The 270,532-nt window shown below is 45.8% G+C and overlaps 7 protein-coding genes across 7 annotated transcripts; 3 read left to right on the forward strand and 4 right to left on the reverse strand.

The window, feature by feature from the left end:
- Nucleotides 1-2,850: 2,850 nt before the first annotated feature.
- LOC131284090 (uncharacterized) lies at nucleotides 2,851-14,014 on the forward strand. Its single transcript, XM_058312946.1, has 3 exons — nucleotides 2,851-3,202; nucleotides 9,856-9,984; nucleotides 13,896-14,014. Exons 1-3 carry the CDS (start codon nucleotides 2,851-2,853, stop codon nucleotides 14,012-14,014), a joined length of 600 nt encoding a protein of 199 aa, XP_058168929.1.
- A 3,944-nt stretch (nucleotides 14,015-17,958) lies between these two features.
- Nucleotides 17,959-172,289, reverse strand: LOC131287427 (uncharacterized). The gene is made up of 12 exons (XM_058316476.1): nucleotides 172,112-172,289; nucleotides 114,988-115,198; nucleotides 110,882-111,003; nucleotides 79,550-79,959; nucleotides 73,300-74,023; nucleotides 62,654-62,794; nucleotides 48,300-48,424; nucleotides 30,153-30,281; nucleotides 22,531-22,699; nucleotides 22,295-22,442; nucleotides 21,652-22,219; nucleotides 17,959-20,172 (listed from the first exon to the last, which is right to left on the reverse strand). The coding sequence occupies exons 1-12, from the start codon at nucleotides 172,287-172,289 to the stop codon at nucleotides 17,959-17,961; spliced, it is 5,139 nt and encodes a 1,712-aa protein (XP_058172459.1).
- Nucleotides 172,290-180,854: 8,565 nt separating this feature from the next.
- On the reverse strand, nucleotides 180,855-181,894 carry LOC131284091 (mitochondrial dicarboxylate carrier-like). Its single transcript, XM_058312947.1, has 2 exons — nucleotides 181,476-181,894; nucleotides 180,855-181,404 (listed from the first exon to the last, which is right to left on the reverse strand). The coding sequence occupies exons 1-2, from the start codon at nucleotides 181,892-181,894 to the stop codon at nucleotides 180,957-180,959; spliced, it is 867 nt and encodes a 288-aa protein (XP_058168930.1). The 3' UTR covers nucleotides 180,855-180,956.
- Nucleotides 181,895-182,818: 924 nt separating this feature from the next.
- On the reverse strand, nucleotides 182,819-184,504 carry LOC131287050 (mitochondrial dicarboxylate carrier-like). Its single transcript, XM_058316066.1, has 3 exons — nucleotides 184,405-184,504; nucleotides 183,609-184,026; nucleotides 182,819-183,549 (listed from the first exon to the last, which is right to left on the reverse strand). Exons 2-3 carry the CDS (start codon nucleotides 184,019-184,021, stop codon nucleotides 183,090-183,092), a joined length of 873 nt encoding a protein of 290 aa, XP_058172049.1. The 5' UTR covers nucleotides 184,022-184,026; nucleotides 184,405-184,504; the 3' UTR covers nucleotides 182,819-183,089.
- A 5,635-nt stretch (nucleotides 184,505-190,139) lies between these two features.
- Nucleotides 190,140-190,904, forward strand: LOC131284092 (uncharacterized). The gene has a single exon (XM_058312948.1). It carries the CDS (start codon nucleotides 190,140-190,142, stop codon nucleotides 190,902-190,904), a length of 765 nt encoding a protein of 254 aa, XP_058168931.1.
- Nucleotides 190,905-250,083: 59,179 nt separating this feature from the next.
- LOC131284094 (thyrotropin-releasing hormone receptor-like) lies at nucleotides 250,084-259,286 on the forward strand. The gene is made up of 6 exons (XM_058312949.1): nucleotides 250,084-250,351; nucleotides 254,259-254,424; nucleotides 254,565-254,697; nucleotides 256,055-256,262; nucleotides 256,348-256,562; nucleotides 258,489-259,286. Exons 1-6 carry the CDS (start codon nucleotides 250,285-250,287, stop codon nucleotides 259,284-259,286), a joined length of 1,587 nt encoding a protein of 528 aa, XP_058168932.1. The 5' UTR covers nucleotides 250,084-250,284.
- A 247-nt stretch (nucleotides 259,287-259,533) lies between these two features.
- Nucleotides 259,534-264,043, reverse strand: LOC131288870 (aminopeptidase A-like). Its single transcript, XM_058318050.1, has 4 exons — nucleotides 262,926-264,043; nucleotides 260,520-262,062; nucleotides 260,368-260,447; nucleotides 259,534-260,286 (listed from the first exon to the last, which is right to left on the reverse strand). Exons 1-4 carry the CDS (start codon nucleotides 263,840-263,842, stop codon nucleotides 259,626-259,628), a joined length of 3,201 nt encoding a protein of 1,066 aa, XP_058174033.1. The 5' UTR covers nucleotides 263,843-264,043; the 3' UTR covers nucleotides 259,534-259,625.
- Nucleotides 264,044-270,532: the final 6,489 nt, after the last annotated feature.

The raw sequence follows: 270,532 nt of genomic DNA on the forward strand, positions 1-270,532 counted from the left end.
TTTGACAGCTGTAATATTTATGTTGGATTCAAGGTTGATGGATAGGAGGTTGCACCATATCGAAAACGTTGACAGCATACACAGTTCACCATTTTGATGAGCGAATTCCAAAACTTGTCTATATATTCTGCGAAACGGGTGTGGTCAAGAATTTCGAATCAAATTGGTTTACAAAATGCTCAATGGCCGAAAATATTGGCACATGTTTTCTAATGCATTTACGTTCTTAAGGGACCGTCGCCTGTCAGGAGCTGAACTCCATATAAAAAAAAACCTTGCGCGATGTCGCGCGAATCGCGCTAGTTTTTTTTTTGTATGGAGTTCAGCGCCTGTCAGGCGACCCCGAGTAACCCGGGGTCCACACTACCGCGCGACGTCGCCTGACAGGAGCTGAACTCCATATAAAAAAAACCTTACGCGATGTCGCGCGAATCGCGCTAGATTTTTTATGCATGGAGTTCAGCGCCTGTCAGGCGACGTCGCGTTACGCGACGGTGCAGTCTAGAAAGCGTGTTACGCTAGCTTAAGCTAACGCGTAAGCTCCTGTCAGGCGACGTCGCGCTGTAGTGTGGACCCCGAGTATGGAGTTCAGCGCCTGTCAGGCAACGTCGCGTTACGCGACGATGCAGTCTAGAAAGCGTGTAAAAATTTGATGAGATTGGGATTTGAATCATATTTGATTAGTTTGGGATTCGTATCAGATTTGATTTGTTTCCGTGTATGATGTTTTTTGTGATTGATTTCAGTTTACTCGACTTGGGCGTTGGTTTGAATGGATTGGACAGAGATAAAGGTTTTAGCACGATTTAATTTAGGTTCCAAAAACATTCATGAACCTATTTTTAACAAAGAAATACAGTAGAATGGATACGAATAGGGGGTGACAATTATTCAGACCAGCACCTGATTTACATTTTCAGCAGATTTTGAATAAAACTATCACTCTACATTGATAATCTTCTTATACAATGTTACGTACAAAAATAACTGTACCCGCTTTTCAATGCCTGCGAAGAACATCGTTTCCTCACGTTAGTAGATTTGTATGATCAACAGAACTGCTAACAACGGTGAAGCTCACATCAAAAATGTGTGGCATGTTTTTAATGCTTAAAAAGCGAATTATCAGTCGTGATTTGATGGGGATTCAGATTAGGATAAACGATTTCCAGACCGGTTCTGAATGGTTTATATCGTATCGCGACTGTTTGAAGGATTGGGATTCAGATTTGGAGATTCGGTTTACCCATCACTAGAACAAAGCTGCAGGGCGCCAAACTGGCATCAACGAGTTTCAAAAACCTTGGTCACAGCTTAAAATAATGACTGAAATAGCTAATTTGTTAATAACTTTTAAGTGCCTCGATCAATTTCAGCAAGAGACCCCTCAAATGAAAGGTCTTTTTAAGGCAAAAAACATTTTCGATGGAAGTATTTTTGCATCTTATCTTGTAGACTATAAATAAAAATGTGTGAGAAAGATCTTGGTTCAATAAGGAGCAGGTAACATCATTCAGGCCTTTGACGGTAGATTCCAAGGTATATATTACTTGTACGTATCTTGTACTTGTTAAATTTTCCTAATTTCAAACCGGTTGCAAAAGTTTAGTCATTTTATTGAAACTTTCATTGTAAAGCGTTTGTTTTGAATGTTTTGGGACTATCAATGTATCGCAGAAAGAAAATAATAGAATAAAATAAAAAAAAGTTTAAGTTGGTCCAACGGGATTGAACGTTCGTGCTGGTGTTTGTTTTTACAGGTTTTTACAAATTAAATGATCATCATTCGTGACAATGTATGCAATTATTTAACAACTATAACAGGTTAGCGTTTAAAAATGATTTACAAATGCAGTTTTGAGTAAATATTGCTTAAGCATGAAACAAATAGAACGCTAGAACAGTGTATGCGTTTGATTGAGTGAAACTAGTTTGAGTGAAACTAAACCGGCGCGGATCAGATGTTTGTCAGTCGGTATTGTGCAGCTGAAGGGGGAGGACGCTATCTTTGCGCTTGCAGTATTCTATGCGGAACGTGTTTTGTCGTAAACTTGTTGTGTAATAATAAAAGTGATATAGCGAATCGTGTTTTTTTTTATCATTTCCATAAAATTGTATGTACCTGTAAAACTGGCAATTGTTATCAACCTTAGAGTTAAAATCATTCAAAATTGCTATGCTTGGAAAATGAAACCATTAGTTTATAATTTTGCACAAGTTGTATTTATTGATAATCGGTTTTCAGATAATAGAACAAAATCGAACGAATGGTTTCGTAAATCTTATTTCTGCTCATTATAAATGAATGAATGAACAACTTGCTTTCTAACGTGTAAACTTTCTTTATCAACACCACAGTATCCCGACACTGCGCGCACGTGCGTCCCTTCGGAACATAACGGCCCCCTTTTTATTTCGTAAAAGTGCGGAAGGTTTCCTTGGCGGAAAATGGTAGTAAAATCTTGAAGCAGTGGCACAAAAACAAAAACCGGTCGTATGCGTGTTCATATTAGTGCGTGTATTTGTGATTGCTTGTGTGTGTGGCAGTCAGTTAACTAGCGGTACGTGAGGAAAAAACCTGATCCTTCCATTGTCCTGCAGTTGTACCTTCAGCGACGCACGTAACGAGAACGAAATCATACGCCGGCAAATGAGCTACGAGGTGTTGTTTTGTGCTCTGTGACATCATCGCTTTAAATGAGTAAAAAAAGTTAAGATTATGAGCCGCATGTGTCCCGTAGCATTTGATCAAAGTTATGTGTTTGTGGTGTTCGACTGTTGTGGACTCGGCGAAAGAGAAGCCTAGATGAACGATAAAAGCGGCGAGCGGAGAAACAATTCGTCATCACCATGGTGCTTGCGCGCCTCCTAGCGGTCCTGTTTGGCGCCGCCATTTGGGAGTCGTCCTTGACGACGGCCGCCCTAGCAACGAACGACGTGCACCTTCCGGGCGAGTCCGACTTCCACCAGCAACGTGAAGGCGCCAAGTCGGCCTACCCGACGCCCTCCTCCATCGTCACGTACCACATCGAGCACGAGCAAACCGAGTTAGCCGCCCGTCGCTACTTGGCCACGCTGAACGACTCCGAAATCCACCGACTTCCGGCCTGGTGCAAGCCGTGCAACGCGTCCGTGCTGCATTACTGCCGCACGTCCGACTTCCTCAACGATCATTGTTGCTGCGAGTATTCCCACACCAAAGGTAGGTAGGGCCCGACCTTCGCACCACACCTCGCAGGACATTTCGCCCAAGGACGGAGCGCCTGTTTTACGCTCCTTCCTGGTGACTCATCGGAAGGAGCCTCCGAACGCTGGGATGGGTGGGGTAGAATGGGCGGGGTGCGTTCGGCTGGCGCCACATTGCGTTTCTTCAAGTGGTCCTGCACAATCTGACCCACAATTCGTTGCCGGGAAAACCAATTACGAACTTATTGGATTTAATTGTTTAGCTAAGCGCGGCCAGATGCTTTTCTTTCGCGTTGGTTGTTCGATTGAAAAGAGGTCACGCCATGGTTTGTGTGATGTCATCGTTTAGCACGCGACAAGTAAGGCAAAAGGACTCATCATGCTGTGGGAGTTTCGAGGACATGGTAACTATTTCAATCACGTACGGGTGTCACGCCTTTTCCAGAATTAACAAAAAATAATCTTTGATTTATGTTGCGAAGGGATGCATATGTTTGGGGATAATTGATAAAAATTGCTTACTGGAATGTTGAATATTTTCTATGCAATCATCTTTTTATGACAGAATTATTTTTTAATCGTACTTGACGACAAGAAAATATATTATTTTAGATCTTATTTTACTTTCTTTTCCATGTGGTAAAATCACATCAATATTTTTAAAAAAGTTATGCATTCTTCTTAGGACTTTTAGTAGTAGAATCCATGCTTTGCTTACTGTTATGCAAATCTCCACTCTCTTTTTATTGTTATCATAAGTTCAGTGCAACATGACTGTGATTCGACCGTTTTAAAATAATTTTGAAATTTTTTCTCATTCTTTTTGAATTAGCTTTAATTTAGCTTGTATTTTTTGTGACTGATAAGAAAACTCATACAAAACCTTCGTGTAAGTTGATTAAATTCATTAGCGGGTTTTGTTTCGGAAAGTTTGAATTTTCGTTGTTAACAGGGTACAGGTTATTCGATATGATATTTTATCTGAATATTTTAGTTATCAGTTGCTATAATTTTTTAAGGTTTTTTATCTCAAAGAACTGCGAAGGGAACAACAAAAGATTATTAGACTCGTTATTGGGATACCAAACGGATAGATAATTTTTATTACTGTGCTAATTAAATGAAGACTCAAATTCCTTCTATTTCCATGTAATTATATGGAATTGAAAACTTGTGTTTTCAGATCAGAAAACGAAATTGATCTGTTTGCTAGCAAAAATTTTTTTGTACATTGCCTAAATCATTGAAAGCCGTTCGTTTCCTCCGCTTCAATGGAAACGGGTCGAATTGCGGCCGGGGCGAGTTGTTTAATCCTCGCAACCTTGGCCTAATAGATGCATTTAACCGAGCACGTTGAGTTTAGGCCGGGGGATTTTGTTACAGCGACGCACCGTGCACCGACGTCGTTAATGATCGGTCGCTTCCGTCGAGCGAAACTGGAAAGTGGGTAATTTCTAGCAAAACTCCACCGGCCAACACCGGGGTGCTTTCGATGCAGTTCTCGCGTTGCGTTCGCGTCTGCAGATGATGCATTTACGATCGCACACTTCGGTTTGATTCGACGATAAAAGTTCTACCCCAAGGCCGTTCGCAATAAACAGCGACAAATGGGCGTGCAAATGTGCCAGAATACCCCCGAAAAGGCCTTGAGGCAGGTACGTACGCTTTCCACACCCTGGACAGCGGTGGCCATTTTCCATGCATTCGTTTTCCCGCGAAACACGCGGATGAAAATGATGCAGCAATTGCGCTCGGTGGTTCGCATTGGGCCGGGAAAGCGGTGGGTGGGAAACAAAAGCGACGTAATACGACAAATTGTTGTTACAACCGACCGGCTCGTTTACAAGCGACCACTGTCAGCGATAACGATAACGACATTAACGCACCAAATTACATTTAACTGCAGAGTTGATTAGTTGTCTCGGTGAAAATGTCTCGTCATGGGGGGAGTTTCAACAAACCGATGCGTTCCCCTCGTTCCTACATCCCGCCCGGCATTACAACGACCGAGTTGGCAGCATTGGGTGGCGCTGGAAGCAATGGGCGGCAGGGAGAGATTTGCAATTGCATTCTAGCTGCTTTTTTACGAACAATCACAACATAAACTGGCTGTGACTCAACGGAACGTGCACAACTCGTACGAACGGTCGGTTTCTTTTTTTCCTCCCTAGGAAAGATTGCATCTTCAAAACTCTGGTGGTGTTCTTCACCCGCTTTCCGGGTCGTTCCCAATCGATCTGGTTCCGCATGGATTCCGACGTTACCCGCACAAGCGGCAGATTGAAGCCGAAGACGACGATGGTCCATCCGTCAAACGGCACCGAGGAGGCACCGTGATCGTGAAGACAATTCTTCGAGCCTGCCTTCCTGCTCGCCCGTAGAGGAGGTCCCGTCTGACCTCTGCAAACAATCGATTTGCATGACAATATCCAACATTGCGCTCTTTTCCGTCGCTTCGAAGACGGACCCGGTGGTTCCATCTCGAGTGGAACAATAGCATAACGTTGCCCATGGTCGGCACATGGGACCGGTTGCAGCTAGACAACATCGTGCGCGGCTGAGAAATGCCGGCCAAAAGCATGAGCATATCCGGAGTTTGTGTGCTCTATTCATCATGGGTCGCTTAAGTGGGAAGCATGGGGCGAGATTGACATAAATAATCGGTTCGTAAATTAAATTTCATTTGACTTTTTACAGTTCACGTAGTTCTTTTAAAGCCTAATGGGTTTTCTGTGCGCAACGACAATACAGTGCATAGTGCAGCGATAATTTCTCCCATAATTTGAATTGTAGTTTGTTTGATTTTTGATGATTAATGTAGATATTTTCCCTGTACGTGTGAAATCTAAATTCATAAAATTTATATAGCAAAATAATAAATCGTTTTGTGTATTTCAAAATTTGCAACACTTTTACAGTGATTATTTAACCAACAAACACGTTACATAAATGTGCATATTAGTTGGTTACTCAAGCGGACTTCTGTAGAAAAGATGTAAACGATGTCAGTGATAGGGCATACGTGTTATTTCTATCGACGATGGACGGCATCAAGAGAAAAAAAGAAGAAAAAACCCTCTCGTCTATCTATGCCGGCTATCTGTACGTGACCGTGTTCTGGTGCGGATTGACAATTGCGAGAAAATAACGATTCCCGAGAAGCGCGAAGCTTATCAAAAAGTCAACATTTGGTATGAAGCCAATGATTAGCATTCGAACCGTTAATTTCTCGTGCATGACGCACTTTTTTGTGTAATGTAAAGCTATCAAAATCACGGTCTAGCTTTTCCGGTTAAATTGAGGGAGGTGGACAAATTTTTGATAAATAAAGTAATGCTCGATAGAAAATAACCATCAGAAAATAATCCAGAACGCGTGCAAAATACTTGTGAACATTGGGACAGGTTCCACAATATTTGTTTATAATTTTAACTATCAATCAAAACTCAAATAAAAGGTTAACTATATGTCAGGAAGAATGTAAATGTAGAAAAAAAAATCATTTTTTTTTACATAAAATTGGAACTTAAATACAATGTATTCAAACCAAGCTGTTCAAGATCAAGATGAAATGCTTCCTCACTTTGCCGTGTGTCCTTCGAAGTACAACAAGCCAGTTGAAAAAAAAAAACACATACCCACAGCATATAATTTATGCGCCATGCGAACCAAACGGTGGCACGTGTGTTCGTGTCGTTGTGAGCACATGCCAACATAACAGGAGGGGTAAAAAAGTGACCTACAACAAAATTTCAAAGCAAAGAAAAAAGGTTATTGACCGTAAAGGTGCCCGTTGTCCTAGGGGGTCGGTATCCCGATGCGATGGTATCCTAATGAAAGGGAACTAAATGTAGGTCTTGAGTAAAGGGAGAAGCAGACCGAGAGAAGATAGAACAACAGATGGTTAAATGGGGCCGAAACACAAATAAGACTTCGCGTGGGCTGCGGTGCCTGACTTTCCCGATGCGTAATGGGTCAGCAGGATGTACAGAAGGCTACATGTTAATTAATTCTTTCCAATGGGTTTTTTTCATTACGAATGGAAGTGAGTCAAGTTTCTCAAAAAACACGTTTTGTACGGAAGGAGGTTCTTTCGTGCGGTGTGTTTAAGTTCTTCAAACACCTTTCCACACGGATGGTCATTTGATTAGCCGTTCAATGCAATCCCTGATCTGCTGCAGTTGCTCGTTGATGCATTGGCTAGAATGCACACCCCAGCACCACTTCAGGCAAATGGCCGTCAATTTACGGACAACGTACAAACTGGTGGACCCTTTTGTTGGTTGGTTTAATCTAACACGGCGCAGATTGATTATGACAGTTTAAAAACGTGCCCGTGCATGCAATGTCACGGAACAATGGTCGGCGTCGAAGGTGGAACTGCAGCGGGGAGGGGGGGGGGGGGGGGGGAAGAGGACAGGCCATCTCTTCCGAAGTCGGCAAGTCCCGATCGAGTCGTTAACAGTTGATCAAGCTGTCATGACGCTGGCTCGAGAGATACTCGGGTATGTCGGTATGTGGTATGTAGCATCTTCCGCCTTGCGGTTGGACCTACCTTGACTTACAACAATCGACCATCTTGGTGACACACACACACACCAACGCACACATGCACTCACAAGGGCAAAGTAAACTGTCGTCGAAATCCGTCCTCAGCGCACACGATCGCAATTTATGGTCGCGTGTGGTTGCCCTTCGATGCGCGTTTGCATTTTGCAGTCGTTCAATTTCACGATCAGTTGATCACGTCAACGCCACGATCGGGTGGACCGATTTCTGGCGCTACGGAATTATTACCGGGGAGCTCTGTTCCTCCCTTCTTCGACGGGGTGACCTGGCACTGGTAGTCCGTTGTTTACTGCGCCTCACGGGTTGGGTATTCCAAGCACGCACCGTGTTGTATCGATTCGGAAGGCGAGCGTCTAAATAGAAGGTGAAGTCCTAAGGAGCGAACCAGCCGGTCGAAACTCGAGCGTAAGTCCGGTAGGTTCCCGAAAAGACCCCTGCCCAAGGGGGGACGCTTGTAAACGGATACCTTTTTTCGTTTCTCCTGTGCTCAATCCGTGATGCCCTTCAAAACGCCGGCCCGGGAATGTAATCTGATATCGTTCATTCGCGCGTGCTCGTTCGTTTGCTACAATTTACGTTAGACGATAATCCGATAGGTTTTAGTGGGGCGCTTCCGTACGCATTCCGCACGCGTCAATGATGACAATCATATAAATAATAATAAAGTAATAGGCATACTTTCTCAACGCTTAAACCAGCTAGTGGTTCAAGCGGAATTTGCCAATGTTTTGGCAGTCCGGCGCATTTCACCCTCATTACGGATTCAAATCGTCACCTCCAACAACAGGGTGTGTCGCGTTTTTGATGGCGCTCCGATGCGTCTCCATAACCGGAATGTGGGCGGTTTTGTTTTTCTGGAAGTAAGGTTAGTTTCGCGAAACAAACATATGGCGCCATCGCAGTTGTTCCTTCGAAACGGGATAGAAGAAGCTTAATGATATTGTTTCCTTCCATATTTTCGGTTGTTGTAACGGCAGCGGACGGGTTTTAACATTCCAGTAGTATGTTAAAAGTAGTTTCTTTAGGAATGTTTGAAGAAAAAGATAAGCACAACGTGAACACGATTAAAACTCTACCGTTACGAAACCGATTAAATATCGTGGAGTTCAAGGTTCACTAACAGTAAATCAGAAGGTTGCATTTGAGGAAATCCTTTTGAATAGAAAGATTGGATTATAAAATATCATGCCGTTTTGAAGGATTGGAAAGTTGTCTGAGGTACAGAAAAAATGTCTAATTCGTTAAATTGTTCCACCATTTTTAAAATGTGTTCCGTAATAAAACTCCGAGGTTTCTTCTGAATTGTCCAAAGGTTTCTTCCAATTTTGATTCTATGGAAACTTAAATGCATGTTTCAGTCTATGACGTGTCAATTTTAAATATACTGCCTTATTTTTCAATAACGCACCAAACAATCATTAATCGAAGCAAAGGCACCCATGGCTCATTAATTTCATATGGCATGTAAATGGTCTAATGTTTGATTTTATCGGTGTTTAAAAATAATGCTCCGAGTGCTTTGGGGCCGAGAATATCTGAACCATCACCTCGATAAACTGGTCGATAAACTGGCAATTAGCGCTAAGTATTCTCAATTGAATCATAAGTGCGTTCTGCTCTTATATCTCGATTTCCTTCACCCGATCGCACTGGATAAGAGCTGTTGGTTCCGTATCCTTCTAACTTACCTTCCCAAGCACTCTAGTGCTAAATTTTACGTATACAAATCAAAGTTAATCCCCGAACCACAGTCTCCGATAATCGGATGACGCTCCGTGGCACAAAACCGCAAACAAATGCCTTTCCTGATCGCTTTTCGCACTTCTCCGCAAAAAGAAAAATTCGACACCGTGTGTGAATTGCATAGTTCCACAAACTCACGGCACAAGGTAGTGTTCCGCGACGGAATGATTAAAAAACTACCACGATTTAAATACTACATTTAGATGTAGTCCTTCCACCGCGTTGCGCATTCTTTTCCGCTCCGCTTTCCACGGGATGAACAACACAGAAGACGACCATGACTCACTCACGGAAAAACATAGCAACCTAATATTATCTTTCCCGCGTTCTTTTTTTTTCTCCCCTGTTTGTTTCCAGAGCAACTGCCATGGATGCCACACACCTGCCTGCGTCAGTTGGACGAACGCTGCACGGCGAACGCCGGATCCTGCAGCAAGTACCGTGCGATCAAAGAGTGCTGCTGCGATCGCCTCACGAAGCTCGAATGTAAGTATCCGCGATCTTAAGTACCATTTCCCGGTGTCTTTCTCGGGCTGGTTTTTTTTAGTTGTTATGGTGGGCAAGCTACAAATGGTTAGCGAGGGGTGGGATAAAAAAAAACGGACGCATGTTTGTTTAACCTCGGTTCGCGGATCGATAACAACGAGCAGGAACATACATACACACACAGACAGAACCGTTTGGATATGAACTCCGGCTCGATTAACTAGCGATCGGTTGCGTTACGGGGAAGAAGGTTTTAACCACCGGGTTAACATAAACCAGAGGCGGATTTTCGGGCGGAATTTTCCACGAAAGCAATTGCAATACTCGATGGTCGACCCCCTGCTGGGTCGTTTTATTACGAACACCCCCGTGGGGAGGATACGGTGGCTCATAATCATCCCCGTACAATCGGTGGGATGTAATCTCGTTAAACTCGTTCCAGATTCTGATGGCCACCCACCAACCTCATTCTACAGGATGCAACTGTGGTTTGAGACATGTGAAGATCTTCTCCACCAAAGATTAGATCATCGAGCGAGGGGTGCAAATGGGTTCGACTTCTGGAGAAGTAGATGATGATGATGATTATCGTAATTAAAGTACCAATAAAACTTATCGATCCGTCTGCCAGCTCACCGCGGAACGTTCGAGGTTTCGCTGTTGCGGCCTCTGGTTGGAAAGTGTAAATATTTACGCGCATTAAAAACGCATACGCTTCCTCCCCATGAAACGAGAGGGGATGTCGGTGGGGGTGGAGCAAAAATCGACCAGTCTAACAAAAGCGCCGAATTAGAACCGCGTTCCAGCATCCGATTGTAATTCGCCTATTTAACGCCGGAACCCCACTGTGTGGAGTCATCTTGCGGAAAAAACCCTGACAGCTGGTTGACGGGGGGAATTGGATGGTTGGCACTGAACGTGCCTGCCGTGCGTTTATGTGTGTCCCAAAAATAACATTGACCCCACGATCCGTCATCGAGCCGAAGACGAGTTTATTACACACCGAGCGCCGTTTGAAGCAACAAGTTGACAAGGACGGCCGATCGAGATCGCGTTTGAGGAAAAGCCCACGATTTCGGGAGGGATTTAACTCCCTCCCGCCGCCGAAGGGAAAACAAGAAAAACCCCACGAGCCGGTGGGAAAAGCAGCCAGGAAGGAAACGGAATCGATTTACGACACCACAAACGGCGAAAACATGTATATATCGGAACATGTTTGTGAATGGTTATGGTGGCGCGCGAACAAACACACACACACACCCTGGGGTGCAAGACGGTTGTTATGTTTCGGTCATCCACTTTTATGATTTATTGCGTGTGACGTGACCGAATCCTATTGTTGAACGCTGAAAAATGTCGATTTTTCGTCTTTTCGTTCGAGGGCAATGTTAGAAGTTTGCTGTTGAAATAAAATAAATTTTCTTTTCGTTTTCAATAAAGTGTATTTAAAATAACAAAACTAGAACAAGCAAATTGTGTCTGCACGCCCCGACACGGTTGACGAGTGAAGTGGTATTAATCGAACGACTAACTTCAACAACACTTCCATCGATCACCTTTTCTACCGTTTTTCCCGTTGGCATGTTTATACAAGATGTAGAGCAGTGCGGAAAACACAGTAACCTGTCTTTCGGGCGGTGTTGCCACACAAATCGGGCGGTGGGAAAATATGCTAACCTCTGCAGGGGTCTCATCTTTCGTCGCCCGGTCGAAAGTAGTGTGGCGCTGAACACTCTCGACCCCGGGAACACACGGCGTCGTTTGCGGAATGCATTTCCAACAAGACGTTAATCATTATTTTCCATCGAACGGAGCCAAGAGCGACGGGAGTTTGAGATGCTGGGTTGCGGGTTGTGGTGTGACCTCCAGAAGTTGTGGGAGTAGAATCACGGAGTAGATTTGTTAACTGCTGACAGACTCCCGGATCCCTCGGCCGAAGGTTTGCTGCTTAAGTGGCGGCCCGGTTATTTTGTTTCTGCTCGTGGCTTTTTTCTTATTTAACACCTCGGTGTTTATTGGAGGACTCGCGCGGTAGACTCTTGACGCGGTTGACTATTGATGCCCGACGAATCCATTCGCTCTTTCTCTCTTGAGCGGGCTGCGTAAACAAATAGCACGACGACACACGGGGTTGGAAATAGATCATGTGACGCCTTGCAGGAAAAGGGCAGGTTTGGAAGGAAAGACACTTCGGAAGGCACTAGGTGTCTGGATGCTGGGACCCAATCGGAGTGAATCCATGTCCAATTATAGGACCTGAATCATTACCGAGAGTTGGGGAGTAAGTACGCACGATGCATTTCTCAAGTTCACCTTTTTGATCGAATGTAAATCATCGTCAGTTTGTTTGATCGCAAAGTCGGTCTGTCGGGTAAACATGCAATATTTTATTTCATCGTTTATTTGGAACGAGTTATTTATCATGCTTCTCATTTCTGCTACAACTAACAAACGAGCAGATGATTGATAAGCAAGGATAAGTCAGTCATGCTGAGACATGACAAATATGCGATTTTCATCGAACGGAAATAGCCTGATGCAATTTTTATCATGTGTAGTCTAAATAGAATTCTAACTCTAACTGCGACCCTTCAATATTGAATGAGCATATGCAACTGATAAGCTTACATATCCGTTTTTGCACGATTATATACATTGCATTTACTTTGCATGGCGTTCAACCACAGTTCTCTTCACTCAAGAATTAAGAAATGTTATTTGAAATAGTAATAAAGCATTTAAAATTTCTATTGGGTGGAGCTAATCGATTTTGTTGCAAGAATTTTAGGTACATTAAAACCGCTTCGTTCGCTACCTTTTGCTAAAAATGTATCTTTAAACAAGCATCAGTAACTTTACGGTACAATGTTTCGGATTTAGTAGAAAAAAAAACATGTTTGCAAGAGAATAAAATGGCATATGGTTTTAAGTTATTGATTTGATAATGAAATACCGATTTGATTTCATTCCCTACTATTTAGGGTCTTCAAGGAAATTAAAATTAAAAATGAATACGATTAAACTTTATAGGTTACAGTTCATCAATTATTAAAACCGTCAATTATCTGCAGGAGATTTCAATGTTTTTGACATGTTCATCCACGACGGATGGACGGTGATGAATTTTTGATATCGTACTTACGTTCGTCTGAATGCGTACGATGATATCATGCGATTAGCATGATCGTAAAAGCAAAACCTTACCAACCCTTGCTCCGTATCAGATGCCACTAAAAGTTTACAACCCTGCAATGTGTTGTTTCCCGTGGCCATTGCGCATACGAGCTGTCCCGGTTAGATGTCGTTATCTTGGCGGCTTGGCTTCGAGTAGAACATAAGATGTAGGCAAAGATTTTTTCCCGCAAAGCGAACCGATTCCATGCAAACCGCAACCTTCGTCGTTTACATAAGCCATTGCATATCGGTTTCAGTGTCACCATGGCACATAAACACATACGTACAAAGGCACACATACACACACCTGTACCGGTGCCCATTAGTGTAAACTGTCAACTGTTGACCGCAAAGGGTACGGAAAGTAGTATCCAACGGTTCGGTAGTAAGTTTTTTTTTCACAAATCACCTCTATCCATTAGCGTCCACTTTTGTGTTTCGGTTCCCCCACCGGGACAGGGCTTGCACCCATTTTTCATCCCGACAAATGGTCCCCATCATGTGCTAAGGGTTTAGGGTGACTTATCTTTTCCTTACACTCCATGCTCCATCTATGAATATTTTTAATTTAAAACGAGACTCCCTTATGTCAAGGAAAAAGAAGAGATTTTCTTTTCTAAAGTAGGAGGTAATTAAATATTTTTTCAAATTGGGTAGCGTCACGTTTCGCGCTAAGCATGATTTGATTGACATAAACTCGTAAACATTAATTATCGTATTTTCCCTTACTCTTGCAGATAAAACCAAATTTTCGACGGCGGCCAGTTCGGTACCATTCCATTCTTGGTTGCTTCTACTGATCGTTGGCGTTCTACACACAGCCGTTACCCACCGGCTCTACCCTAGCGAAAGTTAGCCAACCGACGATGGTGCTGTCTGCATGTACGTTTCAGTGTGTGTGTACTTAAGTGGCCTTAATCCCCCATCGGCCTTAAGCTTGCGTCCTCGACCTCTGCAACCCACCAAATCATGTGACGAAATGGGAGGATTCGGCGTGTCAGGACGAGCATCGGCGTTGCGTTACGTTCATCATTCCCCGTCGCGACCGTTGGGCAGCAACGGAGACACGCGAGCTATGTTTAATGGTAGTGATGGTAGAGGATGTTTTCTGTAAGGAGTAGAAAGTTTAGTGTATATTTTTTGTTGTTTAGTTCCTACTCGACGGAGGTCGTGAAATTGGCAAAAAAGGATGTAGAAAAAAGCTGCCGTCAGTTCACATCATACAAATAAAACCCAAAGCATAACATTCTTATTCGAACTGAAAATATCACGCGGAGTAGAAGTTGCTGGTTGAAATTAGTTTGATCTTGTATGCATATGTTATTATTATTTTATCGTTTAGAAGACCACGTTTACATATGTAACGCTCATTGTCGATAAGTATTTCCAACTAAGTCATAATTTTACGTTTTGAAAAACAAACATGCCCATGTTGTTACGTTATCGGAAAACCTAAGTTATGTTCCAATTAGTTAGATCGCTGAAAAATCAACCCAAAAATGATGTACTATGATGACGTTGAGAAATAAATGTGTATTCAAGCAGAAGATTGCTCTTAATTGTACCCGTACGGAAGAAAACAAACCTCATCGCATCGTTATCCGTTTTGTAGTACATACATATCCCTTTTCAAGGTTTTTATTTTTAACGGTTCATTTGTAGGATATTTGAAATTCGAAACACACATCACTCCAGTTCCGTTTCATTTGTGAACCCAGTGTAGTTCCGACCTTTTTCGAACATTTCAAATATTCGAAATAACCGTTACGGCCAAGGTGCTTACATATGATTTACATTACACTTGGATATGATTGAAATTTATTTTACCATCCATCCTCGCCACTGGGTCCTCATTTACTGTGTTTTTATCATTTTTAAACAAATGTTTAAGTCATCCATAATTTTATTTCTGAAAAATCACTTAATACAGCGAAATTCGAATGAAAACCCAACGATTTTATTTGTTTTTTGTTTTTATTTATTCATCCCATTCTTTCGTCCTTTTAGTTACTGCCCCAATTTTTCGTACGACTTGTGATGACCAACTTCGCTAGCTCATTACATTTATTCCCTCCACCCTATTCCCTGTCCATCCTGCCCACACACGTGACCCAAATCCCGCGGTGACACTCTATCATTTCCTTTCCTTATGCTTTGCCTGATTGCTTTATCGAATGCGTGTGAAATTTAGTGTAGGTCATGTTGTTGCCTGGTTTCATTTACCGGTGCTGTCCTTCTGCCATGTTTACACAAACTCCTCTCGGTCTCCGAAGGGCCACTGTTTATTCTCCCCACGATTGCAGATTGGTTAATTTTGTTAATTAGCTTTTTCGATTGACTTTCATTTCCGCGTTCCTGTGTTGCCCATCGAATTGCACAGTTACTTTTTGCAGTGCTTTCGGAATCGGACAGATTGAAAATATACGATGCAGGACAGTTGGGTACAAACGGAAGTATACAAATGAAGTGTGTAATTGGGTTTCGGTTTTTCTTCATATGGTACGGAGGGTTTCCAAAGTTAGTGTTATTGTTTTATTATAAAAAAATTACAAATACACCCAAGCTGAAGCATTTAGGTCCATGGAAAACAGTTATAAAAAGGAAGGTTCGTGTTGGAGTGTATGGCAGCTTTCTGAGCCACGTTTGCTAACATTTCTAAAGCACCAAGCAAACGCCTCAGTTTGCTTCACCTGTTGCTTTGCTTCGGAGTAATATGATTGTATAAAATTTGCTTTCACATATTTGCTACCGGACGTTTGGACTTTTAGGCGAAGGGCTCCATTTACGAAATCCATTGAAATGCTGTGGCGAGAAATGTTTCGGTGAAATATGCGTGCCTTTGTTGTAGCCTATCATTGAAAAGCATCGATTTGCTATTTTCTTACAGCTTTTTCCTTTCTCGACCATCGGCGGAACTCGTTGGGCGGTATAAGAGAAAATTTAAAATCAGTTTCCTGTTAGCCCTCTTTCGGAACACTGGTGGCTGATATTCGTTTCGAATCAAGCTTCAATGTTAACTTATACCACAACAAGCGGCGAGGGAAATGATTTCGGTTTCGGCTGGGGGTTGTTCTCAATTTCTGAAAAATATATGTATAACTGTACACGTACACCCTAAATAGTTCTCTCTGATATCATACAAACACCCATCCCGGTCCGTTCTACCTTCCAATGATGATCCCCCGTGCCAATGGTTTTTCTTGGTAGCTTTGTTTGTTCGTGATTTGTTTTTATTCTTCCTTTATTTCCATAACTGGTTCCATTTCTGCTTTTTTTTCGTTTCTCTTTTCCTCGCGATTTCGCGGGTGTTAGTAGTAGTTCCTGATCCTTACACACTAGGAGTGTCTATAAGATTAGAATCACATTTAACTTATATGTTTAGTTTTATTAGTTTTGTTCACGTTCACGCCACATCCGGCGGCTCGCGCCTCGTACGTTAGTTGCATATGATCGTTCGTTTCGTTTCGTTTTGCATCCCCTTACGGCTACTCTCTGTTGCGCATGTTGCAATTATTTTTTTTCTTCTTGTTGTTTTCACACTTAAAGCGATCGTCTAAAATATAACTTAAAGTTTCTTTTCCGCCCGTCCGATATTTATTATTTCGTCATTTCTTTTACATTTCCTAAAGTTTGTTTTTCCCTTTCCGTATGTATTTACACATCACTCACGGCGTCCACTCTATTCACACACGCTCTGACGCACTCAAGTAAACACTCTTTTTCTCTCTCACACACGCACACGCACGCACGGTCACGTTCACAATAGTGTGTCTACTGTGCAATACATCTGAACAAAAACAACATGCCTTTTTTCTGTTTGTCCGTTTTCACCCACAATTGCAATATGGCGTAGTGTTAACCGGAACTGGGTGTATTTTTGTGGGAGGGCGCTATCTAACCGCTCCGATTAGTTTGCTCTTTCGAAAGATTGATTTGGCCTACGAAAAGTGTCTCCCTTTCTCCCTCTAGCTCGGCATCCAACGGAAAGGTAAAAGTCGTTTTGTTTAAAAAAAAACCTAAAACCCTATCCGGTGTCCTAAAGTAGAAAGATGCTTCAGTACAAGTGCCCTCCCGAAAAACGACATTCACTATATAGCGGGCTCTCTAGTGATATGATACAGATACAGGCCGGATTCCCGTGCATTGTTTGCTGGGAGGGGGTTAAAGATTCATCGTTGCTGCGGTGCATGAGGGTGGCTGTGGAGGGTTGTGCTGCTGGTGGTGGTAGTGCAAAAAGGCTTCCCTGGTGCGCACGGGACTGGACAGGATACTCCTTTCCTCAAGCACATCGTTACGGTGTGTGAAATGGGTTATCGTTTATGATTGGTTTCTAATTGGCACTTGTTAAAAGAATGTTAAAAGAACTTGAAATGGACTGAAAGGAAATGGATGATTCGAATGTGACGCGTTTTCCGGCTGAAACGCGAAGCGAACCACCAGGCGTCTCCATTGCGGCATGTGGTTTTGTTCATCCAACGCATGCTTTGCGGAACGAAAAGTTTTCCCTTCGTGAAATATTTCACTTTCGCCGCGTACTCCGATTGGATGGAAGAAAAGCAAAACAGCTTGCTGAAGAGCGCACGGTTTGAGGATAAATAAATCATCTTAACTAGATTTCTAGCCGAACGAACGGTCGGTTCCGTTCGAGGTTAACGGTTTAAAAACTGAAAACTGGCAGTACAGCAACAGGGGGTTTATGTTCTGGCTCGCCTTGCGCTACGTATATCACACACGTGTGCCTCGTCCTCTCTCCCCCTAGTGACCCGACGAAGCACTGAAGAAGGAAAGCGGAGCGCGTTGCTATCTATCACTGACGAGGTTCTCGACGTCCGAAACCATCACCTCGAGATCGGACGGAAGCGGATCGTCGACCGTCCGGTTGGCGCCGCCGGCCGTCGCCACCCTCGGCCACTCGAACGGACGCTGCTGCTGCTGCAGCATGTCGTCGGCACAGGAGGACGTGTGCGGTCTCGGCTGGTGGAAGGCCGGTCCGGCCCAGCACGTGGCGCCCGGTGAGCTAGGCTTCACGTTCAGTGACGTTTGGCGGGCGAGCGGTACGGGTCCGCCTTTGCCGCCGCCCGTGCCGATGCTGCTGCGGCGCTGGTGTTGGTGGTGGCTGTGATGATGCTGTCCGCTACCGTTGCTCGAGGAGTTCGAGTGGCTTCCGAGGGTGCCGGAGTTCGTACCGGTAGTCGGTGGATGTCGTCCGGTGGCCGAAGGACCGTTCGAGGCCGAGCGGGACAGTTTGTGGCCGGGTGGGGTTTGCGTGACGCTGTTCCGACGGCTCGAGGAGCCACCGTCCGGTACGAGGAACTGACTCGACGAGCCGTGCCGTTTGAGTGAGTTCAGGTTTGAGGCCGAACCGGAGTGGAGGCGGGTAAGGTTGCTGGCGCTCGATCGCTTCTTGTCGGCGAAGCTGTTCCGCTTGGTGCCGCTGCCGGTCACTCCGTGTGACGCCCGGAGGCCACTCAGGTTGGTCGTGCTGGAGCGGATCAGACATTCCGTGCTATCGCCCGCGAACGAGCGGAACGCGTTCGAGGCGTTGTGGTGGTTGTGCACACTGGACCGTCTCGTCCGATCGCGCCCATTCACTGTTCCGGTGGGGGCGTGCAGGTTGGACGTGCTACCCCGACTCGCCCCTCCCGCGCTCTTCGCGAGCGAGTGGTTCTGGAGGTGCGTCCCGCTCGCACTCCGGTTGATGCGGAACGTGGCCGTGTTGATCGATGGCACCGGATGGTCGCCCGCCGGTTCGTCGCTGTGCCCGAACGTGACGTTCTCGTACGTGTGCGACTCGCCGTCACTGCCGCCGGTCGCGCGCGGATTGAGCGTTTCGTAGTTCGGCTCCGAGCTGCCGATGATGGGCATCTTCTCCTCCGGCGTGACCGGTTGGCGCACGAGGATGGCCGAGCGTTTGCGCGGTTGACCATCGACCACGTCCGGTCCGACCCGCTTCCGCTCGGAGAGGGCCGTCGGACGGCTCTTGCGCTTCCCCCCGACCGGACCAGCCACCACGTGCGTCTTGACACCCGTCACCACCGACGAGGGATCGTTCTTGGAGAGCTTGAGGCTGAACTTGAACGGCGGCTTGTAGACCACCTGCAGCCGCACCTTCTCGTTCAGGTTGCCCACCGATTTCGTCTTCATGCGCGTCTTCTTCGGTGACCGTGCACTGGCCTGCTGTGCCGCTCCCACTCCCGCCCCGACCGCCTGCTGCGTTAGATGATCCGGCGTCGATTGGCTCTTGCTGATGATGTTCGCTACGGAGGCGGGCGTGTGTTCGTACTGGGCCGTCGCCGCCGCCCCCGCCCCCGCCGAGGACTGCCCGGTGGAGACGATCGGGGACTCCAGCAACCAGCGGTGCACCTTCCCAAACGTGTTGCTATGCGTGTGTGCGTCCGTCGCGTTTCGGCTCGAGTAGTCGATCACCTCTTTATGCTTCGATTTGGGCTTCTTGTGTTTCTTCTGCGACTCCTTCACCGGCGACTCGTCCGGCGACGGTCCGCCGCCTCCCGCCTGGGTTCCGCTCGGGCGCTTCTTCTTGCGCCTGAGCAGCCGCTTCGGGCTGTCGCCGGTGGCGGCCGTCGTCGTCGTCGTGGTGCGGCCCACGTGCCGCTTCACCTGCTTGATGACCATGCTGGCGGGGTTAACGCCACCGGTCGCCATCGACGAGCTGTGCTGGCGCTGCTGCTGCTCCTTCGAAGTGGACGGCAGCACGGCGGTCGTAGTGGTGGTCGTGCCGTTCACCGTCGCCAGCAGCTGCTTTGCCTGCTGCTGCTGGCCGTGGCTGACGCCGGTCGCCTTCGACGCCGCCGGGCCGCCCTTCGTGGACGGCTTCGCCGAGCGTTCGCCGCGGACCTTCTTCTTGAGCGGCACCTTCGTGCGGACGGCCGTGTGCACTATCACGCCGTTGTTGTCGTCCGGCAGCCGGACCGTCTCCGTCGTCGCGCTGTGGATGATGGTGACCGTTTTCAGCTTTAGATTGGTGCGCTTGCCCAGCAGCTTCGCGCTCAGCACCTGCGGAAGGGTGAACAGAATGCATTAGTAATCGATCTTTCGCCAGAATGCGGTTCTAAACAGCAATCATCGAGCGAAGTACTTGTAATTTTAGCGATAAAGAAACAGGGACGCGGACTCTCTACCACCCTAGCCCTACTTTGGGAATGAAAGTTCATCAAAAGGCATGATGTTAGCTTATCATCGCTCACAGTATTGCTCCACATCCAGCGGAATGTCCTTCCAGTGGCGTACGTTTCGTCGAATTCTCTGTTGCCCGTATCGAATTGGTGCGAGATATTGTAATTTTGATTTCTATTTTTGTCTTATTTACCAAGTCCCGGAACAGTGGAACCCCGATTTGTACTTAATCAGGAATGGAGTATATTGAATAAGATTTTTTGTAAGCTTTTCTTCAAGCTAAAGTTTAGTATAACATAAGCTAGAAACAAGTGTTTATTTAAAGTACACATTTGTTGAGCCCCACTAACAGTAACTAACTGACGCGGAGAAAGCAACCCCTCTCTATCAAGGTATTTTAAAAATTGGAAGATGATATAGTCCAAACAAATTTGATCCATACAAAATTTTCAATTAAAACGTTAGATTAAGAAATAAAATTGTAACGTTCATCATTATTGGTACGGGAAAATGTAAGGTTAAACATCTAGATGTACAGGGTGTGCGGGCTACATTTGACACCTGGCCTTTGGGTTTATATCTCAGGGTTGAGTTGACGTATCGAAATATATATATATATAAAGGATTAAGCAGCCCGTAGACGTCACATATTAATCTGTGCAGATCTTTGACGTCTACAGATTTCCTTTGTTCTCTCGTACCCATCGTCTGTCAAACATCCCTCGAGATATCCCGAATATCTCGAGAGATGTTGGAAAGAGCTAAGGAATAGCTGCAGACGTCAAACATCTGTACAGATTAATATGTAACGTCTACGGCTTGCTTTACGTAAAAAATATTACCAGATCCGTACTATTTTAAGAACCTGTTGTGAGTTTTGAAAGCCCAAGGAGGCCCCAATGGCAACAAATGACCTCTCGATACATTTTTAGCATCGTTAAAGACTGTGGGAAACATCTCCCGTTTGAGTAAAAAAGAAATATCAATAATACAATCGTAGATTTTGTTTTTAAATCTTCTCTGAACATCACTGGATTGTGCAAACCTTATCACGTATACGGTAGTTTAATTATTTTGTTAAGAAATTACGGTTATTATTTTTAAAATTTCATATGGAAAAGGATTTATTTTGATTTTAAAAGAGTTTTTAAGAACTTTATATGACAATGTTATGTGCCTCATTTGAATTCCATCGGATAAAACCAACCATTTTACTAAAACCCATTATCAAAGTTTTAACAAACTAAAAAGGTTATTCTTCAAAGTCAGATTAGTTCTGAAAGGTAGGCTTAGATTCCCCGACGTCGACGAGGTTCCACTGCTCCGTGAGACGATGTCCCTCAATCCCACCCTACTCACCAGCAGCACAAAGATGACGGTCACGATGAGCGCCACCGTGTACCAGTTGGCGTAGATCCAGCGCTTGAAGCTGGCGATGCTTTCCTCCGACAGCAGCAGCTTCCGGAGCGTCGCCAGCGGCCCGGACGGATCGACCTCGCGGCACTTCTGCGCCACGTCGCAGTAGCCGTTGTACTCGTTGCACGGCGTGCCCGGCTTGGCGTACATGTCCGGCACGTCGTACGGCGGATCGTTCCAGTCGAACGAGCTGAGGCAGGGCTTGTCCTCGCCCGGCTGCTTGCAGCACAGCTCGCACGCCTTGATGGCGGGATCGGCCGGCCCGACCGTGCACTGGCACGACTCGAGCCCGTACGCCAGGCAGATCGAGCCGGTACACTCGCCCATATAGCACACGTACTCCTTGTTGCAGATCGTCTTGTTCGGCTTGTTGATCGAGGGCGGGCAGACGGGCTGCTGGCCGTCGCAGTAGGCCGGATCGCGGCACCCATTGTCGTCCCGGCACTTGTCGCCCAGCTTGAGCGTGCACTCGAGCGTACAGCACGGTCCCTGCGAGGGGCTACACTGGGCTCTGGTGTGGGGGAGAAAGAAGGGAAAACCATTAGAAAAACGCTTCTTTGGCGGCGATTATCGCTCCGTGGCTTACTTCGGCGTCAGCGTGCACGGTTTCTGGTCGAAGCGCGGATGGCGTGACATCGGGTAGCAGCACGAGTCCTTGCAGTCCTCCTCCCAGCCGCAGTCGCACTCCTCGCCCGTCTCCACCACCCCGTTGCCGCAGATGGCCTCTTGCGGTTCTGCAACAAAAGAGCGTCGAATGGTTACAATTAAATTCTGGCGGGAGGGAAAACCCCACAACGACGCCGTGATTGACGGAATACTGACCGGTGAAGCAACCCTTGGCGCTGCGTGCCTTCGCGTTCAGCACCGGCTCGATGGCTTTCAGCGAGCACGGGCTGAAGCGGTTGTTGTTCCGCTTGTCGCCGGAGGTCGCCCGGGCAAACATGATGAAGTTGCCGTCCTCGCCACCCGGCGTGCACTGCTCCGGGTCGTGCTGTGAACGAAAAAAGAGGGGGTGTAAGTGTAAACGTAAGTAAAAAAAAACCCCAACCCACCCGCCCACCGTGGGAGGAAGTGAAATATGGCTACTTTCGCACTAATGGCTGTAATTTTGCCGGCAGAGAAAGGAATTAATCAACCACAATTATGTGCACCATGCGTTTCGTTCGCGCTAAGACGTGACGGCACGGTGAAGGAAGTTGTGCACTGTTGCTGCAGTGCCTGCTTCACTCGAAGGAAGGGTTTCGCGTGTCGAAGGCACGGCCACTTGAATGCACTTTTAATTGTGATGGTTTACCACCACAACCAGTGCCGTTAAATTGATTATGGTGGTTTTGTTTTTGTTTTCATTAGACGATTATCGAGATTTGAACCGCAAGGGAAGTAAAACGGGAGCTCAAATTGAGTTATGTCGCGGAAGATCAAATGTTTGGTAGAAAGATTGAGTCTCGAACTAGGTCAGTATAGATTAATTGACTTAAAGGTATTTTGATCTCAAGTATTAGCATAACCGTATTTAAACCTATGAATGAGGTGTTCTTGACAGCGAGTTTTTAAGCAGTAGATAAATGAATGTTTTTGTTTGTTGGTTTCTGTAACCTTACATTTTCTAAAGTTCTTAAGTACAACTTTATGATGCCTTTTAAAACAACAAATAATTACAGTAACTTTCGGTAGAGTTTGAGGTTTGTAGAATACTAACGAAAACAACCGTCTCAGTTTGCTTTAAGATGAATAAAGAGCTTCTATTTGAAATCAACAGAGGGAATAACGATATGAAATAAAAAATTAGATCTATTGCATTCCTTGTTTTCAAATTCAACTTATTGCCTTTTAAATGTTGGAGGTTTCATTTTGTAATAACTAATATAGTACAGAGAGTAATGGATCCATTTTAATTAAAGATTCAGATTCATTCACCCACTGCACCATCATTCACTCGCCTGAAGTGAAGGTGTTGTTGAAATTGCTACCCAAAAAATATAATATAATTTTAAATGTTGGAGGTTTCATTTTGTAATAACTAATATAGTACAGAGAGTAATGGATCCATTTTAATTAAAGACTCAGATTCATCCACCCACTGCACCGTCATTCACTCGCCTGAAGTGAAGATGTTGTTGAAATTGCTACCCAAAAAATATAATTTACAAGCTCAACCTCATTTGGCACAACATTTTCGGAAGGTTGCGCTAGAGCAATCCACGGTTTGAAGGATTTTCTCGTGAAGATACATTGATGAAACACGCTAAAAACAACTTGCTACATACAGCTGCATGTTTCCATCATACCCTCGGACGACTCACTGCTGCTTTCCAAAACCTAATATACCGCGTCCTGGGATTTAGAGCCACATACTGCTCAGGGGAATGCCACAGTGGAAGTGATAAGCTCTCTCTCACTCTGTACTAACGCCACCAGAAAAGCCCCGGGAAAATCGAGTTGTGCAAGCTGCCAACAGCGTGTCTTCTAAATGGGATACACTTGTTTCGGCCACTCCTCCCACCTCCCGACGGAACGAACTGCAATTTGTTCACTTAGCAAACGGCCACGTCTCTGGAACCCGCCGGCATGCCTTCCGGGACGTTTCTTTTGCAATTACTCTCCCAGCATTCCAGCGACGCCGAAATCCACCTCGTTTCGTAGTTCTTGGCAAATGAAATGAAGCAACTAAAGTATTGTTAACGTCCGCACTTCTCCACCCTCCCCTCCGCGACCCACCCTTGTGCTAAAGTCCTTATTTATCTTTTCGCAGTAAACTTTTCAGCTTCCACTAATGACCGACTGCTGCGAAAAGGATCGTCGCTCCCGTGCCACGTCCGACGTCCAGCGCGCGCGAGGCGATTAATTGAGACCAATAAATTCTCCGTTCAGTATTTATTTTACCTCCCACTTCCGCCACCTCCCAAGAGGATGCGAGTGAGAGCTGCACCGGAAAAGGAATCACGTTCACTCGCCGCAACGCAGTCGATGGAATGAAGATGCAATAAGAAGTTCTTCGAGGCAGGAACCACGGTGGGATTACGAACGGACATCTAAAAAATCATTTCAAGGAAACGATACACAGGGTCTCCTTCTCACTCTCCGCACCTTTTATTTATTATAATGTTTTAAAGTTATCTTTTTTACGACCATCTCTGCTGTGTTGGCCAGCTTCCCAGATTATCATTTCCTCCTCTGCCGGAAAGCGGAGGATCCAAATCTCGGGTATTATTAATCTATTAATTATTCCCGGTTTAACTTGGACCCGGAAGGACGATGTTTTTGCCTGTACACGGCTGACAGTCTCGATGGACATAAAGTGCAATCAAATGGAATGGTACCGTACTGGATAGCTGCATTAAAATGGAATTTCTTTAATGTTTACTTTAGCCGGTCTTGCCCTTGGCCGGCACGAAACTGTCTTTGTGGGAGAGTTGGTATATTTATTTTTTCATCGATGTTTGTTTTTGGTAAACAGAGATTCAACAAGCATAGCAGAGATTATTACACCTTCAGGAAAACGCTTTGTTGGGCAGCATTGAAATTTCCATTATTTCTTAACTGAGGAAAATTTGATGCCATGACGAAATGAGCACGATGTTATGGTGATGCTAACGATACGTATGGAGAAGCATAAAACATTTGACAAAAAAGATTTCTTGTTTTAATTCAAACATTCACCCCACTTGTTCACACCCTAAGTGCATAAACACTAAATATTTACATTCAGATAAATGTTTATAATTCGCTGGATTTTTTTCTGGTTCAATATTTTAAGAAAAGTACATATGATCTAGAACATCCCATTGCATAAAAGCTTTGATAATATGTTTTAACAGTATAGGATATATGAAATATGTTTAAAACATACAATCGAAGGCAAGGCAACAAACAAAAACCAATTTGGAACTAGTGGTACAAAAACTTTAGTTGACAAAATTTGTTAAATGTGGTCTATTATTTTAACCACCAATATCTCTTGCATAATGTAACAAAATGTAAAAAACTGTTAATAAACATTCAAATAAATTGAATTTATTATTGAGGTATAAGATGATAATAAAAAACAGATTGTATGAGAAACATGTAATACAATGTACAAATTTGATCCTCGGATCATAGCGGGAAGGATGAAACAAATGGTAACACAACCACAAGAGTGTGGGAACCATCGCTCGCGTGAAGTTGACACCCGTTGCACACAAAAGGCTCTCATTAAACGCCAATGTAGGTGCCGTCCTTGTTGCAAACGGGGTCACCATCGGGGATTCAGGTCAACGCCAGTTGCGTTTTACGTTCAACGCCGTTCGCACATCTTCTGCCCCGGCGGGATGCGCCTAGAGCTGGCACTTCCTCTGTTTTCACGCTCGAAAGAAAGCGAAAAATCCATTCCGACAAGTGGAAGATGAAACACCCACTTCACCTCAACTCCACATATGTTGCTTCGCTTGCAAAAAAAAAAACGTATGTCACTCCGTGTAGGTCATGACAGAACAAGTCCTCTCGTTTGTTCCAAGTGTCAGGTACGATTTTTCGTCATTTTTACCATTGCTTGCAGGCGGGCCCCGGGCACGCACGCGAGGTCGTTTAAGGGAGTCGACATTTTCCGTTTGCTTCTGCTCTTGCAACATGTCCCTTTGCGCGCTAACAACCAGACCGCTGGCAGCAAAGTCCTTCGCAAAGGGCTGTCAAAGGACGGTTGGTTTCATACAGGGAGTGCATGCATTCGAAACGTGGCAAAACAATTCAATGCGCGCGACGGTTAACGGTGGATCCTCACAAAGCGAAACCGTAGGGACAAGAGAACCATAAAAAAAAAACAACTTGAGAAAACCCCAACCGAACCATTTCCTCGAGCCAGCCAACGAGGAAATGTGCATTTCATTTTCACTCCCGCAGGGTTGGTCGCCTTTTTTTTCCTCGCACTTCCATTTTCTAAATTTCATTTTCGACCAAACCGTTTTGACGCGAGATGCGATGAAAACTGTCGTGGTGCACTCATGTCTAAGCGAGTAAAAGTGTTCTCGACAATCACAAACGCATCAGCGTGTCGGTTGCAACGAATCTTTCCTGACTGGGACTGATGGAAAAAGGGCCGCTTCAAGGCACACAAACCAACAGGAAGAACACACTGGCGTTTCAGTTGTGTTCCTAGTCGAAATTTGAATACATCATCGGCCAGTTTTGCATTTGCAAACCGCGCTTCTCCGGGCGGCGTTTTGGAGGGGACGAACCGTTTATGAATATTAAAAATTCCACTCTATCGTTTTAGTTGATTCCGGAAGCACCGCAATCCTTTCGAGTGGGACTCGCTTAGTTTTTCTTTGAAATTCCACCCACTCGAAAGCAAGCCAGCAAGCATTGCGGTGTGTTCGGTTCTGAGTGGAAACGAAATGGAAATGAGGTACGCTTGCGGATGAATACAACGGACACACCGGCGTCCGTCGTTTTATGGAGAAACATTCTTTTGATTGTCGAGTGGAGGTTTGTTTTTCACGCACGAACGGACAACCCCTTACTTAGGTGAACGACTTTCGGGCCGAACGAAGGTAAAGCAAGTCCCGATTGCACTAAAGCTGAAGAATAATTAAGTTATTCGGAATTTTCAAACTCAATTCAAAACACAGCGTTTTCCCGATTCCCGACTGATTTTGCGGGGCAGGCAGACGGGGCCGAGACAGGTTGGGACAGCTCATCCTTTTGCGCTGGTTAAAAGCGTAACCGAATAAAAAGGATTCGGGAAGGGACTTTCTTTTGAAAGTGTGTCCGGGGTGAATTTTGTTTTGCAGCCACTGCCGGTGGTGGTGGTGTATAGAAAAGAAACCCCAAACCCAGGCCCGGAAACGGGGTGTTTTGTGTCGGAAAGTTTTCTTCTCAAGCACATCTTGATTACACTTGGATTAGGCCCATTATTTCCGTGTCAATAAATTTTCCTCCCTGCTCATCATCGAACAACCGACAGCGGCTCACGGTAAGGCGACCGAGGAAGGCTCGGGATTGCCGGGTTCGAGGGGTAGATAATCGAATGGATAGAAACGCGCCGAAAGGAGGGAAAAAAAGATAGCCTTTTCGAATTTCGCTTTGCGAAAAGGCTGCACAAATGGCACCAACGGCTTCTTGCCTGGAACGCAATCAACGCAATGGGTTTGTGGAAGCACGGTGCGGAAAGAGTGCGCCGAGTCGTTGGATGAAAGGAAAAACTTTTCCAACTCCAAATGCCTACGACCTACGGGGGCCCGTAGTTTAGTGCATTTCGAGTGGAGCCGGGGGTGGAGAGGGAAGAAATTGGACGTCCGTCGTCGTGTTTGCGATGCGAACCGAATCTAGCTCGGTTGAGAAATCAATTTTGGGAAAAACTACCGAACATTTCGATACCGAAAGGGTGTGAAGGATAAGCTACTCCTGGTTGTTGTATTTTCCCGTTATTTTGTTTGCTCACTACACATCTGGTGCCGAAGGATTTATTTCATCAACTGTTGATTGTTGGGGAAAAGGTGGAGAAAGATGAACGAAAATACCGGCTTCCCAACGCTGAAATAAGATTCCGGGAAGATTTACTATTACTAGATTATTACTAAAAGGTTCGTTCGAGATTGTGCTTTCCATTGTTTAGAGAAAATTGGAATCAATTATGGTTATTTGATTTTACGTACTGTTAATAGAATTCCTGAAGGCTTAAATAAACAAAAAGACTAGAAAAGAGAGACTAAATAAAAGCTTAAGAAATAAAAATCAAAAGAAAACTGGTAAAATAGAAATAAAAGAAGAGACCAAATATGAAAAGAAAATATGAGAACGTAACAAAGATCAAAAGCGTTTGGCAAAAAAACCAGAAACGGTATGTCCTTTCACAGAATAGCGTTTCAAAAGATTGTCCTAAGAAGATATCCCTCCAAAGATGACCGACGAGAAAGGCGATACAACATCAGACTCTTCGATCAGATATTTCTGCTCCCCGTCCTTCCCTTCCACGTTGCGTTCTAATTTTTCCAAACATAAAAGTGTGTAACATAAGAAAACAGAGACGATGAAAGGATGAAGCAGCAAAGCAGTGGACCCTTTAAATCGTGCTGCGACGAAGCTTTGCCGACGCTTCGCACAAGCCTTGATGGCGTAGGATCAACGCCGAGGAAAAATTGGAACGACCACCCTACAGCTGTTCCAAGGTGAGGTGGCGGGGATGCCGTTTCTCCCTGCCCATCCAATTCGATCCAGTTGAACGAGTTGCCAACGGTTTGCCGAAAAACGGTAGTCTTACGACAAACAATTGGCCGGCTCGGCAGCTGTTCGGTGGTGATTCCCGGCTGGTCGGTTCCGTTTGGCCGCGCGGAGAGTTTGCCCCGAGCCGGAGTCAGGGGGAAGAAGCCAACCAATTGCGTTCGGTTCGGGATTCGACTTTTATTTCTATTTTATCGATTTCACCCACTCGTGCACGGGAGGTGAGGAAGAAAATTGAAAAACTAAAATAAATATATATTTCGAGCGGAAAAACACAGGCTGAAGAGATAAAGACGAACGAAACGACAGATTGAGATCAAAGCCCGACAGGCCCGTCGATGGGACGGGAAAACGATTGGTGAAAAGCCGAGGACACCAGCGCAACCAGCACAGGTTGGGACCGGAAAATCTTGCCCGGCGATGCACGTCGCATTGCTTCGAGGAAAATGCAATCAAATCGCAACGCCTTTTGCTAAAGTTTTTCTACCTGCCACAACTGGTGGAACATAAAAACCTGAACAATAAAAAGGCCAAGAAAAGGTGGCGTCGTTGAGCGAAATTAATTTTCCCATACAGTTCGCGAGGCACTCGAGGGAGCTTTAATTGAATCGGATAGAATTAAACTGTTCAGTTCAATTAACAATATGAACGACGGGTGCGCTCGGTTTCCCGAGCAGAAACAATTTTATTCCAGAAAGTAGTTAATGCTGTTTTAATGAATTGTTTCTTTAATTTATCCGATTGAAAATCTCATCCTTAAGCGCCTTTTCTCGGGCGCGTAATCTTTCAACGAAACCAACTCGTCCAGCTCGTTACCATTCTCGCGTTGGTCGATCGGTTGAGTTGGCTCAAAGATCACAAAGAGCAGCGGAGCAAAGGGAAGGAAAGAAAAGAAGATGGTTTCTCTACCTTCAGAAAGCTATTTCTCAGACAGGCTTGTATAAGAACAACGCCCGATTGGTGGCGACATTTTGTAAAACGGTCCTTCGGGCGGTTCGCGTTTGTCGCAATTTAATCCTCCAAGCAACGAGCGGACTTTGCAGTAAGGATTGCCCTCCCACAACCCACAAAATGGACGTCAAAGCTCCCGACAGTCAGTTCGAGTCGAGCCAAGTCTGGCTTCTTATCCTTTTCTTTTGATGTTTTAATGATCGTTGCGAGAATGACGGAGGCACCGGTTGACGGTGAAGCCGATTTTTCCCGCTGCCGGATCGGTGAAAGAAAGTCGAACCGTGGGTCTTACTTACCGGCGAGCCGAAGTTGTGTCCGATTTCGTGCGCCAGCGTTACGTGGGACACGGCCGGTGGCACGTGTTTTCCATAGTTGAGCAGCGTGACGATGCCGGTGTTGAGCGACTTGAGCGAACCCCGGTAGTGCTGGAATGAGAGGGAGAAGAAAACGGGGTGATCAGCACGGTGGAAAAACGAACGCTTACGGAGTAGACGCAAAAAAAAAAAAAAACTCGGGAAGGATTTTTGTTGTCGTTAATGGCGCGTTTACGTGACAACTTTTCCCCGGACAATTCCAAAAGTGCCATTTGCCGATGCAATCCCAAGGAATGCGAACTGGAAAGCTATGCAGTATTCATTCATTCCTGGGGACGTTTACCCTTAACGGAAAATTGTTGTTTTTAAACAAATAACTTGGTAATACTTTCAATAATTAAAGTTTGCTCGCTTTTGTCATTGTGCTTCTCTGGGATACCAATTTCATTTGAGATACAAAATCAAGACACACTGGCAACATTTTCCATCATACAAATCGTTTTGAAATTAAAATGAGATTATATTATAACGAAAATATAAAACACATTCATCCAGACGAACGTTTTTCATTCCAATTCTCAGAAACTAGAGGAAAGGAAAAGATTAAAAATAAATTGGTTCTTGTCTGAAGATTTCGAAAACAGATTACAGACTAAACTGATAATCTGCATTACTTAAAACATGTTGAGTCGTAAACATCATCTGGCAGCTGCTGTTTTTGTGTTTGCTATTTTTCCGCGAAGTTTTCGATTGAGCGAAACAAGCTACCAATTTCCCATTAGTAAATGGACAGCTTGTAAACGCCCGTCGCGGCTGGTGCGGACTTTCGTAAACTCATTACGGCGAAGCTTAAGCGGAATTGCGGATCAAGGACTGCAACTCGGAGGTTTTACAATTTCCAATCACGGTCAGTGTCGATCGGTTGAGTGGAAAATTAACAAACCGAAAAGTAAATACCGTCAACACCAGGAGGTAATTTGGCGAAGCGAGGAAACTGTGACTTTAAATGGAACGCGTGTATCGACGAAACGTCAAATGTGGTATGTTTTTTTATGTACGAGTTTGCTTCATCCCACTTTCAGAACGAACGGGAAATTAGAGCAATAAATGTCGTCGCCAGGGGAAATGCCGGCCAATCGATCCGTCCACACGTTGGCACAAATCTTCCCAACGATGGTTTCGATGTAGTCAAATTACACACTCATCATCATCCATCATTCTACTTTCGGCAAGAGGCCGCAGCACGCTTTCCGACCACTTCCGGAAGCTTGCTGCAGAAAAGTGGACCAGTGCTCGGATGCTGGTGGTAGGGGTGGTGGGTGATGAAGATGATAAATTTCACCCAACCATCGCATACTTAATTTGTAACCCAATCGATGAAAATCGTCCAGCACTTCCGGCGTTTGTGTTATCCCCCAAAAGCGACGAGCACGCGCGGCCTCGATTGAGCCAAGAGCCTCGCTTCGAAAGACGTCCCCGTTCTTCCTCTCCCTCACACCGGACTGGCTGGACTAACGAGAGCTAACGAGACAGCTTCATTTAGCCGTAATTGAATAGAAAAACTATCAGTCATCGTCTTTCCGGACGCACACAGAACAACACACACTTGACCACACTCGGCCCAAAAGGACGAGCAAACGTCGCCTGAGTAAGCGGAAAAGTGCCGCTACTGTTGAATGTGGGCCAAGGAGAGGCGAAAAGGCAGTCCGATACAATAAAATGTCGGAACGTTCTCCTTCCGCCGGACGGTACTTGTTTTCAACCGGATAGCGAAAGATTGATTGCAGTTCGATACGATGTGACCACACCGTAATCGTTGCGGTGAAATCTTCATTCCTTTGCCGCATCAATTAGAGTCCTTTAATTTAGGGAATCGATTCCGAACTTTGGAATTAGCATGTCAAACTAATTGATCAATTAATGAGATTGATTCATTTCGTACTGAAACATTTTTGGAATTATCTTGCACGTATGAGATGGATCGAAATATTGTTTTCAGATTCAACTCCTATTATTTCCAATAGTATTAATTCCAATAGTTAGCAAGATTAGGAAAAGTCCTTTGTGGTTTGGTAAATTTGTTTTCGTACGTCCAGTAAATAAGATGATCAGCTCTTGATGTAAATAAGATGATCAAACCTTCGTTTCCACATCCTCTCGACCAATGATGATAATCCGCTTTCTCGGCTAGAAAAACACCTTTCATTTACCGGATTGTGATTTGAAAATAAATAAGCGATTCGAAAGTAGCAAAGAAACGAACAGATAAGCCAACATACACTTGCACGACAACAAGCCGTGCGAAAGGAGCAGGCTAAAGTGGGCGAAGATAGGGAAAAGGTTTCATTTGGTTCAAAATTAAAAATCCCTCGCCTGGAATGGCGAGCCGGAAACCAGACCCCGAGCAGAGCGCAGGCTGGAACGGCCTTAACTGTATGACCGGTCCGGCTGCATCTAATTAAACCTTGGTCCCTGGCCCCCTTCCATCCCCCCATCGGATGAGTGCACGGGGAAGTTCGGAAAGGCGATAGCGGATGAAAACAAACGCCGAATAAGCGGCGGAGGACGAACGGCAGTTGGGGTAGCTTTCCCTCATTAGCCACCCGCACGGCAACACGATGCTCCTCTCCACGGGTTGGAGATAAGTCAACCGATGCGAAAGAATAAGGCGAAGAGGCAACATCTTCCGTTATCGCCCGCACCATCCGTGAAAGCAAATCCCTTTCCGGGGGATCGGGCGAACCTGAGAGCGAGGACGATACGACAAGCTGATGGCGATCTTTTTCGTGCAGATTTGCGTTGTTTCGTCGGCTGCCGAGCCGAGGATTCATTGATAGGAACCGTGCCGAGGGGTTATCCTTTAATTACTGGCCAGTTCGTCAGCTAAGAATTGAAGGGGCTATTTAATATGTGAACAAAGGTCAACACAAAAGGAGAGCATTGGGAATAAAATTGCCAGCGGGACACCATTTGCGATGTTGTTGTGTTGGAGCGAGAATTTGTACAACAGAGCGAAAACAAAACAAATTCCATTAAATAAAGATCTTGATTGTTTGAATAAGAAAAAATAGTTTCTGAAGCTTAGTTAGGGATAAAAGTTTCAACATAAGGGGACAACAATAAAAAAGTCCCTTTGTTCAATTTGATCTTACAGAGATATTTATTTGATTTGAGCAAAAATACAACAATATCAAAATAGAAGAAAAATAAATATTAACACAGATTATAATATGTAACCAACCTTGCATAAACTTAAAAGAAAGTAAACCTTACATAATTCTTTAAGCTGTTAGTTGAAAAATTATCGCAAGCATATTATGGCACGTTTGGATATGCTCAGACGTTTTTTAATAAGCGAAACCAACAAACGAACAAAATTGCCCTTAAAACGAACCGGCACGATCACGTTCAATCGCCCGTGCACCGATCACATGCCTTTGCCCTACAATTTATCGTAAGGAAAACTTTCTCAACCCAACCCCGCGAGCAGCGCCAGGATCGCGGGCGGTACAGTTTTCATAAATAAACGAAGCGAGAAACGGACCACACCCGTGCGCCATTTGTGGCGCCATTCCTCTTAATTTGTTTGATTTCTGCACCTTCGCTTATTTTTAATTAAACACCAACCGCACCGCATCCAGTTGCTTTTGAACGTGAGCACGTCGCATTCCAAGAAAACCCACCCTATGGCGCGATACAGATTCGGTTGTTTTCCTTTCGAATCGAAAAGGAAACCATTGCCGAACGGAGCTTCTTTCTCCGTTCACAACTCGATTGCGGCCATTTTGGTCTTCGGTGGTTTGAATTACTCGTTGTATTGTATCCTACGGTGGCCTCCCTCCGGGTAAGGTACAAGGTTCCACCCGGGAGGCTTTTTTTTCTTATGAAGTTTCTTATTTAACCTTCGGCTATTTTTTTTTAAATAAATAAACTTCACCAGCGTTTCCATTCTCATAACGTTGACCACCCACGGATACGATGGCAACCTGGAGTCAACACAAACAACTGCGATGCTCTCTCTACCATTAGCTTCGTGAAGCTGGACGCGTGTAATTCAATTATCCATTAAATGAAGCTTCAAGGTGGCAACGTAGCACGAATAATTTGTAATCGAATTTTCCGTCAGGTTTCGCCGAATTTATAAATAACGGTGCAAAAACAAATAGCTTGTCTAACAGGAATCGATTGGTAGCAAGTCATCCCTAGGGCATCGAAGCAGAAATTCATTGGAATGTGTATGCGAACAACTGGGAACTGTCATGAATTTCCACTCCCTGTTATTTGCTCGCTGTTATAATTTGTAACAAAATCACTCCAAAACATGAGCTCATCATTGGAAAATGATTGAATTGTTGCTAGGAGCATGAATTGCTTCTGTGAACCCAAAATAGATATTGTTGGTACTTTGCGAGAGTCACAAATATATTAATACAAAAATGGATGACTTCCCAGGTACTGAGTGAATTTACTGAGTAAATTCTGACGAATGTTTACTCTGGCGGAAACATTTTGACATTTTTGAAAATTAATGTTTCGGTGTAGATGACTTTATTATTCTGCAAACTTCAAACATTCCGTCCAGAAAAACTTAGCCCTGGTCAATGCGAAAATTTTATGTTTGATTTCGTGTGGAAAATTAAGCCCCATTTATTATTTTCCATAAAATTTTAAACATATGAAAAATCACTCCGATGGACGTTTGAGTCACAATTTGAGAGATTAAAATCGAAGAAAAAAGCAATACTAAAATAAGTGGGGCATTGTTTTATTTTAAATTTAACAAATTTCGTACATTTCAGTGATGGACATAACGAAGCTAAGGAAAAACGACGCGGTTGAGCGGCGGGGTAAAAAGTGATGTAAAAATAAATTGATGCCGAAAAAAATGGAAGGCAAAATTTTAAATTACTCAAACACCGCCAGGCATGAAACTCCGGGCCGAGGATGCGAGGAAAAATCGAAATTACTTTATTTATAATGCATGCACAGCAACTCGGGCGCGCGTTCCAGGACACCGCTGCAGCAATGTGGAGGCAGCAACACATTTTGCGAATTATGCTTCACTTCACCGCCCTGCCAGCCAGCCTTTGCAGGTCCCCTCCCCTGTCGCCACCTTCGCCCGGGATATGCCGGGAATGCACTGCCGAGGGGACCGAAGGATGATATTATTCATAATTCATGAAGTACACCAAAATCATCCGCACGCACCCGGCCCGGGCTCTGTGGCAGCTTCCGGTTGGTTTGCCTCGTACTGTGGCAGTCCGACAAAGCTGTGTGCTCATAAAACTCTCCGAGCCAGTAATTAACGTCATGCTTATAAAGTTCGATCGAGTATGCTTTGCAGGCTTTCGGCGGGGTGTTTTTATTTGGCAGGACAACTTTAATAATCATACTTTGACGTTGCTATGAATTAATGCATGATTTAATTTAGCAATTTTTACTGCTGAGTGCACTCCAAAAACCATAAGTTGGCAATGTTTCGTATGATATGTTAAATGTAAGTACCATATTTAATTGAAATAAATTATTATATTGCAGCGGTTGTTTTACACGGTAGAAAATCACATCGTCGACATTACAACCTTTTATGTAATTGCATTTTATCGTAAATCCGATCAACATTTGAGGTATTCATGATTTTTCCGTCGAGATCTGTCAGTTTCTCGACGCTGTCCCATACAAAAGGTGAACAACACTTCCCATACAAAAGGTAAAGACGATCCCGAGCAGAAACTATGAACACTAACACAAACAGCGAAGAAAGGATTCATCATCTTGTGCCGGCAGGGGCTTAAATGATCGATTTTTTAAAGTAATACTCTTTTGAGAGATTCAGCAAGAAATCTTTTGTCAGAAAAAAAATTCCTTAAAAGAACTGCAAAAGTCGATTTTAAACATCTGTAGCCAGAAATTACTACAACAAAACCAACGAAGGAAAAGCAAAAAGCATCGTACATTTGTGACAAAACTGCCGTTAAAAAAGGAATAAATTCTTGTTTTCAAAAAGTAGAAAGTAAAACAGACTTAATTTCTTTTAATGATTCAAAAACTCCTATCTCAGTGGAATTTCAATCGTCATAAGCACCATCCAAATGAAGCAGCAACAAATAAGTTTGAAGACTCAAGTACTTCAAAATTTGCTGACAAACCGTCTGCTAGAGTTTGCGTTAAGATTTTTCCGCTTATCTGTTTCACTCCAAACCCTACACTCGTCTCGCCAATCCGTCTCTGGGGGGCATTCGAGATTCAGTTTACTTTTGCCCACCGCTAAGTACGCCTGCCTCCAGTTGTCTTACCCTCCGAAGCCTGCCTCCAGATGCCTATCGACCGAACCGAAGCCAACCCCTTCGCGGAGGAGCGTGGAAAATGGTGACAGGAAGCGCTGTGTGCCCTCCTGGTGCTTCATGAAACACGACAGAACACGGCCGGTGAGATAATAATACGGAAAGCTCTTCTTTCCCTCCCCCTTCCCTTCCACCGCTTGAGCAAACAGGACGAACAATTACACAGCAACGCCAGGTCCGGGTGCGGGTGCGAAGAAATGGAACCGACAGCTCTTTGTCAAACATTTGTTCCACACTTCATAGTTAATTGTTTTTGTTTGCATCGCCGTCACCCGCGCATACCCCCCGAGCACCCCCTCCCGGCAGGCCACTATGATTCCAGTAAGCACAACATCGTAGCACAGATGTGACGTTTTAAGAAAATGAAAACGACTGAGCGGGGGGTTTGGTGGAACGAGGAAAAACAAGGGACACACCGGTTCTGCTGCTCCCGAGAAAAGTCAACCAAATGACGACGACAACGTGGACGATGATTGCCAGGATCGCTCTCGGAGGGAATAATCCCCGCACAACCCGAGCTAACAAAAACAAAAAAAAAGAAACAATAGCCTTTTCACACGCGCCGCAAACACTATGCGGAAGCAAAGTGGCCAAAGAAAGGATATATGATCCCGACCCACGTTGACTGCTGTGCGCGCGCTTTGTTGCACAAACGTGTCTGTCAAAGTGCGAATGGGGGTAAAAAAAGGGAAATGTTTTCCCTCGAAAAGCTTCGAAAGGTGGCAACAGCGGAGAAGAATCGGTGTTGCAATTTTTCATTCCTTCTCATTCTCATCGAGAAAGGATATTGTAACAAAGCTGATGCCAACCTCCAACAAGAGCCTTTTTTCTTCCTTTCTATGGTTTAGATTAAGGTGCGTAGATTATGCAAGAAGACTTCCTGGCTGGTGATGAAGGCGCTTGGTACATGTTTTACACACTGGTTTTTTTACTGTAAAATAGCAACTCTGTGCGCAGACCGGATGACACATTTCCGGCGAAGTATAGAGAGAAAAATAAATCCGTTTTTTTTCCTGCATCCAAGCGAACAACATCGAGCATATTTAATGAAAAGGTATCGCACCGGAACCTGCATATCAGATGGTAGAAATTAAGTGAAAAAAAACGAAGCGAACCAGGAAGGGCAAAAAATCACATCCGACACGAGAACTTCGGTCCGCCTTGGGTCATAAATATTTTATGATGACTCTCTTATCGATTTCGCAGACAGCAAGGTTGTTGCTCGCCATAACAGCGCAAATGAAAGCGAAGCTAACATAGACCGACATAGGAACTACCTCCAGGAAGTAACGAGAATTGCGAATCCAAACAAACTATTTTTACAGGATACGGTAGAAAAATGGCCACAATTCGAAATACGATCAGACTCGGTTTCACCTGCCGAAGGAGTTATAGAAAAAGTTGGTCAACTTTAATACCACCACCAAATGTCCTTTAAAGGCCTGACGCCATACGTCCGACGTGTGGCTCTTTAAAGTGTTTCGCTGCACACAGCCGGCGGTGGTTTCGGGGAAATGAAAACGAAAAAGGAAATCAGCACTTCGGGGAGGTGAAATAAAACGAAAGAAAAGCCGCTCTTTCTCGGCCACGAACTGCTCGCCGGTTCGCCAGGGGCCACCCATTAATCAAGCAGCGGGCTCTCTGGGGACGAATTGCGTAATGGAGAAAAAGCGGGAAAGTTTTCATTTCAATTTATGTGACTTTCCACGTGCGTCCAAGGGGAATCTACCATTTTGGAGTCCAAAGCTGGCTGTTTCTACGATTGTTTGCTTCACATTGGTCATTGTGTCGCACGAAGGGAGCTGATTCTTATACCGGTAACTTACACTTGCCTGTAAAAATCCAACAATCGAATGTCAGAATAGAATAAGAAATAAAGGGCATCGGGAAATAGGTGGTTGCGTGGGCATCCAATCGCGGTGTTGAATTTTACGCTTCGCGCAAGAAACGTTCTGTGGAGCAGAAAACAGACCCGGTTTAGGATGAAGCGAAAAACAAGTCAACCCTTCAGTCACACTCGTCCATCATTCTGACATCGTTCTGGATAAACCGATTACATTTTTATCATTCGATTAGGCCAGGAACACGGGGAGAAACGAGGGCAAAGACGGGGAGACGCAGTACTGTCTGTCAGTTTGAGAAGGAAGAAAACAAACCTCCGCATGGATGCAAACCTCAAAAGGGAGTCTATCGAACCGTGGAAATTCACAATATTGGATTCAGTTGTATACCATGCGCCCGGCAAAATGGCAGATGGAAGAAACCGAAGATCGAGCCGGATCGCGCAAGGCCGCGACCGGAGTGAGCCATAAAGAACTGCGCACCGAACGACGGTAAAACATCATCATCGCCCGGCAAACATATTATGGCCCCGTAGAAGCTCCGAGAAAAAGGGAACATATTTACGGTTCGGATTTTTCACGAGCAAAATTAATGCTAATGAAATTTATGAACTCCAAACCGGGGTAGTGAAGCTTCTTCTCGGGACCTCATCGTATCGTGGGAGGAAATTTGTCACCAGCAAAGGGAAGCTCCAATCCCCCCGATTTCGGCAGTAAAGATCCATATCTGGGGCATGTCACAGTCCGTACGGCGTGTCGTGGGGGGTTTCTTTGGCACTTCGCACGTGGCTGTTCGGATTCCGGGTGTCATACATTTTTCATGCTAGAATGGGTGGCACGGTTGCCAAATGAGTGGCATCAGTCATGCGATGCGAATTAGCCGCGCCGAGGGGATTAAAGCGGGAAAACGTGGCACCATCGAGATAACGTGTCAAAACACTTCGGTGCGACTAGTGCGCCAGTGGGTGTTGCCAGTGGTATGTGTGGGATTAAGGGATTAGGAGGGACGTGAGCTTCGAGCATTGATGTGAGAAAGTCAGCCGCACATTGTGAAGTTTTTCGCAAGATTTGTTTTTCTACAAGAAATGAAAATAAAAAAAAAGCACCGGGAGTAGATGTAATTGGATTGAATTGAACAGTTTGAATTAAAGATAAGTAAGATTAAATTAATTGGATCAAACGAAAGAATTGCATTGGTAATCGAATCGAGAAGAGAAGAGCTCAGAAGTCGAGTGAGTGGAGTTACAATTGGTTGATTTTCGAGTGCCACACCCGTGGTTTAAGAAATGCTTGCAGCAGCACTTAAAGCACTCGATGCACTTTTTTCCATCTTAACTTCTTGCCACGAAACACGTCCACCGGATAGACCGGATGGAAAATAGTTAGAGATTCTATAGTTTCCCTCATGCCACTGGTACTATTGTCAACCGTACTTTCCGTACGTGTGGGAAGCAGGAAAATCTTCAACCAATGCTCGAGACGGTGGTCCAGTCACAAGGACATCCGGACAGAATCACCCACTTCCTGGGCTGGTGGAGTTGGTGGTGGAAATTCCGAACCCGACGGAAACCATCGTAACGTGTTTCGTCCATTTTGTTGCCATTTTATTTTCTGTCTGTCCCATTCCCCGACGTCGAACGAGGGGTTTTTTTTCCGGTGCTGTTGTAGCTTTCCCACCTCCTGCTCACCCCTCACATGGCTCTCCCCAGCGGTCCATCCAAGCCACCTTTACACCCCGTAGCGGATGCGATGTGCATGTTAATAAATAAATACATTCTTCCGCCGTGACCAACCGACCAGAATGGTATGCAACGTCCAACACATCGCTTCCAACACCGGACGAGGTGGGCTTTCGAGTGGACCATCCGGGAGAAAAAAAAAAAAGATTTTCACCTGACCGCAACACAACCCGGATCCCGGAGGGGGAGAGATTTTTGGGCGCACCGAATGGAAACAAACTTTAGTCTGCGGAACCGCATCGGAATACCGAGCCCACCGAGGCTCGGAAGAAGCAGCACAGATAAAAACGAAGACTCCTAAAATCCCCGGCCCTGAGTTGGCGTACCAATGTTCGAGCAGGAGGGAAAGGACTTGCCGTCCGTTCGTTTGCAGTCTAGACGTTCCAGGACAACCTGAAACGTGCAAACGTGTTGTTGTCAAGTGGGAGGAACGGGGCGCAAATGGGAGCTTTATTCCATCCAATTTCGTTCCGGAAATGTAGCAGCATGAGGCTCCGGACTCCAGCCCGGACCATCAATGTTGGATGCTTTTTTTTATAAGTTGATTTAGAGAAAAAAAAACTTATAACAATAGCAAACGGCATGCAGTCATCAAGTTAAAGTGCTTCACTTTCCAACCAACGGCTAGTGCATGATTTTTTGGGGCAGTTTGAAGAGTGCTGAAAGGAAAATAGGGCGGACGAAATTGCAATCCTTTTAAAGGATCACATGTGAAGTAAAAGCATTCAGCACATTTTCCGTACTCCCGCGTCTTCCGGGAAAGTACAATGAAAGACGAAACCTTGCACCGAACGTTGGGATGCCGAAGTGGATTGTAATATTATTTTCAAAAGTGCACACCACAACACTCGGGTTGATTCACAAGAAAGGAAGAAAGAAGGAATAAAACACCAAAACACATTTCAATTTGCCACTGCCGAAACGCTGGAAACCGTACTCCGGGGTGAAGTTCGTTGAATATTTTACCAACGACTAACTGGACCGTACGAAGTTCGAAAACCCAAAACTGCTGCACCAGTAAAACTCGCCCCAAAAATTGCAACCAGCCTTTGGCCGGTTCCGAGAACCGGGAAGCTCAGCAGTCGCCCGTTAATTGGTCATCCGGAATAGAAGTTATGTGCCGACCAGGTTCCCTCCGGTGGCTATTGATGGTTGGAATGGGTCGTTCGAACCCAGCGAGAGGTCGCTCGGGACGAAATCGAAAATTATGCCCCGAATTAGCTGCGAAAGAACAACCTGCTGACATGGGAGCAGAGACCGGGGATGGGGTCCCCCGGGGAGAGAATGTGCCGGACGCATGCATCGTTTGTTACTTGACCCAACTCCCCCTCCCCCCCGGGGCTGTGAAGTGAGTCAAACTTTTACAATTAGTACATTTCTCGCCATATTCCGGCGGGGGCCGATGCGAGTCACGTGTACGTGACCCTTGTTCGCCGGGTTGCCAGGGGCAAACATCAACGGCCGTTGGAACCGGAACGTGTCCGTGTGTCGCCGGATGTCGAATCGGTGGATTAAGAACGGAACGGGGTGTGTGCGTGTGTGTATGAGACATGCGAGCGGGAAAAACTTTGACCTTCCTCTCCGGCACTCGAATGATCTCTCGAAGTGCACCGGTTTGCCGACATTCAGGCGCAAATAGGAAAAATGCTCCACGTTGCTCCAGCGTGTGGCTTGCAGAAAGATCCTGTGGCGAAGCCGGGGGATGGTGTTGCGGACGGGGTACCTGTGCGGAAGCTATCATAACTAACTGCCTCCGGAGGGTTGTAAATTATCATTTCTTGTCCATAAAAGTTGTATGAATGTCTCTATTGATATTCTTTATTCTCGCTTCGCAGCCGTTGTTACACGCTGTGGCCCTTTTTCCGGCGCACGGCAACCAGTCTGTCTGTCCAGTGGTCTGCCTGCACCCCTCTCCACCACCTTCTCCCTCCCATTCGAACGTTATCTGTACGGCAGCACGTTATTTCACCACCACCACCAAACCGTTCCGTTTTGCCCGGTTTCGGTTTCGCTGTCGTTACGTTGGAGAATATATATGTCCGCCCTCCGGTTTCGGGTCAACGTTGAAACTGGCTCGTCATCGGTAGCCGTTTCGATGGCACGGTAGGGACGTGGGACGGAAACATGGATATCCTCCGGTTCGTGCCGTTATCATCTTGTTGCGCTGGCAGACACATTAAAGTGATCGCAGTGGCGGTTTTCGGTTAAGTCAATGTCAGAGGTGGTCATAAATTCAGTTTGGAAGCAACTGCTCCAGCGCACTCCGTTATTGTGTACGGGCCAAGAAGTGGCCGTGGTCGCGGAAAAGCCGACAACCGGTACCGTGGTTCGTGATGATGTTGGCGTGAACATCTTTCGTCTCATTTTTTTTTTTCTTTGGGGATAAATTGGGAGGGAAACATGAAAGACCCAACCAAGGTCGGCCGTTTGGTCGCAATGATGACAAAGGTTTTCTTTTCTTTTCCCTTCAAGCAAACGGCTGCAGGACGTGCAAGTCGGGCCCGAGAATTTCTTTTTCTGATTCATTCGTCCGTTTCCGTAGTTTTCTTTTCTTAAGGCTTCCCACTCCACAATTAGACACTCGGAAAAACCAGCCCGACCTACTACCGTTGGTTTTCTCGACACTCAACACACACACGCACACCAGCACATACATAAAAGGCCTCGATAGGCTAATGCGGTTGTCGATGGGACGGAAATTCATTCATCCGGGCGGGCAAACATCATCCGTGAGCGAAATAAATCACTATCGATCGACACTTCCGATCTGCAGAACGGTTGCACCCGCAGAAGCGCTCGACGCTGAGATGACGGATAGCGGGCGATCGGCGGGCAGGGGGTGCGAAGGAAATGCCAATAAATTGTGCGAGATATTTCGGAGGGATTGCTGGCGTCACTCTTAGTGGAAATTGATGACGACCGGCACGATGACGAACGGGCGAATGTAATTTGCTTTTTTACGACGCCCAATCGCCGACGGGCTTATTTAATTCGGTGCAGCACTTGCCAGCGGCTCGATTGGGTGGGATGGAGGCGAGGGGGTGGGAGGGGGTAGTGGAGGAGTCCCGGGCTCGTAAACGGAATGAAATTATTCCGTCGCATTCAACACTTGTCCGAACATCGAAGGGGAAAGCTCAACCACTTGCAGAGATGAAGTGAATCTGATAAGAGAAAACGTAGTTCAACGATAAAAATTTACGCACGGTTCCATTCGAATTAAGAAGCATATCTTTAAATTGAACTCCCGGATCAACCGCTGTAAGCAATTGTGATTGATTAAAAATTCTACCATAAAAGCCATTCAGAGCATAAATCTTTCACCGAACTTTAGCTCCAAAGCTTCACAGATTGGAAACATCCACCACGGTAGTTTGAAGTTTATCCCGAGGGCAAGGAGGAGACCACTGAAGCAATCCACTCCAAAAATAAGTCATTCTTCAAGCCCTCGCCGCTTGTCGGAGCGCCGAAGAGGTTGTACACAATCAGCGGAAACTTTAGTCGCCTTCAGATTGGATTAAAATTCAATTCTTTCGACCATCCGAGTATCGCGCTCCCTTTCGTCCGGTGAACGCTGGACGGAACAATATGGTCGTGGATCGTGGGTCTATGTTTCGTGGCCACCGGACCCGACCGTACCGCTGACACACCGTAATTGAGACGGAAATTGCATTTCCTTCCACGAGAGGGCGGAAAGCTCGGAAGAGTGGTGGGTGGAAGAATTGTTTTGTCTTCAACACCGTCGTGGCAACAACGGTGTAAGCTAAAAAAAAGGACATTTGGTGGATGACGGTGGACGGGAAGGCATCCGGTGGACCTTTTCAGCAGTTTTAGTGCACTTCAGCATGAAAGGTTGAAGAGAGGAGATACTTGGTCCTCGTGTACTGAACAGAAGCGTCTAGAGAAAAAAAGGATACAATTTATTGAACGCTTTCGCAAAGGGTTTTTTTTATAGATTATTCTTCTTTTAAACCCAAAAGTAGCTGCAGCCGTCGGTATTTCGGAATTTCTCTTTCCTTTCTCCTTTCCCATAGACTTTGATGGTGTAGAACCGATCCGATGCCGATGAAGAATTGTCGCTACATCAAACAACAACGTGCCACTATGTCTGTCGTGCCTCGAATGTCTGCACGCTTTCGTAAGGAACGCCAGAAAGCGATCAAAAAATGTGAAACACCGAAATTCATCGCACCTTTTCTGCAAACGTTCGGTATTCGTTTCCCGAGAACGTGACGCCGGACAGCATCAGGACTCGCTTGCTAGCTGCGCAAGGGACGACGAAGCAGTCGTAGCTAAATTTTATTTTCTTCCTACCCGGAAGGCAAAAGTTTGCTCCATCGAACGGGTGGACTCGTAAAAGCATCCGCCCGAATATAACCGATGCGCAGCACCTCCGGCACGATAAATCCGAGTTTATCGTCAGCACGGGTTGACAAATGATTTAGGATGTCCTCGGTCTTGGGAGCGGCAGCTAGCTGGGGGTGGTCCGGCCCAGCTGTTCCGGGGCCTTTTATTACACAACCGAAGCGGTCCAACCTCGGACCGACGGTGTGCAAATTGGCACCCGGTTCTCTAGCGAGGAGAAGAATCTGCTAGCTGGAGTGTAACATTTGTATCTTTCCAGCCCCTCCCCCCGCCCAGAACTCCATGGTGACTCCAATCCATCTCCGTCATCCGCGCCCGGGATGTTTGTCATTGCGGTGTGTGAACAATTGCGTACCATAGCATGGAAAATGACGCCGGAGAAAATATATATCACAAGCTTTCCATCGGCCAACAGAAAAGACGATGGACAAAACGCAAAACAAGCAACCAAAACTAACAAAACGCCATTTTTCGTCGGACAGAACGGGCCCTCCGGCAGAACAAAAGGGTAGCTTAGAACAAAAGGTGGTTGACAGGGGGTGGGAAAAGCTGGAAAGTGTTGTACCGTCTCACGTCCTCCATCGGCCTCCATCACGGCTCCGGAGGTCGCTAGCGATCGGCGGGGGCCAAGAGTTTTTACGACCTGTCATCTGTTTCCACCCCACTCGGCGTCCCATTAGGGCCGAACCGGCGCACCGGGCGCCCGAAGAAAATGGCGACCCATCATTCTTCCAGCCAGCGGACGAAACTTTCGCTTTCGACGGAATCCGTATAACAAGCTCCGGACCGGAGCCGGACCTCGGATTCGGATCCAGCCACGGACCACGTCCACGGACAAAGGAATGAAAAAAAAAATGGCCGATAGCAAAAAAGGTACAAAACCCTGTGTCTTTCTCGCGTATTTCCACCGACCGCCGAACGCGTCACGCTGGCTAATGAGTGGAAATGATCCTAGTTAGTTTTCCAAAGGGCTAGGACAAGGCCAAGGTAGGGAGGAAAAAAGGAACGCAGACCAAACTCAACAAGTTTGGCGTCGGTCAAAGCGTGGGTTCGGCTTTTGTCTAGTAATTCCTGCTAAACCCGGCACGATGCAGATGGTACGGAGCGTGTACGGAGTTTGAAAACAAAAAACAAAATCCATCCCGAAAATGTTGAAGGACTATTCAAGTACACGCGAACATCCAATCGTCACCATCGTGCACATCAAACCCCCTCCAGACGTATCAAAAAGTTAGACATTTTGGCAAAAAATTAAATAGACTCCTCACGACTGCCATGCACAGTGGGTGTGTTGGTAGCCTTTCGCTCCCAAATTTTACACAAACTCAAAAAGAAAACACTAGAAAATCATACATACTTTTTTTTATAAATGCATGATAGCGGAATTTTCCTGAACATTGTATGTTTTTACATAAATTTTTACAGTTCAACAAAAAATTTAAATGAGTGTAAGAAAAAAAATTAGGAGACATGCTTTGAAACTTTCACGTTTTTAACTCTATTGCATTCCTTATACAGAACACTTAAATAGTTACAAAGCACTTGAACAACAGATTCACAAAAATATTTATTTTCGTGCCCTATCAACAGCTAAAAATATTAAAAAGTGGAATTGAATGTTAGCTGATCGTTATAAAACGTATGTTAATGTTGTATATGAGTTTAAGCACACAAATACTGCTGTCTATATTAAAAAAAATGTGAGACGATTGTAAAGATGGTAAAAATATCCTTTGGGAAGTAAGAAAACTTTACGTTTGTGTATAATTTCAAAATAATGGAGAAAAGACATTTCAAAACAGTTGCTTTTCGAAAATTAAGCGATTTTTGTTGTTTAAATAATGAGATGTAGAATTTAATCTACGGAAAAACCTCACAGAACGGCAACATTCTATCTAGTGCATTCCGGTGAACCATAGTGCCCAGACGAGGTAATTGAAACCGCTGGTGTAGGTGAACTTTTCTTTTGAATTTTCCTGTCGATGTACCTAGCACTCGACGAAAAAAGAGTTGCATCGGTTGCGTTGTAGTAGCAATGGTTATCGTTCGGACAGGGTGAGTATCCTGCGGTCGCCAGAAAAGGTTTGACGACGGCGACACTCTTGACGAGGCCATTCATTTTCCAAAACCATCCATACGCGACGAGTGCTACCGTCTCTAAGGTGAAAAAAATTCAAACACATCGAAGGAAGAGCGCACACAAAAACCAAACAAATACTCAAGCAAAGGACTCACCCTCGGCTACAGTGGAGTTGTAGAATATTTACTCAACCGGCGCATCCAGTACCGAACGGCGGAAACGTTCACTACGCTTACCACGGCATGGTATCGGTATCAGCGCAAAAGCGGGTATGATTATCGATGCACCGACGGTTCCTTGATGAGCCAACGGGAACCAAAGGAAAGCGGGTTGATTCGTATCATGAATAGACCGACCGACACTCGACGGATTATTGATGCAGTCAGATTCACCATTCCAACCATCGAGGCTCAAGCACTTCCACTTCCGTTCGACTGCGCGCGCGCAAGCGAGCTAATTGAAATCGAGCACACATTGGCGGGTGGCGTAATGAAAGATGACTTCGAAGTACTTCAGAGAAATCCCGGGTCGAGGGCTAGCACACAGGGCACTGATTCCCATTTTTATTAAAGTCCGCCACTGGGAAGGATAGAACGGAAATAAAAACAACCCCCGACGGATCCTCCCCCAAAGCGGGATATAATCATTCCGCAATTCAAATGATTTCAAATCTGCTGACCTAGCGTTGCTCCCCCGAGGCAAATCCTTTGCTCGCATGCCGCAAGGTCTTTGGGGTCGTCGAGTGGCGATAGCATCGATCCGGCGGGGGGAATCGCAATTGCCGACCAAATCCCAACGCAAGCACCAGATTCGCAGCTTGAAGCTCATCGGAGTTGGGCGTCAATAAAATCGGATCGTTTGCCTGTCTGTCGGCATAATAATCTGTGTGATGCTGGATGCCCGATTTCCGCCATCGGTTCGTCGTGTGTGTGTGTGGGATAATAAAATGGCGCTCCCTTCGACCGTCCGGGCGGAAGTCTTCTCGTTGGCGCATTAAATAAGTTACCACCCGAGCACCTCTCATATCAACGTATCCAACACACACACATACACACACGCACGTGGCAAGCTGTTCCGCTTGGGGCGGGTATTGAAATTTAATGGAAAGCTTCTTCCATCCGTGTCTGAGCCAATAATCATAAAAATCAGACCCGTAGGGCGAAACCGGGAACGGAACGAGGGAACGGGCGGAGTAGTGTCTGCTAAAGTGGTAGCAATAGCAAAAAATAAAATGCCAAACCACCACCACCACTAGGGCCGAAGGATGGGATGCGATGAGTGGTCATTAAATTTGATGTAGCTTCCTATCGCGCGGCCATCCACGCTGTTGGGTTCGCTTCCGGCGCCGGGCGAGCTTTCTGCCAGCCAGGCAAACAAGTGTGCCAAATTGGATCTCGATAGGTTGGCGGGCACAGTCGTCGGAAGATTTGTTGCAGATTAGACAGCCCAATTACAGGACGAGCATTAATAATGGCAGGCGCTTCGTTTCGCTGGTGCGAAAGGTTTTAAATTTCATCGGAAAATATCCGAGCAAGGCAGGCGCCGCTTTTCGAGAACTGCGCAGCAACGGCGACATCGGCATGAGTCAGCCATTTTTCCGGAAATCGTCCCGCTTCGAAGCACTTATTAATTAACGCGGTGTCTTGTTCGGATTGTAAACTAAACCAACATGAATTAATGGTACTGTTCGCCATCGGTTTGGGCTCGGATTAGATTGGATGTGTATTAGGAAACAACGGACATTCCGGGTGACGTTTACTTACCCCGTTCTTCTCGCAAACACCGCCCGCATTCTTGAGGTCGCCGGTCCAGGCCAGACCGAGCGTGCCCATCTCGAAGTCGCGGTAGGTGAACATGTACGCCAGGCAGAACGCGTCGTAGTCCTCCTCTGCAAAAAGGATAAAGAAAAGCGGTTATGAAACGACATCAGTAGGCTTTGGTTCGCGAGCGTTTCGCTAACGTGCTGTTAAAGTTGTTTTGGATCCCGTGGCGTGAAGTGTTCAAATTTCAAGTGACAAATTATTTTGCGATAAGTAAAAGGGTTCTACACATTTCAAGTGGCACACAACTTCGTTATCAATCGACCAGCGAACGTTTGAATAATATCCAATGGCGTCGTGCTGGTGCAAGGTTCGCACCTGTCCTGAATTCGGTCGTCCCGTTCCGGCGTTCACCGTGCAGTCGGCGTACCAGCGTTGCGTCCGGGTGATTCCACCGTGCCCGATTCCGGTGACCTGCATCCGGGGGCCACGAATTTCGCGCTTCCGACGGTTCTATCTGCGCGGTGACGTGCCGGTATCGCGCGAGTGTGGTCCTCGCGGCCTGTGGCACTTCATCAAGTGGCACACGCCACCGGAGGAGCTGAACTATCGGCGCTTTTTGCCGCTGTTTTTCGACGGGTAGGTTTGGCAACGGCGCTATGCGACGAATTTCGAGTTCTATTCCTACCAACACGCCCCGGTACGCGATGCATTATTCTAGGTTGTGTGAAGTGACATTCCCGTACCGGGAGTTTGCCCGACACGGCGTTAGGGACCTGCTGGCGGTCGGAACCGAACGACAGGTGAGTCAGAGCTTAATGAACCCCTTTTCAAATGATGCAACTTTGTAGATGGCAACGGGAAAGAGATTTTATCAGATATGTACCACTTTGTACTTACGGGTTTACCAAGATTAATATAAAAAGAGGTCGCAGCACACTATGTAACGTGCCAGAGACCGTGAGAATATTGTTGACAGTTGGTTTGAATTTTGTTCACCTCTTAGTGAGCAGCCATTAAAGTGGGGTAAAACTGCGAATTTGATATTTTTCACAGAGCAAGCAATTGAGGCATTTGGTATATGTTCTGGAGGAAGGCTGTACATGAGGAAGACCATCACACTTCATTTAGATAGTCATGGCGACCAACAGGAACCATGTCCCATGACTTCGCACAGAGGATCAATTTCTATCCGCGAAATTCCGCGAACACGCCTCAATCACTTGTTCAGTTAGTGAAATATACTAAATGTTCTGTTAAACACAAACATTTCAAGCAGCTCATGAAAGATTTCAAAAATTCAAACCAACTGTCAAAAATATTCCCTATGTTTTTGGCTCTATGCACGGTTTGAAACGACCTTTTTTTTCACCAATCTTGAGTCGTATACAATGCAGTAACGAAACAAACAAGTACATTTAATCGTTGCCAACTTCATCGACGATGCATGTAAAATTAAATTCCCCATGAAAGTTGGAAACGCCGCCAAGAAAATTATTTAACAGTTTGGAAGACTTAATTTAGACTGGCATTTAATTGCTGGCCTTTGTGGGGCCACCACACGAGTGCCAGCAAGAGCTCTTCTGGTGCAAAAGCAAAAGCGGCACAAACACAATACCCATCCGTACGAGCGTCCGTTGCCAACTGTTGCACAGCACTGCCTCGGCCAACGGGAAAAACTCCTCGCGACAGTTCAAAGCGTGAACGTGGTGGAAAAGCTGTTTTTGCCTTCCATTCACTTCCGAGCCGGGGCGAATCATTCATTGGCCACTCGCAGTGGCAACAAACGCTGTACACGCCCGTTGACAGGGATGTCTAGTGACAATGCACCTCGACGTTCGTCTCCCCTCAATGCGTCGCCGAGTGGTCGAGCGAGTGCTGCTTGAAATTGCATTTGCCAGTGACGTACGGTGGGATGGAGACACAGCCCCGGTTGGAGCGTACTCCGAGGATATTCCGAGCCAAACTAATGCATCTCGCTCACCAGGACACACTGACAGACGCTAATGCAATCTGGTCCGCCGGTACGGTGGAGAGCTTTCGGTAGCGACGGCTCGAGAGCTGCAGGCGTTCCCGACTGTTGCGGCAAGAATGCAGATGAACTTCTGTTGCATACTCGTCTGTTCGCTTTTGTGTTTAGCTGCACGCGTGTAATAATGCATTGTGATCCATGCGACGGACTACCGGATGAAGCTTTTTAGGCAAAATGGCTAATGGTGGTTTAGTGTTGGCGCTCGCTGTTTTGTCGTCTCTCGGTTCGGTGAATCAGCTCCATCAAACTTTCCCTGGTGCGCAAGATTTATTGCCACATTTTCGGCGAATCCCCATCCATTTCGGTTCACTTTTTCCTTCACTTTCGCCCTGCACTATGGAGGGTTTATTTTGATGGACAGAAGAGGAAGCATAGTTGAAAAAAAGGAACGAAAGTAATAAAGGAATCCTGTTCAACGTGTCACACTCTTCCATTCGTCCTTCGGTTGTGAAACGTGATGTTGAAAGTTGGTCCGGTCCGTGAGCCGCGGGCTGTCGCTGTCACTTGCTATCAGTCGCCCATTTTGCCACGCACACACGCGCACACCCGATTTGCCACCCCCCGTAGCCCTTATGAGGCTTTTTATGTCGGTTGAACTCTGGCCATCATCACGCGGTTGTTGGTCGGAATGTTGACGTCGGCGTGTAAGTTGCCCGCTGGCTTTCCCTCTTCGGTTGACCTTCGCTAAGCTGCCATTCCCGGGAAACCTTACATGCTCTTTCCACCGGCTCTTCTCGATTGACTGGTCTAGTTTTCTATTTTTTAGTGCCCGCTGTTTTTTACATCTCCATCTACTCCATGTCCTTGGCTCCGGGATGGATCGTCCCGGCCTGAAGGCGAGAGAACGCCAGTGATGGCGTAAATGGAGTAGGCAAACACGGCTGATACTTCACTCACTTTCATTCTACCGAATGCCGGCTAGAAGAGTGTCATAAAATATGACCCCCCTGAGACTCGGCTGACCAACATCTCCATCCGCCGTTGACCTCATTCTCGGAAGCCGATGCAACACACCGACCCCATCGGGCATCGATCGGAGGACCGTTGGGGTGAGTTGATGAAAGAGAAATCATCACTCTCGATGCGGGCGAACGATGGACCGAGCTGGAAGCTAGCTAATAATCACCATCACCTGGGACCAGGTCCGGCTAGAGACACGCTTGGGAAGGTAACTACACTTTTCTAAGCGAGAGTCGGGTCTCTGGTGCAATCTGCAGCCGTGACCTGATGGTAGTGATTCCTTCTTTAGCAAATCGGTAAATTAATGCTGGGACTTCGGGATCCAGGGTCCATAAATAGTCCAAGCTCGTCGGACAGTGGACTAGATCAGTCTCTTTCTGCTGAGCTCGAAGGTGAGTCAACCTCCCACCCTTGTGGACGGAAGAGATATTTGAATGGGGAATTGTAGAGCCAACAACTTCTTTCACCGGCCGAAAGGCATACTGATGTTAATCATCATATCACTCTACCGGGCGGTATTTCCACAAGAACATGAACCACCCTCCCTTGATGCTCGAGCGCAAAAGATCCATTTCGCTTCAAAAGTGTCCCAACAGGTTGCAAAACAGGCACAACTACCAACTACCAACTGGCATGGGGGATTACGCAGTGAAATGTACCGTTTGAAGCCTTTAGGATTTAAATTTTAAATTTCGTTTTCTTTCTCCGCACGATTTGTGACTTTTCCGAGCACATGCAAATCAAACTAATGCCCGCCTTCGAACGTCGTTCGTTCGTTGGAAATCGTTCAAGTTTCCCCCGACACTGCTTGTTAGTCCCAACTTCGAGACGTTCGTGAAGAAAAGGTTTTACCACGAATCCGAGGCCACGGCAAAGTGGATTTACTATCGAACGCCCTCTGACGTGAGGGTGTTGTCTGCTCCATCATTGTCACTCCCGGTAGGCGAGGACCAGCGTAGCCCTTGATGTCACTGCGTATTGCTTGTGTGCGGGTACATAAGCCGACCCTTTTCCCGGCAGGTGAATCTCCTTACATCGTGCTCAGCGGGAGTGAGTGCATGTGGCAAAACAAACGGAATAAGAAATTAGACTCAACTTTTCCACTCCCATCGTGGATAGGGTGGTAGCAAAGTTCCCAACAGTCACGGAGCCAGCTGTGCCCGGCAAGGACTTATACACTTTAGCAAAAAGCCATCGATTCAAGCGGGAATCAAAAACTTTTCGCCATTGACGCTCGAGCTGCAGCCAAAATCGCATTTTCCAGCGTGATTCGCTTGCAGGGAGCGTTGGAGCGTGGGGTGGAGGGAGTTTTCTCGTCTCGAGCATCCGGGACGTTCGTGGTTGTGGTGTGCCCTTGCACAAAAACTTTTGCGCTCCGTGAAACGATGATAACAATATTCAAATATTGCCACGATTTCCATACAAATTCATCATAATGAGAGTTAAGAAAATTCGAAATTTGTCCCAGCTCGACGCTTAGCACGCCGTTGAGTTGGAGGGGCAAGGGACGACGAGGTCGTGCAGAACGATGTCAAGTGTGTTGCAACTCTCGCTTCCTTCGATCGATTTAAATGTTGGTCTTTTTGTACCGTAAACGACAAATTCTTTCCCGACGCTCACGACCTACGCATTTTCTTGCCAAAAAAAACTCTTAAACTTTCCCGCCCCAAAAGATCGATTGCGCGGGAAAAAAAGAAAATCCCTACCGAAATCAAATCTGAAACAAACATTCCCGCTACCGATCCCTGCGGAGTTCGCCTTTTGCGGCGCCTTTTGGACGGACATACCACCCCACGCAAAACCGAAATCTCGCTAATCCTCTCCACCGTCTGCGAAACGGACAGCGGCTTGACTTGACCCCCCTCCCCAGAGTTGGGGAGACAGAGGGGAGTGGAAATCGTATCGTCTTCCGTCAGGGTCGCTCCATCACCGGGCTGCGATCGCATAAACATAAATCATTTAATATTCAAATGAAGTTTTCTTTCCCGAGCCATGATACGCTCGCACCTCCTGGGATGTGTCCGGAGGGAAGTGGTGGTAGTGGTGATGGTGTTTGTGTCTACACCGCGGGTGGCTTTTATACATTTCTCTCTCTATATATATATTTCCGACACAACAACTGTCAAACACCCAAACAGCGCGCTTTACGGGTTCGTTCGTCTCTGGCAGCCCGAAGAAAGACGTGGCATGGAACGCGTTGGCTTTTGCTAAGAGTTGCCTCCGGCTACCATTCACCCAAACCACCCCACCCGATGGGGTGGACGAAATGGAGCTAGAATTAATGATTCAGCTGCATGCAAAATCATCATTCACAGGACTTTCCGGCTCTTCGCTAGGCCATTCATTCATTCGTTCGTTTGTTCGTTTGGTTCCCTTTTCTCGGGTTTCCTTCCTTGCGGTTGGAGAAGACGATTGTCAACTGAAGTTTTCACCATTGTATCTGATCGGCGCCCAGAGATAAACTTTCGCATACTTAATTACTCCACTCGAAGCTACCGAACCTGGCTTTCCCGCTTGGTCCGAGCGTTGTTTCCCCTTGTTGCGAAAAGCGTTTCCACTTGTCAAACCGTTTAGACCAGAGATGTCAAACATGCGGCCCGCGACTCCTTTGAAATAATACATGGAAAGTATTAAAACCTGAGTATTGGCTTTTGTTTGAAAGTCATGCTCCCCATTGATCACGCCGACGTATAGCGGTGGACAAGACCTAGGGTTTTATACAGAATTTTCGAAACAAGCGAATAAATCTGATTAACTACAAGAGCTTTCGCAATTAAATTACAGATCTTTAACAGTGTTTAGTATTTTAAACGAAGCAACGGTTTGAACTGTGAAAAATTTCGGCAAAATTTCAAAAACTTGGATTGCTAAGTTCTAGAGAACGGTTTTTGAATTGTATAAAGCTGGCAATTGCCAGAAATGAATTACAGAAAGCCGAAGAGTTCAAATATATTTTATTAATTAATGTGTTATAGCGCGAAGAGGAAAGTGCTTCCTTGTAACCATTGTCGACGGAGAAGAAAGATCACATTTTTTATAACGTGGCGTGCAAGCGATTCCAAGAAATAAAAGTTCGTGTTTTTAATATTCGATTGGATTTCGATGGAACAGATATGATCGTTAGTTATCTATTCATTTGTAAAACAAATTGGCCAGGATAAAGAGCTGTTTCCCATGAATCGATAAAACGATTGCGACCACTTTAATTAAATTTTGAATAATTCGGAAAAAAGGTATTTATAGAATGCGCTTAAACCAGCTTATAGAATTTTCTGATTCATTGGAAGCGGGGAGCAGCGAGAGCTCAAAACATTCAATCATTTTCCAAATTCTAACGAAATCGTATCAAGTTTATTTAAACATATTTTGCAATTCAGCACAATTGTGCTTTATGGTAGAGAGTTACCTAGTTATCTAGAGAAAATAATTAGAGAGTTCCCGATATTAGCAGATTCATAGCAAATTAATCAGAAGTAATTAAATGGACCTTCAAAATTTTCAGTTAAAATTTCTTGAAGTGTAAATAATGATTGCCTGTTAAGCTAAAAGCACACTAATAAGATCCTTTTTTCATAAATCCAACCAATGCTACGTTTTGGCCCGCAGACCTATTTTGGAAGGAAATTTGACATCACTGGTTTAATCCATTTGTTTCGCCCAACGCATTCGAAAAATCCATCCCTTGGGAAGTTGACATATTTTTCTAAACCCCCCTTCCTCACTCCAAACCCAAATAACTCCCCCCCAATGGGTGCTCTCGTTCGTAAAACGATGTAAAATTATTGATCCCTGCTGGCCACCTGCCAATATGGTGGTTTCGTTGACTCCTTTCGGCGTCCTCCGAGTGACGATGGCGAAACTTAAAATTAATAAACTTTAGCAGTTAGGACGGATGGGAGCCAACCAGCATCGCCGGTCGCAGAGCCGCTGGCAAGAGTTAACCATTTTACTAATGGACTAAACTTTACTCCCGCAGGCCGCAGCTCTTCACTCGCTGCCGCCGCTTGTTCTCTCTTCATTAGCCTGTTTGTTGGCCTTCTGGGTGACGTTCCCTTCAGCGGCCAAGCGTGGCGAGTGGCTTGACGGTGGTGCTGCCGCGGGTAATCTTCACTCAATCCCAGTTCAAGGACTGGGTTTTACCCCCCAAAACACGCCGGCCGTCGGTCCGGCAGAAAGTCACGGCCCGCCGAGGGCTGATCGTTCGCCGGATTGTGCAAAATTAGATTGACTCGTATTCCGATTTCCTTATCCTTTTAGCGAGCAAACCCTTCACGTACCACGGTTCCGTCCCCGCGTGACCAGTAGAGGGCAGGCGAATGCGCTGGCCACTTGATTTTTCCGCTCCAAAAAAGCCGACTCAATGATGGTAAATAATTTAATAAATTAATTTGATGAAGATTAGCGCGCTGTGCCCGTGCTTCGGGATGGGGTGGGTGGGCGACGATGCTAATGCTGATGACGCCAGGCGACCGCTGGGCACAGGTCCTCCCCACACAAGCCCTACCCCTCTGCTCCGACGCAGAGCGCTTGTTTGCATCATCAACATCAGTCGACTCTGCTCCATCCCGGCTCGCAGCGGGAAGAAGCCATCGAATCCTCGGAGCTTACTTCGGACTCCCCAGCGTCTGTTGTGACCCCCGGCTGGAGCAGTTCCGGAGAATCGGATGAAAAAATTAATTTACTTTCGGATCGTCGCACGGCGTCGAAACAACATAGTCTTTACGGTCGAGCGAGTCGATATCCGTGCGCCCCCACTGAAGATTAGTACCCGGCGAGGATGAACCCCGGGAGCGCACGGGCAGCCTCCGGTTAACTATCACCAAATTAAATCGTTCTGGGCAACGCTAAGACTTCGAGCATGAGATAAAAGCGTACAACACAACGGAGCAGGGATACCTCGGAAAACGGTCCTTTAATGGGTAACGAGGGCGGGCGGTGTGTCGCACCAACGGAGGCGTACTTTTCGACGAGAAACCGGAGAAAGCAGTCCGGAGAACGGAGAGATAGATCGAGGGCTTTATCGAGCAGAGTTGTCACAAACGACGCAACAACAGCGCCGGAGTTGTACGGCAGTGATTATAATTGTGGTCGTTACTTCCACCCGATTTGCGCCGTTATCATAATCTGCCGCATTTTTTCCACCATCTTCATTCGGCGTGAACTGCGATTACGATTAAGCGCGAGATGGAGACGCTTAACCAGACGAAAGCAAATGATAAGCAATCGGCAGATGGAGTGTATAAGTTATTTTGCTTAATTTCCATCCATCACCCACCATGTTTTCACCCGGATTCATTCCCATCCGTTCCGCAGATACTCGAAACCGTCCCGATGCTGATACTGCCGATGCGAGACGCGCTGGGCACGAGAAATCCGGACGTTATGATGGCCACGTTACGAGCATTACAGCAGCTGCTGCGAGTCGGTAAGTCAGGAAATGATGCCACCCCGTCCTTCAGACATGGCGTACCGCAACGTTTTTCCCGTCAACCTACCAGAGGGTGTCTGACTCATCTCCGGTCGCTTAATTCTGAAGGCGCCAGCCCCCAAAAAACCCAAACCGGATAAAGGTTCCAGCAGCTTGGGTACAATTTAACCGTTTGTGGCTGTGGGTTAGCTGAGGATTATTTTGCAGTCGGCGAACGAGCTGCCGGTCTACACTTTTGTTAGCGGTTAATTTAAGCTACATTTGGTGATGGTATAAGTGCCCATCCCGTGTGGGTGATAACATTAGTCCCCTCTCGTTATTGGCATATTCATTATTTTATTTGATAACGCACAAGAGTAGCATACATTAGACGCCCATCATTGCAATCACACGAACTTTTCCTAGGTAGAGGATCCCAACCTTGGGTAAACATATTAAATTGATCTGCTTCACGAAAACGGCTCTTCCAATTTAATTGTTAAATTTCCTCCTTGTCCCTGCTTGACTATCGTAATTAAAATCAACGCAAACTAGCATCAGATTATAACATTCGGATGTTTAACGAGCCGCCGTCCGATTTCAATAAATTCGAGGCAAACTCCCTGCTGAAATCTGCCATCAGTAATCATTTTCCGTTCGTGGCGGGCACAAAACTCTAAAACCGTTCCCAATAAACCGACGGCAGCCTGACGGATGCTGGCCATTACTCGGCCGCTGCCTGCGGTGCACCGACGCGAAGGACCGGTAGTGGGCGTTTAATTAATTTTGTTTATGGACGGTAGAAATGAAATGAAAACAACAAAATGGCGATAGCAGCAAGAAAAAAAAAAAAGGAACATCTCAATGGAACGTCCATTAAGGCATACTCTCTCCGTTTCTATCGCCCCGCCTGCCCCGGGGTTCCCTTCCGGCACTTTCTATCCGGATCGTTCTCGGAAGTGCGTCGCAGCGGAACCGCATGCAACGGGCTCCACTCCTGCTGATAGCGTTTTTATGGTTCCGGCACCTGTTGGGATTGTTTTAATGCCTCGAGTGCTTCGACAGCTTCTTTTCCGTACTTTTGTAGCGTCTGATGTTCTTTCCGTGCAAGACTTGCCCGCTCTACCTTACTTCTTCTTGGAAGGGGAGTGTGTGTGTGTGTGAGTGACATTTTTTAACAACCCACCACCGCCCATGCAATAACGTCTTGCTTACGCGATCCCGTTCGCTCACGTCGCGACCGGGGGCCGTTTCCCGTGAGATGATTTTACACACGTACGCGGGAGGGTGAAAGCCATTCCCGGGGTTTGGGGAGGGAAATTAAATTTTAATTTTCCATTAACGTTGGAACATGACAAACGCTCTCGTTCTGTGGGATTATACTCTGCCCATGGAGGAGGCGCCGGTGGTGGGGAGGGGTTTGCCACTGTCAGTTGTGACAGCTAATTGAAAATATTCACTCGCTACACTCGGCGTTATGGGGATCATTATAAAATAAAGAAAAATGTTACCCGAGCCGAGTCGTTAATCCCACGGGATTTCAGGCGCCACCAGTAATCGTTAGTATGTAATTTTGCTGTGACTGAATCGAGTGATAAATAATTGTACCTGCACCGCATTCGGAAATGCACCGTTCATTGAGGTGAACCGAGGTGAGTTCATTTAATGAACAGATAAGCAGGGGTCTTATACTGGAAAATATAGCAGGTTTGCCATAGAATTATTTTTATTATTTTAAAGCAAACAGCACTGCATAAAATTCATATAAGTATAGCGATTTAAAACAAGCAATAGATGCATCTAATAAATTGCAGTAGCTGTAAGATGCTGGATTTTTAATTTCATTGTCGGTACAATGTTTTTAAATTCAATTTTCTTCCAAAGAAGCTTGATGGTAAAATAAATCGCCGAGATGTACTATCTGATTCTTGGTTCTTTGGCGGAATTTAATTTTCTCATCATGTTTCGTACAGTGTCTGTGATCGTTACAATCTGGCTTTGTCTTTCTTAAACAATGATGAGCTTAAATGGTGCACACCACCGTTTGTAAAAGGATCTGAGCTAAATCTTTTTCTCTCTTTTCTTTCACTTATGGTGCCGATGCAACGAGCAACCCCTTGGTAGAAAAAATCATCTTCCACCAAGAGCCTACAAAGTGTATGGAGTCTCCCGGGCAGGCACTCGTTGCGTTGGTTCCGAAGGAAACGGCGGCGAGGAAAACCAAAACTCTCGTAGTATGTTCGTTTTCTCGATTTTTCCCCTCGTAGGGTGCAGGAGGGGGTGGTTGGTTGAGGGTAGTATTATTTTATGGTTTTTACTGTTGCCATCATTATTTTACAACATTTTACGTGGTTATGATGTGACGGTCCAGCGCGGCGCTGTGGTTGGCGCAAATTTGTAAAGAAAATTCCTGTGAAGGTGTGTAGGTGCCATGATAAAATTAAAGTGGTGAGGTGCACCGCATCGTGTGGAATGTCCTCCTACCGCTCCCAATGGACGAGTTATCCGCCCGCCTTATCCATACCACCAGCAAAACGGATAGATAAAAACGATGGAAATATGTGAAAACTCCCGTGCACGTCCCAACCACGCCCTCCTTTCGTCCTGCGAATGGGGAAAAAACCTGACTGGTTCCATTTGTTTATTTGCTACATGAACTCCTACCGAGTGGCGATGGAAATGTGCTGCACCCGGTGCGGGGGAAAGCGATGGAAAGATTTCCGAGCGAAAGAAACTCAAACGATAAGGTTACAAGGGGAGCAAGGAATAACAACCATAACAAACCATACAATAGGAGACACACTTGTAAAAAAAAAAAACAAAAAAATATGAGGAAAACCCATGCCTTTGCCCCATGCGGTTCCTATGAAATGCCCCCAACCGGGTGGGGGTTTTCCATATACAGCGGAAAAAACCGCTGACATTGTGCAATTTTCCACGTCGAATGTGACGTGTGGAACGACACCAAAAAAAAAAAGGAAAACAGCTAAAAGAAACGGTTTCCCTCACGCCAACGGAAGCGAAGGGCTGCGGATCGGGGGGAGTGGGGGGAAAATGAAATGCGGTGGAAAATTGCCAGAACAAAAGCGTACCCGGGATGCGCCTCCGGCGGTCGCCAGCAAAACCCGGGGCCGTACGAGCGTGGCATTTTTGTGCAAGAAAATGGACCAACCTCAACACCGCCATAGGGTGTATGTGTGGGTGTGTGTGTGTGATTGTGGGCTGCTTTTGTACATTTCATGCTGGCCCGAAATGACCGCCGGGAAAACGGGAAACATTCCCGCCCGGGGTCGAATGTAATTTCATGAATGGGAGGGAAAAAACAGCAATCTCCACAGAAAGGCACACACGTTTGTCTGTGTTTGCGAGCCTTGACGGTTGTGTGTTTTTCGTTCCCTGCCTGTGGAATGCCACTCGGTTCGGTTCGGTAATTCCCCGTGGTGTGGGATGCATGTAATTATTATTTAACGCCCATGTCTTGACGTTTTGTGCATTGCATTCCGTTCCGAGGCGCCCTGCACACGTCAATTATACAATGATGTTTTAATTGACAATCAAAGCGAGCGAGGGAAGGAAAGGAGCGCCGACCAATCTGCTGTTTGCCCGCTTGTTTTCGTTCGCAGGACCTTCGATCGGCATCGTGCTGGTGCCGTACTACCGGCAGCTGCTTCCGACGCTGAACCTGTTCAAGCAGTGGCGCGTCAACATCGGCGATCAGATTGACTTCCGGGCCGGTCGGCGTGTCGGGGACTTGATCATCGAAACGTTGGAGCTGCTCGAGCGGTGCGGAGGCCCGGATGCATACCTGAACATCAAGTATATGGTCCCAACGTACGAGAGTTGTGTGCATAATCGATAGGGCCGGCGTAATTGAACCGATTGTGTAAGTTTGCTTCTCCTTCGTCTTCTTTCTGAGGAATATTTTTAATTGTATTTTATTATAAGCTGCATGTTGCATGTGGATTATTTTGAATGTGTGCATTTTTCAGGGAAATTTTCAATAGAGAAAGGAAATGATGGTTTCATGGATTTCAACCGACATTACAACAACAAAATGTATTTGATGAGGTAAAATAATCATTTTAACTTCAGCAAGATTTTGTAAACATTAATATTTGTGAATTCTAATTTTTTTATTACTCATTTGAAATTTTCTTACTTTTTCGACAGCTGTCATTTTCGAATCTTCATTAAACAAATGATTATTCTGAAAACAGTTCGATTGCCAACCGATCGAAAAATGGTGCTGCATTCATAAAGCGGATCAAGTGGTGTTCGGTTCATTTGTGTTTTCGCTCCCGACGGTGCTCCAATTTCAGCTCACTCGTGCTACAATTTAAGAGCCAATCGGTCGATTTTGCCTTCTCCAGACGATGGTTCGTGCGTGGAAGCGTTCGATCCGAGCGAAGGAAAAGTCTATCTCGTACGCTGCCCATGTGTTGGTGCTGTGTTCCTTCGCGTTTCAACATAAACTTCCTGCAGAAACTTTCCCTCCCCCAGCAGGGGCTTCTTCAAACGATGGGATGGATGGTGGAGGCAACAGAAGCCCAAGCCCTGTCCGGAGAACCCTTCCATCGAGGGCCGCTGCACTTGTGGCCAGTTATTCAGTTCGTTGTTCAGTACGTACGCCACGTGGAGAATGCGAAGTGGTCGTATGCAATAAATCACGACCTAAATTGGATGGAAAATGGTAAATCATCGTTTTGGCAATTTTCTATCTTATTACGTTACTCCAGCACCCGTATGGCATCGGTTTTGCTTGGGCAAGTAATGGGATCAAAAATTTGACCCGTTTTTTCCACGAAAGCTCTCATGGAAAATAACTGCATGTGTGTGTGTGTGTGTGTGTGTTTGTCTGCGTACGGTTTTAATGGTGAGAAGTACAACCGATCCGTTTTGCTAAAGATCTTGCACAGAACTCGACTATCATCGAAAGACTATTACTTGCAGTGATTTGCGCTGATAATTGCATGGAATATTATGATGTATACTTGAAAATTCTGTTTTTATTGTATGTGATTTGTAGAAGTGTATTATGCAAATTGTTTTGATTTTTTTGTAGTTTTTTTTGTTCTTGTATAAGAAATTACTAGAGCGTTATTTGTTCAAAATTAATTTACACTATCGATTCCCGCCAACTGTATTAATCCAAAATGTAATCTTGAACAAGGTTGCTTCATTTTAGTTTTGTTCATCAATTTCCGTTTTTTCCGTTACTTAAGACGCCGTCTCCCCTCCGGTACACTGCCATCCTGTTTTTCTTCACAACAAATTTTGAGCATATTTGCATTCCAATAGAGGGTGGTCCTTCACGCTTAAATTCCACTCACCGTGAGGGTTCGGCTACGTTCCGGTCGTATCATGACTGGCGATGGTAGCGTACGCGCCAACTTGCAAAACCGCTCGGTAAACGATATCGAGCCAAATTGACGTAGGGACGCACTTCCGCTCGCGTCGCTCGTTTGCTCGAGCCGTTCGAGCCGTGGTGATGGTGGTGAAAAATGAGACAGCTTACGAACGGGGAGGACACTTGGCAGGAATCGAGTTTCCCGATCCACAACCGGTCCGCTTTATCCATGCACGCACATAGACCACTCACCCAGCGAGCGGCCGGCATTGAAGCGACCTTCAATGAAATATGCATTGCACAGTCATCGGGTTTTTCCCCCAATTGACGTTCGCCTTCGATTCATTCGGTCCAATGATTCGACCCTTCCTGGTCGTTGCGGTGAAGGGGGGTTCCTGTTAGAGATTTTCGGTTTTTGCTTGTTTTGCTTAGGATTTATTGGATCATTTTCCTCCTTACGCTACCCTCGCAAGAGGCATTTTATTATTATTTACCTACGATACCTGGCTCTAATAAAAAGTGGAAAATTATTCGACCCATTCCATGCCAGCGGTTCGGTACGGCATTTCATCTTATTTCGTACAGGGCTCTTTTCCCCAAACACCACTTACCTGAAAACAGCTCTAGGAACTTTTCCACACCGTAGCTGCCGGGAAACCGGTACGTGGGGTCTTTCAGCGCGTTCTGGTTGTGCACCTTGATGCGTTTGATCATGAAGGTGATGTTGTCCGGTTTGCCGTCACCGTTGAAATCTGTGAAAAGGGAAGGAAATAACACGAAAAGAATTGTTAAATGAAAGAAAGATAATCCAAATCATAAGATGACCTGTTTACACTTTTTGTAAAAAAAAATCGGTGTAAGGAGAGGAATGAACAATAAGGTGAAAAAATGTCCACGAACGACCGAGTATACCTTGTGTTATTAGCCAAAGTTAATCGCCAATCTATCACATGTAGTCGCTTTGACAATTGTGTGACTGTTTGTGGAACACGTCTTTTCATTTCCGATTACTTCTTTTTTCGTCTCGTTCTGCACACGAACGCCATCAACAAGAGAACCCACACCCACTCGGAGCCCACATTTCCCCATTTCCGTTTGATCCGCTGGGATTCGTCAGCACACTCCATATTGCAATGGTGGCAAATTTACCGATTCCGCCTGACGGGGCCCGAGATTCACGGTGGGCGGTTGGGGGTCCGGAAATGCATTTTTCCTGTCGCATCACGACCTTGCCACGTTGGGGCTACGATTGCTAAGGAGGTGCCAGCCTCTGTTCCACCCATGGACTGCATACGGAATCGAGTAGCAGAGGTAAATAGAAAAGGTGTAAACATACAAAGAGCCACCACGATAACTCTCCTCCAGTCGGGCTCCATCATCGTCATCATGTACTGGGAAGGATGGTTTGTCGTATTCTCATGTTCCCTTCCTTGGTTCCCTGGTCACCCTTCGTTCTTCGCGCCTTGCACTAAACCATTCTTTTCTTTGTGCACGGCAACGCCTGCAGGTGACAGTTTACTTCTCCATCACTCGCTCCCTCGCTCTTTACCTTTCTCTTTTTGCCCTTCCCACTCAAGCACACTCTCATGCGACGAGTGGGCTGTGCCGGGGGCCATTCCGTGCGCGCCGGATGTGGCCATGGAAGCATGATGACATTTGTTGAATGTTTGCCTTTCTTCCCGTACCTTAATGACTGACGTGTTGGCGTGACGGGTGGGGGCAAGGGGGCTTGGAAAAACCCGGGAGAAGGCGGACGATTTTATTCACCCGGAATCGGAAAACGATATGCATATGCAAGAGGGTTTCTTTTCACGTGGGTACGTATGGATGGATGTGGAAATGCTTTAATTCACAGGGTATATTGCCTCCGAAATGATGGTACATTTCTGGAAACAGAACACTCTATTCGGAATGAAATCGAAAAAGTTCTTCTTCAACTGTGGATCAAATGGTTCAAATAAAAAGGAGCAATCATATAGTTCATCAACGTTTAATCACGAAAATGTGTATTCATAGTAGTTCAAAACCATTTGAACCTCTGCTACGCGAACATTGTAAATATACAAAACAAAACAAAATCCTTTGCGCTCTCTTTTAAAACTATTTTATAAACTACTTCTTTTGACTAGGCAATGCTTTTAGAGAACTTTTCGTAAAAATATAACCGCATTCAAACGGACCATCAGGTATTCAAGTGCATCGGAGTGTAATCTGCCCGAGTGTATGCTGCTAAACAGCATAAAGCATTTAGGCAACCCTTTCAAATTAACCTTTTTTTTCATTTCCATACTCACATTTCGGATAAACACGGCCAGAGGGCCCTTTAATGGTATTCACAAATAAGCATGCTGGTCGGGTTGGTGAACACGTACCCGTAATCCATTGTTGCTTCAACCGGTAGGAACTCGGCCAGCTGCCTGCCAGAAGGCAGCTACGTACCGAAAGCATCAATGCGTTTCCGGTTCCGGCCGGCGGGAAGCCAGAAAAGTGTATTTGCCCGTCCGGTCGGTGGGCAACGATTAGAGCTGGGCTTAACTTTCTGTGCCAGTGCCTGGTTCCGGTGTCTTTGGTGTCCCGGCCGGCACTTCTTAAATGGGAACGCTTTTCCCCGTATTTCCTGTATTCGGGCCGACGGCAGCCGGGAACCGGTTCCCAGGGAAGTCAATGGTGAATTTATCGAATGGCCACACTCTCGAGACCGCTGCTCGGTACACCACTCTTCGAAAGTCTTCTGTGGGTTGTCGAGAGGGGGGGGGGGGGGGGGGGGTGTTTCCCCAAGCAGCGTGACACCGAACACATGCAATGGTGGGCAGGACTCATTTGTGTAAAAACATCAGATTCCATTTCCTTCACCCCCGGGTTGGCATTACTGCGCCATCAGTCGACACTCTCTGGCACATCAGTCGAAGGGCGGGCCCGAGGCGAGACGCCTGCGCTGGGCAGTAGCTGGAACGGCTGCTTAGGTGTTGCACGGTTCGTTTAGTTTAGCAAATTTGCCGGACTTCCGCCCACATCTCCGTAACCTGCATCGGGGCTTTGGCCCGTAAACGGGAAATGGAAAATGGTGCGCCCGGGAGTAAACACCGGCGGTTGCATTGAGTATTAATTAGACGAAGTAATGGCACGAAATAAATTATGTGCCGTGTGGTAATGGGCTGGGGAAAACGAATGTATATTTAACATGAACCGGTCAGGCATTCGTTCAGCAGGATTCGTATTGCCCAATGGAGAGAATTTTTTTTAACACTTACAAGCACCGAACAATGTTACGATGTTCGAAAAAAGGTTGTTTTGTTTCAATGCAATTTTTATGAATGTGAAAAAGCTGAAACCACAAATATAATTCTTTTACATCGAATTCTATAATTCAGATTGTAACTAAAAACTTGCAATTAAAATATCGAACGGATGTAAAACAAATGTTTCACAAAAAAGGGGATAAAAACCGCTCAACAATATGAAGAGCTTAAATCATAGAATAACTTTGCCAATTTAAGCTTTGTTGTAAATGCATTTCATTCATTCATTCAATTGTTTTTTTTAAGCTTATGACCATGTTCTTTTGTGGTACATGTAACGAATATGACTTCCATAATACTAACAATACGTGCTCGGTACGTTTAGTATACAGAGCCGTGCACAGATTAGTCATTTCGTTACTGTTTGTTCGCGGATTATGATCCACTCTACCATCATCAATAAAGCGATTCTCACAAAGCATGAAATTTACATATTTTATGCCGATCACATACGCTCATCTGCGTTAAATCAATCACAAATTAATACCGCAACCAATGTTATTATTATTATAGTGACGCAAAGCAATAACACTAGATTCCCTTGCATGGCAGCATCCGTCCGAACGCATGATTGACATTGATGTTTGCGTTCAGTGTTATTTTTATTTTCTCATCCAACTGCCTTGAATCCATTCTATTTGACTTTTTTTTTCACCCTTGCCTTTGTTCTTTGCCGCATGTTTTCCTCTTTGAATAATTGCAACCTATTTTGATTCATTCTGTGCCATTGAGGCCATTTTCATACAATGTGCAGAGACAATTAAAATGCGCTCCCAGCGTCTCAATGTTAATCCCGCTCGTGGGCTTTACAACTGTTTATGTTTTGCCATAAATTGTAACAATTTAGTTCCCCCGCCACTCCTCCCTGTTGCCTCGTCCGTCGCGGCACCATAAACGGAGCGACCACAGAAACATAATCGAACCAATGTTGCGCCCGGAACCACAATCGATAATTTTAAATTTATGCCAGGCATGTTTCATCTATCGTCAACCGCTTGCCCGTTGTGCAGTCGCTCCCTTTCCCCCGGGCTCCCCTCGGCGCGCTCTAGTGCGGAGTTTGTGTGACATAAATGTCGCCCGACGGCCCGAGTACCGACGGTCCCGACGGAGCTCGATGGAGTGTTCAATAACGACGCCGAAGGCACGTGTCAGGGACAGAAGACAATTATCGGTTTTCCGGTGTTTATTATTCACTTGAGGAGCACCATTCACTGCGAACCCGCCGGCTCACCGGGGCCGCTCACTGCGTGGAATGGAGACGGGTGAATGTTTTCCTTGCCCTCCCACCCTACGCTTCAAGTACCCCCTGTCGGCTACCCGGGCAAGTGTATAAATTTCGGTGCACCACAAGTTGCCCGCTCCGGCATCGATGACAGGGCACCGGAGGCCAACAATGTCTCGTTAGCTGCCACAACGATGAGCCGTCCGTTCGCGGCATCGCGATATGGCGATAAACAAGCGTAACCACACGTTGCACCGGATTGCAAGGGCGCGCTTCTTGGCGCGGATAAATCGGGAAGCTATTATTGATGGCGCCTGTGAAACGGTCTCGCGTGGAACACGTCTCCGTCGAATGCAGACATTTTATTTTGTCGATTTCACTAGCCGATCGAACGCCGGTTATGAATTCAATAAACTCCCCAGTGCTTGCTACGGGACGGTGCACTAACACCGTGTGTCCAAATCGTGTGAACGAGAAAAACAAAATTCTACTTTCGGGATAAACGAATACCTGGGGAAAACAGGTTTGTTCAATTAGCGATTCGAAAATGGAAAACTCACACAGCGTACCTATAAACGTCCCTAATAATAGAACAAACCAAAACCTAAACAAAAAAAAATAGTTTTTCGTACGTCACTACGGGATGTCCCGCACGCGAACACTCCCACTAGCACCCCTTTTTTGTCAGTACTCTAACCTGCGCGCATTGGTTTTGCTAACCTAATCACCGCACGTACGCATGGTGCGAATTTTGGACGGGATTGGAGATTTTTCTGCAGGTAGAAAAGCACTTTTTCCATTTCATTCCCAGTCGATCGTCACACTGATGGAGGCGCCTGGTGGGTGGAGTGCGATGGAGGCGCCTGGTAGGTGGAGTGCCCGGTACATCGAGTGCGATGGAGGCGCCTGGTGGATCATGCTTAATCGGATCGGATGTTCGGAAAATAAACTCCATCATGTAAAGGTAGTCGTACTTTGGAAGTAGAAAATGCCAAAGCTAGACCGAGTCGGTAGCAAATAGGTTGGGATTAGATTTTTTGAAGAAAAACAAATTCGAATAAGACTACAAAAACAACGGGGTCATTTAATGCTGCGAAATAAAAATCCAATTAGAGTGCGAAATTCGGTTGCAGTATAGATAGTCTGAAGCGGTATACCTGAAATAACCAAAAAAAAAAACGTATTCAACCCACAAAGCAAGAGACGGTGCACAGCGAGGAAAATGTTCGTCCGCAATAGTACCACACAACAGGATTTATTTGTGATCCACCATGAGGGGCCATTAAACTATAGTGAACTATCCAGTGCGCTATTGACAGAGTGTGTTGAAAGTTGTTTCACATGTTTGGACTATATTTTTTTTTTTCGCTTTTCGATGACTGTTCAAGCAAGTGCTTCCACGTTTTCCATCACAATGGAACATTGCGTTGTCGGATTGACCGCGTGTACAAACAAATATGTTGGCCACTATAAAGTTGGTCAAACTTTTTACCACCTACACCACACAGCGTTCCAGCCAGGGGGTGGCAAATTCCTGCTGAATACCGTACGAAAAGCTAGGCAATTGAATAATTTATTCAAACACAAACACAATCCCGGCCCATTATCGCGGCGCTCACCTTGTTAACCGCCCGTGGCATGTGAGGGTTGCAGAGAAGGGGTGCGCTTTTCCGGCGGAGGGTATCTCGCTCCCCGCACCACATACACACGAGCCGGGTAACAACAGCAACATGAAACTAATCCGCTCGGCTCGGTGCCCGGTGAAACAGTTCGGGAATTCCTTCGAGGGTCCACTGCCAATCTGTACGATGCGTACGATAAGCTGTTGGACGGTGGCAGGCGAAGGGTGCCCGGGCGGGGGCTAGAGCGATGTTATCACAAAACCAGCAATACCAACCCCCGCCCCACAAGCGCTATCGAAAAGGCAACACCGAAATAAAATATCTAAATGAATAGAAAACAACAATCCCTTCGTGAGGGGAGACAAATGAAACGATTTTCCGGGCTGTTTCGATTGTGTTTTCCCCCATTCCACATCACCTCGCCTCGTGCGCTGTTGCTGCTAGTTGGCTGCGAATGGGTGGATTTTATACAGGTGCAGGCTGGAGTGTTCGGACATTTGGTGCCGGTGGGGGTAGTGGTGCAGCTAGTGTACAGATATCTGGTTGTGTTTTTCCAGAACATTGGTTTGAATTTGTGAGGCAAGCGTCCGTCCTCCCTTAACGTTGGATGAATTTAGGGGATGAGGTTCTTGTTTTGAATTTGTTTCGGCTTTATGAACTAACCCTCTTTTTTTCCTGTCTGTGGAAACAGAGTTAAAATGGGAATCGGAGGGAGTTATGGGAGTCAACGAATGCAAAAACAGGATCCTTATGGAAAGAGAATTGAGTTGTATGTTCACAAGCTCTGTTCGTTTGTCTATTTTCAAATCAAGGCTTTTTATGATTCAGAAATGCTGGTTATATTGTGTCTTTTCCGTTTGTTTCCAATTATAGATCCAATAAATTGATTTTCTCTTATTTGTAGCCTTGCATTATTCAAGGAAAATAATGATTCAAATTCAGTACTCTTTTTCTCAGAATTCTGATATTGTGTATCTATTCTATCATAAGGATACATCTAGTTAGCTTACGCAATGCTGAAAAACACTTAACAGCTGCTATTTCTCCTTCAACTTTCAATTCATTTTATGTGGCGGTTGGAGTACTCCCGTTAGACGCTTTCGCATCACGTTAGTTCATAACAAATTTACTCATCTTCAGCACATTTCACCCCCTTCCCACCAGAAACTCCAGTGACATTTGTTCCGCTTGCCTTGCCGGAACGACATGCTGCCGGGCAGATGGTGGTAAGATTAAACGAGGGAAAATTCGTGCTCAACAAATCACGGGCGCACGCTAAGACTCTTTAGGTTGAACAACTTTCTGGTAGGAAAGGAGGATGATGTTTATTTATATTTTTTCGAGCAAAACAGCTCGCCCGGAAAGTGAGTGATCGGCGAAGGAAGCGATCGGAAGCGGGCGACGCACGGTAAAGACGATTCCCGGGGGTCAGTGAACTGGAAAACATCGTAGGAAATTGACTTTTACCCCGTGTACCGCTGATGGAATGCCGCTTCCGTTGACCCTTTTCGGTGGGAAGCTTTGCTCACGCGCTTACTCCCATCGATATCGGGAACTGGCGAGGGCGGTGACCGTTCGCCGGAGGACGGTGGAATTGAATTAAATCCTCTCAGATTTCTTCGCGCTGCGTTCCGGCGATGAAACATTCACCGACCGGGCGTCCTGGCGGGAGCGAACGGTGGACGGGGAGGAGGGAAAGATTCGTGTCGACCGGAAAATAACTGCGGTAAATTTTGATGACGGGCCAACGCGCTGGAATGCCGTCAAGAAACCGTCAACCGGGGACATCATGCCGGCGGGAGCGAACGAGGCCGGAAACCATCGAGCGTCCGGACGGTCCGATCAAGCGTATCGGTATCTGATTGATTTTCACACGCCACGAGTCGGCATCGAATCGGGACGCGGGCGGCCGAGCGCGGGATGCTGGTTTGGGGTGTCGTTTAATTAAGCTCTAGAGTGACGTTTCCGGCTACCCGATGCCAGCGGTTCAGTAAGTCATCGGCGAAACGAGATCCAAGATTGCGATATGATCGTGCGATGCGAGATATTTAGCCTTCCGAGCGGAACAATCACTGGGAATGGCATGCAAATGCTGTTTGCCAAAGGAAAACAACGGCTCCTTTGCGATTTGCGTGGAATGACACGGAACACGCAATCAGGGTGCGGGCCAAGTGTTTGTGTAGTGCGCTCCAAAGAGCAGAGTTGATGATGAGTTTTCATAGCTTCAAACACCATTTTCCTTCCGACGGATTTTCCGTTTGATTCGATCGTATTGATCAACAGCATTGACATGACAAGCATGAAGTAAAATAAGTGACCCTTTTTTGAATCGCATTGGATTGAACACTAAAAGAACCGTATGTTGTTTGAAACTATACCACTTATAAATGGTCCTATTGCCATCGGTTATGTTTAATTTTAACTTCCAGGAAAAATATACGTCCACTTTATCGATTTTCATTTCCTGTTCATTTCAAAAAGCTTCAAGTACACTTTAATCAATCTCTAATCTTGTTATACCAAATCAAACATTGAAAAGAGAGGAAAAGGTCATCTTTTTCGACCAAGAAATATGTAAAAAATTTCCCCTCCTCGAATATGCTAAACGGATAGCAATCACAAATTCCTTATCGAACGCCCTACGCCGAAAAGCCTAGTCGATAAAATGGTTTCTATTTTGCATTTTGCTTACTGATGCAAACAGAAAAGTGAAGCACAGGACAAAGGATAACACCAGCGTCGCTATTTGTTTGTGATTTTCGAGCTTGCAAGAACCGCTCGTTTTTTCTAGGAAATAAATAAACATACTCTTTCTCCGGATCTATTCTAACGTTCCACACAGCGGCGTAACTGCAACAAAATAAACAACCTGTTTCAACAAAAGCGGAAACATCTACGCCCGTTCCTGCTCGTGCCCTCGATATGCCCTCGCTGTGGTTATTTTCCTAGTAATGTGCTTTTTTGTATCTTTGTTTTTTCTTCACTGTTTGCTGGAAATATAAACGGGGTTTTTGTTCCATGCTATTGTTCCGTTGTAGGAACGGTTTGTGAATAAAGGCAGGACAGCACAGAGGAGGCAACGATGTTATCAATCAGACCAGTTTTCCTATTCGCTGCTGGGGAAACACCTGAAGAGTCGAACCCCTCGCTTCCGGCACCATAACTGGCCTCGTCCATTTCAGGGTTGCGACATCGGAAAAAGAAAATCAGGAACCCCCTTCTGCGGCCCCGGTATTACATATGTCGAAGATAAGAGCTCGGAGCAGACTGCTCCAGCTGAGCGACAACAACACGGTACGCGAACGTCTAGCCAAGCACGCTCACCCCGGGCCCGGTGGGATGGCCCCAACGGTTTCCAATTTTGTGCTCGGTGGCGAGGAAAAGGAAAACCCGCCTTTCCGCCCTCGTGTTCACATTCGGCAAAATGTTGGATGCCGTGCGGAGAACGTATTCGTTTCGATTCGAACGAAAATAGGACGAAAAGTTGCAAATGTTCAAGAATAAAATACACATACACGTCCACCTCCTTCGCCGCCCGTTTCGGCCGCGCCTTGAGTTGGAGATGGGTTTGTTGTGCTTCCGAAGCCGATCGAGCAGCGAACGGAGAAAAAAAAAACAAGATGTAACGCCATCAATGGGTTTCTTTTGGGAAACTCTACCGCACTTCGAGGGGTTTCTTAGGGGAAATGGGACGACGAGAGGGAATGGGTTATTCCAATTTAAGTCCCTCTTTCGGACAACAAAAAGACGCGGAAGGAACAACACTCCGGAAACGGGAACGCATGGTAAAGATGGCCCCAAAATATTCCGGTGGTCGCTATCAAATAGGGTTTTCGAGATTCGTTTTTCCGGCATCGGGGGTGGCAAAATCTGGGTTGTCCCCCTCCCGAACCGAGCGTGTGCCGAAGCATTGCAAACGAATGGTGTTTGAGCATGCATACGCCAGCGTAAAATTCGTAATCCACATTCCACTCGCTGGCATATTTTCTTTCACTTCTTCTGCTTCGGTTCTTTGCAGTGCAGAGCAAAACGGTGGAGGTTAGAATTGCAAAGGTTAAGAGATTCATGACGCTCCAGAGCTTATCGGCCATTGTCTGGGGGGGGGGGGTCAGAAAATTCGAGCTAGTTGCGAAAACGGGCCACCCACTCGACGAGGGCGAAATAGTGTGCACAATAAAATATTACTTAAATCGAACGATATGCTTATGCATTTCCACGGCACCAATGGAATGTCGTTAGCCGTGAGAGGGAGAGACGGAGAGTAGGGGAAGGGGAGCGATACATGGGAGTTACGAACCACCATCACCATTAGCAATTGGATGCAAGGGCCATCGGTCGAGATCGTGGTGCAATTTGCAAGGCAGATCGGAATAATCCCACCGTTTTCTTTTTTAAGGAGAATGTCACGGATTATCGGTGAAATGTTGATTATGAGAATGGGAGTCCTTATGGTGGAGTGGCTAAAATGGAAAAAGCTTAGGCGGGCGATAAGAAGCTTATAATTCGGATCCACCAGCTGAAAGAGTGACCTTTCGAGTAACGTTGATCCCGGGCCATTAAAATAGTTGTAGTGTAGACGGCTGAGCTTAACGATTATATGCAAACGATACAATCATTTTATCTGTCTCGAATGACTCGGAAGTATGAGAATGTGAAATTTTAGTAGCGCGAGTTAAAATAAAAGGTTAAATGGCATACAGTGGTTTAGCTTTCATTTGATAATTCTGGAAAATATTGCTCCAACAAAGTAAGATGAGTGAAAAATTGCAAAAAGAAAGAGTTGAAAAATCACAAAATTTTGAAAACACTTTTAGTCCTTGCAATATTTTAATTTAAAAAAAGCAGAATAAGATAAAGGAGGACAGTTTTCATGAAATAAGAATAAAATGACACACATGTTTTGTAAACTTCACGAAGTATTTGAGAAACATTTTTACCCAATGTTGGCAGTTTAAGACAAAATGAAAAAAGTATTTAATTACGTTAAACTAAGGGAGTTTTGAAGTCTACAAAAGAAAATCAGCAAAGAAGAATGAAGAAAAATGAATCTCGAAAATTTTTCAAAGTTGTAAACATTTCACAATATGATCATTTGATTAGTCTGAATAATTTACCTGTCTTCGAGTAGATGAAGTTGGCCCGCTGCACGTGCCGGGTGATGGACTCGATGCTCGCCTCGTCCGAGCCCAGCTTCTGGAAGAAGGTATGATCCGCCTGCAGATACAACATACACGTGCTCTTCCGATCGTACAGCGAGTTGGCCAGCGACTTTTGCTGCTGCTGCTGCTGCTGCTGCTGTTGCTGCTGATGGTGATGGTGGTGATGGTCGTGCAGATCGTTCCGCACGTTCAGGTTGATGTTGCCGTTCACCATCACGTCCGGGTGGTCGCTGACGGGGACGTTCTTGCGCGTCGATCCGTTCTTGGTGATGATCTCGACGTAGTGGTCCTTGTTGTGGCTCGTGCCGGTCGTGTTGACCGGGCGCGTCCACGGCGTCTGCTCACTTCCGGCCCCAGCACCGCCGCCACCTCCCGCCACCATTCCGCCGCCGGTGATGATGGTGCTTCCGCTGCCGTGCGGATTGTACACGTTGTACAGCAGGAAGTGATTCTTGCGATTGTTTATCGTCGGCGTCGGGGCCCGGATCGGTGGCCCGTTCCCACCCGTCCCGCCGATGATGCCCCGGTTGATCGTCCGGTTGATGGTGGGCCGGGTCGGTGGGGACGCCACTCCCTCGCCCGGTTGTTGCGTCTTGCCGTTGCTGCGCACTATCGTGTAGTCATTGTTGTACGGCACTTCCAGGTCCAGCGGCAGCGAAGGGTTTCTGCTTTCCTGCACCTGTGGGGGAGAGGGGAAAGAGGACATAAAGGGATCTAATTAGAATGTGCTTGCTTCAACAACTTTAACGAGCTCGAAACGTTGCTCACATTGCAATGCCGGACAAGGAACAAGGTTCCCCGAGCCGATGCCGGGCTCATCGTTAAGGGATTTTCTCGAAAATAGTTTCCCAGCACGGGCTTAGAAATTCCGTCCGGAACGAGCCGGGAGACTGGAGTGGTTCGGTTCCGGTCAACGCTTCCGAACCAACATAAATCCCTCGACCAATTCATTCGGATGGGAAGCCAGGGGGATGGGCCAAGGGGGGGTGGAAGAGTGATGATTTTCAAGCATGCCAATTAATTAACACAATTATAGAACCTTCTTAGCCTGGCCGGACACATCCGGTGCCGTGTTAACGAGCCACCTTGCTGGGTTCCTTGCTGTATGTGTGTATGTCCGTGCACATGGGGAGGAAAACAACATTTCTGCCCCATGGGGAACCACACAAAAGAATCTCTATTTATGTAACGTGCGTGACGGGGGCAAGTTATTCTTTGCGCCAACAACGGGCTGCTGGTGGTGCTGGAAAAATTAGCACGCAGCTCGGATCTTCGTTGTTGGACCTCTCCTGGGGGAAAAGGAAGGAACTTTTTTTACTCCGCATCATTCGAACACTGGACCACATTACATTTATAGATGTAATGAATCGTTCCAGGTTTAAAATACGTTACCAAGCGGGAGGTAAAACCCAGATGCTTCCATTCGTCTTGGGTACACTTTAGCTCAGGGACTCATTAATGGACCTCCGGAATGGATGGAATGGGTAGGCAAGTACCGGTCACTGCGCGTTGCCTGCCGAAGTGAAGTAATGGTCCCGTTCCGCTAGGAAAACGTGAACCCAGATCGAGGGATAAGGAGGGCAAGATCTTGCTGGTGCTCTTAAGGAAACGGAACCGTCCCTTGCTGATCGTGGAACGGCGTGCTCCTTAGGTGAAGTAATGCAATCTGGCCGTTCGAGTGGCAACCGTTCGGGCCACTCAGCAAACACACAGCTGCCCCTACACTCCCCCCACACCGTCCTCCCGGGTCTCTAACCCCTTTGGGAGAATTGAGTCATTGAAATGTAAATACGCTTTCCACTTCCGGTTGAATCTTTTCCAGCAACCTCACAATGGTATCGAACCCGGCGTGCCATCCGAGGGATAGCAAGTCCTTATTTTCCTGCTTCACCACTCACTCCTACCCTCCCCCCACCCACCTCATTCTTAGAGAAAACGCTAGGCTGGGGCAGGAAAATGGCAAAAGAGGTGCATCTTTGTGTCAATAGCTCGGCCCGTCGTTCGATGTCGTCGTTTGCAGAATTCGATTTGACATTCATTTCAACCCCCGTTCCCCCGGGGGAGGGTGAGGCGAGCGGCAATCGTTCCCTTCGGATCGGGAACGTTCCACTGCACAATCCGTCCGACGTGAAGGTGGAAGTTGGGTGGCAAAGAAAAGAATTCGCCCCTTTCTTTTTTCCCTTTTTTTGGTCCTTTTCGCTTTTCGAACGAGCGGAACGATTCGAACGCGGAGGGGAGGGAAACGCCGGAGCGCCGGAACTCACAAATGCCATCGAAGCGTAAGCTTTGTAAATAACTAAAAGGCTAAAAGCTTTCCGGTTGCGCTCCGGGCGACCTTTTAGCGCGCGCCCGGATCGAAAATGGTCGGCGGTGGGAATTACGTGTGGTCCGCGTGCTGATTGGAGTGCGCCCCGCACAGGGGTGCTGAGAGGAGGGTTGGGAGAAGGCGCCCGGAGGCGAGGCCATTTGCTCGAGTTCCAGAAATACCAATGGCGGCAAGGACTCCAAGACGGAGAAGACTTTCTGCTAAACTAACATTTAAAAGATGAAAATTTCTCAAGTAAAAGAAACGTCTTCGTTACGAAAGAAAAAAGGGCGATGAATGGGGAGGATGGGCGGAACGCACATGTTGCAGACGAGGCACGTTCTCGCTACCGACGTTCCCAACGGCTCTAGGCAACGGATTTCTTCTACTGCAAAAGCAATCGTTTCGAAAATCACTCATTCGTTTGCGTCGTCGTTCGCTCGGTTCGTTCGTTCCATCCATGCTAGGAATCCCCGTCCACTAGAACTAATCCTAGAACCGCGGGGTGGTGGAACGGCTCGGGAGGTTTCGGGTTGAGCCTCCGGGTTACATTCGGTATTTTGCTGGAGCTGGGACTTCAAACGAAATCGATCAACCCTTTTGCCGGAGCATGTTTGCATGTGCTTGAGGCGATTGGGAAGTGCTTAAGAATGGGTTCTCGAGAGCTCGCTGGAGCGAACAAACGGCACCATACCGGAGCCGGAATCGACCGAGGATCCGGCATTTATTGGGAACCACAATCGCGCTCGGATGTGGAGTATGTGGGGGTTGTGTGCAGAAAAAGAAAGAAAAAGAGAAAGTGAGATAGAAAAAGTGCACTCAAAACATTGCAGATACACATTCCGTCCGCTGATGGCAAGATCGGCAGATCAAAGGACACCGAGCGAATGTGGAACATGACTAATGCGGTAAAAGGGTCGTAAGTGGAACGGTTTGTGATCGATTTTCCTCCCGTTACATGGGAAGCAAGTATTCACATTCAAAGTAGGAAATAATCGGAAAATCTCTCACTGGTGACGTACTTAACAAATCAATAATAACAAACAAACCAACAATACGGCAACGCCCGTCATACGATAATAAATAAATAAATTTGATTGAAAGGTAACGGTAAAGGTAAATTTCAATTAAAAACAATATTGGTTTTAAGTATCTTTTAATGAAAAAATAAACTATTTTAAGAGCCAATTAAAAAATAAGGGGGTGCCCATGGCGCAGCGGTAGCGCGAGGAAACACCACACCACAGGTGTGGGATCGAATCTCGAGTCTGGCACCCTCCGGTATTACGAACGGCTGACCACCGTTCTATAATATACCGTCTTTCGGTCACACAAACTCTCTTCGGAGAGAGGCCTTGTCCCACTAGGAGATGTCGTGCCACTTAAAAAAAAAAAAAAAAATTAAAAAATAATTGTTTTTTTCTATACCTCAATTCTTCCTATACCTTGAAATCACAAGCAAAACGTCCTCGAGAGATTTTATAGATTTACTACGGTCGCCTTGTTGTGCGATTTCCTTGAAAAGAGAAATCGACTCTCTCGAGGAAAGCGATACAGGAATCTTATATGAAAATAGACCTTTGAGCTGCATAACGCCTTTCAAAATATTGTACCGTTGTAGATGACAGTTAACGTAAATGTGAGCATATTGAAGGTGAATTTACATTAAATCAGTATTTTAGGAACCTCAACTTTGAGTCTATTTTATAAACTCTTTTATCCCCTTCACTCAGAGGCGGATCAATCTCTCCAGACATTTCCATTATTCTAATGTCCGGCCAAAGTTGGACTTATATCTTTTATTATTTTAAGTTGGACTTATAATTACTTGTGAAATAACAAGAGAAGAGTATTAACAAATGCTATAGTTTGACCTGCTTTATTGTTTAATAATTTCCTTTTCCACTATTTACAGGTTGTTGTATATGTAGCTTTACAAATTTCTTTACATTCAACAAAGCAATGTAGATAAGTTAAAAAAATTCCCTACAATCAGAATCTTGCGGTTTATTATGACTTACTTATTTTTTTGGCTTTACTTTTCCAATAAATTTCTCAGTCTCATTTCATTTTGTTCTACTTCTTTTAACAAATTGAAATCTATTTGTTACATCTATCTACTGTTAAAAGAGGATCCTTTTTATTAAGATTAAATATCTACCATGTAATAATTAATATAAATCGCTCTCCTGTTATTGATTTGAACATTGATTAGGAAAACAAATAACATGAGTGACAAAACACACTTTTGCCTGTGAATCGCAGGCAGTTCAAAGGAAAAGATTAGACCGAAATAAGAATTTAAAGTGGAAAAATAAAAATGATAAAGTGGTATCAAAAGTATACCAAAAATCTAACTAGAAAAAATATGTTTGATATCGCTCGCTGTCCATATCTAAAAGTGTAAAAAAGTAAATAAATTAAAGAATAGAACCATGTAGCTAACAAAAACTTGAGTATTGACCGCCAGTAAACATTTAAGTTTTATCAGATTTTGAAAGGAAGGAAGGAAGATAACAATAACAATAACGCCGCGAGCAAGGAAACTCTACCAATGGAACCTCGAGTTTCCCGGCAAAAGCCATAATAAGATTCCAGGAAAATTTGTTCTGACTCTGACCGTCCACACTGTCAGAAAACCAAGCTAGACCTGAAATCCTGCACCAAAATCCACTCGGTATCGATAATGAACCTTTTGTTCACGACTATCCGCGCAAATTGCAGCCTTTGTCGTGCGCGCGGCGCGACTAATAAGTTCTCCTGTGAAAACGCCAAACTAAAACGAAAAGGCTCATTCAGCAGGAAACTCCAATCATCTGAATATGCTGACAAATGGAACAAATGTGCCGACGCCACCGCCCTGGCCATTTGGTGATCGGCACGTTACCGGTTGGACAATATTAACCGGTGGTGAAGTTCAAGGCCGTGCTAACCCCAAAGGCGAAGGCGACAAATGAATGGTGGACAAATGTGAATGGATATTCGTGTCATGTTTCCGGCGCTGATCTCCCACGGATTAGTAATCCGCCGGCGCCGGTTGCGATATGGTCAGCCACCCCACCGAAGGTGCTGGTGGTGGTGAGACCCTTTTCGTCGGATGACTTCACACCTCCGCGTGCTCGGCTGCACCCGAGGAGTGGTGTTATGCTTAATGAAATGCACACCGCGGCACGTACACCGTTGGTCACCCAGCTTCCCGCTCCGGCTCCCGGGGTTGCCCGAGTTCCGAACTTTCCAATGACGAACTGGCGCGGTCGCACTTTTTGTTTAACCTTTTTTTCTGTTTTTGGGACCCAACTTTGGTGAAGCGGCAAAGACGACACTAATCCCACGCCGGTCCGGATCGCCGGAAAGGATGCCGTGACGCACGCGGGAAAGACAATTTGCCCACGTGTCGTTTTACGGTGCCGTCGTAAAAGTTTGACGCTCTCAGGTGCGAAACGGCACCGGGTTGCGGTTCCGAAAGGGGTTCGGCCGTGTTCGGCGTGCCGGGCCCGATGTTTTCCATCCCTTTTCCGATGGCGCGTTTTGTTGCTTGTCCCCAAACTTTGCCCGCAAAAACCCACCAAACACCGCGTCCGGGGTTTCCGGCCGCCGAAAGCAACCTTTTACTCGTTGGAATCGTTGGAAAGTAATTATGTAACGTCAACCAAAAGTTTGCGCACGTCGTTCGTCCCTTCGTCAAGGCGTTGGACGTGGACGGAAGGTGTGCACTACAGCTTTCGTGACCACCGCCTGCGTCCCCCCCTCGCCCACAGGGACGGTGGTCGATGTTGTGGTGAATATTTGAGGGACAACTTCCAGTCGGACGGATCGTTTTATGGCGTGAAATTTTGCCCACGCGTGAATATGCTGATTCGCTACCCCTCTCTCCCTCTTCCTCGCAGCAGTGTCACTTACCAGTTCCTCCTCGAGCCAACGTTTCCGGCGCGCCTTGCGTGTCGTCGTCCGCCCTCCGTCGTCGTCGTCAGACTTTTGATTGAATTGAATCCTAGCGCTAGACTGGTTTTTTACTAAATTTAACACACGCCCGCCGGAAGTGGCACCCGTCCGAGGGTCGCCGCTACTGCTACTCGCGCCAGTTTCCTCCGCTGAACTGCCACCTTCATGGTGGTGGTGGTGATGGTGGTTCTGGTGTATCTTAACGTCGCTGAGTTTGTAGATCACAGTATGGACACCGTGCCGGCGCTCCAGTTCCGGCGAGTACCGGGCGGCCGGTTCGATATAATATTGCTCTAGGTTCGTGACAACCGTACCGTCGAACAGGTTGTCGCTGGTCAGCACCCCATGGACGTGCGAGTGCTCATCGCCTGCAAACGAGAAGGGAAACCCCGTGAGGGAAGGAAAGCGTTAGCGATGGTGAAGAAATGGATTAAATTTGGTATCATCAAAAACCCATACGTCACGCTGCGGCATAAGTCGATCAAGCTGGTGCGTTTTAGCTTGGTCTATACATCATTATCCTAAGTCCTACCTAAAGCTCGCATGTATCATCGTTTGCATGCCCGGGCGGCTCTAATACACCGTTGAAACCAAAAGGCAACAGCGATAGAATGAACTCTGGCTTCATTAAACACGCCTTGCCCAAACATTCTGCCAGTTCACGGTCCCCAGATGGGCGCGCACCGACCTTGATTTACCGCGCCATCATTGGGTTGGAGCGGATGTTCCGCTTCCCGTTCGGCCGCAACAGCTACACATGCACCGTTCGCTCGCTCGCCGGGCGCGTATCCTTTGCCGGCTTCATAAATAATCATCCACCAAACCCGATCGTCGTATGCATATTTCGGTCACTATGGCCTACTACTACAAGAAAAAATAAATAAAGGGGTTTTTTTCACCCCTTACGAACAAATCCCACCCTCGGTCGCTCGGTTTAGGTCGGCTGACATGGTGAGACACACACAACCGCGGTTCGTGCTGGGTCCGTTTTGCTCAATCAATTCTTTTGAACTCGTCACGGATGTTGCAAGTCTGCCCGGCAGATACCCAAGCCCCAAAACACGGAAAATATTGAGAACCAGTTGGACAGCGTAAATAAGTGAAAAGGAAAAATGAATGGAAAAGGTACTTACACACACACACGTACACATAAACCTTGATTCGGTATCGCATTCGCATATCATAACCCGAAACCGGCAAGAAAGTAGACGGAAAATTAGCATTCCGGTGTGGAATGGAACTGGAAAAGAAAGCCTTGACAATGAAATACACTCTCCCCACCTAAATGCTCTCCACCTCTTCTTCCTCCCCCTGGCCAACGGTGATAAAAGGATGAAGCCTTTTCACTTCTAGGCCGATAGGAGGAATGGGAACGGTTGCATATGCCATCGGAAAGGATTGGGCTCCAACACGAATGGCAACGAGTAGGATAATACAAATAATAAAAAAAAACTCCAAGGGAAGAGGGGCATGATCCGACATTGGTTCGAAAGTTTATGCTGCCGGGAAGGGGATTATCGTGCAAAGGATTATTGAACGCGGGATTGGGCGTGTGCGTGGGGTGGCGCCACTGGGAGAAGCGGACAAGCGGTCATCAATTGATTTGTCGAAAAGACATGACAAAAATCCCTCATGCGTATGCATACACACACACACATACACGAGCGTACCCTCATATCGACTCGAAGAACGAGGCCGGTATGGTGACATTGTTGAACAAACTCCGCCTCGCATCGAACATAAAGAACCCGAAGCGCTGATCCTGTAATCCCCATTTCGCTACAATGTACGTACGCAGCACACACACACACACACATACACTCGTGTCGCCGTACGGTTAAGCCGCTTACGATGGTTAAACGGTACGGTCGGTTCCGTCGAATGCCCGATGGAGCGTCCCGGCGTTCGCAAACCGACTCGCACGCAAATCCGGCTGTCAGGATGTAGCGAGCGATGGACACGATTGATGATTCGCGCTCGCCCGAGGGTCATTCCTCGTTTTCGTGCGTTGGAGGTAGGACGCGGCGCAGCAAAATGATAGATGACCGAAAGCGAGGAAATTCCGGTCAGAAAAGTCCCCTCTCCAGGGGTCGACAACTGTCGCTTTGTGAAGGGGGAGAAAAAAGGGTTAAAGGAGCGGCACGATTTGGAGTTCGTGCTAAAAAGGCTTCTTGTCACAAGATGATGTGATCACGCATGAAAAAGTTAAAGAGTTCTATCAGAGTTCTAAATTTTAAATTAGCATAACACACTTCTCTAGCAAAGAAACCGAAGAATCCCGATTGCAAACCACTGCCCGCATCGCGTGTTCATCCATCGGGGGATGTGTTTGCATTCGTAAATCAGGGAAATTCTTACGGGACGGTGGTGAAATTTATTTGACACACAGCGTACGGTGTGTGACAGCGTGTTTCGAGCTCGACCTAGTGGACAGGACATTTCGCTGTTCCAAGAACCGCGTAGCACGTTTGCATACTGAGTGCTCTCGTACGTTCATGTTGGGCGCTGATTTAATGTCGGTGATAATTGATGACTGAATCCAAGACGAGAAGCACTGAACGTCTGTTTTGATTAGTAGTCAACACAGTAGCACTTTGTTCACGATGAAATGCTGATTTGGTAGGTAAAAAGGTGTACTGTATTGTAGGTCAGTTCAACGTTGCCCTGCAATGCCTTGTGGCAGTTGTGAGGAGTTTGAAAGAGTTAAAAGTCCTCAAGAATTTATTCAATGAGATCCTCTAAAACATTTTGATGGAAACTTCAACTGATTGGATAAACAAATTTGTGTAAAATAATACCTCATTCTAATCATTGTTTTATTGTTTTTAATACAAAGTTGGACAATTAACACGTTAACTGCAATGGCTATAATTTTTGATAACCAGCTTTTCTTAGTTTATGTGTATGCCCCCCAAACAGTTTATGCCCCCTAAATGAATGGAAATGTAGCTTAAAAACTATAGCAATATTTAAAACTAATTCGTTGGGACGTTTAGTCTTTGCTTGATCTTTGAATACCGGCGGTTTGATTATTTTGTAAACAAATTTTATCAAAAAAGATTGTACTCAGAAAAAGGTGCTGAAAACTCTAAAAAATGTCGATAAAATTTTTTTATAACATATGTTAAACCGATGGTTTTCCAAGACCAAGCATAGACTTGGCTTCCCAAATAACTTATTTTTAACATTACTATAGTTCTTTTTAGAACTAGTTGGTGCTGTCACCTACTTTTGTGTGGCAATTAACGTGTTAAACCATCGTTCTATCGTAAGCACTCACTACAGAGTAGTTTTAATATTTAAACCTTCTCACAGTGCGTTCCCCTAAAAATATTAACAGCTGTCTATCAAACCACGGAATCTCTCCGAGTTGGTGCCGCTTCGAAGGTACCATCTGTAACATTAAAGCTGCTTTCGAGCCTCCCAATCACAAACCCTTAAAGCCGCTACTCATACCGCCAGACCAGCCGCCGACCGTGGTTCACCTCCCCGGAACGCGCCAGGCTCGAAGCTCAATTTATTCGAATTGGATTTCCACGCAAAAACCACGCACAAGTTTGAAGTTGCTAAATCTTTCTTTGTCTTTTGCGGCTGTGTGCATGAAAGCGCCAGCGAACATGTGTGTGCGTGTGTGTGTTAGGGGATGAATCCTCCCGAGGCTTCCAGCACAAGGACGATGAACAGACTTCCTAACTTCAAATGGAAACCACCGCCAGAACCACCCAGGCTAGCAGAGGGGGAGCGTCGGAAAAGGGGCGATCCGGCACGGGCAGGGTGCGGCAGGAAAATCCAAAGGGTCGGGCAAGGCACCCACATGAATCACACACTGTCCATATACCGCACGCACCGACACTCGAGCGTACGAAATCCGCCTCAAAAGCCATCGAAAGTTCAAGTGGCTTCCATCGGAATGGGTTTCCCACACCCCCGGGCCGGCGCACCAACAACTCGGAATGGATGAGTTATGGGTGCGATGTGAGGGGCGAAACTTCGGCGATGCGGTTTGACGGCGAGGGGACGGGGAAGAAAAACTGATAAAAAATAGGAACCGAAGCTTTGCACATACTATCCTTAAGCAAACACTTCACGTGAGCGAAAGTCGAATCCGGTTCGAAAGGAATATTAATAGACAGAGTGAGCAGAAATGCTACATTTTCGCGTGAGGGTACCATTGCACACACACACTAAGAATGGGTAGCCACTGGTAGCGTTGGGCGCAACGGAACACCCTGAAACGACCCCCCCAAAACAAAGCGTGTGACTTACAGGAAACGACGTCATTACGATTCCTCGCTCGGGAGTTGTGTGCGGGAGTTTTCCGAGCAACCTCAAGCCGGCAACTTTCGCCACCAAAAGCCAAACATTCATTTCCCGTGCTTCAACCGCGGCGCCGCATTGAATTATTGACATGACGACTACTACACTTCGGCCGACTACTACTACTACTACTTTCGGTGCGCGCTTCGCTACTTCTTCCACTCGTTTTCCACCGACGCCACCGTCGTGTTTGAGGTCTGCGCTTTCAATGAAGAACGTCGGCGAGCGTGCACATGGCGACGGGGTTAACTTTTCCCGCGACGACGAAAACACCCGGAAAAGACGGCGTCGAAAAAAGGGCATACATTTTAATGATATTTGATTTAGCTACCCGTGCGAACCGAGGTGCCACCATTACCAGAAGCGAAGAGATTTATTTGTATCCATGACACACACACACACACACAAACACTCGCACAAGGGTACCCTGCGGGTTTTTCTTTCTCGGAAAAGGGTATAAAAAGTGTTGCCAGATGGTTTTCATTAATTTTCCACGCTCTGCCGAATGCTAATAAATATTTCCCAACGCTCCCGGTTATCCAATCCAGTGACGACTTTTTGCTGCCACCTCTTTGGTTTTGGGTTTTTCCATACCGCCCCCTCCACCCCGGGAGGGGGCCGGAGTACGAAACGACGGGCCGAGATGGATGCTTTCGGAGTACGAGACGAGGATAAATGTTTGTACCATCCCGGGCGCGCCGGGGCATCCTATGCAAATCAATCAGCTCAGTGCGGTGTATGCAGAATGTAAAGAAAACGGGGAAAAACAAAGTCACGCACCGGGTTTCCATCCCGCGCGTTCCCGATACGGTTTTACGGTTTCAGCTCGCGTAAGTCACCGGCGTATCAGGTGTATAACAATCGTGCACACATGCCAGCGCCACTATTGACAGTGTAGCGAAAAGGAAAACATAAACATTACCACACGCCAGGATGAACCATTCCGTTCCTCTCGTACCTTTTCCCTCCCTTTGCCCCTCGAAAACAGTTGAGAACAATTTATTTATGTCTGCATCCCACGTGTTGTTCGTTTGCGACGGTGCATCCGTTTGCATCGACCCCCCAACATGCACCTGTCTGTGCGCGTGTTTTATATGTGTGTTTTTTCTCGCGTGCATTTTTATTTGAGTTTTTTATTTTCGATGGCAGGCCCCCCCTCTCATTTCCTATTTGCATATGTCATGTTATTAATTGGTTATTGTAACAATCGCTGGCACCCGAACACGGGTGAGTTTAATTGAATTTTCCACATAATGAATGAACTTTGGCGAGGTCGCGTCACCCGCTGGGGAAAGGGGGCAAGTAGTGATTGACTTCTGGTCCACTTTGGGCTGCGTTCGAGTGCATATGTTTGCAGTTGACGTTTTATTTCATTTTTTTATCAAAGCTCAGTTTTTACTTGTTGTGTGTAAATTCCCGCAATGTTTTTATAAAATTGAAACGCTGATGTAGGGTTTTTAAATGTTTGAATTTTGTACTATTTTTTTAAATAGTAACCACGTTATCTGAATGAGAAAAAAGGAGCACATAAAGCGAACGTTTTTGTTTATTTCAAGCTCACGATTACGTCTCTCAGGATAAACTGCAAAATGAAATGTTTTTCCTGTGAGGTCCACCATTTATATTTACCATCAGGAGATAGCGAAAAACAAAAAACTGCCACCGAGCAGCGCAAAGAAATATAAACTAACCGAAGTGCTTGTTCCCCAGCAAAAATATCCTTTTAATTTAATTAAGGGCTCTAGATGAGCTAGCGAGATTCCCCTGCGCTCGTCAAACGACATTTGCCAGCGGTTGCCGGTAACGCCACGTGTGAGCGTTGGGATTTTCTGCGTTTTTTTCCCCCTTCCTCTCAGTGTAAAGATATTTCACTCCATTTTATGCATTGTTCCATACGAACATGGGGCGAGGAAAAAAAAACACAGTGCCCACGAATGGTCATAAATGTATGCTGCTCAGCGGTAGCGGCAAACGGAAACTGCAGCGGGAAGGTCGGTGGTTACTACCAGCCAGAAAAAGCAATATATTGCCCCAGTTTACATCAACTGCGCGTGGGTTTTCCGACCGGGCGGCTGCGGTTCGGGGGTTCGGTGTTCCGGTGCCGTTAATTACCGTGCCATATTTTACGACATTTTTTTATGTGTAAAACAGCGACACCCAGCTTGGACGGTGCAGCCGGGCGGAAGGGACCTGCGGGGTCCCCGAGAGCGAATTTTAAAGATGAAGCCAACAAAAAACTTCTCGCCCGCGTCGGAACACATGGCACCGTCGAGCAGGGAAGCAAGTTTTTAGTAAACTTTACTTCTCTTTTTTTTATTATTATGGAAAACCACAAGCTCGTTTTCCCGGTTCGCTTTCTTCCGGCCCGCAACGGCCGGGCTTTGTGGAAGTGAGGGAGTTTTGCCGGTGAAGAGACGATTTACCAACTTCTACACCGACCGCGGTCTTGAAAGAGGTGTCACAGCAATCGAAGCTTCGTGCTCGAAGACGTACGAGACGTGGAGTGAAGATGAGTTGTGGCCCGGTGTGGTGGTGGGAGGGGAGAAGAGAAGTTTCCTTCCCGCCCGATCTGAAAATGATGATAAAATTTATCACCCAACGCGCGGCCACCACCAGGCCGGGCGAATTTGACACACGCGGCGCCAGAGAGATGTTTCACTGCAGACGTGCATGTGTGTGTGTGTGTGTGTGTGTGGGTGAGGCAAGATAAATTTTATCCGACAACTCCCGAGAATGGATGTCCTTGCTTGGGCTGGCCGCAAGAGCGTCCGCTAAGCGAAGCGAGCATCTTCGTCGACGCGGAAGGATGAACTTTTGGGCCAGGATTATCGTTTGGGAAAATGGATTTGGGCGATGGGCGGAACGTGGTGGTGGTGGTGTGCTCCTTCCACAGCGCCTCCCGATTGTAAAACAAAGCGAACCGCCGCGCTCCGTTCCAGGAGAAACACCTTCGTATGGCCCGGCGTGGGACATAAAACTCGCAAGAATTTATCGATAGTAATAATGGCACCCCTCGATTCCACCCCGCGCCACCAGAGGGCGTCCCGGGCGGTGGTTGGATGCACGGGGGTTTTTCGAGTGTCATCGCGGCTAAAACACCGTTACGCTGTCAATAGTTGGACCCGAGCCTTTGCCTCCTTTCTTTTATCGCCCTCGACGAATCATCCGGCATTTGTGTTTATTTCCGACGTCGGATGCGATTCCACCGAGGGTTTCCGTCGGCCCCCGTTTTATGGTGACATAATTTCCCATATAATAGTGTCACCATTACCGCATTAGTGTCGACGGCCACGTTGGCGTGGCGTTGGGAGGCTGCGAAAAGGAAACTAAGTAGCAATGCCATCACTTTCCCGGCGTACGAATGCAGCACATCCCAGCGGGAAATGTGCGGGAAAATTTGGCCCAGAAGTTTCTTTTATTGCGTGCTCCGCCCGGGGAAACCTTTTATGAGCGAGTGGCGTGATAAAATATGCTTCTTGTTTTACAGTTGACCCACCCGGAAGCATAAGTAAAAGTCAGCGCCGGTCTTTCCTCCGACTCCCTCTCTCGAGTGCCGTCAAAGTTCTGGCAAATGTTTTCGCCGGCGAGTTTTGAAACAAATTTCCCTCCAGAGAGCGGCCTACACTCCCCCGGCGCACCCCGGAGATTAATGCCAACGGTATAATATGTTTTGTGGTGTGGAATGAAAAGTGAAAAATTGGACTAATATTTCTCCAGCCCCAAACGTTGATGATGATTGACTCGTGAAAAGTGTCCCACCCTCCCGTGGGAGGGTGGAGGGTTTGCTCTTTCTTCGAAGATGAGCCTGTGCGAGCATTCCGGCGTTCGGGTTTGGAATTCTTTTGTTTATTTCCCGGAAAATAACCAAAATCGACCCAAACGAGCCGCTGCCTGCTAACAATCCTTTACCGAGGGCGAGTGGAAAATTCTGCCCAAAACGCTATATTTGGCCGGTGGAATTTCCGGTTTTGCGAAACTGTCAATTTCCCTAGGATTGATCCACCTTTTCCCAGAGCCCGATGCCGTTCATTCTTTGAAAGCACATTCTTTATGTCAAAAAAATGTTCGCTCTCGAAGCGAAGAACTTCCATTAAATGTTTGTCTTTCCGCTTTCGATCATTTTCCATTCAAGCGAGCTTTTGCTTGGCAGCAGGAAAATAAGAGGGAAAAACTAAGCGAATCTTATTTCGAACCACCTTTCGAGGCCACCTTTTTACCAATCTGCCATCAACTAACGAACAGGGTGGGGGGAGTGACGAGGGAGGCGAGTTTTCCCAACGTAAGGAACGAAGTTTTGAGCTTCGGTAAGTATTCCTCTTAACGTCATTCATCGTGTCGGGCGGGGAAAAAAAAACGATGGGGAGCCGAAGTAACCTTCCGCTACCTGCTTTTCGTAGAACTTTCGAAGATGGAGATGGAGAAAAAAGAAACATGAATCATCAATCCATCCATCCTTCAAAACCACGGCCAAACCTTCGGGGCACCAAGCACGAGCGAAACGGCTTCTGCCTTCTTCGGCTCGCTTTCTGGCGTTAGCAGCTTTCAGAAAACTGTCATCGTGTTGTTGTGAGCGGACGCGGGAAAACTTGCTTCCGAGCGGAGTTTTCGCCGGCGGCGGCGGGCGACTCGGGAAAAGGGTGTGCCGGAAATGGAATCTTTCGTGCCTCTTGTGATTTTACAACAGAAGTCCTTTCGCTTACCCTTTGTGTTGAGCTTCGGCGGACGAGGACGTTGTGTCTGTGTGTGTGTGTGTGTGTGTGTGTGTGTGTGTGTGTGGTGGCAAAGAAAAGGTAGATACAAACGAACAACATTCCTTGAATAATCTTTCCTGAGCAGTCTTTTTTGCCTTCCATCTCGGCGTGGAAAGCAGCGGTCACAATATTGTACGAAAGGACACGGCATAACAAAGGAAGGTGTGTTGCTCCTGGCAGGGTTCAGGTTCACTTCAACGCGGGCTGGAGCATACCTCTTAAAGCTTGGCCAAGGAAGGAGCCGTAAAACAGCAAACTTAGATCGGTAAATCTTACCCCTCAGCGGCAGAATCCATCCTCGGTTCACCTGGCCATAAGCCCCACTCGAAGGACTCCACAAAGGACACTACTGCCGTTGCAAACAGAACAGGTAACAGGGAACCCGGGCGCTCCGGGAACACTGATATGCAAATAAGCTGCATCGCTTCGCATCGTAATGCAGTTATGAGTGCACCCGTGCCGGGGACGGCGGCAGCGGGTCAGGGTTCGTTAGTTTATGAAAGAGTTTATGAACCGCCACCACCAAATCCGGGAGGTGGGGGAAGGAAGCTTTTGATTAAGGCAACATTGCTGGCGGCCACTCGAGGTATTCCCGAGCACCGAGCGAGCACGCTTTTCAATCAATAACGCATAAAAGCTGGGGCCGACCGCTCGACGTTGCGGTTTTTCGCGTGGCGCACGCCGTTCGCCGACGTCCACGGGAACGAATTGCTTATCATTCGCGAAACATAGTTTCCCACTTAAGGTCGCTTTCCATCCCCCCCACACTGGTGCCGCGGAGAAGTCGTGCAGCGGGTGGCGTGATTGAGATAAAACGAAAATGTCCACCCGACGACGGGCGACGACGGATTGAACCGGGACTTGTGTCGTAACTGTCAACACCGGTGAGGAAATGCCCATATAAAAAAAGTTTATCAACCAATTTCCATTCCAAAGGAGGGGGTTGGGGGGGGGGGGGGGAGCAGACGAGCGGGAAACTTTATTTATGCTCCCCTTCCTCCTCCGCCCCAAGCCGGTGGATGTTGGTGGAAAAGTTACGAAACGAGCGCCGAGGTGATGTTAGTTGCCGTCCGTGGAGCAACAAAGAAGTAAATCCTTTCTTCAACGTCGAGTGGAAAGTGGGGGGGGGGGGGGGGGGGGGAGGCGGCTGATGGTTGATACTTTGTTCGGAAGCGACCCAACCACCTTCAACCGCACTCGGAGGGATTTTAGTTTTTTATTTTATGGCAACAAGCGCGCCACGTTGAGGTAGCGCATTGTTGTCTGGCTCGGGAAATATGTTGGCCCGATTTTATTTGTCTTTATTTTTCAAGCGAACGTTCGAGCGATCAACGTCACGATGAGTAACATTCAGATTGGATTAATCGGGGTTTTCCCTTGCCCTTTGTGGTCTGGTCGGAGTCGCGCAAGGCGAAAGGATAATTCTTGGAAGCCGCGGATCCTTTCTTTATTGCTTGTTATTGCATTGACCAAGACAAGAAAAGACAAGAAGCACCACTGCGAGTATAAATCAACTCGATTCACTGAATGGAAAAGACGTTGCACGAATGGTATAAAACGTCCTTGCCACAGTGCAAAGTCCAAACTGAACTGAAGACATGCACCGTACCTTATAGGTTATGGGTGCATGCAATATACATATTGCAAAGGATTCGTAAAATTTATCACCAATTTTTACATAAGACATGCACAATCGTACTCTGTTTTCCATAGAACAAAGAGACTTTGGTAAAAGTAAACAAATCAGTGTATTGTACCAGAACAAATAGGACGATTCAATGAAACTAATCATGTGATGTAAATAAAAGTCGATTTTTTACAGTCATCAACCGAAGCTAGCATTCTGTTCTTCATTCCCCAAGCAGCTTTAAGTTGAAGGTCCTAAAAACATGTAATACCTTTAAATTCTTTACTTGAAAATTGATAAAATATCTATTTAAATTAAACCACATATTTTAAATAAGGAATCGAGTATCAACTAATTTACAATTTTCCTTAATGTTATTTCATTTCAAAGTTTTTATGGGCAAAAACCTGATTTGGCAAACCTTATTTCATGTGAATCCATCAATAATTTTTCAAGAGAATCATTTTTCACGAATATCATTTTCTATGAACCAAATTGACAAGTAATTTATTTTGTTTTTTACATTTCAATTAATTTGTTTTTGTTGTTTGAAACTTACAATCGTCAAATATTTGCAAAAGAAAAAAAGCACGAATAGTGTTGAGAAAAATTACTATATTTGGAAATATGCAGGACAGTACTTTTGGCAATCCATATCCATTTTCCTTAAACTTTATTCTGAAAATTTTCCTCCTATTCAATCAAATCTCTACACTGATCTGTTTAATTTACGTCTGTGCATCAATATCATATTTTAACCTTAAAAAGTAAATTCACAACCTCATCACGCATTTGATAAAACAAGCAACTTTGTAGAAAAATAATAAAAATAATTCCAATATTACAATTTAAAAAATGGACCAAAAGGATGAGGCTCCTGGAAAGCTGCTTCGTTTGCTAAAGCCTTTACTTATACTAAATCTTTTACCTCCTTCTCAAATTGCATTATGTCGACTTTTTAATGGGAAGGAGTCCCATTTGAAGAAATCTAACAAAAAACCGAGAATCTCTCAAATTCTTGAACGAATGAATACTGAAACATGACGAAACACAAAAACCACAAAACATGGAACGTACAATTGCATTGAAAAAAACAGTAAAAGGAAAAGTACAATCACCGTACTATGCCGGTTGCATAGCTACAGTCCTGGCACTCAAGAGACCGACAGGCGGAGAACCCATCGTACAAGAGGACACAAATTGACCGGTCGGTTTTTATCTGGAAATGAAACCAAAATTGACCACGACACAATACACACACACCCACCCGCAAGTCAAGCATGCAGTAAGTGGAAATTATCGATGGAAATCAAGTTCACATGCTCGTTCGCAAAGTACAAAAGAGGAAAACAAACCGAATGCACCAAACGGAACCTATCCCCCTCCCGACTCCCGGGGAAATGTCTGCGAGACCGTATTTCGGTAAATCGAATGAAAGAACAAATACCTACCACCCAGAGCTGGCTGACGTACGTGGCAGCGAGACAGTTCGTGTAGGAGGGGAGAAAAAAAAACTGTAGAAAAATTGGCTAGGGAAAGGACACGCATTTCGAAACGACGACTGCAAACGAGACCTGCATTTTTCGTCCGTTCGGAGTAGAAGTTTTTCACAGACTTTTCGGTCATTCCGTGCTCCACGACACGACGCACGGTAAATTTTGATCCGGACTTAGTGATCATTGGAAGGAAAGGGGGAGGGGGAGCTCTAACATTCGACACAAGCTGTGTGTATGGGTGTGTGTGTGTGTACAGACGCGCAGCTCAACTCGATTAGAGAGCTCTGGCTAAGCTGCTAAACGATCCGAACCGGGTCGAAATTGAACCTCCCGCCCCGGGTTTTCGTGCCGGTTGGAGAATTGTTTTCATCGGAAAATTGTCCAGCGTGCACCGAGTGCCGACCGGAGATGGAGGTTATGACATACACCCCTCGTCTGCCTGCTCGTCCCGCCATCCAACCGACTCCGTCCGATGGTGATAACATCGGAGCGTGTTTTGCACCAGAACATCGCTGCGAATCAGGTCATACACACTCACACACACACATCACGGCGGATCAGAAGACGGTGGAGTGATAGAATTTCCCACAACACTCACCCAGACAAACTACTGGCCTTACCAAACGCATTCTGCGCCAAATGCCACGCTGCGTACGGGGATGTTGGGATTTCGGTCGGACCTACGGAATGCATAGATGCATGTTTGGCATAGTTTGACGGCAACGCAATGAACTGGATGTATTCCGATTGGTCGTCTCCGCCGACCCCTCCCCTCCCGCAGGGTGACCGCAGGCACTCAGGCTCAAGAGCGCATGGGAAAGAGGACGGGAAGCTGGGGCATGCTGGCCAAATTCCAAACCCGTGAGTGGCGGCTAGCGTTTTAGATCAGCTAGCTCTCGAGCCCCGAACCGATTCCGAGTTGGTGGAAAAGTTGGGAGGGAAAAAACAAAACCCCCAACGGCCACCAAGCAAGGAGAAAACATGGACCGAAAATCCGCTTAGTAAAGTCTGATGTGGCTCGTGTCCATTTTCCGGGGACTATCGGGGCCCAGTGCACTCTTCAATGCAATGTGAGTTCTTTTCGTGGATTTTCTTTTCCACCATCACCGAGTCACCCCGGCAATGTTACCCTTTAACCTTGTTGCTGTTTGGAGGATTCATGTTTTTTTTCTTTCTTTTCATTCCTCTGTATCCTTGTGCGAAACGAAAAGAATGCATCTGCAAAGTCATCGTGCTGATTTGGGAAGATTTTCTTCGTTCCACCAAATGCCGGCCTCCTCCAGCCGGACGGTGTTTCTCTTCGGGGAAACGTGGGGAAGAAACCGGTACTTGAATAATGCGGCAGATACAAGATACTTGACACACATACACACACACGAGCACAATTGGTGTCCTGTGGTCGGACGTGCATTTCAAAATTGCATTGTACTGCATTTTTGGTTTTGGTTCATCTGGCGAACCGATTAGTTTAGCCAGGCGGAGGGTGGGTGGAGGATTTTTTTCCCACCCAAACCCAAAACCGATCGATCACTTGATAATGGGGGTGGGTGAAGGATTTTGTAGTGAAAAAAAAAATACATTTCTCTCGTGGTTCACCGGAAGGCACTTTGGTGCATTCAGATTCCAATCTCTAGGAGAAGGACTGGAAAGCGAAAAGGAAGGTTATGCCAGGCCGAGGAAAGACGGTGAAAGATAAATCGATCCCTATCTCTATAACACTTTGTCCGTACACACCCACACCGACATTGGCTGAAAGAATGGTGGAAGCTGAACACATCAACAAACAGCTCGCGCCACGTTGTCTCTAGCCGCTGCAAACTTCGACACCTCGGCTGACTTATTGGAGGAATGCACGTCCGTGATTTGCTATTTTTCTCCCATCCCGAGCACGCCAGAATGCTGTCGAGTGCTGCATTGATGCCCGGGTCGATAAAAAAGGGCGCTGGATTCTTGGGCGGTTGGTGCAAGGAATGCATTCCACACCACTTTGGAACGGCATTCCCGAACAAGTAGTGACGCAGCTGCTGAGCGGTGTTGCCGTCCATGGCCAGCTCGATCGATCACCACCGAATGTGAGAGATTGCGTTTCATTAGCCCGAGGGACCGCCGGAGAAAGGAAAGGTTCGGTGGAATTTATTTCACTTTAACTAGAGCTCCCGTGTTTGGGCAAATAAATTACCGCCATCCTACGCCCATTCGGTGCGGTCAACGGGGGTTTTTCCGACAGACAGAAAAAGGGATTTAAAGGGTACAATCTTGGTGGCACAGATTGACGAGCGGCCCAGTTTGCGTCCCCTACTGGAACCCGGGGACGACGGCAGGACATCAATCAAATCCGGGCCAGGTTGGGTTCGACGCAACGGGAAGAATATTTTCCCTAAATTAGAACCATCTGTGCCAACCCGCACAGTCCACACCGCGTCCTCTCATCAGCAATTCCGGTCAGGTGCTTCGGCTTCGATCCCTGACGAGCACACGTCTGCCTTGAATAACCGCCACGGCCATGCCGACGCCGTCCGCCTCCCATCCAGGAGGAGGTAGGAATGAAAATATTTTCTTTACTAAACTTTGCGTTCCTTCCAATTACCATCATCGAAGAGGGGGGAAGGACTACCGGAAGAGCCAACTTTGCGACAAACTCCGAACACTCTCCCACTGCTGGGAAAACGTTCCCGCCTCGTTATTGGTGTTGTTTTAAGCATTACAGATTCGATCAAGCGGGAAAAAATCATTAATTTAATCCCCGGCTCCAACGCAATGTTCAGAGCGACTGGAATGGGATGGCTTTCCTGGCATCACGAACCGAGCTCCGTCCTGGCGAAAATGTTTAGCTGGCTGATTACCTTCTGCTTTGCTATCGGTAGGTTTTGAATGAGGTTCCTTTTTTACGCTCGGCTGGAAGTTTCGCGAAAATCTAGATCTCTCGCCAAACCCGGGGGGGGGGGGGGGGGGTGGTTCAGAGAAAACACCGCGGATAAGGGACACGCGCGTTTGGTTCCAGACGGAAATCGGTCGGTCGCCGTTTCCCTGGGTCACCGAAAAGGGGTTTTCCCGCAAACTTTGTCCGAACGGAACCCGCGAAAAACCCTAATCACGCTCCGGAACCACATCGGAACCCACGTAACCATAGCGAATCCCGGCCGTTGTTGGGAGGGATTTTGAGGCTAATTTAGCTCTTGTTAAAGGGATCCAGTAAAAAACAAAGAAGGCTGCGAAACATGACAAACGTCAAAAACAGAAGCGAAACGTGAAGGAAACCTCTTCGCCCGACGAAGACGAACGTCCGAGTCAGCGAAAACGGTGAGTGACGAATATTTTCCCGCGAAGGGTTAATGACTGACGCTGGATTGGGGTTTTCCCGTTCTCCCTGGATCGCTCAAAAGTCGGATATAGCTGAGGCTTCCAAAGCCCCATAAAGTATGCTTAACTTGACAGATTAGGTCAAGGCAGAGAGGCTCCGAAGAAAAGCTCCATTTTAATTAACTGATCCAATTAGTTACGCGTGTGCTTAAGGTAAGCGTTCTCCGACCAGCTTCCGAAGTGAGTGCACAAAAAGGAAAACATTTACAAAAAAAATATGAAGGAAAACCATATTATCTCTTGAAACACATTTGTTTTCACTAAATTTCCCACAGTGATGGAATTAAAGTGCATGCGATTTGTTTTAAAGTGGATTTCAAACATCAATTTGCCAGAACCATAATTTTACCCCCCGTGATAGTGAACTCAACAACGAGCCCCGTCGGCGGCAGGCACCTTCAAATAAATATGTACCGTCCAACAAAAGAAGCTTAAGCCAAAACACCAAAACATCAAGCGAGCAAAACAACCTCATCGAGCTAAATGGACCAAAATGGATCATAAACATCCTGTCAAAATTAACGAGCCAATTCAGCGCACGGAAAATATTCGTGAAAAATGAACGAATCTGACCACGAACACGAGAGACAGCGGGGGGAGGGTGAAAAAGAACAAGCAAAAGTACAAACTTTTCCCGCCGTGGTCCTTCCCGCCACCGTGTGCGGTCCATTTAATTTTTCCCTCCTCCCCCCGGGGAAGCGGGGAAAAAGAAAACGGAAAGCTTCCTGCGCCACGCCATCAGCGTGGTCAGTAACGGAGGAGGGCGATACAAATCGCTTCAATTACACTTTGTTGCCCGGTTTGACGTCCGAGCCGGTCTTCGCCGCCAAAGCCCAGCCAGTCTAGGATCACGATTCGGCGAAAAGGAAAATTAAAAGATTCGACGTAGCATCGGACCGCAAAGTCCGGCTGGAAAGTCTAGCGCACACGATGCACACGGCAAAGTTTCGTAACGTGGCAACAAGCACATTATTGACGCTACAGGCACACACTTCGGTGTCCCGCTAGGCCACCCCTCCTCCACCCCAACGTGTCCCTTTCGTTGGCCACCGAGATCAATTATCATGAATTTTTACTCCCCATCCAAAGCGTACGTCTGTGGTCGACGATTCGGAGAACTGGTTGTACCTCCCGCCAGGCGCTTGACATAATCACACCGCGGGTGGGGTCAACCCAGCACTCCCACGCCCAGTAATCGTCCGAAACCACAATGTGAGGGATTTGGGTGGGGTAGATTTTCCACGCCTTATGGAACGTGAGCAACTTTGAGAATGATTATTAAGTGATCAAATTAAACAACCACTCTGGCATTTTCATCAAACCCGGGGTCGTTCCTAATGTTCGTCCCCGTTTTCGGGGGGGATGGGCAACCCAGAGTCATCGATGACCCGACGTCTGGGCAAAGAAGAAGAAGGAGTTATTGGTCGCTTTTCATGTGGCATCATTCAGAGCCGCACGTTTGACCTCGCAATTCTATTTTCCTCCCTTAAAGCAACGAAGCAAACCGATTGATACAAACCGGACCGGACAATGAACCCTCGTTTGGGAGGGGGAGAAGAGGGTGGCAAGTAGCACACGGGAAACCCCTTTTTCCTATCCCGATTCTAGCACAAACCACCTGTGGTGCTCGTTAAGCGGTGGGGTTTCTTTATAGCTTAAAAATTACCGGAACGGATTTTCCATTCTTTTTCGCTGTGTTCTTAAAATACAAATTACCACGAGCGTTGGCAAAGGACACCGTTTAAGGAAAAAGGGGCAAATGAATCACAACGAAGACAGAGGATGGATTTCACAGAAACACGGAAACCCCCAACCGGACGCCGCCGGACCGCGCCGTCCCGACGTCGGGCGAAAGGAAATAAAAACCACTTGATGCATTATTTATGAGCGCGCCGAACGCGGGAAAGTGAAAAACGGATATGCTATTTACGTACCCCCCCGCGGTGTCCAGACCGTGACCAGATCGCGCCAGGCATGTGTTTGCGACTATGCGTGTGTGTGTGTGTGTAAGTGTTGTTCCAATCGGATGCAGAGGCTAACGATAGTAATCTTCCACTTACACTCTCGCCAAAGTGCGAAAGGTTCAGGTCGTCCGATCCGTTCCATTTGGGCTTTCGTTCGGTGGATGGCAAGTCCTGAGGCCACGGAAGCTCGTTACACTGACCACAGCCACCAGGATGCCCGATGCGAGAGTGGTGGAAAGCACGGGCTGGCGTCGACATTGCGTGATGCGAGGAAAAGCCATATTTCACCCGAGCAGCGGGCGATAAATTTACGGTGGCGAAAGGGGGAGGCAGGCGAGCAGGGGGTTGGCCCCATATTGGTGTCCAAATTTATGCACATACACTACCATCGATGTCGGTCCATTGGTCTTCCCCTACCCCCGTTTCCTCCACTCTCCGGCCGCCCCGCAGGGTGAAATAGTACTGTTCCTATTTCATTCGCTTCATTTCCGGGCTTGGGTGCATATTTCTAGCGCGGGCCTTAGTTGCCGAATCCTGTTCGCTCCAGGAATTGCTCTGCTGACTTTGTTTATCTTTATGTCACGCTGCTCTTTGAATTCTGGTTTTTTCTTCTTTTTTCATTTGTTCACTTGCTTTTACCGGTAAATTATACACGTTCCCGGAAAGTGGACGGCCGTAGTCCATATTCTCTTCGGTGGTCGCTTTTCCGGGCAACCCGCCGTGTCCCCGGCACCAAAGCACTCTAAGAGCCTTCCAGGATTTTTGTGGGGAGTCAGTTCTGCAGCCCTCCATTCACAATTCCCCAAGGACGAACCGACGCACCGGGACCTTCTGCGTTAGCATCGGACCGGAATGGATCGGAAAACACGAATCTCTACTTTCCATTCAGAAAAGCTGCGTACTTTTTCTATTTTTACTCCATACAAAGCTTATGCACCCGTCCCAGATGCGGTGGGGGTTTTCTTTTTCCACGCATCGTACACGGGACGTTGGCGAAGAATGCTCACTCCGGGTGGCACCAGCGGAAATGGGCACTAGTTTTCCGGCCCATTTGGGGCCTACACAATTTGGCCAACAAACCAGCGTGTGTGTGGCGGTGTCCTTGAGGCGAGAATAAAAAATCTAGAACTATATAGTTGGCCGTCTTCCAGCGTTGACAGCGGGTTCATAGTTGACGTCGACGAAGGATGTTTCATCGTAACTGACCTTCGAGGATGACAGCAGCAGAAACTAACAGTACCTTTTTTCCGAAGGTCCGATAGTTCAAGGATGACCGGGGTCCGCTTTTCGAAGCGCCATAATACGATTTGGACGCTCTCCAAGCGCAAACCATTATCGGCATGCAAATGTATTCAAACGTAATAAAATCGCGCAAACGGAATCGATTCGGGTGACGCTTTGTGGTTATGCGTTTGCACCAACTTGTTGGGGGGGCTGGGTTGGGGAAAACGAGGAAGGGGGGAAAATAAATACATTTCACAGACGCATTTCCGTAATTTATACCTTCGCACTCGGCCGTAACCATAATAAACGGGATGTGCGGAAAAACCGAAAAGAAAAAACCATTGGGTAACCCCTCGCGGCCGAATGTGTTTGACCGCGGTCCCGATTGCCGATTGAATGTGGTGAGAAGGTATAAACATATCTTCCCCCCTCGGGGAGGAAATTAAGCCAGTTTGATGTGTGGTAACAAACGAGAGAGAGAGAGGGAAAGAGAGAGAGATAAAATGCCACCAGACGGATGGAAAAACATCACAATCAGAACATTCGCCAGCGATGGATGATGTATCAATGTGGCCGCAGGTGAAATATGGTGAAGGAAGGAGAAAAACACACCGGTGGTAAACTCGATTTGGTCACTCGAATGAACGACCCCACAAAGCCTCCCCCCACCCAGAGGGTGACAACAGTGTCATCGAGCCCGAACACTGCACTCGACAAGCTCCAATATTTGTCCCCGCAGCCCGAAAAGTGGACCGAGTGCAGAAAAACAAACTGCGAATGCTACAACACTGGGGGGAAAAAAAAAGGTGGTGGAAAACATTCTCGCCGTTATCAGCGCACCGCAAGCCCACCCAGTGTGTCACACCGTCGTTAAGTGTCCGGTGCGTTAATTGGCGATCGTTCGTGAATAACTCACCGCGGGTTGCTCGTGGCCTATTCGGCCTCCATCTCCGCACCTCTTCTGCCTGCCTGCTGGCCAAAACGTTCGCTTGGAAGTGAAAACCGTTTTGGCCGATAAAAAATATTATCTTCTTTCGGTGCGATGCGGAATTTTTCCGGGAACGATAAAAAAAAAACTTCCGAAAATGGGCGTTCGAAGGAAAGGAAAAAAAAAACAGACTTGCCATTGGAAGAGTGAAAAACAAAAAAAAAAAACTTGGGAGCTCGAAGGACCTCCGCCCACGAACGCTAGGATCAGCAGGACCCCACCGTTTGGTTGGCGAACGAATAAAAAACTACTTAATTACAACTTATCTGTGGCGTCGCTGGAAGTGGAAGAGGGGAGAAGTTAGAAGGAGAAGGCGAGTTCCAACGTAGTTCCTTGGACAGTGCCCAGACACACACATACACACTACCAGCAAGTAGCGAGTGATTCCGGAATCTAGCCGGATGAAGGGCAAGATGGTAATTAGTGATAACTAAATTTAAATTAAAAGAATGAAACATTTCCGGCCCCATGAGAGTGGGCAGTGGGAAATAGGGAAAAAGGGAGGCTTGGAAGCGACTTGCCCGTCATTCGTTCACGCTTCCAACCGAGTTCCCTTTTAGTTATGGGTGGGAGGATGCGAAAGCTTGGCCACACTTGGGGGAAGCAACATCATTTCTTTATGGAATCGTTCGGACACTTTTCCTAACTAGCGCAAGCGGACCAGATGGTGGAGTGAACGTCCGATGACGAGTAATCTTTTGCAATGAAGCATTTTATTTTTTTAACATTCTTGTTTAACTTATGCTTTAAGGCAAATTAACAACTTTGGATTAATCGCAGCCTTTTTTTCTACCAAACCGAAACACTGTCTAATGAGCTTAGCAAAAGGATATAAGAGATTTACACGAGTGAGTGAGCAACAAAAAGATTACTGATTTAATGCATCTTAAGAAAAGAAGACTCATAGTTTGATGCTATATTTGCTAAGTTTTGCAGAATGAATTAAAAACTGCCTTGTTAAGGCGATCAAAAACCTGCTGAACCCTCTTTAAAATTTGATTGAGCAGGAAACCAGTTTACGTTTAATCAAACGATAATTTTGATAAACCGTTCACGAAAAGAAATCAACAAAACCCTTTCTGATCTTGCCGTTGAGGCATAACGTTTCCAACACGTGTCAGGGGTGAATCTGGAAGATTTAGGCGAGGATGTCTTCATACGATGGAAAGGTTGCTCACCTAACTCACCACGGACAAGCCCCAGATACCGAGTGTATGTCTGATGCTGGAAACGGTTGATTCATAATTAATTTCAGCAACCGCTTTCACCAGCAGAAACCGGCCGAAAGATGGCTCAAAAAATCTTTGCACATCAAATAAATGCTTTCCATCACGAGGATGGGATCTGAAATTCTCTTCGGCATTATTTTTTAACTGAAAATAAAGTATGAAACTGATTCGAATGAACTCTGGACTTAGAAGCATCGTCAAGGTTTTCATGAGCATGTTTTTTGAAAGATATTGCAGTCAAGTTGCATTTAATATAACTGTTTAATCGTACTCATTATTCGCTTCTCAAAAGAACAAAACAGAAAGACGTCTATTTTAGGTTCGAGATGTTTGCCCCTTCAAATAAAGATCCATCCATAGTATTTCAAGAATCCAAACTAAAGTAACTTAATGCAAAGTGCTCTTTTGTTTCAAACACTTAAAGATAAATCATTTTCGTAAATATGGTACGCTTTCAGCGACGGAGCATAAAGAATAGAAATGACATGAACTATTTGGAACATAATTTATGGCCTCATATGCAGTTTATACATACCATACATTTGACAAAAAAAAAAACCATAGCCCGGCGTATTTCAGTGGAAGAGCAAGTGAAAACGGAATAATAAAATATGAATGGCTCCGCGAAATTCCTCGCATTATTTCGCGCTTCTTCAAACGACAGGGTCGTGAACTCGGCCGGAAGCATAAAAATCTCGTTGCTCGGAAAAGCGTGGACCCAAAAACCACCGGAAGGGAAGGCCACCGACACCGACTGCGAGAGTGAATGTTTGTGGATGTTGGTTGAGAATGGTGTAAATATAAACAGCGGCAAGGCATACTCAAGGATCTGCACCAACACACAGAAGTCACTCATTTTCGGTTCAAGCTTTCGTTCGTTGTCTAACCGTGTGTCCTCCGGAGGATCCAGCAGTATATCTGACGCTGGGGAAAGTGGATGGAAAAGACATTCCGTCCGGGAACGAACGAAAAACATGTACGAAGAGCAATGGGATATGTCTGCCACGAGGAGAGAAGGGATGGACATGGAAGGGAGGCATGCAAAATAAACGCTATAAGTCACACAAACACACAAAGAAAGCCACCGTTGACGGTGCCATCGCTCCGGAGGTGCGTCCGGTTTCGTTCCGTTAGGATAATTTATGTGTTTTAATTAGACTTCATGTCGGTGTGGCCACCCGTGTGTCTGTTTGTGGGTGTGTTTTTGGCGTGCTAGGGCCCAAAAAATCCATAGTTTATGTTTGAGTCAGACAAAGCAAAAAAAAAAAAAAACAGCCGAACACGGATCAAAAAACTGGAAAACGTTTATACAATTTGCTTTACGAGCTTCACTTAACAATGGTAGCTAAACGATCCGGGAGGCTAATCCGGAACCTGGAACCCACCCGGAATACACCCACCCACCACCAGTACGCACTTGACGAACCCCTTTCGAGTTAGAAAACAAAGCTTTTCCTACTAATCGCAACTAAAAATAACACATAGGCTGCTAATCCCACGACCCGGGCGAACGCAACGGGAACTAGCCAATCGTTAATGTAATCCCACCGGATGCCAAAAATCAGGTTAATGTAGAACCCTGCCCATCACCCTGGACATTCCTCAACCGGGCGAGGCGACGGCCTTTCCACACCGCGCGACCTGTTCATGCTTCAATCACGACACGGCACGGGGATCAACATTGGAGAGCTTTTCAATTAGGGCTACTCCTCCCCTTACACACACACATTGTGCCATCCAAGCGCTACCTTTCGGAATATGGACTTTTTTCGGCCATATATTTCCTTTTTCCTACACGCCCACCGTCCGAGCGAGCTGTAATCCATGCGTGTGCCGAAAATTTACCCTACACGAAACGTTTTCTAGCAGGGAAGAGGAAACATGGGGTAATAAGAGAGAGGTTCGAGTTAAGGATTACGGCGGGCGTGAATGAATAACGACCAGGAAAAATCCCCTCCTCATTAGAGGACGGTTTCGGGAGGTGGGGGTTTGCGGTTTTCCGAATAACTGTGATTATGATCAGCATTTCCAATTATGCTAATTAGATCAATAAATTACTGCGAGTCGAACGGAACGCAACGGTATGCGCGGTGCTACAAGTGATCCGCTTTTCAGGTTCAATATTTGCCAACTACGTGCCGCTGGTGTTGGTTTTTCGCGCAGCTCAAAAACCACATCCCGTTCAACGGTGCTGCACAGTGGGCACGGTGCCGAAGAGGATAGGAATATTAGGGTGGATTCACTGCTCTATTTAAAATGTACAAGTTATGCTGTCAATATCCGTTTTATTAAATTTGCATTAATTTTAATATACAATGACAGGTTGATAGCGTTAAAATAAGTTTACAGGACGTTACAATGAAATATTGCCCTTTGTTGTTGTTGTTGTTGTTGTTTTCAAGAATATTTTTATCCATTTCTTTAATGAAATGTCGTTTATTGTGGGTGTTATTTATACAAGCTTACATTTCCATTTGTACAAATTATTACAAGTAATTGTAATAAATTATCATTGTTTCCAACGAATATTTCAAATGGGACTATGACAGCGACGAAAACCGGAGCTAGCGCGCAAAAGTTCTTTCGTTTATCATACCTACTTAAAACTTAACAGACACAGAATAAATTTTTTTTATGTAAAAATTATAATTATATGAAGGTGTTCTTCACATAATAACAAAGTTTGTGTGTTTTATCATGAAATCAATGGCCATCAATCGTTTTATATTCCGTTTTACTTCTCCGGTTTCCATGCCGTATAGGTTTACAATATTACATTCAGTACTTCAATTGAAAGACTTTTTTGATTGAGCAAAGCAGTATGAAGTGGAAAACCTGCACCACTCGTTTATTGTACCATGTTCGGATCTTATGTCATACAAAATGCATTAAATCGTATGAGTAAAGAACAGAGCACACTACTATACATAAACTATAAACCAGCTTCGAGTGATTTGTCAAAGGTCGAAACCCGGGGCCAGCCTGTATTTGATTTTGTTATAAGTGATTGGTGTGATTAACCAAAAGTTTAAAACAATACTCGAATAAAAGCAATACAATTTGGACACTAGTCATAACAATTGTCCACAGATGTCGACTACAGTCATTTGTTACGAATGTCCCTTCTATCCATGACTGTTCTCGTGTCTTTTTCCATTTGGACATAATCTCTCTCGCTGTGCGCTGGGCACGGGCGACGTCTGAGGGTGGGTGGGATAATTTCTAGCGTTTCGAGCAAAATAATTGGCTTATTGTTGCAGCCGGCAGTGCCACAATGCCAGAAAAAGGGACCAGATTCGGATGCTATTCCCTCTTCCGAGGGCATCCAACCACCTCGCATCGAATAATCGACCATCCCCCACCTCAGGTAAGCTGAAGCCAATAATCAATTCAGAACCACCCCGATAACGCCTCCCCTTTTCTGCTCTTGTCCTACCCGCAAAAAGGTTGTAATATTTTCCGCACCCTCATCAACATCAACCGGGAGCGAGCGTTTCCGTGTTCCGTGGAGGGTGGTTCGGTACGTGCCTTCTAGGATTCGTTATCACCTCATATAATACATAAAGATAGCCGTCGCCGTAGGAACCGAAGTCCCTGGGCAAACAAGGATAAGAGTCCCGGCCAATCGAACGGTGGTGGTGGGTGTGTATGTGTGTGTTTTGCTTGGCGTTCGTGGGTTTTGTGTACCAAAAATCAGAACCAAAACAGCCGAGTCAGCGGTACTCGGAGTGGCACAAACGATTCATAATTGGATTGGACGTCATTGTGGCAGAAAACGCTCGCCGAGCGTCGTCCCTTCGGAACCGTTCATTACTAGGAGCATCGAAGATGGCGCTGATCGCAACTGTTTTCCGGGGAAACCCCGAACGGAGGGATAATCTGGGAATCCGTGAAAGGAGAAAACTACTTCACCGGAAACCGTGTCCCAGCGGATGCTGTGTTGGGATGTCGAAACAATATCGATAGTTCACATGTACTAGACGGGGGACGGGGACGGGGAAACAAAGTGAACACGGGGGAATTCTTGCTCGCCTGCGACCACCAGTTTGAGGCTGTCGTGTGGTTCTAGAGCTCAGTTCTCGAATGCACACTCGCGAGAAAGCTTCCCCAAAAGTCAATTATTTCGTGGCACAATTTAACATATCGCTTCGCTCTACCGGCGCGTTCAGTCGCGTAGCATTCATCTGCATCGTTCCCCGGCGGGTCGGGAAAAAACCCGACGCACGGTACATTTCGTTTGCAAGGATGCCGTTTCCTACCATTTTTCTCCCGCCTCGAGGCAAACCGAGCCGGGTGGGAGAAAGAAACACCTTCCTTTGTGAAAGGGTGCAAACTGCATCCCATCCGGTGACTGGCGAGAGATTTCTCTTATTCTTTTATTTCCCTTCAGAATGTACCCGGTGCAAGTGCAACGATGCTTCCGGTTTCACCTTCATTCGTGTAGCGACCGTGGCAAATGAACGAGCGCACGGCGAGTGCATCACGGGTTTCACTTATTCATGCACTTCCTTGCGCGAGCTCATGCAGCCGGTACGCTTCGGAATGTGCATCGCTGGCGGGAGTGAAACGCGTGTTGGTCCGGGGACCGCCAGGACCACGGGACATCGAAGCGAACCCCGTTCGGTTTACGTGTTGCCCCGTTGTTCTTCATCATCGTGCGCCACCCCGATGGGGCGCCATTTTTGTGCTTTTTTGTGTTGCTTGGCAGGACCGTTTTGTTCGCCGTTTCGTTGTGCGGTACGCCGAACGGAAGGTTAGCAAAGGAAGAAGCCAAAGAACATCCTGTTGATTTATGAAACTCACCGTTAGAGACAGTAACGAAACGATTGTTTTTCCAAAGACTGGATTGGAGTGGACGGTAGGTGCGGCGCGGAACGGTATCGTAGCCGTGCGTTTAACAATGCTAATTATTTTGTTTGTTCGTTAGTCTCGCCGATTGTGTTCAGTTTCGGAAACTTTTGCATTTCATGCTTTTCTCGATTAATAACAGGTTATTTAAATGCTTGCATCACTTATCTATCGTCATCTGTCAAACGCTTACAAAACTTCAAACCAGCACTTGTAAACACCATTTAGCAAGGCAACGTGTTCTATTAGCTTATCTGAACTTTACAATTTACGCCCCGGTTTTGTTAATTATTACCAACTTCGCTAAAAAGATAGGACAGGACAAAGCTATATTCTGCTCCACCGTTGTTTTGACAATTAGTTCGAAAAGTGTTACACGAAATAGATCACCGGAAATTCTGGATCACAGTGTTCCAGTTGTGACTCTGGACCTCACAGATATTGTAGTAAAGTAATATCCTGAGTAGTCGAAAGTGCTTCTCGTTGCTCAGTTATGGGATATGGATCTTTTTAGTCGCCATGATATGTCCGAAATCAAGTCTGACGGTCTTCCTCATTTGCAACTTTTCTCCAGAACATATACAGAGCGTAATTCGGAACTCTCTTGTTCAGTTAGTGAAATATGCTAATCTTTAGGCCACTCGTGAATTGTAAACAAATTCCAAACGGTTTATAGCCCGTTACATGGTATGCTGCGGGTTCCCTTTTTATTGATCATGATCATTCCTAATATAAGTTTGGACAAATCTACAAAGCGATCCATACGATATAATTCATATGTTAGTATAGTGAAAATCTATTGTTTGACTACTGTATCGTATTTTATGTATAATTTCCAGATTTTATGAATAATTTTTTATCTGATTGAAAGTTACCAATCGATGAAAGCTGCATTAATATAATTTGGCTTAAAATTAGTTAAGTAATGTTATGATTAAGCATCTTGAGAAGATTGATGTAAGTACTGTAAGTTATCAGTATCTAAAGTTGTTTTTAAAGATCCTTGATGTTTATGTCCATATTTCATGTCATATATAAAACAGTTTGTGTGCTTCAATTACCAACTTTTATTTCTGTATAATTTATTATGACACCAACTCGATTGATTTCAACGCAAGTAGACACATAAATTAATATAAAAATAAAACATTATCAGCAGTCCTTATTCTAGAAAGCGTTTCGTGCACCTGGGTTGAATTTCGCATTTTTCCTAGAAAATAAATGGCACTTCATCCCATTTACTACCCTAAACGTTTCTACTCCCATACCATCTCGGTACTCATAAACCTGTCAAATCCCACCGTGCTAAAACCGTTGTTTTCGAAAAAATGTTTACCATTACTTCGAGCACCAGCCAACGCGCAGTACGTGAACCGGTTACTCGTTCGATGAAGCCCACCATAAAGAGTGTCAACCTGCGACCTGGCAGAATCGCCTAACACGTGAGCTCGTTACACACATATTTGTGCACCTGCTACCCAAGTTTTGCTGCCAAGAAAATTCAAGCCCTCCCCCAGCCCGGCCAAAGGCATGAACCACCCCCTCGTCCCCGGAGTACAGGCCATCGAGCAGTCTAATGAAATCAAATCGAATGAATATTTATCGATCCGCGGAAGCTGCAATCGGATGGCTGGCTGAAGCAGAAACGCTGCGCCCGCGGAGTATCGTAGCCGAAGGAAGGAAAGGGACATCAGAAGAGCCAGAAGTACCTCCAAGCAGCCGAACCCGATAGTACGGCATGCGATTTTCGAACGTCGCGTTCACCAGAGAACGAGTGAAAGGTTGTGAAAAACGGGAAAACACACACGAACACACAGACACCAGAAAATAAAAACAAAATGAAGTACAACATCCAGGCGGTAATGATGATATCGGGACTTTTATCTCTCAATCGGTACATTCAGCTGCGCGCTTTGGGAACACCGTAGGATGATCGCATATTGACGGCAATTTGGACGGAAAGGCAAAACGATTGATTGCCATTTTCCTCGTGCCTTCGATTTTCATACTATTCCTGAACGAACGCGATTGGCAAAACGAACCGAACACATTCAAAAATGATAAAAATTTGAATGGTTTAAATCAAACCACAAAGAAATGGAATAAAAGCTACTGAAGCGTATTACTTACAATGAGGCTTATTGCACGGTTGTAAATTAAGCAATCAGCTTTAAATGCGTCGAAGAATATTATTCGTACACCTATATTAAATTTTAATTTTGATTTTGAAAATGCAATTTAGTGTTCGCATAAAACGAAACATTTCCGCTTAAAACAGTATCCTTGAAAGCGCCACAAGTTGAACTACGGCTCGGGAGAGAAATCGGCAACAACGCCGAGTGCTGGCGGCCCCCAAGCGGTTTGCGACAACTCGTACCGGAAAATAGTATCCTGCGAAATAATCCTCACTCGCACGAGGGTTTCGCTGCTGCGGACGGCCGACGGCCACATCACCACATCCCGAACGTGAACGTTCGTCGGAACGGAATGACTGGAATGACAATCGAGCGTCGGACGCCAGGATGACAGGAAAAGTGTTAAGTTCAGTGCCAACGAATCCTTCCACTGCCGAGGAAAAACCCCAACCCGTCCCGGGGGCGATGATGGTGATGATGACGGTGCTGCTGATGAGGAAAAGACCACCGTTGATGAGAACGGCACGCTTGGCAAATGCCATCCCCGGCGAGAACAATTCGTGCACTCAGTCAGAAAATTTCTCCTCACCAAGTAGTGGGATGAACCCGGGTGGGGGTGGGAAAATGAAAATAAAAACATTTCCAGTGAACTGAACGAGCCCGCTTTAAAGGCACTGGTGCGGGTGAGTGTTTGTATGTACGTGCAGTAGCACGCCGGGTGCAAGTGTATCATTTGCATCTGGCAGCTGCACCGGGGGACAATTGCACTAATAATGCAACGACAATGCACCGAAATCCCCGACCGTCACGGTTTAAAACGGAAAGCAATCGACGAAGCGGGACGCCGGGCGCACAAATTACTTTTAAAAAAAAGCTGAAGAACGAAATTAGTTTTCCCGGCTCCACGTGGCAGTGCGGGGATAAAATTGCAACCGGAACGAAAGTCCACCACCGCCGGTTGCACGGCGGAAAACGAGACAAACAAAAATGGCCAGAAAGATTTCCCTTGCGGCTAGACGAAACCGAAACCGAACATGATCATGCCATCCCGTTCGGTACACTTTTGACGGTTTACCCTTCCCCAGTCGCCCGCAATCTGACGTGGAAAAACCTCGTACCCGTCAAATTTCGAATCCCGCAAACACGACGAAACTCCACTTGGGCCGCTTCGGGGCTTTTCGAGGACTTTCCACAAGTTGGGTAGCGGCAAAACCCGAATCACAAATTATTATGCATTTGCAATACGCACACCTACACACACGCACACACACAAATTTACCGGCTTATGTAAGTGTAGCGAGACGAACATAGTAATAGATAAAGAGAAAACCACTGTGAGAAAAGGAAGTCAAGAAAATGGAGGCCATTTTCCGGGGAACAAAGTACTGGAATACTCGAAAATGCACACTAAGCCTTCTCGTTGCCCAACCCGATCTCCTCTCGCTTCCTTTTTCGCCAACCACTGTCCGACAACCTGTGCAACGAACACACGCCCTCTTAGACGGACGAACGACGGAAAAACTACATCGTCCGACAGGGATTTGACCAACCTGCCCGAAACCACGCGTTCCGCTTTTACAATGACCCGCCCAAGGACTCTATTAGTGCTCTTATTCCATCACGGCACTCGCCAAGGGCTGGCAAAAAAAAAAGAAACCACGAGAAGCCCAAAACAAATGCTGCAGGCATGTTCCATGGTTTTTCATTTTGGTTCCAATTTTTTTTCCTAAGCTCGTAGTTTTCCGTCGCGAGTGGGAATTAAACTTGTTGAAAAGCCATTTATTTTTCATTATGAATAAAATTACTGAATTTTTGCTTCCGCTTTTTCGAACGGTGGTGGTAAGGGTGGTGGTGTTGTTGGTGGTGGCACTTGGGTTTGTCGTATGTAGGTACGACGGCTCCCTCCATCCCCCTCTGTCCCATGTGTACCCCCAGCCACATTCATCCGGAGCGGAGGCTAACATCCATCTGGAACGGATTCGCCGCTGGCCGACAGTTGCCCATGGGAGCTTCGACAGCAGAAGCAGAAAATCGGGCCAGTGTTGGTGCTTGCCTTTTTGCTGCCAACCACCGGAACACAGCTACCAATTTCCCGACGAGCCAACCTGTAGGTACGCCGGGAAACCTCGTTGTTGACGCTTGTCCGTAGTCCGGATGCGATTTCCAAGTGTGCCATAGCTTATGCATTACCGGTTTGAAATGAAGTTAAAAGCATTGGGCCTTTTCTTTCTTTTTCAATGGACGGTTTTTCCGTTCTCGTGAGTTCAACTTTGGATCGGTTAAAAAGTTTTCTAAATTTGTGGTAAAGCTAACGTAAATCGCTTAGTAAGAGAATACAACACGCAGAGGGAAACCGATTTAGAATATCTCGAAAATTTTAGACGAGTAAGATTTACGTGAAATAACAAAAATATTGTTCCAAATAATTAATTTTGTTAAATAAAAAAAATACTAGAGGAGAAACTTCAAGAAAGTAACTTATCTTCCAATGAGAGCTTTCCAACAATTTACCTTTTACAATATCCCATCGATGCAAATAACTTACCACCACTAAAATCAACATTACATGTAAGCTAAACATTTGATCTTGAAGCGATACCATCGGATGCGGGAGTTAGTACGATTTTCCACCTCAGCAGAACCTCAAAAAACCCAACTAAAAGACGAACGATAGTGCAATCTTCTTAGCGGCAGGTAATTACAAGCGTAACTACATGCATCCTCCACAAACCGCCTGCCGTGTGTGCCTCCTCTGTATTAGTGTATCTGTGTCGCTACCCGGAAAAGTTTCCAAAATGAACTATTTGCGCACGGCGGAAAAGTGCTCCGGTGCGGATGATGAAAAGTGCATTCGTTGGAAATGTTCGCGCATCAAGAACATCCCAGTTCCCCTCTTTTTTATTTGGCCAAGTTCTGCACTTCGGGAAACCGAAAGGCACCGGCCCATCCCAACACTATTTTCCCCATAATCTCTTCATCCGCGGAGTAGTGGAAGCGTCGTCGGACGTTAAATCCTTGACTTGATGCCGGTTTGGAAACTTTCGCAATCAACTCCCACCGGCAGGGCCTCTCTTTTACTCGTTTTTCCTCGCATTGCCAGGGATGTGATCCACTTTCGGGTGGTTTACGCGTCGCGATCCGCGCAAAGTTAGGCACATTCGTGATTTAGGTGGAAGGTGGAAAATTAATTTGTTCTTATCTTTCCCGAAAGAGCTTCCGCCCGCCCGCGAATTCCTTCCGAGACGGTACATTCGTCTTCTTCGCCTCGGCTCTGATTAGCGTATCCTGGAAGTAACGAGCCTCAAAAGCGCCTAAAAAGAAGGTTTCTGGAGAAATACAACCATTGCCTACCTTCCACGATGCCGGTGTAGATGCGCGAAAGATCGTAGTCCATCGGACCGTCGGTACTCTCGATCTGGACGTTCTGTGCGAACACCGACCGTGGGTCCTCCCGCAGCACCAGCCGGAACTCTCTGGAATGAAGGAAAGCAAAGGAAAAGCGAACAAATGCATGAGAATTCAGCTAATTCGTTGAGTCATGTGGGTCATTTCCTTCCCCGAGTTCGGAACCGTCGTTCCTAGTCGTGTCTTCGTCACGCCGACGCTAATGGAGTGGCCGCTGTCACTGTTCGCGGTTGGTTCTTACGCCGGCAAACTTTTCGCATATAAAACTGCCCCGATGGAACAATGGACCCGTCTTACTTTTCGGCCCGTTCTGAGTCACCGAAAACCGCAAACCCCTCCGGATGGAGTGGGAGATGGGGGGGAAAGAAGCTTGTTTAAACTTATTATGACCCCCATTGCCGACCGATGTATATTCTTTCTCCATTCGCCGATGGAGAACTTCGTGCCGGCGACTCTGAGTTGAGTTATACACACACCTACACACACACCCTGTAGCTGGTGAAACTATCTTCAAACCTACAACTGATAACCAAGATGTTCCTACGGCGGACACTTCCGGTTTCGAGCGATAGGGGGAAAAAAGACCGGTGCCGGCAAAAAAGGTTTACAATACAGTTCGCTTGCACACCGGCGGAAATCGGCGTTTCCATTGTCAAATGGTGAGCGGGAAAAGTTTTACCAACTTCCCGCCAGCCCACTTTTCGGAGGCTTTTGGTGAGGGTTGTGGTGCAGAAGAAGCGGGACAGCGTGTTACTCCGGCCCCCGGCCCCTCATGTGACCCATGAATCAACCGGCCAAATAGTGCCTACCCGGAAAACCCTGTCTAGAGCGTCCAGCAGCTCGGAGCACACGGGGCTCCCTGTCAGATATTCATTTTCCGGACAATATTTGGAGAAACCCACCCGATCCGAAACCGACGGAGGATGAGGAGCCGTTACCTAGATGAAACTTATGTCTCCGGAAAAGTTCCGGGAGTAAAGCATAAAGTTTGCCGAGGTTATAAAATGGAATACAAGGCTTATCGGTTACCAGCTGCTGCTGCTACTATTGCTGCGTCAGCTCCAGCGTTGTCTTCTAGCGCTCCTACTCTTATGCTCCTGCGGTTAAACTACACACTCACCCACTCGCTCTGTCTTTGCAGCCAACCTTTCGCCGGTTTTTTCGATACGTTGGGAGTTGATACTGGGAAATGCGGAAAAAAAGGAAACAAGTCCATAGGAAGCAGCAATGGAATTGGGAAAGTTTTCCACACCTGTGTGCCGTACATGGCGTTCGATGGGTTCGCGGAAGTATGATATTACCGGAAGCGAAACTTTCCCCACGAACTATCGTGTAAAATTAATCAACTCAAATGTGATCCTGCATGGCCAATGGAGCGCCAGTTTCGCTCCAATTCCGGGCCAGACTATTCAGGCTGGTCTGGAGTATCACTTCCAAAGACCACAACGGTCGATGGTTACGTGGATCATCGCATACTAGAAAAAAAAGGCATGAAAGAGTTCCACGCAATCCGCGAATCGAATATCGTTCGTAACTGAGTTATTGGAAAGTACCAGAGTTTATGTCTCATTATTATCACTGTGGTTGGGCGTTGGTAGAAACAAAAAACATATTTATGAGCCCTTCGAGAGGTAGCATCCATTTTTTTTGTCATATACCATGTAGCGAGAAGTTGCAGTGGGATATCCACGTTGCACTCACCCTGAAGCCGCTGCAAACTCGTTGGATACCGCCTCGGACGGTCCGTGTCAGCGCGAGCTAATCAGTGCGGGAAAACAATGTTCCAGCCAGAACTTTGTGTGACACGAAACACATGTCGGGTGGTGTTCCCGGGCCCTCCTCCGTTGGTGCATCCCAGTTTGGCAGAGTTTAATGAAAATGAGCTACACAGCCGCACGGAACGCCTCGGACGCCAACCGTGTGGCCACACGGATGTTGGGTACGCTTTCCGATGGCTCCAAAGGGAGAGTCGGACGATGTCACAGAGTCGCACACAAAGGCAGGCGGGTCGAGGATGTGTAGAAGGAGACGGTGGTTGTGTTTCCCAAACAACATCGAATGCAACATCTGTCGACCGCCGGTGGCGGATTAGGCCAGAAGGACACAAGTGCAGAGGGATACAAAGTATCCCATCAGGCTGAGGTCCCTCCCTCCTCCCTCTTGCTACCGTTTCTTCACCCAGCACGTTTCGATTTCCAACGTGTCCGAAGTTCCACCAACAACGTCACCACGGCACCAGACAACCGCCGAGCAGGAGGAAAACGACAACATCGTCGACCGGAAACTTTTCGTCATGGGCAGCATCTCTGTTTCGCTGGGTTCGTGCAGCCCTTCGTACCGTCCGGGCGATTTCGGGCATGCGGGGCCACCGACCGTGGCACCGACAATTGCCGACCAAACGAATCTATTCGACCGACGGACGGACGACAAACGGTGTTGCCTGCGATCGGGCCGGTGGTCCGTTGCGTGGCGTGATTGGATGGGAAATTGTTTTAATACAAATGAAAGAAAACTAATGGCGCAATTTGTTTCGGGCAAGCTTGCGTCCCGGCGCGGTCATTCGGTGGTGATGCATTTTCCGAAAACAGATCGCTTTCCGGTGGATGCAATTTATTGTCGCACCAAATGTCGGAGGGCCGCCTTCGAAGCCGGGAGAAAATTGAATTCGTTTTTCACTGATAAGAAGCCGACCGCCGGTTTGGCAGCCATCGGAGCAAGAGGTACGTTTCTGCTGCCTACGAGTTGAGCCATTTTCATTTGATTAATTGTTTATATATCGTCGTTATTTTTCTCAAGTCCAATCGAGTTTCGTCGGGTGGTCTCGTTTTGTTACAGTTTAAAATTAAAACATTTAAACAAGTGATGAAAACCAATAAATTAACATTAGAAAACTAACATATTACTTTTCATAAACATTTGAATAGTGGTCCATCAACGGCAAAAACTACTCTTGTTTGTTAAAAAATGTTAAAATTACTATTAGCATACATACATTGAAAAAAATGGTAGCACAATAAAGTATCATGCTGCTATACTAATAAAGGGTAAAGTTTCTAATGAATGGTGGAAGTTGGAAAAACATAATTTTCGAACCTCATGCCAAATACCTATGATATGTACGCTTTGCATACCGGCACCATCAATGCAATGCGAATGATTATTTTCAAATGCCTTCGATGTTGACATAAAATAGAAAAAATAGGTCAACAACTAGTAAAATAGCGAAATTTATTTTTATCAAACATAATTTTGGGGGAATTTTAAATTCACTGAGCATAAGTTAAGAGTATGTTTTATGAAGACTATGTATAAAAGCCATGTATAAGAGATTTACATAAACATTGTATACCGAAGAAGAATTTTGCAGGGGAAATAACCATCAAAAGCCGAAGTTTCAAGTTGATGTTATACAAATTCAAGTTGATGTACAAATAGGGATTTAATAAAATTGCGAAATTTCGAAAGACGCTGCTGAACAAATAGATTCTGTATGCCACTTTACTTAGCAACTATATAGCACAATAAACTGTATGTGGTATAACGTTTGTTACGTTTTCCACTTGAATGTCAATCGGATGAAGATGTGAAGCTCTTTATTGGCCAGTTTATACTAGTTTAGATACTTATATCTTTAACACGTTCGGTACCACGTAGTATTTGTGGTAAACTAGGTTGGTTATGTTTCGAAATGGCTGATTATTGGGAAATGTTAACTGCTACAGCTGAATTATTAGTTGCCTTTTTCTACCTCCTTTTTAACGCCCTGTTTTGTTTGTAAAAGAGGTGCAAAACTCGTCCGTTGATGGTATTAGTTTTGGTACGGAATGTTGTAAGATGTTTTGACTGAGTCTTAATAAAACTTATTTGGCTTAGTACACCCATAAAACATACAAAAACACTTGTTTAAGTCTACTATACATTGAAAATGTTTCCTAGGCATAAATATGTTTGTCCAAGACAGTTTCAATAACTGTTTTTGAAGTCTCTCTTTTGTAAAGTAGTCAAGTACAAAAATCAGTTAAATAAAGTACCCATTCTTGCCCAAAACTTACCGATCATGAGCGCGGAAATCTAACCGCACAACGTTGGCCGGACCGTACGCGGCGGAGCTGTGCTCGTAATTGATGCTGCGTCGTCGCCTCCGGTGCTGCTCGTGGTGCTGGTGTGCGAGCTCGAGCAGTCCGCGATCGAACCGGGCCGGTTCCCAGTACCGGATGAACGGGTTGATCGTCGAATCGTCCCCACCGGCCGCCAGCGGTGGTGCTGAAATGGAGCGTAAAAAAGGAAACAAAACGAAAGCGCATAAGCAACACATCGAAACCGGTCAGAACGGGCACGAAACGGGGAGCATATGGTGTATGTAAAGGCATTACGGCGTGTCGGAAACGCGAGGGATCCGCGCGCACGGGTAGCATTAATCGGTAGCATTCGGTGGCAATTGCTGCCAATGGCCCGGCGGTCGGCGAATTACTGACATGGGATTCACTTTAATCTCGACGCAAAAAAAAATGGGGGAAAAGGAAAGCAATGCTGTCCGCGATGGCACGAAATCGAACCGAGCCGCACAAATCACGTACCCAACCTCCGCCCGGGAGCCGTTGCTCGTGTTTCATAATTCACCTTCACGCTGTGCTGTAACGTATTGGATGGTACGGAACGGCAACGAAGGAACCGCGAGGGTCATGCCGAAAGCGAGGAGGAATAAATTTCCATCTACCAGAACACAATTACAGGAAGCAACGCCGATAAGCTACGCGCAGTCACATTCCAGCTTCATCCACCGGAAGTGACATCCCGTGTACCACCCCGCATCGGGAAAGAGAGTGGGAAGGGTGGGGTTGTTGATGGATATTCGATAAGGCAACATAACTCATGTGGGCGGGACAGCCAGCCCTTCCCTCCTGCCGGTTCTGGTGTCGCGTTCCATAATTTAACGTACATTACGACGCGCACGTAAATTAATACCCAGCCTACGCGTATCGAAATCTCTATTAACTCGCAATGCATTGATTAAACATGTCGAGTTTGGATAGTGATTGAAGAAAGAACAGCAAAAGCTTAAGTTTGCCTGTTCGTGTAACGACTCTATTTTGAAAATAAAATGCTAAGCTGTCTTTCGTCAAACAGTGCCGACGCCTGAAGTTAGGCTACGGTGAGTGCACTGAACGATGGTTTTGAAAAATTAACCGTTCGACCCACTGAAAGCTTGTTAAAATAGATCGTTTAGTTTTCATTTGCAATTAAAATAATTTTGTGGCGCAACCGAAAAGCAATGGTAGTTAAATTTAAATAAAACGAATCCTTTATGGATCATGAATTGAAGGCACTTACATCGCCTTCTAATTGAATCGATATTCAATAAGTAACTAAATTACTCTGCCATCTTTTTTATTAGACAGCGAGTATGCCTGCTTTTCACAAACAGTCGTCCCAATGACGCTAAATACGGAATGGGATCCATTTTCAGAGCTTCCAACCATGACTTAGGTACACACTCTACCACGGAAGGATCTCTTAGGAGCTCAGATACGCCTCCCCGAAATCGGGAACAAACAGATTCGACGGGATTGTAAATTCACTGAGTACATGCCATTATCCTTCGTCGATGTAAATTCAATTTCGGCAACGCGCAGTACACGCTCCTCACCCGGAAGAGCACACTGAAATCGGCATCTCGCCAATTTTGCCGAACAGGTCGCAGTCGTCCTGTCGCCCTGTCGGGAGACGGTGGGAGACAGTGAAGCCGCTTCGCGAAAAGCCAACGCGGTGCCGGGAGTAAATGAAATTACATTCGGTACCGAACCGTGTCGTGTTCGACTGCCACCTTCGGCGGCGCACGGCGGTATGTCAGGATACGGTATTGTCAGAAAGTAACACGATTACGATTACGATGGCCCAGACGGTGGCTCTCAAGTAGGCTCGGTGGGGTGGAAATTTTACACGGGCCCTCCCCCCCCACTCCCACGGGGAGCACGCGCCGGCGAAGAATCAATCGATGAATCTGGTGATGGCTTTCGCGCTCGGTAAGTACATCGCGCTCGCATGTGCACTCGAACAAGCTCGATTGGAATAGGTTGCGGGTGCGGGGGAGGCGGCATGGGTGGTACAGGAAATAGAAGGGCCAGCCTAATTGATTGATTTGTCGATCTGTCAAGCGAAGCGGGAAGCAAAAGGGACGGGCGCTATCTCGCCAGCGAATGGAAGCTTATTCATTTCTAATTTGACACGCGCCTGGATTGTTGGCGGATGGGAAATTATTAAGAGATTTCACCATCAATTTTACATCAAGCAGGTCCACAAATAGGTCTATTCAGCGAAATTGTCATGCGTCTTCATTTCAACGGTTCAAACGTTTTCCGGAAACGTATTTTAAATCCAAAGACCCGATTTTCCATGCATCGTTTCTTTGTTATTCAATTGGGTAGTCAATCCTCTACACAAAACTGTCTTTTAAATTAATTTAATAAAAAGCTCAAGAACACTCATAACATAAAATAACCTTGAATTGGAGAAGCAATTACTTTTATTGCTTCTACATTGCTCGCCCCCAAAAGCCTAGCCTTCCTTCACGGAAATGTCTGACAGGCCCTAGCGTATTTGTGCTGAGTGGTTTACCGAAGTCGAATGAACGCGACCCTTATGGTCCAGGATACGGATTCCACTGTTGTCCGACGATGTCGGACAGCTATTGATTTTGTAACGAAAACTCAATTTGTCGCACATGCCGACGGTAATGACAAAGTTCTGCTGATTGATGACGGCTGGCGAAAGCGGCTCAAAAAGCTTTGCGAACGTGTTCGTGTTCCAATCCACCAGTGTTTTGCGTTGGTTCGCCGGTGTGCCGTAAGCCCGACTCATAAACCGGTCCGGCAAGCATAAAACAACGCAGCGGCGTTCGAACGAACCACGTCGCCCCAGCGGGAAGAAAATGTGACAGCTTTTCATCGCCGCCCACTTTCACGCACCGAAAGACGAATGGAAGCTTAATGCGAGAGAGTGGAAGTCGTAGTCAATCCTGGTGGAGGTTGACGAAACCACGAACACATTTCACTATGCAGTTGGTCCATGTGTTGTCGGGTGGGAGTGAATTAAATCTCAAAACCACATTCTTTACTGACAAAAGTGTGACGTAAAGCCACTACTTCTTAGGGCGTACATCCAAAACATCTAAAAACGATCACTAAAACCCTAAATCGAGCTCTTTCCAAATATGTACAAATTGTTAGCTAAAAGTAAACGGCGACAAATCAGAAATAATTTTCTTTACTAGCAATACTAGTCAACGCAAATTACCTATTAGTCAACTCAATATTCAAGAGAATAGTAATACCCTTGAGAAATTCCATCAAAATTAATCTTTAAAAACAAAATGTTACTTTATAAAGCAAAGCTAAAATTGCAAAGAGTTCAAAACAATTTCTTAAAGGCTATACTTAGGGATCCTTCTTGGTACAGAACGTCATTTGAACTAATACTGAACAAATCTTACTTAAAAGTATTTCAAAAATATGACACAACTAATAGCTAGTAAACCAAATTGTGGTTGAACAATGCGGAAAGAATATTTCGAACCCAATATTTATGTATTTGAAAAAGCCACAAATGATGTATTAATCTAAAGAATGGAAATAAATTGTATGCTACTACTACTACTTAGAGCGCGGTAGTCAAAACAATTTCGATAACTGAACGGGAATTTGCATTTTGTGATGTTCGATGAAGTCGCGGAATGGAAAGAAGTAGCGTAGGTGTATGTTTTTGTGAAGCATTAACGACCGAAAGAAGAGAGGATGTCTCTGATATCTTGCACGAATTACGAAGGTATCGTTTCGGGTGAATAATTCTCATCGAAATAACAACATGATGATGCTGCAGGCCTCTCCATTCATCCACAATCTACAAAACAAGGAGAAAAATCGTGTTGCGTCTGGAAAGTATGGCGCCTTCAGAGAGCGCCACACAGATAACGCTAACGTGCACAAACACGTACCGTCGACGCCGATCGTGAAATCGGTTCGTTGGAATTTTTCATCCATGATTAATCTCTAGTGTCTCCAGGTGCCACCACGACACAATGCTCGATCGATGGGAAGACAACCTACGCCATGATGATAATTCACGTCGGTGGGCGGTGGAACACAAGTGGAACTAATGTGATGTCGTGACGCTCAACAAGGAGCAGAAGTGTCTCCTAGCGGTTGGTTGCAAGAAAACGGGCAATATTTAGAGCCTCGACGGCGCTTATCCGCTGGGAGGGTCGGTAGTCAAGTGCTATAATCCACTTTAGCCCCAAATAGAGTCAACCTTGAGCTGTCGCTGGCGATAAACATGTGGACGATACCCGAGGTGAATCGTTTTAACTAAGACACACATACACCCACACATACGACGAATAAAAACCAAATGCCCCGTAAGAGCTCGAAGAGCCTGATGAAGAACAGTATTCGGAGCAAGCTAAACAACAAGCTCGCCCGATGGCCAATCGCCTTGGATTCGACCAGCTCACCAGTCGGTCTAATCGGTTTCCGTGGCAAGGATGCTGCACGGAACGACGTACGAACTTGGCCTTCGCCGGTGCCACGGTTTCGCAGTGGACACGAATACGGTTTTGAACCACCGGGCAAGGACGGCCACCCCGCCGGGCAGCCTTCGCGTCGCCTCTTAATCTCACTCGCCGACCGTGGCGAGTGCGAGTGCCAAACAAATGATGTCATTCCACAACAACAGTTGGTCAAGCGCGGAAGGAGAAGCAAAAATAAAGAACAACCTTGCGGAAAAGCTTCCCTCCCCCTCCGCACGACGATAGGTGATGATGCTGATGATGATGCTGATGCTGATGGTTTGCTGTCCCGGCGTTGTCTGGCCCGGTGCCAAATAGTTTCGAGCGTCACCGAAGTTCAAGGTTCCCGCTTACCAGCGCACCAAGAGCCACCGGAGGGATGATCCAGGGATGAAACCCACCCCACACGGAACGGAATTCCTGACGCACGGATCGGACGGAGAACAAAGATCCGCGCGTTTACGCGCTCCACAACCTGGCAATCAGTGAGCATTAATTTGCGACTTCCTCGTCGACAGCGCCGAAGGAAAGGAAACATCATCATTACCGATCCGGACGCGGGACCTTTGGGGGTCATGGGAGTTGCAATGGCAGAAGAATGATTTGGTTAGTTTTTTTTCTTCTTTCCCCCGCGTTGTTGCGAATGAATGAATAACGACCTCTTTGCTATTCAAATACGAGTTAACGATGGCTTTGAGCAGGTTTGGGCAAGTAATGCGGGCTTTTTTTAGATTATTCCATCAATTTCGATGATGATGGTTGAAACGATTTAAGGTTGGAAACTTCGTTGTAGAGTGAAAAGGAAGAGAAAAAGTCACATTTGTTAAAAAGAAAGTCTAATTTGAATGAAAAATAGAATTAAAAGGTACTTTCTCGTCGATGGACTATACTTCTGGTAAGTAATAGAAAATGCCAGGATAAAGTAAACATAAAATGCAACTGAAATATGCATACAGTGCTATGCAGTGCTTATACAGAAAAACTATAAAGTAAATAAGAATCTAAACTTTACAGTTCGTCCAGATAAATAGAACCAGACATAAGGAGAAATAAAAGCATGTTAATACAATTAATTTCTGTAGCTCCATTTATATGAATTCATGTCTGTATTGATCAGACTAAATGTTTGGGACTTATTTAAATGTTTTCTACATTTAATTTACGACAGTGGTTTTAAAAATAAAACAACATAAAATGTAGAAAATGAACAACTGCTGGCAAAACTAAAATAATTTTTGGGTTTGCAAATTAATAGAAGGATTATGATGAAACATAATTCACTTCCTTAAATTTACTTGCCAGTTAAAGAACGTGAGTATCGCATAATCTATGGCGTGGCTGCTCTTGGCAATGTTTATCTGTTATTTGATCTCACTCAAGCAAAATGGCTGTACACGAGTAGACTTTTTTCACATTTATAATTCCACCCTTCACTAATAGGCATCCTTACGTAATGTGCACACGTGATGAGGTTGAACAAAATCACAACGAGCAGCTTCCAGCGCTGGAAAATGTATCACTCGCACGGATTTCGCCACTCCGGAAGGTTACCCGGTCAAGGTTAGGCCACAGCCTCCCTCCTTCGCCGCGTGTGCACGTTGTTTTCGGTGCGGGTTGCGGATTCGGTTTCACCTTTCGCCACCGCAGTCGACCCAAACAGAAAAAACCTCAGCCCCAAACTCGGTTCCAGTCCGAAGGCAATCGCACCGGGCGTTATCTCGCCAACGGTCCCACTCCGTCCCATTGCATCTAGCACGATCGAAACGACACGACGCTGTCGGTCATGCTCCAGATACAGCAACCCGGCTGGTGCGGAATGCGTTACCGAATCCAACTCCGGTAGCATGGTTGGTCGGCCAAAACATACCGTGGACCCACCCCAAAGCCGGGGGGGTTTCTATGTTTGCACATCGAAAAGCACAACATTAGCGAGCTTGTGGAGCCCAAAAACTGGAGTCCGGTACGCACGTGCGCAAATTAATTGAACATTGTATCTCGAGGAGACGGCGCCCCATCATCATCAACATCAACGAAAGCGGTGGGCTTTCCTTTACTTTCGGCCCATAAACGGGCCCCGGCAAATGGCGGCCGAGAGATAACCCGCTCGGGCGCGCGAAGTAAAACCGACGGCCACAATAATCCTGGTCACCCAGAAAACCCATCCACGTTCACAAACGCGTTCAATTAAACCGATAATGAGCCCGCGTTATCTTTCGCTTATGGGCTTTTCCCTTTCCCCATCGCTCTCCGGTCCCGTTGGCGTGCGTGCGGACGGGCGTTTTCTTATAAGAGTCCGCGCTTTCGCTTTCCCGAGGCGAGGGGAGCACCCGAACCACGAGGGTTTGGTGGTTCTGAAGAAGAAGGAAAAACCCCCCCGAGTCTCTTTATTTCACCGCCATTAAGACGCTTAAGATCAGATCCGCTGCATTGGCGGCCATCTTCGGTTCGGGGTTTTGGGATCCATTGTGTTTCTTGGGCAGCACTTTTTTTCTGTGTTTAATTCCTCTTCCTCTCCCTCTCTATTGATTCGATTGTTTTGTCGTTGACAAAAGGGAAGTGAAAACGGTGCCTAGCATAATGAAAATGAAAGCGAACCACACACCAGTATTGGTGTGTGTGTGTGTAACGCCAAAAACTCCACAATAAAACGCTCGCTCGGAAGTGGCTTGGAAGTGGAAGACCGTAAATGAAAATCTCCTCAACTACCCCAGGGTCAACCTCTAAGGGATGCTTGAGGGGAAGAATGGGAGGTGCGGGATCGGGTGAAACCATCGGAACGGTTTTCGGCGAGCTTCGATCAAAAACTTCGACATCTCCCGTTTTTCCGAACACCCTGCGGTATTTCGACGGAATCGAACGAGCATCGAACAATAGCACTCAACCCCCTGAGAGGTTCATCTTTTGGGGCTGCTGCGGAATTAATTGCTCGATAATTACGGCACGACTTCGATCACGCGCCCCTTCCACCACCCGTGCCGATTGCGTGCCAAATCGGGAAAGTAATAGCAAACTTTTATTCACGCTTGTTGACGCTCAAATCTCAAGTCCCAATTCCCGCACGCTGGGTCTTGCGGTGCTCCGGATGCAGTCGCCTTGGGGCACTCCGAAATAGATGGTTGGTTGGTTGGAATGATTCCCAAAACCAATACCACGCACTCGTTTGAGTGGGAAATCTCTTTGGCCCTGTTAGGCGGGTTGAATTTTCGGGCGAAGAAACCGAGCAGCGCACCGTAAGCCACCCAAGAACGGACGTGGATGTGGAAAAAGCAATCAAACAGTGCGACACACTCACATCAACTCATCAACGTCAGCCGATAATGGATGTGCTTTTGTGCGCGCGAACGTGCGAATCAACGCGAAGGGCTTTCCCATTCCGGGGAGGGTGTGATGATTTTTCTTCCACATTGTTCTCAATTTAGTCAGCTGATCGAAAATAAATCAACCATTTGTTTTGCACGAAAAAAAAAACACAACCCACAAGCGCAATACACCAGCAGGAGCAGGCAGCAGCAGTGTTTGTCCGATGAAGCGAAGCTGAACGAGTTTTTGGCAAAGACAAATGGTGGCCCATTTCGGTTTGATGGTTACTCACTTCGATCGCAGCCGTTCGTTTATCGACGATGATGATGATGACAGGCACAATGATGCGCACAAAAAGCACTGAGATACTTTCGCCTCTAATCAACAAGGGAACAATGCCGACGCACTTGTGGGCATTTGGAGAAAAAAAAAACCGATTTGGTGGTCAAGGAGTGCCAACGATTGATCGTACCACCATTTACGGCCAGTGTTTTCCTAATGTGCCGTCGTAATTAACCATAAATCGAAGCCCGTAAAAGGTTTGTCTATTCGGTCGTACTTTCTTCTCTTAAGCTTGGCACGAATTTACGAGATAAATTTGTCACGCATGCATTACCAATGATTCATTGGTGGGATTTGAGATTTAAAAAGGGAATAAAATTACACAGCACTGGTATCTTGCAAGAAGCCTACAGCGAAGGACTGGTTAGAGAACAAGCTAAACGACAGACAAAGTGTATTAAACCGGTGAAACGTAGAACGAAAGGCTGAAATAACAAACTTCTTTCCACGCGTACCATGCGCAGATAATTCGTTCGCGGTATTCGGCGTGAACGAAATGCCACGGCAGAAGAAACCAACGCCGGCTCACAAGAAACACTCCTGCTGGAAAATGTATGCGAGGGCGTACGGGAAAATGCTCACCCATCGTGCGGCCGCAATCAGCGAAAAGTAAATTAAAATACGAGTAAGTCAACACAGCGCCATCCGCCAGGGGGGAGGCCTGCCCTTTCTGGCGCCAAAACTCCAGGGATCCGTGTCGCCCGTCGCGTTGGGACCGGAGAGGAAGTGACGCGACGAGAAGGAGTGAAAGACCACACTCATAATGGCTAATGAAAGCACCGCGCGGAAGTTTGCACATTGACATTGGTGTTTATTATTTTATCATTTCTCCGCACGGCACCACCATTGACGCCTCGCAGACTTGTTTCATGCCGAATGTGTTTTGGAGGGACCGTTTTGGTTTTTTTTTCTCTCCCCGTTAGCTACTTTTCATCAACGCAATGAAAACTTTCCCTCCACTCCCTTTCACTCAAGTGCAACCCCTTAAATTTATGCAATTTCGTTTCGTATGGTAATGGCGTGGAGGAGATTTCCGAGCGGATTTGGTGTAGGTTTGATTTTCTTTTTTATTTCCACGCACCATGGTGCCAACACAAAGTGGAACTACCGAACGGTGAGCAACAATGCAGCACAACACAAGCAATTGGCTTTGCCCAAAACGGCAACGGAACGGTATCGACCTCTCCGAAATCCTGGGCCGCACACTCGGAAGCAAACCAATCGGCTGCGGATGAGTGTTAATAATTAAAATCATCAATTAACCTGATTCCCGGGCCGTCCCAGCCCCGCAGCGTGCGGGTAAACGGAAGTGCGCGTTGTCATAAAACATTCACGCACAAATATTGCGCCGCGCCAGAGGACGGCAGGCGGGTTGAAGTGCTTCACGCCAAACCGCAACAACGACATCGACCGGCATCATCACCTTTCGGTCGGGGCTTTTGATGAAATGCTTCATCGATGGTGCATAATAGTCAGGGAGAGGAGTTTAGGGAGGATGGGCGAGGGTGAACGGTAAAGTTCAGCCGGTATATCCGGTCTATTGCTTCACACTTGCAATCGGATTCATAACGTTGGGTTCGCCGGATGAATTATTCAAAAGGCACTATGAAGCTACGTAACGGGGAACGCCCGTCTCGGGCGGGATAGGAGGAGGGCATCGAACCGGAAGTGGACGCGGCAGGGATTGGGCAAGGGCCATGACCAGAGCCCGACGGAAGCCGGTTTGAGAGGATTACTCTGAAAAATAAATCAACAGCTTGTACAGATTTCGATGAAAAATGCACGGTAACTATCAACATAGTGGTTGGCTTAGGCTGATCTCTTGCAATTGCGCTCGTTTGTTGATTTTGTACTTTCCGCTGGTAAGCTGCATATTTCGATTTCGAATGATTTAAATTGAAAAAAGTTAGAAAAAAAATTTAACTAAATCAATAATTAACAACAATGTGTCAGCAATGTTAGAGTATTTAAATATCGCAATAATTACAGGGATGAAGACATCATTCATATATCCGATTCATATGGCCTTCAATTCACAAGTCACAAAGGAGTATAAACAACAGTTCAGCCACCAAAAGTGGAAAATTATCAGAATCGATATCTCTCTTTCGACATTTCCTAGTTATTTGGTGTGAATCCACTTGTTCTAAATATATTATCTCATTTGAGAAATCTTAGCTCATACGCAATCATATGAAAACAAATCGATAAGGATCATTGATAAATATGGATTGCAAAACAGAAAACTAAATTAGAATAGTGTTCAAAGTAAAAGTAATTTGAAAATTGTTTTCATTCTCATTTCTAATTGAACACTAAAACACATGTAAGAAAGAGTTGCTTTCCATATGATTTATTTATAATAGTTTAATTGAATTGAGTGAGTTCCAAATCATAAAAACATCAAGTAAATTGAAGTGAAAAAAGTGAAACCTTGAAATACAAGATATATGTAAGACGTTGAAATATAAGAATTATCAATAAGGTGTCTGTTTAATTATATTCGATATCTCATGGAAATCTGTTGGAAAATGTGAAAATAAAATTGCACAACAAAACATTTTCTTACAAGCGGAAGTGAACTAAGACCAGAGCAGGACAGAGTTTTAAATGGCACACCATTTCGCTTATCTCATTGTTATCCCCTGCAGACAATCTCACCATAAATAAAAAATAAAACGAAACACAGTGCGCGATAACTGTTAGCAAACCACTGCATTTCGCACTTGATTGGGAAACGTGTCGCAGTGAATCGAAATCAAAAATTAAGTCAATTCCAGGACGTTGTTAAACTTCTCCGAAATGGCTTCTGCCCGCCAGCTTCCCCCTGTTTCTCCCTCCCAGCGCGTTTGATGATATATGGAGCCTCGAGAGGATAGCAACGCACACAACGCCATCGGGTATATAGTGATACACGCCCACACAAACTTTGCAGTCGCAACAATAATGTGGAAATCATTTGCGCCCGCCGGCAGACAGGCAGGAAGGCACACACCCCCAACGGTGGGGGCGGCTTCACGTCAGCTCGCTCAAATCCCGTCACGTTGCATCACCGCCACCCAACCCACCCACCTCGCCCACCCAACCGGGCTGAAGGAAACGTGCCTGGCATGGCTGATTGTCGCGAGGTCACATCGCCATGTTTTTCGCATTCCGGTGTGTCGTTGGAAAATGCGCGCGAAAACGCGAAAGAACGGCATGACAAAGGGGGAAAATAAGGTAGGATCCGGTGGAAAGGACGCGGGAAACGAACCGACTCACCCGTCGGAGTGCTAGCACCGGGGTGAAGAAGGCCCGCAGGAGGGAGGGAGGAAACGATCCGTAAAACCACGAGCCCATGGAAAGAAACGGTTCGCATAAAACTTAATAGTGTCGTTATAATCCATACCGATGGGCTTCCTTCCGACGGTGCTGTCCGACCGTCTGACACTGGGAGGATGTTCTTGCATTTCCCTTCGACAAGGATTGCTTTCTCCCCACGCTCTAATTCTTATTGTTTTCCCCGCCGTTGTTCTTGATCTTCCCGTTTTCTTTGCCATCCACGCTAAAAACACCCCGTCCGCTTGGTGGTCGTTGGGCTTCGCGAGTATTTGCACAAATTATCCGCGATTTTTCCTCGCCCCGTATATTCGTGTTCTATATTTTCCGTGGCCTCCTTGGCGCGGGGGAAAACTTCGGAAAAGGTCACGATTTGAAGACACGTGATTTGGCTCACGCTGGCTTCCGTTTCAACCGATCTGATCGATCCGTTGAAAGCAAGGAACCAACTCTTGGCCAGGGAATCTTAAAAAAAGGTCGTTAAAAATTTTCACTCGCATTCGATTGTAATTCTTTTTGTTTTATGCGTGTTTCATTTTCGTTTCTTCGTGTTTTTTTTTCGTTATTCTTCCGTGCAACGGTACCAACGCGGATCACGCTTGACCGTAACCTTCGGCAAACGTGCGCCTTTTGGAGCGTGCGGGCGAACGGTGTCTGAGGAAAACGCTGACGCTGGACCGGGCCGCAGTGGAGTTGTATCGATTTTGTACGATTTCCTCGTGTGAAAACTCGAACGCCACCGGCGCACGCGAGCGGCCGACCGTTGGGCTTCGATTATGTGTGTTCAGCTTTCCCGTCACACTAACGGTAATGTAGTTATACGGTGCTGCACTTATGCCATTTTACGCATACGTTACGTGTTATTATGACAACCGAAGGAGACGGTTCGCTCTGACCCTTGACTTGTTTTTTTCTTTTTTTTTTTTGCAAACCCTTTGGCAGCAAGTAGAATCCGCAGCAATTGGCAACGATCGGTGCGGAAAACCCTTTTGCTAGTGGACCGTTATAACTCTACCCTTTTATTTTGGGCCTGCACAGTATTACGTGATCAAAGACGGCAGAAGCGAACTTGAAAGCCAATGGGATTTGAAATATATAATCAATTTAAGGCAACATGTGTGGAAAACTATGCAGCAAACACTTTTCAAGCAAATGTACCGTACGAGTTATAAACTAGTTAAACAAAGTGAAGTTTACATCAATCACATTAGCGAACAGCAGTTGCTCCATTTTGTTTAACTATTTCAATGCACATTGAACATTGCTAGAGGTGTTACAAAGTGGTGGAAAAAGTATTTTATTCGCCCGAGTGTAAAAACGAAACGAGGCCCGACAAAAACTTTTCGAAAACTTTTGACAATTGCTTAATGCAAGCAAAAATAAACCCCGTCGAACCCGCGGTTGTTGCAAAGCGGAAAGCGGGTAGTTTTGCAATTAGGAACTTTTTCACAAAACCCTACACACACATACACACATACATGCCCTTGCGGAGGGTGGTGAAGAGAGTTGAATCGTAAAAGCGGCCAAATCCAACGCCCCTGTTCTTAACCCCTGCCCGGAACAGGATCTGGCAGAATTTTGTGCCAACCACTCGGCAAAAGTGGCACTTATTGATGCTACAGAAACTCATAATTTCAACTTAGACTTGGGGCACTTACTCGATTAAAAGCCTCCACCCGTGCCCGTTGCTGCCGTCCGTGGGGCCGGAAAAACTGCTGCCAAACGCTCGCCGGGACCGACACCCAAGCGGGCCCGTGCGGTGCATGTGCAGAGTAGTGTATTTTCCACCGATTTTTAGTACTCCCTTTTTTGTCGCTTCCGACCGCAGCACATTCTCGAGCTGCAGCTCATTTTACATCCATCCGGTTTTTTCACGTTTCCGGGTGAGTGGTTTTCCCCGGTTCGTCCCCCGGGGAGGTCCCATTTGTCGGTTACATAAAACCCGAAAATAACACGGAAGATTATATCACCGTCATTCACCTGTTTTTACCAAACACAGCCGCGTGTTCGGGTACGGAGGGTTGATGGAAATAAATTTGAGAAAGAGAACATGTTTCATGAGCATTTATCCAATTTTTAAGTTGAACAAACAATGTTCTTTGAAAGGTGTAAACATATGAAATAAACATTGAAAATGCAATTAAATGATAGAAAACATCATTTTATCGCAACTTTGATCAACGGGAGTTTAAAACTAGTACAATAGAATACTGAGTAAGGTTAAAAAACGTCCGAACGACTCCTCGAAAATGTCCACAAATGTGTAAAACTATAACCAAAAATACAATTTTCTGAAACCTAATGATTGAAACTCGACGAACCAATTCAACGACCTTTCTAACCTAGTTTGTTTACAATGTTGTTTAATATAACAAAAGAACAACTGATCGTCCAAAACCATCCAATTTCAAGTCAACTATTTGTTGCACACTTCAACATCCACATCACAAACACGGTTGAGCTATTTTTTGCCATTCGGCAGTAGCCTCAAGCATACAGTCCAGTCATTCCCAGACCCACCAGATATAACGCTATCCAAACCGACACCGGGAAAATGCAGGTAATCCTCCGGAGAGTAGCGAGAAGCGAAACAAAACGACACCACTGGGGTCAGTTAATTTTTGTTCCCATTCGCCGTGTGTGGGAGTGTCGGAGTGTGTGTCCATTTCACCGGCGAAGAGTGGCAAAAAGTGAAAATCCTTGCAAAACTGCCAACGTCACGTTTGTGTCATCAGTTGGGTGCGGGTGGATTAGTATGCTCGTAACCTACACTCCGGCGCATATGTGACCGTTCGGCCCCAAACTCCGAACGCCACCCACACGCGGGGAGGCGGCGCAAGGGGGTGATTTTCGCTCCATCATTCTCGGATCACGCCACAGGTTCTCGAAACGATTTTTCTGTCGGCGGAAAATAAATGGATCATTTTCGGGCAGCGTATCATCTCGTCGCACTGAAAAAGGTTATAATTGTGCGGAGTCCGTTTGAAGGGGTGGCGTTTTTTATTTGTTTTCGAAGCTGTCTCTTAAGGCACATTAGTGAGTGGACGAGGGTACAGCTTGCGAGAAACCGCGCTGGAACGTGCCGGAATGAAACTGTAGTGTTCCCTCCAGAGTGAGGAGAAAACAAGGCATAGGTTCTCCAAAGACCTCTCGCTCGTGAAGTGAACTGATTCCGTGCCGGTGCCACATTCTGCTTCCGACGTCGAACCGCGTACGCACAAATGGCGGTGCTATAAAAAGCGTGCCAAAAGCTAATGCCGTGCCCTCCACGGAGGGGAGTAATTCCTTTCTCGGAAAGCAGCGCCGGAGCAATAAAGCGAACATCCTTCTGCGTCCATCAGAAGTCTCTCAAATTTCGCATCCTAGCGGATCGATGCATGCGGACGTGCAAGAACACGGGCAGCTTCTTGGCGAATGCGGGACGGTTTTCCACCGTCAGGCCACCGTGGGCATGTGCAACCCCAACCGGCAGAACGGAATCCAACCTTTATTCGGCGATCGCTAGTAAATGTATCGGTGTAGTCGTTTATTTTAATGGCGGTTTTGTTGTTTCCTCCGCCGTGCGAAACCGTGCCTTCTTTAGGAGGGGGAAAGTGATTCCGACCATCGGAACTCGGGAAAACTCACCCCCTTCTAGCAGGGTAGCTCCTCGTGGCGACTGCTTCAAGTGAGAGGAGTTGAAGAGTGCACACATTTCATCTGCATATTCATACCGCGTTATAATTACTTTACCCGGTGCGTTCGGTGCGGCGAATCATAATCGGGAAATTTGCATCGAAAAACATGGACAAAATGGGCGCCGCCGGTACGCTCGGTACACTTTCGATCTTGCGAAAGTGCTGGGATCTAGTATCTAAGGTGCTGCTGGTGAAGGGGAAGTGCTTTTAATGTTCATTTTCCCTCGTGCGAAATTAAGCAAGAAAGTGCAGTGCACTAGGGTACGGGAAATGCGAAAACTAAAGCAGAACGACTCTTTCGCCATGAGATGTGAAATTTTATAGGTTTTTTAAATTTAAATTAATTTCAAAACCATTTTTTTCGTAAGTAATTCAATACTGCCTTAAAAGTAAATAACACTTGGAGCTTTTTTTCAACCAATGTAAACAATAAAGGAAATATGCAAGTTTTGCATATGCATAATAAAGCACACACACATATGAAACAGTAAGCGTCGTCCTCTTAATGCTTTCATCATGCATTGTGGGATGATGGTGAGCCATATATGTTGAAAACTATCTTAATGGATGTTTCTTTTTGAAGGAAAAAGTTTGATACAACTTGCGTTTTCTTGAAGTGCACCGGAGGGCGACACGAAATTTACTTCGACTTCGGTAGACGATGCATCCATAATGGAGTTTCTGATAGACAAATTTGTACTTACTTCCTCCTGGTTTTGCGAACAGATTAACCGAACGGATTGCAAATGATCGGGAGCAAGTAAAACTAAAAGTATATTAGTATATTCACATGTTGGTAACATTTACAGCTTGAGAAAGTAAAATACCGTACATCTCAGGATTCTAAAACTGATGTGAATATAGAGTTTAAGAGGCTTAGTAAACTACTGATCTGACAATCAAAAGAATCCTTAGTAGAGAACAAGTAAGTTCTGCAGTATACTACGATTGCGCTTGTGGAAAATTCGCAGAATGTAGAAAGAACAAAACGCATGCATCAAACGTTCGCAGTTATTGTACGCGGGTTGTTATGTCGTAAAATATAATACGCCGGTAACGCAGGAAGCCATGAGCGGGATCCTTGGGACAACTGTGGTGAATAAAACCGCGTACCGCCCAACCGAGCTGGCGGAAATATTCGCATTCTTGGGGTTTTCCTCCCGAGCCCGTCGTCAGCAAGCCGTGCGTTTTGATTAAATGATGCAATTTGTCGACGCAGTGGAGCAATGACGTGGGAACGAAACTTGAACCAACCCGTTTGATGGAGAACTGAAGGGAACGTTCGGGGGGAGAAAGGATAGCGGCCCACCCGTTGATGGTGCCCAAGATCTTCATCTAGCCAGGCAAGCGGTCCGGTCGTCGTCGAGTGTGGTGGGAATTTCTCACTTGTGTTTGCAACCTTGGTTGACGTCGACCGACCCCAGGATGTTCCGATGGGATTTTCTTCACCGATTCTCGCCCACCTCGCCTACCGGTTCCTCACGGTGGTTCGGTTACGCGTCGGTGTGCCCAGCCCCGGAGGAAAACAATCTTCTGCACGTCACGCTACAATTACTTGCCCGCTCTCCCCTGCCCATTCGGTTTGCTGCAATCCGATCGTTCCGCGGGGCGTCATAATAGGTACGCACAAATGACGCCTGGAAGAAATTGCACCACACACCTGGATGTGCCTGATTCCATTGTGCGTGTATGTGTGTATGTGTACCCTTCAGTCAATTTCCATCGTGCCAAGGTTTCGCGAAACCCAGCTTTGAGAGCTCCCGAGGACGCAAGTTAATCAATTACGCGTACGCGAGCGCCTTCCACGCTCGGTTGATACGAGGAGGAGCAGGTGGAGGGCGAGCTGTGTTTCCACCCCAAACTGACCTCCAACAGCCCCCCGGAAAAATGGCACCCCACGCCGAAACCGAGCGCACCGAAGCATGGAAGGCTATTCCCTTCGCAAGCTCTCCTTCGGGAGCTTTGTTTAGGCGTATGATGAAACGCGAGGAATATGTTCTGGTAATAAATATTTATGTTAATTGTTTTGACTTATTTCCTCCTACCCTCATCCCCCTCCGGCCCTGTTGATGGCTCACCAACGGAAGCAACACGGAGAAACCCACTTATGTTGCGTCGTAACGGAAACAGGCGGTCGTGAAGGTGAGGAACTCAACCGGAGGAAAATCTAATGAAACCGATCGACCACCGCACATGCCCAAACATGCACACACACACACACACCTTCGCTCGACTGCTGCGGTGGGTAAGTCAAGCCTAAAACCACTCTCGACAGCGAACAAAGCCCTACCACCACGCTGTCTTCAGCAAACCCACCGAACACACGCCTTGAGACATTGCGATGATGCAGCAGCTCTTTAGCGCCAAGACGAAACCGCCAGTACACCAGTGCGGATGGTTTTTGAGAAGCCTATACGCAACACACAATGAAGGGGGTAGGAGGCTGATGATGGGAAAAACGATAAGGCCCTACACCGAGCATCGAGAATGAAGACCTGTTTCAGCTTCACCGACGGGCAGAGATTTGCAGCCACCTAATTTCATCGAACGCGCCATCTCCACAACACGCGCCGTCGTTGGAAAAGCTCCCCCCAATACTCCCCGTCTCCTAGTACTCTGTTTCCCCACCAGGGAAGAGGCCAACGCATCGACGTTTGCTAAGACGACAGGAATTGACGTCGAGCACCGGTAATCCGGGTGAAATTAAGTCAGAACCGTCTCGGGCTCGGGGAAAGCTATTGATTATTTATGAGCAGCAAATTGAAGTGTAAAATTCAATGCACACCTTCATGGCTGGTGGTGGACCGTATTCAGCATACGCACCTTTGCGCATTGTGGGAGTTTGATTGGGTACACACACACACACACACACACACCCACCCGGTGGTGCATACAATTATTGTGGCAGTTGTGATAGGTATGATTGTACCAAACCGACACACCCGTTGATTGGAGGAGCTTCCCGGCGATGCAGTTTCCTTCAGGATGCCGCATTTGAATGATTAACTCCAGCCTCTTTGAGTACTGTTTGTGCACGTATTGCTTTAAGTGACAAAATAAATACCTGATTGATTTGCATACGCATTACAATGGAACGATTGAACAAGAAAAACATCGTTACGATTCAATACCTAACCAGAACAGTTCTAACGATTGCATAAAAAAAATACACAAACTTTAACGAGTTTCCATGTAAAAACGGAAAATGCTAGAAACCTTCTGTTGAAACCAAAATAAAGAGTTTCGGCCTCTTTTAAATTAAATACAACTTTTGACAGGGGGGTTTGACAACTTTATCATCTAATTTAAATCTGACGTGGACAAAACATTAAACCAACGACGTTTGGTTATATGTTGGAACTTGGTGGAACGAATTTGTTTGATATTGTGAGACATTCCCTCTGCGACAATTGGTAATTGCTATTGAAGTTATTGTTGTGGTTGTTGAAGCTTGTTACAGTATATTTAAAATATGTTGGGGTCCCTAAACTCCCCTGTACGAGAGGACTGACTATCCACGTACAACAGGGAAATAAGTCTCGTAAGCCCTTTAACGGGCATTCCGTTCCGAACTCTTAAAGGTAGGATCTATTCTAACATGTTAATGCTCACTTAGAGAAGCATTTGGTCACGAAGGCCCAAATTTGGTTTTGTCAACTATTTCTAAAGCTTCGGAAAAGTACCGTAAGGCCGCCTTACTGGCTGTCAAAATATTTGCAATAAAATTTACTTCATTCAATTAGCTTGGTTAACTTTAAGTCAAGTCATAAGTTTAGAAGTCATTCATGGTTGAAAAAATATGAGAAGGTACCATCACCGCCTATTCACCAGATATAAGAACATTTTATTTAACAATAATTTTAATAAAACAAAACCCTTGGAATTCTCTATGTTGATCGTGTAAAGACCATGTGTGAATTTTCGGATGGTCTTCGTGCTGTGCAATTAAAACCTTACACTTTGAGCTCCAGTTTGCTACTGTTTATTAATCTGTCAAATATAGTTCATTCGCGTTACCTTATAATTCATTTGACTTAGTTCCTATTTCCCTTTTCATTAATCCTTTTCGTTAATCCTTTTTTCTATGCCAATGATATCCGCCAGAATGTAGGCAACATACTTGACTTTAATTTCCCACATTCCGGCCACCAAAAAAGGGTATCCCTTTTTTAACTGTTGCGTGAGTGTTTTTTTTTTATCCTACGCCTATGGGTTTTACACTTGGGGATTGGGAATGAGAGCGAGTCTCGCTGCTGCTCGTACAATTTCCTTCCCTGATGCAGTTCGAATTGTAGCAACTCTAACTATGCTATCCTTCCCTGGATGCACTGCTGTTATTCGCCCCATGGGCCACATAGTTGGAGGTACGTTATCTTCTTTGATCAAGACGAGTTGTCCCTTTTCTAGCTCTACAGGGTTATTTGAACAGTTTTTAGCACGCGCTTGTAATTGTTGAAGGTATTCCGGATACCAGCGCGCCCAGATGGCTTGTAAATGTTTCTGTACTAGCTCAAATTCCTTCAACCTATTTGATGGTTCTTGCGACCTATCAATTTGTGGTAATGCACACATATTGGAGCCTACTAGAAAATGCCCTGGTGTTAGTGGCTCTGTATCTGTGGGTTCGTTTGACAATGGCAGTAGCGGTCGTGAATTTAAACATTGTCCGACTTGGGCTAACAGAGTTACCATTGCCTCATAAGTTAAGCTCGTACTTCCTACTGTGCGAACAATGTGTTGTTTTACAGAACGTACCGCTGCCTCCCAAAGACCGCCAAAATGCGGAGCACGTGGTGGAATGAATTTCCATTTAATTTCGTTGTTCGCACACCAGTTGAAAATCTCGTCCCGCTCTTGTTGAATGCATTTGAGCATCTTATAGAGGCGATGAAGCTCATGCGCGGCGCCCTTGAATGTCGTTGCATTATCGGAGTGAAGTTCTGAGATATTCCCTCTTGTTGCAACAAAACGCCGAAGTGCTGCCAGAAAGGACGTCGTCGTGAGATCACCCACTAATTCAATGTGTACCGCCCTGGTCGCGAAACACACGAATATAGCTATGTACGCCTTCGTCGGGCTGCGGTTCCGAATCGTTGACTTTAGTGAGACTGGTCCGCAGTAGTCAATTCCACTGACAGCAAACGGTCTCGTAGGTGTTACCCGTGAAATTGGGAGGTCCGCGATGCTTTGCTTCACCAATGTTGGCTTCGCCTTGAAACATTGTTGGCAATGGTGGTAATCAGACTTAGCGAGACTGCGCCCGCCAATTATCCAAAATCGTTGACGTAGTGTGGCTAATAATAACTGAGGTCCGGCGTGCAATAATTTCAAGTGATACGCGACTGTCAATAACTTGGCCAATGAATGATTACTGGAGAGCAGAATCGGGTGTTTGGTCGCGTCCTGAATCTGCGCATTGTGAAGCCGACCACCGACTCGCAGCAATCCCTTTGAGTCAACAAAGGGCGATAGCCACCGCAGCTTCGACGTTTTCGGAATCTCCTTGCCATGCTTTGCGGTATGCAGTTCCTCTGCAAAGCTATCCTCCTGCGACAACCGGCACAACTGGATTTCAGCCTGGAGAAGTTCTTCCCGTGTTAATGGTGGCACTCTCTCAACCAGTGACAGCTGTTCCGGTGAATTTCCGTCTTCCGTGGTTCTGAATGCGCCGCGTCCAGTCAGGCAATGAATAAAACGCAGACAAAACGCCATAGATCTGCGAAGGCGATGGTATGCCGAGAATGATGCAAAGAGTTTGTTGCTGAAATCTGCCGTCGTTGATACAGCAACCACACGTGGCGTCACTGCTCTTTCCTCCGATACACAATCTCCTTCCTCTGTAGATGGGTTGTGCACAGGCCAGCTTTCTTCGTTGTAAGACAACCAGTGCGGGCCATGGAACCACCGATCGCATTCCAATAGTTTATCTGCATGAAGACCGCGCGAGATGTCATCTGCAGGATTATCTGTGCCCGGAACATGCTTCCAGCACGTAATGCTGGACTCCTTCTGTATGAGAGCCACCCTATTTGCCACATATGGTTTCCAACGTCGAGGTGAGGAATTCAACCAATGTATCACGGTCATGGAATCGGTCCAGCATACCGTGGATTGTATAGTAATGTTTAAGGATTGGCTGACCTTCCGGTATAAGTGTGTTGCCAGTCGAGCCGCACATAGTTCCAATCTAGCGATAGAATGCGGGTTATCTAATGGAACGATTTTGGATTTGGCTGCCACGAGTTGAACAGAAATCCCGTCTCGATTTACAGTTCGAAGGTAGCAGCATGCCCCAAATGCAGCTTGGGATGCATCTGCAAAGATGTGTAGTTGTATGCTCGTGGGTTCCCGGCTTGATATGTAACGCGGGATGCGTACTTCCCGAAGAAGATGTAATGTAGAATAAAACTTGTGCCATTCCTTTTGGACCTGTGATGGCAGCTCAACGTCCCAGTCCCAAGCTTTCCCGTCTTGCTTTAGCAACCAAAGCTGTTGCATGAATAGCTTGGCTACTGTTATGGCTGGTCCCAACAATCCGAGTGGATCAAATATCTTTGCAATGTAAGACATTGTTATCCTTCGTGTCCATATTGGTGCTGTAGATGGAAGATCGATCCGGAACCGAAGCAAGTCGAGGGCTGGCTCCCATACAAGCCCGAGAGTGGATACACATTGCGCGTCTCGTAATTCGTATGTTGGTAAGATCGCTACGTCTTCTGGTGGAATGCGAGAGAGCACTTCAGGTATGTTCGATGCCCACTTTTTTAGCGATAAACCAGCTGACTGCAGCATTTCTGTAACTTGGCTCACTATTTCGATTGCATCTGTTTGATCGTCAGCACCGGTTAGTAGGTCATCCACGTAGAAATCGTACAGTACAGGGCTAACTGCGCGTGGATATTGCTCCCCATGATCGTTTGCAATCTGCTTCAGAGTTCGTGTAGCTAAGAATGGTGCCGATGCCGTGCCGTAGGTAACCGTTTGTAGTTCGTAGGTGCTTATGGGTTCTGCGGAATTTTCTCTGTACCGAATGCGAAGAAAATTCTTGTCTTGGGCGTGATGAAGGAATTGACGATACATTTTCTCCACGTCTGCAGTAATTGCTATCGCATGAGCCCGAAAACGCATGACAATCGAAAGCAGATCTTGCTGTACTACCGGACCGATGAGCAAAGTGTCGTTTAGTGAAAACCCGGAAGTTGTCTTGCAGGATGCATCAAAGACAACCCTAACCTTAGTGGTCATACTGGTCTCCTTTACTACTGCATGATGCGGCAGATAGTAATGCGGAACTGAATCATCAACGGGTTCGCTAAGTTTCTTCATGTGCCCCAAACGCTCGTAGTCCTTCATAAACTTGATGTATGCCTCTTTCATTTGCGGGTTGGAATTCAGCCGACGTTCCATTCCCGCCCACCGGCGATCGGCGATCTCCTTAGAAGCTCCTAAAATTGTATTGGCATTCGAGTTAAACGGTAAACTAACCACATACCTTCCCGCAGCGTCCCGAGTCGTCGTAGAAACGTAATGTTTCTCGCAGAGGTCCTCCTCGGCCGAAAACGTTGCTTCGTTGGGAAGTGTTTCGCATTCCCAGAACCGGTTCAGGATCGCTTCCAGTGGGGTGTCTGACGTAGCCAGATGGCAAATTCGTGGAGCCTCCTTTGCAGCTTGGGCAGTGTTACCCGCGACGACCCAACCGAAGGGAGTCTCGACCAGCCACGGACGTCCCTTGCCAAGCGACCGTTTCCTTCCGGAATGAATCTCCCAGAACGCATCTCCCCCGATGACGATGTCAATTCTGCCTGGGATGTAGAACGATGGATCCGCCAAAACTGCATCTACCGGCATCCTCCAGGAAGACACGTCAGTGGGAGTCGTTGGGATGTCCGCCGATGGGTTATTCAGGATCAGGAATTCCATTTGAGTCGCGAATGGTTGTATCTTCGACTGGACGGTTGCCACAATCGACCCGTTCACCAACTGCGACGCCATACCGATGCCAGAGATGGAAACGTTGACCTTAGACCGAGAGGCCATTAATTTCCGAGCGAACGCTTCCGAGATGAAGTTAGACATCGATCCGGAATCGAGAAGCGCTCTCGCCTCGTGCCTTGTTCCGTAGTCATCGACGAGATGTAGCACCGCCGTCTCAAGGAACACCGTTTCGTCTTCCGAGTTCACTCCCATCGATATCGTCGAAGAAATGTGTAGTAGTGAATGATGACGCTCCCCACACGTGCGACAGGACCGATCCGACTTGCAGTCTGTTCCGTCTAGATCGGAAGCTACGGAACGCCTGAATGTAGGCAATATAGTTTAGAACCAAACCTTTAGAACAGAGTACAGAATAGAACTGTACAACGTGAAACGATAAGAAAGACGTAGCAAGATTACAGCGATAAGCACTGTTCATCGCTAGTACAGCATGGTGTAGAACTAGGATAAAAAGCAGTAGCTAGGATTTAGATATCGCTATAATAGCATCCGATCGTGGGATGCCTTGAGGCCACGAATTTGAAGAAATACATGGAGAACTTGGAATAAAGAAGCGTAGGCATTATTTATCAAGGCAATTAGATCCGAAACGGAATCCGACCCACGGTAGTTCTATTTGGACACCTTTTTGCCGTCTAAGTCTCCATAAGTTGGAAAGGAAGAGTATTAGTCTGTTGGCCTGCCCATCGACTTTGCTTTTATTTCCAGAGCGAGTAACCTTAATCCGCGGAGGTTACTTCCGAGCTCTTTTCCGTCCAGGCAGTGGTGGCTTCCATCCGCTGAAGTCACTCCCTGGATCCTTCCTCACGCCACGAGGAAGGTCGGTGCAAGTCTGTGTGTAAGTTCGTTCGGCCGCACACCGAACATATGGTCCTTCGAACCGGATCCATTGTGTTAGTGAAGCGTAAAAAGACAACCCGATGCCACGAGTTAGGCACACCCCATCGAAGCAAGTGGATTCCCCAGCGAAGACGCCGAGTGAGCCGACAGCGAGTACTTCAACAAGTGAACCCCAGGACAGCGAGAAGATGGAAAAGGCGCTGAAGACGGCAGTCCGCCAACGAGCGCAGATCAACGCCAAGCTACTGAGAATCGAGCAGACGCTGCAGGAAACGAAAGAGCCAACCGTTTCCCAGCTGAAGGTGCTCGCCAAAAACGTCGCGACTGTGTACGCGGAATTTAGTGCCATACACACCACCATCGTAGGCCTAATTCCAGACAGCGCAATGGCAGAGCAGGACAGCGTGTACGACGAGTTCGAGGAAGTATTCTACGAGGCGTCCAATAGAATCGAGGAGTTGCTGCTTGCTGCGGAATCGAAGACCAAGAACAACATGTCTGCCGCGGCGCAAGTCATCATTCAGCAGCAACCGCTTAAGGCACCGATCCCGACTTTCGACGGCACATACGCTGCATGGCCCAAGTTTAAGGCCATCTTCGAAGACTTGATGGCCAATGCCGGCGACAGTGACACTATGAAGCTGTATCACCTTGAGAAGGCATTAGTCGGCGAGGCTGCAGGTGCAATCGATGTCAGCATTCTCAACGCTGGCAATTACAAGCAAGCATGGGAGATTCTGACGGAGCGCTTCGGCAATCATCGAGCCATAGTGGACAGCCACATCCACGGATTGCTGAACCTCAAAAGGATGACGTCAGAAAACTTCTACGAGCTAAGAGCTCTAGTCCAAGAGACTTCCCGGCATGTGGAAAGTCTCAAGTTCCTAAAACAAAACCTGGAAGGAGTGTCGGAACCAATGGTGGTCCATCTGTTGGTTTCGGCTTTAGACAAATCAACCCGAAAAGCCTGGGAAGGGACGCAGCGGAAAGGTGAGCTGCCCCGTTACGAGCAGACGATGGCATTTCTAAAATCCCGATGCCAGATTTTGGAAAATTGCGCAGCAGCGTCATCATCAGCTCCTGTGGCCAAACTAAAGGGCAACCATCCGCTTTCTCCGAGACATCCAGCCCAGAAGAGCTATACAGCAGCGGTCATTCAGTGCGAAATCTGTGGTAAGGACCATCCTAATATAAATTGCCAAGAACTGCTGAAAGGGACACCACGGGAAAGAAGTAACACCGCACAAAAAGCAGGACTATGCTTCAACTGCCTGCGGAAGGGACATCAGTTACGGGAATGTCCCTCCAAGAGAAAGTGCTACAAGTGCCAGCGTCGCCACCATACGCTCCTGCACGAAGACGTAGCACCCACCGGCCAGCCAACTATTTCCATGGCAGCAGAAGTAGAACCTCAACCTCCGACCCCAAGAGTGCATCCTCCATCGACAGCAGCAGAGTACGGCGAACCAGTGGTACGGGAACAACTTTCGACGACATGTGCATCGCAAACCATCAAACCCAGTAAGAACGTCCTCCTGTTGACGGCCGTGGTCAACGTGCTGGACGCCAAGAACCAGCCACATCGCTGCCGCGTCCTCCTAGATAGCGGTTCTCAGGTCAATTTCATTGCCGAGGAAATGGCCAACCGTCTACGATTGCCAAAGAGACCGGCAAACGTTCCGATCGTGGGAATCAACGCGTTGCGCACGCTCGTTCGCGACAAGCAGACCGTTACAATACAATCCCGAGTGAACAGTTACCAAACAAGCTTGGAATGTTTGGTAACTCCGAAAATAACTGGCACAATCCCATCCTGCAACATCAACATCGACAACTGGGACATTCCGGAGGGAATAACCTTTGCTGATCCAACGTTCTACACGCCAGACAAGGTTGATTTACTGATCGGGGCTGAGTTATTTTTCGATATACTCAAGCCAAGCCAACTCGATCTTGCTGATAATCTACCTCGTCTGCAACATAGCCAGTTTGGTTGGATTGTGACCGGAGCCATAGCAGAGCAGCAGATTACCATCCCAGCTATGTATTCCCACCACGCTTTGGTCGACATCGAAACAATGATCCAGCAGGTTGGCCAAACTGAAGAGGTTCCAGGCGTCCTGGAACGATCCATCGAAGAACTGGAGTGCGAGAACCATTTTCTACCTACATCTCAAAGGGATGAATCTGGAAGGTTCATTGTGCGACTACCGTTTAACAAACAACAAACTCTGTTGAACAATGGTCGCACGGTAGCCCTCAAACAATTTATGATGTTAGAGAACCGACTGCTTCGCAACCCAGAGCTACAACAACAGTATGTGGAGTTCATCCGAGAGTACGAAACTCTAGGGCACTGCCGACAAATCCGTGAATCCGACGATGTACCCAACCAGCTATCCTACTATCTGCCACACCATGCGGTTTTGCGGCCATCTAGTTCGAGCACGAAATGCCGAGTCGTGTTTGACGCCAGTGCAAAGGCATCTCCAGCCGAGTTATCGCTCAACGACGTGCTGCATGTAGGACCAGTTGTACAGAACGATCTCTACTCCATTGTTCTGAGATTTCGAATGTACAAAGTAGCCTTTTCGGGAGACATCGCCAAAATGTATCGTCAGATTCTCCACGCTAAAGAAGATCAACGTTTCCTGCGGATTTTTTGGAGACCACACCCTTCCGAGCCACTACGAGTCTTCGAGTGGTGTACAGTTACCTACGGTACAGCATCAGCACCATTTCTTGCCACCAAATGTTTGCTCCAATTGGTCGAGGAGGACGGGGATGCCTTTCCGATTGCATCCCGCATAATAAAGGAAGAGACATACATGGACGACGTTCTCTCAGGTGCGTTCCTGTTTCCTGATGGTTCAGCGAAGCTATGTTTGCTCACTAGCAAATCCAAACTGGCTCCACAGCACGACGTTTCCATCCCACGCAAAGAGTTGTGCGCCGCTCTTCTCCTCACCCGGTTAGTACAAAAGGTTTTGCCAGCCCTGAATTTGAAGTTCCAAGAAATTGTGTTGTGGTGTGACAGCACAATTGTTCTGGCTTGGATTAGAAAACCATTGAACCAGCTGCAGCTATTCGTCCAAAACCGAATTGCGGTAATCCAGAAACACACGGAAGAGTGTCGATGGGAATATATAAGGTCTCATCACAACCCAGCTGACATCGTTTCGAGAGGCATGCTACTAGAAGCCTTGGAAACCAACAACCTCTGGTGGAGAGGAAACGATTACCTTCATGAGGCGAGCTATATGGTTAATCCAGCAGATCCTGTTCCTGAGGACGAACTTCCCGAATTAAAAGGAGTGATGGCCAACCCAACCGTGACTATTGAACCATTTTCATTTTTTGAACGGTTTAGTTGTTTTCGAACGGTTCAAAGAATCATGGGATACGTTCTCCGGTTTGTGGAAAATTGTAGAAGACCGTCAACTCAACGACATACCAGCCAGTATTTAACGATTCCCGAGTTGCGCCGTTCTACTGAAGCGATCATCCGTGTCACCCAACTCATCCATCTTGACGACGAAATTCAGCGAGCAGTGAAAAACGAACCATCGAAGAAGTTTGCAAACCTTCGTCCCATCTACTCTGAAGGTTTGCTCCGTGTGGGAGGCCGTCTGGATCGGTCTCTTCTACCCTTCGAAAGAAGCCATCCTATCATTCTACCAAACAAGGATCCAGTTATTCGTCTTATTGTTCGACAAATGCATGTAGAGTTACTTCATGTAGGACAAACCGGCTTGATGAACGCCCTACGTCAACGATATTGGCTCTTGAACGCACGCTCCACGATTCGGTCTATCACCCGAAAATGCGTCACCTGCTTCAAGACCAACCCAGCCCCCGTAAGCCAGTTGATGGGTAACCTGCCAGCCGTCAGAGTGACGCCATCACCACCGTTTGCAGTTACCGGAGTGGACTACGCCGGTCCAATTTTCATCAAGCAAGGTGTTCGTCGTTCAGCAATGATCAAGGCATACATAGCAGTCTATGTGTGTATGGCAACAAAGGCAGTTCATCTAGAAGCAGTGTCTGATTTAAGCACAAATGCGTTCATTGCATCTCTCAAGCGGGTTATCAGTCGACGAGGAATGATGCAGCAGATTCACTCGGATAACGCAACAAATTTCCGAGGCGCAAAACGAGACTACCTGAATACACTGCAACCTAGGAAGAAAAATCTACGCAGCCTGCCGAATGTTCGCGAAGGAATGATCGTCCTCATCCATGATCGACAACAGCCTCCGCTCCATTGGAAGATGGGCAGAGTGGAAGCAGTATATCCTGGTGAAGATGGCCTTGTACGAGCGATTGATGTATTCATAGACGGAGCAACATATCGGCGACCCATAACAAAAATTTCTTTATTGCCCATAGAAGAGTAAGAGTAACCCTGAAATATTGAGTAGCCTCAACGGGGGGTGTATGTTCCGTCTAGATCGGAAGCTACGGAACGCCTGAATGTAGGCAATATAGTTTAGAACCAAACCTTTAGAACAGAGTACAGAATAGAACTGTACAACGTGAAACGATAAGAAAGACGTAGCAAGATTACAGCGATAAGCACTGTTCATCGCTAGTACAGCATGGTGTAGAACTAGGATAAAAAGCAGTAGCTAGGATTTAGATATCGCTATAATAGCATCCGATCGTGGGATGCCTTGAGGCCACGAATTTGAAGAAATACATGGAGAACTTGGAATAAAGAAGCGTAGGCATTATTTATCAAGGCAATTAGATCCGAAACGGAATCCGACCCACGGTAGTTCTATTTGGACACCTTTTTGCCGTCTAAGTCTCCATAAGTTGGAAAGGAAGAGTATTAGTCTGTTGGCCTGCCCATCGACTTTGCTTTTATTTCCAGAGCGAGTAACCTTAATCCGCGGAGGTTACTTCCGAGCTCTTTTCCGTCCAGGCAGTGGTGGCTTCCATCCGCTGAAGTCACTCCCTGGATCCTTCCTCACGCCACGAGGAAGGTCGGTGCAAGTCTGTGTGTAAGTTCGTTCGGCCGCACACCGAACACAGTCCTTCGCTAGATGCGTATTGCTTAGGCAATTCCAGCAACAGCGCTTCTTTGCCACGATGTCGCGTCGCTGCTGCACATCCTTGCCGTTGAATATTGGACACATGCGTAGCGAGTGATTTTCAACGCACTCCAACAAACACCGTGGTTGCCCCGAAGATTTGTGAATGGCTGCGGTGTTTGTAATGGCTCTCCGTGAGGTATTTTGCCGTGCGTTGCCGGCCACCTTAATCGTCGAATCCTCTACAATGGTAAGGCTTTTAGTGGATTTGAGGATCTGGATCCGATCTTCGACAAATTTCATCAGTTCCTGATATTTGTCCCGCTCGAAGTGGACGGAATGCTTCTCCCACGCAAGAATGGTCTCGCTGTCGAACTTCATCAGCAGCATGTTGGACAAAGGAGTATCCCATGCCTCCACAGGTTCTTTCAGCTTGGCCAAACCATTCAAATGCCGTGTGAATTCATCCACTAAATTAGTTAGATCTTCGACGCTCTCTGATTTTACCACCGGAAGAAAATGAAGTTTCCGCCAATACTCACGAATAAGGCTACGTGTATTGTCGTATCTTTTCAACAGCGCCTTCCAAGTGACCGCGTAGTTTTCGTTTGTTAACGGTGTGTGCTCGAAGGGTAAAGCAGCGTCGCCCTTTAAAGATGACAGTAGATACTGCAGTTTAGCAATCGATGACAATTCTGCCGAATCATCGATCATCGATACAAAACGGTCGCGAAACGAGAGCCATTTTGTAGAGTCACCGGCGAACGTAGGCAATTCGATTTTTGGAAGCCGAAGATTGGTTGCAGTTGGCCGTCCAAATGCCATTGTTGAGTTTGCCAGCATCGAAGAATCTGGTGTCTCCTTCGGAAGATTCGTCCGCAAGAATGCCTTCAAACGTTGGCAACGCTCCTCCATGTCAATCCTATCGCTGATACACGATTCCAACGCTTCACTGCTATCATCGAGTTCTTCTAATTTCGCCATCGCTGCGAAGAAATCCTCCTTTTGCTGCTGAAGCCTCTCCAATGCACCTGGAAGCTGACCCACTTCATCCTTGGAGAACGTGGTCACAAATCTTTCAAGCGATTTGATATTCTCCAACGCAACCTTCTTTTTATGCTGAGCCGCTTTGAGTTTTTTCTCCATTTCTCTTAAAAGTTTTTTTGTTTTCACTGTGGCCTTTTTTCGCTGTCCCCCAAGGGTTAACCGGTGACGCGCTGGAAGATCAAATGCGCGCGAACTCTCTCAAACTTTGATGGCGCGCAAAACGTGATGGCGGTTAGATGATGCAGCACTATCGAGATGCGGTGAGATGCGTAGGCGACTTTCACTAACTTCGTATTGTGTGCACTCTTTCTCACTGCACTGTTGTTTGCGTTGCACCCGTTGTGCAAATCCCTTGCGTTGCACTCGTTGTGCAAATCCTTTGCGTTGCACTCGTTGTGCAAATCAGTGTTCACAATTGACGAGGAACTCGTCGAATGTTCTCCTAACACTTGCTTCGCGGTCTTGACGTCGTGAACGTCGAAGAAAACAATTGTCCGTAAGACACTGCGTACGTCGTAGACGTAAACCGAGATAATTGTTCGTAAAACAATTACTGAGTAAAACTTTCACTCAACACGAAAAATCCGGTTCGAAGGACCAAATGTGTGAATTTTCGGATGGTCTTCGTGCTGTGCAATTAAAACCTTACACTTTGAGCTCCAGTTTGCTACTGTTTATTAATCTGTCAAATATAGTTCATTCGCGTTACCTTATAATTCATTTGACTTAGTTCCTATTTCCCTTTTCATTAATCCTTTTCGTTAATCCTTTTTTCTATGCCAATGATATCCGCCAGAATGTAGGCAACATACTTGACTTTAATTTCCCACAGACCATGCTGAAGCCTTTCCCATGTACTATTATCGTTTGATACGGTTCAATGTATATCAATATAAAAGTTAATACGTGTAGCCAGAAACGAGAAAGCACATTCTTCGTGAGGTATTTTGCCTTGGGTGGAAAACCGAAGTGATGCCGCTCAAAACGGACCACACACACAAAAAAAAAACATTCCTCGTGACATGTATTCCTTTTTCCCTGCTTCCAATATCGAGCACACAGTGACAAGAATACATGTGTACATATTGATGGATTTTACAGCTTCTTAAGAACACTCATCCGTTTCTAATAAAATGCTCCCCAGTCGCCTTGAACATGGAAACCGTGTGCCAAGCCCGACGCTTTCCCGGCCCTCGGGGTTTTGACAAAGAATTTCAATATCCCACATCGTTGGTTGACAATTTTTACTCTACGCAAACATGCTGCTTACACCAGATCCATCGCAGCCTCGAGCGAAACATTGACCAAGAAGCAGGCGGTTCGGTTTAGAACAGCACCTATCTAAGCTGGCCAGATTGCCATCGTTTGCCCCAAAAGCTCCCACAAAACCAGTAGAGAGTATGAATATTTATATTGGGGTTTTTCCTCTAGGATATTAGAACATTCCCAACTTGCACCGTATGATGTGGTGTTCGGTGGAGCGGTGGGACGTAATAAGGAAGGCTAATTGCGAACGCTTTTCCACGTTACATCATCGACAGGTTGTAGGTCCGCTGAGTGCTCCTAGATAGAAATCGGTTGGCTTTCCATAAGATGGAGATGGATGGGACCGCTTCATCTTGCCGGTCGAATCTTCCGCTACCGCAACGCACACGTGTCGTACGGTTCCTGATGAGGCATAATTTCGCAGTAAAACATCCGACCGAGTTTTAGGGGGTGGCACTTTTCCCGCCCCTCCCAACGCTGCTTTGCCGTCGGACGCAAATGAAGCGCGCTACTTCGACAGGATGCGGCGTCCTCGTAAAAGCCTATCACTCACTCCAAACCACGAGTGAGGTGCACGAGCAAAGACCGGTTCTAGTTGTAATCCGAGCCACACACACACACGCTAGAGAACCGGCTCTTGGGAAGGCGACGGGCTCGTGGGTAGCGGGCAGGCGGTTGATGAACTCGGCAGCCTGGCCGTACCAGTCTTCAGAAGGTACTGCACTCTGTAATTAACTTAGTTTCTCCACTCTAATCGCAGCACAAATTACGACCGAACGCAACCGGCGCTCGTCCCGGGACCGCATCAATCCCGCCCCGAAGGCGAAACGGCGCACGGCGTAAGATTGGAAAAGTTTACATCGCTGCAACGAACGGGCGGCGGCGGAAAGCGGCCCAAACACACGGCGCTGCTGCATCAGCTGAAAACACGGTATTATCGTCGTTGTCGTCAGTGGCGTTGATGGGACGAATCCGTAATCAGCCACCAAGACAGCGTGGTTGAATCGCAAGCTCTGGCCATAAGCCAGAAGCCTTCTCCTGATGAGCTTCAGCTTCTAAAACCCGGCTTCCACTCCAACCACAAACGAAGCGCCCACGCATGAGCAACAGCCAAAAGGTACGAGCCAAAACGAGAATCACCACTTACGCTGTCCACTATTTGGAAGGATTTGGGTTTTTCTTGTGCACGTGTGTGTGTGTGAGGGGGTTTTCTTCGTCCCCTGACGTGCACGTATGCCGTAAAATGTCTCGCTTCCCAAATTGGACCACTTGCAGGCGATGGCAGGTGAACAAGCGCCGTCCTGTTTCGGTAGCTTAATTACGATTAATCAACGCTGATGGGATTAGAAAGCACTTAACATAAGTTTTTCCCCAAAACGAAGTACGGATGTTTGAACGTGGCCAGTATCATCATCATTACCCTATCGATAAGAAGCTTAAAAACGCTTCTTCAAAGCGGATTCGAGCGAGGTTTTGCGCATCCAACTCACCCTCCCGGTTGGTTGACGAAACCCCAGACGCTTGTTTTCCCGCTTCCTTCTTATTTACCCATCGGGTACGCTGACTCACATCCACTCTCTCACACAACCAAGAATCGATCCTTCTTCGATCTACGGGTTCACCAAAATCTCGCAAATGCAACTCCGCAAACGGCGTCGGGTGGAAAGACGTTCGTTTCGAATCATCGACATCGAACAGAGTACTTGGTATGCGGCGGTCTCCGATGACAAAAGCGCCATTAAAGGACACCGGCACGTACGGTGGTGGTGTTCGGTGGCCTAACGGAAGAAAGTGGACCGATCTCTTGGGCGTCCCGGCCTACCCGGCGAAGCACTACTCACCAAATCTACCAGCCGGCCGGATCCCTGGAGGATCCGTTTATGTTTTCACCGCAGCAGCGCGAACACCCACGACATGCTCATATTCCTTCCGCCTACGAGGATGACACATAGATGCACATCCCACCAACGGTCGAGCGTGCTGTTCTTTTCTCTTGCCCCCCGGTGTTTCCTTCCTTTTTGCACCCAATGTTTTCGGGCCGCCCTGCGGTCGCCACTCCATTTTCAACGTTCCTACGAGAAAAGCTACCCCGTATGCAACATAGGCAAAGCACTCCGTGCTCCCGTGGCCGCCGAAAAGTGTCTTAATCTTTGGGACAGAGAAGTTTCCCTGCGAGAGTCCACCCTCCTGCCATCGACGAGGCGGGCACACAAATTGAGTTTGAAATTTTGATGAAAAATATTTCCGGTCGTTCAAGCTCCATTTCAACCCCGCCCACCTGCCTTCTGACAAAGGCTCGTCCTGTTCCGCTTGCTTTCTCAACCATCGCTTCGTGTGGGATGGCGTTGGTCGGGCACCAAATGCAACACTGTCTCCTGCAACCGCAACCGCTCTATCGCACTATCATGCGGAAGATGTGCCAACGGTTGACATGGTAACGTGCTTGATCGTTTACCAAACTGGCCGCAGTTTGTGGTTCCTGGTCGTGTATAGGAGAAGGTGAGGTAATATACCACTTACGTGAATAAAATGTCAAACATCAAAACAACATCAAAACGTTCAAAAATTTACTAAAAAGAAGATTTTAAAATGAACACTTTGACAACCTTTCCAATAGGGCTGTTTACAGATAAAATATGAGTAGCAAAAATTTTTCCTTTACAATGAATGTTGTAGCTCTTAATTTTTGATATGGTATTGTAAATTGTTAATTTATGAATTGCCAGAAGATGTTGTGTGGTTTCAGATTCAAACAGCTGTACTGGAAAAGCATAATTGAATAAGAGCCACCATCGTTGAGCTGGTGAATGTGTTTGTAGATAAAACCGATCTTTAGCACCTTAAGAAGATTATTTTCAAAAGGAAAACTTGTTGAATGAACTAATTTAAAAAAGTTAAGTCCAGCCAATATTGTTTTACTCCCAATTATTTTACCATTCTGAATAAAGTAATATGGTTTGCATTTCTAAGGAGTTCAAAACTTTGTAATACAATAAAAAAAAGTTAATGAAAAGTTCCTGACACGAGTAAATTACCATTTAGAGAAAGCTAAAAATATTATTCAGCAATCTATAAAAAGAAAGAAACGAAGTCAAATTTGCTGTCAAGCGAGCAAAACAGCTGGATAAATATGCAGAAAGAAACAGAACTCCGTAACCCACGTCGTTTTCAGTGAACCCGTATCATTTATGACAGAAGGTATAAAAAAAAACAAGGATCGTAAAAAGATTAGAAAAAAAAACAACATATATCTAGCTAGCAGATATGGCACGATAAATAATACTGCCATCCTTGGGAACCGCTATCCAAAATATGCCCAAATAATAGCCATTCAGCTGAGGAGCAGCAGCACGGTGAAGGAAAACCGGAACGAGCCACCCTGACACATAAACTGTCGCCTCGCTTTTCCGGTGCAATATGTCGTCGTCGTCGTTGCCGTTGTCATAACCGAGCGGAAAATGATAACCGAAAGCATGCCGCCGCCCGTCGGCAAGCTGACGGGGATGGGCGCGGAATCCGTCAACGGTTTGGGCACTACTTCGCCACCCCACCTGTCCCCCGCCGTACCCTTCGCACCGCTGGCATTCGACAAAAGTTCGGTAATGGAAAAATTTCAATCATTTCCCATTTCGTCGGACCCACTTTTCGATCCACGGTGCGCCCGCTCCGCATTGCGTCCATTTCGATTTTTATCGCATTCTTGACGTGTGCCTCCGCCCAAGGGTTCTGTGCTTCCTCCTTCAGCCGCGCGTGCTCCTCTCTTTCTCTATTTGGATAAACTTTCTTCGAGAGCCGGAAGGACCGGGAGCTCTTCTTCCAGCGTCTCGTTCCTCTTGCGTTATCTTTTTACACACCATGAAAACATGGGCCCATAAATTTAGCCATCACATTTTTGTCTGCATGCTGATGCTCCGCTTTTTCGCCAATCGCGCACGGGTCGGAAAATCGAATCGGTAATCACTTCCGGGCGGGTGAATCGATAGCAATTAGAAATATGTTTCACTCCGCACCGGGAATGAAGACGAAAGCCGAAGCGAAAAGGGATGCGATTCCTTAGCGACTCCCTTCTATGACATTCCAAGTCGATAAAGAATTCATTCTCTTTCACGATTTCGTAACCCCGTACCCCCGAAGTGAAAAGCGAAGGCAAGACAAAGGAGAAAGTTATAGGACGGTACGGATCCTCATCGCATGGGACGCCGCCGCCGTGAAATGTGAAAATGAATGAAATCCAGTTCTTTATTTTCGGTATTGCTTTCGATAGCTCCGAACCGGATTCTGCTCCATAAATTTATTCAATTTACCCAGCACTCATTAGCTCCCGTCGACACCGGAAAGGGATGGGACGGGATACCGGCGGGAAGAATTCAAAAGGATAAGGAAGCGAGGTTAAAATTATCCCAATGTTTTAATCAACTTTTCCACCCACGACCCACCACGCGCGATCCATCCATAAGATGTTTTCTTCCAGCCGGTGTTTTGGTTCTTTTGTTCCAACTTTATTCTCAACTTTGTTTACTCCTGAGGCAGGCATTTTGATACATCGTGAACGGGATGTATTTGTCTTTGGCGTATCTTTTTCTGCCTCTGTTTATTATCTCTATGCTGAGTGCATTAGGCACACGGAACAATCCTTATTGAGTTAAGAGAGCTTTGGATGGATACATCCTCGTTCGGAGTACGTCCGATGAATTATGATTGATTGCGTCGATCATTCATTTATTGATTAAGCGCTACGGGTTGCGGGTACAGTTTATTTGTACTCTGTTTTATCATGATTTTTTTATCTCAAACGTCAATCATCCAAATAAGTAAAACAAATATTTCTCAATTTTTATTAAAAATGGATTAGTTTCTTAAAAATTTATGCAACGTTGTAAAATATTTTCTAAATGTCGTAATGATGTACGACATCATCCGACAATTGGTTAGCCTATTTCCTTCTAGCATTTAACCGTTCTTAGTAGAACGTTTGACCGATGTAATTGTAGATGCTATTCGATATTCAAACCATGTTAGAGCATTACACGTTTGCTACAAAAGGATCAACATCGGCCGTTATTGATTGCTACCAATGTAATACACCATTCAATGCTTTGTGAAAATTTCCCAAAGACAAACATACACGCATTAATATCAACAATATACTCCCAACAAGGCAATGTAAAGTGGATAGGAAAGCGCTACCTACGGAATTGCCAGAAACAAGGTTTGTTTCGCAAGCTTCGATGTTTAGTCTATTTTTCACCGATCGATACGAGTATGTCACGACATGATATGCCATATTACTGTAACGGTCGTTGAACTCGCAGCCCAGCAACTTCGAGCAACGGACATAAAAAGGGGCTGCGTGTCGGAGCGTATGATTTTCAAAAGTACACAAAAGCTTTCAACGCCTACAGACGTACATTGCTCATCCACATGATTGCGCCAAATTATGTGGATATGTGAGAACTGGATGAAACTGGATGGTTTAAATGAGCTCTAAAAGTGCGTAATTTCTGCAGAAGAACAAAACATTGAAACACGAAAGAATAAATAAGAAAAATATAGAACGGCATCGCATGAGTCAGTGTTTTGTCCGTTCGCTGGTCGAATGTTGCGTCGTTTTCGGCCTTCGATGCAGACTAAACACATAAATACACCAGCTGGGTGGGTAAAAGAAGGTTACTAGAACGCACTGGCAGCCTTCCCAGAAGGCAGACCCTGGTTCGCCAGAGTGAAGTATCTGGAAAGATGAGTTTACGATTTTCTTCTTGTTTGCAATGTGGCTTTCCGTTAGCGCAGCTTCGGGCAATCGATTTCGCGTTACCCGCACAATGCTCCAATTGCCCAAGAAACCCGTTCAGTTGAGCGGAATTCCATTTTTACCGCAAGAATTGATCTTCCGGTTTTGGCGAAGGGCGGTAGGAAAACTTTCAGTTCGAGTTAACTGCTTCTATTTTTATTTACATTACCGAGTGCACAGTGAAGGCTACTGGTATTTTGGGTTCTTCTGTTATTCTGATTTCAAGCGTAACGATACATTGGCATCATTTTGAAACCATCTCATCATCGTACTCGGTTCCTTTAACCAGATACCGGAATTAATATAATTAGATTTTCCCAGTAATCCACTACGGTAATCACTGGATGATTTAACCTCATTAAATCTGACATTCTAATCACCCTCTGCTATACTACTAATGGTTTTAGAATAGTTGCAATAGTTGATTTGTTTCTTGTGCTGTTTTTTGTAACAAATTTCTTTCATCAGATTTCGTCTCAAACTAAACAGTACAAAAAAGGCCAAAAATACAAAAGGTATTTTTCGACCGCAGTTTCGCAAAATAGGAATACCCAAAAATCTCGCAAAATAGGAATACCCAAAAAACATTCAAAAAGGAGCCGACAGCAGAAAAATTAAAAACCAGTGGGAATGGGGTGAATAACGTTCCCATAATTAGTACAGCGAAACACAAGTTCCCAAGTGGGAAAGGTCTTGTTTTTCCTGTGTTAGCTGTTCTCGTAAAAAAAGTCAGTTGACCGGAACCTCTTATCACGATGTTCATTGGGTTGTGACAAGCCAAAGGGAGAAAGAGAGAGACTGTCACACGAGTTTTCATTATTTTTTTTCGGGAACTCCGTGTTCACCGGACTCCAACTAACTGGACTCAGTCGGTCCAATAGAACCGATTCGTCGATTTGGTCTCGTCAGTTACCGTCCCCGTGGTATTGCGGCCATCCTCCGGCTGTTGTCTCATCTGTCGAAAATGTCTGCCACTACGACATCCGAAGGCGACCAGTGACGTTGTTCCCTTTTCAGGCTAGCGGGAAAACGGACCCGATTGCGCGGAAACTTTTGTCCGCGCGCCGAAAGTTGACCAGCTGTCGTAAATTAAAATTTTAACTACACAATAGCACGCTTGACGTCCACTTTTGGGGCACCACGCTTGACCGAGGGAAGACGCGACAGAACCGAATTTTCCGCCATCGGAAATGAAAGACAAGGAAACGGACAAGGAATGAGGGTGGGGGAAAACTTTTCACATCAATTTCATCCGCGCCCGAGCCGGACCGGGAGTGGCGTTGGGACGACGAGCGAAGCTTCTCAGGGGTTCGTTGGCAACCCAGCTCCTTCCGCCACCAGCCGAGGACAACAACTCCTCCAGACTCCGGCGCTTATCGAGTGACAAATAAGGAATAAATCATGGAAAGTTTACCACATTTTACAGTCGCTTCGCGGGCGGTTTCAGTTTGCGGAAGTGGTTTGCGTTAGATTTTCTCCACCATTTTTCGAATTCCTCACGCTTCTCGCACCGGTCAAGTTTTTTTTTGTGACCAGAACCTAAAGTGGACCTTTGATGTTTTTTTTGTTTTATTCTGGAAAGTTTAAACGAGAAAAACGATACGCAAATGCCGATGGCATCGATGACGAGCCATTTCTGAGAACTTCATACATATTCGATAGCTTGTAAGCGATAGTGTTCCAAACGATTGCCAGAATCATAACGGCGTATAGCATTGGTTTACCTCGTTTTTGAGTGGATATGTAAAGTATCAATAGCACAAATATTCAAAAATTATAAACATTTTTTCTTCATAGTCCAACATAAAGAATTTTGCCGATTTGCCGAGAAAGAACAAACCAAAAAATTATGTTAAACTAAACCATTGAACGAAAGCATACTGATATTAAATTGATGTTAACATTGCGTTATTGCTTTCCAAAGCAATATTGAATTCCCGGAATTGCAATTAGAATGGAGCACAAATGACATCCTTATCGCATACTAAAAATACTACGGTAGAGTAATCCGACTAATTGGATGATATAAGCAGCAGATGATTGCTTGCAGTGTAGTTCATCTTCTAGCTATAAAGGTAGTTTCATCAATGTGGTATAGCAATTAACACGGATGAGTTTAATGTTTATTTTCCATCTCACAATTCCACAGAAGTGATTTACGATTCTTTATTAGATTTTTATCATATTGTATCCTGGAAATTGCATCCAAGAATTTGCTATACTCTGCAAATCGCAACTATGATCTCATACCCATTCGGGGAGGACGTAACTAACGATTCCATCAGCATCTTTGCAGTCAACATCACGGCAAAAGTGATGCATGGTCACGAAATACAACGCGTAAAGTTTCCGTTCCCTGCGCCAAGCTTGGAGGTCAGGCAACAGTTCGCGTCGATCGCGAGAACAGCAGTTACAACGCCAACTCACACAATCCGCGAGTAACCGCAAAAATCTAACCTAAGGGTCGTCGTCTAAAAAGCGGAGATGGCGAGTAGTCCGCGGGCTAGCTCCATCGTTCCGTGGGGTTTTGTTGTGTACGTACGGACGAACGAACGCACAAACACCTTGAGATGGTAAAACCAGTTTTACCCGTCCGCGGCGAGTGGAGATATCGTCTCTGGCCTTCGGGGTTCGGTTTCCCTAGACGCCCACGAAAGCGCGGCTGGCGGGCCGTGTCGGCTGGATACAAAACGAGGGGGAACCTCGGGGCATTATTTAATCTCGCGGCAAAGCCAGCTGCGACTACCACTACCAGCGGGGCGAGCGATTGTAAGACTCCAACCGACCACCACCAAGCTGAAAGACAAGAAACAGCTTTGTAGAACGCAGCATTTGCTACATCGATCGCGAGCTGCTTACGACTACCAGCATACAACGATGCTACGATCGCGGTTACCTTTTTCTTAGCACATACAATACACACACACACGACGAAAAACTCTTGCAAAACGATACTTTGAAGCGTTGGAGACTTAAACGATCGCAGCACGACGAACTGGTCGTTGTTTTGTATATTTAGACGAGATGCTCCTTTTCCGGGGCCTGACCGTGATGTTGATCTTATTACAAAAATAGGCAAGGACCAGTTTTCATACCTTCATGAAAAAGCAACAAGCCATTTGAAGAAGCTTTCCATCGACGAGTGAACGTTCACCAAAAGCTCATCGTAGTGTTTTTTTTGTCTCTTCCCTTCTGTCGGCCACTTCTTGATCGTCAATCATCAGCGCGGACGACAATTGTTGGGGCGATTGTGTGTGTTCGAACCTGCGGACGGTTGTCGGTGGAACCGTTGTGACCTCCTAGTCGCCAACCAACCTACAACTCTCAGGCCAACGACCAGACGGTAACCCGAACCCCCCCCCCCCCCCCCCCCCCCCCCCCCGTCGGGTCAATGTTTATGATTTACGAAAGTCCCAAAAACTACTTTCGAGCCCGATTGTAGCTCTCGTTTCCCGCGACTAATTGAAGGGTTTTTGGGATATGATTTTACCGAGTGGCGCTCGGGGTCACACCGACAACAAACGAGCATAATAAATCGCGCCCCGTTTGCTGCGCTTTCGAAAAGCTGCCCGGTCAGTGCTTCTGGCACGCTCAGAGGGCGAGCGAAGCGCCCGCAGGAAGAAGAAACGCTCGAAGAAACCGTGTCAAGAACGGGGCGCGCTGTACAAAGATTTATCTGTGATTGTTCGGCGCGCCAACGGCAGACAATCACCAACACCGCGCGCGACTTGGTAACGTAACCATCGACGGGTTCCGGCGACGCGACGATGTGCAGCTGACCGTTGCGACGAGGGCAAAACGACGAGTTCGAAGGGGCCAGCGCCATCACCCGGTGGCGGTGCGATGAAATTAAGGCAGCCATACATTGTGGCAGCTCGCGGAACGAGAGTGACCTTTCCCTTTGCCGCACAATATGGCGCTATTTCCACGAAGACACACTCGTTTTACGATGGAGTACAGTCCGCTTCAATGGTGCAATGCTGCTCATCAGCACAGCCATTCAGGTCCAATAAACACACATAAGCATCTTGCTGATGTGTTGTCTTCTGGAATTGCATTTGAAGCGCCGAGACTTACCTGGGAAATAAATGAAAAAAAAACTTGTTTAGAAGCAGTTACTAAGTCGAGGAAGTTGTAGGAAAAATAAATTGAAGTAAAATGATTTCATGAAATCGATAGAGGAAGAAAAATCTGTCAACGGGATTTGTTCATTTGTTGTTGTTAAATAGTAAATCGATTGAATTCAACCCGCATTGTTTTCTTCGATTGCAATCTTCATCACCATCCGGTACGATGGAAAACTATTCAACAGATTCGTTTGAAACGAGCTTTGTTACGAACAGAATGCGAGTGAATGAGTTTCTATGCTGGTGAACACAGTGCCTGCCATCAGTGCCAAGCCATCCAGTCGCCGGGTTCGAGGAATTAGAAAACACAATTGATCTGCGACGTTTATATAATCACCAGTTCTGACAAAGGATGTTTTCCTGCCGACGATAGATAGATTTTCCGTCCGCAGCTGGCAAAAATATCAACAATGAAAGCTTTTCATACGATGCGATGTATCCGCTAGCCAACATCTCCTTCCGTGCCTGGCGGGTGAAGTGTTCGAGTACATCGTATCTTCCGGGAAAACGGAAAACGTTGATGACAGAATGTGTCCGACTCCCTGCCTTTCGCTTCGACTTGCCCGAAGCACTGAAGGAAGCACTCGTCCCCATAATGGAGTGCCAGTTTCCGAGCCGGCCATTGTACACGACCGGCCCGTCACAGCTTCACCCGCCTTCGGGTTTAGTGGTCGGTAAGCAGAATTTGCTGTCAATATCAGCCAACCGAGCTACGAAGATGTCATATGTGTCGACGGGCTGGAAGGCAATGAGAGAACGTAGCGAACGGAACTGCAACGGTTGATGTTGAGCATATAATATCCTGTAGGAAGCGGTCGCCGCATTACTGCTTCAAAGTGTGTCTTCCTACGAGGTGGATTTATTGGGATAGTTGTGAGAGGAACGTAAAAAAAATCCCACATACACATATTCGGTCACGCCGGGCAAAGAAAGCACATCGCGTTTGGCAAATACCAATTTCGAAAACACCCACTCCAAACAGATAACAAAAGTGCCGGCGCGCCAATCGAATACTATATTATGGCTTTTGACCAAACAAACCAAACACACAGACACATACACATGACAAATATTGAGTACCACCAGGCGCTAGCCAAAAAAGTAAATAGGTTAGCGGCAATAAACAGACTGGTTCCTGGTGATGACCATTTGGAAGGAATTTGGGGCACAAACAAGAAAAACAAACCGGGTTCGTCGCTTGCAAAACGTCACATTCGATCGCGCATGCCGTTTAAGTCTTTTGTTACTGACCAAATGGGAGCGCGTTGATATTGCGCAGTAGGAAGCCAATACTCTTTGCTCTGGTAGCAATCTGTTGTCGATAAAATAGAAATTTAAAGTTTCTATTTATATGAATAACAAACATTATCTACTACATATTTTCGCTTTTTTTATGTATGGAGTTCTGTGTACACTAAAAACTCGACCAATACTGAACCGTCGCTTCTGAAACTTTTCCCACATTAAGTTTAAGTACTGTAGATGTTGTTAAAGGTTAGTTTGATCACTATTTTTTTTATAAAATCATCTATATCTTACAACTTAAACTCAGTTACAATTTTAACACAAACAAAACAAGCATGTAAACAAATGTCAAGGTGTATCCAATATAGTTACCCTAAGGTTTATACATTACGGTGAAATTGATGAATGGTCAAACATTTTAAATATGTCCTAATTGTAACTATTAAATTCAAATATACCTTTCAAGTATTAGTTAAAACCATAATTCTTTTCTCAATCCCTTCGTCACCGAGCAACGCCGGGGCGTCAAGCTAGTTATTCAACATTTTAAGAACGACTTTTACTGAGGTAAGTAAGAGTAAGTATGATCATAATAAAAAAGTTCAATACCTCACCCAAGAATACCTCCAAAATAAACATATTTTTTTCGTTTCGAAATAAAATCTACCTCAAAGTGTCGCAAAAAACATTTTGGCAAATAAACTGACAACAATCCACCACTCCAAACATACTAATACCAAATCGTCACCATGTGGCGTGTGTGTGGAGAAAAGATAATAATAAAAGACATCTTATCGACCGACTTTCAGTACGCCTACGCTCGGGGAATGGCACAAAAAAGCAAGAATTGGAAATAAAAGTTAGGAGCGATACGTTTTTATTTGCTCGGATGTGTCATCTTCAGCTCACCCGCAGCGTATCCTCCCGTGGAAAAAGTTTCTCCATCTCAGAAACGACGCCCGGCGACAACGGTTGTGTTTCGAGCTTGAGTTTTGATAAGCTGTATTTGTTCATTCTTCATTCCACACACCAACGCCCGTTCCAATCCATCCCGTGGCCAGCTTTTCGGTGCGACTTCAACAACAACAAAAAACCCAAATTCAGGGAATGAGTCATGCTGTCGGCACGCTTTGCGCAAAGTCTAGCCCGGCGAGACGGTTGGCAACCGATGTGGTGCTGTTGCGGGTGTAAAGTGCGTGAATAAAACACAAATAACATGGCCAAACACCACCACCAAACGCGAAAGTGACGTACTAATTGTGCGGCATTTACTCTACCGATTATACCCTCATTAGCGACTCGGCGGAACCTCCAAGCGCAGATGACTGATGCGATCCCAAAAGAGAAAGCCCACGGGGAAGGCCGTATCATTAACGTTTGCAAAATGTTTCCTTGTCCGGGCGCCCATTTGGGACGGATTTTGAAGGCGCAACACACCAAAATCCAAGGAGAAAAAAAACAACACCGATCCATTAGGAGCAAATTGATTCAATGTTTTGGGTAAGCACAACCGCAGGGGAGCCTCCCGAGAAAGGATTCGAATTCGGCCGGTTACCGGATTGGAATGGAGCAAATTATCTTCCAGCGTCTGCACGGTCTAGATTCAATTTTTCGCTCGCTCATTCGCCTCCCCTTCGGGGATATCCTTTTCGAGGGGAAGACGGGGGGGGGGAGGTACGTTTTCAGCGAATGGAGAAAATTTCCCCAAACTTCCCGAGAACCAACCGCGACCCTCGAACTTTTCCTCGGGGTACGGCGACACCGACAACGGTAAGCCATCCCCGTTAATCGCCTTTTAATCGTCCTTTCGGCGGGTTATAGGTCATTTCTCAAACATGCATGTTCACCAAGCGTCCCGAGAGCCCGACCGCCGGGGGTTTCGTGCCGCTTGTCACTGAATGCGGCGAACAAAAAAAAAAGCGCTGTCGACAAGTCGAGTAGTCATGTTTTTCCGTTTGTTTCTTTTTTTGCGGTTTAATCTCTTTGCACACTCAAATACTTTCGCTTGCGCTTTTTCTTTAATTTTATTTTCGGTCTTTTCGTTTGCGAAATACGGTTCGACAACGACCGCTAATCGATTCGGCCGTACGGCAGAAGAATATGCTTCTCCATTTTTATTTTCGCTCTATCGCTCGCTTCAGTTAACCTACTTCTAAGCCTTAAATTACCATCATCAAACGTTCATGCTGTATCCTGGAAGCGCATGGACATCTGCGGCGTTCGGGAATGGCTTTATTTTTATTCGCTCAGTCCACCCCCACCCCCCGTTGCACACTTCTCTTCCCGGGGGGCGAAAGCCCCTGCGACGGTGTAGTTTGAAGGGTTCGGGAGTGCGGAGTGGCTTACGACCCCTTTTATGGTCCCACAAACCCAACCCGGAAGGATAATCGTCCCACTCTCACTCACACAACAGAAATTAGGCGTACAGGGAAAGGCCCGTTCCGTACCTTTGCGGGTGCTCTACCCTTTCCCCGGTCCAGTGCACTGTGGACACGTCGCTAGAGCCGAACGTTAGAACGACAGCCGCTCACGTCTATCACGTCCATCCGACGTTGCGTCCTGTGTTCGGGGTAATGTCGTGCCCAGGAAAAGACACAGGATAGGTCATTGGGAATTCATGACCGATCCTTTTTGCGGCCAAATCACCGCATGTGTAGCCGATAGCATGTGGGTAGTGTGCGTGCGTGTGTGTGTGCGCCTTTTTCACACGACCGCACCGGGCCGTGCATGTGTCAGGAAAAATTGGATCCCGGCCGTACATCCTGCAGGCATTCTGCAGGATAGATAGAGCTGTCGTCCTCCCCCTCCTTCGTTTGTGCCCCGCCGCTTGTGGCGTTGCGTTGGGAAGAGCAACGTTTTCACGTCCCCAACCTACCGAGCGGATGGCCCGAGAATGACCGTTTTGTGGCTAAGCTCACAGCCGACGACAGCTTTGCAGTGCGGCTTCGATGATTGACCTTCTGCGAAGTCCCACACGATAAGGCACAGTATAACGAGTGGTTCGGGCAAGGATGAGATATTTTTGTCCCCATTCGGCAACAGCCGTACGAGGTGAGTGCGTCCTTCACCGTTGCCATCCTGGTTGTATCGGACGCACAGTGGAAAGATGGGGCCATTTAGATGGGTTTCCATTACTTCCCAATGGATGCACAACAGATCTGTTGTAGTCCAGTCTATAATTATGAATTTTTCCCATTACATTTTCAATCCACGTTCAGTAGGACTCAACGATTTACAGATGGTTCCATCTGAAAAGTTATTTATAAAAATACTCCTTTTTCCTCGAACCAAAGCATCGGTACCGGGGCGATCAAATTGCAATCACTCCCAAAGCTCCCGACGGAAGTATCTGCTAATGAAAGCATCAAACAGCCCCCAACGAGCAAGTATTAGAACGGACGGTTTTATGATGGCGTATTCCCAAAATACGTGCGGATATTGTCAGACATGTATGGACCGCAAAAGGATGGCGTAGAGAACGAAGACACTCAGGTTTTGGTGTTTCCTTTAGTCTAACGAGCCAACGAGGACACCCTGGGACCCCTAGATTGCATTATTTAGCGGAGGATACTCTTCGCTGTAGACGGAGAGAGAGTATCTTCTGGAACTTCATTTCGTGTGAGTGAGAACAAAGCTTGAATATTTCGGAAACATATAAATACAAGACTAGTCCAGTATCCCATGTCAATGTGGTCCTGTGGGGAGAATGTTCCGTACAATCCGAAGCCTGGGTGCCCGAAGTTTCAGTCACCTGAAAGCAAACACATCATAAGACGTTACCCAACCACCGACCGGTGGTAATGGAAGGCAAACACAGCTTAACAAGGTCGTGTACGAAACCGTAAACACAATTTCCCAACCGACCAACGACCGGCTCCACACAGTCCAGGAGGTTGATGGCTCAACAATTGGTTGCGAAAGTTGTAAACGCCCACCGACTGGAGGAGAATTCTAGAGACAGCAGATTAGGGACATAATAAAAAAGCCGTTGTTACCGGTTGCGTAACCCAGAGTGTTCTCGTCCTCGAGCAGTTCCAGCTCGAGACCAACTTATCGGTCCAAACAGTCCGGCAAAATTTGATGTAGAAAACCCTTCAAACTATCCATTCAAATGAACATTTCCTGAGACAACCACGGACCAGTGGCGCGACCCTCACCGGTGTGCGGGTGATTTTAATTAGAGCGTTTTACAATTGCTCGTTACGCCGTGCGTCGCCTCGCCCGCATCGGCACCGGCGCAAGGTGGTGGAAAATGGGGAAAATTTACAGCGCATAAAATTTTTTAATACCAAAACAAACGACTCTCGCCGTCCCGAACCCCTAACGAACGGATTGCATTACGAACGCTTCGCCCGAAGCTGGGCGAGCGGAGTTCAAAAACAAAACCAACGAATCCTAAAAATGTTACCTCCGACTTAACCTTTAGCCCTGTAGCCATTAGAACGCCGTTGAACAATCGTTAACGAAACCGGTTAAAATTAGTAGCATACCTTCTCGGTAATGCATTATTTCGCCTTGATGGATTTGCTCGGGAAGGGCGGTGGCGGGCAGAATTTATGTCCTAGTTAAACTTCAAGCATCTGATTACGGGCCCGATGTCCACGTGCCATGAAATCTAGGTGTTTTCTAGACGAACGTAATTCCATTACTTATTTCTTGAAATCAGTTTTGGACGCACCATTTGACATCAAATTTGTGCATCGTGGTTTTCATCACGAATATGAAATGGATATTTCAAAAAGGCATCATTCATTTAGATGAATATCGAGCAAACGTGGATCATTGGGTCAGCAAACTAAACAGCTGCTTGGGGCCCAGAGCTTTCGAGGACCCCGTTGTTTGGCTCTTTTTTTATATTTTAATATTGGAATTATTTTTATTATTTTGCAACAAAATTTGAGATTATTGCACTGACGCAATTTAAAGAGATCAGTGAATGGTTTGATTAAAGAAGTGGAACATTCTTAGAATACTCTAAGGACAATGGACATAAATTAGCAAAAGTAATGTCCTGCACTAGTAATATTAGTAATTTTACTTATCATTCTTCGTGTTTTTTTCTTTTTCAAATATTTCTCGATTGTCAATTTTAAATTGCAAAAAATAAGAAAAATAATTACTTGTCAGTGTGGGTCGTAGAAAATGTTTTTCGTAGAAAATGATTCTCTTGAAAATTTATTGATGGATTCGCAAAAATTGGGCTTTGCATATCAGCCTTTGGTAATGAAAACTTTTCAATTAAATAACTTTGAGGAAATTATATATTAATTTAAATTCGCTCCTTATTAAAAATGTGGGGTTTAATTTAATTTAAAATTTTATAAATCATGATATTTAAAATTGAATGTTGAATGTATTGCATGTTTTTGGAGCCTTAAACTCACAGCTGCTTAGGTCCCCTAGAACGCTTAATTCGCCTCTGGCTATGACACAAATATTCATACGAATATTAACGCTAGGACCAAAGAAACATTTGATTATTGAAATGCAATTGAAACATACTTTTTTGAGTTGTTGTTGAAAATCCATCGTATGTTCTCTGCGTATATTAATTCAATTATTTTAAAACAATTAAATGCTGTTTATCTATTGATCAGTAGCATACCGACCTTTGATGAACTATTTGAACAAACTTCACCACAGAAGGAACCATGTTCTCATGCTGTAACGACCGGGAAGTAGTTTCCGTCCGTAAGCATAATGTTTGAGTTCATCCATCACATTGTACGTCTGTCCCCTTCGGGCTGACACGGAATCGTTGACCAATTTATATCCATCTACCACGGGGCTCGCTCTCTACAACCCCCCGCATATCCCCTCCCAGTGCCTCGACCAAGAGTGGAGGCCATGCTCTGCTAAACCATAATCCTGCCAGCCACAGTTTCATCGATGCAAACGAGATACGGGGCGTAGCACAACTTCGAGCGAATCAATTATCCTCTAGCTATTATTTCTTAATTTATCGTAAAGTTTACTCACAACAGCCCCGATCGGTGGCAGCCCCCCCCCCCCCCTCCCCCCCATGCCCGCAGCTTCTAGAAGGGGATGGTGCCGACCAATAATGCAGGATGAACTTCCGGCAGGAAACTATAACTTCCCATCAAGCTCCTCCTCCCTTTAGTTGGGAAAGAATAGGTGGGGAGGTCAGCTCCCATTTTTCCTTTTCGGGGCACGAAACCAATCTATCGATCCGTTCGCTGGAACCGGAAATGGAACCGAGCCTGGCACGGACAACGGTTTTTGGAGCACGCAAAACTAATTCCAACCAGCTTTCGGGGGAAGGGAGACGATGGACCCGAGGGCGCGCACCTGCAGGGGTGGACAAAACCTCGGAGGAAGGTGCGCACGCGGTGTGAATTCAATTTTCGCAAAGCTTCCGGAACGCCGAAAATTTAACTCCACTCGAGCTCCGGTGGAAGAAACTTGGGCGGCTTCAAAGTCCCGGAAAGCGAAGGCGATAAGACAATGCCGATACACTCCCGAAGGATGAAGTTTATTTGAGCTGAGTTCTTCACGGGCGGGAAATTTTAATTACCAAACGATTGCGCCGTGCCACTTGGAGTGCCACTCACTCTACACACACACATTCACATTCACCTGGGAGGGGGGAGTTTATTAAAAATTGATTGTTTTTCCACTGGCACGAAGCCAACGAGTGTTGGTTGAAGTGCGCGCAAGATGCCAATTCCCGATCGACCTGGGAAGGAAGTTTAAAATCCCTGTCGAAGGCGGCTCAACCGCCCAGCAGTTCCACCCGTTCCAACATCCAGCGAGTTGCCGTGCGCAGATGCTTTTGGTGGGAAAATTTTAAATTGCTACTCGATTAGAATTTGTCCGCTTCAAGTCGCGCGCTTTCCCAAACTTTGGCTGGGAGTGCTGTCATTGGCATTTGTATCGCATACGGTTCGTTGTGGTGACGTTGGAATCCCCCTCCTTCCGCCTGCCTTCCTCTCTTCCATACCAACATTCCGACGAGAGGGAGTAAATTAGTGCGCGAAACGTTTCCACTCAAACCGGGCCGCACGGAAGTTTGACAACTATTCCAATTTTATTCAAAAACTTTCCCGCTGAAAGGGATGAACAAAAAAAAAACATTTCACCAAAACTGCCCAAGCTTTGGACGGGAGGTTAATTAAAAGATGAAGAAAAAGATGGGGAGCAGGGGAAACAGCCAGATTCCATCCCACTAAATGCCACCGGGCTGGAAAACGAAAACTTCACTTTATTCCGCGTAAGAAATCGTCGCCAAGGCGCGAAATTTCTTGTGGAGTGCTACCAAGTTTTGTCTTTTTGCATGCCGTGACCAGTGGATCGCCACTAACACAGGCGAATTGAGGGGATTTTTTGGATCTTCACCTCGAACGAACGGCCATTAACAGCGCGCCGTTCGTTCGTTCGTTAGGTTTCATTCGAGTTTCGAAGCTTCTCTCACCCGAGGCTAGGGACGGGAAAGGGCCCAATTCTTTACGCGTCGTGATGATCGCTCCATTTTCACGGTACATTTGCATCCGATCGGTCGACACAGGCTTGAGAGCTGCACCACCACCACCAGCAGCAGTTGTGACATTCGATTTCGGGCCGCAGTTGCTGTTGTTGGAGCTGCAGCTGTTGTAACACGAAAGGCGCACGGGAACATTGTCCCCCCGTTGCAGTGCATGGCACGGCAACCGAATGGAATGCTAATAAATTGCGAAAAATAAACCTACCGTGATTATGTACTCTTAGCATACTTTTAGTTCGGTCGCTTCTGTGTGTGTGTTTTTTTTTACGACACTATAGTTTCATGCCAACACCGTTCGGGGGTTGGCGGGACAACTTTCGGCCCGGAAGCGGCCGCCGGATGGGGGCGGAATGGAAGGATTATGTCTGCGTTGTGTGCTGTCACACCAAGCGGTGGCGGGGGTTCGGGAGCTACAGCTGCCGACATTAAATGCACCGCCACCGCCATTTATGCTGTGTGTCCCGGAGGGGGAGGAGAGAGGAGGAACCGGCCGGTATGCTGGTGGCTGTGGCTCGGCATGCCCGATTGCCGTTGCCGGACGGACGCCCAGCTCCCAAAAAAGCGCTTCGTGCTTTATTGTTTGTGCTTGCTTTATCTCCATTTTTTTCCTACCCTGTGTGTGTTTTTTGCTTCGTTTTTCATGTCCGTTTTCCGGTTTTACTGCCGTGTTGCATTTGGATATTGTTTTTGTTTCTTCTCTCTCGCCGCTCCTTGAAATCTACCCCCATCCTCCTCTAACATCCGGACGTACCCGGTCGTCCCTTCCCGGGCGCTGTTAGTCGCTTGATTGCTTTTGTTTCGTTGTGCGCCATATTGCTATTCGATTTTCCGCTCAGCAGGAGATCACACGCAGTCAGCACAATTAATGCGCCCGGGTTGGCCGGCGGTGAATTTTGTTGTGGAAACGGGCAGGGTAGCTTGTGTGAGCATTAGGTTTTGTGTCCAGTCGGGCAGGCGGTCCACGAACTGAAACGTTTGGGGGAGCCGATACCGGGCAGGCTATTTAATCGATGTTATGTAAGTCGTCAGTTTAATGTCTTCGTTAATTGGAACGTTTGAATATGACTTTAACAGAAGTTGGGTTTTAATCATACATGAAAATAAGTGTTTTAACCTTCTCCGGGACTCATGCAACCATAAAGCGGGAAATTTCATTTAGTGTATCCTTTTTTTATCCCTCATAGTCTCATGAACTTTTCAACTCATTGATGCCAAAGGGAAAACAAGTAACAACCAAGCTCCCCACCATGGCCACTTCAATTGTTCGTGCGTTCCAACGAGGGACCCCAGTGGAAATCGGAGCCTGAAACCGGAATGGTGCACCGATTTCCCACCGTTTCGCACGTTGCACAATTGGCAAACGGGATCGGGACGGCGCGAAGCACACTACTAACACAATTACCCACCGCCGGACGGCAAACAAATCGGTGGCAAATTGCGAGAAACAAAACTGTAGTAAAAGGAAAAAAATTTAAACCTAGCATGAATATCAACACTATGGACTAGATACATAAAAGGGAGTAAACATAAGAAGGGGGGTGGAAAAAAACACACAAACCGATTGGAAAAAAAACTCGGCTCCATTTAAGCGTAACGCACAACTAACAACGAGAATAATGAAAAAAAGAGTGTTTGTACACCACGCGAAAGTATATCATGAACAACGGAATCGACACTCCTTAAAATAGATGCCGGTGCCGGGGTGTATGCGGAACAATGCAATGAACAAGTTAACGATCAGCTACGATTGATTTGCCCAACACCTACATAATGCAAGAACTTTTTGTTTGGTACGTGTTTTGCGTGTGAAGTTTTTTTTTTGTGTAGTCACTATGAAGCACGTAAAAACTGTTTGTTGGTTTTAACAGACTCCAGGGACAATGTGCATTGAACTTTATAAATATGTAAATTAGCTCCTGTTACCCACCGCTTTGCAGTTTGATTGAGACGAACTAAAATAGACTACATTTAAATTTAAATAAAATGAATGTTTTTAAAAAAATTACATTGTTCAAACGTGATTTTTTTACCGAAAACTGACCGGTATAGTTTCCATTTCCAATGCAGCGTGATGGTGTAGATGCAGTCAAACAGACTAATCTAATTTGATCCCGATTCTTATTAGTTTACAGCCAAAACCGAATTATATTGACCAGCGTGCACATGTTTGAACGACAATTATTGTTTATTCGAGAGTCCCACGTACTTCCATCGGATGTACACAATTTTGAATAACTTCAATTACGATGCGGCTCCCACAAGCGATCAGAACCATTCGAGGGGAGGGTTTGGGTAGTCCGAAACCGAGCCGTATGCAGCTGACATCTGCTACACACGGTGCACCCACGTACAAACACACGCACGAACCATGTTTTCCCCCGGGGGATGGCGCAGGATACGCGCAAGGACACGCGTACAGGCTGGCCGGCACATTTAACGGTCATTTGTTCGACCGATGGATAGGCCCCAGTGCTCACACACAAACACACCCACACACCGGGTGGAAAGTGGTTCTCGCCGAGTGTGTCCCGTTTCAATTAACTCGTTGTTTGGGACACTGTTTGGACCGTGTCCTGCCCCGCAGGGAGTTTGATTAGGTTTAGCATGACCGCCCTCGCGCTACGGAGGTGGTTGTGCCGAGGAAAAGGGCAGCAAATGGGCAGGGAGGGTCCGCGCTGCATGGTTGTTGTTGCCGTTGTGTGATAGGATTATTGAACAATAATCAGCCTGCAGTGGCGCAAACGCCATTGTAACACCGCACCGACTGCAGCATGAAAGTGGAAATAATTACACCCGAAGCGGAGTAACCCGGCGATAATAGAGTTACCGAAGCAGCAGGGGCATTGCTACAAAGCAGTGTTGCTAAAACCTGCAACAGTCCGGGGGCTTTACTAAACGCATGAGGACGATATTAATATCTCTTTTCAAAAATTTTGCCTTCCGCAAGGAAACTAAGCGATATACTAAGTTCCTGTCGATAATTTAATTAAGTAATTTTATGCTTTCGAACAATCATAACAATCCATTTCCTAAGACTTCAAAAGTTTCGCACATTTTTGAGTAAGCACTAGTGTAATACATTCTATTCTGCTATTTATTGCTTAAATCAGGGGTCTCCAAACTTTTTATAACATGAGCCGCATAACCGCAGCGTTGTATTTTTATATATACCGTTCACATTTTTATATCTGTGTACTGCATATTACCTTTTCTACGTGTCAACTTTCATGTAAACAATCAACTAGTACGAATGTAGGAATACGGGTTTCAGATTTGACGTTCCTTTCATCAGTGTTCACATGTTTGTCCTTCAAAATTGTCAAAATTAATTAGCCCTTCTTTGCATTTATCCTTCAGTTTATTATTTGTTTGAATTTCTGTGAACTCAAATTGTTATTCATTGGAACTGCTTCGAATGAGTTTTGCAAAATTATTATTTCTAAAGCCTTTGCATCTACTTTAGAAAACCATTCATTGAGCTGGTTGTGCAGGTTTATAATCAGATCATATGCATAGTCAACTGGGAACTGTTGTTGTGATTTTTCTTTAAATTTCTGGCACTCCGGAAAATGCGTAAAGTTTGTTTTCTGTAGCTGGTTTAAAAACAACTTGAGCTTCGGATAATTACGGAATAAGATAATAATAACGGAAATAAGATTTTACTGTACTTGAAGTTTAAGATTTAGTAAATTCAAGTGGTTTGTTATGTCTGCCGCAAATACCACTTTCCAAAGCCAGTTTTCATCACGTAGCAAAGGTTCTTGCTTGCCCTTTGTATCTAAAAATTCTATAACATTCTTTCTTATTTCGAAGATTCTGGTCAACAGTTTTCCACAACTGTTTTGTATAAAAAGGACAAGAAACATTTTTGTATAAGAAGGACAAGATGTATAGTTTCTTAATTATGTTTTGTCGCGGTTACGATAGATTTAATTACTCATTGGGACCTTCTTGTCTGTCTGTTGAGAATCTAAAAATAGCTTGTGTTCAACGAGCATTTCAGTTTAAACGAGGAAAAACATAATTTCAAAAAGATTTGATGTTGGTAATCCTCTCAAGCGTCAACAGTTGCAAATTTCTATTAAAGTTAAAATTACATTGAAACTTCACGTGTAAGATCATCTGCTTCCAATGAATACCAGATTGGCTTTTCCAGTGAAACCAGAACCACGTGTAAACTAAAGTGAGTGAGGGCTGCGAAAATCAAACATTCAAATCAAACAGAGGATACTAGCAGGGGATGCCGGATCGAGCAAGGGTTGAGAATCGATTTCCCCGCATTCGGTGGCAATTAAAATCGGGTCACCGACTACGGCTTAATTCAATCACGCCGCAATCCGCCATCCATCCCCCCTGGCTTGCCCGCGGTGAGTTGTCAAAATTGCATGCATGGCCGCTTCGGTGCATCGAGGATGCAACACCGTTGTCACCGGATGCTGCACACAACCGCGTGCTATGAATTATAGATATCGCCCGATGTTTCGAATCGTAATCGGCGCTCGCCGAAAGTCGACGCTGTACTCAACACCGTTGCAGCTTCGCAAAACTGTGAAGCAACAATAATGAAATGCATCAGTCAGCCAGGCGTCACGAGTAACGGTGAGTGGGCCATTTTCTTCTCCATAATCCACCCCATCCAAACCATTCGCCCGTCCTACGAGGATGGAAAAGCGATGCGAAAGCAATGTGAAACATTGACACACGTCCATAAAACACCGTTGACGATTTGGTAATGAAACAGCGCGCGAGAAAACATTGCAAACCACCAGCGTGTTGATTCTTTCTGCAGTGATAAGCTGTCAGCAGCGTGACCCGAGATTCCGATTTTTCCAACCGTCGCACGCCCTACATAACAACGGCAATGTTTCAGGCCGCGGTCGCACCCCGCAAACGCATGTGAGCGCTCGGTCCCCATTGTTGGCTGGTGCTGCATTGCATTGCATGCCACTGTTTGCTTTGTAATACGAGCACTCTTGAAGAGAAGAGTGAAATGCAATTTTCTTCCCATTGTGCTAGCGCCTTCATTGTGGTGGGCACTCGATGGCACAACGGCATCACGGCCAAGAGCAGCGCAAAGTGGGTGATATTATTTTCTCCACTGCCCCGAGGAAGCTAATCGAGTGACGAGTGGATCGAATGGATAGAAGAGGGAAGTAATGAATCGACTTATTAGTGTAATTACAATTGAAAGGATCAAGCATCCGGGCGGGAAATAAAAGCAAACAATACTCAAAAGGGGGAAAATGAAGCGAATAAACTAACAGGGGACCACTTGAACGTGTTGCATCCGGGATGCAAATGATACAAAAGTTGATGAGGAAATTGAAATGAAAAGTTGGTTGTTGTCGAAATGGCTCACTTTATTTGCCAAACGATTGCTACGCAAGGTGAATGCCAACAACACCGTCGAGATTCAACAACTAACTTTTGTTTGTGTTGCTAAATACGTCCGGAACTCGGGGAGAGGTAAATAAGATGTAAATTGATTAAAATTAAACATGGAAGTAGATAAATCCTTGGGAATGGATCGCTATTTGCCATGCCAAACGCAACGATCAACATCTGATGCTGGTTTGAATGATGGAAAGGGGTTTCAATGACTATCTTCCTTGTTCACTTTCTGCCAGAGAGGAAATAACGACAAATTCACATTCAACCCAGCGTACACATGTTTCCTGCGTATGCAAGGACTCTATCACATGCTTAAATCCTTTTCAATGCAACAACTAATCTGTTGTTTGAAAATATAATACTTCTCGGAAGTTACAAAAGCTCCAACTGGATTTCTGCACGCTAGGAAGCTTACTGAAAAGGATACTCGACATGAAAGGAAACCTTCAAAGCGAGTCATACATTTTCCCACCCCATTCCGAGAAGTCCTTCCATTCGCTGCTACCTTTCAGCTAAACACCGCTTATTAACATGAGCATTCCCTCAGCTTCCACCGTAAACACCTGTTTGGAGCACGCTGGCGTGTGCTTCATTTTCCCCCATTTCCACGGTGCAGCATAGCACCGGGTAGATCCCGTTTGTTGGAAGCATTTTATTTTAATTTTGAATACCTCCCAAATTCCACGCACTCCATCCCGCAGGGGCGTCTAATAAATGGGGGGGGCACAATTGACATCAAAGAGGACACTGACCGACACCGATCCCAACGGTAGCTTTTCGGCATCGCCTAATGGCTGGGAAACGTTTTATTCGCTGGAAAATTATTCGCCCAAAATTGGACGAATAAATTTGTCCAGCTTCATTTTGGGCAAAAAAACCCCCAATTTTAGCCCGAAAAAGCGCCCTCTAATTAACGCACCTCATACACCCAGTGTCCGATTTTGGGCCCGATCCTGGTGGTCCCGTTTTTTTCTAATGGAATGTATTCGCAGGGACGAATTTCGAACGGCAGAATGGGGAAAAAATATTGAAAATAGGCCCCGGGGAACAGCGATATGGTTTGGTGATAATAAAGTGAACCAATTGCGCTGCGGTGGTACTCCTGACCTGCAGCAAACTGACGAGGACGATTGCCGTAGGGTTTAACGAACACTTGAGCTACCGACTGTCTAAATAAAACTCCTTAGAGCAGGCAATTTTCCAATAATATGTTGAAAAAGTGTTATGCATAACAAAATAATTATAGCAACACACAAACTAAAATAAAATTAAAGAAGTTTAATGAGGTAACATTTTTTTATTTAATGACATAACAACAACAATTAAGAGGTAACCTTTACATTATATGACTGTACAATTTTTACTTATCAAATTGTAACACTTTCTAACATTTTAATAAAAATAAAATAATAAATAATGTCCCTGGTATAGTAAATTTTAAGACGCTTCCGGTACATCTTATTTGAATTAAACTCAATTGCAAGATCAATTTGACTCGCCTGGTCGTTCTAGTGCTCATGGTTGCTGCCAAGAATTATGTAGCGTTTGAATCGCTCCCGAACTAGGATTGAACAATGCCTAGTAAAATGCTTCAGTGCTTCCCCGGTACCTCATGGCCACGATGGCAACCCTTCGCAAATGGTAAGCTCGGCAATCGGTTCATGAATTCAACATGCCGTACCTAGTATCGGGACAGAACGGGGATAAAAGGCCTCCCCAACAGGGAGGTATACGCATACTAACCTTGTGCAAGTGGAGACGCCTGGACGACCAGCAGGCCCCCGATGCTGCCACCACCCGCACCATCGTGCAGCCCCGGCAGGACGTGCAACAGTTCGGCCGCCGGTTCGTGCGGCGGGGTGGACGGGGGCCGGCACGTGAGGAGGAGAAACGCCCCGAATATAATCCTGTTCATTATCATCCGAACGTAATGACATCACCAAATGCTCATTTAAATTTTAATTGAATGCACATCGGAACGCGAACCAACGCCGGGCGGACACACACACCTACACAGGCACACATACACTCACACTCACACAACTACTGCTAGTAGCCCTAAGGACTGCGGGATGGGCGGAAGGACGATGGCGGTGGCGGTGGCGGTGGTGGTGGGCAGTATCGGTACGGCCACAGCTTCACGAGGCGAGCGCACACTTGGCCGACGGACATTACGGTGTCGCCAGCCGGGAACGGAACGCGGCGCAAAATGGACGGCCCATTAGTGCTCCATCTCGTGGAAAAACGGAAGCTTTCCTCGGCCTTCGATCTCCTTTCGCTACCATGCACGGCTCTATCGCATGCACGCACAACGCATGACCTTTTGCTTTCGGGGAATTTTCACAATACTTTTATACAACTTGACACTCTTTCGCACATCCCTTTCCCTTGATGCGACGCAAGCCCAATTTCTTCCACACTTCGACTCACTTTGCACAAACACTTTTCATTTACACGCTTCCACTAACACCCGCCTTCACACGTACAAATTGTAAGCTAGCAAATGCCTGAGGGAAAAATATGATTGTAAAAGATTAGCCCGGTTGGAAGTGGAAGCGACGACATTAAGCTGAAATCACTCATCATACTCGACGAAACTTCACATTGCTCGACCGAAACTTGGCCCGAGTCCGCCCGCTGAGCTTGTTCTACTACGTGTGGGCTTAGACCTGGCGCTTGGACGGTGCACTGAACCGCTGCTGTCCGAGCCCCAGCCGCCGTGGGTGGAAAAGCATGAACCGTATCTCTGGACCATTTGTAATAATTTGACCCGTTCGTTACGTTCCGTAGCGTTCCGGTTTGGCTCCGGAGCGCGGCTTCTCACACACACACACACAGTGAAACACCCTCCGGTTGGTAGTTCTCTGGTTGGTTTTTCAGCGCTCGCTACGGTATGCTGCCGTGACCCTGCCGCCGGGTGTCGGTTACCGGGAAAACTGAAAGAGAGCAAAAACAATTGGAAAACAAATAAATATTAATTATGATTAGTACATTGCCTTCCAGCGCAGGTGATGATGCTGGGAATGGATTGAAAACGAAAAATAAACCACGCTAGGTTCATTCACACGCAATGCTGCGGGTTCGGTTGAGGTCATGTTGTTCTTTGGGAAAATAAAAAAAACTTCTTTGCATCCATGCTAGTAGTTTTTTTGTCGCCGAACAGAAGTTAATTGTTTAAATAGTAGTAATTAGCAAAATAAACACATTTTTCCGTCGTTATCAATATGTTCGGAGGACTGTATTTTGAGACATTCAGTTTAGCTTCACACCCGCATTACATAAAAGTACACGTAGAAAACTAATGTTCACGCATGTTTTAAAATAAAATTGAAAAGATAAAAAGACCATTATTCGCACATAAGAGTAAGATAAAAAAGATAGCACTGTCAAAAATTTGAAAGATTATGGATGAAATGAGAAAAAATAGAAAGAAACAATTTTAAAAGAGTGGTTACACGAAAAACTACGGAACAACTACAAATAAACCCTTCTTCATGGATTTCCAAAATACTTTAGTGCTACACATTTTTACAAAAGGATAATTTAACATTAACATTAGCTTTAGCAAATCGAATAGAAGAATCTAACTAACAATAAATTGTTACAATCTTCCTCGCAATCTCGCAAGATGTTAATACAAACAGATTATCTTGAAAGAGCAACATATCAAAGTAAATAACGGAATACAGTAATTCTCTTCTTGCAACCATTTTCTTCTCTATCTCTCCCAGTGCTTCTTTACAAGAAGTATTTTCCAGCATCTTCCCATCGGAAAAAGCAACTTTGGAAGGCCTACAGCAATTGAGAGTAGCATTCGGAAAATCGATCAAAAAAAAACTAGCGATCGACAAAGAACGGTTATGGGGCACCTTTCTACCACAAAAGGGAAGCAAAATTGGGAGCAACGCACACATTTCCCGGCGGTTCCTTTATCACTCTATCACTTTACCATTTGACCCTTGTTTTCGGTGTTCATCTTACCCAGCGCCATCCCTTATCGGCGCCACCGAACAACCAAGTGTTTGACGTTGCGTTTCGCCGCTGCCCAACATTTTCCAACACGCTTCCACGTCACGTCGGGACGCCCTTCGGCAGTTTCACCAAATCTTCAGATATCGGTGGGCCGAGGGGAAATTTAATATCCTTCCGTTTGCGGTGGTGTGCGGTACGGCATACCCACCGATCTCTGTTTCTTTATTTTTATCATTTTTGCGCGGTTTCCTTGCGCTCTTCTTTTCGTTACCCACCTTGCTACCAAATTTTTCTTGCCTTATCCCGCATTGTATCCCTCACTTAACGGGGACTAGCAGGGGAAAAAAGGACCAATTTTCGGGGGCATCTTCATACCACAGAGGTTTACATTTTCTTCTTCTTTCGACCAACGTGGTACTATATCGAAGAGGAAAAACCATTCTCAAAAAAAACCCAACCGTCGCTATAAAACGCGTAAACGAGTCCTTACGCAAGCGAAAATGTGGTCGGAGTCGTCACACGCACAATCGCACGTGCGCATCTTGCACATTTCTTACGGCTTTTCCCTGGGCCAGAAGGAAAACAACTGCTGTCTTATTCAACACCCCTCGTCGTCCCCATTTTGGCCACACTTTTCACTCCCATGGGAAAGGCTGTTCGACAGTTTCCTTTCACACATTCAAGCCGAGACTAGCGAGCACCTGCCATTCAGAGACAAAAGAGAGTTCAGGGGGCGCCTTCGGAAATGGGGTACATTTTTCACGCGCCCTAAATAAAAAAACGAAAGAAAACTGTACGCACAAACACAAAACTACGCGCGTGTGTGCGGAGTTTTCTTTCGTTAAATGGATAGGCTCGTCTGGCATTGGGAAGGAAAAGTCAACAAGACACCGAGGCCCCGAAAGGGAGCAGAATGGTGAAATACACACACAGGAAATGGAAAAATCTGATCCACGCTTGGCGCACTCGGTGCTGCCCCTTTGAAAACGGATGTGGTAAACGTCCGGCCCAATCCCTAGGCCCCTAGGCGAAGCGGTGAAAACCCCGACAGGTTTCCATTTCCGTTCTGTTGTGTATTGGTTTGATGGTAATAAAAATTGGGTGGGTGAGCGGTATGAACTTGAAAATGGAACCAATCCTCGCGGGGGTAAAGAGAGGACATTACGAACGAACGGGATTTGGCCCTGAAGGGTGGAAAGACAGTATCAGGACTCCTTACACTTGTCTTTTAGGGTGGCGAGAAAAAAAGGTACGCATTAGGGAAGGAAGCGGCCCACTCTGGCGCACAAACACTGCCATGTGACAGGCCATTTCCATTATCCTGCGGTTAGCGGTATGTGGTTTTCCACGTCCAAAAGAGGGGTAGGTCGAACCGGCACTTCAGTTTCGATTTTATGTCCTTTCCACGATAAACCCGCAAAAGTGGTTAAACAAACGTAAAATAATACCAAGCGATAGTTGGGTTTTGGAGGTATAGGACAGTTTTGGATGGAAATCTTCCATCTTCTAGCATGGAAATTGTATGCCTTTCACTGCGTCCTGCAGTTCAACGATCTTTAGGGCTAAAACAATCGTCCAAACACGAACCGACAGCTGTATTACACACTGCCCAAACACGCGTTCGACAGGGGGTTTGACTAATTGGAATTAGAGATTAGAAAAGGAAATCCCTAGCGGGATGAGCCCGGGTTCTCAATTCGCCCACACGCAGCAGGCATACCGATGCGTCAACATCAAAGAGCGCCAGTGCCATTTTCCGTGCCTTGGCGTACATCAAACGGAAAGTGAAGTTCTTCAAGTGGCGCTATTTCAGTGTCAGTGAGGTGGAAAGCACTCCTTTAAGCTGATTGAACTCTACTCGAGCGACCCTAGCGAGCCTTGAATGGTATGTGGTTTTTCAGTTTTCCAACCACATGGTACATTGTGCTGCTCGCAATAGGGCTTTGCTCTTTGTAGATAACTTCGGCCATCGATCATTTAGGTCGTGAATGGATTTCAAAACATATCGTATCATGACCGGTTGGATTGAAAGGAAATGGCTTTAAGAGCAAACCTCCATAAAATAAATGTATGAGCTAACAAATCAATATTTAACATGGCGATAGATAAATGAAAAATACGAATATGCGGATAATTGTTTGTAAAGTTGCTCTCAAAGTACATTAAACTTATAATTTACAATGAGATCTAAACCAACAAGCCAACCGAAGCTTTCCACAGCACTATCATACTATCAGTAAATGTTGTACTGTTACATTCTCAGAAATAATACATTTAAAACTGCACATGTTTTACTTTCACAGTTTGGTTTGGAATATACCCAATTATAATTTTTTTTTCTAAGTCTGGTTGTCTGAAGTTTGATAATCTGAATTAAAAATAAAATAAATTAGTTTTATATTTTACAAAAACGAAATTCCAAAATAATAACAGACAGCAAAGTTAATTCCTGACAGCGAAAATTGAAATCCGCTCAAAACGAAACATGGGGTTTGTAAAGCATTATTAAATTTCCTTCTTTTTCGTTTTTTGTTTGTTGTATCCCTTCGACCTCAATAAACGTCAAATTTTCCCTTTAAAACTTCGAAAGCATATTTCGTAATCCCCAAACACGCAGTGCACGCAGTTAATTCAAATTTCCACAAATTCTAACGAACGTCCATGATTCGCTTTTTCGCTTGCCCTGACCCCACCGCCACCAATCCCCCCCAAGTGCTGATGTGAATAAATTTAATAAAAGTATTCCATTTTCATTCTTGCACCCTCAGCAAACGCTGCCTCGAGGGTTGCCTCCGTATGATTTTCCTACGCGCAAACGTGCACCGCACCGAGGCTGCCCGCTGCCCCGCTCGAAAAAGCAAAGACGCAGCCCACCGTACCGCCCTGTTTGAAGCGGGCCTAGTTTTCCACTGAAACCGTGGCCGCCCTGGGATTTGCCTGTCCGAGTTTCTGACACATTTTGCAACCGTGAACCACCACTATCCTCGTTTACGACGCTACACGGTGGTGAATTGCGCCCGTGGCATCTTCCCGCACTCGAACGGGCGCATTTTCTTTTCCGTTCCGCAACCCTCCTTTGGCAACCACCCAAGAACGGGGGATGGACACATCATCCCAATCATAATGGTTTCGCATCCCGCGCCGAGCAAGCGGTATTGTTTGCGGGTTTCCATCTCTTCCATTGGAAAACGGGAGGGAAAACTTGCGTCAAACGGTGAAGAAAGAGGGGCGAAAAGAAAGAAACATTTCCATAAACTTCTTATCACCAGCACCAATCCCTCGTACCGTAAAGACGAGCAGGCGCGGCGGGTTACCCGGGTGTTTTCCGGTTGAAAGAAAAGGAAAACAAAACGTAAACAACAACAAAAAAGCGGCAAAGATACAAACCAACTAACGGCCGGCATCGAGAGGGATAACTTTTGTTTTTCCAAATTTCACGCTGCGCCGGAAGTTTTGTTGAGGGAAAGCATGGAGAGGTTTCCTTATTTATTTGCGTTTTTCTTTACTTTTCTCACCTTTTTGGGGCCTTACCACCTTGCCAATCAAGTGCTACAGTGGCCTAAGCTTTCAAACAAATCATGGAAGTTGTGTAAATGATTAACATTTACGCATTGGAGGTGTTTTTTTATCTACTCTATCAACATCATGATCAATACTCTCAATAAGGTGGGAACGAAGGTGATTCTCGAATTGAATTACTTCAATATTTGTCAAAATGAACGAAAGTCTATAATTATGGTTCAAGGAACATATTCTACATAAATATTCTGTATTCATAACCTTGATAATCACCTTCCACTACACTCTTACACCTTCTCGGAGGATGTTTTTTCTTGATTCTTTTTATATGTGGATCCAACGGGTATGGAAACCGAACAAAGTGACGACCGGAGATGATCCGTAACATCTGTCACCGGTTCGGGCGCAGATTTTCCGCACCGCGGAAGCGTGACAATGCGGATGGAAAGTGAGTACAAGCAGGCGGCTACTGGTGTGTAATCCCGTATAAGAAGCTTTCAAACCGCGTGTCCAGCAAGCGTGTGCAAGATGAGGGAAAACTGGGCACCCGACCATCAAAAGCTAGCTTCGCTCCCTCGTTAAACCAACCCCCCTGGAAAGGCAGAAGCGAAGACTGTCAACTGTGGCATACCGTGGTCGCGTTGTGCCAGGGCACGCTGCGGCCAACATAACGCACCGAGGGAAGGAAAAACAAAACCCGCCACGTATCGCCGTATTGCACCAAAAAGCGGCAAAGGTTAACGGCGCAGCGAAGCTTCGCGAGGACCGCAAGGGGGAGTTTTTCCTTTCGCGGTCGCGTTTGGAAACCGCACCACACACAAGCGCGAGCTGATGACAAACGAGAAACGCCGAACTTGCCAGCACACAAACACGTGCGACCCGGTGGAGCAACAACAGAACAGCACAGCAACGCAACGAGCTACTTCGATGCGTTGTTTATTACGGCAGGAAAGCAGGCTTTGGTAAACTTTACACGCTTATGTCCTCACATAGATGTTGAAGGTAGATTTACCTTTTATGTGTGTTTTTTTTCTCAACGGCCCTTCATGGGGAGCCTGCGGCAGGCCTTCGAGGTTGTGGTAGTGTTGTGACCGACCCTTTCCCAGCAGCCAACTACACCGACGACTGGTTTCTGCTGCTGCATTCGAGCATCGAGCTGACGGTCCACTGATCTCTGCCCGAAGGAAGCTGGCCACCGGAGAAGAACGTCTGCAGAACTACGCCAAATTGCGTCATTGCGATGTTTTTGTTTTCTTTCGTCACCTAGCTGCTCAAGACGGATGAATGTTACACCACAAACACCACGCTAAGGGCTGCACAAGTTTTACTGGTTGAATATTTGTTTCGTGTTTTTCCTTCAAAATGCGAAATCTTTTCCAACCGAACGACGCACGGACACCAAACACATCCCACTGCCCAAACTGCGGCTGCTATTTCGAACACCAGCTGGAGCCTGTTGTGGCTCCCACGTAGCACTTCGCCAGCCCCAAAACACACACATCCCACCTATGGATCAAAGAAGGGGGTTTGTCACACGGTCGATCGGGTTTTTCCGGACACCGCGAACGTAAGTACGTCTCGCGAAAGCTCAGCACTTTTTTTCGGGATGAAAGAGGCTTTTTCCTGTCTATGTACGTGTACACACACACACACAGACAAAAGACACACAGAGAAACACGTCCCTCGCCCTTCAGGGACAGCTGGATGACAGTAATTGCCACGGAACACAAAACACCCGTCCGAGGGGATGTTGTTTTTGTCACTCGATGGCTGGACGGAAAAAACACAAATTTACACTCACTTGGCAACGGGGAACCACGGGAAAATGGGATATACCAGTTCAACAGGGAGCCAGGACGGTCATTCAGTGTTCATACGCAATCTCGCGAGACGGCGATGACGAACCGCGGAGATGTTGTCTATCTCTTCCCGTTACGTGCCTACGGTGCGGCCACTCCGAGAAGAACGTCCTATCGAAACTACGATTCAACTACAACTGAAGCGCATGTCGGTGCCCGCTTCGACGGTGGCCTGTGTAGAAACCTGTTTTGAGATGAAACCTGTACGGAAACTTGCCCCGTGCCGAAGCTCTCGAAAGCTCGCTCCGGCGCGGCCGTGTCGCGAGCATAAACATTAAACGCAAACATACTCCGCCATGCGCACACTGGCACGCAAAATACGTGAATTTGGTACGTTTACGGCGAGCCGCTTGTTGGTGGTTGTGGATACGTGTGCAGCCACGGTGGTGTTTGTGCAAAACATTGTTTCGATAGGAGTGTGCGAGTCAGAGTTTAGCATGTTTATTTCGGAATTTATGCTCGTAGCATAACAAGTAGGGTATGCTGGGGCATTTCGTTGTTGCATTATAAGAAAATTCTAAAAAATACCAAAATAAAATGCAATTTGTAATGCATGCAGGAATATTTAAAAGTTATTTCGTAAAGAGTCTTCCTTAAAAACAAAATACCATAGTTTGAAAACCCTAAATTTTTTTCGAACGTACAATGCTACACAACTGATTGTGCCCTGGACGAGTCAATTGGATTGAAAATCGGCCCATGAGCGTAGAGGCGCGTTTTCGACGTCGTGGGTTCGAATCCCACTCGAGATCGGACCCTCCTTTGTGCGAGAAGGCTGACTATCTACTTACACAAAAGGCAAAAGTCTTGCAAAACCTTTAACAAGGGCAAGCACGACTAAAACGGTCGCTAGGCCAAAAAGAAAAGGGCAAGATTAATAACACGGTCACGTGCTTCATTTGTGACATACAGTACTGTAGCCCAACGGCCAAATAACCGAATCATTTGACGACCCAGGCTGTGGGAAATGGTAGATGTAAAAACAGGAGGAACTTTAAGGGCTTTCTTGTACGTGAATAGTCAGTTCCCTCGCACTAGGGAGGGTAATGTCTAAATGTGTCTAATGGTTAGGAACATCATAATAATTTTCAACGCAGAATACGTTTTAACATTTTATTGCAAAACTTTGAGGCAAGTTTGGAAAATATAACTAATAGACTATATTCTATTCTAATAGCACGCATCTAAAGATCACAATATCCTACGAAAACAAAAAAATAAATAAATAGTCCGCATGTTCAACGAGATTCCACCACTCCAAAATGGATGCGCAATTGCTCTAAAAATATAAACGTTAGCACGGTGTGCGGCCCAAGCCGGATGAAGCGAGGGATGAATCCTTTGAAAAATCCTAAAGGTCCCAGCTGACCGATGTGCACCAATATAGCTCCGATGCTGTTGAATTCACCTGGCTTCGCATTCATCATCACCGTCTTCACCATGTCTATCGGTTGCGTCATAGTGGTGGCCATGCCACCGGCAATTAACGCGGCCAGAAAATGCGTTCCGATGTTGTCCGTAAAGTAGCCGGTTTGGAAGAGTGTGTACTTGGCCTGGTCGTAGAACGTCAGCTGTCCGATGGTCATGAACACCGACCGTGCCGTAGCCGAACTTGCCCCAGCAAACAGTCTCCGGAAGCCTTCTTCGCGCCACACCCGGACGATGCCATCGAAGGCGTTCTTGTAGCTGCAAGAATCGAAACAGATCACCGGCGTGTAAATTCAACCGTACACTGAGAACACTCTGGCAATCGTTACTTTCTCCGCAGCGCGGGTGGTCGTTTGATGTCGTTCTGCATTCGCACGTTGATCAGATCTGCCGGAGATCCCACAAAGCCGCCAACCGTACCACCGATAGCTGCCATCACCACACGACCAAGAAATCCGGACTCTTTTCCAAATTCTGTTTGCTTGCCTAGCTCGTAGATTGCGAATCGTGTTGTTGAGTAGGTGAGCTGCCGCAAGACAGCTGCGGAAACGCCATTAAATAAAGCGCACACCCCATCGTCGCGGACAATTTCACGCGAAAGTTGAAACATCGACACGTTGGTCCGGAGGTCCGTTTGATAGATCACCTTTAGCAGATCGAGCGGTTGCGTGCAGAATGCCGAACCAGCGCTGGCCAAACCTCCAAAATACCATCGTGACTTTTTTTCGGAATCCTTCGAAATCAACATTCTGAATAATAGGAAAAATGCCTGTAAAAAACCTAATCGAAATTAATTTGTCAACTGGCACTTCGAACGCGATGAACAACGCCATCTAGCGGTAAAAAAGCTGTTTGGTCACGGTGGTATGAAATCAGGTACGATAAGAAGTGTAGTTTGACGATTTAATCCAAAAGCGATTCATTTACTACCTAAAAATTCGAAAAAATTAGATGCAATTGTACTTTTTGTAAATTTACAAGGGCTTTCTTGCATCACATCCAAAACCATTTCCGAATTACAAGCATTTTACAAGGTATCGTCTCGTTCACAATAATGTTATCGAGAAGAACGTCAAAAAACCACTTGCTAATCCACCTTATTGTGTCACTTTGGCAACGATATTGTGTAAATAACACGAAATTTTATCAAACTTTCTTTCGTACCGGTGACTGTTTACCTCGATTCCTAGTGCCTCGCCGATAGGAACAGCTTACACGCAGCTGGATCTGATAGCGGATCTTCAGATAATTGGAGTGTAAGTGTTTAGTTTGCACCGAAGCGAGAAAACTAAAGGTACGACCGACCGGCACTATGTTTTTCTACTGCATTGAACAACGTCAAACACCGCTGTTCTGCCAAAGAGATGCAACAGAGTATTTACAGTAATGTGCAAGGAAAGACAGGCAGTGTAAAATCAGTATATTAAATGGATTATTTAATTTACCAATTTGAATCCCATTTTCCATGCGCTTTTGTTTTTCGAAGGCGGGAGCATCGCTCTTTGTTAGTCGCTATAAGAAATTGGGTATGCCAAAAAATTTCGCAATGCTACGCTGTCCTTGCTCACGACTGTGGACAGGTGATCTCACTGACGTAAACGACGTACAAACGGTGGAAAAATACGGCTCGCGGATTAACTCTAACGTTGATAAATATTTATTCAAACCCTCTTCGTAATCTCGCAACTTTCCTTATGGTGTCTCTATGAGAGTGGAAAGTTTTCAAATTTATACGTGTCAGTTAAAACCAAAAGATTAAAAAACGAAAAAATAGAAACCCATAACAATGTTCGGTACCGGTTGCATCACCGGTACTCGATCGACCTGATCTACCCGTGATGCCTACAGCTTGTTCGTTAGTGGAATGTGTCAACAAATGCTCTAAAAGCTCGCGGTAACCCGTAAACGGTAATCGTTCGAGGTGCTATGCTGCGGTTCGGCCACTAGTTCGTTTTCGACTCCGGCTTCAGATAGCCAAAGTTCATACGCAGCTGCTCGAGGAAGACGAAGGTAAGGATGGTGTGCGGCCCAAGGCGCACGAAGGCCGGCACGTAACCCTTGAAGAACCCGAGCGGTCCGAGACGGGCGGTAAATCGCACAATGTCCCACACGCCCTGGAACTCGCCCGGTTTGGCGTTCATGGCGCGCGTCTTTAGCACGTCCAGCGGTTGTGTCAGTGTGGTCGCGATGGCTCCGGCCGTTAGCGACGAGAGGAAATGGGTCGTCAAGTTGTCGCCAAAGTGGCCCGATTTCAGCAGCAGATCCTTCACGAGATCGTAGAATGATAGCTGACCGATGGTCATGAAAACGGCGCGGGAGGTCGCAGTGGACGCCCCGGAGAACAGGCGCGCAAAACCCTCCTCTCGGTACACCCGGAACAGACCATCGACGGCGTTTTTGTAGCTAAAACAAGCAAGTGAGAAGTGTTCAGTGCAGTCCAACGTCGCTTGGCACAATCTTACTTTCTACGCTGCTCCGGGGGTAGCTTGATGTCGTTCTGCATCCGCACGTTAACCATGTCGGCCGGTGTTCCGACAAATCCACCAGCAGCTCCGGCCGCTCCGGCTAGCAGCGCCTTGCCGAAGAATCCGGAATCGCTGCCCATCGCTTGCTTGCCCACCTCGTAGATTCCGAACCGTGTCGTCGAGTAGGTCAGCTGGCGAAGCAACGATGCCGAGAGGCCATTGTAGAGCGCTAGGACACCCTGCGTACGCACCACCTTTCCGGTAAGCTGGAGCAGCGATATTTTACCCTCCTGCTGCGTTTGCAATGTGACCTTCAGCAGATCCAGCGGATGCGTGCAGCAGGCCGCTCCAGCACTGGCCAGCCCTCCAAAGTACCAGTACGAAAGGCGTTTCTTCTTGTCGTCGGACATCGTTGCTGAAATGGAATGGAACGAAAGGGTGTGTTCGATTAGTTTTCTTCGGTTCGGCTCCAGCGTACCGGATGAGATGCATTTGACAAGTAAAATCAGCTGATGTGGTCCAGTTAACACCCGGTCCATCGCATTCCCGGATGAGGAAGAACACGAAAAAAAAAGCTCAAATCACAAATGTAAACAAAACGTAAACACTCAACGCAAAACGGGCCACAAGGTTAAGCAAAAGGGCATCCGCGATATGAAAAAATCTTGCCCTCTAGGGCTACGTAGAATAACACAGGTGCGTCTTGGTCATGGTGTTATTTTTAGATAAAACCACGCCAAATTTGTTTGAGGAAGATAATGCACTCGGCTTGGTGCACGGGGGTACAGGTTACCTGCGTGTGTGCGGTAGGAGAAGGCAGCCGTGCTAGGGGGAAAGGATAGGGATGCGAAGACCGCGACCAAAAATACGACAACGACGACGGCGACGACGACGACGACAGCGGCGACAAAGTACTTTGAATGAAATGTAACGATGACGTAATTGACAACTGAAAGTCAAGGGATCGCCACACTTAGTAAAACAATTGTTACTATTTTCTTGAGTTGTGCTCCAGTGTATCAAACGCTGTGTTTCAGTGAGTCATATACTGCGGCGAATATTAAAATTATTCTACAATGTGTAAACTTTCTGTATTCGTCCGTATTTGGAAACATCGGAAAAGAGAAATATCGAGCTAATGGTGTTTCGTCTTCTTCTTCTTCAATTCGGCGAGGATTTACTCCAGTACGGCTATTGAATCCAGCTTCCTGGGCCTTCGCAAGCTAACCTGGAGACATAGACCTCTTTAGGTTAAGGACTGGCAACTAAAGGCCATATGTCCTGATTTTCTGTGGTTTTCGATTTTCTGTAGGCGTCGCCTTTTGACTGCCACCATGCGGCCAGGAGCACTGCTAGCCAACCACGCTAGTGCGCAGTCAAAATGCGGCTGTTCACCCGCCGTAACGAAAGGAATATTTCCTTCCGTTTGTCAGATCGCACGAAACTCGTGATCCGCTTGATTACTCAAACAGCACGAGATGTGCGTCGGCTAGGATTTCTCTGACTTGAGCTCCAGCTCGGCGACACCACGCGGCCGTGCCTAAGATAACCTTACTTTTCAGCTAACCCTTTTCAGGAACCTCGTGCACTGCTAACCATCCGCTCTGATGCGACGCCGAACTGGAACTCATGGTGTTTCGTCGTTTCATCGATTCCATGCCACACAGCCCTGCCTCGACGAGGCAAACGTCACAATCAGCTGATTCAAAACAAACAACAAACGGAATACCCGTACCGAAGGCCGTCGTGCGTTTCGTCGTTGTGTACGCTGTGCGTTGTCGAGTGCTTGTAAGAATAAATATCACTTAGCCGCCGGTTGATAATTTGGTTCCGGTAAGTGGACACTATTTATTGCTCAATAAACGAGTTTAGTGCGCGCTGACGTTTGATTAGCACATTAGCACGTATGTGGAGGTGTTGTTGCTAGGACACAGCGTTCGCGTTCGCAACCCGTTCACCAAGCGCACTGGCAACGGTATTCATTGCCATGTGGCCACAATGTGACACAAACTAGCATTGCACATACTAGCTTTGCAATCAAAAATGAATCGATTGAATAATCAACTGTTTGAAGGTTGTATGGCATTAATTATTCGTACACTAGTCCGCACTCAACCGGTTACACTGCACCATGCTTACCCACAATTTCGCGAAACGTTGGAATTTAGAGGTACTTCCGACGGCAGTAACCGCGCTAGGAAAGGCGCCACCCACTCAGCTTGCCGAACGAAGACAGAGTGAGAGTTATCAGGTACCGAAATCGTTTAGCTAAAATTATCATCAGTTGACGGTTCTTGTCAGTGACATGTCGTTGGAAGATTTCCTCTTCTTTTTTAATTTCTTACCCCCGCGGCACCGGCTGACGCACATTCACCACCACCGCTACCGACCGAGAACCGTTGCTTGTTTCCATCGGCGTTCCGTTCCGGACGCTGTCCCGATACGGAGCTACTCGTGTGCGTTTCCGACGGAAGATTCTGCGGCTTTGTCATCGTTGATTGATGGTAGATTATGACGACGGGATGATAGGGAACCAGATGCTAAGAATGTACATTATCATCGGCTGGAAGCATAAATGGCATGAAAAACGGTCCATCATATGAGGATTGGCATATCATGCCAGACGAATCGGCAGTGAAGCAAAGGATTTAACCTTCACTACGCTAAGATTGGTGCCATTCTATTCTTGCACCACACCGATTTCCATGTACCGCACAAGTGGTCAAAGGACCACGGGATGGACGGCTGGGAAAAGGCGTACACACCTCTGCTTGCCAACAATCTCCGCGTTAGTGCGTAGAGAAGATCTTATTGACGCAAGCGATTTTCCGTTGTTACCGAAACTGGTACCCGTTGCCTTCGCCCAACGTCTTGTGTAGGTGTGATGGAAAGTACTTCAGTACCGTATTTTACAATGAATAAAATATTCAAAAAGCTCAATGAATTTTATATTGGCTTATTTCACAAAATGGCAATGGCAACGACAGCGTTTAAAATATTCACGTGTATTTGCTCTCTGCCTTGAAATCACTGTCTTGATTTACAATTTACAATTTCTCTGCTTCAATACGACCGAAGACTGTTCTGAATGCTTTGTCTTAAGGCGTGCAGATTGAGGCCAAATATTTGTCGACATCTTATTTCATAAGATGGGTTAATAAACGACTGCACCGGCTCTTTTTAAAACTTTAATTTGTTAAATTAATTTTTTTTTTTTTTAAATGTCTTGTGGCTATAATTCGTACATAGATATACATGTATATAGCGAATCATAACGGAAAATGTTCAGAGTGCCATAAATTCGAAATATCCCAAAGGGAATTTTATTTTACCGATATTGTATTTTAATTATTCAATCTAGAATCAAGTTTGATGAACCTTTGAACTTCTTGATTTCTGGGCAAATGTTATCTTGCCTTTTACGTTTTGAATTATGTTCAACAGTGAGTTGAAGTTTTCGGTTTTGTTTGAACTAAAAGGTCTCCCCATTAGGGTTCAGCTTTAATTAGAACTTATTTTGCATTCACACCGGGAAGAGGAAGTCTTTCACATCAAAGCAAATTGGCTACTTACCACTTTTCCTAGGGCATTTTTTAAATGATCTTCTTGATCCGCACGCCAAAATAAGCTGGCTTAGAAATTAACACAAATCAGAACGTCGTCGGTGCTGAAAATAACTTTTCAAGTTTATAATTTGATTCAGACTTCCCAGAATTCGTTCATTGACGTCTTAATACTTTGCTAGTCCACCGATCCTTTTCTAATGCGGCAAGTTCGAGGCTCAACCCAGTTCTTAGATCGTACCTCCTTGTCCATCGTTTCGTTTGAAATTCTTGAAATCCATTTTACGTGCCGATAAAGTTTGAAATATATCTTGCTGGATCGAGGTGGTATCAGAGTTCAATTTTAAAGGCCATCAAACTTAAAGTATTTGAAGGACCCCGAATCAGAGTGGTTTTCTATTGAGGCGTTGAATTAAACCTTCTCTGCCGAGGTGGCGAGTGCAAATGAAAGTATCATCATCCTTTGGGTGATTTTGATTCTCTTGTCCTCCTTGCCCACCACGCTCTTCGCTCGTTCCATAGCCATAAGATAAAAAAGTTTTTCGTAAACAGTTACCTTCGTTCGGACCGTTTCGAGATGCGGTTTTTCATGCACTCCTGGTTTCTTACCGAAATGTGCTTGTGTGTATTTATTGTCCAACCTTGCCTCTCCATTCTCCGTTCTTTGAAGTATAACATGCAAGTGGCAAACTTCTTACAAATTCCACGCAAAACTAAATACTTCGTAAAACTTTTTCCACGTATGCGGTTAAAGATTTACCGGCGAGACGCAAGCGAACCACTGAGAGGAAATAAACAAAACACTCGGCAGAAAGTTTTCAGCCCCTCCCTACGAAAACCACCCTCGAAAGGGATTTTCCCGAGAGAGTTTTGCAAAAGACAAAAATTATCCACCCACTAACCTCTGCCACGTGATTTGGCTCGACCTTAAAGCACCTTCTCCGTTCCATCCGGTGACAAGTGTTTCATTTATTGTCGCACGAAAAACTGAGACCGTACACAGGAGACGGTCGAGAAAGTTTTCGAGTTTCAATTCGAACCCGTGTGCAAACCACACAAAACAAAGGGCCTCGGTTAGAACATATCTTTACCAGAAAAGTCACCGGGGAAAGGACGACTGCCACCGCCGGGGCACTTATCCGGACTGGGAGAGACTGTTTATGCGCAACAGTTGCGACATCGAGCGCCATTAAGGACTCATTAGCTGGGGAGAAAGTTTTTAGTTAGAAAATATTATTAAAACGATCGGTGCAACTTATCGCCTAGTGTATAAAAGCGGGGCAATATGAAAGTTCCATCGCCGGCCCATCGATCGTTACAGCAAACATCAACATTCGAGGCGGCCGTAATACATGACGGTGCGACCTTTCATCAGACGCTGAGCTGCATGTGAACCAACTCATCTGTTTTGATATGGGAAAAGGATGGACCTTTCTCTTTCAGCCTGCGTAGAAATAAGCCGATAAGGTGTTGTTGTTTCCGTCTGCGTTCCTCCGCCGTTCACTGATCGGTTTTTCTTGGTCGCAAAAACTAAATTATGTGTTCGTGACTAAACGAAAATTTTTATCTCGTAAAACCATACGAAGGAAATCATATCATCGTGCCGTATAGACTTTGTTTTCTGTTTTAATGGTTTTTCGTTTTAGGGGTTTTTTTTCATTTCCATTGCACATCTTTTACGCAGTCAGTGGGAGATATGCGCCCGATGGATAATTTAGCATCATCCTTATCGGGCCGATACCGTTCCGCGACGGAAAATGTCATTAGGTTTTGTGGGAAGTGGAATCCCATGGCCTTCCCTGAAAGACATCCGCAGTGACGCACGAGACTGGAATGTTAATGGCTAACAAATGCAATAAGAAAAGAAAACTGCATCCACCCGATGCAATTCGTACCATTCTTTCAGAAAGCAGCTGCATTTCCGTGCAAAGAAACAAAAGAAACGATAAGCAATATCGTGGGAAACGGATCGCCTGGCAGACATGAGATGGTTCGCTTCTACGCTTACGGCATTATCTCCTTTACAGAAAGCTTATTCTGTGCCATGGTTGTTCACGGAGAAGGAATCTGAGCTGGCAAAGCAGATTGTAAGTTATTTTTAATGAACTTCCTGACGAGAAATCCATCTGTTTTGGTATATAGAAATCTTATACCATTGTGGACTAAAATATTTAATTTGCTTTAGTCGCCGAGCTTATCAGCGGTAATATGGAAGCTTGGGAATGGAATGGTTTGTTTATGGTAGAAAAACTCTTGACTACGCAACTTATCAGAGCAAAGACCACAAGAAGACTGTCGCGTTTGGAAGGTGCATCGCCTTCTCGTCGATTGCTGTCCTTTGTCCCCGCGGTTTTTTCAATCGTTCCACGGGGCGGGGAATCCTTAGAGGACATATCGCCCAACCAATCTTTTGTTGTTGGTCATTTTCTTTCAATGTTCCAATTACTCCGGCATCGAAAGGAATTCGTACAAACGTTCAAGAGGATCTTTACAATTTACTTCGTATAAATATCGAATCAGGTTGACGATACTCATCATCCATTGCTCCGCCGTTGAAACGACATTAAAGCATGCACAACCTGTACAGTTTTGACTGATTGAAAGATTTAAAGGCGAAACGTTCTAAAAACGGTCAAAGGTCCGGCATTCGGCATGAAGTAAAACCAACCTTCCATTTTATTGTGTTAATTTAGAATGTCCAGCCTTAGTGTGACGTTTTTTTTAGTTCCATTTCTGAATGTGTCCGAGAACGAATACCGAGAATAAAGTTGGCTAGACATCCGTCCCTGTGGGGTCGTACTGGGTACCGTCGGACGGGTCAAAAAATAAATCTAAAATTTTTTGTTCCACCTTCACGCGCAACCTACTGATGTTCCGTAATTTCATTTATCTTTCCCACAGGACGACAGAGAGGCTACCTTTTCGGCTCCGGAAAAGCATTAGCACAGACCCCCCCCGTGTGACCATGTCGTGGAGGAATTTGTGGGCGTGTGGTTGGGATTCTACAAATGAAGCTGCACCATCGGACCAGCTGAGGGTGTCACTGGTACAGGAGCGGTCCGGCGTTGATGGAGGGTTTTTGCTAGTGCAACTGATCGCCTGCCATCTGCGCGAGGGTCCGCAGAACCATGTGCTAATGTTTGCATCGCATCATACGGCCGCTCATTACATTGGGGCCGCACAGAAGTTGACTTTTAACGCACGTAGCTATATCGAATCAGGCAAGCTTCAACTGGTTGATGTGAACGCGGAGTTGTATGCGCAGTGTCCCAAACTTGAGCCCACCCAGTTGCTGACACATCTTCGGAACCGGGTACGCGATGTACCAGCCACATCAAACACCGTTGTCATCGTAGACGATCTCAGCTTCTACACGATCATGGACCCGTCACCCGAGGCCGAGGACAGTGTGATAGATTTCGCGGAGGAACTAATTGACAAGGCGCAACCCGGCATCAGTCACGTCGTGCTGAAGGTGAACGCGGCGGAGTGCTACGAGCGCCTGTGTGCCACCCTGGACGACCTGGCCACCATTTCCATCCTGCTCGAACCGCTGCCGTCGGGCAACTTCCGCGAAGTGGATGGGCGCATGACGGTGCACGAGCGGAGGGCCGAGGATCGGTCGTCGGGTCTCGTTTTGCGAAAGGCTCGCTGCAATCTCCTGTACAAAGTTGGTGACCGCCAGGTACAGACGTTCGTCCCGGGAGAGTTTGGAATAAAAAACCTATGAAGGTGGTGAATGCAAAAAGAAAACGAACATCTCTTACATTTGGACCGCCCGAAGTAGCTGTCGCCCGTATGCATAAAAGTCACACTAGGTCTCTCGTATCAGGTAATGTTCCACGAGCAATAATGTTCACCATGTCGCGTGACGGTGGAGCAAAGAAATGGGTTACTACTGTAGGGAAAGCAGCTCATAGTTCGAATGTCCTTTAGTACAGACCGCTAGACACACGACACGCGGTACAGAGATAGAAGGTAGAAATTTTATTACACCGATGTGACAGTTTCACTCGGTCCCACTTTGACAAGCGTCGCAAAGAGTATTATTTTGCAAATTCTTGCGCTTTGTTCGCACGCTCGAAAACGTGAAAGAAACGATTTTTCAACCAAGACTTCTCTTCACGACCTCCTATGCCACTTTTCTCCCCCGCGGTACGTGATTCATTTCATGTAAACCAGAACAAGTCAAACACCCGCACACCTCGTGCTCGCCGTCGATGGCGTCGATGGAGAGGAAAGCGAAAACATCATTCGTCTGCCGTGCGGCGCAAATATGCGTACATCTGCACGTGCACCATGACGTTTTGGTACGTGCGAAACTCTCACGTTTCACCCGCCTCCGTCGAGTTTTGGCAACTTTGGTTGGGAAAAATTTAATGATGACTCCGGTATGCTTTTCGAGAGTGTGAAGAAAGGGGTCCGGGATTACCGTGGTACCAATGCTGACGGAACATTGTTCCGGGATGGAGTATGTTAAGAAGATAAACGAACTTATGACGTACCATGTGTGTGTGTTTGCGTGTGGTTTGGTTAGGCTTCATCAAACACTACCGGCAACGTTCTGCCATTTCAAGAAGCTTTCACATGCTGGATAGATTTATCTTTTGATGCGTGGCGATATTTATACCACTGTGCTCAAATTTATGTCGATCATTCAAAACCGTTGGAGAAGTAGGCTTTGTCGTAAAATATCGTGTGCGAAGTATAGGTACATTGATTAAACACACCATTTCGGATGTCGAGCTCGAGGCTGGTGGAAAGTAGTTATCTTTTATTACTCCGCAATGTAAGCAACGCGGTTGGCGAACTTCTAATTTAGCTGGCTTAAGATTGAGCTGAAGCGGAAAATTAGTTTGTTTTTGATATATTTTCCGCCTTTTTCTCCTTCGCTAAAAGCAGTTGGAGAAACCTTTCAACACTTAAAGGCACTCCAATGGGGGAGGGTGGTGCGATGACTGAGATAACATTCCCATTCCATTCCACGGTGCTTGTGCCTCGAATTCCAACTCGTGCTACATTATTTCTTTAATGTTTGCAATTTACTAGCCTCCGCTCCGGATCTCGTGACCGGCTACCGGTCGGTGCGGGGCGTACATTGCCACCCGCGCCATTAGCCGAACACCGAAAAGGACATGCCACACAGCGCCCAAAGGGTCGGCCAAGGCTTTTTTTTACCCATTTTACTTGTGTGCTCTTTCGTCACTTTTCGATGGCAAATCTTTCTGCCAAAAAGATATCATTGCCGCACGAGAGAACGGGCACGATGAAACATTTTGTACGGTCATATTTCATAGCGCATTCCGCCATAAACGGGACACACACACACCCACACCCACATTTGCTGTGTTTTCTTTTCGTCCTCGTCAACCCACGAGGGAAAGGAAAATTCCATCACTTCCCTCGTGGTGTCACCCCTGAGTGTGTGCGACCGAACAGCTCCAGTACCGGCATCGCGAGCGAAATGAGTTATTACATATTTTTGATGGTGCTTCGATGTTGTTTTTGATTTTTATTTTTCGCTATTTTTGTCATTTGTGGCCTCCAACCACCACCGTGTGGAGGTCACACATTTCTACTTTTGCACGTGCACTCGTTGCAGAGGCTCCTTGGATCCGGATGGAGGAATGGACGAACGGGTTCTTCTGCGTCGGCAGAGTTACAGGGTTACAAATTTATTGCCTGTAACCGGAGCGGATGCGTTTGACAGATTGTTAATGAGCCTTACGGTGGTTTTCGGGAAAAGTCACGCCACCAAACTCGGTGTGTCTCTATCGAAACGAACCGTGGCCGTACGAAACCATATATATCCACATATGTGTGTTTATTGCAGTTTCTCATTCACACTGTATTAGTTTTAGTCGATCCAATAATTTGCCCATTAAAAGCTAAATGCTTTTATTTATAGATTAGATTTTAAGCACTTTGGATAGCATTGTCCCAAAAGTAAGATTTTTTTCCAACAAATTGGAACAACATTGGAAGAAACAACTATTTTCTTAGACAAACGATTTTCGCTTTCAATTTTTTTCATAATCAAGACAGGCGGGCCCATATATTAAACATTTCGGCTATGGGGCTTTTTCTTGATTGCCAATGTTATGAAATCGACTCCCCGATATGGGTCGTGAAATGTTACTCAAGCCTAGAAAAAAAACGACCCATTTTTCGACTCTTTTGTTTTTCTGTTTGCACGAGTTAAAGAGCGATTCAATTTCCGCTACGTTTAACCAACCCTGAACTTTGAACTTAAATTCATTCTTCGTCGTTTGCGATGCTTCGTTTAGTAAACAACATCTATCTTACGCTTGTAGAGACTGTTTATATTCAATTCTCCCCATTTCAACCGTTATTGCCTTTGCCAAAGTGTAATAAAAATAGTGTCCCGTTTTTTCGGCATCTCAATGTCGTGTGTCGACACAACGCGTACCTCTACAAATAGGCTTTAATCGGACGTGGCTCCGTGTACGCCTATGGAATCACATTTGGGCTCCCTTTTTTTATGAACTTTTCCTATATCAGTCGAGCCCACGATCGGGCCCAGCGGTACACGGTTCGCGACACCGGTCGGGACTGTCCCAAGCGATCTTACTCGGTGGGGATTTCCGGGAAGGAAGCGAAAATAATCATTTAAAGATTCCTTACGCGCCCCTTTTACGATGCACTAAAACCATCACGCTATCGACTGAACCATCGATTTTATCCAATCGATTGCGCCAGATGTCTTGGATGGTAGAGGTTGCTTTCGCCATCCCCGTTTGCTTTGGTCCATACCACACGCAAAGGATATTGATTTAGGTCTCCTTTTCGTCATCCTTTTTTTTTTGCTTGCTCCCCTCGACGAGAGAAACAAACACGGATTCGTTTGTCGAAAATGCATTAAATGAATGGTGGAACGGTGAAACTTTGCGCTCCGAACGTATTACTGTTTCGTTTGCGTTCACCTCGGTGACTTCACATCGAATCGATCGAACCGTCGAGGTTGTCAAGGGCGCCGAACGAAACGCCCAACGGAAAGTGGTTCCTATTTTTGGTATTGCTTTACGATCCGGCTAAGAGTGAATCGATGTAATTTTCCGGCTGCTCGTGGAAAAATCATCCTTCCCATCAAATCTTATCTGAGTTCTGGGAAAACCATTTCCACCGGTAACATTGTGTTTCCAGCACTTTTCTTCTTTGATTCTACGTGAACTTGAACGTTGAACGTGTTGAAATCAGTCACAAAAGCGCTGTAAATGGGCCGTATTGTTTTTGTGCCGCCGAGTCATGATTCGCGCCACCGGCATCACATAAATGTCAGCTGATTTACTTGCTCACTTATCGGCTGCCTTCCGCTTATTTCCGGCGCGATGATTTGCATCTGTTAAAATAGAGCTATTGTTTCATATTTTATCGAATGGAACGATGAGCTTTTCATAAATGTCTGGTCTAAGGCGTTGGCGGTACTCGAGTGAGTGGAATTCATTTGAAAACAATCCTTTTACTTTATACTTCATTAAGCTTTATAAGAAAAGTCAATATTGTTGTTCTCGAGAGCGTAAATCGACTCTTCTTCTGAAAACTCATCGGAGCTCATTTTCCCTTTTTGCTAGGTTTGAAAAATTAATTTCATTTTCTACGTACTATTGCGTTCATTTCTATCCCGAGCAATTTCTGTTTAATTTTCAATGACATTTTCCTAAATTCTGGTTACTAAACCCTCGCTTTTTTAATCTGAAACAGAATGCTTCCAACAACTGTCGAAACCTTTATCAATCACAAGCTGGTACTAAAAAAAAAAAAGAAAGAAAATCCCATCACAAAGTTGAGTAATGGTATTGCTTGTCCTTACTTGTCCGTAGTGGTTTGGTCGTTCCTTGTTGCATGTATAATAGATCCGTTGCTTTAACCCGAAGTCTAACCAATTTCAAATTGAGCTGCAAATTATGTCTAGCGTCTCAGTTAATTTAAAAAAATTATGTCCACTCCCGGTCGACTCTGCCAGGCGATGAAAGCAAATCACTCCTAAATCCAGCCGATGAAAACAAATCACTCCGTAGCGCCGGCAGAAGGGGATGAAACGGAACGTGAAACCCGTTGTTCTTCGTTTCAAATAAAGTCCCCACCCGCCCGGACACAGCCGGCCAAATTTGAAACGTATCGTGTGCGTAAGCCATGGGGCTTGTTCCGATCTGTTAACTTCATCAATGACCGAGCTGGCAGGCCCAAGATTAATACTCTCTCTACCCATCCTCGGTGTGGAGTGTTTTCCACCCATCGGAGCGCTTCCTGTTCAATCCTTTTGCGTGCGCACTGACCATCAATCAACATGGTCGTGTTCGACCGAACAGGCTTGAGGTATTTGTCGAACCGGCTCGACGCTTTAACTGGGAACAGCCAAAGTTTTTCGGCACGCACCGTGCAGGGACTGCGAGCGGACGGGGACGGGGAGAAATTATTGTCCCTGTGGTCCGGCTCGAGTGACAGCGGCACGAATATTTGGTATATACGTATAAACCATGTCTGCCTGGTATATACGGGGTGGATGGGTTCTTCGAGTGGGTCGCAAGACTGATACTGATGGGCTAAAGCGGGAAGTTTCATTTATCATTACCGATCGAAATTTTCCTCTCATGTTCCAACCGGAAGATGGTTGATCGAATGTATCAGTTTCGTATTCAGCAAATCAACTACCCGTAACGGAATGAAGAAGGCGAATACTTCCGACTAGGAAAAGCTCGAGTTATCCTTCGTCCACAAACTCGAAAGGGAAGGGTTAAGCGTTCGATGCGCCCACCCGAGGCTTTGCTCGATGGTACGCTGTCTGTGCAGATAAAGGATTTTCCGAGCGGATATTGACATGAATTTGATTGAAAGTAGTTGCGCAGCACTTCAAGTTATACCGGTGGCGTGCGTGCGGCTTCCCACATCGAGGCAAATAGACGACATGGCAGTGAATGAAGTTGTAAAATCGAAACGGTAAATATAGCAACATATTTACACAAGCATACAATACGATTTTCCGAGTGGAAAGTTTAGAAAAGTCATCAATTATCGATGGTGTTTGCATACATTTAGGCGCTTTGGTAATAGTTTTTCAAACTAGTTTGAAAGTAAATGTTTGAAATTGAAATGGATGTGAAATTTTACAAAATCGGAACTATTAGTGTGTTAAAATCGTTAAAGTAATTCGCGAAAAGATCTCAAAAATACCTTTTTACTGTACAAAGAGTAGTGAGCTGAGCTGTAAAAAGGAAGTTAAAAAATGTGATACGTAAAAAAATATGTTTTAAGTACTTTTGTCCTACTTTCTAACTTCTCACCGAGAAAACAATTCTTTTAGGCAACATAATGCTTCTGGCTGCTGCTATCCTTTTAGTGAAATCCAGTATCGACCCAAAATCGATTGCAGTTTCATTTGGCTGCGGTTTTATTACCATTCAACAGCGATTCGTTGTCTTTGCCGTAGCGACCTTTAAGAAGACGGTCTCGGAAATAGATTGCATCTTGCGAAATCAACAAAGCAAACTTGGTTTATTTGATTTAAGCAATCTCCGTCGGAAGGCAATCGTTTCCAGGCTTTCGCCTTGCGATCGAGAATTTTATTGAAATCATTCGCGCTGAAGTTTGCTTCGGAAATGGTCGCTCCGTGGGGAGATCTTTCGTACCGGCCACCCGATTCACTCCCACTTTCTTCCGACCCATAGTGTTCGGTCGGTTTTGTAAAGTAAATAATATCCTCACGCGCTCTCCGTGGTGCTCGTGCGGACGTGTTAGTTTTATTACGCGCCCCGGATTGCGGACGACATTCCGTAAGCACACGTGCGTCCTTCCGTATCCTTGGATGCGCGCGTGCCTATTCGCACCACGCTGCACTCCAAGCAAGCTGGAAGGATGCGGCCGTTTATTATTATTTTATTTATTGCCCGAGTTGCCAGATTAAATATTTACTTTTCCAAGCCGCCAGCCCATTTGCGCCAGGGTAAACTTCTGATCGGATGACCCGCACTGTCGGTGGTGATGGTAATTATTTAACGTGTCCCCGACCGCGCTCCCCCCCATCCTGGCATCCTGACGTTTCGTGCCTCTCCAGCAATCGACTTTGAAATGGATCGTTTGGCGGTCATTACGCGACCATTTCAAACGCACAAATGGCTTTCCTGCGGTGAGATGTCGCCGGTTTTCCACGGCGCCAGCGGCACGCTGGGGCCGGCCGGAAAATGCCATCCGTCGCCGGCAGCGATGGGGCGTCCCCGTGTTTATGGTATTTACAAGGGATTCAATTTTCTCGTCGGTCATATTCATTACCCATTTTGCCGACCGCCAACCCTTGAACTCGCGTCCCACTCGAATGGTTGTGGTTCGAACATTTTCCACCTCCATCCATCCAGCCAGCTCGAGGAAAACCAGCGCATTTGGGTGGCAGAAAGTGGTCGTGTTTATGTTACCACGACCCGCTGTCAGAACCCGTGTCGAGCGCACATCGACGAGCGTGAGCAATTCCGCGCGCGCATCAAGTGCCGCTGCCATAACGTTGTCAAAATACATTCGAACACTTGAGGTGGCCGAGCGTGCCACTCAGCACTACCGGGCAAGGAAGGGGTAAACGGTGGCGGTGAAAAATTGGCGTGTGGCGCATGTAAAATACACCGCAGTGTCAAGCGAAGTGCGAACGTTCAGTTTGACGAAGTTCTGTAAAAGGGGGTTAACATAAACATCGTCAAAACAAGACGAATTAGTGTCTCGTTCAATAACCGTGGAAGGGTTTGCAACGGAAAAAAGTGTTACAGACAGAAACCTGTTCTTTTTTCAAATTTTGCTCTGTTACAAAGCGTTTCCATTTTGTATTTTCTATGTTCTCTGTTGTTTAACATAGGCACCGTCGAACGCTATGGCAGCAAAACAGCGTGATTTCTTGGATGTAATGGGATACTTTCCACTCCCTTTGAAGGTTGTTTGCTCTTTACACAAACCCTAAACCGGTCGATGACGTTGACCTGTGTTGTTATACTTCAGCTGCTTTTGTCAGATTAATCAAATTTCGTGGTTGTATAATTTGTACCGACATTTTTATTCTATTTCTTGTTTGTTTGAAAATTGAAATTTAAAATTGTTATTTTTTCAACAAGTTCACATGGAAAAATAATTTTCTAAACTACTAATGAATCTCACCCAGACCGGCTTAAGCGGTGCCTGTTTATGAAGGAACTTTTGTGTGGCCTCTCCTTCTGCTGCCCTACGAAAACTTTACAAACATGCCTTTCTCGGCCTCGTGTGCAACGATCGGCACTTTACGAGCGTGTTTCTTGGCCAACACGCACAATCGACGAACGACCACATATCTTCCACCGAACGCCGGCCAGACCCGAAGCGGACCACGGTGGGATCAGGAAGTTTTAATGCTTTCAATAAAATTTGTCACTTTGAAATCCCATTACGTCTTTCCTGCTGCCAATCTCCCCCCTCCTCCTCCTCCTCCTCCTCCTCCTCCTCCTCCTCCTTCCTGCTCGCGTCACCCCCTTAACACCACCGTCGTTAAATCGTCGTCCTTCCGTTTTAACTACCAGCACCGACGCCATGCAAACAGATCCCATAGCACGGCCCTGTACCTACCGGTTTTCCGTTCCGTTTTCCCTCTCCAGCCCCCTCCCGGTTGGCCCGCTATTTTCCACCGATGGACGAACATTGGTTGGATTTATTTTCAATTAGTTTCCGGACCGGAGTTTGCGTTTCTTCGGAAAGCAATTGGGAGGTCGCAATTTTACCTCCGCTCCTTCTTCCCATGCTTGGGAGGCGTATTTTGCATCGAATTGTGGCACGTGCGTTGGAAAACCCTTCCCTTCGATACTGCTGGGTCTATCTTTGGTCGTGATCGCCGGCCGGTTTGGAGCACACAGTTCCATCCGGAACGTTCCGTATTTTTGGGCTCCATTAAGGTTTGCCAAAGGTTCGTGTGCAACCCCTTCGATCCGTCCGGTGGCCGAAAGGCAACGAGGGGGGATGTAATTATCTCTTACTAGGGCAGAAAAAAACTGTGAATAATGGTAGATAAACAAAAAAAAATTATACATTTCGGGTTGAACATCTCCGCATCGGGAGTGGGCAAAGGTGAGTGTTCCGAAATGAAGACTTCAAGTTGAAAGAGTTTTTTCCTCCCGACCCACGTTTGGTTGCTCTGATCTCTCTGCACTTTTTTTCCCCAAATTTTTTTAATACTACAACTGATTAACTATCTTTGTGCCATGCTTTGTGCGAATTGCCTCTCGTGACGGTTTTTGTTTTTGCTTTTTTGACTATTGATTCATCTTCCAATGTTTACGTTAGGCCACGATGATGATGGTGTTTTATTTAAATCAGCTGCCTATTGGGCCCATTTCTTGTTTGCCTCGTTGAAAAATGTTCTGTTTCATCGAGCCCAATCGGTTGATCGTTAGCCGAAAGGCAAATTGTAACGGCTGGCACAGCTGTGTGTTTGTGTGTGTGTGTGTACTTGAAGATCACCTAAACATTTAACAAATGTGCTCGATGATTGTGTGCTTTGTAACGGAATTTTTTGTTAGTGATTTATGTATTTATGCTTGTTTTCTTGTGCCTCACTTGATTTGCCCTTCAAGTCGTTTTATCTGCGTGCTATTTAAAATCGGCCCAAACGGTTTGGTTTGGTACAAGAACGTTCTTCAACCAGTTTTTGGCTACCATGGGTTCTTTTTTTTCTCCTCGGTGAAAATGGACAAAAAAAACCGTAACACGCGCATCTGAGTTAATGCAGTGGATAGCGAATTATGGTTATTTAATGGCCATCGATTGAAATGTTTCTTCTCGCGTTCCCTCGCGAAGGCAAAGTGCGAAGGATTGCGATTTTAAGTGTTTCATTCCCTACCGGAATAGCTTCATTATGATCGCATCATGTGCAAATGTTCCATCTCAACCCCGCGTCTCCCGCGCAGGGGAATAACACGTAAACGAAAAACCCGGTGAAACACCACACACTGCATTTTGCAAATTTTGCGTCGTCTATCACGCTGACCAAAGTGCCGGACGGCAGACACTGTTTCGGGTTGTCTGGTTTGTTAATTTGTTCGGGTTTTTTTTGGAGTAGATTTTTCAGCAAAACTGGGGAAACTCGCCAGACCATACGGAAGTGCGCCTTTTCAAGCGAGAGTAATTAAGTGCGGTTCTGTCTTATTTCCCTAGCCGTTCTTACAGCGTGGTTCATATTTAAAATCAATCCATTCGAAATTTCTTGGTCAGAATTCTAGAGGTGCTTTCGGCCATGTGTTGTGCCAAAATACAGCCCCACACCGGCAGCTGGTAGGTGGTTTTACTTTTGCGGCACTCCGATGTTAGTTGCTGGTGATTCACATTCGCATCGCTACCGGTTCCCATGGATGTTTCCTTCTGTCTGTGGGGTTGATTCGTTTCCAGCCATTCTGAGCACTGTGGTGTCCCGCGTAGTTGCAAGCGGCGTCCATCGGTCGAGCGTCACGGTAAACGTACTCGTTTCGGATCCATTTAGGCAGTGGCAAACTGTTTGCACCCCACAATCGTGGAACGACAGGACAAGACGTTCCCGGGCAACGTAGAAGCATAGAAACGGTCGATGTTAGATCATCTGCCCGAGCGGCACTGCGATACTACCCTATTAATAGACATCATTTGTATGAAAAATGAAACATTTTACCGTGTTCCGAGGGCCGATCGAGAAAGCGACAGACATGATAAAGTCTTGTGGAAGAAGGAACGTTGTAAGTTGTTTGACAAAGGTGTGGGGGAGGCTCAAAAAAGGCAAACAGCGTAAGCATACTTTACAAATTACATCCCACATCGTCCGGGCAGTTTGTGGCAGGACGGGCGGGTCGTGTGCGGCAGTCCTTAAATCATAAACTTTCCCGAGCCCCACTTTATCTGCTCGAACATTCGAACACACGTCCTGTTTGAAGTGGAACCAATTGACTTGTTTCACGTACGAAGGTACGACGCTTAACTTGAACCTTGTGAATTGTAAAATGATTTACGTTTTCCCAATTTAATAGTGATCGTAACATCAATTGTTGGAGACACACAAAAGGTTTTTGTAAATTTTATATATATTTGGATGGTTTGATATAGTTTGAAGTTTTTCTAAACCGTATTTTTACATAAAAATCGTATTTTAACACGAAAAAGAATGAATCAAACTCCAAGACGATTTTACGCTGGAAAACGGTTCTAATCGAGGTGTTGCGTCTGACGTCATCACGCAACAGTAGCAGGCATGTTGTTATGTTGCGTATGTTTTATGTAGCACACAAAGGTTTCGAGTTCAAGTTTGGCTTCTCATTATGTACATATGTACATAAATTATGTTCATTGTTTAGAATTGAAATTAAGATAATAAATCACAGTTTTTCCCTTTCATCAGGTTGCATAAGAAAATGGTTTGAAGACGCTTCTACTTTTTCAAATAAAAATGAGACTACAGGTGAATTTAACATAGTAGGGCAACGACGGAATTTGAAAGTACCATAATACCAATTGGAACATAGCGCAAATATTTCTACCAAATTGAATGTCAATTACCCATTTCGTCAGCAAAAAAACTCCGTAAAATCAACTTACAAACAATGCCTCAAAAAGTAATCCCAACAAGTGACAGAATTGTGCGCCAGTTATTTGAGCCAAACATGCTCTCCTTAATCAACGCGACCATTTTTGACTGCCGGTTCGAATGCCGTTGAGCACGCGTGTCCTGGAAAATGGTTGAGCCAATGGAAAATAAAATATTTACGATGTTTGCGCTTTGACCTGGCGAAATCGCTGACTCTCCGTCACCCCGGTCGACCGATATGTGAGCTATCCGTTTGCGGTAATATTGCTCCCAATTCAACCGAAACCACGCGAAAACTCCAAGCTCCTGCTCCACTTCGGGACGGCTATACTTAAAGCCGTTCGAATGCTGTTCCAACTGCCCCAAACGTTGGTCGATAGCATCCCATATAGGGGAGGGGAAACCTAGACGACGAACGTAAAGAACGTATAAAAGCACCATCTTTATTTGGGTTCTAACGTTCATCGTTCACGTGTTGTGTGGTTCGACAGTAGAGCGAACACGCCGATCGTAGATTCGAACCCTCAACCAAAAGGTCTTTTTTCTACTTTACCAAGTCCGGTTGACGAGGGCTCGGGCACGAGCGGAAAATTTATTGACCAATGCCAAACGCGAGCAAAATCGATCGCTGAAGGGACACCACGGTCTATAACATACCGTGCCTCCCGGCATCACCAAAAACGTTCGTCTGTCACAACAACTTCCCGGTAAATGCTTCTGCACCGCTTTTCCCGCGAGTGGGTGGCTACACGATCACGTAAGCTATCGCCCCGGTATGGGTCTTTTTTATTGCAAAATTTTCACCAAACATCAATCTTCATTTCGAGAAGCACTTGCCCGATCTACGACATAATTTCTCTGGCCTTGCTCGATGGAATCAATCAACCGCGGGGAAGCACGGGAAAGCGAGCCTCTCCCTTCCAAGGATGACTGCGGAATGACCTTCTCCGAAGAACACTTAGTTGGTACATTAGCGCCGGCTGGCCACGAATCGGGGACAAATGGAGACGAATCCGCTACACTGATTTTACGGCGAATCGAAGTAAAAATGAAAGATGACAAGCAAGGCCAGCCGCGGGAAACTGCACCGATTAGGAAAGTGCTCCTTTTTGTCTGTGGGAATCAACATTTGTTTTTATTCGTGACATTTTTCCAATCCACCATCATTACGCACAATATCTTTAATACTCCACGTGTGGAATTGTTTGTTGTTTGGTACGGAAAAAGTACGGTTCACATTAATAAGATCGTATATTTTTCTCGTCCTGAACATGGTTTTCATAAATGATAAACTTTTTTATTGTTCTTTTTTTTCAATTTAATGTTTGGTCCATTTGGATGATAAACGATGGACATGGTCCACGCTGAAATTAATGATTTTAATTAACCAGTTCGTGGTTATTACACGCTAAATTGCGAAATGACTTCTGCGGTTGTACGATTTTCTAACGTTCTGAGGTTGCACGTGCAAGCGATTTCCAAAAGTTTAATTAATTTTCATTCCACTCTTTTCGCACCTTTACTCAAACTCCCTTTTACCACTTGATAGAGTCGCCGAAATTGCTTCGTTAGTTTTAGCTACTTACACGACGATTAATCAGTCAAGCTGGTCACGTGGGGCTCCCAATTACTCGACTTGGAGCCACTTCGATGTCACATTTCTCATCTTTCCTCGGTTACGATTCACGCGTGGAAAACCCCATAGCGGCATGCAGGCACGTGTGCATCCCATCGTTATCGATACCAGCTGTAGCTTAATATTGCACCTGATTAGGTGAATCGTCCTCCGCCCGATGGCCGTGCATTTTCCCAGCGCCCCATCCGGGGGTCGCAAAAGGTCGCTCCTATAAATCTGCCATTTTTATCGGCTCGCTCCGACTCGGTTTGCTTTCCACCTGCGGGAAACCTAACGCTTGCCAATAATTCCACCGCCGGCGAAAACGAAAGAATCGAACAAACGAGTCATAGAATATGCTTTACCGCTTTACCACCGAGCAACCTTATGGACAGCACTCGGGTTTTCTTCCCCGTGCGACGAAGCGTAAGAATATATTTTTTTATATGCGAAGAACTTCACCATCGCCATATGATCATTGATTTTTCAGCGACATTTCACGTCCCTTTCTCGTGGGGACCCAATTGAATGCTCGGGGAAGACAATAAAATGTGCCTTCCGGTTTCAACGGGTGCCCGCCGTACCACCAGCCTTCAAACGGAGCTTTTTCAACCCCAAAGCTTTGCATTTCTTCGGGTGGGAGCCCCAGATTGAATGTTGGCCGCCAATAATGTCGATGGCAATAAATTTCACTTCCGTAATGAATGATCGTAATGGAAACGAATGGCAATTCATCGATCGCAATTGTGTTCGCAATGGAGGCGTGGGCGGAAAAGAAAAAAAAAACAAAACGCATAACACCATAATAATAAAAACGCAAACATGAAACTACCATTCTCGCAGCGAGCTGAAGAAAAGGTGCCATGTGCACTTTTCAATAAAGAAATAATTTTCCAATTCACATACTCCAGAGTGAGTCGCAAGAGCACGCAGAGAAGGTAAACATTAAATACTGAAAAGTGAAACCACCGAACGAACCGGGTTTTCCCCGCCATGTGTTTGATGCATGTGTACTCGCGTTATTTGCTACGAAGCCACGAGTCGCCATATTTGCTGTTTGTTTGACTGGAAAGCTAAATAATAGAAACGAAGCCCCACCATCAACCAAATGTTGCAAGCCCACCAGGCTGCTGTTTCCACATCATAAGCAACGGTTTAAAGTGTCATAAATTTTCACCAAACCGGGCAGACGAGCCCCCGACAGTAAGCTGTGGTATTTCTTTCGCCGGACTGTCCCTATGTTCCTGCTCCATAAATCAGCTGGCGAAGGAATTTTCTACAGAGAATTGGGAAAAGACCCTCTAATTGAAAATTGTTTACTTCATAAAATTGCTTGATTATTTATTTAGTTTTTCCTTTTTTAGCATCTTGCTAGAGTCGTACTATTTTTAGATTCCAAATACATGTTTTAAATAATTGTTTAAGCCGTTGAGTAAAATGATCAATCGCCATATTTAACTAACAGTTTGCATTGGATAGATAAATAATAATTCCCAACATAAGCTTGAAGCCGATAAAGCGTCAATTTAACATCCTTTTCCCTGGTACAAAGTGCACCAAACCCATCGCAACCCCGCATTTCCTTCTTCATAATCCCCCATTTGCCGTACGAGTTTTTCTGGAACTAATATATTTTCATTTTTTAATATTTTCAGCATACCGTGGCAGATACTTAGAAATGTAAAATCCTTTGATGTGCTCCGAACACGCGTGAGGTACCAGCGGCTAGTGGGCGGAGGGCGGCGAGCAGCGATGGTTCAGCTGCAAAACAAAAGCCATTGATTAGAATACCGACCGGCTTCCAGTTTTAATCTCGTTCGCCGCCCCGAAATGCCGAAATGCGTTTCCCGCTCGCTCAAGCACACTAATTGGTTATTTACGCTAACGCTTCCTAATCTCAGCCGTACAGCATCCACATTCCGCGCGATGAAACGTCCGACAAGACGACGGCCCGCGACGCTAAGGATCCTCTCGTCGATCGGTTCGCGTTGTTTGTGACACCAAACCAAACACATCCCTTAATCATGGAGGCCGGGTTAGGAATGTGGTTCACCTACCCGAACTGTCGGCAGGTTGTGCTTCTGAATCGTTGCCCGAAAAGCACATACTTCTGCTGGTGATTCTTCGCAAACCAGCATCTAAATCGCGTCAACAATTCGGCAGCAAAAATGTGTGGCGGAAAAATTGAAGACCCGCGAAGGGCCCGCTCCGATCCGGGCTTCTGGGAAGAACATACGCCTCCGGGCGCTCCCCGCCTTGTTCGGCTTTGCAGCAAATGAAGAAAGCATCCTTTCATCGCCTCAGCCGCCATTTTCCACCAGCCAGGCGGGTTGCTTGGACCGCTGGAAATCAAACGATCCCGCGCGTCGGACGGGTAAGTACGCAAACATAATGGGATGCAAGCTTAAATTCGGTGTAGTTTGTTTTGTTTCTGTTCCCTGCGTGGATAATGGCGTACTTTTCTTTTCGTGGATTTCGCTTTGTAAATAGCCTGTACCAAGCAAAACAAGGAAGAATTAAAATCGTTTTTACACGACCAAAAAACCAGCACAACCAAACACGCGCACGCCGCACGTTGGCCAAACAATGCTGTACGCAGAGCAAATAGCTAGTGTGTAGGCAGGACGCTTTCTGTCCGCGCCGTGGTGGAAATTTATTTCTATCCGTCATGGAAAGAAGATGCCGAGGGAAATGGCGGGTCCGAGTAGGCAATGCCATATCCATACGACTCCCGTAAAGCGGGTGTTGAAGTAGGTTGTGAGTTATGGCTTCGTTTATTATTCTTTTCTTTCCTTTCTAAGCGGACCATTTGTTATTTGTGTTACAACGAATACATTTCGCCACCGTTATGCGTCGGTACTTTTAATTGAATCAAAATACTTTAAAATAATTCATGAGGAAAATTCTTTTGCATGATCTCGTTCCTCTATTGCCTTGTGCTCTGAAACATACTCATTCAAGATAACGTGCCTATTATGCATTATTTTACCAACATTGTATACGCTTGAGAAGCAAAATTAATGGTAATGTGTGCTTATAAAAAAAATCATAAATGTTTCTGATCTGTTCTGATTGGTGTGTGTGATTCTCGATTCAGGATGATGATGAAAACTGTCCACATTAAAGACGTATTTTACTTCCAGTGTAACCGAGGATCTCGAATCGATATCAACAACCTTGAGAACAGTTCCGCCACACGCATGTCGTGGTATGTTTGTGTCATTCGCTCGATGATGGAATGCGGGAAAATGAGGCCTCCGGTTTTCTTTCTTTCTTTCGGGTCTTCCGTCCCGGAATCGGGTGGTCTATTTTTAGCCATCCATAGCTCGATTACTTCGGTGAAAAAGAAACAGGTGCTCCCAGTTGGCAGCGTGCCGCAGCGCGAACGTAAATCAGACGCCACACCGCCTACCGGAAGCGCTGGTCAATGAGCGACAGACCGTACGGTGCGTGCCGGTTAAACGACGGCCTCACTTCGGTGGCCTGTTGTTGACGCGTGACATCCACACAATCGGCGCATGATTGACTGCGTTGACGGCAGGATTGGGCAAGGCCATTGGAGCCTATCAGCAATTGGCCGTTGATTGGGCAGGGCGAAAGTAACTAATAAACCCTTCATCAGCACTCGCTCCGGGTGCAACGGATCGATTTGGTGTCGGTCCCCCATTCCGGTCCACCCGCTGGTTGTCACGTGATTTGTGACAGTTGTGTGTGGGCAGTTCTGGGGAAATTCCAAAACCCAAGAACGTGCATTAATTCAATCATGGGAGCACACACAAGCAACAATATTGCATCGACTACATTTAACATGCAGCCTACATTCGGGACCGGAAAGTGCATGAAAGGACGATTGGGCGGGCTGCCAACGAGTACAGATTTTCTGCCCACTCAGTCTCTTGGATAATAATTTTCCATACTTTTCATTTTGTTTATTTTGTTTTCAAATGATCGAAGCATCGATGGACTCATGTGATGGAATGCGTTTTTTAAGCATAATTATCCACAGTGCACAGTCATTATCGTACGAATAATTGCAAGTGAATTAAAGTTTTCATATACATTTGCTTCTTTGAAAAATTATATCACACATGATTAAACTTTATTTAACATTTTTGTGAGTTGTATAACGATAGAGTTGTACGAAGAAATAAAGCTTATGTTAAAAACCACTCGAAACATTGATTTTTTCACTTTCGTTCGAAAGAATAAACGCTGAATTGAAATCTGTATTTAATTATAACTTTAATGCTTAAATACTAGCGTTCTGATGCAGCAGAAATAAACGAATACCGTCCCCTCTTAAAGTACTTGTGTTTGTTTAATGCAAACGAAATCAGACACCAAGTAATTGAATTTAACGGACTCTTGTCAAGGTTATACGATACTTAATGGCATTTCCACCAGATTAAACCACCGCCCTCTGCCTTTCGTGACCGTCAGATTCGATTGTAGGTGAAGGATGATTCGGGGAAATTCGTCGAATCGAACCACTCTCGAACTCAAAAGCGTTTTGGCATCGGACAGACGGCCAGACAGACGCATTAATCTTACTCTGGAAATAAAACCGGAGCAATTGAATGCTGTAGGTTCACCAGCTCCAATTAGAGACGAATGGTAATTAATTCCAGCATATGAACAGATGCTTTCGTACACCAGATAAGGGTGTACGTATATTGAAAATACAACGAAACATTTTGAATACATTTATATTTATATGCTTCGATACCCTGGCAAGGCAGTTTCGCCAACTTATTGAACCGAAACGACTCGCACAGGGGTCTACCTCTGAAATACCTTTTGGCCGGTGCCCTAAACACTCGACTGGTATATATTATATCCATTCCAAATGGGAACACTCCATACGTTGCCGAGTTCGAGCCCGACCGCCGAATGTGTGCGATGTCGGGTTTAGGAATCCTGGAATAGATTCCGGCGCTGATGGTTCACGGAAAACGTAAATTACACGAGCACCGCGCCTGGAGGGCGTCTTGGGGGCGATGGTGGGTGTACTTGCCATAAAATATGATTATCAGTGCTCTTAATGTCATAATAAATTGTCCTCGGGCAGGGGCTGCTAGCCTCGTCGACTCCCGTCTGGCCGGTACGCTCCGGTGAAAGCGATGGAAAACCGAAAGATATAGACATTTTTTGTCACTTTCCATTACGCCCCACACTTCCTGATTTGGTGTGGCGTTTTCTTTACTTTTTATTTTTGACTTTTCCCGTTTTCGAGCATTATGGAAGCCGATTTTTGGTGCGTTACTTTCTAGAGAATGAAGCTTCCCGGAAATCAGCATCTTACGCACACCCTCACGAATAGAACGGCGAAGCATAATTCCTCCCGTGCAACCTACATACTTGTACGACCCAAATTGGATATAATGCGTGCAAATTTGGCTGAATTTAATTCCAGTCGTGAAAAAAAAACAATAGACTGCTCCGGTGTGGAAGGTTCGCCGTGCTTTTCTCGTCAGTTTCCCAGCTTCATTCTGTCGCCAATGGTTGCTCGTCGCCTGGTTCTACTTTAAGGACGTTGGGCTTTATTAATTAAACTGATATGACTCACCGGAACCGAACGAATGGGGACAAGTGGAACATCCGAATTGCTTTTTATTATATTTTATTCTTTTAACCATGCCTTAACGACGTGAAGTACTTTTTATTTGTGCAGGGAACCTTACATCGTGTCAGTCGATTGGTATGTGGCCTGCCTTACGATGTATGGCTTGATGAAAAATATTTTCCATGGTGGTATGATTTTTAGCACTCCTGAAATTGCTTTGACTAAACCCATTTGCTTTATATTCCTCACAGAGATGAGAGAAAATGAAAAATACTCGGAATGGTAAATTTTTCATCGGTAGACATTTTGTTTGCAACATACTTTTCTTTTCCTTATCAGCTGCTGTTTCGGTCGTTTTCTTTGACTTGATTAAAGCGTAAATTGAAATCAATTGCTACAAGTGGTTTTTTATCGTTGAAAACTAATCAATCCCGAAACAGGGATGTTTGTTATTTGCGGCCCAGTATCAGCTCAACTTTTTCCAAATTTAGCCCTTCTTTTCGTTCGTTTCCAATGGTTTTCCTACGCCAACTTCGATTTGCGATCGACTTTTTCCTTTGGTGAATTTCTTTTTATCCCATCTAGCCAATAATGGACTATCGACCAGAAACGAAAACCGTCTGTGCCTTGGGAAGTAGTGTGCGTTTAAGGCGGCTGCAACCCACCAATAATCTGGAGTTTGTCGGGATAACTTAATTACTGCCAATTGGACGGTCGATGGGTGGTAGAAGAAAATAAACAAAATTATAGAGACAGAAAAAATGATACGAAGGAAATAGCTCGCTGTCCACTATTGCCCTCTGGTTGGATTCCTTTTCCAGCTCAATCTGATCAGAACTCCAACGAAACAAAATGGAGAAAATTGCCAAATGAAGAAGCGACAGATTGGAAGCTGCCGTTTGTTCACTTTTGCAGCCATAAGCGAATTCGCGCTGGTGCTGGAAAAGGCATAACCATTTCTCGGAGACGCTAGAACATGTGCTTTTGAGGATAGCACATTGAGTGAATCGTAGAAAACATCATTTGAATGTGTCCAACTCGTGGGGAAAAATTATTGTGAGCCCCTTCTAGCGGTGCGAAATACGATGCTTGTGTGGGCAAAAGCAAATCCGGCTGAAAAGCACCCGGAGGCGAGATGAAAAGGAAAATCTTGCAACCTGATACCGGTGCGAGGTGCCCGGTAGAGCGTTAGTCTCGCTCGGGAAACCTTGAACCGCGCGTGGGATTACCGGCCGGAAAATGATTTCGGCAACAAGTGTCCGTTGCCACGGGTGCAATCCACTGACAGGGCGTTGGCGTAAGCCCTTCGAAGGTAGTTTGAAAATCATGTTCACGGCTGAACGGGCATCGAAAGCTACTCCGCGGCACGGATCGGGTTACGCCGCTTTCTTTGAAAGCCGTCCTACGATAGCGTGAGGCTTCCGGGTTAGCACTTCGCTCCTTTCGAGCTCCATTACGGTGGACTCTTTTTTCTAGCCATCTATCCATAGCTCCAAGGTAGAGGATTCTCTAGGTCATCGCTGTCGTTGAAATCCATCGAAAACCGGCGTCGGGAAAAAAAAAAATGGGGCTCACCGGATCAGCTTACTGTGGTCTTTCTGCTTTAAACCATGGAGGAAGATGCTTTCTTTTCATCTCACTTCCCAACGGAATGTTCGTACGGAGGTTCAAGGCTAGAAGGAGTGGAGAGGGGTAGAGGAATCTGTGATGCAGTGGCTCGGTTTTGTCTCCTGTCGGCTTACGTGCCCCGACAGACTGCAGGGTGGTGACGCCACAGCCCGCAACCGGTTTGCGTGACATTCAATTTGCTCGTATATCAAAAGACGTTCAACCGTCCTGGAAAAGCCAGGAAAACTGCCTGCTCGTCTTCTGCTACGCGTTGCCTTTTCCCATTCCTTTTCCCCCCATTCGGCAGTGGAAACACCAAACCGGGAAATCTTTCAAACCAAAACGCTAGTCCAGTCCCGCACCTGGGCACCAGGTGACTGAAGGTTTCGTCGCAAATTTATTTATAACATAAGACCCGTCGGGAAGTTAAATTAAAAAATAAAACACATACACTCGCTCGTCCTTGGAGTGAAGGTGACTGAACCTGGGCAGCATACAAATTGCCAAGAACAACCCTTCAGCTGCGGGCGGTGACGCGTCAGGTTGCCGGACTGACGATACTCCAGGTGGCCACTGCACGGGAAAGTTGGTGAGTTTTCATAAACATGTGCTTCCATTTCCGTGCTCCGATGTGACGTAAGGCGCGAAGCGATGAGATCTTGTCCAGGGCACACTTTAAGAAAGTACCTCCGGCGTTTGCTTCGCAAAGTGTGGGTTTACTCACGCCGTTTGTTCTCGTGGGCCTACATTGGTTGGACGGTTTTTAGTTCAAGGAGGAAAAAAAATCAATGAAACAATTGTTGCTCTTCGCCGGAGGGATACATTTGTAATGCAAAATCATCTCCTTGGAGGCCGGCTCTGGACACCGGAAGTTCTTGGAAAGCAAATGTTTACCCGACCTGCTGGACGGGGCGAGATGTTTTCAATTAAATCCCTCTTGAAATTACGTTGAAAGCCATCGACAATTTCCATTTTTATTTTGTTCTTGTTTGTCAGGGATTCTTAATCACGGTTTTAAAAAACATTCTTAAAATCTCACCCCCAAACGCAAGTGATTAAAGCTCGATGTTTGATCGAGGATGAATTTCAAATCAAATTTATTTTGTAGGCTCCAAATATTTGCATGTCCATGTTTGTTATTTTATATTTCTTAAGAAACTTTGCAACCAAATTAGAACATTGTTATTCCGTGCGAAACCAAAGGAACACCGCGTCGACGGTAAATTTTCCCCTTCAATACATCCATCAATATTCAAAAGGCGAGCCTTGCGCAAATGCGTCCGAACGAAAAAAACAACTCTTCCGGCGTTCCAGGCTTTTTTGTTCGCGACGGCAAAGGTTTGTTTTGAAAGTGGACCCCAGCCGTAATTTACATGCAAAACACTTCTCCTGCCTTGGCCAGTACCTTGGCATTCACCATCCCTGTCCAGGTCACCTCCGTTTCTTCCGGTTTGGATAATCCTTAACCTTTTTTTCACTTTCTTCCGTTTGTGTCAAACACCAATTTTATTTTATTTTTTCACATAACTTCCTTTGTGGGGTAAAAAAATCCAAACCAAATTGTCTCACATTTCAGATAATTATTTTTCCGCCATTTTCTCGCTTTCTTGCGACCCGAACCTGAGTGGGCAATGGAGGAAAAAATTAAGCAGAAAAGAAAACCGTCTTTGAAGCCAATCTGAATAGGAAACAAATTACAGCCCGGGGCGGGTGCTTTTGTTTAACGATTGAATGTCGCATATTGACAAGACGGTAATTGATTTGATTGCGTGCCGCCAAACACGCATCCTCCGCTCGGCGAAGTATCGAACGGTGCGAGCTAACGAAGTCGCAAGCGGTCCTCTTCGGCCCGGGAGGAACGCCCGACCGGGGTTTTCCGGTTGAAGCGCAGAACCGACCGCGAGCTGGACGGAGGTATTCATTAGAATCTATTATTTCGACGTCGGATGCACTCGCACCAGCTTTCGAATCGTTTCGGTGGTGTCCCGCCCCAACCCCGGCTGAAACAGCTCGGCTCATTAACGGCCGGTGGTGGAACATTTTGATTAATTTCTTCACAGCCGCCGCGCGGAAAGTCGCCCGGTGCCCATAATCATGGGCTCAACATCTTCACCGGTGCCGACGGTCACGAAGGTTTATCCACCATTTTCGCCCTCGTACTGAGCCCGCCCCGCGACTGATATGACGCCCAACGTCCGGACAGCACACTCTCCGACCCTTCCATGGCCTGCCAACGATGATTGATGGGTTTCGGGATTGTTCGCACTCGAAACGCACCATCCGAACCCGGCGAACCGATTATGCTGCTCAGGTGTGCTAGATGAGTTCGCCCCACAGCTAATCATTTGCCAATCTCAGCCGCAGCCGCCACACGGCGTCGGCGAAAGTTAAGTCCATTCCCGACAATGCATCGATTATTAGGCCATGTGCTGCGGGAGAACAACATTATCAACGGGATTACAGCATCTTGTTGTGGTTTTTTCCCCTCCCTGCGATCGACAGGGTGGATTTTTGGAGGAGTGGCGTCGTTGGCCTTGATCAGTTGTTACAAAATAAATATCGAATCAACTTTGGCCGTTAATTAAGAGTACAGCTCGCCAAACTCGACCCGGTGCAGGAAAAGTTCCGACTTAGAGCGAGCATAATGAAATGCCGTTTGCCCCCGACCCAATGGTAAGGAGGGGACGGGTGTGTGGGATGGGGGGGGACTCGGAAACACGGGAAATAAACAAGGATTGGACACGGCGGTCCGGTCATAAAACCGTCCGATTGGTGCGTGCTTGCCGCTGTCTGGTTTGTTTGGAGAGTTGAAGAAAAAAAAAACGCAACTTTGGCAATAGGAATTCCGTATTATTCAAACAACGCAACGGGAGTTTTCTTTCGCAACACCGCAAGGCGGCGAAAACGCGAACATTTCTGCCTCGGCGGACTCGTGCGGGCGCGGCGTCGTGCTTCAATGTCATGGCAGCGAAATAAGCTGCGGAGATATTCAATAAAAGTTTTGTGCGATTTCATTGTACGAGATAAACTGAATGGTAGAGCGGTGGAAAATGGTACTCCGAAAATGGGCGCTGGGAGATGGGGAAAATATTTTAAACATCCACAATGTGCTCAGCTTTCGATGAGATATTGATTAAACATAACTAGTTTACTATAAACCTTCCAACACTTCACTTATTTTGCACACGTACGTTTGCATTTGATAACTATTTCAAATTTATTTAACTTTGAAAATATTGTTTTTCAATATAAATAAATATAAATAAAAATTATATAAATTTATTTCTGTTATTTATTGTATATATTCTAACATTCGTCTCTTAGAAACTGGTTTACTTCTCTATTTATGTTTCCTAGTGTTTGAAACACAAACTGTGACAATTTAAGAGGTTTTGCATTTGTCAAGTTCTGCTCAGTTTTCTTTTTAGGAAGAAACAAGGTTTCTTCCAATTGTTCAACAAAAAACGGGTAATGTTTCAAACCAGTCTTCTGCACTAATGTCTATTTCTTTTGATAGTTTGTTTTATCTCACTCTCTTTTTCTACACTCCACTTCTTCTGTGACTCGGTTGGATATTAACACACAATATTCGATTGTAATACAAACCCTCGAATTGAAGTATCTGCTGGGGAAAATGAACCCAAACACCTAACGGCCGATGAACTGGTACATATTCGTGTTCATAACGAGCAAAATAAGTATCCCTATACTGATCGTACGTGATCCACCCGTGACTACGGCAAGAACGGGTTTCCGGGAAGGTGCGTGAAAACCTTTCACGGAAAATGCCCTCCTTTTGGGGGGGGAAAAATAGAGGGTAAGAATTTTACCATTTCCCTTGCCAAACACATGGGCCAACGTAGATCGAGACCATTCAACCCTTCCCCCTCCCCTGCCTCTCCCACACTCACCCTTCTACTCGTCCCACATCTCATCTTTCAGGCTCTTTTGTGCACGTAAATTGACTCGCTTGAAATGATATGAAGAAATAATTTTACTGCCTCAATTATCGTCGCCATTTCTGCAGTACGATTCCGGCAGGAAAATAGCACGCCGACTGGAGCCGAGATCCGCTGCCGATTATCGTCCGCTGGGAAATCGAGATCGTAGTACCTCGTTTTTTTTGCTGTTGGCCTACCGTAACAGCTCACATAGGCCATCGAAACCCCCTCCCTGCGGGAAGATTCGAACGCCCACACACCACGTTGGATGAAGGTGGAGAACCCTCTTCTTCACGATTGTTTCGTCTGCGGTTCGCATGAAGAAAATGTGGTTCGGGAAAATCCACAACACGAACGAACCTCAACTGCGCAGGTGGTGCAAACAAGCCGGAGGAGAATATCACTCTTCCACAAAATAGACAACCCAACCCCTCCCACCGCTCCCGATTAGGTTGCCCGAAGCCTTCGAAGACATGGAATGGAACAAATTTCAGATTCAATTTCATGGCCCAAGTTTTCAACTCCAAAAACCATTCGAGCCACGACGTCGCGAGGGGTTTGGGGAAGGGTGATTTTTTTTTTATCGTTGTGCAAACCACCCGCATCACCCAACCCGGGGCTGACCATTTGGCCGCCCATAAGCTGGCATCGATGTGGCAGGCTGGCGCCGATGGGGAAAACTAACCGATGCTGGTTTTTTTTTCTGCCCGCTTGTCTTCATTCGAACGAAATGGACTTTTCTTTGCGTCTTTCTTTTCCCATGATAACATATTTTCTTCTCCCCTCTCCCCCACACACAAGGCAAAGATTTGCCGCTTCTCTCTTTCGCACGAGCTTAGGCTTTGCCCGAGCGTAGGTTTGATTGTATCTTGCGAAACCACAATTAACAACTAAATGGCGTTATTATAATTATCATCAACGATTTTCTTATGCCATTAAAATGCTGTGTAGGTGCGTTTCGCCCGAACCGTTAAGCTAATATCAAGCTGCCGTATCCATCGCGATGCCTTCTACACGATGTTCGCGGCTAGATATGGGAAGATAGGAGCCAAAAATCAACATTGCCTTTTTCTTCCGCTTCTCGCCCCGTCTCTTCGGTGGAAGGTGTTGCCAAAGATATTACACTTTACACGTAAGGTAGGGAGTGAAAAAAAAAACCCACCACATTGCCGTTGACCTCCGCGGTTCGGTCCGTTAACCCCCGGCCGAGGGGTGGGCGGTGGAGGGTTTGATCGGATCGTACGATGATCGTGCGCCCAGATTGGATCAAGGCTGTCTTTGCCAATGGTCGCAGCAAACCGTGGCGATGGGCATGTTTAAATTAATTACCCTTCTTCGGAGGTACACAAACCGTCGGTGTGGCGACCGGCCGGCCTCAGCCCGGTGGGGGCAATTATTGTGTGCCGTTTCCCGTTCGCTAATCCAACACGAATCCAGGAGCGGGAAGGCTCGCTTTGGAAGGTGGGCGGGCGGGATGGTGTGCAACTTTGAGCACAAGAATTTAGATTGGATGGGAAAGAAGGAGTGATTCTTGCCCAATTTTACCATACACTTTAGAAAGAGTTATTTTGATACATCATTTCCCACCAAGTGGAAAGTGTGCTACCATCTCTCGCTACCTTAAGACAATCGCGAGATAGGCTCAACCTGAAATTGAGCTGATTCCTATCTGCCACTATTAATTAATCGCCCGTTGGTTAATGCAACGTGGGCTTTCGATCGCCGCGTTCGATAAAGCCGGGCGCCGGGGAACTTAATTGGTTCATATTCCGACTTCATTCGGGAAACCGCCGCCCCGACGGTAGCCAGCGCAAAACGATGCCCGCAGGATTAACGTTCTGCCGGCCACACCAGAAGCCGATTAATTCGAACGCTTCCACTTCCGGGAGGAGGCGTTTACGCTTGGGTGGCGTCTAAAATTGTCCTCCTCCAACAAAACTCCACCGGCTACCAATTTAATCGCAGTGTTTCGCCAAAAACGGTAAAGCACCAGCAAAACCAGCAATAACTCACTTTTGCCACTAAAAAGCCAATTAGTGAGGAAATTTGGCACGGTTTGGTACATATCGTTTCGGGGCTGGGAATTAATTCCATGTTTAGGAGCGTTTTTTTCCCTTCCTCCAATGTTTGATTGGAATACGAAATGAGTGTGCGCCTTTTTTATTTGCAAGCTTCTGGATGAAAGCTGTTTGTTGATTTTTTCTCGTGTGCTTCCTTTCCAATCAATCTTTCTTTGTCTTTAGAATCGTGTTTTAATACGGGGTTGCTTTGATGTGCATGGTTGTATCCAGTGCAGAGTGATCCATGCTCTGCCCATAAATCAATTAGGACTGCGCCTCACATCTCAGGGCGTCCCCTTGGGGCATAACTGCCGTAGGAATGTTGGCGAACGAGCCTTTCTTTCGCTCATTCCGCCCGCTTCTGCTTTCTATTTTCATTTCACCACTTCTAATGGCTTCTCTGCATTGGTTCTTTTTGCGCGGTTCGCTGGCAGTAACACCCTTTCAGAACGAAAAATTTGCTTTATCGCTTGACCTTCGCCATGGCCATCGGGCAACACAATATTCCTTTCCCAAGCTCACATGCCGCTTGAGGGCGGCATATTCCTATCAGTACCACCCGGAGCGATCGACCTGGAGTGGCCGGTTAATACTGGGCGTCTGGAGCCGTGACCATGGCAAGTCACGATCTTTAATGGAACCTTGGGGCCGTTCCCGTTTGGAAGCTATTTTTGAAAATTTCCATTCCCACCCTATCATCCAGAGTTTGATGGTCAAATGTGATTGCAAGTGTGCGCCCTTAAGCCACGACACCAGCACTGTTCCTTCCAGTGCTCGCCTTAAAGAAGGATCAAACCCCGGGGTGGAGCCATTTTGCGCCCCAATTGCGATCTCATTTACCCTTCGATGGCATCTGCACTTGATGTGCATTCGCTCGACGAACGTGAAACCAGATAGTCCTTCCCCGAAAGAACTTTCTAACGCCAACGCGAGTTACGTCCACCGGGTCAGCGTTAACGTTCGCTTTGGCTAGCGAAATGGTTTTCCAAGCATGATGGAGACAAGATCCCATCCAGTTGGCCGCTCCGACGTAACCCCCGAAAAGGGTTGGCTTACTCGAGTGTTAACGTTCTTCTCCGCCGGCAATCCACTATCGGGTTTCCCACGGTGTTTCGTTGTTATTTGGAGCATCTGTTCAAAATCGGTTACGACACGGTGCTAAGCATGACGAGAAAGTGTTTTGGGAACGGTTATTTTTGGTTTGGCCGCAAAAACAAAACAAAAACCAAAAGTGTTACGAACTGCTACGAATATAATGTAGATGTTTTACGGAGACCCAGCCATCGGAAATCTAATTAGGGGCTTTTGAGTGAGCATGACAGTTGAAAATGCATCGAAACGCTTGGAGTGGTATTGTGTTTTGCTTGTTTTTTATCGTCAAACCAATTTGCAGGATTGACAAGACGCTTTGGACAACAAAATGTCAGCACGTCATAGCAAGCAAATGTGAGAAAAACAATTTAACTGATTATTTTGGTCAAAGGTTTTCGAGACAAGCTGGGTGTACGGGCTTAAAGCAATATCATATTTTCCTTGCATAACCCCGTCAAGACATCTTTTGCTAATGTTGAAGTCAAAATGTTTTTGTAAGATCTTTAAAAACAAATCTGCATGTTTCTGAGATGGTTTTTCACTTACAATTTTTATAAACACTCAAGGAAAGAATCTTAGCGATTTAGAGTTTATCTATCACGATTATGATTCCGGTCGTTTTGGCTTTTTTTTTGTCTCAGGTTTTAAATTATCATCTTGACTCTTTTTTGTCTCACATTTTAAATTATCATCTCGATCCATCACACACTTTCACAAAGAAAAAAAAATTCCGTTCAATATTCTACCACTTTGAACGATTCCGTTGCGTGTGAGCATCTTAAAGCGGTTCCGTGAAAATGTGTTGCATAAGAAAGCGCGCGCAATCTTCAACCGGTAGATTGGACAGATTTTATGAAATATGGAAAAGGTTTGAGAATGCGTGCTTGTGTGTGACGGAAGCTGGTGTGTAGGGTGATTTAAACAAAATGATTGATGAAACGTTTCAGGGTCGATTTTTCCACCCCACAGCAGATTGAAAACCCTGTTTACCCCTTTCCAATTTCATGTCCAATATCCCACGTTTAAAGGATGGTAAGTGGAACAGAGATCGTTTTTTCTCCTGAACTCATCCTTTGGCATACGAGATTCCACGAATTGGTGAGTGGGTTGTTTATATATTTTTTTTATGGACGCCTCAAACAAAAAAGACCCATTCTAGTCGCCGATTTTCGTTTCCCGCCCGCTTTAAGAAGTACTGTCGGTGGGGGGAGGTTGATGCATAAAAAAAGCCTTGCCTCATTTTTAGGGCGGAAAAATCGCCCTTCAACCCGCCGGAATTTCAGATAATTTTTCATCAAACGCAACCTCACGCCCGCGGCGTTAACGATCAAACGGGAAGCGCGTCGGGTAATCGAATCCGCGTGTTCCTTGGCTCACACTTCCTGCGGCGGAAATTTGGTTTAGTCAAATGGTGTCGGCTGACTTCCGGATCAAAGTGTGCCCCGACAATGCGCGCCGCGCAAATATAGGAAGTCCTGCCGATGTCGTCACCGGGAAAAGGTCGCGTTCAATTTCGAGCGCAACCCGCAGTACCCGGGCGGAAATTCACCCACTATGCCTTCGCCGACCCCCTCCCCGTCGTTGGTGGTTTTCCTTGCGTGGGAAGATATTATGAAAAACTTTCGAACCCGCCCGGCCTTTGCAACAGCCAATCCCTCCCCGTGACAGCAGGAAATAATGAAAATTGATAGCGATCACGTCCGCGCTGGGAAGCAAGTTATTTATTTTTCGATCACTACCACTTTACGGCGAGATGACCCACGGGGCGGAAACGATTCGTGCTGCCGCTAATCTAAAGTGCTGCCCCACTTGAGACTGTCCATTCATGCAGATTAGACAAGTAGTGCCGGGGAAAGCAAATGGCGGACAGGCGAAAACACAAAAAGTCCGTTACAAACATTACAAACAGTTCTGGGAAATGAAGTATATTGCGTACAAAATAAACTCATTTACACATCCGAAGAGATGCGAAACCGAAATGGCAGCCCTTGCGGTCTAGAGCCGCGAATTGTGTTAATCATCTCCGTAGAAATCGTTTGAAGCTCACAAACAATCTTTGAGCGGAAAGTCAAAACCAATCTCGAGGGCGATAAGAGTTACTAGCTTGCTCAATTGCATTACAGAAAACCGTAGTTGTTTTCTTCCCGGAAATGGTTGAAAACTCGTTTTCAGCCCACTTCCAGGATATCGTTTTAGTGCCATGTAGTGCCAATAAAAAGTCCCAAGCAATTTGATATCGAACGGGAGTTGCCAATAAATTAAAAAAAACACACACACACCAGGCAAGCTACGTGGGTGAAGAGCAATGGAATGGATGTAAACGGTTCGATCGCGTGCAGCAAATAAAATTTCCCAGAATCGCCTATGTGCAGCGATGTTGGGCTTCCCGAACTGTAAACCGCGATGAGGATGTACGGGGAAACTTTTCGACGGATTTTCCGCACACTTGCGGCGTCCAATGTCACAGAAGGATGGTCGTTGGGTGGCTTTTACGAGCGGCATACTCGGTGCTGGACCTTCGGCTGTCGCCGGCGTACGCGAAAATTACTCCACAACGCAGGCGGATGGTTGGAAAAAGTTTCGGTAATTTCATGAAAGTAAACATCCGCATGCTGGCTTTCGCCCCCGGAACGAACTACCATAATGAGGCTCGTAAAATACTCCTAACTACGCGCTATTCAGCAGTATCGCTACCGATGTATCATCATCTAATTAATATCATATTCAAAGGCTGAGCCGAGCACGCCTGGCCGGTCTGTAGCCGGGTTTGGTCCTTGCTGACAGATTTCTGTGGACGGAAGCATCTTTCCTTAAACCGGCTCGTCGAAGGCTGACCTTCGGGTTCGTCCGTGCCCTTTGCTGCTTTGGTTGTGTTGGTAACTCTCAACAAGAAAAATGAAAAAGAGAATCAACTTTTCCATCCCATCTTATGAGCGAGAAAACGAAACGTAAAAAAGAAGCCAAGTTTAATAAGATGTAAATGAGACAAACTAATGAATATCGATGCGAAGATTTATGTCAATATGAAAAATCAAAAGATCGATTTCGTCTGATCGTCCATTCAATAGACAATTATTTCCAAAGTTCGGGCAGCGTTGTACGATGGACAGAGCATAGCTCAAAACACCTCCCCAATCATTTTTATCCTACAACCATTTTTAAAGGCACTGTTCCTTGTGTCTAGACGGGAAAAGTAGAGAGGATATGTATTTAAAATTCTGCTTCGTCGTCAATAATTCGATACAACGCATAAAACATAAAATCTACAGCAAACAAACCTCTGCTTGATGTCGGTGGCGACAAATCGTAACGTCAGGCGGATACAACACACAGAGCCATACTCTCGAGATAATTTAAAACCAAACAATCTTGAATGGAATACGGAAGACAGAGACCCTAGCAACTAAACGTCGTGTCCACTTATTTGGCTTTTTTCTTTATTGATTACCATTCAAACTTATGAACTAGACTTCAGCGAGACGGGGCCGGTTTTGACGGACCTTTACATCGTGCCCGTGGTTTTTGGGGCTTGCCTCATCCATACCGGCCGGTTTACATTGATTGATTTGTCGCCCACATTAGCACCAGCGATTGGACAGCTGAACGACAGGTTGTTTGCATGCCGTCACCGTCACTCTACCGCCCGGATGTCATGGATTAGCTGCCGTGGCGATTCGCGAAAACAGGTTTGTTTATGAAGCGAAAACATAAACCGACCGGCCGCCCGCAGTCACTTCCCTTCGATCTTCATATTTTAGGGACCACACGTTTTCCGATCGCGTGCCTCATCCACCGTAGAACGGACGAATGTTACAAGACGGGTCAAAATCACGCAACATGTCGGAGCGATAGAGTACAATGGGGGTTAAGGGACCTTTTGGGTGCTACCAAAATTTGATTCCAGCGCAAAATTTGGTGGGTTGTGTAGGCCAATATTATAAAACAATAAAACAATTGTACGGGTACTAATTCGTTTTAGTAACATTTAAGTACAAACCGCGGTCCGCGACAGTCGGGCGGTTGCGCCGGTTAGAAAATCGGCCCATCAGCGCCGGGGCTCACCACCTCGACGGTGTGGGTTCAAATCCCAACCGAGACCGGACCCTCCTTCCCCTGTACGAGAGGACTGACTATCCACGTAGACATGGAGTAAAAAAGTCTCGTAAGCCCTCAACGGTTCAGGCATGACCAACAAGGTCGTTACGCCAAGAGGAAGAAGAAGTACAAACAACTCTGTCATACTAAAGGGTATTTTAATGAAAAAGTTACAAAAATAAAATTTTGCACCCTTTCGATCGATTTTAAATACTTTTTGTTTTAAGTCTCAACTTGCTAGTATCGTATGATTCCGAGCTTAAAATTATGGTGAATTTTGCTTTGCACAACATATTTGGCTTGATCATTCGAATACGAATCAGCAAATTTATTGTTCAAGGCGGGTCACACTTTTACTAAAATCATACTTCACAAAAATTACACACCAACAAGAGAACCTTCCTCTCTTATTACTTCTCGCTCGTCAATGTTTCGGAATATTGCAGCATTTGAATTTGAATTTGAAGACGCAAAATGAACGAAAAAATAAGCAAGCATCTTTTTAACCCCTTCACAGTCTTTCCAAGTTGAGAAAATGGTACTCAAAATTGTCATACTGTTTTATCTTTACATTTTTGATCTAGAACCGAAGGAAAAAATATATTTTCCTAAATCAAATAAAAATTTTATCATTAAATGATGGTCACTTTGCATATGTATTATTTGTGATTGTGATCAGCAAAATTTACCGATAATAATCAAATATTTGGTTCAATCGATCGATTAGTGTCAAATACATGAATACAAGTTAACAAACACATTAGAACGTGTTGTCGAAGCTGCTGCACTAGAAATAAACAACGCGCAAAACTGTGAAGGGTTTAATTACTGTGTTCGCTAAAATTTCATTACTTCTTAATAAGATATTTCATTGAAAAGTACACCAAAAACTAAATTAACTCTAGTTAGTTTTTGCGTGCCCAATTTTCTAATAGTCTCGTATATAAAATAATGCTTCAAGCTTGGCTTTAACCCACGATACACTACGATCCGTGTTGTACGACGAATCAGACTGTAGCAATACATCGCGCCTTCTACCGCACCAGACAGTTTCAAACGAAACGTCGTCGTGATCGGCCGCAGGCGTACTATCGCGACGGAACAGTCCGACCGTTTTCCAACCGTTAGAACCGTCTTGCTGCATTTGAAAACGATTTTCCGCCCGGTAGGAGCTGGTTCATTTGATTCGAGCTTTCGCTACATTTGCTGGGAAGTGAAGTTGGTTTTGTGCCGGTGGTGTGATTTATATGTCTACATTTTCGAGGGGTAAAAAATCGTTACATCCGTCACGTGTCCAACCCGGAGCTGGTCGAGAGGGTACCGGGATGATTTACTTACCTCGTCCTCGATGGAGCCGCCTGGTGGCGGGTAATCCATAGTAAATGGAACCCGTTTTTCCACTCGATTCGCTCATCGTCTCGTGTTCGTGGGCAAGGGTGTGTGTGTGTGTATGTGTGTGATTGTGATTGTGTTCATTCCGCCTACTGGCAGTGTGTTTTTAGGCCATCGAAGGATGTGCAAATGAGTCCATTCGTCTCGCATTAGCCAACGCCAGCGGCATTGATCGACTTAGGAACGTGAGTGAAAATTTATTGCCACCTTCGGGCCGAAGGCCCAAAACGGGGTTTTCACTGGGGCACAGCATGGCCGAACACGCTGTCGTTGCCATTTTTTTCTTCTTCTTGTGATTGAGTGCGGCCAGACGCATCCCGTCCTTGGGGAGAACGAGTGTTGATAGCAGCCGAGCCCAGATCGTGCCCAGTTGTTCGAGAGGCCTGCCGGAGCTGTCCTCCGGTCCGGTGACCATTAATTACTTGGCTTCAAGTGCGTGGTGCTGTGTGACGGAGACGTTTTGAAGTGGTGGAAATTGAGCGGAAAATTATTCGTGATCTTCTTTTTCTCCCATTATAATATCCTCTCGTGTCCATGCAGACGGCGCTTTCCCGCAAGCCGGAATATCGAAAGGAAAGGATCGGCATAGTTGCTCGTTTCACGCTGAATGGAAAAGTGTTGACCAGGCAATCGTATCGTGAAATATTTAAACGAGCAAACCAGCGAATGGATGTGTGAAAAAGAAAAAAAAACTGTGCACGTCTAATGTAACGCAAAGCAGAAACAAATTACATTAAAAGAAAAGATCCATAAATAACGCATTCAAGGCAGTGAGTTATGACGTGCTTTTGTGCTCGATTTTTTATCTTTCGTACGGTTGCATGGTGATTAAACCGTTTGGTGAGTTGTGAAGAAGAAATGAAGTGCAGTAAAATCCTCCTCCTTGACAGAAGTTTCCACGAAACATCATACAACTGAACAACGCGCCCAGCAAACGTTCCCTTACGCACCTTGTTTACCAGCAAAGACTTGCCGTCTATTTCCGGAGGAGTACATCGGTGTACGTGCCGCTGCGGTAAGTTATTTGGGATATTTAATACGGCACCGACTGATAAAAACGGCCTCCTCCACCGCTAATCGCAACCGACCGCAGGTGGGTTACCGACCGGGTTGTCATGTCATTAGAAGCGGGCTTATCGGTGAACCGGTGAGGGCAAAATATGCGCGCAAGTTCGCATGCCGGAATTAACCGAAATGCTCATTAGGGGCACCCTCATCTATTAGCTGACAGGCCGAAAGCGGCCCAGGGACTTAGTCTCTGGCAGCATAATGTGGTAGATAATCACATCTCGCTCCGTGTGCGTATGCGCAAGGCACAAACATGCGAGCCGAGGGATGGCATTTTTCCGTCCAGTGGCGGAGGTGCGGCGGGCGAGATTCAGCTCATGCGAATTATTAACCGCGGCCTGGGCGGTTTGCCGCCAGCACAGAAGGGCCCGGTATTGCGGTTCGTAGAAGAAAGTGGAACCGCACGATAAGAAAACAAAAATCCGCCTCATCTCTCTGCTCGCTGGATATGGTAATGTTTTCGTCGAAATGCCTCGAAATCGAGTGGTAGGATTTTGTCGTTTCGAAGGACGAAAACAACTTAATGAACAAACCCCACTCCAGTTGACATTGGTGTTGATGCGTAGGCCGACGATCATGGCCATGAATCCATCTATAGAAATGGATGGGGTAATACTTTTGAACGGAAACAAACAACTATATTACTCCCAAAAGACTCGTTCAGAGCGAGGTTATCTTGCTCGAAACTTAGACTGAAAGTAGCATCATGCTTCTCTGTTATCTTTCAAATGCGTTTCTTAATCGGAATGACGCGAAATTCCCTTGTTCAACCAAAAACCTACACTAACGAAGGAATGAAATGCTCTTTGGAGAATTTATTTTGGCTTATCCGACACTCGCTCGTGATCCGAAAATTTTCCGAAAAAAAAACTGCAACGACAGCTTTGAACGAGGCGTTCGGTTGCCTCCCTCAAGCCACTAATTGAAGCCAACCAAGGGAACCATTTTTCAGCCGGACCCATTGTCTTAATTTATTCGCTAAGAATTGCATTCTTCTTGCCGAGGAATTAACGAGCGACCATGCTGCGAACATGGTATGCAAACGACCTTCACTGCATAATCCGCGATGCCGAGCTTCACGTCAGAGGCCACCCCTCACCAGCGCTACCTTTGCCACCCCGGATCGTCCTATCGTCGGTGTGTGTGTGTGTGTGTGTGCGTGTACCGACCATCCTTCCCAGCAAGATTTAAGGAATCCTAGAGCAAACTAGATAGAAAGACGAACGTCTCTCGTCGTAAGAAGGCGTCCCATTTGTCCTACTTTGTCGTACCGATGCTGGATGGTGGGTTCGTTGCGGAGGAGCTACAAACGGTCGGCAATGAGAAGTTATATTACTGGGATTACCGACCCGACGATACCGAAGGCCCGCACTTCGCTTCCCCACCCACGGCACCGTTCACTTTCTTTCAATTTAACGATCATCCTGGCACGCTGTTATCGTCCTCGGTGCGACCGTAAAATGGCCAAAAGAGGGATCCTGCTGGCGTGTCATTTTTCCCCACCGCAGCGGCTGCAGCTGTGGCAGATTTTTTTCGCTCCTGTGCCGATATGTTTCCCTCACCCGTGCCACGGAAGGATGTTGCTATTTTTAGGGACGGCTGCAAACTATAAACATTTGCATACATCCCTTCGGGTGAGTCGATCGATTTGGCTAGCAGAAGCATTTTATGTGCTTTTCGTACACAGTGCGAAAGCATTTGGCAGTTACCGTTGGTAAGTTACGCGTGGGCACACCGACACATCTCTTCTCGATCGTACACCATCGAGTTTTATGGCATCGGTAACCATAAGCAATGAACGCCCATTAGTGTTTGCGATAAATTAGTGAGGATATGCGACTGGGAGTTGGCCGAACGAGCTCAAAACCGGGTTTCGTTAAGCCAATATCCTAGGTCAACGGTAATGGAGTGCGAAGGATAAGGCCTTCAACAAATTTGGTTATCAAACATGTTTTAAATAATTTGAATACCGGATCATCCCGCCCGGGTTGACACCTGATTTTGAAATAGTTGTGGTGCGTTAAAAGGTAGGATATCTTGATCTGTTAAAAGGTAGGATAGCTCAATTTGTTTACAAAAAAATCCATCGAAGACGTCAACAGCAAAACATATTACCCATAAAACACGCCGGAGATTTAAAACCCGGTCGCCAAAGTAGACGCGAAGGTGTTTCCAAAGCTCAAATCACTCGCTCCGATACCCCGGTCGCTAGGGAAACACGGGGACCGGTATCGTCGGCTGCACGTGTCAAAAATAAGAAAGGGACAAAAAACTTCCGCCACCGACAGCGGAACCCCATAAAGCGCCCGGCATTATCCCAAATAACGATGTCATGTTCCATCTTTCGCCGTACGCCGTATCGTTCTGTCCACCCGTTTCGGCGTAATCCCTTTTTGTAGCTCACCTTGACGCGACGGCACAACGGTATCGCGTTCCGTCGTCCTTCTAGCCATCGATTCAACCGAAAAATTCGAGCCAACCGGTCCGTGTTTTTTTCAGCCTACCATCCGTGCAATGCCATCCGGAATGCTGCCGTTTCCGAGGTTCTTTCCAGTCTTTTTCCTTCAACTTCACGCCAACGGCCTTATCTAAGCCTTTTTTAAGTCACTTACAGGCCTCGGTACTAGGTACTCCATTAACAAATTGAGTCGTGGCAGCCGGTACGTACCGAGAAGCGACGGTACGAAGGCAATCTCTACACGCTACAAAAGGTATATGTGGATGTTTTATTCACTCTGTGTCTCATAAGCCCGGCGAGGACTGTTTCCTTGCATTAATCGGATGAGCAACATCGAACGCTTTGATGTAACGAGTAGAAAAAAATCCAATCCTATGGAAAATCACGTAAGGAACATTGTAGTCGGTGGGAACTTTTGTTACATCACATGAACTTCGAAGACGATCGCAACATTACATAATCTAATGCAGTCCAACGAGATAGCCAATACCGTACAGTAGATTCGAGAAAATGTATAACCTATCGTACACTCAACATAATTAACCGGTGGCGACATGAACGTGTAATCATTGAAATTACCTCAAAGCAAACGTTACATACAGGTGCCGCAATAAATATATTAAGCATCCCTTTGGACGCCTCTTTGCGTTCAATACATTTTTCTCGAAGCAACTTAAAAGTTTTCTTACGTCTTAAAAGTTACGAAATAATACTTTAATGAATCGATTTCTGAAATTAAAAGTCGTTAGTTCTTTTTTTTTGTGAAAACTAGAACAAAGTTAAGATGCTTTAGTGGCAAACAATCCAAAATACATAATTTATGGTAATGAAGTACAGCGGGGGCCAATAAAATCGCCACTTTCTGTTGTGCTTTGATAAAGTTCAAACTGGATGACTAGCTTTCGACAGCTTCCAGCGAAAATATCAATTATTTATCACTCAAAAAAAAACCAAAGCTGCCCAACATTGGCCCCCCACTTAGGCGTCATCGGTTTATCGAAGCTCGGGTTTCGCGAAGTTTATAAATTAATCCGTTTCGCATGGAGCGGCCGTTGCCCTTGGACCTTAAGATCGTTTCTCCGCGAAGGTGCTTTTGTCGAACTTTCTTTGACACTTCGCAGGAGTTATTAGCATACGCATTTTCGGCGCACGAAACCCGCACACGAGCGGCCACACCCCTCCCCGTTTCAGGATTTACACAAACAACGACTTAGGCTTTGCAAATCCCATCAAACAAAGGCCACTCCGCCCCGCACCGAGTGTCAGAATAATTAGCAACTTTCCCCGGTTTTCTTCCCGGCTGCCGAAGCGCGCGCTGAAAGCTTTTCCGAGATCGTTTGACAGCGATTCAATAAGTAGCTTGAACAAACTTTGGCCCGCGGGAGATGTTAGAACAAGTCAGGATGAAGGAAATGAACGGTAATCATTATTTCAGCCCGGCCAGATTATCACCCCCTCCTCGCCTGGGCGACCCCTGGCGGAGGCGTAAAACCGTGGCAACACGGAAAAGGTGGAACAACCAGGCGTCTCCATCGCTATCCAAATAAAGCTACCGTTCGGTAACTGCCAGATAATCGACTGTGTAACTGTGCCGGTACGATTCCCGGTATGTCTCACATTGCCTGGTTTCGTGTTTTGATGGTGTTTTGATGACTTCAGCCATAGCAGCAATTATGCGGCTGGAGCCGATTATCGAACCCCATTTTCACGCTGACTCGCTTGTGCACAGAGTGTTTTCTTGGTTAAGAAGGTGCCACCAAAATAGGTCCAAACAGTTTTACAACCTTCTAAGGATGAGGGCGAAAAAGGACACCCGAAATGAAGCCCTTAAAAGCGTCCCAACCATTTCGTCATATTTTTAATGACATTGCTTTTATTTCGTCTATTTTGTTTACTGATCCCCACCGTTCCGTTTCGGTTGCCAACTTAATGGAAGCGGAAGAAAAGTGGAAGCTGAATCCGCCAAACAATGGGTGAGTTTATGCTGTCACGATCCGGTCCTCCTGTGAGATAGCCATTGGAAAAAAAATAATCAGCGTTTTCCCTCACACCCAGAAGAAAAACAAACAAGACCCCTTACAGCGCGCATCCCACGGGTTTTTTCTTGTTCCAATGGTAGCCATGGCACGGCCCAGGACATTCTTGGAACTCGGTAACAGCAACGCTTGAGGTCATCAGAAATCCGGATGGTTTCTCTCCCGGAATTTCGGGTGAGTTTCATTTTCCTGACAGACGGCCGGAGCGCAAAACTGCCACCCAATCGCGCCATGTCTCCCGGATTGTCAAATCAATCATTGGGAAAATGGCGTTAGAGTGGCGAACGGAAATAGACAGTTTATAGCATATCCAGCTGCGCGCCAAGGCGCAACCCACAATGAGAGCAGTTATTAACAATGTGTTTGGCGGGGTTCATTAATTGAATGGGCCGACTGCGGTGACAATTTTCACAGCAGTGTACAACGGGAGACGTAGAAACCGAAAGCTAAAATGACAAGTGATTCTTTGTCAATTGCCAGCTGATGGGACGATTCATACCCGAGTGGCTTCTTGGCCCTTTAATGCTGTATTTTAAATTTTAAAGTTAACTTGCACTACCCTGCTCAGAATCGACCGGGTATCACATTAAAGCCATGCCGAGGAATCTTGCAAAGGCATATATTATTTGATAATAAATTGCAAACCAATCAGAGTATTCAGTTTATGATCAAACAATAATGTTGGTCTGGTATGGAATTACCCACATTATATCGCTACTGATTTTGTTAACGTTAATCCGGAAGCCATGTTTCGTTTACGACCAACGAAACAAACGATGGATTATGTCATCATTAACAAATTATATAATCTAACCGCTTCCATTGATGAAGCGACATCAAAGCCAGCGATTGATGTGGATGTGATAATATCTATTACCAACTTTCGGAGGCGGTATAATGAGGGCCATCCGGAGGGTTGTAAGTATTTTACAGTAGCATCCACCCGAAACGCCTCCGATTAATTACTCCTAATAAGCTTGTCCCGTGCTATTTTGTGTGCGGAAATTGCTTGTGGAGCCGGTGGACGAGATGATGACAAGATTAGACATACGGCTGCAAAGGCGTCCAATTACTTTTGAATTCTTGGAACCCCGTTTGAAATGCCTTGAACAAGTAGTTTGCGCACAGAACCCATGATAAACACCAACCTAGCAATTTGTAGCATCGAAGTCTTTATGTATGCTTCATATTCATGCACGAGCTCAAATATTCATCTTTAGTGTTCACTAAAGTTTTTCTCCTTCGCACGACTGTATGTTTTCACGCACGAGAGCTTTCAAAACTTTGTTAGTGAAATAAGTGACCAATACTTTAGTAACCAGATATATGTATTGACATCCGAAAAAGATCACATTTAAATTCCATATTAAAACCTAGGAAAGATGTAAATTCTCTGTGACAGTGATGAAATCGTAAAAAAGGCATAAAACAAAAATAGGTCTTACGTTTAATTTGATGTAAAAAGTTTCGTTACCCAAGATTATGTTGATACGCAGCCGCAAACTGAAATGCAAAAACGTGCACCAAGAAAAGCGCCGCTATCAAACTTTGTTAAGCTTAATTGAAACACAGGGGACGATATTAACTTTTCCACCCTAAAAGAAAACGGTTAATGGATGTGAGTATAGCGAGCCACCCTCATAAACGCCCATCGCCCAGCGTGGGTAAGGATAATCTACTCTAAATGCCGCATGTTCTCGTGTTTTTCAAGTTCCACCCATGGAAAAATCAAATCGAACCCAGCATTCGTACCGGCACCGGTGTAAATCTTCGACACTCTTTCGTCCACCTCCTCCCACTCGCTCTGTTAATGCACCGGCTGAATTCAATTGCCCGTGGCTTTATCGAAACGGACTCGTTATGCGTCCCGACGAGTCTGGTGGCAACCCGGTACCCGTGACACTGCGTCCAAAGGACAAAGGGATGCTCAAGTGTTTCGTTTCAAGAAATGTCCTCGAGACATAAAACCTCAAGCGATCCCTTACACACACTCACGAGGGGAGTGGAGCAAAACACGGGACTCTTAAATGGCCAATTGTGGCACACATGAGAGATTCTCGGCAGAACTAAGGCAGAACAAGAACGCCACCGAGAAGAGTGGGATTGAAAAGTTTTATTTTCCAACCCGAGACGTAATAACTGTCCAAACCGGCCGGCACATTCGCACCCTCGCCGGCAAATTCGAGTAGTGGCGAACGGAAAGCATGATAAAAAGCGGCGGTTTTTGGCCGAACCGGGTCGGAAAAACCAATCGACCTATTGACCAACCGTGTCCGGGTAGAACCGGGTTTTCCAACCACGGCCAAGAATCGTCCGCTCAATGGGACGCCCTTCAGAAGGTTCAGCTAATGGGCTCGTAATGTTGGCAACCGCACAACCTCCACCCCTTCGGTCCACCGAAAGTCATCCGTGTATGGTTTTCTTTTTATTCATTTCGCCTCTTACAGTGTCAGCAGAAGTCAATTTCCGATTCGACAGATCGGACTCACTGTTGTACTGAGGATTATTCTTTAGTATTTTCCTAGTTTTTTGCTTTTCTCCCCACCATCAACCTGTCATAACATTCACATTGATAGTAAGGGATGGGAAGAAAAAGGAAACGTTACGGGAAAAGCCGTTACCCATTCGCGACAGGTAGGACACTTTTTTTCCGGTACCAGAAAATTATCGAACGTGCTACATGTATGAAAGCGAATGAAGGCAGGAACTGACACATACATATCTTATGATCACTCATTTTCCTTCCCCCGCTACCAGCACCTTTCCATAACAGCATTGACTCTTTTCAATCGCTTTCTGAAGATGACGGCGCTTTTCCACAAAAAGCCAAAGCCTTCACATTTCCTGTTTGATTGCTTTTACTCAACTCATTTTTAATATATTTTTGTCATTCCCATCCTAAGTATCGCCGGAACTGATCAGCATCGGCCAATCGGAGTTTCAGCCGAACTGCTGGAAGAGAATCCTAAATGTTTCAATTTGAACAGCGAAAGATTCAATCGTTCCCATGATTGGCAGCTTATTTCGTTCCTCGAAATACAACAATTTCCTTGCGTTTCCTTGGGATGATGTTCGGAAGGAAAAGATCAGTATTGGTTACTTTTTTTTTGTTCCATTTCTCACTTTTGGTTAAATCGAGTGACAGAAGGAACATAAATTCGCTTCCTTTGTCCTGTTAGTTAAGGATTTATTTTTAGTCGCTCGTTGCCTAAAGTGAGGATCGCAAAACGCCAAAGTTTCTTTGATTACAGTGCTAACATAACAAACTCCATAGGAAAATCGCCGAGAGAGATGCTTCCGGTTGATAAATCAAGTGGGGGGTTTCCAGGCGAAAAAAGGTTTCCCAGATGTGTTTTTCCCTCTTTGTTTGCCCCAAAACGTACCCAATAATTGAATATCGCGTTAATGAGCAGAAACAATAAAGATAACGAAATAAGTTCCTTCGTCGGGTTTGGATGCATGCTAGCGCTAACAAAGGACCATCGAAGGTAACCTCTGGTAACCTGGCCAAATCTTGCCTATGCGCCTCGGCACGTTCCCTCGCGTCGCCAGAATGTCGTGGGTTGTGAGTTGGTGGTTTCTTCTTTCCGGGTTGATGACGTTGACGTGGATGAAAGAGAATAGTAGATTTCTCGTACAATCCTAACTAATTTCCCGGCTCGTTCGTTAGTCATCCTCTTGTCGTGAACCAGGTGTGTGTGTAAGCAAGCACGCACCCGGTATCCGTCCCCAAATGCAGCCCCCTTTCCCACGGTCGGATCTTCCACCGTTCGACTTCCGGTCGGCAATCGAACCGGTCCGGTGGACAACATCAAAGCTCGCAATTATCGGTGAAAGTTAATTACGGCATCAACAGCGGCAAATCCTTACACCCCGATACCCCGGTGGGACCCGAGTCCAGGGAAAGTTATAATTGAATTCTCGCAAAAAATCCTATCAACCAGACCGGACGCCATCATTTGGTATGCATTCCTTCCGGACGAGGCTCACTGGGGAAGGACACACAGCATCCTTGATCCGAAACTTCCGTGAGCTTTCACCTGAGCGCTCCGCATCGTCCGCAACGTTTGTCCAACGAAACACTTTCGCTAAATATGATGAGAGCATCTGACTTTTATTGGATCACACTTTGTGTGCGTGCGTGCGTTTGCTTGTGTTGGGCTTTCACGCCCCATATCGCTCCAAACGAGCAAACCCGCCGAGGGAAGGGAACGCCAATGAATTACTTAATTAATGGTCCACCGGGGTCGCCCTCGGAGGCTAACGGCAAAACTAGCCGCTTCCTACCCTCCTCCTTCCTGTGGCGGGTCGGGAAAAGGTTTGCCGACGACTTGTTTCGAGCAAATGGTCCCCCGATAATGATAATGCCCCGGTCTTTCGGCGCTGAACATGGGCCGAGAGTCGGCAAACGGACAGTTTATCGCCGGCACGATGCCGCATGTTAGATCGGAAAGATATGCCGGGAGACTCCGAGGACCATCGGAACGCACGATCTCGCATCGGTGTCCGCCAAAGTTTCGGTACCTCCCCAGGAGGGAGGTACAACACCCAACAGGTGATGGAGGCGACGCTGTGAGGTGTCGAAATAAGGTGGAAGACAACGCAAACACAGCGGAAAACAAAGTGCCGGCTCGTCCTCCAAGGGCAGTAAATCATTTTACCAACTGCACCCGGCGCCTAGGGAGGGTGGGTGGGGGTGGTTGAAGGCGGGGGGTGGTTATCTATTTGATTAATGCTCGATATCGCGGGCATGTGTCGCTGGCCCCGTGTGTTGTGCCTTGCGGAGACATGCCGAAGAAAAATTGTAATTCGAGCATCCTTGGGTCCCATCGCATTTTTCTCAAGTGGATTAGTGTATACTACACTTCTTCACATGATGTCGGCGTGGAGGTAGCTTAAGGAAAAAGTTGTGCCAAAATGTGACCCACGATGCCCTGCTTTCCCTATGTGCGTCCTATTTTCTAATCAACTCTTCCAATTTCGATGAAAGCTGTTCCCATTTTGTTTTCTTTTCATTACAGTTACTGGTCGTTGATTTATTGAACCGTCAACAACGGTTCTTTTCTCAGTTTTCTATTTGATAAAAAGAGATTTTATCCATTTTCAAATTTATTTTATTGCAGTATACATTTCAACAGATAATGTATAACATCTTAATAACAAATAACAATAACAAAGCTAAGTAAGCTTGTTGAAATTTGTAATTAATTCTGTGCAAAGAATCCCGTCAATGTTATTTTATACATTCATTCCTGCTTGATTTAAATTGTAAACCATAAACAAATTCTCTGTGATGACAACCAATAGCATTGCCTTAAATTTGGTTTTTTGTTTTTACTCTACTCTCTCTTTTCCTCATCAATTGTCAACATGATTTGGTGTGAGCATTTTTGTTGTCAACTTTTATGTTCTATTTTCTATTTTTAATATACTAATAATTATTGATTTATAGCCCTTACGTAATGCAATATTTGTTAAAGAGTTCGAAAACTCTCAAATTGTGCCACATTGTGTTTCAAGCACTTGGAATCCGATATTCCACATTAGACGAACTATCACCTTCCATAGGATTAATCAGCTAACCACCTCTTGGAATTTCAACTGATGTGAAATGTGACTGCCATTAGCAAATTACTACAACTTTCTACCATCTAATCATATTTCAGAATCAAGAAAGATATGGTTATCGTCAAACTCCTTCGAATTAAGTGCTTTCCGTCACCACAGAAAGCAAACGTATGCCAACATCTGGAGCACAGCTGCTAATATTCCCTTGAAGTTTCCTCCGAAAAAGTTAAACAAGTTCAAATTTCAAGAAACCACGCCATCAGTAGCAGCCGGCTTTTCTTAAACCTACGATCAAACTAGATAAATGCCACGGCAGGGCTCGATTTGTAGTGTTTACCTCGGGGTGGATGCAAAACACGCCTGTTGCCACAAGCCACATGAAATTACAAATTAATTTTACGCTGTCGGCACGACGATTTGATTGATTGGCATACCTGTTAAACCAAGGGAAACTTGGCCAGCTTTTGCAAAATCCTTTAGCTCTATCGCTACCCAAAAGCGGTGGACTTTTTGTTTGCTTTTCTGCCGCTCGACATGTTACATAGTTTCAGGCGGCGTTCAGCTCGCTTACTAATATGTTCACACACGACGCTTATCAGTTACGTGGCAGACGTCCCAATCGATATCATCTTTTGCCTGGTGCGAAACTGGTGGCAAACATTTTTAATCAACGTCTCCCGAGACAGTGAAACGTTGGCGTTCACCCTTGCCATCGCCGTATAGGAAGGCACGAGTCACGTCGAACGGTGGCGCGAATGTCAACGCACTGTACGACGACGAGTCCGGGCGGATGTTCCGTGACGTGCAGTTTGTCGTCGGCGACGAAGGTTGTCTAAAGGATGTCTCGTGTACGGTTTCTATCACTCCCCGGCTTTTGAGATCCGATTGCGGGATGGTGTTAGCAACAAGATTGAGAGAATCTTGGAAGTGATCTGTTTTGCCGGCGGCACGCGAAACGTTTAATTTTCATCACAAATCAAATCATCGGCCCGCGCGAGAATGGAAGCGTGCTGCTGTCGGTAAACCTCTTCGGGGAAGAATATGATCGGTGAACTAATTTGATTTCGCGTTGGCAAGCGAGATTGATGCGTCAGTTATGCCAAAAAACGAATAAATAAACCTAGCGAAGCATATTTCACAAAGCCATAGCGTTCACGGCAAAAGTTGTATTTTTTTAAATATGATTTACATACAATTTAAAAATTCTTTTCTTGTTATGTCATTTTTTGGGCAAATGTTTTACACGTTGAAAACGCTTGTTTGATCAACAATAAATTATGTATGCTTTAAAATGTGAAATTTCGCCCACTCACGAATCTGTGTTATGAATTTAAATTTCATTCCATGCTAATTCTCCTACCAATACGGCACACAACAAATCAATGATGTAAATGAAATGCAAACAGTTTTAATCTACCGCTGTGAGTTCCATTTCGGGCACTCGGGCAAAACCAAAAAGCCCCGTTATTGAACTTTTCTCCCGACCGCAAGTACACCGATAATCGCACTGCAATTAATAATCAATGGTAATAATGGAAGCGGCGCACTTTTGGGGCGCATCGTAAATTGGATCCAGCTTCCGCCAGTCAAGGGGCAGAAAGGCTGTGCGAAATGCCAAAAGAAAACACTCCCACGGGCCGGAAAACTATCATTACATGCAAATTGTTTCACCCTTTTTCCACCGCACGGCTGGGTCCAACGAGATAGGGAGAAGGGAAGAGGGGGTTCAATTTATCGATATTCCGTTACGAAAAGTGTACCAATGATAATTGCTGCCCCACTCAATATGGTGGATTTATGTGCCCGGCGTAAGTAATTTGCATGCGAAAGGCAGCGGCTTTTTTTTCGAACCTGTCCATTTGATAACGGACGACAATTTGTTTTGTTTTAACCGATTAATCTTCAACTTGGTAGTGAAATGATATAAAACAATTTGTAGGCTTTCCGTAAATTGGCTATCTGCCCCTCGGGTTGTGTTGCACGTTACTTGGTTTCTGCTTATGACAAGCGGATTGACTGATCAAATCACCAAATCTTGAGACACATCACTCCAGACCCACGCACGACCGAGCTGGCAGCTGACGTGTTATCAAACGGCCTTTCAGAGGCAAACGACCAAGGCTACGTTCTCCATCACAACCCAGTCGGAAAATGTGTTACCCGAACCTGGCGCGCGAAGCGAGGCCAAGACCAAAACGAAACGACGTTTGGTTTGTCGAAACGAAAATTGGAAATTGGAAAAGAGAAGAAAGAACATAGGCCCCTTGACGGTAGGGTAGGTCACATCGGCTCGGAGTACAAATAATCGAAGTTCGATAGGTAAAGTTTCTCCATTTCGGAACCGGCACGAGGCCGATTGAGGGGGGTGAGATATTTTCTTGCAGAGAATTTTCTCCTATCAACCAACCGGCTCGGCAGACCAACGGGAATGTAATTATCCCCTTGGAGCGAGCGAGATACCGTACGGGGTCGTGATGGACGAGCGTGCCTGCGCGTGCCCACCTAAGTGCCCACCGAAGGGTTCTCCAAAAATATGGAAGGTAGCCAGGCGGGAAGAAAACACACAAACCAATCATCTTCGATGACATTTAACTTCACTCCAACATCCCATCGGGTTGTACGTTTTTGGCGGACCTGGTCAGCGTGATGAAGCCATCGTGGGCAGTTCGGGAAGGAAAGCTCTTTGGTGCTTTCTTCGGCTTAAACTAGTCCGCGTAGCGGTATCTGACAGCATGGCCACGATGTTCGAGGTCAACCCGAATGTCTGTTGTTCCGAGGTTCCCCTTGACGTCGCCTTTTCTAAAGACTCACCTGCCGAAGAAGGGGGAAAGAGGTGCCCTAGAGCTCCACCTTTATGTTATGGCTGCGCTGAACGTTTAAGGTACATGACAGGTTCTGGAACCCGATAATCTTAGGCTTCCAAAATCGCCGAAGACGCGCCTAAGCCCCTTTATCTTAAAAGCGAACAGTTAACGCACTGCTGCGGGTGTTTGAGTTTTAAAAAAACTTAAACTTTATTTCCTACAACATATGTGCGGGTTAATACCCAACTATCGTGTTCGGATGCTGGATACCAACTGATGATCGGTTCGCGATCTGGATCGTTGGTTCACGGTCTTCTGATTCTAGGTGGTCCGCGTCGCTGCGGGAATCTGCAACTCAGCATAATGCGGGCGGTCCGCGTTGCTATGGGAAGCTGCAACTCAGCATAATGTTGTGGTCCGGGGGCCGCGTCTCGATGATCGAATGTTGACTCACAATGTATGCTCTGGCGATGTCCACAATGTATGCGATGGCGTTGTCCACAATGTATACGCTGGCGTTGTCTTGACTCCTCCCTTCTTAAATGACTTTGTCCTCAAAGTCTTGTTGCTGCGTGGAATGATGTTGGTCTGCTTACGAATGTTTCTCCGCGTTGCGGTTCTTGGTTTATGTTTACTTTTACCATTCTCCTTCTATTGAAAAATAAGCAGATTACGGTTGCGCATATGAATAGTAACATGAACGTTCCTCCGAATGCATGAATTTTCCATTTGATGGAATCGTTTTGTAGATTTATACTTTGTAGAGTTTCTCGATGTTGCAACGTAAGATTGTTTAGATATTCTATCGGTGGTCTGTCTTCAATTTCGCTTATGTTGACTTTAATTCCCGCTGTTGAGTAGTATGGTTTACCGGGAATGATGGCTTCGTTGTTTGAATAAATTTCTCCGTTGATGATTATGTTGCAATTTTCAAATTGTATCAAGTATGACCCGTTCAATACTTGGTTTGCATTACTGCAATTTGACGATATTTCTGCGATTGCATCATTAATGAGAATATTGGCGTCATTAATGCGTTTCACCAATCCTTTCGAGTAAATTTTTTCGTATTGACATTCAGCGTCTTCTCGTTTCACGAGTTTTTCTATGCATTTGGTGGGTTGTTGCAGATTTACTTGTTGGCATATGTAGAAATCTTCCTGCTCTTGGCATCTTTCCGTAATTTCGAATACATGCGTTCGATTTCGTATTATGAAATTTTGTTTTACGATAATCCGTCTCTCGTGCTGGATTATGGAGTCAATGTATTCGTATTCGTACATTTGTGTGGTTACTTTGGGGAACTTTAGTATGTAGATAATATGCGTTTGGTTTACAGCAACTTGCGCAGTTGATTGCCCTAGCAATTCCTCTGGAGTACGGTAAGTAATGTTGTTACTCTCTAGGAATTGGGCTATAGAGTTTAGATCATCTAGGGATAGTAGCTTGCTGCTTGGAATCCCGTGTTTCGCGAGTATGATGGCATCTTCAATTACTTCTAATTTTTCTTGTAGCATGTTCATGTTTGATAACAGGATCAGTTGACGAATCTCTGTCTGGTGCGTTTCGTATCGTTGATTTTCAATGTTGATAACCGTGTTGGCGACTTCTGTTATTTGTTGGAGTCGTTCATTTAAACCTTGGTTGATAACTACTTGTTTGTTGTTTTCAGCAATTAGGGAGTTTATCGTTGAGTTAATAATATGTAGGTCGTCGGCGTCTGGATTTCCTGCGATCCATTTCCAAACCTTTCCGATCGTGTCCCATCGTTTTTCTCTGTTTGTAAACGGTCTAATCTTTCTAAAGGTTTCCTGTAGCGTTCTAGCTTTTATATTAATCAAACTTTCAATTGATGCCGTATAGATTCCATTTGGAATTTCTTCTAACGTTTTTTCTACTGCTTCTTCTATGTTTGATAAATCGATTGGATGTATCGTCCTTACATATCCGATTTGAATTTTAGCTTTACTTATTGGTATTATAGCTAAGGGATTATTACTTAGATCATATATGCTTATATCTGCTACAATAAGCTTGATCAACAGGGTTGTAATCACTCTGTAACGATAGTTAAAAGAATTTCAAAGAGTGTATTAATATTTCTTCCTTATTTCCTTAGATTCATTTTATGAATTTTTCGATTATTTGAATCGATTATATAAGTTGGATAATTCTCCTTTACTTTTATTATGTTGAAACGACTTTCGCGTTTATTATTTGTTTTCTTCCTTTCATATACATATTCGCTTTCTTCATAGTCTTTATATTTTTCATCTTTGATCTTTTCATCATTCTTTTTGAATATTTCGAGTATTCTTTCATTTGTAGCTTCTCTTATTCTTGCTCTTTCTTGTGGATCATCTGATCGTTCTCCTACGTACACATTTCTTGGTGTATCCTTTATAAATGAGTGAATAGTATGATTATATTTATAAACGGCTTGTTGCACTAATGTTATGATACTCATTTCTGGATTGAGTTTTTTCGTACATCTTGCTATTTCTCTGATAGTCGAATGGCATCTCTCTACTTGACCATTCGTTTCTGAACGATTAACTGGAGTTTTGAAGATTTTGACTCCTAGATTTAGTATTGATTGTTCGATTACATTCGATACAAAAGTACATTCGTTGTCTATAACAATTTGGGCTGGCAAGTCCCAGTCATATAAAAGTTGTAGTAATACTTCCTTTATGTCAGCGATTGATTTCGATTTTATCGGTCGAATTTTAACGTACTTTGAAAATTTATCGATTGACGTGATAAATAAAAAGTTTGCGTTGTATGCAAATATATCAATATGAATTAACTCTCCTGGATATGTCGGTATTGGTGTTTTTACTGGTATAAATACTTGTGGTTTTCTATCGTATTTTTCGGTTTTGCATATCTCACAATTTTTAACAATATTTTGAATACTTTTTCTCATTCCGGGGAAGTAGAATTTTTTTATGAATTGCAATGAATTTTCCTTAGCGTTTCTGTGTGCAAAATTATGGATATTTTTAATCTCTTCGATTTGTTTTTCTACGTCGCAAAGATCTTCAACTTGTATTTGAGAAAATCTAGCTTTAACTGTTTTTGGATTGTAAAGGTTTTTATAAACTTCTTGGATAATTCCCATTGTTTGTTCATCTGTATGAATTCCATTAATTACGTTTGGATTAATAACTTTTTTGAATTTATCTTTGATAAAATCAGTAGTAAAATTTGGTTCGATGAAAATATGCCTTTTAAATTTCGGGAAAGGGCTTATTAGTTCGGAAGAGGAATTAGTTCCGATTTTAAATATTAGTTGGTTGCGGAAAACATTAATAGGTGCTTCTGTTGAAGGGATATATGAATTATCGTCTTCATCAGCTGAGTGCTGGGTTGGTGTTAGTGAGTTAATTTGTATTCTGGAAAGGGCGTCGGCTACGACGTTCGATCTTCCTGGTTTGTAGCATAACTGGTAATCATGTTCCTCTATGAATGATTTCCATCTTTTCAGCTTTGCGTTGTTGTTCTGCGGTGATAAAGCAAATGTTAATGGTTGATGATCAGTATGGATATTAATTTTTGCTCCGTATATGAAATTTCTCAGTGTATGTAGTGCCCACACGATGGCAAGCATCTCCTTTTCGTTTGTTGCATAATTTTCCTCAGTTTGGGAAAGAGTTCGGGAAATGAAGGTTATTGGTCTATCTCCGTCGTGGCATTTTTGTGAAAGCACAGCTCCTAGTGCTTTATCTGATGCATCTGTTGTCAGTTCAAATGGCTTCTGGAAATCTGGAAAAACTAAAACATCATTAGAAGATATTATGTCTTTCAAGGTTTGGAATGCGTTCTTTGCATTTTGATCAAATTTAATAGGAACATTTTTTGATTCGTTTTTTGAAATTTGGCGATGGCCATCCTCCCCTCTTAGAAGTTTTGTGATGGGTTTTGCCAAGTGTGCATAGTTTTTAATAAACCTGCGGTAATAACCTGATAGTCCTAAGAATCTTCTCAGTTCTTTAAGGTTCTGTGGTTCTGGGAATTTTTTTATGGCTTCAACTTTTTTTATGTTTGGCTTAAGTCCTTCACTTGAGACAATGAATCCGAGGAATTCTACTTCTGTTTTTAAGAATTCGGATTTGTCTGGCTGTATTTTGAAATTTGCGGCTCGCAATGTGTCTAAGACAATTTTCAAGTTTTGCAGATGTTCTTCAACTGTTTCACTAAATATGATAATGTCATCGATGTAAACGTGACATATTTTTCCTATATGTTCTCTCAAAGTGTCGTCCATGACGCGTTGGAATATGGAAGGTGCATTTTTTAATCCAAAGGGCATGCGTACGAATTCATATTTTCCATTGTTTATCGAAAATGCAGTTTTTTCGATGTCGTTCTCCGACATGGGTACTTGATGAAATCCTGATGCTAAATCAAGGGTAGTGAAAAATTTATTTGAGCCTAAATTGGCTAGAACAGTAGATGGATCCGGAATAGGATATTTATCACTTATTGTTTGAGTATTTAATTTTCTGTAGTCTATGACAAGTCTATATTTTTTTTCATTGGCAGCGTCCAGTTTTTTTGGAACAATCCACACTGGTGCATTGTATGGGGATTTTGAAGGTCTAATAATTCCATCATTTAGTAGTTTTTCAATTTGCCTGTTAACTTCACCTTTAAGTGCTTGGGGATAAGGATAAGTTTTACTGTAGATTGGGGATTCATTTTTTGTCCTTATGGTAGCTTTTACTTGTGAGGTGAAAGGTAATTTAGAATCAGGTGGTTGGAAAAGATCCTGATATTCCTGTAATAGGGTATGTAGCTGTATTTTTTCGTTTTGGTTGAGATGACTATCGCGGATATTTATTTTATTTACTTCCTGTAGTTCATATTGTTGTAGGGGTATTACATTTGTGCCGTCAATGATTAATTCATCATTGGCTGTGTCAATAACTGCTTTGATTTCTTTCAGTGAATCGTGCCCTATTATGGCATCGAATGATTTCAAGTTTTCAAGATGATAAAATTTTAACATTTTATCTGAAAATGGTTGGAATAAACGGGCTTGTGAATAAGCTTCGATTTTTATGTCTCCTGCTACAGAAGATACATAAAATGGTTTATCAATTTTATGGGAAATTTTAGCATGTTTCGGGTGGATATAGTTCTTATTAGAACCGGTATCAATGAGCATTTTTAATGGCTCCGAGGCGTTACCATAAAAAAGAAAGTAAGGCAACGCCGAGTTTAGTCTAAAAAATTAAGTTCTGCGACTTCGACAGTGTCACTGAAGTTGCATCCTTCTTGTTTTTCAATGGTTCGGAGGTATCTCTCGAACGATTGTAATGTGTTGTTATCTATTGTGTTGTTCGCGGGGTTACCGTTTTCGAATTGTTGTGGCGGATTGGCATCCGTTATGTGGTTCACCGTATTTGAGTGTCCTGGCTGTGTTTGGATATTATTGACCCTGGGACGTTTTGGGGGTCGAACATTGTTTGAGTTAGGGCGGTTTCCATAGTTCACTTGTTGTGTTCTGATGGAATGGTCAACTTCCATAGGCTCTGGTGGCGGTTGACGTTGAAAATTGTTAAATGGTTTTTGTTGGTAGTGTTGGTTGTTCCTTTTTTTTTTTTTTTTTTTTTTTACAACGCGGAAATGAAATGCAGTAGCTGTACGCTCCTGCAAGGGATGTCGGTTCATAATTTCTAATGAATTTATAAACGTCTCCATCTAGTCCTCTCATGAAAGCATCGATTGCTTTTTTGTTGTACATTTCGATTAAAGCTCTTGAGGCTTCGGGGTGTGTGAATCTTTCGTCAGTGTTTATTTGATTTGCTATAAGCGAGAGCAATCTATTTACTTCGTCGTAGTATACTTCCAATGAGCGGCTCTTCTGCTGCACGCTCATAAGTTGGAAGTCTAATGTTTCCAAATCTCTCTTTTCACCGTAATACGTGACCAATGTTTTTTTGATCAGGTTCCAATTTATGCCTACATTTGAAGCAACGAGTGAATCGTTCGCTTCACCGCGGATTTTTCTGCGAATGAATTTGCAGATCATGTGGTATTTGTTTTGGCGTTCAAGTGTGTCTGTACTTTTAGTTTGGTACAGTTTTACCAAGCTGTCTACGTCACTCAACCAGCTATTCAGTTCGCTGGGATCCCCAGTGAAATTTGGTAGATCCTTTACCAAATCAGGGATTTTTTCAAAACTTTCGGGATTTACACTTGTTCCATCTGGCTTTGTAAAGTAAAGCGGTGGATCGGAATAATCGATCTGAGCGGGGGCGACATTGCACGCTTCGAGTGCGGCAATGCGGTTAATAATTTGGTCAAGGTCTGGTCTCGACATTTTGAAGGAAAAAGATTGTAATGAATTTATAAGATCCTCCAGGATTTTTTGTTTGTTTTAACACGTTTTTCACTTCACTAGGTAATTTTACTTAATATTTGTTAATCGCGTTTTTGTAATCACTTGATTTTTGTTTCACAATTTTGTGTTTGTTTCACAATTTTTACTTACTGTTTTTTTTTGTTACTTACAGTACCATACGCATCCTGTATCGGGCGATGGTTTTATGATTTATGATGCTCCTCTGACGGGCGTTGTGTTTTACTGCTCCTCTAGCGGGCGTAGTTTAGTTTCTGGAAAACCGGCTGTGAATGACTTCCTTCTCGGTGTAATGGATGGCTCCTTTTTGTCCTGTGTGAGCTGCTAACTGCACAGGTGACTCGGGATCCTTTTTACACGGCTGCACTCGGCGATCAGGAAAGTCTTTTTAAGTTTGGGATTCGGTGGTAACTATCACTCTAGCGTGGTTACTTTCACTTTCACTTGTACTTAATTTCACATAGCGCGGTCCCTATTCGGGCGCCAGTTAACGCACTGCTGCGGGTGTTTGAGTTTTAAAAAAACTTAAACTTTATTTCCTACAACATATGTGCGGGTTAATACCCAACTATCGTGTTCGGATGCTGGATACCAACTGATGATCGGTTCGCGATCTGGATCGTTGGTTCACGGTCTTCTGATTCTAGGTGGTCCGCGTCGCTGCGGGAATCTGCAACTCAGCATAATGCGGGCGGTCCGCGTTGCTATGGGAAGCTGCAACTCAGCATAATGTTGTGGTCCGGGGGCCGCGTCTCGATGATCGAATGTTGACTCACAATGTATGCTCTGGCGATGTCCACAATGTATGCGATGGCGTTGTCCACAATGTATACGCTGGCGTTGTCTTGACTGAACCATTTACATATTTAGTCATAAAAAGTTTGCTGGTCCGAATTTTAAGCTTTAAGCAGCCTAACATTATTTTATATTTCAAGAAATCTGTTAAAATATCCTAAATATACAGAAATAGCTCATGAACACTTTTTGTGTCTGTTAATGGAGACGCAACTAACGATGGACGATACTCAAGCCCACGCGAAATAAACTTTCTTCGTCTAGCACCCAATCTGGAATTGTCCTAGTCTGTCAGAGTGTGTGAAGGAGGAGTTCAGTGAATTCATTTTAATCATCTTATTCGTGGAGAACCACTTTTTGAACACCTCACGATTACGTACCACGTCTGTTTTACATCGACCGTTGGACTTCTGGGAATGCGAGAGCGCCATAAAGTGAACGTTGACTTCTCGAATGTAGCCTTCTTGGTATATTTAGTAGACTTGTTTGTGGTTCTAGTGTACTTCGAACGAAAAATAATCATTAGATTAATATTAGAGAGCAATGGCCGGAGTAATGCGATTAGTCTACTAGGTCCGAAACATGTCCTTCAAGGAATTCTTACACCGTGCTGCCTCACAGTCGATCACCTATCAACGTTGCAACTAATTTTGGCGCTTTTTACCTGATTTTAACTCTCCGGAGTAAACATGTCACCTTGTTGCCCTCAATTTCACTAATGTGAACGGAATTTTGGCAGGTCCGCCGAATGACATACGATACCAAAAGCAAAGCAAGTGTCGCACAATCCGGCATATGATTTGTTTACCAAAAATGGTTAGGAAAACAACTTTTGCTCGACAAATTCGCTTCCGTTGACCCTCTTTCCCGGCGGTCATTGCTCACTTTCGGCGATTTGATAATGTATTCCATCCCTTCCGGACGATATGGTGGCCCTGTAGCTTGACATCCGTTTGACAGCAAGCCCTTTTGTGCTCCACGTCGCTGTTGTCGGAGGTTTCTATTGAAACTCTAAAGCGCTGATCCCAGGTCGATCTTATCGCACGGATTCGGACGCAAACAAGGAGCCACACACCGCCTTGGGTTCTGGTTGTAGTTTTCGGGAATCCTTCTCCCAGACTCTCTCCGCAACCCGCCGGGGGGTCATCCGTCTTGTGCCCCTGTTGTGTTGACATCGGTGCCCGCCCTCGGTGCGGATTTGCGGATGACGTATAATTTGGTTCTAATTTTTCCCTTCCGTTGTCAACCGCAGCGACCGAACCCGGGTCGCCTTTTGCTCAATTTGTTTCCGTGTTTCATCAGAAGCAACGAGCCAACGATACAGTCAAGTGGGAGACGTCACCCTTTTGCCTTTGAACGATGCCCGGCAGGAGTTCGGGTTCTCCATGACTTTTTCTTTCTCTCCCCCCTGGATGGCGATGCTGGAACCGGTTAAACATTGGAGCTTATCGTTTCATCACGGTGGGTGAAAAAAGGGGCAACAAAAACAATCCCGCACTCATGCTCGTCCACTTTTGGGGTTCGCTTCCGAAACTTCGGCATGCTCCATTTGCCAACGTGTCACATAAATTATGCAGTCACTTAAACCAGATTCTGGATAGCGGATGGAATAATAGAACAACCGTGAAACATAATTCAAAGGCCTGCCCATCGAAGGCCCGTTTAGAAACGGCAAAATAGAAAACAAATTGATCGTTCCATGTTTGACGTTCTGGCGTGTGCCAGAGACCTGCTTAAATAAACCTTAAATAAGCTTGTTTAACAAAAAGTTGATGCTGGTTCTGGACAAGTTTTCACAGTTGCTTATAAAAATCTCTCAACGGCTATGAAAGCAGTCAACCTCAAAACGAAGATTAATGGTTAATTTGTTAAAACCCGCCCACTAGCTAACGGTTCAGCGCATCTTCCCCACCGACAGTGACAAATACCCCGTAATCACATCCACATCCATCAGCATATCAGCAGTGGATACCAACCGATGGACAGGAATGTCAGCTAAAGTGCCAACCAGCCGTAGGACAATGGTTTTTAGCTAATGAAAGTGATCCTGAACGCTTTCCCGGAAGTATCCCGCCCGCTTCCGGGTTAGTCATATTTTCTCGAATCCGCCCGAGCAGCGTCATTCCCGTCCATTTGACAGTAAATATTCATTTCCCCATTTCTGGTTCGTTCCCTCCCAGGGAGAGTTTGGTCCGCCGGTTTTCTGGTTAACGGTGAGTTATGGCCTCTTTTTTCCGTCAGCTGCCATGAATTTCAATGCTCACGGTCGAGACCAGGTGAATGTTGTCGAACTAAAGCCCATGCCAATTGGTTCTTCTATTGTACTCTGCTCAATCTGTGTGTTGGACAATTAGTGAAAAGTCACGTACGGAAGATGAACACGCCATTTTTATGAATGTTCGCTGAATTTCAATGATTACATAATACATACATACCTAAACGTGGGCATTAATTCAATTAAGGAGAGTGCTGCATCAATTACTTCTCGAGTGTTTGTTATAGAATTATGATAATTTTCATGGAGCTTCTATAAACATATTATCGCTATGAGACGTTTTTATTTGGCAGTTTACATAAACTCGTTGGGTTTTCTGGGTTCTTTTTATTACTAGCCATCAGCACATTATTGGGAATTGCAAACGACTAGACTCGCTTATTATCTTTAAACCCGCGGATAATTCGACTAAATAACCTCAGGATGTAAATGTTGATCATGCTATCAAATAAGATGAGAATCCCAAACAATGTTCGCTGATAAGCAATGTTTCCAAACCGCGCAGGGCTTTTTTGTGTTTGAGTCTGTAAAAATATGAATGGCAAATAAAACTGGGATTGCTTTAATATAGTTCGGTGAATGAAAAACAACTCACTTGCTCTTTTCATCCAACGGAACCGACCATCATTGGAACCAAAGTTTTGGTTTTTCCATTCTTAATTCGATGTTTTATTTTTTTTACGAGCAGTTGCATCGGTCAAAAGCTGCACCATCGTTATTTTTCTTGCTTTAAGAAACGAATTTCTTCGCACTGATTTATTTTCCGTCATAACAGCAATAAATATATTTGTTCTTCACCGACCGTGAACCACAAAAGTGTTTGCGTAGTTTGCCCCTCGCTCTTTCTTATTTATGACCGGGATTAGGCTAGAGCAAAACGGACGGTTCGCTTTTGATCACGCTAGCCTGACTTGTCCCGAAAGTCTTTTGATTTATGCTGTAATGAGCGTTGTAAAGCCCACATAGATTCGCCCGGTACAGGCGGCTATCTACCGTCAAGCCATAATAGCATTGACTTTTACAGCTGGCTACAGTTCGATAGCAGTTTCAAATAGTTGCGGTGTGGCTCGAAAAATAATGATACATCAAAGTGGAAGTGGAAGTGTTTGAACGTTTCTTTTCCGGGAGGAGAAATTTCGGAAATTCTTTATTCTTCTTTGCCACCGAATGGTGGGTAAAACTTTCCGACAACTTGGTACGATGAAAGAAGAAACGTAAGAAAAAATGTATTTTGCAGGAGATTTAAAGTTTCGCGACAGTAAACATTGTGCTTTCACTGAGTTATGCCAACGAAACAGCCACTTTGTTCTGTTTAAACTTTTGCTTTTTATCCGTACCGTTTTTCGGCAGTGTCCGGGCCGAACTTAATGAAAACAAACAACCGCGGTCACCACCAACGTAATGATCTGCGCGCCGCCCAAATTACCGCACTGTTTTTGGCCAGCAAAAGAATGAAAAAATAGCCCGATGGACGCCTTGCCCGCGCTTATGTTGTGCTTGAAGTGGCTCGGAGATCTTCCTTGTTGGACCATGATCAACAAACGGTGTACAGATACGAACTATACCGTATTCAAATTAAATCAAAACCCCAAATACGGCGCCTGTTTTGCCATCAGTTTTTTCTCGGACAAGTTTATCTTCTGCAACAATGTAGCGTTACTTTTTCGATCAGTTTTGTTCGCCGAGTTTTTTTTCTTCGCCAGCGCCATGATGGCCTCCGAAAACTTCCACTCAATTTATGTAACACTGGAGGTAGTACACAACGTTTTCTTGCACTCCAAACACCAACACAACCTCTTTTGCGGTCGGAAATGTTTATGAAGTTTATTTTCAAGCTTACGGCCATGGCCTCGCGAATCGAGCCGCAACATGGTGTAACAAACTGGACAGGCTAATGTTTGGCGTTATACTTCGCCAGTCGCCAGTCCAACCCCAAAATCCGTTACGCTTTGCGGTGGTCCCCGAAAACAAGGAAAGTTCACTGCCACGGCCAGTCATTCACCGGCCGGTCTGCTGGTATTAGAGGTGGAAAAAACCCATGGTTATAAGAAAAAGTACGCAACCCCAACGTGCCTAGCTTTAGGGACGACAGCTAGAAGCGTGCCTATCTTATGTCGGACCGAAGGCAGTCTGCCTGTATGTTTCTGTGATGAAACCCACAAGTAGGAAATTTGCGTCCGGACCTGTTTGGATGGAAGATAATGTTTCTAGGGAAAAATGTTCTTTCAAGCTTCTTCTTTGATCCTTGCGTTGACTGACAGGCGCGCTCGAGGCGAAGTTTTTACGTCTCGTGAAACCACGTGTATGCTAATGTGGATGCGTACGATTTCACCGTGATCGCGGATTATCGGTACGGCAAGTGGACCAGATACGTTGGCTTGGTTTTCGGATGGACATAACATTGTTAAAAGTAATTGTTACTTTTCAAAATTCTATTTTTTTACGTTAATCATTTTATGCGAAAGGTGTTTAGGTAAAAGAAATTGGTGTAAAATTAGCCTGTTGGAATTTAATTCTATTGAGTATGTAGCATTTCCCTCATGGAACCACAAAAAAGGCTTCGTTTTTAATACAAGCAAACTATTTGGCACAATTTTGGTCGTCGCTACATTCGTTTCGGGTTTCCTTTAAATCCAGAGTGTGAGTCAAACTTTCTACTTTCCCTGCTCCATGAAAAATAAAACACTAATCCTAAATGCAACAATTTATTCATTAAATGCCTTGGCGTTTCACTGAATGGTTTATACCACTGGTACTAGTAGCTGTGGAACTGATCCAACTGATGGAATAAAGCATTGTAAAAACTGCCCATCGAATTTAAAGACTAAAGCAAGGTCCTTTTCGTGACGTACACTATAATACCTGGAGTTTTAAATTTATTTTCCAGTGTAGTTTTAATCTTCGTTATGAAAAGTTTGATTTTTTTTTCAATTTGTTTTCCGACACCCCGACGCCTGTCAATTAAATTATGCTTATGAATAATAGAGTACGTAAATTTAATTTGCGGAATGTCCGTGATTCGACCAGGTATTGGGTGTAACCCAAGATACTCTCGGAATATTATTGCGGTTTACGCCGTTCCCTATTTTCGCTTCTTCGTTTATTTTTGCAAAATTTAATACCAACCCAACCGGCTGCATTATTTGCCGGCACCTTCAGATCATAAATTCTAAAACTTTTTCTTTGCAATTTACTTCCGTTGCAGACCCTGTGCAGTTCGCCGTCGACCAGCTGCGCCTTACGAAGAGCGCGGCGATAAACCCGCACGGGCACGAAATGACGGTCGTCTAAGGGTCTTCCTTAGGGTCCCGGGACTAGCGGCCGCCGAACGTTTGCAGGGCACTCCACACAAGCGCGCGTACGCAAACACACACATACAGCCACAACATGAAGGACCGTGGTCAAGAATCCGGTGGCAATACGCTCGCTGCCATCCTCGGCAACGCCACGGAAACCGGTGCCGCCGACGAAGGACCACTCGAGCTGCTGTACGCCAGCGTTCGGAACAGCATTGCCAGCACCCTGCACAACGGCACCGGCAATGCCGCCTCGGCCCTGCTCCTGCCGGCCGTCATTCGTGGGCCGTCACCGGAGCAGAACCACCAGCAGTACCAACCGCAGTATCTGCAGTTCCCCAACGAGACCATCGTTGGCGGTGGCGACGCTGGCGGCGAGGCCGGCGGCTACAACACCAGCCCTGATCCCTGCATCGTGCTCCCGATAACGATCTTCTACTGCTTCATCTTCGTCGCCGGCATCGTCGGCAACCTGTCCATCTGCATCGTGATAGCGAAGAACAAATCGATGCACACCGCCACCAACTACTATCTGTTCAATCTGGCCGTGTCGGACTTTCTGCTCCTGCTGTTCGGTAAGTGCTGCTGATGCGATCTCGCTCTCTCGGGCCGGTGTTTGGGTGCTCGAGACGGCCTACGTTGGATGAGGTTGAATTATTTAGAGACATCGCTGAAGGAAGCGGAAGCTCATTGGGTCCCCTGTAACGGTCGTAATATCGATGCTGCAGTCGTTATTTTTAAGACACCGTTCGCCACCGAAATTGCCTTTCTTATGCGAAACTTCAGAGTTGACTGAACATAATCTCGCTTGTTGGTTCAGATGGTGATGAATGAGTTTTTTTTTGTACAAAACTTTCTCCCTTTGGGAGTGTAAATTAATGAGCATTAGTTATGGCATTTTTATGTTGAAAAATAAACCTGCTTAATTCTACTAAATTTTATTAAAATATTTTCCCTGTATCGTTTCACTACATTCAAATAATATTGCTCCACCACTTTACAAGCATTGTTTACAATTTTGCAATAGTAGTAGCATACAAAATTAAACAAACAAAACTCTTGATACGTATCCTTATAAATACCATGTGGCTTTAAGATGCACCGATGCGAGACACGGCTTCATGAGCTGTACGGTGAACCTAAGCACCATAATTAGTGGCACGATAATGCTCTACTGGGTTGGCTATAATGAGCTATTCCTTCATTAACCCAAATTACCCTGCAATCTGTTGAACAAACACTACAAATAAGCGCTAGAGCGCGGTGTTCTTGATTGCGAGCCAAAACAGTATCTTCCGAACGGCTGTTGCTGAATCCGATCCGTTAGTGGGATGGCATCGAAAGGATTTCTTAGCCATTTTACGTGCTTTAAACAACAGTGAAATAGTTTGTTTACAGACGCATTAAATGCAGCCAATTAGCTGTTGATATTTCACAATGTGGTTTAAGCGTGTTTTATTCAAAATCTCTTATTCAATCAGACGAAATACGAAATACGAAAACATTTCAAAGACGATCCGCCATCAGGAGAATTTACACGCCAAAAGGTAGTTCCACCCTTGACAGCTTCAAAGATAGTTCCACCCTTGAGCAACCCGTCGCAGAAGCACCTTATCGCTGTCCAAGGTAAAAGCGTCCTCTTGCATATGCAAATGAGGCTCGTTTGTGCCGTGTAGGCACCATGAAAGAAATGGTTCATCTTTTCCGACCAACGAGGCCGATTGTTACTCGCGTTCGGTTTGCCCAATTCCAATCGACTGAAGTTCTGCACGGGAACGGAAGATACCCGGCTGTCACCGGGATGTAACCTGCCATGGAAAGCTCATATCCAACGCAACCAACATTAGCATAAGCTGGGTCCGAAATTGGACATTAAGGAAAAATATTAGCCCTTTTCTAGATTATTCTGTAACCGCTTGCGGCCCGTTTTCTAGTGGCTTTTATTCACTGCCGTGCATGCACGTGCTGCACAGGAAGATGCATTATTTGGCCGAACGAAAGGAAACTGCATCAAATCAGCATTAAATTCACCTTTCAGCGTTAGGTAGCAGCTTTTGCAGAGTGGCATCGTTGACTTGTTCCGGAAGATGTGGCCATTGCAATGAAAACTTGTCACTGGGCATGATTCAAACAAGATGATCAAATTCGGTAACATATGCAGATGATGGGAACGAACTGCTCATATTCGTTATTCTGCAGGGCAGTACCCTATGACCTATAGTCAGTACGAATTGCCCAAATCATTCTACGGTCTCAAACACAGATAGTCTAGATTGAGTTTTTTTTCGGCACAATTGCTCTTTAATAAAATAAATAGTTATTTTTATAGTTCATGTTTTTGATAAGTCTCCTACTAGACAATATGACCAATTTTTAGTTCTGTTTTTTAACCATCATTCAACAAGTAATGTTTTATTTTTAATGTACATATTTAATATGCCATCCATATGCCAGGATGTTAAGGTACACTCAATCAATAATTTAAGTATGGTTACATTTTATATAAAATCCATTGAATTCAAAGTGATAAAGAAGAAATCATATCTGATCCACTAAACAATTTTGATTATAGAAACCAACAGAATAAATTTAAAAATATCCTGATTAACAACAGAACCTCCTACCAAACGACCAGTTTGATTTGAATACAATTTAATAGATCCAGTTAAATCTTCCACCGCAATATCGACAAATAATTCATGACATATGATCAACAATTGGTTAATATCTGTAAACAACTAATTACATTAAGTGCTTGTTGATGGCGAAAGGCACACTAGCAAAAGTCACACGCCAAAACAGCACGGATTATGAACAAGCTCCCGCTTTGGCGCGCGTACACGAACGTTCCAAGATAAATGGCGGTCATTAGCCATCACAGCCGTCAACCATCATTTTCGCGGTAAACTTTTACTGCCGTGTCAAATGTCAGTTAGCGAATGGGCAATTGGCAAAAATGACCGTCACGCGCCATCATCATCTGGCCGTCGTCAGTGGCAGCATCCGTCAACCCACACCGCTTCGTTCGTGCCGTTAAGCCACAGCAACGGCAATAATAAAATCGTTCCAGTTCTTTATCAGACGCCGGCCAGATGCTTTCGGTACATTTTTCTGCTGCCATTTCTGTTGTCCCACTTATCCTGGCCCCCCCGCACGACAAACCCGTCCCGTCCCGCCAATTTTTGCAACGACAAGCAACAGTTGCGTGAAAGTTTACCAAACGATGAACTCAGCAACTGAGGGCAAGGAATTGCCCGGAGTTCGGGCGAGATGCTTGTGTTCTGTAATCGAACATTCCGAGCCACGGTCTTCGATCCCAAGATATACCGGTTCCCTTTTCCCTCCCACGACCCTCATGGGGATATGTGTGTTGACAATGTCTCGAAAGAAAATACCGTAAATGTTTCACTGAGCATGTGGCGTATTCTTCTTTGTTCGATAGTCGCATACAAACACACACACACACACACACACACACACACACACACACACACACACACCCTCGAAAGCGTATACAAAAGGGCAGAATTATGAATATTTCTCCCATACCAAAGTATCCCCATTGAGTTGGCATATTGAACTCTTCCTCAAAACGACCCGACGCCGTCCGGTTAGCCACACTTGGCACTACATATTTTTGTGCCGGTAACAAATTGATTTTGTGGAAATACTTTGCACTGGATGTTTTTAAGATAGCACATGCCATTGTTCTGATATTTTACTATTAGTCTTAAAATTTGTTATTTTAAACTTATGTTTACTTCATCAGTGATTTTAGATTGCCTTTTGACCATTGTTTTCTAACAGTTTTTATTTAAAAATAAACTCGAATACTGGTTAACACGCCTACATTCGTCAACAACAAGTTACGAACCGGACTGTTGTGTAAAGCAAACCAATAAAAGCCAATTACAGCACATCGGAATGGCCAATTACGGTTCACGATTGATTTGGTGAGTTCGTTTGAATCATGACCATCGAAAAAATAATAAAATACAGCTCAATTACTGACAATAGGTACAGACGTTTGTTTTGACTGCCATTGTTGGGTGTATTTTTCTTGTTTTACATACTTTTTTTCCTGTTCTGTTTTTCAACAGGCGTTTAAAAAACTTTGGGCAGGACGTAGTAGATGAATGTTTAAAATCGGTTATCAGACATTGACTGTTCTTGCTATTTTAAGAGAAAAAAATCTTCTCTTAGTGATCGCTCCAGCATCGACTTCAGCTCCAGCTCCAACTTTAGAAGAATTCAATAGCAATTTAAGTTTCTCCCAGCATTGCAATGGATGTTGATCAATCATTTTTCGAACTTTCCTGTTGAATTGTTCTCATTCCCTTGCTACTTGAAACATCGAAACGGTTTGAATTATCGTCCTGTCCAGCTGTTCCGGGGCCGGCTCCGGAAAACAATCTACCTTTCGCATCCACCAACCGATCTCAATCGCACCACATTCAGCTAACCACTTCCAACCTTTCCCAGGAATGCCACTGGAGCTGTACGGAACGTGGAATCCGTTCGCCTATCCCTTCAACCAGATCGCCTGCATCATCACCGGGCTGCTCTCGGAGACGGCGGCCAACGCCACGGTTCTCACCATCACCTCGTTCACCGTCGAGCGGTACATCGCCATCTGTCATCCGTTTCGGTGAGTTTTCCGCCCTTCTTCCAGGGGGAGGGGATGAACCGGGCCCTATCATCGATCATCACCAAGCAGTAGTAGCGCCCTGTATCGGTTTGTTCGACTAACGCCCCATGGGCCATTTTCCTTTCCACCACAATTTCCAGATCGCACACCATGTCGAAACTCTCCAGGGCGATTAAGTTCGTGATTGTCATCTGGCTGGTTGCGTTCGGGCTGGCCACACCGCAGGCGCTCCAGTTCGGCATCGTCGAGAGCAACAACAGCCGGCTGTGTACGGTAAGTTTCGCCCCGGATGGTCGGCGCGGTGAAAGAGTTTCTCGAATCGTAATTTTCGATGGATTACATACGGCCCGCTGCCTCGCCGGAGATTGTAGCCCGGCTTTGGGAAGATGGGTGAATCGAGCGCACATGATTGAGCGTTTGCCATAACAGGACAGTTTGTTGGAAACTCTTGCTCTCCGGTTCCTACGCAGAGGATCGTATTTAGGTTGGAAGGATGGCAATTTGTAGTAATCTCAGTTCAGTGCAACCAACAAGGTTTTGGTTTTTCAGTCGTCGCTGTTTGGTGAGGTGATTTACTTCTCACCCTAGAATACTTTGAACACTTGTGCATTTATTTCAAATACAAACTCATTATCTTGTAAGGCCCAATGTTCTGAAAACATGGAATTAATTGGTGCCCTAATGCTCAACCATCCATGCCATGCACCATGCGTCTCCATCGCAAAACTAATCCTTCCGGTGAATGAATAATAAATAAAGCAAAATTACCATAACGATAGGCTCAGATTAAAAGTGTCGACAAGCATTTGGGCTATGCGGTTAATTATTCAAAGCCAAGCGTTCATCTTCAAGTAGAACATACCATGCGCCTCCATCGTAATGTGTTACATTCATACGAAATCTCGTTTTTTTGCTCACCCGAATTTTCGGAACGGTCCCTTTTCCGGGAAGGATTCTTTTTTGTGTCGTCTTTCCTTCCACTGCATTGTAAGTAATGTCTCCAGAAGGAGCGAAATTTTCCAGGTCCGGGTCACGAACCCGGGTCGGGAAAACGAACTGGCGGTATTTTATTTTTATATTATGTTGCAGCTCGTTGCTTACATTTTCTGTCCCTTTTGCCTGTTTTGTGGCCCGACGTTAGCGTTTTATATGTGCGCCATGCTGCTGGGAGGAACCGATGTCAGCAATGAAGTCATGAGTTTTATTAAATTATGCAAAGAGTTAATTGAACTGAACTGTCCAATTAGTTACAGTGACATTTACACGACGCGGCCATGGGATGTTTTTTGTTCCGGGTATTTTAATTTTATCACATTGTGTTTGATACATACTCTGACGCGAGATGAATGGTCGGGCAATGAAGATGCATTTTTCGCATTTTTTTTTGCCAAAGTGCATAACGTAAATATTTTTTTAACTATCAAAATCGATTCCGACTCTAATGGAATGGAGTGGGCCTGTAATTGGAAATTGAATTTGCTCAAACCGCACGAAACGATCATAAAATTTACAACCATAGCGATTACCAGAGGTCAGGGTTGGAAAATGTTTTATTCGATTTTTCTTTTTAATATTTCCTTCCTTCCTTCCTTCCTTCTTTCCATCGAAAACCGGAACGATGTCGTTTCAGATCAAGGACCAACACTTCGTGCACGCGTTCGAGGTTTCCAGCTTTCTATTTTTCGTTGGCCCCATGACGCTGATAGCGGTCCTGTACGTGCTCATCGGGATCAAGCTCCGGAAAAGCAAACTGCTGCAGGGCGTCAAGCGTGCATCGTCCGACTATACCGCGCCACCCCGCGGCGTCAGTGCCCAAACGCGGGTCATCCGAATGCTGGGTAGGTAAACGGGCGCACTGTTCGGGTGTGAACCGGCACATCCTAATAATTCTGTCCTCCCTCCCCCAAAATTTTCTCCTTCCAGTGGCCGTCGTGGCGACGTTCTTCATCTGCTGGGCCCCGTTTCACGCCCAGCGACTGATGGCGGTGTACGGGGCGATGACCAACACGAACAACATCTACTTCTTCCAGGTGTACACGGCGCTGAACTACATCTCCGGCATCCTGTACTTCCTGTCGACCTGCATCAACCCGCTGCTGTACAACATCATGAGCCACAAGTTCCGGGACGCGTCACGGGTAGGTTAGGGGCTGTTGACCGGCTACGGTGACTACGCTTTCCCATTTTCTCGACCCAACTTAACGTGGTTTCCGTATGGGTATACCATATGGAAAACATTCCCCAACCACACACACACACAACTGCGCAAGGAGAGATCGTTCCCCAAAAACTCGGCCAATTCAATTGAACTTACGTTTTGCACACGTAAACTTTTCCAGAGCGTTTCCAGGCCCACGGTTCGTCACGTTCGCTGGATTTGCTGGAGCTAAGATCAATTCAACCGAACGCCATTCCGCTGCAAGCCAAAAGTTTTCCGCCAAAAAACCGAACGGAGCGGACCGGAAGATGGAAATGACATGTTTCATACCGTTTCCCCGTGGGAGCAAGTTGGAAAAACTTCCGTTATGACACGCTTAGCTCGGTACTTCCAATGCGGGTTGCTCGTTGCATACGTCAATGCCAACGAGGCTTAAGTAACAGAAGCGATTTTTTTTTTTTTGTGGAAAACCATTTTCCGAGTTCGATCCCGCCCCACCTTTACGAACTATCGTGTGCTTTGCAACGATATCTTTTCTTTTCGATTTGGTTGGAAACATTCTCAACTAACTTTCATCGATACGAAGAAAGTTTAACTCAAGAAGTGGTTGAATGCGTTAAAACTTATTCCTTTGAAAACATCTAAAATGTGTTTTAGAAATTTTTCTTCTTCCAAATGATTAGGTTGAGATGTTGAGCCTCGACCGGAGTGGGAAAGATAAACCCCTCAAACGATGGCAAAGCAAGTCGACGGTTGCTACTCTACGCCTACAGACCTGAACAAGCTACAAAGCCGTGGGGGAAAATTGAAAAATCGTGAAAAGTTCTCGGTATTTCTCACCCCACACCGGATACGGATCGTGCTGACCATGCACCGTTTTTCAAAACATGCCCATTCGCGCAACTTTCGCGAGCTCGTTTAGAGGGAAGACGACCGGGCAAAGTGGTCCAGATAGCGCAACACCAAATGGGCAGGGATGTAACATAAATCACGCAGGCTGTGGACAGTTTTATCGTGTTACCCCCGCACACGGGCAACGGACCACAGATGGTCCCGAGGGACGGCGTGCGTGTATCGCGATACTTCCGCAGTTTACTAGCCTGGTGTCCGATATCGGGAGTCACTGGTTCTCAGAAAGTGTCGCCACTCTAACAATTGCTACCCTGTTCTACCCTTAGGGGTGGATGTAACTCATGAACAAGTAGTATTCATATGATATTGATAGTTTGAAGTATAATTGTTTTTTGATAATTTTGTGTACACATTGGCATTACTTATCATCCGTTAACAAATTCGCTTTTTAGCTCAATCACCATTATCGAACCATGTTTACTAACTATTGTACTATTTTGAAATAGGAATGGTTATAACAATCATCAAAATAAGTCAACCGACAATTGTGGGAAGTGTTCATTTAAAAACCAAAAATAATAAATGTAAATATGATCGCTAATCTTTCCAAAAACCATGTTTCGTTGTAAAATAGACGAACTAGAATGGATTTTTCTCTACTCTCTAATCTCATGCTGGATTTTCGAGAGATCAAATTATGCCTAAACGTTGTGTATAGGATTATAATTTGACTGATCTTTGCAAAACATATTTACTTAACTTTATATTATTAATTCGGCGGATCGTGCACTGTTTTCAGCGAGAAACATATGAAACCTTCAAGGAAGAAAGGGTAAAAGATCGCTGTGCTTCATTTGTCTAAAAAAGCCAAAGGGCTTTGAGGATAAGCATCCAGATTGTAGGAATTTTGTTGCATTGAAATGATGTAGACGATGTTGTGACAAATCATTTGAATTTACGATTGATTTAATAATATAACTGATAATAATATTGACTGAATAATTTTAGCTCGATTTATCTTTGGTCCCTTTTTTATTCCCAACGCTCCTTCAAGCACACACTGAAGGTGAGCTGCTGTGGTGGTCACCGGGGCAAAGCGGACGGCGGACAGCATACGTACAGTGCCGTGTCACGGTACGGCGTCACCGGTGGCGGTTCGTTCAAGCTGAACTCCAACAATATGACCTGCATCGGCGGAACGATCACACCGTTCGGTGGCCCGGGAGCAACCAACGCCAACTGTGCGGCACTCGGCGTATCGACTGTCGGTCCACCGGGCACTCCCGGGGCACGATCGCACGGTCTCTGCCACCAGGAGACGAACATGTCCCTGCTCTCCGGGGAGCACCGGTGCCAACGAACCGGGCCCGGGTACTCGATTGCACGCGGCAGCTACAGCCGGGCGGGCGATTCGAGTGGCGTTTCGATCAGCAGTAGCCAATCGACGACCGGCACGAATCTCAGCAGCACCAACGGTACAAAAGCATCCCGGTCGGCGAACGGGACGGCCGCAGCCATTCGGTACGGTGGCAGCGGGGTCAACGATGGCGGTCCCTCCTCGGGCCGGCTGTCGACGATTGCCGAGAAGTTGCGGCGCGGCACGAAGAAGGTGCTGGCGCTTAGCAAATCGCCCGCCGGGACACCGTGTAAGTCGACCACTCCGGTGGCGCTGGATGGCAACGGGGCGGTGGAGAGTGAGCGCCGACGTAAGGCGTATCGCAAGCGGAACAGCTGCGACAGCGTGGACACCAACACGATCAGCAACTCGAGCCTGAAGGAGTTTGACGAGGATGAGTTCAGCAGTGCCGAGTTGGCGCGTTTCATGGGGGAGGTCAACAGTGAGATACATTAGGCAATGGGGGAAAATAATGGTAAAGAGGGGAGAGAAGAGAGTGTGGCTTGAGAGCCCTCTCGGGAAATGAAGTACAAACTGTGCAATTCAGCTCCAGTGGAAGCAACAACCTGCAGCTACGTAGACAAGACACTGCGTAACCTCAGACCTCAGACAGCACAATATCCACTTCCGACCGGAACACACCGCGTTAGTTAGGAAGTAAAGCAACCAAAAACACACGTTTGTACATATTCTGCATTCCGGGCAATATGCACCAGAGTACCGATTTAATCTTTCTCTTACTCTCCGAGCACAAACATCAAACGCCACGAAAGGCACGAGCAACGGTCGCGACGACTACGCTCGCGTCGGTGCACTCTCCTGCTTTAGCCAGGTGGCCACATTTGCTTCGTTCCGCTCCAACCAGCTGATGTTGTTCTCGATGGTTTCGAGCGCCTGGCGACGGGCGGCCACACCCGCGCCGGCCTCCGGATAGCGGGCGAAAAAGTCCTGCAGCTCGGTGAGGCGCGCCCGCGTCGTGAACCGTCCCGTCACCGACGGGATCATCCGGCCGAGATTGCGCTCGCCGATCGTGAACCGGTCGACCAGCCGTTCCCAGTTCTCGCGCACGTGCTCCCAGGCCGCCTGCTCACCGTGCCGATTGGCGGCGATGTACTGTATGCAGCTCAGCTGATCCTGCGTCCGGATGAGGGCCGGGTCCCAGGAGAGGTCCAGGAAGCGACGCATCGTACGCTGGTCCGGGTAGGAGGCAAGCGCGACCATCAGCTTCGTCTTTTCGTTGGCATCGTTCTCCGCCTGGAAGCGTTCCAGTACGCGCTCCCAATCGGCGACCGTAATACCGTCCGACTGGATACCGTACGTGTACACGATCGAGCGCAGATCGGGATGCACCATATCGTTCCCGTTGAGCCATCCGCGGAACCGGGTACCGGCTTCGGCCAGACACTCACTATGACCGAACGAACAGGCCAGGTCCAGAATGGTGGTTCGCAGAAGACTAGCGAAAGAAAATTGGAGAAAAAAAAACATATGGTTGTGATAAGTAACGCACAAGCGCACCCCAAACGAGCCGACTTACTTTTCCATGTGTTTTCCCTCTGTTGGAACGTCCCAGCCCACCTGTTTGGCCACATCCGTCACAAGTCGTTGTGTGTAAGCCTGCAAAAAGAAGAGTGGGGAAGGTTATTCAAAGTATCTTTCGATCCAGCTACAATATCGCAACACACGCACCGTGATGTCGTCGTAGGAGTTGAAGTTGTACAGCAGGTTACGAATCGTCTTCAGCTTGCTGGCAATGGCCGACCACGGCACGTACTCCGCTTCATTGCTTAGGTAGCGTGTCAGCTCCAGTGCGGTACTGTACGCCAGCATCGAGGCGTCGGCCAGCGCAAACGCATCGTTCACCAACCCAGTACGATCGCCGATCGTGAACGTGTTTACATCATTGCGCAAGGCTTCACCGAACTCCTCCCACATCTCCACCGGATAGTTCACTCGGTAGTATCCGATCTGGCGGTAGTTTAGCTTCATCCAACCATTTGCGGTACCCCCGGGCACTTCGATGATCAGTTCGTTCTGGTCGTGCGGGAACCACTCTCGCCTCACCGTTTCCTTGTCAGCCGACGTGACGTAAGTGATCGGAATGTACCAGCGGTAGTTGAACGGTGACTCCTCCGTCTCGGTTGCCGTCTGGTCGGCTAGGAAGCGCTGCTGGGTCAGGATGTACTGAAGGGCATTCCGGCGAACGGACACCACCGGAAGACCCTTCTGCTTGGTGAACGTATCCATCACCGTGGCGACACTGATGTCCGGCACGAGCTCATCCAGCTCCTTCATCAGATCCTCCGACACCCCATTGCCGAAGCTCAGGCGTGTGAGATAGTTCTGTACGCCCTGCCGGAACACATCCGGCGTCACAAAGTCCTCCAGCATGCGGATCACCGAAGCGCCCTTCGAGTAGGTGATCGTGTCGAAGATCTCCGTGATCTGGTTCGGGCTCTCGACGGGCACCACGATCGGGTGGGAACCGAGCGTCGCGTCCAGGTTCAGCACGCCGTGCAGATCATCGATCAGGAACTGCTCCTCGATGCCCCACTCCGGTTCGGCCGCGTGAATACCCTTGTACTCGATGTAGCTCGCAAAACCCTCGTTCAGCCACAGCTCGTTCCACCATTTCATCGTGACCAGATTGCCGAACCACATGTGGGCCAGCTCGTGCCCGATCACACCCGCCACACGCTGCTTGTTGGCCGTACTGCTCGTCGCGGCATTGTAAAGGATCGACGTCTCCCGATACGTTACCAAGCCCCAGGTTTCCATTGCGCCCGACACAAAGTCTGGGATGGCCGCCATATCGAGCTTGGGCAATGGATACGGGATCCCAAAGTACTCCACGTAGTGCTCAATGATTTTACGGGCGGTCATGAGTGCGTAGGCGATGTTGTCCTTCTGATACTTAGTGGCGTACACACGTAGGGGGAAATTATCTCCATGAGCCGGTCTGATCAATACTTCTTCGTTCACAAAATCGCTCACAATGAACACAACCAAATAGGTGCTCATGCTTACGCTCCGTTCGAACGTGGTCGTAGCTAGACCGGTAGTCGGTTGGTTTACTACCGTTTCCTTCACATTCATGTTGGAAAGCGCTTCGTAGTCGTCGCCATTCGGGTGCACCAGGTGGATCGTATATTCGGCCTTCAGCTGCGGCTCGTCGAAGCACGGGAACGCCTGCCGGGCGAAGGTCGGCTCGAACTTAGAGGTTGCAATTTTTCTGTAAAATGGAACGGGAAAGACATGTTAGGGACGTACGCTCTAAAACTGTTAAGCTTAGTAACTGTTAATAAAAAGAAATTGATTATTTTATAAACTTGTTGTACAACTACGATTAAAAGGTTTACGCCCCAAGCATTATTCTTGTTTGATTTCCGAAACACGTACACAAAAATATCCAGATAAGTATATGTTTTGTAATTTCATTTGTTGCAATAAAGTTCCTTTAAAATAGTTATGAACCCCAGTGGTGGATACAACAAAAACTGATTTTGCACAGTTGAATGTGTTGAACTTAGCGAAATCTTTGGGTTAGCCGTTGTACATATTATTTAACGTAAATATTGATTTAAAGGGAATGGGAATGAAGAAAAAAATATCATAAACCAACGTCGAGTTGTTAGGAAACCGCTTGAAAAACAATTTTTTTGTATAGAAAAAACTCATTCCACACTAGTATAGAATATTTTTCGTAGAAAAAACAAGCGTGTTTGAACTAACAAAAAATAAGCATTTTGAAAGGTAAGATCGCCGATCAATCATTTGTTGTTAAAGCATCAAAACCCACTGGCGCAGAGGGTTTTCATATGTAAATTCATTAGCATAATGATAGAGTTGAACGAGACAGGATGATTAGGAATACAAAGCATTGATCATCAATCAAAGACACCACAGGCGGTGATGTTTCCTGCACACGACGATCATCGCCGGTTTCTACGAAAGATAATATGTATCTGAGACAATAACACCTCCGTCGAACTGATAACACGTATTGGAGTAAGCGCACCGACCACATCCATCACCGTGTTATCTGTGGCCAGTACGATAAACCGCGCACTCATGGTGTAACCCGCAACAATTTACCTCGTCGTATTGGTCTTTTTGTCCAGGTACTTGCTGCTATAGAAGCCGATAATGCGATCCGCCAGACTGCCATTGAACTGCAGGCTCAGCCGATAGTCGCCGGCCGCAATGTCCGTCTGCGTTTCGATCACCCAGTACTCGTGTTCCGGCACCTCGTACGTCCGCGATATGCCAACTTCCGAGCCATCCTGGCCACCGGTGGCAGCCAGCTCGCGTAGCACGGTCTCGGTGATGGCCAGCTTCTTGCTGTGCACCACAATGTAGTTGGTCGGTTCCGTCACATTGAGATCGATGCGGACACGCCCCGCGAACGTTTCGCGCTGCAGGTCCGGGTGCAGCCACAGGTCGTAGTGCACCGGCCGTATGTGCCGGGGCAACCGGAAGCCCAACTTTTCAGCCACCTTTGAGCCCATCTTCAACACTCGATTCATTCGCCCGACCGCCGTACCAGATGAACCGGAATAGTAAACTGAGTTGGGCAGGAATATCGTACTTCGATTGTGTGCCTGTTCGTCCGGGCCACCAGTGTCGCTTTCGTTCCGCGCTACCTTTCCTACGTCTTTCCCGGGGACTTCGTCGGGACGATCGAATCCTTTGTTTGACGACACCGGGCCGGTCACGCTGAGACGCGGTTCGTCACTGACAGCTGCCGTCAGCTGCGAGTGACTGCCAGCACCGCTTGACAGATTGCGGCCGACCAACACCAGTGCTGTCAGTAGGCAAAGTGACAGCACAAACAGAAAAGCGCACGCTGCTAGCAGTGAAAGTATCACGATCGATCGGCGTCGCTGTTCGCGTTCCCGTTCATCCGACACGGACGAGCTGCGGCGTGCGGTGGGGTGGGCGAAATGGCCCGCCGGTCGAATGCCACCGGTCATTCCGGAGCCGATTACCACTGTCGTGGGTTTCACTGTCATGGTTGAGCCTTCCGAACGGCTTTGTTTGTTTATTCAGCACACCGCACACCTCGTGTTCAACCGTTGGCAATAATCGATCCACGTTCAAATATTCACCACACTTAACACACGTAGTCACTGATGCACCTGCACACCGTATTTTTCTTTTTTTTAATTCTTTTAATTCTAATGCACAAGACGCTAGGTGCAACTGCCGCAACCTGCACCTAGAGAAGCAAGCACAAGGTCGCCTGGTTACGAACACGGTTACGATGAAGATTGACTCGTCTCGGAACAACACATCACTTCAGCTCCCACCCGCCCCGAATCCCCGTTGAAACGACGACCGTGTTGCCTTAAATGTACCCGCAGACACAATTTTAACAGGCCGGCTCGGGGGTTAATCGACAGTACCGTATTAGTAGTGACCACGTGTTGCCTAACGACGAACCAAACTCGACACCGGTGTGCGTCGTTACGTGCCATGGGTGATGCAAATAGTATCCCTGAACTGCTTCCAAACTTTGCACACAAACCCACCCCGAAGCATCGTGGAGCGAACGAAAACGAAATCGGTAGAAATTTGGAGCCGACCAATTTCACAGTCCACCGCCCTTGCCAGTGTTCCGGCAGCAATGGCAACTTGATGGGAGTTGATGGGAGTAAGAAAAACAAGGCCGCACATGGCACATTGGGCGCTCGTTTGTTTGGAAACACGCTGGTACCGAACCACAATCAATCAGAGATCTTGCTAACCGTCGCAGTTCACTTTGAATGAATCAACGCCTCGTACGCCATGCGGTGCACGTTTTGGTGTCGGTTAAAAAGCGGGCGCCCACCGGGGGTGTACAGGTTGGGGTGGTATTTTGTTTTTCGTCCCGTTTGTATTTTTTCCTTTTCGATGGGCTACGCAAAACATGCCGAGCTGCGTTAAACGGGAAGGTTGGTTGGGAGAACGTAAACGGTGTCACCCGGTTGGAGTGCTTTTTGGTAGGTTGGGGTGGTTTGTCATTTTCGGGAGAGCTTTCCAAAGGCGAACCGTGCCGCGTTCGCCTATCGAAGTATGTCATGGGAGAATCGAAGACGCGCGCTATCGAAAATGTTGCTTTGTAATTTCCTATTCGGCAAACGCGTGAAGAAAACGGCGTAACAATTCCTGGGGCGGCAAGGCTGTACTTTTTGGGCTGATAGCAATATCCTAAGCCTTTGAAAACAATCGAGCAATTTATCCCAAATTCAATTTTAATATGCATATAAATGGAAGAAAAATAGTTTGAAAGCATACAAATTATTATTATTATTATTATTATTATATTCACCCCCAAACAATAAGGGAATGGTATTTGTGTTGCCCAAATCGAAGCTAATGGTTCCTTTCCCAAAACAACTCATCATTGTAGCAGCAGTTTCTCCATTTAAAGACGGTTCATTGTTATTACAAAGTAATATAAATTCACTATTTTGTAATTTCATGTCAGCTGCGACAGAGAAGACCTTCACGGCAACGCGTTTAAATAAATGTAGTTCATCGCATGGACGTAGGCAGATTTTACGATGAAGCTTATTGATGTCGAATCCATAATTGCCATTAATATTGTGGATCAAGGCAAGTTGGAAGATTGTTTTAAAAAGTCTCATATCCTTTCATCATTTCGAAGTCAAGTGATGTTTTTTTTTCATTATTTTCTTGCCCATGAATGAAATAAACATTCATAAAAAAAACGGTAATTTGAAGTTGGGATCTATCGATCACGTTCGTTCTTTCTACGGTCCCTGCGGTCCAGCGGCCGTTGTCCGCAAACCAAAAACACGTGATTTGACAAATTGTGATAACCAGTGCAGTGAGCACACCTCACACCGTGCCTTCATTACACGGCCAAGGCACGGCCAATTGAACAATTGATGCGAGCCCCGGAAAGCGCACCAATCAAACGCGAACTCGCGCGTCCGATCTTGGCCTCGAAACCCACGAGCGAACACATCACCACCGTATAAACGCTTTTTTTGTTTGTGCTTCATCTTCTCCTAGAAATGGAGGTCAATCTGTTGCCCAATGTACCCTGTCTTGGCCGGGCAGATTCTCCCTGGTGATTTTTGGGACTCGCCAAAGTTTGCCGAGTACGGTTACCACAGGGTAGGCAGGCAGGCGTCGCGCGGGTTTGGTCTTTTCTTCCACAAAACCTGTTTGTGCCAAAAATGTGTACACACGCTAGCGAGAAAAGGAATGATCAAAAATTCTTCCCACTTTTCATCCTGGTTCTGGATCGCGTATAGGGGTCACTGTCTTTGTTCTGGTAGTGGTGGATCCCTTTTTTGTATCATCCTATATACGATGAAGATAAGGTTTCATCTGCCTCAAGATGCATACGCTTCATCTACACCATTCGATCGCTACTCTCCAAAACACATCACAAGAAGGATAAAAGAAGAAACACGGGTTTGATCTCCTATTTTCACACACAGAACAAGCACTTTTGAACTGACCCATTCGCGAAGCTTGGTATGTTGACAAAACGTTTGGCTTTTCTCGCGCACACAAAACGTCCACACGATCGTTTAAAACGCGATCCGATCGCGACACGGGCAACTGTGCGACTGAACGTTCAGTATCGGCAGCATGGTCCGACCGGGGCTGATGGCGCGTATGGCGTGCGGCAACACTAGCGACGTCATAGTGTGTGAACGATGCCCCGCACCCTCCGGACCGGACGGTCAGTTCGCACGCTATTGCGCGGTGTCGTCCATCGGGCCAAACGCTAAGCCCACATTCACCTACGGTTACGGCTTTACCTAAAGGGTACGAATTCGACGCCACTGTCTAACTACTGATGAAAGGCAACCGAGGCACCGGAACATTTGCTTCTTGCTACCTTTTTTTCTTGTTTTTGGTGGCTTATTACTTTGATGAAGTGAAATTAGCCGATCGGTAATGTACCGGCGACATTGTAACGACTCGGCCAGATGCCTTCTTCTGCTTCAAGCCGGTGGCTTTGTTGCGTTGCCTACAACGCTGGGAATTGATTTCACGCACTTTTCTCAACGTCTTTACCAACGGGGAGTTGTAGGAGAGAGGGTGGTGGTAAACTTGACCTCTTGAGATGCGCTGATAGATTGTTTTCATTACAACACGTGCACGGAGGTGAACAATGGCACGACCGATATTTGATAAATTGTTTTAGCCATTCTCATCGGATGCCGAAGAATCCGTTGCATCGAGATGCTTTAAATCATTTTTGCATATATGGCCACTTGGGCAGTACTTGTTTGCTGATACTTGACTAATGTGGGCTTGATTTGGCCCAAAGGTGAAGTACTGGACACTTGCCCACCGTACTCTAGCGGCAGTAGGGACACGAAACAAAACCCACAATTTCTAAGCTAATCATTACAACGGCGGGCTCATATTTCCTTCCCGTACGGTGCTGTAACCGTCACCCAAACACCCCAGGATAACAGGTCATGAGGGGGGGGGGGGGGGGGGGGGGGGGGGGGGGGGGGGGGGGGGAGGAGGTGAATGTAATCACTTGCACTTTCTTCACATCAATCTCATCGGCAACGTCGGGTGGCGGTCGGTAATCGGCGTAACAACCACGTGCTCGAGATCCCGCGTGTCGGTGTAATTACAAGTGGCAAAGCCCGGTTCAACCGCTTGCTGGCGGAGTGAATGCTCCACCGGCAAAACGGCAAACCTTACTGCTAACTTACACTGCTTCGAGTACTTCCAATACATTCCACTAGCGATTACGTCTAACAGGTTCGGGTTCGTGTTTCCCTCGCCGGATGGCGTCTCGCGGCGCACACGGAACGATGACGAAACATTACACGGGTGACATGAGCACGATATTTAGTCCCCCCCTTCACCGGCACCATGATTACTTCCCCTCTAGTTGTGCCTTGGCGCATTCGGAAGTGCGCCACAGGAACGGGCGGGCAAAAGGAAACTAAACGAGATGCAAAAGAAAGGTATACCAGAAACCCTCGCCTGCCATACCCGTAACCGATACCGTGCGTGGCGCGGCTAAACCAGTTGGCCTAATGCAGGCGCCAGCTCCAGCGGAATCACTGATGAAGTTAGTAGATCGATCGAATCGCACGAGTGTAAGCTATTTTTAACCACGTGCAGCAGCCACATACGAGCCTTTGCCGAGTTGCACCACCTCTGTACCACTCACCTTTCCGTGCCGTCCTCCGTTTTATACGCGCTCGAGTAAAATCCGACGATCTGCTCGTCCAGCCGGCCACTGAATTCGATCGTCAGCTCGGAGATGTATTTCTCCTGCAGCGGTTTGTTGAGGTTAAGCTTCAGGAAGTTCAGCTTCTCGTCGTAGGCTTGATTCTGTAAGAGCAAGCAAATGCGATCTCAATCGATCATAACGAATGCTTTGATCACAACGAATTATTTGTACTCACGATGTAAGTGAAACTCGAATCGTTCAAACATCTAATCGTAATCCGCCCAATATCGAGCAGATAGCTGTGGAGAACGATCTGATCGGTGGTTCGTTCCGTCAGGATGGTGATCGTGGTGCGCCCTGTGAAGCTGCCCTGCTCCATATCCGGATGGAGTAGTAGATCGTAGTGCAGAGGAATGTTATCCACCGGCAGGCGATAGTTGACGTTTGTTTCCGGATCAACGACGGTAGTGGTTTCAAGCGTTGTCGAAGCCTCCGTCGTGGTTATCGGTGATGTATCCATCGATATAACCGTAGTAGTACTACCATCCTGTACGGTGGTATCCGTGACCGTGGAGTCAGCAGGACTAGTTGTTTCGTCCGGGATCGTTGTCGTTTGGGCCGATTCCAATTGCTCGAGTGTCGCCTGGCACTCATCTAGGTCCGACGAGTTGTTGTTGTTCGAGACGGCCAGTGCGATTGTCGTGATGACCATCGCGAACAGGGCTACTGAGAGGAACGTCGCCACCTTGTTGCGCAGCACCCAGTCTGTTGGGGTTGGACGATTTTGGGAGGGAGGTGTACATTAGAACTACTTCATTTTAAGAAGGTGTTCAAAGAACCCAATTCGTTTGATATAAATCTTTCGGCAATATCACCTGCTTTAAGATGCAAATCAAATGATTGAAATTTAAATTTCTATAAACGGTATTTTTATGCTTTCCAAAATAACGCCTTTATCACTAATGCTATACCATTCGCAATCGATCTCTTACGATCTCTCAAAACAACTTGGAACCCGGCAGCTTCAGTCGATTTTTTTTTGTAAACATCATCGCTACATCGTTCCTCTCGCCTATCATGTCTTATCATGGGGCTGAAAACCAATATCATTTACGAAGGCTTCCAATTGTTTCGAGCTCCAGTTGATAGTTATGGCAAAGCCCTTTGTGCTTCCAAAACAAACCCCAATGCTCGTACATCAACCATGCGATAAGATTGAACACCAATAGCCTCGTTGAAATTTTTGATAAGAATTTTCGTCGTTTCCATCCATCGTAGGTAAATCCGAAGCACCTGTCCCGATGGCAAGTACATCTTTTTCCCATTGCAGGAATGTTACACAATAAGTTAATCGGGTAAAATGCGAACACAAACTACCACTTTGATTTTGTTTAGAAAGCTCAGATTTAACCACCGACTTAGCTTGAAGTATCCAGTAAGCTTTACCTTTCGACTGCTGCACGATTTGATTGACCATGTTTATTATCGCACTCCAGAAAACTGGTTCACTAACCGAGCTGTAAATGAGTACACGAAGTTCTTTTCTTTTTTCACCAGGCGTACGTTATCTCGCCGGCATTGAACGTAGACATACTACAGAAACTAAAAGATTCTCCAATTGGACCGCCTCAGGCGGCCGCTGCTGGCAAACTGAATCGTTATACGGGCAAACACTTCTAATTGATGGTAACACCGTATGTCGAACACTAGCATTACCCTCCCCCAAGTCGTTTGTTGCCCACCAAAAACCCCCAACGTCCGTCACTTCAGATAAGCCGTCTTAATTTCGAACATTCAATAATGTGGGCCGAAAGATAACAGTGAACCGATAGGTGATTTGAGTGTCCATCGTCCGTAAAGATTTGAGTGTGTCATTGGACGTATTACGTCGGTAAGCCAAGGCAAGATAAAACCTCCGCAGCCAGATATGCTTCTACCGTAAACCAATAAAACTTTCCATCGCGTGAAGTAGACTGTGCTTTTCAAATTCTTTAGAGAACGACGGTCGTAAATACTTTCGTGAAGCTGATCCTTTCGTCATCCAACACATACACCAAGTTCTAGAAAATGTTATTCAAGTCAAGTGCTGGTGTGAAAACTTTTCCACATGGAAAACATGCCCTTCACAACAAGATCTGGTAATTTTCATCCTTCACGTGGAGCAACGAAAATTCCGCAGCTTTGCAATCATTCTTTTCCATCTTAAGTTATCTTCAAGTGTGGCAAATAGTCATTCATTTGGTTGATACGCATATATTAAGATAAACTAACTTGTTTTTGCCGTGTGACCACGTGCTCTACGCTCGAATTATCTGATTTTTAGAGGAAGATGTAGGTTAGCTACGTGACACGGCCTTCCCTCCCAAGTACCGGGTATGTCGAATGTGACTCAACTAAGACGGTTTACAGTACAGTGTGATACTATCATTGATGGCCAAAAACAGTGATAACGGATTTGTTTTAAAGCGCTTTGTTCTTTTTATTCTATAATTATTAGTTCATAAAAACAGCTCGATTACTCCTAGAATTGCTTGCG

Source organism: Anopheles ziemanni, chromosome 3 (genome assembly GCF_943734765.1).
Source record: "Anopheles ziemanni chromosome 3, idAnoZiCoDA_A2_x.2, whole genome shotgun sequence".
Lineage (NCBI taxonomy): Eukaryota > Metazoa > Arthropoda > Insecta > Diptera > Culicidae > Anopheles > Anopheles ziemanni.

Excerpts from the sequence above, each read along its gene's own strand:
- LOC131284090 (XM_058312946.1), top strand. The coding sequence starts at position 2,851 with ATGGTGCTTGCGCGCCTCCTAGCGGTCCTGTTTGGCGCCGCCATTTGG. Across the intron at positions 3,203-9,855 it reads CGAGTATTCCCACACCAAAG|AGCAACTGCCATGGATGCCA; the intron begins GTAGGTAGGGCC and ends GTTTGTTTCCAG. Across the intron at positions 9,985-13,895 it reads TCGCCTCACGAAGCTCGAAT|ATAAAACCAAATTTTCGACG; the intron begins GTAAGTATCCGC and ends TTACTCTTGCAG.
- LOC131287427 (XM_058316476.1), bottom strand. The coding sequence starts at position 172,289 with ATGATAATGAACAGGATTATATTCGGGGCGTTTCTCCTCCTCACGTGC. Across the intron at positions 30,282-48,299 it reads GTGTTTGCGAGAAGAACGGG|CACTACCGGGGTTCGCTCAA; the intron begins GTAAGTAAACGT and ends CTCTCATTCCAG. Across the intron at positions 20,173-21,651 it reads CCGTCATCTTTGTGCTGCTG|GTGCTGAGCGCGAAGCTGCT; the intron begins GTGAGTAGGGTG and ends ACCCTTCCGCAG.
- LOC131284091 (XM_058312947.1), bottom strand. The coding sequence starts at position 181,894 with ATGTTGATTTCGAAGGATTCCGAAAAAAAGTCACGATGGTATTTTGGA. Across the intron at positions 181,405-181,475 it reads CCACCCGCGCTGCGGAGAAA|CTACAAGAACGCCTTCGATG; the intron begins GTAACGATTGCC and ends CGATTCTTGCAG.
- LOC131287050 (XM_058316066.1), bottom strand. The coding sequence starts at position 184,021 with ATGTCCGACGACAAGAAGAAACGCCTTTCGTACTGGTACTTTGGAGGG. Across the intron at positions 183,550-183,608 it reads CCCCCGGAGCAGCGTAGAAA|CTACAAAAACGCCGTCGATG; the intron begins GTAAGATTGTGC and ends TGCTTGTTTTAG.
- LOC131284092 (XM_058312948.1), top strand. The coding sequence starts at position 190,140 with ATGTCGTGGAGGAATTTGTGGGCGTGTGGTTGGGATTCTACAAATGAA.
- LOC131284094 (XM_058312949.1), top strand. The coding sequence starts at position 250,285 with ATGCACACCGCCACCAACTACTATCTGTTCAATCTGGCCGTGTCGGAC. Across the intron at positions 254,425-254,564 it reads GCCATCTGTCATCCGTTTCG|ATCGCACACCATGTCGAAAC; the intron begins GTGAGTTTTCCG and ends CACAATTTCCAG. Across the intron at positions 254,698-256,054 it reads ACAACAGCCGGCTGTGTACG|ATCAAGGACCAACACTTCGT; the intron begins GTAAGTTTCGCC and ends ATGTCGTTTCAG.
- LOC131288870 (XM_058318050.1), bottom strand. The coding sequence starts at position 263,842 with ATGACAGTGAAACCCACGACAGTGGTAATCGGCTCCGGAATGACCGGT. Across the intron at positions 260,448-260,519 it reads ACTCCTACGACGACATCACG|GCTTACACACAACGACTTGT; the intron begins GTGCGTGTGTTG and ends TTCTTTTTGCAG. Across the intron at positions 260,287-260,367 it reads GAGGGAAAACACATGGAAAA|TCTTCTGCGAACCACCATTC; the intron begins GTAAGTCGGCTC and ends TTCTTTCGCTAG.